The sequence below is a fragment of the Haliotis rufescens genome, unplaced genomic scaffold (genome assembly GCF_023055435.1).
Source record: "Haliotis rufescens isolate VD_foot unplaced genomic scaffold, xgHalRufe1.0.p SCAF_16, whole genome shotgun sequence".
Taxonomy (NCBI): Eukaryota; Metazoa; Mollusca; class Gastropoda; order Lepetellida; family Haliotidae; genus Haliotis; species Haliotis rufescens.
This window is the reverse complement of record NW_025963846.1, coordinates 31,476,904-31,692,883: the sequence shown is the minus strand read 5'-3', so window position 1 is coordinate 31,692,883 and position 215,980 is coordinate 31,476,904. Positions and strand designations below refer to the sequence as shown.

Genomic DNA, 215,980 nt, shown 5'->3' with positions numbered 1-215,980 from the left:
CTACTCTAGACGTGGTCCACTGTCAGCACAGCGACAAAATAAAACAAGGTAACATTTAGGACATATTCCGGCCAAATCCAAGTGTTTAAAATTCGGGACAACGCCCCAAGTCGCAGAGGTATACAAGCACTGTTTGTTTGTTTGTTTGTTTAACGCCGCACTCAGCAATATTCCAGCTATATGACAATTCAGTGATTGACATCATGAGCATCGATCCACGCAATTCGGATACAATGACATGCATCAACCAAGTCAGCGAGCCTGACCACCTGATCCCGTTAGTCGCCTCATACGAGAAACTGATCCATATCTCCAAAGTTGCCAAAACCTTAACAATATCGTCTCATGTGAGGTGTGAGGTCAAATTGGGTTAAACGTCGCGTCCAAGATTATTGCACTTATATAGCGATGTGCATGCACGTGTGTGTGTGTGTGTGTGTGTGCGCGCGCGCGCTTGAGTGTGTGTGTGTTCGTGCGTGCGTGTGTGTGTGGTTGCTTGTACTAGTCCGGACTGATGCCGATTTGTAGTGCTAGCCTTCTGAGATACCATGCCGCAGTTTAACATGAATATCCCACTCAGACACAGTATACTGACTCCGAGCCGACCAGTCCTTGTTTTAGCCCCTTAGTGTCGAGCGCCAGACAGGGTAACAATAAGTAACAACAAGTCTTTTAACGTCTTTTGGTATGACGCGGATCGAACCCGGATCATCCGCTCTCCGGACGGACGCTCTACCACTAAACCACGGAGGCGGTCGCCGCCTCATGCATGTACGTCCTAGAGACATGTTCGGTGTCTTTGACTATCATTTGGATAATGAGAACACTTATCTCAGTAATTTGTCCAGATGGTGAATTCTTACTCTTTTGCAGGCACTCTCCTACGTTCTAGGGCAGGCAAACCAGTCTAAGGTCATCGGCTACGCCGGAGAGTAGATTGTCGATAGACAAGGTCGGCGCCATGTTTGTTTGTAAGCACAGGAAGTATTACTTACCTGACCTTTTATATTTGCATATTTATATTTATAAGACCCAGGTCTTATTTCTGGCGATAACGAGCACTAAGATATGATTGAAGTTAGATTGTAAATTACCCCAGTGGATGGGGCGTTGTTGCCTAGACACCAACTGACGTTGAATTCTGCAGTAAACTAGTTTCTAGGTATTCCCATATCTGTATAAAACTCTCAACACTACCTTTACCGTGTTGAAATGTTGCTCTGAAGGGATCGTTCCACGAACGATCGCTGTGCTAAGTCGGTCGTAACTCCCATGTTTTAACATAGACTTACGGCAATCGTAGCGCTAAGAACGAGGCCCTCGTATACGAGTGGATTAAAAATTAAACTATCGAGCGAAAGTTGAGTGATCGATTGGTAAAATCAGCATATCACATACATACACACGCACGCACGCTCACACACACACACACACAAACACACACACATACACACACACTAACTATTTCATCATTAATCAAGTACAGATTTGCAAACCATCAGTAATGAGTGAAGCTTCGGCCACCTCGTCATGTGCAGTCTGTGTGCACGGGTCAATGTCGGTCGTGCAGCAGGAGCGGTCCACTGCCAACACTTCCCAAATATTTAAATGAAGTGACACAGAAACGCACCGCTCGCGGTTGACCGTATATGTCGGGAGCCGGTAGTCCAGACTATGGAATACTGTAAGGGACATTCTCGCGATCTCGACGTTTGAAAACGAGATAAATATGCCAAAAGTGCGAGATAGCGAGATTTGGAGATTTTGTCCCTTGCAATATTCCATACCAGACACAAGGTCGTCCTGTATAATAAATTATGACGGGTGTTCGTTTTACGTTCAAGTTGTCACGTTCCCACAACAAGGACGGTGTACTTTAGAGGAAACAGGTTACAAGAAACAACAAATTATATAATGCATTGGGAAACAGAAACTGATATATCAGTGTCTACAGTGTCATGTATACCACCATGATTGTGTCAGCTTAATACCACATGTTCTTTGAAAACAATACCAAATACCTCATGAAGCCAGTGTGAAAATATTACTTGTTTTCTTTTCATAATATGTTTGTTTTCTACTTTTATATCGCATAGATATTTAAACTGAAATATGCCATATTCTCTTTCCTGATTCTGAAGGTACTACATGCAAATTAAATTTTGTTTTATGTTCTCGGTCACATAAATTTTCTTGCGCCGTGTTGATCCTCTGGATGAAAGTTGTGTGGTACATTGCGACATTACACATTCGTGCATAACATCTATCGAAAGCATAAACACAATATCCCTACAAACCCGTGAAGATCCGGGGTAGAATAGGTCTTCAGCAACCCATGCTTGCCGTAAAAGGCGACTATGTTTCTCGTGAGAGGCGACCAACGGGATCGGGTGGTCAGGCTCGCTGACTTGGTTGATGCATGTCATCGATTCCAATTGCGTGGATCGATGCTCATAATATCAATCACTGGATTGTCTGGTCCAGACTCGATTATTTACGGACCGCCGTCATATAGCTGGAATATTGCGAAAAGAGAGAATTGGGGAAGCTGAAGTGTGAGGTATATAATGTTTAAAACATTCTTGACTGAATATTTAATTCAGTCAAAGCAACAACAAAAAATCCAAAAATATATACAAATATTTGATCCCGTCACAATTGTATTCGTAATCATAAACTATGACCATTTTCAAGCTAGAAGGTACTGTTCTCATCACAATCCACGCAAACACCTAAAAGGGGTGGGTTTGGTTGGGGAGGGGGGAGGGGGTGTAATAAATTAATGCATAGAACGTAGACATACACAAATACAATGGGTTTTATGTTGCGGAGCCACGAACTCTAGCCCTCATTAACTCAGCCACCATGCAAGTTCTAATTGACAACAACACCCCATGACCTTGAGCGGAGTTTGTTTACTCCCTATGCACGGACCTCCAGCGGAGATCGAATACGCGCTATTAACACTAGCACGAGGTTATTGAGAGTTCGGCAGTATCCTCTGATCAGCATTGTGCACGAACTGTCATATGGAAGGCCAACTGTTCTCAGCATTCAGGACAGCGGTCATCAATTACTGCTGGGCAGTCCATTGGTCAAATCGAGCTCGTTACTTGACCGACTTCTTCTAATCTAGGTTGCAATGACCCACAAACAACATGCGTCAGGTAACGTGTTTACGTGGAAGGAGGTAAACATGGCAGTTTGTCTTGAATAGAATATGGATACATAGGTGATATACTATTCAAAAGCAGCGGCAGTATCGATGTGTCGGCTTAGGCCCACGTGGGAGATTGTCCACCAGAACTTGATGACGTGCCCACTTACGATGAGAAAAATGTATCAGCGCAAAGATGTTAAGATGAGAGATTATCCAACTTGGATTATGGATTATCATTCACGAAGGTCGACAAAACTAAGTTTCGGGTTGTTTATTCTTCTTGTTACTCCTCGACATTTTAAAAAAAGAAGATGAAGAAAAACGTATGTAATGTCAACCCTAAAGAGAAACTTCACTTATTACATGCCCGTGAAGAGATCCGTTTAATAAACATACAGCTGTATTACACATTGTGTAATACCAAAACTCGTGCTTATTTACTCTCGGAACACGTTTCGCGATCAAATATTGAAAGCTCTCAACATCCCTTGGCTTATTCAACGACATTCTGCGTGGAGTTGATAGATCACTGAGAGGAGCTTATGCACACTCGATGACCCCAGCAATCTTGTTGCTAGGCTGACGTCACATGTCATTGTTTCGCCGATGGATCTTGCAACAGAATTCCACAAATTACGTCATCGGGTATTGTGACGGCATTGTAACTTTGAGGTGCAAGGCCCGTTCCACAAGGCGATGTATTGTGGCGCACCGACAGTCGTTAGTCTAAGTGAAAGTATGTGAGTTGCGATAGTCTTAGCCCTACGATAATCTTGTGAATTCTAAAGGTGGACCTTGTATGGTATTAAATTCATACGTTTCAACTTTTGACGTGTTTGAAATATTATTCTGTTAGACTCAATGGGACTATGCCGTGGATCGTGTAGGTGTCAGCCTATTCATACTCAACAGTATAATTATAAAAAACGTTATAAATGGCAAGTTATAAATAAAATACTAAACTCGCTCCCGTGTAAAACCAATTTTATGAAAGACGCTCGTCAGATACCACAAATCGTTTCATAAAATGGGTATTACACGGGAGCTCGTTTAGTATTCTATATTTAGGCAGCCTAATGTTTAGATGACGTAATGCAATCGATTTATGACGTCATCAACATTGTATGACGTCATATCGTGCGTGTGTCTTAATATTCCTACCCATAAGGGAAATACCGGGTAATAAATATTCTATATTATTACCTACGTGGTGAAGATACAGGTGGTAAGATACTAAATCCGTACGTCATACGTGTGTCGTACAAGGTTGACCTTGTTTTATTCGTTTTAATTGGATAACAGTGACCTCTGTCACACCGGAACTACTTTTTCTTTTTTCATTCATAAAAAATCGAGACATCATTCATTTTGCAACTACAAGGCAGAACTGAAGCAATCTCATGAGAGCGAGAGATATTTACAAACGCTTTATTAAACCAAACAAGATAGTCACACGGATCAAATTCGGTTTGCACGCTATATAGGTTATGCATAGAGCTTCTACAGACAATATATAATCGAGCTATATCCATTTACAATGTACGACTACCGATCAATAGATCGAGGGTCCCCGTGAGCGTGACGCACCCGACCACTTTCGCAACTTTCAATTTGATTTAACGTAAATGGATAAGCGTGGTGAAATGAAGTCAGTTTAAACTATCTGGACAGATATCTACTTGGGTAGATCCGGTTGTGCCATCAGTGTCCCCTTCGAGTTTCGAGTTGGTTTTTATCTTTCTTACCCAAAATTAACTTTACTGCAAACGTCTCTTGACCCAATCCCAAATCACCTTTAAAATTTCTAGCGGCTGTAACCCAAACCAAATGTATCCCTACGCAACAGTAAACAGTCGACCTTTTCACGACACATCGGATTGTGTAAAATAGGTCTCTTGTAGCGTTAAAGTTAAGTATATTTGTATTACGTACACTTTAACAAATGCAAGTTAACAATTTAATAACAAGTCAACACTGTCGAGTGCGAGAATGTCAGTCAGTTGAAGTGTGTCGCACGTGTTGGCGTTATGCCCCCATTTCACTACGACCACAAATATCCCGAATCACCCCGAATAGGACATTTTTCATGTTCGTAGATAAATATCAATCATTTCTTGAAGTTCTTAAATGAATCTTATTTGATTCCCAAACATTCGTACAGTTCGCGGGAGTTCGTCGAATCGGCGAGAAAGTTTTTGTTTGTCAAAAACTTTCGTGGAAGGGTCCACGAATTGCAATTTCGTGGCTGTATCGTAATCTATTCGTTATTAATACTTATGTTCCGTAACAGCTTCGTAACCGATTCTTTTGCATTCTTGGCTATCCTTAGCGAATCGTGGCTCCCAAAATTTCTTGTCCTCAATACTACTATTCCACACAGACCACGAATCCCACAAATTGATAAATTTTAGGATTCGTAATTGAATCGTAATCAGTTCGTGAAATTCTTAACTGATTCGCATATATTCGTAGTTTGTTCTTACAATTCTTGAGCTATCGGGAATTCGTGACAAACGTTTTGAGCTGTTCAAAGTTTTGGCCACGAACTCCCATTCAAAAATATCGTAGTTAATTCGTAACAAATTCGTAATGCATTCTAAGGCATCGTAACTGAATCGTAATCGATTCGTAGGCATTAGGCATAGGTATTCTTAACTCATTCGGGGATTCGTGAATTCGTGGCTTTACGACGAATCGGCTACGAATCTATCACGAATCCCACGAATACACGCCGAAGCAGGTACGAAGCTCACGATCCAATCACGAATCAGCTACGATTGCCGGCAAATTGGGTACTAGTATATAAGCAAATTAACATTGATTTCAGGTCATTAGCTGCTGACGATTGTGCCATTATAACACGAAATTCACGATTCAGCAAGATGCCATCCATTTTGAAGCTGATGCCCAAGCATGGGTGAATAGGTCTTCAGCAACCCATGCTTACCGTAAAAGGTGACTATGCTTGTCGTAAAAGGCGACTTACGGGATCGGGTGGTCAGACTCGCTGACTTGGTTGATGCATGTCATCGATCCCAATGGCGGGGATCGATGCTCATGATATTAATCACTGGATTGTCTGGTGCAGACTCGATTATTTACAGACCGCCGTTATAGCTGGAATATTGCTGAGCGCGGCGTTAAACAAAAAAACAAACCAAACCAAGCATGGGTGGGGGCCTTTTTTATAGCTTGTTAGGAATAAACACTATGTATTTAGCTCGCCAAGGCTCGGTAAATTCAATGTTTATTCCAAATGCAGGATATTTACCATCCCCAAACACACTCGCGTGATAACCTCTAAATGTCATGGATGATCAACTTAATTTGTACTTCAGTGTGAAGACTGAGTTTTCTAAAGTTGAGAAAAGTGAAATTTCATCGCACTGAACACAACACCCGATTCACTGCAGTGAACATAACACTTTGACGGACCTGTTGTCTTTCAAGTGTTAACTCAAAGCAAATTGTCTCCCTTTAGCGTAAGTGTCGAGCCCTACACAAACTGTGGACTTCCGAGTTACGTTAGTTCCACACTGACAAGGCAAAATTATGACATAAGGTCATTTGTGGAGTTAATATCGCTTCTTACCGTTTGTTACTCTCTTGAAAATGTGTCGTTATAAACTGTTCATTTCTCATGTAACACGTCAATCGATACTGTTCGTGTCCCAAAGCGCAATTTTTATTACTTGGCCAGCCTGTAATCTTTCGCTTCAAACAGCGATCTCATAGATTTCAAACATATTTTTCGGTGAAGTTGATTTTGTATATGATGCAGGCACCATAAGTCCTGTCACATTGCGTTGGTGAACACAGTTCCCGCCCCAGTTTCACCTACAGGGTATGCTTGTGTTTTCTTGTGTATTAATGAAATTAATTAATTGTATTTATCATATTATTACAAATGTATAGGGATACAAATGTATATATAGTTATTGTAAGTTATAACACATCCTTCAATGTATTTGTTGAAAGCAAGAGTTCTATCTATTTCTATGATGTCGTCGGTGTGACGATGTGAATGAATATAATGTGATGTGCTCTTATATATCTGTGTTTGTGTATATTAACATACATATATATTTACGTGTATATATATCTTTACATTTAATATGTTTCAGGGCGATTGTGTGTTCTGATAATAAATCCTCACGACAATTAACGACCTGTGTTATTCATAAACACCCCGGTTACAATCCTATCTCAAATGTACGATAGAGAACTTTATTGGCATCAAATATGTTCTTATATTTGTAAAGAGTTTGGAAACAAGGAACTACTTTTTAAGTCGCAATTGCAAGGGGTGGTGAAACGTCCACACGTGTAAGGTAAGTGTTTCAAGATCTTAAATTTGTATTGAAATAGTTTAATTTTCCGGTAGACAACCACACAAAAAGTATCAAATAAATAGGATATTCCATGTGTCTAATTAAATATAATGCTTCTCTCATCGAGTGACGTGGGAAAAAGGAGATATTTCCATGAGTGGCGTAGATCCTCTTTTTGTTGTACACTAGATGGATTTGTTTTGTTTGTTTGTTTGTTTATTGTTTAACGCCGCACTCAGTATTATAACCAGCTATATGACGGCGGTCTAAAAAATAACCGAGTCTGGACCAGACAATCCAGTGATTGACATCATAAGCATCGATCTACGCATTTGGGATACGATGACATACATCAACCAAGTCAGCGAGCTTGAGCATCCGATCGCGTTAGTATAGTCGCTTTTTACGGAAAGCCTGGGTGAAGACATATTCTACTCCGGATCTTCACGGGTCGATATGTTCAGGTAGACGATTAGTTGCGTTTACTCTCTAACAAGCTCCATTATCTAGGTTATTATCGTTATATACCCAATGTTTGGTCAGATACCCCAGACACAACCAGAACAGAAAGCTACAATTGAAAGCGTCTTGCTTTCCCTTCATTCCATTTAATGTGTTAACACGTAACTTAACGTGGTGTGGTTGTATCGTGGTGTATACAAGTGGTTGTATCGTGGTATATTCAAGTGGTTGTATTGGCACGTATCTTACCGTGGTGTGGTTGTATCGTGGTGTATACAAGTGGTTGTACTGGCACGTATCTTACCGTGGTGTGGTTGTATCGTGGTGTATACTAGTGGTTGTATCGTGGTATATTCAAGTGGTTGTATTGGCACGTATCTTACCGTGGTGTGGTTGTATCGTGGTATATACAAGTGGTTGTATCGTGGTATATACAAGTGGTTGTATCGTGGTATATACAAGTGGTTGTATCGTGGTATATTCAAGTGGTTGTATCGTGGTATATTCAAGTGGTTGTATCGTGGTATATACAAGTGGTTGTATCGTGGTGTATACAAGTGGTTGTATCGTGGTATAGACAAGTGGTTGTATCGTGGTATAGACAAGTGGTTGTAGCGTGGTATATTCAAGTGGTTGTATCGTGGTATATACAAGTGGTTGTATCGTGGTATATACAAGTGGTTGTATCGTGGTATATTCAAGTGGTTGTATCGTGGTATATTCAAGTGGTTGTATTGTGAGAGATTGCTGAAAAGAGGTAAAATCTGAACTCCCTTACTTGTTACGCGTGTGTTGCAATCTTCTATATCTAATTCCTACCACAGGACACGAATAGTTTACGAATACGTCGCCTATTCCTAACGGGGATCGTCCAGGTGACGTCAACAGCTGGCTAACGCATCATCGGGCCTCACGTGGCTGTCAGCTCCCCTTCATTATCCCTGCAGGTCTTTATGTCAAGCCAATTATAACATCTTACCCATATCTTAAACCACCATTTGAGACCGGCGAGCATTCAATCGCCTTGTTAGGCTTCAGAGGGCAATATAAGACATCCCTTGCGTGATTCATTCGTCACGTGTGGCACCGCGTCAACATCTCCATCGCCTACAGCGTCATCGCGGTGGCTTCATACGGATAAGAAAGTCAGCTGGTCGGTAGGCCGAGATTTAACGTTTTCTAAGAGAGATATTTTTAGAATCTTGATATGATTTCATCTAAACGTTCAATGAAAATTAACAGAAGTGGATACATGTCCATGCTATTGCACTGGACACCATGCAACAACCGCGCCTACCTCATTCACACTTTACAAGAGAGGAGTAATTCACACTTTACTATATAGAGGAGTAATTCACACTTCACTTTAGAGGAGTAATTCACACCTTACTATGGAGGAGTAATTCACACTTTACTATGGAAGATTAATTCACACTATACTGTAGAGGAGTAATTCACATGTTACTATCGAGGAGTAATTCACACTTTACTATGGAAGATTAATTCACATATACTGTAGAGGAGTGATTCACATGTTACTATCGAGGAGTAATGCACACTTTACTATTGGAGAATAATTCACACTTTGCTATTTGGGAATAGTTCACACTTTACTATTGGAGAATAATTTACACGTTACTATGGAGGAGTATTTCACACTTTACTTTTTTGGAATAATTCCCACTTTACTTTGTAGGAGTAATTCATACTTTACTATTTCAGAATAATTCACACTTTACTACGGAGGAATATTAGAATTCATTTAGGATATACACATTGTGTTCCGATTTCCGGGTTGTTATTTTGGAGGTAACTCCGATTGGAAACACGCTCGGATTCCTCTCCAAGTGTTCTCCAGAGGGGCATCCAGCAGATGCTTGTGGTTATCTTTACATCGATGTAACTTCATCACCATGCTGCTTCAGGGAAGTTTCAGTGATTCAAGGATTATATGTGATGCCAATAGACGTACCAGAGAGCACATTGTTTAATGTCACCCATCTGATGGACACAACAAGCCATGTGTTGATATAACACGAAGCTGATATTAACTGACGTGTGTCATTGCTTAGATTTAGCCTCGTATTATCACAAATTTGTTGCAAACCTTTCTGGCGTCGCCTCGAAAGGTCTTTTCGAAAAGCTAAAGCAAGCCCTTACAACAGCCCCAATCCTTGCATATCCCAACCAAAACAAACCCTTCATCCTTACAACTGATGCATCTCAAACTGCAATAGGGTACATTTTAAGCCAACTTGATTCTCATGGCCTAACTTGGAATGGTGTTGTTAATTCGTGTCTTTTGACCATACAAGTATCTTCCTGTTCTGTTTTTAGGAACAAACAATGTTGATTGGTAACAGTTCTTTCACTTGTCAGTTTCCAAGTGAGGGGTATATGTTGCTTAAAGGGCAAGTTCACACGGAAATGAACCTATTTTTCTTGTACTTTTTCCACATTCAAAGTGTTAACATAGAAGTGTCATAGACAAAAATATAAAAATATCACAATTAATTAACATATTTTTCGCATTAAAACGATTTATATTTTTCACATTTACCAAGTGTTCTATTTCCACAACAAAAACACCATGGCTTATGCCCCTTGCAATATGACGTCATTGGTGCCAATTGATAAACATTATGACGTCATCATGCTTTGTTAGAGCCGCTTCACGTGGTGTAGGTCCAGGTGTGTGATTCTAGCGTCTCAGTTGCCAGCCAGCATAGTGTTATGCTGAGTCACCACTGCGCCGGAGTGTGTCGTAGGCCATGTTGTTTTACCGCAAACTGGTACTTGATATCTTTTGCGTTGAGAATAGACAGGGACCCAGTTGAATTGGCACCAATTACGTCATAATCTAAGGGGGATAACTCAGGCCTGTTTAGCTCGAAAAACGAAGGCCTCATAACGGCATATCATTTTCACACTATTGTGAGCTTCCTACGTTCACTGTGAAAAAAATGAGTGTATATTTTCAAACACAGATACTAATTAATTCTAAAATTGCGTTTTGTTTAGAAAAAGAAAGAAAGTTATTTTTGCGTGTACACTTCCCCTTTAAGGGTCATTTCCCTTCAGTCAACAACTGTTATTGCCTCTTGAAATGAAAGATTGAAAATAATTATTAATACATACAGGCATACTGTCTCTCTTAGCCATGACTCTCTGTCAAATATTATGGCTTTGCTCACGAAATATTCTGTATTTATGAGGGTGCCCATTTTGTGGTCGAGACTTTTGATTGAGGCTGAGTTTGTTTGTCTTTTTCAAGCAGATGGAAGCTGAGGTTTTTATTTACACAAAATTATGAGCTGTGGATTTTTTAAAAGAAAAACCCCGGAATAACTCAGGAATCGACTACTGGTGCAGGGTTCCAAATTCAGACTCGCTGTTGGTCGGCACCATACCCGTGACCGAGGCTTTCACCCGCTGCATTTTAGAATTTGCTCAGTGTTAGATTTTCTCCAGCATGATTCGGCTTACGGTATAGCTGTATGTCTGAACACATGTCTGCTACCGTTCATAAATAATAAACATCTTATCACAAGAAAGCAGACATCGACTTAGAAAATGAAGAAATGATGAAGAAAAAAGAAAACGAGAAATTAAACATATTTCTTTTGAAAAAAATTTTGAAGTACAATCATTGATGGTACAACAATCCAAAGACGTTTTTATGGCACTTGGGCAAACAACAATCAAGCCCATCTTGGGTCAAAACTGTCACGTTTCTCATTAAAAGATGATGAAAGTCTGACATCTCACGTGACTTCACGAGCATCCAGCCAGGCCTGGATACGGTGCAGCCACCCTCCAGTTGACGTAATGGCTCGCGAGATCTCTCCCCCCCAACAGCGCACGTTCTACAGGTTTGCACTTTGTCTTATCAACTCACCCAAGATGATGACGGAGATGTTCTATCAGCGAGAGGAGGCGTGGAGACCTGGGCAACACGGGTATATTTTTAACGTTGAGAAAGCCCTGATTATTCGAGCAGGGTAGAGCCTGTGGGGACAGCATCCCTTTAGGCGGTCTCCAGGGGGGGGGGGGGGGGGGCCTTGCAAACTGAAACTGTCCCCTTCGCTGAACAGTATCTTTGATAGTAGCCAATGCCCCATAGTTCGAGACAACTGACGCTTGTTTCGCCGATGTCATACCTGTGGGCCTAGCCTATTGCAGCAGGTAGTCGACTTGACCTGTGTGTCTACAGGTGCGGCGCCCCAGTCCAGTCAACGTCGATGACGTAACAGTCAGGAAGCGTTTACGCACATGTAACGTGCGCAGATGTAACGTGTGATCTACCGCTTCGTGACCTGTAGCTTGTGTTCCCTTGTGTCTGGTGACCTGTCCCTTGTGTCTGGTGACCTGTCCCGTGTGTGTCCAGTCTGGTGACCTGTCCCTTGTGTTCCCAGTCTGGTGACCTGTCCCTTGTGTGTCCAGTCTGGTGACCTGTCCCTTGTGTCTGGTGACCTGTCCTTTGTGTGTCCAGTCTGGTGACCTGTCCCTTGTGTGTCCAGTCTGGTGACCTGTCCCTTGTGTCTGGTGACCTGTCCCTTGTGTGTCCAGTCTGGTGACCTGTCCCTTGTGTTCCCAGTCTGGTGACCTGTCCCTTGTGTGTCCAGTCTGGTGACCTGTCCCTTGTGTTCCCAGTCTGGTGACCTGTCCCTTGTGTGTCCAGTCTGGTGACCTGTCCCTTGTGTCTGGTGACCTGTCCTTTGTGTGTCCAGTCTGGTGACCTGTCCCTTGTGTGTCCAGTCTGGTGACCTGTCCCTTGTGTGTCCAGTCTGGTGACCTGTCCCTTGTGTGTCCAGTCTGGTGACCTGTCCCTTGTGTGTCCAGTCTGGTGACCTGTCCCTTGTGTGTCCAGTCTGGTGACCTGTCCCTTGTGTGTCCAGTCTGGTGACCTGTCCCTTGTGTGTCCAGTCTGGTGACCTGTCCCTTGTGTCTGGTGACCTGTCCCTTGTGTGTCCAGTCTGGTGACCTGTCCCGTGTGTCTCCAGTCTGGTGACCTGTCCCTTGTGTGTCCAGTCTGGAGACCTGTCCCTTGTGTGTCCAGTCTGGTGACCTGTCCCTTGTGTGTCCAGTCTGGTGACCTGTCCCTTGTGTCTGGTGACCTGTCCCTTGTGTGTCCAGTCTGGTGACCTGTCCCGTGTGTGTCCAGTCTGGTGACCTGTCCCTTGTGTGTCCAGTCTGGAGACCTGTCCCTTGTGTGTCCAGTCTGGTGACCTGTCCCTCGTGTGTCCAGTCTGGTGACCTGTCCCGTGTGTGTCCAGTCTGGTGACATGTCCCTTGTGTGTCCAGTCTGGTGACCTGTCCCTTGTGTGTCCAGTCTGGTGACCTGTCCCTTGTGTGTCCAGTCTGGTGACCTGTCCCTTGTGTCTGGTGACCTGTCCTGTGTGTGTCCAGTCTGGTGACCTGTCCCTTGTGTTCCCAGTCTGGTGACCTGTCCCTTGTGTTCCCAGTCTGGTGACCTGTCCCTTGTGAGTCCAGTCTGGTGACCTGTCCCTTGTGTGTCCAGTCTGGTGACCTGTCCCTTGTGTCTGGTGACCTGTCCTCTGTGTGTCCAGTCTGGTGACCTGTCCCTTGTGTTCCCAGTCTGGTGACCTCTCCCTTGTGAATCCAGTCTGGTGACCTGTCCCGTGTGTGTCCAGTCTGGTGACCTGTCCCTTGTGTGTCCAGTCTGGTGACCTGTCCCTTGTGTGTCCAGTCTGGTGACCTGTCCCTTGTGTGTCCAGCCTGGTGACCTGTCCCTTGTGTTCCCAGTCTGGTGACCTGTCCCTTGTGAGTCCAGTCTGGTGACCTGTCCCTTGTGTCTGGTGACCTGTCCCTTGTGTGTCCAGTCTGGTGACCTGTCCCTTGTGTCTGGTGACCTGTCCCTTGTGTGTCCAGTCTGGTGACCTGTCCCTTGTGTCTGGTGACCTGTCCTTTGTGTGTCCAGTCTGGTGACCTGTCCCTTGTGTTCCCAGTCTGGTGACCTGTCCCTTGTGAGTCCAGTCTGGTGACCTGTCCCTTGTGTGTCCAGTCTGGTGACCTGTCCCTTGTGTCTGGTGACCTGTCCTTTGTGTGTCCAGTCTGGTGACCTGTCCCTTGTGAGTCCAGTCTGGTGACCTGTCCCTTGTGAGTCCAGTCTGGTGACCTGTCCCTTGTGTGTCCACTCTGGTGACCTGTCCCTTGTGTGTCCAGCCTGGTGACCTGTCCCTTGTGTTTCCAGTCTGGTGACCTGTCCCTTGTGTGTCCAGCCTGGTGACCTGTCCTTTGTGTGTCCAGTCTGGTGACCTGTCCCTTGTGTGTCCAGTCTGGTGACCTGTCCCTTGTGTGTCCAGTCTGGTGACCTGTCCCTTGTGTGTCCAGTCTGGTGACCTGTCCCTTGTGTGTCCAGTCTGGTGACCTGTCCCTTGTGTGTCCAGTCTGGTGACCTGTCCCTTGTGTCTGGTGACCTGTCCTTTGTGTGTCCAGTCTGGTGACCTGTCCCTTGTGAGTCCAGTCTGGTGACCTGTCCCTTGTGTGTCCAGTCTGGTGACCTGTCCCTTGTGTCTGGTGACCTGTCCTTTGTGTGTCCAGTCTGGTGACCTGTCCCTTGTGAGTCCAGTCTGGAGACCTGTCCCTTGTGTCTGGTGACCTGTCCCTTGTGTGTCCAGTCTGGTGACCTGTCCCTTGTGTGTCCAGTCTGGTGACCTGTCCCTTGTGTGTCCAGTCTGGTGACCTGTCCCTTGTGTGTCCAGTCTGGTGACCTGTCCCTTGTGTCTGGTGACCTGTCCTTTGTGTGTCCAGTCTGGTGACCTGTCCCTTGTGAGTCCAGTCTGGTGACCTGTCCCTTGTGTGTCCAGTCTGGTGACCTGTCCCTTGTGTCTGGTGACCTGTCCTTTGTGTGTCCAGTCTGGTGACCTGTCCCTTGTGAGTCCAGTCTGGAGACCTGTCCCTTGTGTCTGGTGACCTGTCCTCTGTGTGTCCAGTCTGGTGACCTGTCCCTTGTGTTCCCAGTCTGGTGACCTCTCCCTTGTGAGTCCAGTCTGGTGACCTGTCCCGTGTGTGTCCAGTCTGGTGACCTGTCCCTTGTGTGTCCAGTCTGGTGACCTGTCCCTTGTGTTCCCAGTCTGGTGACCTGTCCCTTGTGTTCCCAGTCTGGTGACCTGTCCCTTGTGAGTCCAGTCTGGTGACCTGTCCCTTGTGTGTCCAGTCTGGTGACCTGTCCCTTGTGTCTGGTGACCTGTCCTCTGTGTGTCCAGTCTGGTGACCTGTCCCTTGTGTTCCCAGTCTGGTGACCTCTCCCTTGTGAGTCCAGTCTGGTGACCTGTCCCGTGTGTGTCCAGTCTGGTGACCTGTCCCTTGTGTGTCCAGTCTGGTGACCTGTCCCTTGTGTGTCCAGTCTGGTGACCTGTCCCTTGTGTGTCCAGCCTGGTGACCTGTCCCTTGTGTTCCCAGTCTGGTGACCTGTCCCTTGTGAGTCCAGTCTGGTGACCTGTCCCTTGTGTCTGGTGACCTGTCCCTTGTGTGTCCAGTCTGGTGACCTGTCCCTTGTGTCTGGTGACCTGTCCCTTGTGTGTCCAGTCTGGTGACCTGTCCCTTGTGTCTGGTGACCTGTCCTTTGTGTGTCCAGTCTGGTGACCTGTCCCTTGTGTTCCCAGTCTGGTGACCTGTCCCTTGTGAGTCCAGTCTGGTGACCTGTCCCTTGTGTGTCCAGTCTGGTGACCTGTCCCTTGTGTCTGGTGACCTGTCCTTTGTGTGTCCAGTCTGGTGACCTGTCCCTTGTGAGTCCAGTCTGGTGACCTGTCCCTTGTGAGTCCAGTCTGGTGACCTGTCCCTTGTGTGTCCACTCTGGTGACCTGTCCCTTGTGTGTCCAGCCTGGTGACCTGTCCCTTGTGTGTCCAGTCTGGTGACCTGTCCCTTGTGTGTCCAGCCTGGTGACCTGTCCTTTGTGTGTCCAGTCTGGTGACCTGTCCCTTGTGTGTCCAGTCTGGTGACCTGTCCCTTGTGTGTCCAGTCTGGTGACCTGTCCTTTGTGTGTCCAGTCTGGTGACCTGTCCCTTGTGTGTCCAGTCTGGTGACCTGTCCCTTGTGTGTCCAGTCTGGTGACCTGTCCCTTGTGTCTGGTGACCTGTCCTTTGTGTGTCCAGTCTGGTGACCTGTCCCTTGTGTGTCCAGTCTGGTGACCTGTCCCTTGTGTGTCCAGTCTGGTGACCTGTCCCTTGTGTCTGGTGACCTGTCCTTTGTGTGTCCAGTCTGGTGACCTGTCCCTTGTGAGTCCAGTCTGGAGACCTGTCCCTTGTGTCTGGTGACCTGTCCCTTGTGTGTCCAGTCTGGTGACCTGTCCCTTGTGTGTCCAGTCTGGTGACCTGTCCCTTGTGTGTCCAGTCTGGTGACCTGTCCCTTGTGTGTCCAGTCTGGTGACCTGTCCCTTGTGTCTGGTGACCTGTCCTTTGTGTGTCCAGTCTGGTGACCTGTCCCTTGTGAGTCCAGTCTGGTGACCTGTCCCTTGTGTGTCCAGTCTGGTGACCTGTCCCTTGTGTCTGGTGACCTGTCCTTTGTGTGTCCAGTCTGGTGACCTGTCCCTTGTGAGTCCAGTCTGGAGACCTGTCCCTTGTGTCTGGTGACCTGTCCCTTGTGTGTCCAGTCTGGTGACCTGTCCCTTGTGTGTCCAGTCTGGTGACCTGTCCCTTGTGTCTGGAGACCTGTCCCTTGTGAGTCCAGTCTGGTGACCTGTCCCTTGTGAGTCCAGTCTGGTGACCTGTCCCTTGTGTGTCCACTCTGGTGACCTGTCCCTTGTGTGTCCAGCCTGGTGACCTGTCCCTTGTGTGTCCAGTCTGGTGACCTGTCCCTTGTGTTCCCAGTCTGGTGACCTGTCCCTTGTGTGTCCAGTCTGGTGACCTGTCTCTTGTGTGTCCAGTCTGGTGACCTGTCCTTTGTGTGTCCAGTCTGGTGACCTGTCCCTTGTGTCTGGTGACCTGTCCTTTGTGTGTCCAGTCTGGTGACCTGTCCCTTGTGTGTCCAGTCTGGTGGCCTGTCCTTTGTGTGTCCAGTCTGGTGACATGTCCCTTGTGTGTCCAGTCTGGTGGCCTGTCCTTTGTGTGTCCAGTCTGGTGACATGTCCCTTGTGTGTCCAGTCTGGTGACCTGTCCCTTTTGTGTCCAGTCTGCTGTTATCGCTGAAGTAGTGTGGCAATGGTCAGTCGGCTGTTCTTGCAATACGGACCCGCATAGCCCTCATAGACCGGCCACGTTATACCTAAAAACGTTAAAGGATGGTACTTTTTGTTACCTTGCCTGACGCTCGACATTTGGGGCTAAAAAAGGACTGGTCGGCTCAGAGTCAGTATACTGTGTCTGCGTAGGGTATTCATATTAAACTGCGGCATGGTATCTCAGTGGGCTGGCACTTAGTCCGTAAAATCGACATCAGTCCGGACTAGTAGAAGCAGCCACGCACGCACGCACGCATAAACACGATTCCAATATCATAAGCATGTGTTAATGAATCACTATCAAATAGCTTTCAGCAACTTTTCAGCCTCTTTTCTGATGAACCGACATCCTTCTTCATTACCTCTCGAAGAAACTGCGAATTCCTCCTTTTAAGAAATAGGAGGCCAGTTTAATTATGAGCTACCGAGTCAAGCAGAAGATCCAATATCGACAAACCTTTAGATTCTGTTTGAAATTATAGAAATAAAGAGGTCTGTAAAACGTTTTACATTTCAAAGTATCTATTTTCAAATTCGTACTTGTTAACTTTTCAGCTATTTCCACATCTTAAAGTAGGTCAAGGATGAACCAAAGATATTTCAGGATGGCAATCTTCTGTCTCACCAGTCTCATCACACAACCGCTATTGATTGGCTCGACTCGACGACAACTTCACAGAATTTCGCGTCCTGAAATTGAATCACTTCTAGGATTTCGGCAGTGACAAACTCAAAGCGAACTTGTAATTGTAAAGGCAGAATCTGTGGCTTTGTAACTATGTTTATAGTTAGTTGACAATCTCAGGGTGTTATACTTTGTTGGTGTACTTTGATGAATTATTTACTACTGCTAACAAAGTATATTGTGTACAGATGTAAGGTAACTGAAACCGACTGCCTTTTTAGAATATTTAAATGAGAACTAGAAATACAATACAGTGAGTGAGTGAGTGAGTTGGGTTTAACGCCGCTTTTAACCTTATTCAAGTTATATCACGCCGTGTCAGCTTAATGTGGGAGGAAAGCCCGAAGTGATGCAGGTCTAAGACGTTTACCACTTCGGTGAAACCCACGAGCACGGGTATGGTGCTGACAAACCTAGAAACATAATTGGGGCGAACCGGGATTTGAACCCACAATCATAGGTTTGTGACGTGCCCAAGGGACGCAACTCTGCACAGCGAATCGCGGCGCCTTAGACGATTGGGCCACCTGTGCCCCCAGAAATAAAATACAAAGTACTACAGTATAACAATGTTAATCTTGCAGAAAAAATTAAATGTGTACTGAATAATTAGATGAGTATTATTGCTTTAAGCAACCCAAATATAAACCCTGGTATGCCAGTCCACGTGGCAATGTACAGGGCCATGTAAAATCGTTGACAATTAACATGAATAAATGATGTCAACAACAACAAAACAAAAAATAAATAAAAAAATGTTGGTTGGTTGGAGTTTTCACCACCCTCAGCAATATGCCTTTGCATGTGTTTGTGACGCGTGCCACCGGCGGAGCAGGATACGCTCATATTTTGGCGAACACCTTGCGTTATCACTATTTGATAATGGTTCATAAACAAACGGAAAGGGCTTTGTCGCTTGCATTTATTATTTATATATCTTGATTTGACCGAATATAAGCAGCATGGCATGAATGAGTTACTGGGGTCCTCTTTCGGTAGTGACGTCGGTTATATCACGGCGTATCAGTTTGTGTGGGAGGAAATCCCGTAGTAATGCAGATCTCTGACGTTTACCACTTTCATGAGTGATATTCGCTTTTAGCAATATTCCAGTTATATCACGGCGGCGGACACCAGAAATGGGCTTCACACATTGTTCCCATGTCGGGAATCGATACCACTTTGACGGTAGGTATGACAACGGCTTCTCACAAACCAGGAATCATAATTAATGCGAATCTGGAATTCGAACCCACGATCATTGGATTCTGGCACGCTTAAGGGGCGCAACTCTACTTAGCGTATTGCCCCTCACTGCAACAAATCTCCCTCCTTTGGCAGTTACAGTTCTGTCGAGTCAATTTACTGGAACTGATTAAAATGCTACATCGCTTCTAGATGTAGTTTAATTCAATAAAATGCCATAAAAATGTGTTTCTCTTCTAATTTTCACTAGAAGGGGAAGTGGCCCGAGACACTCGCCACCTACGCCCGTCTATTTAAGACGCGCGTCACGCCCTTAATGGAGCCGCACGGAGACGTCTATATACGTCGATAGGCAACGTCGTCTCTTTCAATTAGAACTTATTACCAAGTTTCAGAGCTATTATAAATGTGTTATAGTATTCACGAGAAGTTGGCGGGAGTGCAATTATACCGTGCAGTCACAGCTCCTTGAAGTAGTTGGCATGTTATGAAAGAAAACTGGGTTTATTTTAGCCTTCAGGAATTGATGGACTGCAAATGTGCGTTTTCATGTTTGTCTTATAATTAAGTATCCTTCTGAAAAACACTTGATGCTACTTACTTCTTTTTCTAACAGGAACTTCTGTCTAAAAGTTTGTTTGTGGGCGTTCTAAATATGTCGATATTAACATTCTCATATAATATCTGCAGCTGTAGACGTTCCCGGGGTTTTTCGTTCCCAAATCGGGCATGATGACATTCGATGGGGAAGCCAGGAGACATACGGAAATGTCTGGAAGGCGATCATACCCTGTATATACTGCAGTTAGTTTTATGAAACCTCGTTCGACCGGACTATACCGTTCAAAGTAAATAATATTTCAAATGTTAACAGTTCACACCATTTCCGATTTAACTATCATTGTTAAGTTATAATCAGCCCGCATATAAGTGTTCCAACAAGAGTCGTCTGAAAAGCTGGGTGTCCGGATTACAAAGGTTCCGAACTAACCGGGTGTCACTGTATTTGAGGCATCTCACTTTATGTGAGTGAGTGAGTGAGTATGGTTTTACGCCGCTTTTAGCAATATTCCAGCAATATCACGGCGGGGGACACCAGAAATGGGCTTCACACATTGTACCCATGTCGGGAATCGAACCCGGGTCTTCAGCGTGACGAGCAAACGCTTTAACCACTAGGCTACCCGACCGCCCCCTCACTCTATGTTATTTTGAAGTGATCTGTTGAGGACCGTGACCAGATTAATGCGACAAGTTTCTTACGTGTACATACTTGTCCCTGAAGCCAGTGTTTGGACTGCCTCCGTGGTCTAGAGGGTATAGAGCGTCACCCCGGATAGCCGAAAGTCGGTGGTTCGAGCCCCTGGCCGTGTCATTCCAAAATATTAGTTAAGAAAATGCTACTTTTTGTTACCCTGCCTGGCGCTCGGCATTAAGAGGCTAAAACAAAGAATGGTCGGCTCGGAGTCAATAATCTGTATACTGAGTGGGCATCCATAGTAAGTTATGGCATGGTATCTCAGTGGGCTGGCACAATATAACCAGCGTAAGTCCGGACTAGTCAAAGCAGCCAAGCACACGAGCATTCACGTCGCTATAGTGGAACCATCATGACTTCCATGTATGCATATATACAAGCCAACAAACAAAATGCAGCACCATTCCCAGAGGTTCCCAGAAGTTCCCAGAGGTTTTAAAAGCATTCGGAACACACCAATGACTAGGAAAACATATACCTCTCTGTTTTCGTATAATTGTTTATGGTTTGAACGTGTTTTACCAACTGGGCCTGCTTGAAGTCGACCTGGTCACAACCAACTGTTTGCATGATAGGTAACCATTACTGGTACTCATGTACGTACAACGGAAGAACTTCCCCGCCCACACAAACACAAGTTTACCCTTGCCTTAACGATGGGTGTTAATACAGTTGGTAGCTTTACTCGAGATATATTGTACTTTTAAAAAAAGAAATTCAACAGAAGCCGGATTTTAAGAGAGTATTCAAGTCTATGAAAGGCATTTAGAAGTGATACACATAAGAGAGAAGTTATGGATGTCAGCTTCCTTATTATGAGGAACACAACGTTTCGGAGTATATGCGTACCCCTCTTTCAGGTGAATCACCTGATAAAAGAGTAAGCGTAAACTTAATTTAAGCTTTCGTTTTCCACATTATATTTTATATACATGTAACCTACATTTCTTGCTTGCTTTGCTATATTCTATAACACTACCTATCTCGCTAACATGGCACATAGCTACGTCATTGGTCTATTTTCCACCGAGAGCACAGCGTGCGCGTCTCATTTCATCGCTAGCCAGGCGTCATCGAATCCTGCCACAACATTGATAAGTGCGGTGAAGAAACAGCCGGTTGTTTGTTGGCATGCAAGGTCTTCCTGTACTTTAACATTCAGCCAGAACGCAGGGCGGGTCAACATAAATATAGGATCGCAGTGATAGATCGAGATATGACCTTCTTTGAATCACGTGAACACAGAGTGAGATGTACGCGAGTGCTTTACCGTGGTCCGTACAAGCAGACTTTTACAGGAAAGATCAGTCCAGCGCGGCACTGGTAAAATTATTCCTCACGCCTATATGCTCTTCAACTATGGCACATCACAGTATATCCACTGTATATCCCTATCCTTTGAATTACTACCCGACTAGTCAAACTCGATTCAAGGCTTGACTTACTACCCGACTAGTCGACTATTTATAGAGTTACACACACAGTTTATGTAAGAGACTGAAGGTTTTGTACACATCGGACAACCATTCGTGACAACTCGTGTTGTTTTCGGGACTTGCAGGTTACGGAAAGGGGCGAGTGGTGACGAATGATTGGACAACAGGTCGTACTCCATTCGTCACCACTCGCCTCTTTCCGTAACCTGCAAGAAAACTACCCCTATCGACGAATGTTCCTCAGAATCCCTCAGAAATTTTTTTTGAATTTACGTATGTCTTGCATCTAAAAATATACCCGACACAGTGAAATGTGTTCAATCATAACTGTATAATTCCGCATGTCCCGATACGCTTTAAATTGCATCTGAGATATAATATACGTACGTGGGGAAATATATGTGAACCATTACGCAACGAGTTGACAATTATTTTAGGTATGCCCTGTTGCGCTGAGACAGAACCCGGTCGCAAAAGTGGCCATGAGAGGGGCACGAGTCGCTATTCGACTTATCCCGGAATAACACGAGTTGGTCACGAATGGTCGTACTCGTCAGTGTTTAACACGAGTTACGCCCCTTTATATCTACCTTCACGGAACATCAATGAGATTTCCGATCTCCATCTGGGAGATTAAAATGACTCACCACACCGGAAGGTGTGGAGTATATGTGTTGGAATATATGATGTCTCCGCCGTCTAGTGGATAGAGCGTCTGCCTGGAGAACGGAAGGTTGGTGGTTCGATCCCCGGTCGCGTAATGCCAAAATTGGATGAACCAAGTACTGTTTGTCTCGGAGCATTACACTCTGTCTTGTCTAAGGGTATTCATGTTAAACTGTGGAATGTTATCTCTTTTGGCTAGCACAATAACACTAGCATCAGTTCACATACAAGCACGCACACCCGCACGCGCATGCACGCCGTTATATAAGTGCAACAATCGTGCAATAAATGTAAGAATTGTGCGACGTTAACATTATAGTGTCACGAGTGCATTACTATTTATTCTACTTATTATGATGCGTGAATGCCATGTCTTCCAGTTTAGGTATTTCCCAGCGTGTCAGCTTAATGTGGGAGGAAAGCCCGAAGTGATGCAGGTCTCAGTTGTTTACCACTTTGGTGAAACCCACAAGCACGGTATGGTGCTGCCAAACCTAGAAACATAGTCCGGGCGAATTTCGGGTTCGAACTCAAACGTCATGTGTGACTTGGCCGCTCTCCAACTAGGTCGTAAACCAATTTATCAGCTTTTGATTAATCAGCTGATGTAGTTCCGCATAGAGGAAAGTTAAGAGACCTTTGGTAAGCAATTAAACCTATCGAAAACGAGACGATATTTGACCAAACTATGACATACAGTCTTCTTGAGTTAGTGTAAGACTGAATGTATATTTTTGTCAAAAGTCGAGAGCGCGACATAATGCCCATAAAACAAGTATTCCATATCTTGGCATAAGCTTCAGACTTGTGCAACTGTACACCTTCCTTATACAACTGTACACCTTCCTTATACAACTGTACATATTTCTTATACAACTGTACACCTCCTTTTACTACTGTACACCTCCTTATACAACTGTACACCTCCTTATACTACTGTACACCTTCCTTATACAACTGTACACCTTCCTTATACAACTGTACACCTTCCTTATACAACTGTACACCTCCTTATACAACTGTACATATATATTTCTTATACTACTGTACACCTTCCTTATACAACTGTACACCTTCCTTATACAACTCTACACCTTCCTTATACAACTGTACACCTTCCTTATACAACTGTACACCTCCTTATACAACTATACACCTTCCTTATACAACTGTACATATATATTCCTTATACTACTGTACACCTTCCTTATACAACTGTACACCTTCCTTATACTACTGTACACCTTCCTTATACAACTGTACACCTTCCTTATACAACTGTACACCTTCCTTATACAACTGTACATCTTCCTTAAACTACTGTACACCTTCCTTATACTACTGTACACCTTCCTTATACTACTGTACACCTTCCTTATACAACTGTACACCTTCCTTATACTACTGTTCACCTTCCTTATACAACTGTACACCTTCCTTATACAACTGTACACCTTCCTTATACAACTGTACATATATATTCCTTATACAACTGTACACCTTCCTTATGCAACTGTACACCTTCCTTATACAACTGTTCACCTTCCTTATACAACTGTACACCTTCCTTATACAACTGTACACCTTCCTTATACAACTGTACACCTTCCTTATACAACTGTACATCTTCCTTAAACTACTGTACACCTTCCTTATACTACTGTACACCTTCCTTATACTACTGTACACCTTCCTTATACAACTGTACACCTTCCTTATACTACTGTTCACCTTCCTTAAACTACTGTACACCTTCCTTATACAACTGTACATATATATTCCTTATACTACTGTACACCTTCCTTATACAACTGTACACCTCCTTATACAACAGTACTTATTCCTTATACAACTGTACACCTCCTTATACAACTGTACTTATTCCTTATACAACTGTACACCTTCCTTATACAACTGTACACCTCCTTATACAACTGTACACCTTCCTTATACATCTGTACACCTTCCTTATACAACTGTACACCTTCCTTATACAACTATACACCTCCTTATACAACTTACACCTCCTTATACTACTGTACACCTTCCTTATACTACTGTACACCTTCTTATACAACTGTACACCTTCCTTATACAACTGTACACCTTCCTTATACAACTGTACACCTTCCTTATACAACTTACACCTCCTTATACAACTGTACACCTTCCTTATACAACTGTACACCTTCCTTATACAACTGTACACCTTCCTTATACAACTTACGCCTCCTTATACTACTGTACACCTTCCTTATACAACTGTACACCTTCCTTATACAACTGTACACCTCCTTAACAACTGTACACCTTCCTTATACAACTGTACACCTTATACAACTGTACACCTCCTTATACAACTGTACACCTTCCTTATACAACTGTACATATACATTCCTTATACAACTGTACACCTTCCTTAAACTACTGTACACCCTCCTTATACAACTGTGCACCTCCTTATACAACTGTACACCTCCTCATACAACTGTACACCTTCCTTATACAACTGTACACCTTCCTTATACAACTGTACACCTTCCTTATACAACTGTACACCTTCCTTATACAACTGTACATCTTCCTTAAACTACTGTACACCTTCCTTATACTACTGTACACCTTCCTTATACTACTGTACACCTTCCTTATACAACTGTACACCTTCCTTATACTACTGTTCACCTTTCTTATACAACTGTACACCTTCCTTATACAAATGTACACCTTCCTTATACAACTGTACATATATATTCCTTATACAACTGTACACCTTCCTTATGCAACTGTACACCTTCCTTATACAACTGTTCACCTTCCTTATACAACTGTACACCTTCCTTATACAACTGTACACCGTCCTTATACAACTGTACACCTTCCTTATACAACTGTACATCTTCCTTAAACTACTGTACACCTTCCTTATACTACTGTACACCTTCCTTATACTACTGTACACCTTCCTTATACAACTGTACACCTTCCTTATACTACTGTTCACCTTCCTTATACAACTGTACACCTTATACAACTATACACCTTCCTTATACAACTGTACACCTTATACAACTGAACACCTTCCTTATACAACTGTACACCTTATACAACTGTACACCTTCCTTATACTACTGTTCACCTTCCTTATACAACTGTACACCTTATACAACTGTACACCTTCCTTATACAACTGTACACCTTATACAACTGAACACCTCCTTATACAACTGTACACCTTCCTTATACAACTGTACATATATATTCCTTATACAACTGTTACCTCCTTATACTACTGTACACCTTCCTTATACTATTGTACACCTTCCTTATACAACTATACACCTTATACAACTGTACACCTCCTTATGCAACTGTACACCTTCCTTATACAACTGTACATATATATTCCTTATACAACTGTACACCTTCCTTATACTACTGTACACCTTCCTTATACAACTGTACACCTCCTTATACAACTGTACACCTTATACAACTGTACACCTTCCTTATACAACTGTATATATATATTCCTTATACAACTGTACACCTTCCTTATACAACTGTACACCTTCCTTATACAACTGTACACCTTCTTTATACAACTGTACAACTTCCTTATACAACTGTAACCTCCTTATACTACTGTACACCTTCCTTATACAACTCTACACCTTCCTTATACAACTGTACATATATATTCCTTATACTACTGTACACCTTCCTTATACAACTGTACAACTTCCTTATACAACTGTACACCTCCCTTATACAACTGCACACCTTCCTTATACAACTTACACCTCCCTATACTACTGTACACCTTCCTTATACAACTGTAACCTCCTTATACTACTGTACACCTTCCTTATACAACTCTACACCTTCCTTATACAACTGTACATATATATTCCTTATACTACTGTACACCTTCCTTATACAACTGTACAACTTCCTTATACAACTGTACACCTCCCTTATACAACTGCACACCTTCCTTATACAACTTACACCTCCCTATACTACTGTACACCTTCCTTATACAACTGTACACACCTCCTTATACAACTGTACACCTTCCTTATACTACTGTACACCTTCCTTATACAACTGTACACCTTCCTTATACAACTGTTCACCTTCCTTATACAACTGTACACCTTATACAACTGTACACCTTCCTTATACAACTGTACACCTCCTTATACTACTGTACACCTTCCTTATACAACTGTACACCTTCCTTATACAACTGTACACCTTCCTTATACAACTGTACACCTTCCTTATTCAACTGTACACCTTCATTATACATCTGTACACCTTCCTTATACAACTATACACCTCCTTATACAACTGTACACCTTCCTTATACAACTGTACACCTCCTTATACAACTGAACACCTCCTTTTTGCAACACATGACACAATTGTACATGTGCCTGTGCAAATTCCCTTTTCACTAAATCAACTTGGCTTCAGTGATCGCGATCGGATTCTCTTTAGGTGTTCGTCTCACTCCATTGAATGATTGATGAATTCATCGATATAGACTTCTACACCCTCAAGATAGGGTGTAATTCCATTGATGAGACGCTGGAAAGTGGTGGCAGCGTTCTTGAGCCCCAATGGCATTACATTGTGTTGATAAAGTCCATCTGGAGGCACAAAAGCTGATACCCGCCTGGCATGTTCAGTCAATGGAGTCTGCCAATACCCTTTCAATAGGTCGAACTTGCTGTTGATTGATTGATCACTGAACGTTTTACAGGTGTTTGGGCAACTAGGTCCATTTACACCTTGCCCATAATAAAGGTTTGCTAGGTTCCTAGAAATGTCATAAAGTAACAAAAGTGCCACAAGCTTTAATATAAGCAAGCAGTTCATTCTGAACTACATAGCCTATAATAGTCAAGCCAATGAGAGGTCAGGGATCCGAACCCACAATCATAGGTTTCTGGCGTGCCCAAGGGACGCAACTCTGCACAGCGAATGGCGGCGCCTTAGACGACCTGGCCACTCGTGCCCCCGAGATCTTGTGACATCAATAGACACTTCCTGTCTGCACCCCATTTGGTACTGGAAATACTTCTCAGAAGGTTCAGGACTTAAGCGCACTTCTGAATCAGATAGTCAATGTGTAGTTTCCAGGTGAGCCTCTTATCAAACTAGAGACCCCAAAACTTGACTTTATCTACAAACTCCAAATCAGAACCCGAATACTAATTTTTAATTATGAGGAATCTTCTTCTGAGGAACATTTATTGCGGATGAGTAAGAAGCTGAATTCTTAAGACCCCAACGTACACACTAATTCTGTTCAAGATAGAGAGATTGTTGAATGTCATTGAGGACAGTGTCAAAAATTACCGGACCATATCTACAACACTCCATTATCTGCAAACTGTGACGTTTCGACCAATATATTCATATTCTCAAATAACCCATTGATCATAACAGTGAATAAAGTTAGGCATGTAACATGTAAATATCTGACAGAGAAGTTCCAATGTGAACTTGAATATTTCTATCCCTTGGGAAAACTTTTATCCAATCAAGTACACGTCCGTTCATCAAGGTATGTCCAAATGACCGTTAACACACACTGCTTACAATCTCAAGCAAAACAAATTTCCTCAAATTATCAAAACACCATTGACTTCTTTGAAGTATACAACCAAACAAATAGAGTGTTCTTCTCCCTTGCAAAATCAACAAGAGTAGAACCATCCCTTTCCTTGGCAGAACTAAACCTTTGCATGTAAGCTTCATGGCCCAATTCATTAGCCTGCAAAACGTCAGTCTCAACAACCTGATAATCAGAACTCGTATCAATAGGTAAGGCAGACTTAACTTCCTGCGTTTTTCTCCTAAACACACTCTGCAACAACATGGTCCTTTGAGGCCATTTCAAACTGTTAGCAACCTTTTCGGAATGTAAGAAAAACCTTTCAACATCATGTTCAGAGAAGGGCGGAACAAGTCAAATCTGCTTGAAACGATCAAACAATCCGTCAGCTGTTGAGGTACTGTTTTAGCCTAGTTTCTTTCTCAGCTTCCAATCTAAATATTTCATTCTCAGCATTAATTCTTAATTTTATTTTTTCTCAGCTTCAATTTCTTTATGCCGAAATTCTCTCTCTTCTTTTTCAGCTTCTCATCCCCCCACCAGGGGCACCTGTCACAAACACACGCAAAGGCAAGTCCATTGGTCACCTGAAAAAAACATGGGAACATATTGTACAAGTCAAAATAGGGAATTGCATCGGACATCATTCTTGTCACTGATGCGTCAGATCTCGAAATACCTGCACATGTCAACCCTTAATCTTTTTAAAAGCTTTACTGAGGCCTTGAATGATCAACAACTCTGAGCAAGAATTGTATGACGCTCTTGGAAATCCTGGTAGAACGAACATGCTCGTTTGTACCTCGAAAGTTGTAGACACATAAGGCTTGAGCTGCAGGAATATTGCTTGACATGAAGGGAAAGTTGACTTTTGGAAAGTTGAAGTCATCCCTTTTGTCACACAGTCGTGTGGAGAGTGTTTGGCCACTCTGCAATCACTAAAGCATTTTTTTACATCTACTGGACACATTCCTTATACTGCTCACAAAGTCTACAGTTCAGATTGTACTTTCGTTGGGACTATCACATGCTCTGGGTGTAAGTCCTCAAGCAGTGTATTTGATGCCGGAATCAGTTCTAGAGGAAATTAAGACTTACAGTCATTCATTCATACATTCATCCTTTAAAGGGTATTGATGGTTACTTAAAGATGTTCAATACATCCTTTGTCTTTTAACTCAGATTTGCTATCTGACTGTTAATGTCAACCCTAAGGACATTCAATCAGGGAGTGAGTTTGGTTTATTACTTTGGTGAAAGACAACAGCGAGTGTTTGGTTCTGACAAACATATATGTAATCTCGGATTCAAACTTCAAATCATAGTCTTCTAGATAGAGCATTGCGCCATCTGAGACGGCCGGCCGTGCATCCTTACGTGTATAGCGGCCATAAGATTTTCGAGTCCCGTGATGGGATTCGAACCACGGACCTTCTGATCAGAGGTCGGACGCCTTGTCCACATGACCAAAGAGGTTAACCCCGCCAGCAAGCTGACAAGGTAAGAATGTCATCTGTGGGATGACTCCACGCCCTGCTACATACTCCCCCGTCAACAGAAGGCACGTCCCAGGACGCATAACAGGGTACTGAGACTTATTTTGCTCAAATTTAATATGAACGAGCTCAGCCCTACGTTGGCCGCCAATATAGCGGCCATAAAATTTCCGAGTCCCGTGATGGGATTTGAACCACGGACCTTCTGATCAGAGGTCGGACGCCTTGTCCACATGACCAAAGATGTTAACCCCGTCAGCAAGCTGACAAGGTAAGAATGTCATCTGTGGGATGACTCCACGCCCTGCCACACGTGCACGGAGACAGTGTTCTAGTTTCATGTAGGACACTAGTTACAATACATAGAAACCCGTGAAGATCCGGGGAAGAATAGGTCTTCAGCAATCCATGCTCGCCGTAAACGGGGACTATGCTTGTCGTAATAGGATCGGGTGGTCAGACTCGCTGACTTGGTTATTGCATGTCATCGTATCCCAGTTGCGTGGGTCGATGCTCATGACATCAATCACTGGATTGTCTAGTCCAGATTCGATTATTTACAGACCGCTGTCGTGTAGATGGAATATTGCTGAGTTTGGATGACATAATACATTCTTAAACATTTCTGGAGTCACCTCAATGCAGTATTCCAAAAGATCAAAGCAGCAGGACTCAGTCTAAAACGAGCAAATGTAAATTTGCGACAAAACAAGTCACCTGCTTTAGGCATATCTTCAGGAAAGATGGCATCCATGTCAATCCTTCTATAATAGATTCAGTCACACAGATCCCACCCTCTAAAAGTGTCAGTGACGTGTGTCATTTCTTAGATTTGTCCTCATATTATCACAAATTTGTAGCAAACCTTTCTGGCGTCGCCTCGCATGGTCTTTTCGAAAAGCTAAAGCAAGCCCTTACAACAGCCCCAATCCTTGCATATCCCAACCAAAACAAATCCTTCATCCTTAAAACTGATGCATCTCAAACTGCAATAGGGTTCATTGGTCAGACTCGCTGACTTGGTTATTGCATGTCATCGTATCCCAGTTGCGTGGGTCGATGCTCATGACATCAATCACTGGATTGTCTGGTCCAGACTCGATTATTAACAGACCGCTGTCGTGCAGCTGGAATATTGCTGAGTGCGGCGTTAAACAACAAACAAACAAACAAACAAACCTAGACATCTCTGGCCAACAGACAAGATCACGCAGCCAAAACACACCGTGGCCTACTCCGATGTACCGGTCACGTGATACAGCTACAAACACACAATAACCTATAACCTGGATGTGAACAAAGACTTTTTATCCGTCTCAATCCATTAATAGTGTTGGGTTTTGGTTTTCAGTACAGGCTATTTAGTATTGCAACTGACGCGCCGTCGACTGTAATCAGTGTTGACTTCAGAAACACGGATATTCTGTCGGAGGAAGCCCTCTGGCACTGTCATTAGCCTTCTCTTGTGTTCAACAACACCAATGTATTCTCACTCGTGTGGGATTTGATTAGTGTGAATGACACGATGGCGGTTAATGGCGGATGTCATTTGTATCACGTATATACAGGGCTACAAGGACGTTAGCCACAAAAACAATGTTATGCAACGTTTCTGAGTAAATGTATCACAGCGTCAGTTTGTATAACGTGACGTTGTTGTGTCTCCTCAGTAAAGAGTGATGGATCTGCCAATAAATATAAACACTGCAGCAACTAATATTACTCATCCCACTAATACCACTACCACCACTATTATAACTATCACCACAGCTACTACTACCATTACCACCACTACCATAACTACCCCCACTGCTACTGCTATAACTTCCAGCACTACTATAACTACCACCACTACTATAACTACCACCACTACAGTAAAGTACGGTTATAACGAACTCAAAGGGACTGCTTATTTTAGTTTGTTATAACCGTAGTTCGTTATAAGCATATATACAGCATAACTACAGCAACTAGTCGGGATCAAAAAGTAAGTTCGTTATATCCTTAAGTTCGTTATAACAGTGTTCGTTATAACCGTAGTTTACTGTACTATAACTACCACCACTACTTTTACTCATCCTACTAATACCACTACCACCACTATTATAACTATCACCACAGCTACTACTACCATTACCACCACTACCATAACTACCCCCACTACCATAACTACCCCCACTGTTACTGCTATAACTACCACCACTTCTATAACTTCCACCACTACTATAACTACCACCACTACTATAACTACCACCACTTCTATAACTGCCACCACTTCTATAACTGCCACCACTACTATAACTACCACTACTACTATAACTGCCACCACTTCTATAACTGCCACCACTTCTATAACTACCACCACTTCTATAACTACCACCACTACTATAACTGCCACCACTACTATAACTACCACCACTTCTATAACTGCCACCACTTCTATAACTGCCACCACTACTTTAACTGCCACCACTACTATAACTGCCACCACTTCTATAACTGCCACCACTACTTTAACTGCCACCACTTCTATAACTACCACCACTTCTATAACTGCCACCACTACTATAACTACCACCACTTCTATAACTGCCACCACTACTATAACTACCACCACTACTATAACTACCACCACTACTATAACTGCCACCACTTCTATAACTACCACCACTTCTATAACTGCCACCACTACTATAACTACCACCACTTCTATAACTGCCACCACTACTATAACTACCACCACTTCTATAACTACCACCACTTCTATAACTGCCACCACTTCTATAACTACCACCACTACTTTAACTGCCACCACTTCTATAACTGCCACCACTTCTATAACTGCCACTACTTCTATAACTGCCACCACTTCTATAACTGCCACTACTTCTATAACTGCCACCACTTCTATAACTACCACCACTTCTATAACTACCACCACTTCTATAACTGCCACCACTTCTATAACTACCACCACTACTTTAACTGCCACCACTTCTATAACTACCACTACTTCTATAACTGCCACCACTACTATAACTACCACCACTACTATAACTACCACTACTTCTATAACTGCCACCACTTCTATAACTGCCACTACTTCTATAACTACCACCACTACTTTAACTGCCACCACTTCTATAACTACCACCACTACTTTAACTGCCACCACTTCTATAACTGCCACCACTTCTATAACTGCCACTACTTCTATAACTGCCACCACTTCTATAACTGCCACTACTTCTATAACTGCCACCACTTCTATAACTACCACCACTTCTATAACTACCACCACTTCTATAACTGCCACCACTTCTATAACTACCACCACTACTTTAACTGCCACCACTTCTATAACTACCACTACTTCTATAACTACCACCACTACTATAACTACCACCACTACTATAACTACCACTACTTCTATAACTGCCACCACTTCTATAACTGCCACTACTTCTATAACTACCACCACTTCTATAACTACCACCACTTCTATAACTGCCACCACTACTATAACTACCACCACTTCTATAACTGCCACCACTTCTATAACTGCCACCACTACTTTAACTGCCACCACTTCTATAACTACCACCACTTCTATAACTGCCACCACTACTATAACTACCACCACTACTATTACTCATCCTACTAATACCACTACCACCACTATTATAACTATCACCACAGCTACTACTACCATTACCACCACTACCATAACTACCCCCACTGCTACTGCTATAACTACCACCACTACTATAAGTACCACCACTACTATAACTACCACCACTACAACTACTATAACTACCACCACTACTATAACTGCCACCACTTCTATAACTGCCACCACTACTATAACTACCACCACTACTATAAGTACCACCACTACAACTACTATAAGTACCACCACTACAACTACTATAACTACCACCACTACAACTACTATAACTACCACCACTACAACTACTATAACTACCACCACTACAACTACTATAACTACCACCACTACAACTACTATAACTACCACTACTACAACTACTATGCTTGTCGTGAGAGGCGACTAACGGGATCGGGTGGTCAGGCTCGCTGACTTGGTTGATGCATGTCATCGATCCCAATTGGTGGGTCAATGCTCATGATATCAATCACTGGATTGTCCGGTCCAGACTCGATTATTTACAGACCGCCATCATATAGGTGGAATATTGCTGAGTGCACAGATTATGACTTTGAATGGTCTGTACATGACGAACCTTGTGGCAGTGATCACTTCCCTACTGTCCTAAAAGCTGTATGACCCACCTTCATCACTAATTGGTTCTTGTATGAAATATTATGTGATGACAAGATAAAACCTGACAAATTCAGAAATGTACCAGATTCCATTCAGTTGTTTTCTGGTCAACTAAATACTATTGCTGACCAAACCATGCCTACGTCCTATCCAAATCTTCATATTCGTAAACCATGGTTTAATAACTGCAAACAAGCAAGAAATTGTAGGAAGAAAGCGGAAAAATATTTCTGCAAATATCCTACTGTAACTTGAATAATCATGTTAAAATTACTAGTGCCAAAGCATGGCGAGCACAAAACAAAATATGCGCCAATCTTGGAGGAACTATGTCTTCAAAATTAATTTACGCACACCCATGTCAAAGGTGAGTGAGTGAGTGAGTATGGTTTTACGCCGCTTTTAGCAATATATTCCAGCAATATCACGGCGGGGGACACCAGAAATGGGCTTCACACATTGTATCTATGTCGGGAATCGAACCCGGGTCTTCGGTGTGACGAGCAAACGCTTTAACCACTAGGCTACCCTTCAGGGAATTTTGCTCCTTCGTGGCATAATGCCACTGTAGTCCCCTATTATAGAATAATAGATCAGTTTTGAAACCAATAATCTTCATTTAGTACGATTAGAATCCCTGTTAAAAATGGTATAGTTAATAAATAACACGTGGCCAATATGACATCGTCTCCAGTTGACAACTCAGCCATGTTGGTATCATTGGTAACACAAAAGTAGTGTATTTGTTATTTTACATTGGTGGCTGAACTGGTACACTGTCGCCAGTGACTGAAGGGATGATGTTAATCCTGCCGGGGTCCATGCAAAGGTACTGGAAGTTTCCCTGGCCCCTGGTATGGTGATCTCCCTTCAGTTACTGGCGGTATATGGCCCGTTTATATATTGTGTTTTTGACTTATACTTTATTCTTTTAAATGTTCTCAACTAGTTTTAAATCGAATCTGTGATATTCTAGTTTTTGTACTGTCAATCGATGACAACGTCTCGTCACAATATAGCTGAAATATTGGCGATGTGACGTTAAATATTAACTCACCCACTCACTACTACCACCATCACAACAACCGCCACTACTACGACTACTACTACTACTACTACTACTACTGCTACCACCACTACTACTACTGCTACTACCATCACCATCACCACCACAATTTCTACCACAACTACCACCTCCACCATAATTACTACTACTACCACAACCACCACCACTACTACTACTACCTCTACTGCTAGTACCACCCCCACTACTACTACCACCACCACCACTACTACTACTACTACCACTACTACTACTATCACTACTACTACCTCTACCACCACTACTACTATCAATAGGTCTTCAGCAACCCATGCTTGCCGTAAAAGGCGACTACGCTTGTCGTAAAAGGTCCCAACTGCGTGGATCGATGCTCATGTTGTTAATCACTGGATTGTCTGTTCCAGACTAGATTATTTACAGACCGCCGTCATATAGCTGGAATATTGCTGAGTGCGGCGTTAAACAACAAACCAAACCAATACTACTGTCAAATGGGGGGCACAAGTGGCCCAGTCGTCTAAGGCGCCGCGATTCGATGTGCAAAGTTGCGTCCCTTGGGCATGCCAGAAACCTATGATTGTGGGTTCGAATCCCGGTTCGCCCCGATTATATTTCTAGGTTCGTCAGCACCATACCCGTGCTCGTGGGTTTCACCGAAGTGGTAAACGTCTGAGACCTGCATCACTTCGGACTTCCCACATTAACCTGACACGCCGTGATGTAACTGGAATACTGTTAAAAGCGGCGTTACACCAAAATCCCACACACTCACCTGACTACAATCACTACTAGAACCACTATTACCACGACTACCACTACTACTACAACTACCACTATTACAACCACTACTACAACCACTACTACTACAACCACTACTACTACCACGACTACCACTACTAACACTAGTACAACTACTACTGCCACTACTACTACCACGACTACCACAGAAATACAACTACCACTACCACCACTACTACTACCACTGCTTCTTCCACGACTACCACCACTACTACAACCACTACTACAACAACTACTACCATCACTACTACTACCACTACAACTACCACTACTACTACTGCTACTACCACGACTACCACTACTACTACAACTACCACTACTACTACAACTGCTACTACCACTACTACAACTACTACTACTACTACCACTACCACCACTACTACTATCACTACCACCACCACTACTATATCCACTACTTCAACTACAACCACTACTACTACCACTACTACCATCACTACTACCACATCTACCACCACTACTACAACTATGACTGCCACCACCACTGCTACTACCACAACTACAGCTACTACGACCACTACCACTACTACTACCACCGCCACAACTACCACTGCTACTACTACCACCACTACTCTTATCACTACCACCACTACTACTACCACTACTACCACCACATCAACAACCACTTCTACTACTACCACTACTATTACCACTATCACCAACACTACTACTACCACAACCACCACCACCACTACTACTACCTCTACTACTAGAACCACCACCACTCCTACTACCACTACTACAACTACCACCACTACTATTACCACTACCACCACTACTAGTATCACTACTATTAGCACTACCACCACTACCACCACTACTACTACCACTACTACCACTACTACCACCACAGCAACAACAAATTCTACTACTACCACTACTATTACAACTATCACCAACACTACTACTACCACAACCACCACCAACACTACTACTACCTCTACTACTATAACCACCACCACTCCTACTACCACTACTACAACCCCACCACTACTATAACCACTACCACCACTACCACCACTACTATTACCACTACCACCACTACCACCACTGCTAGTATCACTACTATTACCACTACCACCACTACCACTACTACAACTACCACCACTACTATTACCACTACCACTACAACTACCACAACCACCACCACTACTAGTATCACTACTATTACCACTACTACAACTACCACTGCTACTACTACCACAACCACCACCACCACTACTCCTACCTCTACTACTAGAACCACCACCACTCCTACTACCACTACTACAACTACCACCACTACTATAACCACTACCACCACTACCACCACTGCTAGTATCACTACTATTACCACTACCACCACTACCACTACTACAACTACCACCACTACTACCACCACTACTAGTATCACTACTATTACCACAATTTCAACTACCACTACTAGTATCACTACTATTACCACTACCACCACTACCACTACCACAACTACCACCACTACTATTACCACTACCACTACAACTATCACAACCACCACCACCACTACTAGTATCACTACTATTACCACTACTACAACTACCACTACTACTACTACCACAACCACCACCACCACCACTACTCCTACCTCTACTACTTGTACCAACCCCACTACTACTACTACCACCACCACTACTACTACCGGTGCGATCACTACTACTATCACTACTACTACCACCACTACCACTAACTACCACTACTATTACCACTACTACAACTACTACCATCACCACTACTACTACCGGTGCGATCACTACTACTATCACTACTACTACCACCACTACCACTACTATTACCACTACTACTACAACTACCACCACCACTACTACAACTACTACTACGACTACCACTACTACCATCTCCACCACAATATCTACTACTACTAAATACTAGTACTACTACCACTAGTGCTACTACTACTACTACTACATCTACTAATACCACCAACACCACTACTACCAATACCAATACCACCACCACAACTACCACTACTACTACCACCTCCACAACAATGACTGCTACTACTACCACCTCCACCACTACTACCACCACTACTATTACCACTACAACCACCACTACTACCACTGCTACTCCTACCACCACTACTACTACCACTACCACCACCACTACTACTACTGCCACTACTACAACCTCCACAACAACTGCCACTACCACTACCACCACCACTTCTACTACCGCCACTCACTACTACTACTACTACAACTACTACCACCACTACTACTAAAACTACTACAACCACCACCACTACTTCTACTACCACTTCTATATTCATGTCGTAAGAGGCGACTAACGGGATCGAGTGGTCAGGCTTGCTGACTTGGTTGATACATGTCATCGATCCGAATTGCGTGGATCTATGCTCATGATATCAATCACTGGATTGTCTGGTCCAGATTCGATTTTTTACAGACCGCCGATACAGCTGGAATATTGCTGAGTGCGGGGTAAAACAACCATCCAACCACGACTACTACCACCTCCACAACAATTACTACTACTACCTCCACCACCACCACTACTTCAACTACCACTTCCACCACCACTACTACCACCACCACCGCCGCCGCCACCACGAATACAACTACTACTACTACTACTACTACTACTACTACTACTACTACTACGACCACTACTACGACTACGACTACTACTACGACCAGTGCAGCTGCCATGGGGCCAATAGAGGCCAATTACGAGAATGACAGCAAGTCTCCGGGCAGTTTCAGCCGTCCACGTCTGTCAGCAGATGACGTAGCCGTGCCGAGGGGCTTTGTCACAAGTTTATGTATAGATCTGCAAACAAAGAACAAACAACTTGTTGACGCTACTAGAAATGGTACACAGACGCGGAATTCTAACATGTCTGGTAAATTCGTCCACTTTTTCACTTGCATCCCTGGCCCAGCCTCGATTATTTACTGGCCTCCGTCATATATAGGTCGAATGCTGGTGAGTGCAGCGTTAAACAACCAACTAACGCAGTTACAAGCGAACGTTTGAAAGTTTGAACTGTCTCTATTGTTGACAATAACAGCCTTCGTCAGTTATTCAAATATGGACCAAAATATCGTGAGCAGCCTCCGACCAAATGGATGACAACTGGGAATAAACCCATTCTGTCCCAGCCAGCTGTCATCCAAAGTCTGGCTGCCCTACATCAAAAGTTTGTCGTTGTCCCCACTGACAAGGCCTCAAATAACTATTATATGTAAGCATCACCACATTAATTGTTTGATCAAAGAACTTGGTATAAATGACATATCAAATAATGCCACATATAGGCCAGTATGTTAACTGAGGATGAAATCTGCCAAAGACATGCATCAGTACTGTCAACCTAAAACCTGAAGACATCCTCATTCCACTTCTGGACTAACGTCACCTCACCTCACCTTACCTTACCTCACCTCATCTCACCACACCACACCACACCAAACCTCACCTCACCCCACCTCACAAAACCTCACCTCATCTCACCACACCCCACCTCATCTCACCCCACCTCACCAAACCTCACCACACCACACCTCACCTCGCCAAACCTCACCTCATCTCACCCAACCTCACCTCACCACACCTCATCTCACTCCACCTCACCAAACCTCACCTCACCACACCAAACCTCACCTCACCTCACCACACCAATACCTCACCTCACCACACCTTATCTCACCTCACCAAACCAAACCTCACCTCACCACACCTCACCTCACCTCACCAAACCTCACCTCACCACACCAAACCTCACCTTATCTCACCTCACCACACCAAACCTCACCTCATCTCATCTCACCTGTGGACTTGATTCCAAAGCAGCATAAAAATCCGTACAAAGAGAGGTATATTGCTGGGTCCAGCATATGTACCACCAAATCCCCGTCTCAACGATTAACCATAATCCTTATTACAAAAAAGGAAGGACTTTCGTTATATTCTCATAAAGTACTTAAGACATGTGGAACTAATACATGTGGATTTTCAAAAAATCAAAGCATTTGCTTGACTTTTTACAATCTCTGAAACGAACCAGGTTCAATTTTGTCGATACATTTGTTTTGTTTATCAATTTTGTACACAACTATCCCACTATCCCACATGACAAACTTGAGGAAAAACTTCATTCCTTGGTCCATGGGGCTTTTGATAAGGTGACCATAGATACCGTATGTTGTCCACCGATCTCGAGGGGTATATGTTGTGATGTACCCTGTGTGTGATCCTCTGTACCCCGAGCGGTCAGACTCACACACAGGGTACATCACACCACATACCCCGAGCGGTCAGACTCACACACAGGGTACATCACACCACGTACCCCGAGCGGTCAGACTCACACACAGGGTGGGGGCGGTGGGGTAGCCTAGTGGTTAAAGCGTTCGCTCGTCACGCCGAAGACCCGGGTTCGATTCCCGTCATGGGTACAATGTGTGAAGCCCATTTCTGGTGTCCTCCGCCGTGATATTGCTGGAATATTGCTAAAAGCGGCGTAAAACCATACTCACTCACTCACACACAGGATACATCACACCACATACCCCGAGCGGTCGTTTGACAGCGAATTTATCTCACCGACATGGATTCATACAGACCCGGAATATATGGCCGAGGTTTCACTGAGTAAAACGCTATCATCCAGCCACATTGACAGATTGCAGACGACGCAAACGAACCGAGTTACTTCCCTTTATCAGATGCATTCCGATAAACGTCGGTTCATTTCAGCTCAATGATACTTATACGAGATAAGCAAGTTACCTATGGTGTGTTCCGATTGATTTCTCAGCGGGCTACATAGAAAATAATTGCCCGCCCCTTTACCAATCAGAAGCTGGTATTTTAATGTAAGGTGAGATAAAGTTACATATTTATCTTCAGAGCTTCAGGTCATTTTTTTAAACATAAGGGCAAATCTCATTTGAAGTTTACTGAGAAAACAAAATGCTGGACTTTCTCATTGATAACATCTATGTAAAATTGGGGGTAAGACATTTAGGCAAGAAGTAGGCATCCCATTGGGCACCAATTGTGTTCCCCTTCTTGGGGATCTGTTTCTTTATGCATATGAATCGGAATTTCTGTTCAGATTGGCAAAGTCACAACAAGGGAATTTGGCCAAAAAGTTTTACTTAAGCTTCAGGTTTATCGACTATCTGACCGCCTCCGTGGTCTAGTGGTAGAGCGTCCGCCCGGAGAGCGGAAGGTCCGGGGTTCGACCCCCGGCCGCGTAATACCAAAAGACGTTAAAAGCTGGTACTTGTTACCCTGTCTGGCGCTCGGCTTTAAGGGGCTAAAACAAGGACTGGTCGGCTCGGAGTCAGTATACTGTGTCTGAGTGGGGTATTCATGTTAAACTACGGCATGGTATCTCAGTGAGCTAGCACTATAAATCGGCATCAGTTCGGACTAGTACAAGCAGCCACACACACACACACACACACACACACACGTGCATGCACGTCGCTATATAAGTGCAATAATCTTGGACGCGAGTTAAACCCCATTTCACCTTCACCTATCGACTATCTGGCATCTTTCAATAACCATCAAATAGCCAATTCCCTTCCACTGAGCTACCCAACTGAACTAGAAATAAAAGGAACAGTTTGACCGCCTCATCTGTTTCATATTTAGATCTTTGCATAAGATTCAGAGTGACAAAACACTCTCCACGAGATTGGGTGACAAGAGGGATGACTTCAACTTTTCAATATCCAACTTTCCCTTGGCGCGCAATATTCCCCAAGCACGAGGCCTTGGTATCTACCTTTCACAACTTTTAAGGTATAATCGAGCATAAAGAGCGCCATACGACTCTTGCTCAGAAGGTTACAACATTCAAGGCGTCGGTAAAGCTTTCAAAAAGTTTTATTGTAGACGTGTGGAGAACATTTCAAAAATTGACAGGTGAACAATTGACTTGCCTTAGCATGTGTTTGAGACGGGTGCCACCGATGGAGCAGGATACGCTCACCTTTTGGCTAACACCTGGTATCATCACTATTTGATAGTGATGCATAATCACATGGTCATGATATTATTATAACGAGTAGTCGGAATTGTACAATCTGCTTTTGGCAGATATATCTTATGGATATGGAAAGGATTTTGTTGCTTTTATTTAAATGTCTGGTGGCGGCACGGGTGGCCCAGTCGTCTAAGGCGCTGCGATTCGCTGTGCAGAGTTGCGTCCCTTGGGCACGCCAGCAACCTATGATTGTGGGCTCGAATCCTGGTTCGCCCCGATTATGTTTCTAGGTTTGTCAGCACCATACCCGTGCACGTGGGTTTCACCGAAGTGGTAAACGTCTGAGACCTGCATCACTTCGGGCTTTCCTCCCACATTAAGCTGACACGCCGTAATATAATTGGAATACTGTTAAAAGCGGCGTTAAACCCAACTCACTCACTCACTGACTTATGTGTCTGGTTATCAAACAACTACTTGGGTTATTCCGTTACCGTGACAGCGGTAGTGGAGGGAGAATCTTACTCACACACCACAGAACTTATTTCAGGATCCTTAACGAAAACAAAACAGGGGCCGAAAAAATCAGGGCCTTTCTAAGTTGGACAGCGTGGATTGAGTTATTGTAAAAGCCTCCTCATGGTGTAAAAAGGCCCCAATACAGACATCTGCGATGGAAAATATTAAACTTAATACATGCAAGCTGTTAAGGGTACACTGCACTGTTGGTAGTTAACCTGTCTCAATGGGTGGTCGGGTAGCCTAGTGGTTAAAGCGTTCGCTCGTCACGCCGAAGACCCGAGTTCAATTCCCGACATGGGTACAATGTGTGAAGCCCATTTCTGGTGTTATGTTCCCCGCGCGATACTGCTAGAAAGTTGCTAAAAGCGGCGTAAAACCATACTCACTCACTCACTCACTAACCTGTCTCATACCTGCTGTTATACTGTTCATGTTTTCTCTAGCCAGGCGGGACATGTATATAGATTTTCCAAGCTATGAAGCAGATCACGCTGGTGCAAGGAATTAAAATTGAATATTTATTTCTAATTGTGAAAAAGTAATTTTGAAAATGCTTAAAGATCCCCTTTTCGATCAGTAACTAGACCAAGGAAGCAGAAATTTTGTAGGACTGATAATGGTCATAAGTTTTTCTGATCGTCATCACTGTGTCATCACTGTGTCATCATTGTGTCATCACTGTGTCATCATTGTGTCATCATTGTGTCATCATTGTGTCATCATTATGTCATCACTGTGTCATCACTGTGTCATCATTGTGTCATCACTGTGTCATCATTGTGTCATCATTGTGTCATCATTGTGTCATCTTAACCAGTCAGCGGTTGTGAGTGTTCGTAAGAATTTTCCCCGTGATCTTACTTCGTTGCGAGATCATGTACACGTGTTTCCCATCTATCATAGCGTTTGGCAATGTGTCTGGGTTTAGAAGCGGAATAAATAGTCAGTCCCTGTGGATGGTCGTGCCAAAAGGAAGGCTGTAATTTCATGTTTTGAAGTTTAGAACTGGGTCGACTATTGCTTGTGGCTGAAGTAATAATTGTTCGCAATATGGCCTCACTCTAAAAGGTTATTAATAAATCCCCGGGTGCCACACAAAGTCCTTCTAATGGTCGCTTTGCTACTGTGTATGAAAAACATCCGTGAAACTAAAAGTATCACAAATTTCTTGCTGCGGGGTTGAAACGCTATGTCTGGGTGTCATTATATATTATTACGTAACCCTACTGTGACGTCATCACGTCAATACTATTGTGGAGGAAACACGTACGGTTGTGTGTGGCATGGAGAATCGTGATGTCCCAATGATAAACACGACAAGTCGTGATGTTCCAACGATAAACACGGCCATGTTTCTCTTCTCCCCGGCAGCGTTTCCTTTCTTGGACATTGTTCTGACGTCACCCGACCGCGTTTTACACTGGAAGCGATCTGTTACAGGAAGAGTATATATTTGGAATAACAAACTATTTACTACAAAGGCACAACCCCATGGGCACAAAAAGATTAATTAATAACATTATATGAGTTTCAAAAATAGAAAACGTTCCCGACTTATTTCACGTTTCATGTGTTTATAAACAAAGATATTTGTATTCGTTTAAGTAGGTTGAACTCTCTTAAGTACTGAAGCGTTCTTATTAACTGAGAACAAGGAAATCAGTCATTGTTTGGCAAGAATCAAGCAACTAAAACAGTTCCAGATGAAACGGAAAAGGGAAAATATGCACTCATTCTACACAAGTATACACTTGACCACAAAAGACAACAGTGCTGACATATATTTTCCTAACAGATACATAGAGGTTATCACGCGAGAGTGTTTGTTCCTAATACAGGATATTTACCATCCCCAAACACACAAGCGTGATAACTTCTTTATCATATAATGTCATTCTTCAATCCTGTGCTCGAAAATCTCTTTCCATCTCTCTCAAACATTACCTAAACATTGCAAGTTTTCCTGTGATGTGCGCATTAATATATATTACCTCAGAGGGTAAGTGATGTGTCAGTCGGACAGGGACAGTAGCCAATATAGTTCCAAATGAAACCTGTTTCTTACACACTGGTGTAACGACATATATGCAAAACAACATTACTGCCCACACACATTGTTTCTCCTTGACTTTCGCGGCAATCAATCGGTCTGTCCGCTAGAGTAACTGCCCTTTGTCAAAGGGAAGCTACTCTAACCCTAGTCTGTGAGACATTACGGCCACGGTCAGACGTTGTTGACAGTCTGTCCTGTCATAACGTTACGAAGTGCAGTCAGATGTACACACAGCGGCAAAACGAAACAATCAATCGGTCTGTCCGCTAGAGTAACAATTTATTACAATTTGGAGCGACGTTTTGGTGTGTGTTTATATATACCGTTATCAAGCAAGTGATGTACAGAGTATGGTTGACAAGCATATATACAGTGAGTGAGTGAGTTGGGTTTAACGCCGCTTTTAACAGTATTCCAGTTATATCGCGGCGTGTCAGCTTAATGTGGGAGGAAAGCTCGAAGTGATGCAGGTCTCAGACGTTTACCACTTCGGTGAAACCCACGAGCACGGGTATGGTGCTGACAAACCTAGAAACATAATCAGGGCGAACCGGGATTCGAACCCACAATCATAGGTTTCTGGCTTGCCCAAGGGACGCAACTCTGCACAGCGAATCGTGGCGCCTTAGACGACTGGGCCACCCGTGCCCCCCATATATACAGGTATGAGATACTGAGTGATATTGAACCCTATCACAACAATAGGACCTTGCGAGCTCATTTCTTTGGTTACCATTTCAATAACATCTATTCTGGTTACACTCAACACTCTACCTTGTTTACGCTATTCACTTATTACCGGGATCGGGATCCCAAATGCGTGGGTCGATGCTCATGATATCAATCAGTGGGCTGTCTGGTCCAGATTCGATTATTTACAGACCGCTGTCATACAGCTGGAATATTGCTGAATGCGGTATAAAACAACAAACCAAACAAAACCAAAACTTATTTTGATCATAGCTGAAACATACTAGCGGAAAAAAGTAACTGTGCTTCATATAAAGTGATGTAAATGTTATGTTATTGAATATAATGACATAATATTTGATCATTCGTCTGATCAATGCGTTCACAATGCGATCAGACAAACTATCTTCGTGCAGTCGTACACCCTCCGTATGTGATGCAGCGATCAACTTTATCACCTGTGAGCGCTAATTAGCAGTTAAGTGTTGGCTTCCATTTGTCCACTGCTTATCGCCCATCAGCGCCAATTAACTGTTGGCTTCCACCTTAAGCTTCCAGCTTTGCAATGTTATTACCTGATGAAGGAATAAGCGTATACTCCGAAATGTTGTGTCCCTCATAATAAAGAAGTTAACACCCACATACTCTCCTCCTTATCATCGTTTACCGTTAAAGACCAGTTACTTCAAGACGTTAATGACGTAGTCTGGCTTCTAAGTGTTATGTAGTCTGTGCTTGAACATTTATGGCTGGAGAAGATGGTTCCAATTAAAGGCAGCATCACTTTAGAAAGAGGTAGAGAGTGCAAGATTCAGCTACATGCAATCTGTTCTGCCGCTTTGAACACACACGCTTGCATGTGCATGCCTCTATGTGCAATACTCAGTACTCAGTGCTGAGCATTCAGTAGTCAGTATTCATTACTCAGAAACAAAGGTCCCGTTCGCATCGGACATACTGTGAGTGAATATTGGTTTGCGTCGCCATCGGACCCGTGAAGATCCGGGGTAGAATAGGTCTTCAGCAACCCATACTTGCCGTAATGGTGACTATGCTTGTCGTAAGAGGCGACTAAAGGGATCGGGTGTTCAGGCTCGCAGACTTGGTTGATGCATGTCATCAATCCCAAGTGCGTGGATTGATGCTCATGATATCAATCACTGAATTGTCTGGTCCAGACTCGATTATCTACAGACCGCTGTCATATAGCTAGAATATTGCTGAGTGCGGCGTTAACCAACCAACAAACAAACAAACGTCCCCCTCGGCGATATCGCACGTGACCCGCTAAAAGTGAGTGAGTGAGTTGGGTTTAACGCCGCTTGGAACCGTGATGCAGATCTAAGATGGAACCTAGGACCACGAGTATGGTGCTGACAAACCTAGAAACGTTATTGGGGCGAACCGGGATTCGAACCCACAGTCATAAGTTTCTGGCGTGCCCAAGGGACGCAACTCTGCACAGCGAACTGATGCGACTTTGACGACTGTGCCACACGTGCCCGATTTGCTGAGAACCGAGTCACACCGCGGAGACAGACGCGGGGTAAGGTTGACCTGGTCTGTGTCAGAATTCCTTCAGAATCCCTTATCGTGTAGATAATTGTCTGTCATCTTTCTCCAAGCAGATCGGGGGCACGGGTGGCCCAGTCATCTAAGGCGCCGCGATTCGCTGTGCAGAGTTGCGTCCCTTAGGCACGCCAGAAACCTATGATTGTGGGTTCGAATCCCGGTTCGCCCCGATTATGTTTCTAGGTTTGTCAGCACCATACCCGTGCTCGTGGGTTTCACCGAAGTGGTAAACGTCTGAGACCTGCATCACTTCGGTTTTTCCTCCAACATTAAGCTGACACGCCGTGATATAACTGGAATACTGTTAAAAGCGGCGTTAAACCCAACTCACTCACTCACTATTCTGTCTACACTCAACACTCAACACTCTACCTTGTTTACGTTATTCGCGACGTTTTGGTGTGTTAATACAACAATAGGACCTCGCCAGCTCATTTCTTTGGTTACCATTTCAATAACATCTATTCTGTCTAAGGGGGGCACGGGTGGCCCAGTCGTCTAAGGTGCCGCTATTCGCTGTGCAGAGTTGCGTCCCTTGGGCACGCCAGAAACCTATGATTGTGGGTTCGAATCCTGGTTCACCCCGATTATGTTTCTAGGTTTGTCAGCACCATACCCGTGCTCGTGGGTTTCACCGAAGTGGTAAACGTCCGAGACCTGCATCACTTCGAGCTTCCCTCCCACATTAAGCTGACACGCCGCGATATAACTGGAATACTGTCAAAAACGGCGTTAAACCCAACTCACTCACTCACTCACTCCCTCACAGATGTATGTCCGACCGTAGATGACCTCCAACGTTGATGAGTGAATAATTGGTTGGTAAACAATAAATACAGATCAGAATAGAATTTATTTTCGTATAGTCTGGCCATGAGGCCTATAGCACAGATGATTGGATAATATTTGACATATTGTGACAGAGCGCTTCAGTTTTTATTGGCTTTGGAATTTCTAAGTTTAAATTTTGTTCAATATAAAGAGCAAGCTGAAATAAAATGCTGTCGTCATTTCTTGAACAATAATACACAATAAATGAACAATAAATAAACAATAAACAAAACAAACAATCAAGCGTTGTACCTAAAGCACTGCCTGCTCCTGTCTCACTTAACATCCTGGCCACTTCATAAGTGTTTTCCCTACTAATTAACTGTTGATTAATTAGCTTCATGGATGGCGTGTGTTACATAACCCCGGTGTGACGGGAGTACAGTTGTCAGTCAGTACGGTGTCAGTACCACGTGGCAGCTGGTTCCACCACGTCAGCAACATTCCACGTAGAACATACAGTACAGTTCTGTACAATCTACACAGTACACACTACACAGTACACTACACCCTACACAGTACACTACACCCTACACAGTACATGTACAGTACACTCTACACAGTACAGTGCGTGAGTGGGCAGACAATGCAAGCAACCAATAAACTGGGGCTCCCCACTTTGGACCCCATTTCTTTTAGAAGAGGAATATTTCAGGGCGATTCTTTTAGTTTCTTTGCATTTCAGTTTGTCACTAAATCCTTTTAGCTTTTTGCTTAGAAAAGAGTGAGTGAGTTTGATTTTACGCCGCTTTTAGCAATATTCCAGCAATATCACGGTGGGGGACACCAGAAATGGCCTTCACGCATTGTACCCATGTCGGGATTCGAACCCGGGTCTTCGGCGTGACGAGCGAACGCTTTAACCACTAGGCTACCCGACCGCCCCGCTTAGCAAAGAGGAAGGTTATCAGCCTGGACCTCCCCAGCACAGATCCCCAAAAATCCTCACTCACCTGCTTTACATGCATGACCTTGAACTTATTGCCAATGGAGAATCCACACTAAAAAGTCCTTTTATTATGATATCGGCTTGTCCTTTGAATCTACAAATGCAACATTCTTCATCTGAAATGGGCGTGGCAAGGATGAAGAGGGAGGATCAGTCAGTTTACTTGGAGGAGGAGTTATTGACCATCTCGTGGAAGGTCCGGCCTATACGTACTTAGGGATGCAGATTAGGGACAAACTCCAGAATGCCCATATCAAGGAAATACTTCGGGCAGAGTACAAACGTAGACTTACGAAAATCTGGAGTTCAGAGCTGAACTCTCGCAATAAAGTTAAAGCCACAAATACTTATGCTGTACCCGTCCTTTCATATTCAATCGGTGATGTTGATTGGACGAAACAAGAAATTCCGGGTACTGACACGCTCACACCAAGAATCATGTCAGACAATAGATCCCACCACCCTCGCTCTTCCCTCAATCGCTTATACCTGCAATCATAATGGGAGGGCGTGGTTCGATTAACGTGGAGGCTCTTCCTGCTGGTGCTCTGGTCTGTTGATCCTCTTGTGAAGCACATCAAGACTCATGATGAAAACAAGGCATTCCACGGTTTTCTTAATCGAGCCAAGGATGTGGGACATAATCTCAATGTCAATGTTGATTTTGTAGATGGTTCTGTACTGCTGGACCTTACAGAAATGAGTGTGAACCAAGCGAAGTGCCATATCAAATCGGCCAAGACTCAGTTTTTCAAGGAGAGGCTATCTGAAGGACCACTTCATCGATTTTATGTGCAGTGTATTGAGAGGATCAGCAACCCTGCGGAGGCCTTCACTTAGATGAAGTCGGCTGGGTTGAAAAGTGAAGCAGAAGGCTTTCTGTCTGCTGCTCAGGGTCAGTCACTTCAAACTCGAAATCAAGTGGTTGTATCGTGGTATAAACAAGTGGTTGTATCGTGGTATATATACACAAGTGGTTGTATTGTGGTATATACAAGTGGTTGTATCGTTGTATATACAAGTGGTTGTATCGTGGTATATATACACAAGTGGTTGTATCGTGGTATATATACACAAGTGGTTGTATTGTGGTATTTACAAGTGGTTGTATCGTGGTATATAAAAGTGGTTGTATCGTGGTATATATACACAAGTGGTTGTATTGTGGTATATACAAGTGGTTGTATCGTGGTATATACAAGTGGTTGTATTGGCACGTATCTTACTGTGGTGTGTTTGTATCGTGGTATATACAAGTGGTTGTATCAGCATGTATCTTACTGTGGTGTGGTTGTATCGTGGTACATACAAGTGGTTGTATTGGCACGTTTCTTACCGTGGTGTGTTTGTATCGTGGTATATACAAGTGGTGGTATTGGCATGTATCTCACTGTGGTGGGTTGTATCGTAGTATATACAAGTGGTTGTATCGTGGTACATACAAGTGGTTGTATTGGCACATATCTTACCGTGGTGTGGTTGTATCATGGTATATACAAGTGGTTGTATTGTGGCATATACAAGTGGTTGTATTGTGGTATACACAAGTGGTTGTATCGTGGTATATACAAGTGGTTGTATCGTGGTATATACAAGTGGTTGTATTGGCACGTATCTTACCATGGTGTGTTTGTATCGTGGTATACACAAGTGGTTGTATCGTGGGATATACAAGTGGTTGTATCGTGGTATACACAAGTGGTTGTATCATGGTATATACAAGTGGTTGTATTGGCACATATGTTAACATGGTGTGGTTGTATCATGGTACATACAAGTGGTTGTATTGGAACATATCGTGGTACGCCTTGTATATCCTGAATACATGTATATAAAGCCATGAACATGTTACTAAAAATACCAAGAAAAATAATAGATAACTCGTACCAGCCTGAAACGTTACGTTATTTGTTCACTCACTCACTCACTCACTCACTCACGTAGTTTTGGTCCATCCATGGTACGACCCAGAATTGGGTGTAGCCTCAAACCAGATCTTGTCCTTTTTGGATTATCTCCAATGAAATCATTTATATCATTGAATTTTCGGTCCCTTTTGACACGAATGTGATTGACAAGGTTCAGGAAAAACTTGGCAAATATGTGGACCTCGCTTACGGAACATCACACTTGCATCCCAAGTACCAAGTTGTCCGACTCCCCATTGTTCTTGGTGCCTTAGGTTTGGTACCTCCCAATCTTTTGACTGACATTGGGAGAGTACCCGCGTTTGCTACCAGGAATACAGCCCTTCTGACAATCTGGATAATGCAGAAGGCTGCAGTGTTGGGGAGTCTTCACATACCCTGAAAAGTTCTGGGTGGGTTTGACTTGGCAGCGCTTCCTGGGAGAAGTCCCATTCACTGTCTGGGCTGCGTGTGGAGGGGGCAAGGGCCCTGAGCTGATGATGAGCCTAACCAGCCTGACTGTGCCAGGATCACCCAAACCCTCTTTGCTGCATTTTTTATTTATTTTATTCTGTAAATAATAATAATAATAATAATCCAGCCATATCAGCCTTTAATCTGCACTCAGCATCATTCCCGCTATTCGACTCTCGGCCAGACACACCCCTGACAGAGTGAGTGAGTGAGTGAGTGAGTGAGTATGGTTTTAAGATGCTTTTAGCAATATTCCAGCAATATCACGGTGAGTGACACTAGAAATGGGCTTCACACGTTGTACCCATGTCAGGAATCAAACCCAGGTCTTCGGCATGACGAGCGACTGCTTTAACCACTAGGCTACCCTACCGCCCCAACCACTGATAGATGCCATGACACACAATCAACAAGTTCCACTGAGTCACTGCATACCCCGACAATCGTAGGTTGCTGGGGGTTCTAACGTAGGACTCCCCGGTACATGAGTAAATAGGAAAACCACACTCCCTCTTAGCATTTTGACCCATGATTTCTGAAAAACAAGGAGATGAACTGGCTCGCCTGATTGAAGTTACAATTTGTTTGTTTGTTTGTTGTTTAATGCCGCACTCAACAATTTTCCAGCTATATGACAGCGGTCTGTAAATAATCGTGTCTGGACCAGACAATCCAGTGACTGACATCATGAGCATCGACCCACGCAATTGGGATACAATGGCATGCATCCACCAAGTCAGCGAGCCTGACCACCTGATCCCATTAGTCGCCTCTTACGACAAGCTCAGTTGCTGAAGATCTATTCTACCTCAGATCTTCACGGGGGGAGACAAGCACAGGTTGCTGAAGACCTATTTTACCCCGGATCTTCACGGGGGGAGACAAGTATGGGTTGCTGAAGACCTATTCTACCCCGGATCTTCACGGGGGGAGACAAGCATGGGTTGCTGAAGACCTATTTTACCCCGGATCTTCACGGGGGGAGACAAGCATGGATTGCTGAAGACCTATTCTACCCCGGATCTTCATGGGGGGAGACAAGCATGGGTTGCTGAAGACCTATTCTTCCCCGGATCTTCATGGGGGGAGACAAGCATGGGTTGCTGAAGACCTATTTTACCCCGGATCTTCATGGGGGGAGACAAGCATGGGTTGCTGAAGACCTATTCTTCCCCGGATCTTCATGAAGATACAAGCTCAGCTGAATGTCTGGGACAAGCCTTTACTGATGCTTTTAAATATAAATAAAGTCTTACATAGGAATTTAGAAGTTGCCAGAACATAAATACATGACACTTCAGCTTTTTACAGATAGCAACTTCTTTTATTCTAGTACGATGACGGAGCATGAAGTAGCTCTGAAACATACAAAAAACAAAAAGAAGTTGCTGTCCATAAAAATTTGTCATGTATTCATGCTTTTAAATAAGTATGAGTGAGTGAGTGAGTATGGTTTTACCCGCTTTTAGCAATATTCCAACAATATCACGGCAGGGGACACCAGAAATGGGCTTCACACATTGTACCCATGTCGGGAATCGAACCCGGGTCTTCAGCGTGACGAGGGAACGCTTTAACCACTAGGCTACCCGGCTGCCCCTAAATAAGTATGAAATTAAGACGATTACACACTTAGTACAACATGCACAGAACACCAACAGATTCTTTGATTTATGAATCTTTATTCCCATTGTTTACTTCCATACATCGGCATTGTAAAACAATAATACAAACAACTGAAACACAGGCTTCCAAGGCAGAGTAGATAACAAACACAATACAACCTAACAAAATCAATGTCTAAAAAAAAATGAGATAAAAATTCACTTCAAAACAGTCTACTAAAGCAGTAGATGAACATAGTCATATCTGAATCAATATTTAAGAAAAACATTTATCTCTCATATAAAGAAAAAAAGCCGATGCTGAAATGTTTGGTTTAGCACTTAGTGTTTGCAACCTGAGGTTAACGAGCCAAAGTCCCCCCCCCCAACTGAGGCGGGATAAAACACTCACAGGTAACAGATACTGTGATAGTCAGCACTATGGAGCTTGTACATAATCATATCCCTGAAATATTATACACAAATTATGCACTTTGTGAACACGAAATATTAAATCCTTTACAAGACACATAAGCATGAAGACATGAGCACGGAGACACTGATATATAATAACTACACCTAGAAGTCAACATGGGGCTCATCTTAGCATCTTAGTAACATGGTCACGTCACAGCAGGTCAGGCGTCTTCCACTCAGGTCACAGCTGGTACTGACAGACCAAAGGTCATTCAACTGGTAAAGCTGGATTCAAACCCACAACAACCAAAAAGGACACAAATATTGTCTATTTCCTATGTCCAGCCTAAATCAGGTTGAAATGTTTATCCTGTAAACCAGATTAAAATTGACCAATCTTGATAAGACTAGTTCAAACTAGACCAATCTGGATGAAACCAGTTCAAACTAGACCAATCTGGATTAAACTAGATCAAACTAGCCAGAGATGGTGTTCAACCAGTTGTCAGAGGGGGTTGACGAGAACACAACTAAAAACTTGACCAATCTTGATGAGACTAGTTTGAACTAGACCAATCTGGATGAAACTAGTTCAAACTAGACCAATCTGGAGTAAACTTGATCAAACTAGCAAAAGATGAGTTCAACCAGTTGTCAGAGGGGGTTGACGAGCACACCACTAAAAACCTCAAGGATCAGTCAAATGTTTCTCTGAAAATAGGATGAATAAGTCTCCAAAGGTCAGTGATTACGGTCTACTGTTACACGGGTTATATACAAATAGATTAATCTGTACAATAACATCTCCATCTGTTGATGTGGTGTTTACAATGAATCAATAACAATGCTCAGACGATAAACTTCATAGTATATGATACACAATACATGAATCTCGCAATTGGCAGTCGACAGGGCCCTTCCGACACATGACCTATATTTACATGAACAACGTCCACTCCCACATTCACTCATCCACACAAGCCCTGTTGTATCACATGTTCTCTATATTCTACACCTTCAACACCATTCAACCTCTCTTACAATTTCAAATAGTCATGGAAAAGGATTTTTGTTCAATGAAGATGATGTAGTGTCCGTCTTGTTACAGAAGACTTGCCCTCAAGAGGAATTATACTACAATATACCACGTATTAAGAACCCCATTTTAAAAAACAAACATTTTTAAGATAATGTCGAGATTTCTTTTCCATGAATAGATTTTTAAATCATTCACATCCTAAAGATATCCTAATTCAGTTTATTCGGGTGAACAGTTTCTTAAGTTTCTAAAAAATCATAAAACTTGGAATCTCAAATCGTTCCGTTTGTATAATACGTCAATTACGGTATATCTAAAAATTCTCAAAGACACTTATTTGTAAACTACAATACTTTGATGTAGGCACAAATGTTGTATCCTTGTAACAGGTTAACTTCTACCAATACAAGCGTCCATGACGACAGAGAGTTCTCACTTGTTACATTGCCACAGACTTGAGCCATTTCATCTGTCTTCAGCTACATTCAACTCCTAAAATTTAATTTGAATTTTAACAAAGTTGAGAGATGGTTTACTGAGCTGGACCAGCTACCAGACGCTGTACTGTTGTAATATGTCGCCGCATATATAACCAACAACAGTTCTCCGCATCGTGCGTCAACATCACATCATCGGCCATAGCAAGCCTTTCTTACGGAGTCTCTGATTGGTCAGACTAAACAGCAGCAGATGTCCTCCTCCAGTTTATCATCTGTTGCCCGATTGGCTGCCTACAGTTTGCCGTCGAACACTTCTTGATGCAAGGCGGGGAACACTTCCTCGTATGTTCCCGGTTGGGTCATTTTGATGTTGTTGATGGCCTTGGAGTGTTCCTCGTTGATGGTTCGGAGGACGGGGACTGAGGTCAGCAGCTTCAGGAACAATGTGTCTGGTTCTGGAAACAAATGGACGAGTGAGTGAGCGAATGAGTAAGTGAGCAGGTGAGTGATCGACTGAGTGAGTGGTCGGGCAAGTGAGTGGTCGGGTGAGTGGGCGAGTGAGTGGTCGGGTGAGTGAGTGAGTGGTCGACAGTTCTATGAGGGAGACAGGCCTGGCCTTTCCCCAAGCCAATCATCATCTGGCAATTAAAGCAGACAAGCATGAGGTTCTGGGGACCTAGTCTGACCTGGAACCCCCATAGGGAGACAAGCATGAGGTACTGGGGACCTAGTCTGACCTGGAACCCCCATAGGGAGATAAGCATGAGGTACTGGGGACCTAGTCTGACCTGGAACCCCCATAGGGAGACAAGCATGAGGTACTGGGGACCTAGTCTGACCTGGAACCCCCATAGGGAGATAAGCATGAGGTACTGCGGACCTAGTCTGACGTGGATGCCCCATAGGGAGACAAGCATGAGGTACTGGGGACCTAGTCTGACCTGGAACCCCCATAGGGAGACAAGCATGAGGTACTGGGGACCTAGTCTGACGTGGAACCCCCATAGGGAGACAAGCATGAGGTACTGGGGACCTAGTCTGAACCTCGATAGGGAGACAAGCATGAGGTAGTAAGAGTCGATACGTACCAGAATGGTTCTGTTCGAGCATCATGTAGAGAGACTGTTGGAACAGATTCTGGATCTTATTCAGAGCCTTCACATTCTTCAGACCCAGGCGATCTGAAATCAAACATCACCATGTCAGCTTACATCAAAGTGTAAGAAAGCACTGGGGTTAGGATCCTGGACATTTTATCCTACAGTGTCCACACTAAAGACATTTTATCCTACAGTGTCCATACTAAAGACATTTTATCCTACAGTGTCCATACTAAAGACATTTTATCCTACAGTGTCCATACTAAAGACATTTTATCCTACAGTGTCCACACTAAAGACATTTTATCCTACAGTGTCCATACTAAAGACATTTTATCTTACAGTGTCCATACTAAAGACATTTTATCCTACAGTGTCCACACTAAAGACATTTTATCCTACAGTGTCCACACTAAAGACATTTTATCCTACAGTGTCCATACTAAAGACATTTTATCCTACAGTGTCCACACTAAAGACATTTTATCCTACAGTGTCCACACTAAAGACATTTTATCCTACAGTGTCCATACTAAAGACATTTTATCCTACAGTGTCCACACTAAAGACATTTTATCCTACAGTGTCCATACTAAAGACATTTTATCCTACAGTGTCCATACTAAAGACATTTTATCCTACAGTGTCCACACTAAAGACATTTTATCCTACAGTGTCCATACTGAAGACATTTTATCCTACAGTGTCCATACTAAAGACATTTTATCCTACAGTGTCCATACTAAGACATTTTATCCTACAGTGTCCATACTAAAGACATTTTATCCTACAGTGTCCATACTAAAGACATTTTATCCTACAGTGTCCATACTAAAGACATTTTATCCTACAGTGTCCATACTAAAGACATTTTATCCTACAGTGTCCATACTAAAGACATTTTATCCTACAGTGTCCATACTAAAGACATTTTATCCTACAGTGTCCACACTAAAGACGTTTTATCCTACAGTGTCCACACTAAAGACATTTTATCCTACAGTGTCCATACTAAGACATTTTATCCTACAGTGTCCATACTAAAGACATTTTATCCTACAGTGTCCATACTAAAGACATTTTATCCTACAGTGTCCACACTAAAGACATTTTATCCTACAGTGTCCACACTAAAGACATTTTATCCTACAGTGTCCATACTAAAGACATTTTATCCTACAGTGTCCATACTAAGACATTTTATCCTACAGTGTCCACACTAAAGACATTTTATCCTACAGTGTCCATACTAAAGACATTTTATCCTAGTGTCCATACTAAAGACATTTTATCCTACAGTGTCCACACTAAAGACATTTTATCCTACAGTGTCCATACTGAAGAACTTACCAGCTGTTTCTAATTTCTAACAGTAAGCTTATCCCAAGGACCCCCTGAATCTCATTCTCAATACTGAATGCGACTTTAATGACATGATAATATGTAAAGATGCAGATCTATTTTTAGAAGATAACATTGTTGGGACTGCCCTTCAGTTCAGACCAACTCACCAGGACACATAATGAGGCAGGCTGAGAACAATCCGATCTCGCTGTCGGTCAAGTTCAGGGGGTTGAGCTCCCCCGCAACCTTGAAGAACTCTTGAAAGAAGTTTCCCATCGGCATCGACATGATAACTTGCCTGCAAACAAGATCCACATGAAGATACATTACCCGATGTCTAAATAAATGTACCAAAACAATGTCACTTCCGATGTGGTGATCAAAAACCAAACACTGTTACTTATTACTTATGATTTATTTGATGTGATCACCCTGACAACGGAGAGGCTTCGCATAGAAAGTCTTGTTCTTTATTCCCTAGGTTAAGGTATGCTGAAGTTTACCTCACAATCGAAACAATATAATAAACATCAATATGCAGAATGGTTCTGAAATGAGTTCACCCAGCAGTGAACGGGTACCCGGTAGGATGAGATGGCAATGTGGTCGTTAACCTTCTAGCCCGTAACGGGCAGCATGAGTTGCATAACACCCAGGGAGCTGAGAATGACCGGGGTAATAATAGCACTTTGAGCATGCCCGAGTGGTGTGGAAATATGTGCAATATAAATAACCTATTATTATTATTGTTGTTATTGTTGTTGTTATTGTTGTTGTTGTTGTTGTTGTTGTTGTTCAGTCTACTCACTTTGGACACTTCATCTTGTGCGATGGGTCCAGCATTTCCTCCGTTTCTACGTCGACCAGCATCGTGAAGCGTGTCATCATCACTTCAAAGGATCCTTGCTTCAGGAGTTTAATCTGGTCCTCCTGCTCAATCTCTGTGAAGCCTGCACACAAATAATTAATATTTCTAATATCGACTAATTCTGGTTTTATAGTGCTAGTACACTGAGATGCCATGCCACAGTTTAACATGGATAAACCCAATCAAACACAGTATATGGACTCCTTGTTGTATCCTCTAAATGGCAAGTGCCAGACAACGTAACAAGTTCCATCTTTTAACATGTTTGTGAGTGAGTGAGTGAGTGAGTGAGTGAGTGAGTGAGTGAGTGAGTGAGTTGGGTTCAACACCTCTTTCAGTATTCTAGTTATATCACGGCGTGTCAGCTTAATGTGGGAAGAAAGCCCGAAGTGATGCAGGTCTCAGACGTTTACCACCGGTGAAACCCACGAGCACGGGTATGGTGCTGACAAACCTAGAAACATAATCTGGGCAAACTGGGATTCGAACCCACAATCATAGGTTTCTGGCGTGCCCAAGGGACACTATTCTGGGACACCCGTGCCCCAACATGTTTTTGTATAACAGGTCTGGGAATCGAACCACCAACCTCCCGCTCACAGGGTGGACGCTCTATCCACTCGACCACTAGAATCCCATGAGGACTTTGGTTTCAGTGATCAAGACATATTTTGACCCATATAACTTGCTACATTGATACATTAATATGTGCTGTATAACTTGCTACATTGATAAATGTAGTTGTTTGTTTGTTGTTTAACGCTGCACTTAGCAATATTCCAGCTATAAGACGGCAGTCTGTAAATAATCTAGTCTGGACCAGACAATCCAGTGATTGACATCATGAGCATCCATCCACTCAATTTGAATACAATGAAACGCATCAAACAAGTCAACGAGCCTGACCACCTGATCCTGTTAGTCGCATCTAACGACAAGTATAGTCGCCTTTTATGGCAAGCAGGCGTTGCTGAAAATCTATTCTACCCCAGATCTTCACGGGTCACAAGGAGGATGCTGCTTACAAAACAACAAAATTATCAGGGCATATCTGGGCGTCATGAGCACTGGATCCCTGCACACCTAAGGGAGACAACTCTGCAGAGCTGTGTCACAGTTTTACCAACTGTGCATCCATTCTACAAAATTGTTCATCCAATCCATTTTAGCGGACGACCAGTATGGGTCACGAGGGACCAACACGAGGAACCCCAACTACCTCTCCCCCACTTACCTGGCAACTTCTTGCAGAACTTGACAACGTTGGTGATCTCGGGGACCATCTGGGACAGGAAGCCCTGCCACATGGAGTCCGCACTCAGGGACAACTTGCTCATGTCGGGCTGCAACACACACAACACGCAACATCAGCACAGGACCAAGATTTAACACAGCAACATCACCATCGGACCGTACCATATATTGTGTCCAGGGCCCACTTGCACAAAGCGATCTTAGCGCTAAGATTATTGTAAGCGTATGTTAAAGTTTGGGCGTTACGATCATCTTAGCGCTAAGATAGCTTTGTGCAAGTGGGCCCAGGTTAACAAGGTTTAAGAGCTTCTTCACTGGGGACTTATTATACTTTAACAGAATTATTCTACTTTCAAAAAATTAATTCTTAATTATTTTGGGCAGTTTATGGAAGAATAAACAAAAGTGTAATTTCTCAGTTAGCCAATCACTTACAATTGATCTATATGGTTTTGATGGATTTGACACAATATTTTATTAACGTTAATGGAAAGATCTATTTAAAGCAACAAGCATGCATGAACACACAATGCCATTTAGAAAGTCAAATGTAACAAATGTTATATTTGGTATAACACTTTCTTTGTAAAGTACAGATTCTCATACTTTTTTGGGTTGAGTCCCGTCCGGGGACTCAAAAAAGTACGAGAATCTGTACTTTACAAAGAAAGTGTTATCCCAAATATAACATTTGCGATAAGCATGCAGTAACCCCAGACATCTCACCATCTGAATCGGCATCGTGGAGTTTCTCAGTCGCTCATTGGCATCCTGCACGGACTTGATCGTGTTGAGGGAGGTGCTGAGATGGGCTGTGGTGACTGCTTCCTGTACCTGCTGTATCAACTGCCTCCTTGACCCCACCGGCGTCTGCTTCGCCTCATCCAGCATCCGCAACACTTCCATCGCCTGGTTGCCATTGGAATCAGGGAAATCGCAGGCACCTGTAGACGTGGGCTCGGTCTTGATGGTGACGGGGCAGTCTTGGGGCATGATGTAGGGCATGGGTACAGGGGCGTTGAGGTTGGACGATGTGGACAGTGGGCTCGGCGTGTTGGGCAGGGTCGTACTGGACATTGGGCTGGAGATGTTGGACACGTGAGTGCTTGGCATGCTGTTGTGTCCAATCTGCGTGTTCGTCATGCCAAGAGGGTGCTGCTGCTGCTGCTGGTGTTGCTGCTGCTGCTGCTGCTGCTGCTGCTGGAGACCCAGAGTAGTGTTGGCATTGTAGGTCGTGGTAGGTGGCATGGTGTTCATGTTGGTGTTGTCCATCATCTGGTTGTTGTTGAGCATCTGTGGATGGTTGTTGTCGTGAAGGGGAGATTGGCTCTTGCTGCTAGCCGGGCTGCTCATGCTGGAGTAGCCCGACTCGTTCCCGAATGGGATCATGCCCTGTGTGTACGTGTTCTGGTTCCCGTCAAGGGTTGTGTGAGTTGTGTTGGTGGTGCTTGTGGACCCCGTGGTGCTGTTCTTGGCGTGCTCACGGAAGCTGGCCTGTGCTGCCGAGAGAAAGGCCTGCATCAGCTCCGACTTGAAGGTGCCGTTAGCTTGGAGGAGTTTCTGAAGTTCTGCCATTCTGAGTCTGTAGAGTTCTGCTGGGGAGGGGTATGGTGCTATTGGAAGGTTCACTTGATGAGATCGCTGTGAATCGCCGCTTACGTCTTTCAGTCGTTTGGGACGTCGACCAAGGCGTGAGGCTGAAATGAAACAAGGAATCGTTAATCCTTGAAATAAGTACATTTAGCTGTCATAAAACCCCTTTGTCACTAATATCTATAATCACTGCAGTCTTCAGTATCAAGTATGAACCAGAATTGCTGGGGACCTGTTCTTACCCGGAATCCAGCAGAGATGACACTTACTCAGCAACACACAACATTCCTTATGAATCATGGACCTTTGAGTTTATCATCGAACAGAAGTCAAAGCTCTACTGCAGCAACTGTATGAAGTACTGTATCGCTGCTATATCAGGCTAAATAACGATGGACTCCACACTACCCATTCCCTACCCTCCAGTGTGATGGCCTACCCCTTCCCTACCCTCCAGTGTCATGGCCTACCCCTTCCCTACCCTCCAGTGTCATGGCCTACCCCTTCCCTACCCTCCAGTGTCATGGCCTACCCCTTCCCTACCCTCCAGTGTCATGGCCTACCCCTTCCCTACCCTCCAGTGTCATGGCCTACCCCTTCCCTACCCTCCAGTGTCATGGCCTACCCCTTCCCTACCCTCCAGCGTCATGGCCTACCCCTTCCCTACCCTCTAGTGTGATGGCCTACCCCTTCCCTGTCTAGTGGTTGATAGTGAGGCAGCCACTGATGAAGTTTGATTACAATGACACACAAACACATATTGGTTGACAATCTCTCGACTGTTAACTTCGTCTGGCTTGTCCTCATTGTGTTGCCAGATAAATACAAGTAGAAATAATCTTCTTAATTTTGTCGCTTTATGGTTTAAGTTTGTCAGAATACTTCCAATTTTCATCTTTCAATTTCTTACCCTGAAACGTGTTCTAAACAGCTTGAAACAAACACTAAATTCAGTTAATGCTTCCTACAAACAGAAAGCCGAGGAAGAATGTACAGGTTGACCGTCAAATTGTTTAAATACCGTTTACAAGCAGTTGGTTGAATTTAAAGAGTTTAGTTTTTGTAAATGGCTGACAAGCCTAGATAGGTTGTAGCCTGCATGTAGTATACTGTATACTGCCCAGACAGGTTGTAGTCTGCATGTAGAATACTGTATACTGCACAGACAGGTTGTAGTCTGCATGTGGTATACTGAATACTGCCCAGACAGGTTGTAGCCTGCATGTAGTATACTGTATACTGCCCAGACAGGTTGTAGTCTGCATGTGGTATACTGTATACTGCCCAGATAGGTTGTAGTCTGCATGTAGTATACTGTATACTGCCCAGATAGGTTGTAGTCTGCATGTAGTATACTGTATACTGCCCAGATAGGTTGTAGCCTGCATGTAGTATACTGTATACTGCCCAGATAGGTTGTAGTCTGCATGTAGTATACTGTATACTGCCCAGATAGGTTGTAGCCTGCATGTTGTATACTGAATACTGCACCGACAGGTTGTAGTCTGCATGTAGTATACATATACTGAATACTGCACAGACAAGTTGTAGTCTGCATGTAGTATACTGTATACTGCACAGACAGGTTGTAGCCTACATGTAGTATACTGTATACTGCCCAGACAGGTTGTAGCCTGCATGTATTATACTGTATACTGCCCAGACAGGTTGTAGCCTGCATGTAGTATACTTATACTGAATACTGCACAGACAAGTTGTAGTCTGCATGAAGTATACTGTATACTGCACAGACAGGTTGGAGCCTGCATGTAGTATACTTATACTGAATACTGCACAGACAGGTTGTAGTCTGCATGTAGTATACTGAATACTGCACAGACAGGTTGTAGTCTGCATGTAGTATACTGAATACTGCACAGATAGGTTGTAGCCTGCATGTAGTATTCTGTATACTGCACAGATAGGTTGTAGCCTGCATGTAGTATTCTGTATACTGCTCAGACAGGTTGTAGTCTGCATGTAATATACTGTATACTGCTCAGATAGGTTGTAGTCTGCATGTAGTATACTGAATACTGCTCAGACAGGTTGTAGCCTGCATGTAGTATACTGTATACTGCCCAGACAGGTTGTAGTCTGCATGTAGTATACTGTATACTGCCCAGATAGGTTGTAGTCTGCATGTAATATACTGTATACTGCCCAGATAGGTTGTAGCCTGCATGTAGTATACTGTATACTGCCTAGACAGGTTGTAGTCTGCATGTAGTATACTGTATACTGCCCAGACAGGTTGTAGCCTGCATGTAGTATACCGTATACTGCACAGACAGGTTGTAGCCTGCATGTAGTATACTGTATACTGCCCAGACAGGTTGTAGTCTGCATGTAGTATACTGTATACTGCCCAGACAGGTTGTAGTCTGCATGTAATATACTGTATACTGCCCAGATAGGTTGTAGCCTGCATGTAGTATACTGTATACTGCCTAGACAGGTTGTAGTCTGCATGTAGTATACTGTATACTGCCCAGACAGGTTGTAGCCTGCATGTAGTATACCGTATACTGCACAGACAGGTTGTAGCCTGTATGTAGTATACTGTATACTGCCCAGACAGGTTGTAGCCTGCATGTAGTATACCGTATACTGCACAGACAGGTTGTAGCCTGCATGTAGTATACTGTATACTGCCCAGACAGGTTGTAGTCTGCATGTAGTATACTGTATACTGCCCAGACAGGTTGTAGTCTGCATGTAATATACTGTATACTGCCCAGATAGGTTGTAGCCTGCATGTTGTATACTGTATACTGCCTAGACAGGTTGTAGTCTGCATGTAGTATACTGTATACTGCCCAGACAGGTTGTAGCCTGCATGTAGTATACCATATACTGCCCAGACAGGTTGTAGCCTGCATGTAGTATACTGTATACTGCCCAGACAGGTTGTAGTCTGCATGTAGTATACTGTATACTGCCTAGACAGGTTGTAGTCTGCATGTAGTATACTGTATACTGCCCAGACAGGTTGTAGCCTGCATGTAGTATACCATATACTGCCCAGACAGGTTGTAGCCTGCATGTAGTATACTGTATACTGCCCAGACAGGTTGTAGCCTGCATGTAGTATACTGTATACTGCCCAGACAGGTTGTAGCCTGCATGTAGTATACCGTATACTGCACAGACAGGTTGTAGTCTGCATGTAGTATACTGTATACTGCCCAGACAGGTTGTAGCCTGCATGTAGTATACCGTATACTGCACAGACAGGTTGTAGTCTGCATGTAGTATACTGTATACTGCCCAGACAGGTTGTAGCCTGCATGTAGTATACTGTATACTGCCCAGACAGGTTGTAGCCTGCATGTAGTATACTGTATACTGCCCAGACAGGTTGTAGCCTGCATGTAGTATACTGTATACTGCCCAGACAGGTTGTAGCCTGCATGTAGTATACTGTATACTGCCCAGACAGGTTGTAGCCTGCATGTAGTATACCGTATACTGCACAGACAGGTTGTAGTCTGCATGTAGTATACTGTATACTGCCTAGACAGGTTGTAGTCTGCATGTAGTATACTGTATACTGCCCAGACAGGTTGTAGCCTGCATGTAGTATACCGTATACTGCACAGACAGGTTGTAGCCTGCATGTAGTATACTGTATACTGCCCAGACAGGTTGTAGCCTGCATGTAGTATACCGTATACTGCACAGACAGGTTGTAGTCTGCATGTAGTATACTGTATACTGCCTAGACAGGTTGTAGTCTGCATGTAGTATACTGTATACTGCCCAGACAGGTTGTAGCCTGCATGTAGTATACCGTATACTGCACAGACAGGTTGTAGTCTGCATGTAGTATACTGTATACTGCCCAGACAGGTTGTAGCCTGCATGTAGTATACTGTATACTGCCCAGACAGGTTGTAGCCTGCATGTAGTATACTGTATACTGCCCAGACAGGTTGTAGCCTGCATGTAGTATACTGTATACTGCCCAGACAGGTTGTAGCCTGCATGTAGTATACTGTATACTGCCCAGACAGGTTGTAGCCTGCATGTAGTATACCGTATACTGCACAGACAGGTTGTAGCCTGCATGTAGTATACCGTATACTGCCCAGACAGGTTGTAGTCTGCATGTAGTATACTGTATACTGCCCAGACAGGTTGTAGCCTGCATGTAGTATACCGTATACTGCACAGACAGGTTGTAGCCTGCATGTAGTATACCGTATACTGCACAGACAGGTTGTAGCCTGCATGTAGTATACCGTATACTGCACAGACAGGTTGTAGCCTGCATGTAGTATACCGTATACTGCCCAGACAGGTTGTAGCCTGCATGTAGTATACTGTATACTGCCCAGACAGGTTGTAGCCTGCATGTAGTATACTGTATACTGCCCAGACAGGTTGTAGTCTGCATGTAGTATACTGTATACTGCCCAGACAGGTTGTAGCCTGCATGTAGTATACTGTATACTGCCCAGACAGGTTGTAGCCTGCATGTAGTATACTGTATACTGCCTAGACAGGTTGTAGTCTGCATGTAGTATACTGTATACTGCCTAGACAGGTTGTAGTCTGCATGTAGTATACTGTATACTGCCCAGACAGGTTGTAGCCTGCATGTAGTATACCGTATACTGCACAGACAGGTTGTAGCCTGCATGTAGTATACTGTATACTGCCCAGACAGGTTGTAGTCTGCATGTAGTATACTGTATACTGCCCAGACAGGTTGTAGCCTGCATCACACTTGGACCCACTTTCAAATATTTGACTATCATGCTCACTGTAAAGAGTGAAACATCAATTAACGCAGACACCTAGCTCATCACACAGAATTTGTCACAAAGATTGTCAACATATTCCAGAAACCACATTGATATAATACACCCTAACCCTTGCCAATAAGGAACCAACAAACCTCACAGGTGCTGTAACACTAACAGTTCTACAAGTCCTGACACGCCAGTATTGATAACTCATAACACAATCTCCCATAACAGTCACACATCAGTATTGATAACTCATGACCCTCTGTTCTGATGCACGTACCTAGAAACTCTAGTATTGATATTACATTAAGCTGTACACAAATACAGATATTTAAACATACACCAGTATTGAGAAAACACCCAGCATTAGAAACTGGCACTAGTCCTTTGCCAAACTGCCCAATAGTTAAGGTATCATGACGAGAAATTTGACATTTTTAAGGATTTTGCTGTATGTTATCATGTAAGGACAAGTGGACGTTTGTCAGTTACCCCTCATGCTGTTACAGATGCTCTACATGAATACCGGGAGCCCTGTCAACACCGGTACATCGATGCAGTAACAAATCACAAAGCCCTGCTAAGACCTGAATGAGAGACGATGGAGATGAAAGCATGCATGCCCCGCCCCGCCCCCAGCTGGGGATGGAGAGAGCTACAAGCTGCTTACCTTCGCTGATGGCTCGGACAGGAAGAGTGAAGCTCACAGATCACTGTCTCAATTTATACCCCTCCAAGCAGATCAGCTAATGATGACTGAGGGGGGATAGGGGGGAACAGTGAGGGCAAGTTCACGCTGACCACTGCCTGACCAGGGTCAGGAGTCCTTGCAATGGCCATTCACAGCAGTCTTCTAAAGCTTAATCCCATTGTTGTCAAGATCAATAACCGCCTGCTGTGGAGAGACAATTGAATGGGGCCCCGAGAAGAACCTGTCACCCCTTGAGGAATTGTTGTAAAGTCTTGGGAAGTGAAGATTGTGCATATATTAACATAGATGTGAGGGGGGACTAGTGAGTGGCTGGCAGCCGCCCCTTCGTCACTCGACACCATCAGCTGCCGGTTACATGACCAAGGCTTCAGGCGGGTTGGTGTGATGGAGAACTCTGAGATAAGGATATCTCAACAAGATGTCATTTCCAGATTTTTTTGAGAAATTCGGTCAGCAGGTTCCATAAAAAACTGTTTTGTTTCAAAATCAAATAACTCGGTAAAAGATTTCCAAGAAAGGGGTCAGACCTCCATAAGACGGTACTTGGCGCCCTATTTATTCATGCTATTGGCATCCACATAATGTTATGCATCCCTCATGATACCAATGTTTGAACATCTTAACAACAATGTTCAAGCCAAGCAAATATTTCTCTCCATTAATGTTTTGCATATTTAAAACTAAGGACTGTTGGTTAACTATTAAAGTGAACTGTTTGATTGGTATGTAGAGAGTATATCTTCTAAAGATGACAGCTTCATAATAATACAAAGAAGTGCATCATAATAGAATATAGAACTAATTTATTCATTGATGCAGTAAGTTCTTTAGTAGCAGATTATTCAGTAATGTAACAAATGTAGGAAGTTATTCAGTAATGTAACAAATGTAGGAAGTTATTCAGTAATGTAACAAATGTAGGAAGTTATTCAGTAATGTAACAAATGTAGGAAGTTATTCAGTAATGTAACAAATGTAGGAAGTTATTCAGTAATGTAACAAATGTAGGAAGTTATTCAGTAATGTAACAAATGTAGGAAGTTATTCAGTAATGTAACAAATGTAGGAAGTTATTCAGTAATGTAACAAATGTAGGAAGTTATTCAGTAATGTAACAAATGTAGGAAGTTATTCAGTAATGTAACAAATGTAGGAAGTTATTCAGTAATGTAACAAATGTAGGAAGTTATTCAGTAATGTAACAAATGTAGGAAGTTATTCAGTAATGTAACAAATGTAGGACGTTATTCAGTAATGTAACAAATGTAGGAAGTTATTCAGTAATGTAACAAATGTAGGACGTTATGCATTAATGTAACAAATGTAGGAAGTTATTCAGTAATGTAACAAATGTAGGAAGTTATTCAGTAATGTAACAAATGTAGCAAGTTATTCAGTAATGTAACAAATGTAGCAAGTTATTCAGTAATGTAACAAATGTAGGACGTTATGCATTAATGTAACAAATGTAGGAAGTTATTCAGTAATGTAACAAATGTAGGAAGTTATTCAGTAATGTAACAAATGTAGGAAGTTATTCAGTAATGTAACAAATGTAGGAAGTTATTCAGTAATATAACAAATGTAGGAAGTTATGCATTAATGTAACAAATGTAGGACGTTATGCAGTAATGTAACAAATGTAGGAAGTTATTCAGTAATGTAACAAATGTAGGAAGTTATTCAGTAATGTAACAAATGTAGGATGTTATGCATTAATGTAACAAATGTAGGACGTTATTCAGTAATGTAACAAATGTAGGAAGTTATTCAGTAATGTAACAAATGTAGGAAGTTATTCAGTAATGTAACAAATGTAAGAAGTTATTCAGTAATGTAACAAATGTAGGAAGTTATTCAGTAATGTAACAAATGTAGGACGTTATGCATTAATGTAACAAATGTAGGACGTTATTCAGTAATGTAACAAATGTAGGAAGTTATTCAGTAATGTAACAAATGTAAGAAGTTATTCAGTAATGTAACAAATGTAGGACGTTATGCATTAATGTAACAAATGTAGGAAGTTATTCAGTAATATAACAAATGTAGGAAGTTATTCAGTAATGTAACAAATGTAGGAAGTTATTCAGTAATGTAACAAATGTAGGAAGTTATTCAGTAATGTAACAAATGTAGGAAGTTATTCAGTAATGTAACAAATGTAGGAAGTTATTCAGTAATGTAACAAATGTAGGAAGTTATTCAGTAATGTAACAAATGTAGGACGTTATTCAGTAATGTAACAAATGTAGGAAGTTATTCAGTAATGTAACAAATGTAGGATGTTATGCATTAATGTAACAAATGTAGGAAGTTATTCAGTAATGTAACAAATGTAGGAAGTTATTCAGTAATGTAACAAATGTAGGAAGTTATTCAGTAATGTAACAAATGTAGGAAGTTATTCAGTAATGTAACAAATGTAGGAAGTTATTCAGTAATGTAACAAATGTAGGAAGTTATTCAGTAATGTAACAAATGTAGGAAGTTATTCAGTAATGTAACAAATGTAGGAAGTTATTCAGTAATGTAACAAATGTAGGAAGTTATTCAGTAATGTAACAAATGTAGGACGTTATTCAGTAATGTAACAAATGTAGGAAGTTATTCAGTAATGTAACAAATGTAGGACGTTATGCATTAATGTAACAAATGTAGGAAGTTATTCAGTAATGTAACAAATGTAGCAAGTTATTCAGTAATGTAACAAATGTAGGAAGTTATTCAGTAATGTAACAAATGTAGCAAGTTATTCAGTAATGTAACAAATGTAGGACGTTATGCATTAATGTAACAAATGTAGGAAGTTATTCAGTAATGTAACAAATGTAGGAAGTTATTCAGTAATGTAACAAATGTAGGAAGTTATTCAGTAATGTAACAAATGTAGGACGTTATTCAGTAATATAACAAATGTAGGAAGTTATGCATTAATGTAACAAATGTAGGACGTTATGCAGTAATGTAACAAATGTAGGACGTTATTCAGTAACGTAACAAATGTAGGACGTTATTCAGTAATGTAACAAATGTAGGACGTTATTCAGTAATGTAACAAATGTAGTAAGTTATTCAGTAATGTAACAAATGTAGGAAGTTATTCAGTAATGTAACAAATGTAGGAAGTTATTCAGTAATGTAACAAATGAAGGAAGTTATTCAGTAATATAACAAATGTAGGAAGTTATTCAGTAATGTAACAAATGTAGGAAGTTATTCAGTAATGTAACAAATGTAGGACGTTATGCATTAATGTAACAAATGTAGGACGTTATTCAGTAATGTAACAAATGTAGGAAGTTATTCAGTAATGTAACAAATGTAGGAAGTTATTCAGTAATGTAACAAATGTAAGAAGTTATTCAGTAATGTAACAAATGTAGGACGTTATGCATTAATGTAACAAATGTAGGACGTTATTCAGTAATGTAACAAATGTAAGAAGTTATTCAGTAATGTAACAAATGTAAGAAGTTATTCAGTAATGTAACAAATGTAGGACGTTATGCAGTAATGTAACAAATGTAGGAAGTTATTCAGTAATATAACAAATGTAGGAAGTTATTCAGTAATGTAACAAATGTAGGAAGTTATTCAGTAATGTAACAAATGTAGCAAGTTATTCAGTTAGTAACAAATGTAGGAAGTTATACAGTAATGTAACAAATGTAGGAAGTTATTCAGTAATGTAACAAATGTAGGAAGTTATTCAGTAATGTAACAGATGTAGGAAGTTATTCAGTAATGTAACAAATGTAGGAAGTTATTCAGTAATGTAACAAATGTAGGAAGTTATTCAGTAATGTAACAAATGTAGGAAGTTATTCAGTAATGTAACAAATGTAGGAAGTTATTCAGTAATGTAACAAATGTAGGAAGTTATTCAGTAATGTAACAAATGTAGGAAGTTATTCAGTAATGTAACAAATGTAGGAAGTTATTCAGTAATGTAACAAATGTAGGAAGTTATTCAGTAATGTAACAAATGTAGGACGTTATGCATTAATGTAACAAATGTAGGACGTTATTCAGTAATGTAACAAATGTAGGACGTTATTCAGTAATGTAACAAATGTAGGAAGTTATACAGTAATGTAACAAATGTAGGGCGTTATTCAGTAATGTAACAAATGTAGGAAGTTATACAGTAATGTAACAAATGTAGGGCGTTATTCAGTAATGTAACAAATGTAGGAAGTTATACAGTAATGTAACAAATGTAGGGCGTTATTCAGTAATGTAACAAATGTAGGAGGTTATTCAGTAATGTAACAAATGTAGGACGTTATGCATTAATGTAACAAATGTAGGAAGTTATTCAGTAATGTAACAAATGTAGGACGTTATTCAGTAATGTAACAAATGTAGGAAGTTATACAGTAATGTAACAAATGTAGGGCGTTATTCAGTAATGTAACAAATGTAGGAAGTTATTCAGTAATGTAACAAATGTAGGACGTTATGCATTAATGTAACAAATGTAGGACGTTATGCATTAATGTAACAAATATAGGAAGTTATTCAGTAATGTAACAAATGTAGGAGGTTATTCAGTAATGTAATAAATGTAGGAAGTTATTCAGTAATGTAACAAATGTAGGACGTTATTCAGTAATGTAACAAATGTAGGAAGTTATGCATTAATGTAACAAATGTAGGACGTTATGCATTAATGTAACAAATGTAGGATGTTATTCAGTAATGTAACAAATGTAGGAAGTTATGCATTAATGTAACAAATGTAGGACGTTATGCATTAATGTAACAAATGTAGGATGTTATTCAGTAATGTAACAAATGTAGGAAGTTATTCAGTAATGTAACAAATGTAGGACGTTATGCATTAATGTAACAAATGTAGGACGTTATGCATTAATGTAACAAATGTAGGAAGTTATTCAGTAATGTAACAAATGTAGGAAGTTATTCAGTAATGTAACAAATGTAGGAGGTTATTCAGTAATGTAATAAATGTAGGAAGTTATTCAGTAATGTAACAAATGTGGCATGTTATTCATTAATGTAACAAATGTAGTAAGTTATTCAGTAATGTAACAAATGTAGGACGTTATTCAGTAATGTAACAAATGTAGGAAGTTATTGAGTAATGTAACAAATGTAGGAAGTTATTCAGTAATGTAACAAATGTAGGAAGTTATTCAGTAATGTAACAAATGTAGCAAATTATGCATTAATGTAACAAATGTAGGAAGTTATTCAGTAATGTAACAAATGTAGGAAGTTATTCAGTAATGTAACAAACGTAGGAAGTTATTCAGTAATGTAACAAATGTAGGAAGTTATTCAGTAATGTAACAAATGTAGCAAGTTATTCAGTAATGTAACAAATGTGGGAAGTTATTCAGTAATGTAACAAATGTAGCAAGTTATTCAGTAATGTAACAAATGTAGCAAGTTATTCAGTAATGTAACAAATGTAGCAAGTTATACAGTAATGTAACAAATGTAGGAAGTTATTCAGTAATGTAACAAATGTTGGAAGTTATTCAGTAATGTAACAAATGTAACAAGTTATTCAGTAATGTAACAAATGTAGGAAGTTATTCAGTAATGTAACAAATGTAGCAAGTTATTCAGTAATGTAACAAATGTGGGAAGTTATTCAGTAATGTAACAAATGTAGCAAGTTATTCAGTAATGTAACAAATGTAGGAAGTTATTCAGTAATGTAACAAATGTAGCAAGTTATTCAGTAATGTAACAAATGTGGGAAGTTATTCAGTAATGTAACAAATGTAGCAAGTTATTCAGTAATGTAACAAATGTAGCAAGTTATTCAGTAATGTAACAAATGTAGCAAGTTATACAGTAATGTAACAAATGTAGGAAGTTATTCAGTAATGTAACAAATGTTGGAAGTTATTCAGTAATGTAACAAATGTAACAAGTTATTCAGTAATGTAACAAATGTAGGAAGTTATACAGTAATGTAACAAATGTAGGAAGTTATTCAGTAATGTAACAAATGTAGGAAGTTATTCAGTAATGTAACAAATGTAGGAAGTTATTCAGTAATGTAACAAATGTAGGAAGTTATTCAGTAATGTAACAAATGTAAGAAGTTATTCAGTAATGTAACAAACGTACGAAGTTATTCAGTAATGTAACAAATGTAGCAAGTTATTCAGTAATGTAACAAATGTAGGAAGTTATTCAGTAATGTAACAAATGTAGCAAGTTATTCAGTAATGTAACAAACGTAGGATGTCATTCAGTAATATAACAAATGTAGGAAGTTATTCAGTAATATAACAAATGTAGGAAGTTATTCAGTAATGTAACAAATGTTGGAAGTTATTCAGTAATGTAACAAATGTGGGAAGTTATTCAGTAATGTAACAAATGTAGGAAGTTATTCAGTAATGTAACAAATGTAAGAAGTTATTCAGTAATGTAACAAATGTAAGAAGTTATTCAGTAATGTAACAAATGTAAGAAGTTATTCAGTAATGTAACAAATGTAGCAAGTTATTCAGTAATGTAACAAATGTAGGAAGTTATTCAGTAATGTAACAAATGTAAGAAGTTATTCAGAAATGTGACAAATGTAGCAATTTATTCAGTAATGTAACAAATGTAGGAAGTTATTCAGTAATGTAACAAATGTAAGAAGTTATTCAGTAATGTAACAAATGTAAGAAGTTATTCAGTAATGTAACAAATGTAGGAAGTTATTCAGTAATGTAACAAATGTAAGAAGTTATTCAGTAATGTAACAAATGTAGCAAGTTATTCAGTAATGTAACAAATGTAGGAAGTTATTCAGTAATGTAACAAATGTAAGAAGTTATTCAGAAATGTGACAAATGTAGCAATTTATTCAGTAATGTAACAAATGTAGGAAGTTATTCAGTAATGTAACAAATGTAGGACGTTATTCAGTAATATAACAAATGTAGGAAGTTATTCAGTAATGTAACAAATGTAGGACGTTATTCAGTAATGTAACAAATGTAGGACGTTATTCAGTAATGTAACAAATGTAGGACGTTATTCAGTAATATAACAAATGTAGGAAGTTATTCAGTAATGTAACAAAAGTAAGAAGTTATTCAGTAATGTAACAAATGTAGGACGTTATTCAGTAATATAACAAATGTAGGAAGTTATTCAGTAATGTAACAAATGTAAGAAGTTATTCAGTAATGTAACAAATGTAGGAAGTTATTCAGTAATGTAACAAATGTAGGACGTTATTCAGTAATGTAACAAATGTAGGACGTTATGCATTAATGTAACAAATGTAGGACGTTATGCATTAATGTAACAAATGTAGGACGTTATGCATTAATGTAACAAATGTAGGAAGTTATTCAGTAATGTAACAAATGTAAGAAGTTATTCAGTAATGTAACAAATGTAGGACGTTATGCAGTAATGTAACAAATGTAGGAAGTTATTCAGTAATATAACAAATGTAGGAAGTTATTCAGTAATGTAACAAATGTAGGAAGTTATTCAGTAATGTAACAAATGTAGGAAGTTATTCAGTTAGTAACAAATGTAGGAAGTTATTCAGTAATGTAACAAATGTAGGAAGTTATTCAGTAATGTAACAAATGTAGGAAGTTATTCAGTAATGTAACAAATGTAGGACGTTATTCAGTAATATAACAAATGTAGGAAGTTATTCAGTAATGTAACAAATGTAAGAAGTTATTCAGTAATGTAACAAATGTAGGACGTTATTCAGTAATGTAACAAATGTAGGACGTTATGCATTAATGTAACAAATGTAGGAAGTTATTCAGTAATGTAACAAATGTAGGAAGTTATTCAGTAATGTAACAAATGTAAGAAGTTATTCAGTAATGTAACAAATGTAGGAAGTTATTCAGTAATATAACAAATGTAGGAAGTTATTCAGTAATGTAACAAATGTAGGAAGTTATTCAGTAATGTAACAAATGTAGGAAGTTATTCAGTAATGTAACAAATGTAAGATGTTATTCAGTAATGTAACACTGTAGCAAGTAATTCAGTAATGTAACACTGTAACAAGTAATTCAGTAATGTAACACTGTAACAAGTTATTCAGTTATGTAACACTTTAGCAAGTTATTCAGTAATGTAATAAATGTAGGAAGTTATGCATTTATGTAACAAATGTAGGAAGTTATTCAGTCATGTAACAAATGTAGGAAGTTATTCAGTTATGTAACTGTAGCAAGTTATTCAGTAATGTAACACTGTAACAAGTTATTCAGTTATGTTACACTGAAACAAGTTATTCAGTTAAGTAACACTTTAGCAAGTTATTCAGTAATGTATCGACCCATGAATATTCGGGGTAAAAAAGGTCTTCAACAACCCATGCTTGCCGTAAAAGGCGACTATTCTTGTCGTAGGAGGCGACTAACGGGATCGGCTGGTCAGGCTCGCTGACTTGGTTGATGCATCCCAAATGCGTAGATCGATGCTTATGATGTCAATCACTGGATTTTCTGGCCCAGACTTAATTATTTCTAGATTGCCGCCATGTAGCTGGAATATTGCTGAGGGAAGCGTTAAACAACAAACAAACAACTTATTAATTTATCAATGTAGCAGGTTATACAGTACATATTAATTTATCAATGTAGCAGGTTATACAGTACATATTAATTTATCAATGTAGCAGGTTATACAGTACATATAAATGTATCAATGTAGCAGGTTATACAGTACATATAAATGTATCAATGTAGCAGGTTATACAGTACATATAAATGTATCAATGTAGCAAATTATATGGGTCACAATTGTGTAAGTCTAAAAAAATATGTCTTGATCACCGAAATCAAAGTCTGGGTTTCCTGTCTTGGACCATTGTGTCTAATGTGTTTGATTCCGATCATATATCAATCTGGCATTAAACATTACAAATTCCATTTGCATTAGGAATATGATCAAATGAATCGTATGGAAGGCTTGAAATCTATTTTAAACAATGCCTTGCCTTCATATTTCAACAATATTGGCACATGTGACTTTGTAAAGGAAAGCGACAAACCCAACAAGAAATCTCTGCCAAGTCGATTGTACGATTCCATATATCACTATATCATGAGCATCTGTTTGTGAAGCATTTGTTTCCGAAACACAAACACGAGCTAATTTACTTCAAGAGTCAAGCCTATATATTTAGAACAGTTATATACAGCTGAAACATTATTTCATTTTTTAAAATCTGTAAATGTTCACTAATTTGGGGAAATACCCAATAGAGTGATGAATAAATGAGTGAAAAAATATTGGTTACCCATTGAAAAATGTAATAACCCAATTAAAATAAAAACCCTAGAGTAAAAACTCAATTGCTCAAAAAGTTATCGGGAGCTCTGTATATGGTTTTATACTGATTGTGGACCAACATCAGTGTAGCTTTATAAGCCCTTCTAAACATGCTGACGCTTGTGAATTGTATTTTTATGTTCAGAAGATGCCGTAGAAATAAAATAAAATCAAAAGTCAAAATGTGATTTTTCATGCACCTTATCTCATGGTTGGTCACAATTTAGTAACCGTTATAATTCTGTAAAATATGTTTCTTGCAGAGACTAGATGTGAGTCTATCTGTTCCTGTGTGGCAAATGCTGTTACTGCTTGCCTGGTGTCAGAGCAGTGACCTGCACATCAACACTGGGTCACACAGTCCACCGAATTCCCTGACCTCGAGGTCACACAGTAGCCTGCAGACATTTGGGTGGAAAAAAGTCGGGCAGGCCTTAGACTGATATCGATAGCTTCCAGCGGGTTTCTGATCCCAACCCCACACTCACTCACCCCTCCTGCTACGGATCACACCCCAAACTCTGACCCACCCTCTACTGATCACACCCCTACCCTACCACACACATGTATGTGTCTACAGGAATGTAAATTATGTATGTCTGTATATATGTATATATAAATCATAATGTCTTGTCTTTTAAAATTGCATCTGTCCCGTAATGGAACGTTTCTGCAATAAAATATTATCTTATCTTATCTTATCTTACACACAACCGATCACATCCCATCCTTGACCCCCCCTCCCACCCCCTACCGATCAGGCTGGACCCAGACAAGTGGCTGTGTGACAGTCCTCCAATCACAGCTGCAAGATGTGAGCCTGCATCCCAGCACTCTCACTCTCACTCACTCACTCACTCACTCACTCAGCTGGGATTGGACATTGACAAGTGAGCTCTCCTCATTGCAACTAACACAGCCTTAGGACCAAGAATAAAACTATAACAGTTATCTTATCTTTTCAAATTAAAGGATAATTCTGTAACACATTGGACTTAAAACTCATAAAGCTTTAAGATAGCTGCATAAAACTGTTTCACTGATTTTTGTCAAAATATTTTTATACGACCTTGACAAGGCTGTTAATATTCACTGCCATATATAATTTGAGACAACCTTCGACCTTTTCTGTTTCCGACATACTTCAGTTTCTACATGCATCTGCATTTCCTCCTGCCAATGTCCACCAGGTCCCAAAGCATGCACGTACGACTCGGACTAAATCATGAGCATGTGTTTACAAGAGAAGATACCAGATGTTCGTCAAAGGTGAGTGTATAACGGCCTCAGTTGGAGGACTCTAGGGGATCTTCGTACAAAGCTCATGCTCGATTGTACTGCAAAAGTGGTGATATTAGTCGATAATCACATATATTATACAATGCAAAGTTTTCCCCAATACTGGTTAGCCTAGAAGCCGTCCGGCTTCATTCAACAGAAATGCATACTGACTCTGAATGAAGGTCATTGACTGCGTGGCACCACTGTATATCTCACGTATGTTCCAGTTTCCTGAGGACTTCTTGGTAAACAAGTTTCACTATTTTTTAATTTGATTAGAAAAAAAGAAAGAAAACCTGACATCAGGCCAAGAAGCCCTTGTGTTGCGACTAAATTCCATTGAAAACACAAGTTTCAACTGCGACTTCAATCGCAGGTGTCTCAATTTACACTGAACTCGATTAACAAACATTATCATATTGTGAAAATAGTAACACAAATATCATGTAAGTAATCTTCGTTTTCATTACCAAATATAAAGATGGTTCTTCATGAAAATGGATTCACGATGGAATGACTGGCTGACCTGTGAAGGAGGTACTTGGACTATGTCACGTGTAGCCACGCTCTGCCCTGAGCACTCTCGGAGAACCTAGGTATCTATATTGTCACTGCCTCCGTGGTCTAGTGGTAGAGTGTCCGCCCGGACAGCGGAAGGTCTGGGGTTCAATCCCCGGCCGCATCATACCAAAAGACGTCAAAAGATGGTACTTGTTGTTAACCTGTATGGCGCTATGCATTATTAATGCATTAAGAGCCTAAAACAAGGACAGGCCGGCTTGGAGTCTCTCTCTCTCTCTCACACACACACACACACACACACACACACACACACACACACACACACACACACACCAACCACACACACACACACACTAAAGCTAGGCTCATAATCATATGTTAAGGTACAACTACAGAAAATTTTGTCGATAGGCTTTGTTAGGTCAAAGAGAAGAATTATTTTGTTTCGGAATATTCTTTGAGAAATAATTTTTTAATTTCAGGAATTCGGTTAAGGAAACCAGCAGGTGACTGTAATATGGAAATGGTTGTCTGACTGGACAAATACATCCTGCCAGAGTCTTCATACTGTCATTACAAGCATCTTAAACAGAAACCACACCAGCACATGTACGGTACAATTATGGGAACAATATGTGAAATTGTTTGAAGGGACATGTCAATTTTGTCCAGTGACGATTCCATGGCACAGAGCCTCCTGGTGGCTACAAAACAGATCTTGAAAGTGGAAAGCATCAATAAAATGCCTCACAAACAACACTGCACGAAGAAAACATCCTTGTATTCCAGCTTCTGTGTTTGGAGGGTTAACAACGTGCCAGTAAGAAGTTATGGAGCAAATCTCTTCAAGCAAACAGCTGAACAAACACAATCTGTGAATGATGTTGATGCCCGACTGGATGTGCTGATGATACAAATAACCACGACGTCTACATAAACTATCATCAACAAATCTGATCTTGCACAACATCCTACAACAAATGTATCCAAAAGTGTAATTTATGAATTCTATGAAACTCTTATCACTAAAAAGATAAATATATGCGTCATAATTTTGAGAATTATGCTCCTTCGCCATTTCAACCTGCGTAGTTGCAAGATGACTGATTTATATCGTGCAGTCAAGACTACAACTCATATTAATTTGTGACATTATCTTCTACAGCTATTTATTCACTTGCGTAAGTCTGTACATGGCAACACAAGGTGACATTTTTCACTCTTCTATCATCGTTAGATAAGTATTTTCTGGTGTTGTTGCTGAAGCCCATGTTAAAAGCCTAGTCTGGTCAATAAGCCACATAACATACATCTAAGCCCAGTCTGGTCAATAAGCCACAAAACATACATCCAAGCCCAGTCTGGTCAATAAGTCACATAACATACATCTAAGCCCAGTCTGGTCAATAAGTCACATAACATACATCTAAGCCCTAGTCTGGTCAATAAGCCACATAACATACATCTAAGCCCTAGTCTGGTCAATAAGTCACATAACATACATCTAAGCCCTTGTCTGGTCAATAAGCCACATAACATACATCTAAGCCCAGTCTGGTCAATAAGCCACATAACATACATCTAGTAGTAAAATCAAACTTTAAACCATATACCTATGAATGAATCAAATACCAGGTGAATATCATCCAGATGAAACAAACGTGACACCTTTCACAAAAGGAAGGGAACAGAAAGATATTCTAAAAACAGACTGTTTGTTTTTGTATTTCTTCCACCTCTTTTTTCTACAACCACTCCGTAAACAACCGGCATCCCCAGCAACACATCGTTATGAGGGCAACAGGGGGACTAATAATATCAACTCCCAGGCCACTGATTCTGGAAAGAAAGCCTCCCTTTGCTTCAATTTTAATTTCTATGTCAAGCTGTATATATAGATCTCCCTTTTGAATAATAATTCCAGCATGCCCGACCCACGTGGGGGCAGCCTTGGGAGAGATGTTTGGAAACCACTGAACTGTGAGCGACCTGACCAAATATGGCCCAACCCACCATCTGATTGGCCAAAAAGAGGTCGAGGCTGCTGTGATTGGCGGAGCAGCGTACCTCTGATAGTACCACCGGCTTCAGGCCCAGCTGACTCCACAATCAGCTGATTGAGTCATAAATAGCATTGGTTAACCCTTCCCATGCTGTGTATACAGTCCCAGGATTAGGAAGTTCCCCTGTGCTCAAACGTGGAAGTCTTAGAAGCTCTGTGGTCACTCATAACACACCATGCTGGAGTCTAGCCTTCAGCAACCTATCTATATAACATACAGATACTTCTGGGACCTATATAACATACAGACACTTCTGGGAACAATATAATGTACGGACACTGCTGGGACATATATAACATACAAACACCGTTGGGATCTATATAACATACTGACACTGCTGGGACCTACATAACATAATGACACTGCTGGGACCTACATAACATACTGACATCGCTGGGACCTATATAACATAATGACACTGCTGGAACCTATATAACATACTAACACCGCTGGGGCCTATATGACATGCTGACACCGCTGGGACCTATATAACATACTGACACTGCTGGGATCTATATAACATACTGACACTGCTGGGACCTATATAACATACTGACACTGCTGGAACCTATATAACATACTGACACCGATGGGACCTATATAACATACTGACACTGCTGGGACCTATATAACATACTGACACTGCTGGAACCTATATAACATACTGACACCGATGGGATCTATATAACATACTGACACCGCTGGGGCCTATATAACATACTGACACTGCTGGAACCTATATAACATACTGACACCGCTGGGACCTATATAACATACTGACACCGATGGGGCCTATATAACATACTGACACTGTTGGGGCCTATATAACATGCTGACACTTCTGGGATCTATATAACATACTGACACTGCTGGGACCTATATAACATACAAACACCGTTGTGATCTATATAACATACTAACACTGTTGGGATCTATATAACATAATGACACCGCTGGGACCTATATAACATAATGACACAGCTGGGACCTACATAACATAATGACACTGCTGGGACCTATATAACATACTGACACTGCTGGGACCTATAAAACATAACGACACTGCTGGGACCAATATAACATACTGACACTGCTGGGACCTATATAACATATTGATACAGCTGGGACCTATATAACATACAAACACTGTTGGGATCTATATAACATACTGACACTGCTGGGACCTACATAACTTACTGACCCCGCTGGGACCTATATAACATAATGACACTGCTGGAACCTATATAACATACTTTTACTGCTGGGACCTATATAACATAATGACACCGCTGGGACCTATATAACATACTGACACCACTGGGATCTATATAACATAATGACACTGCTGGGACCTATATAACATACTGACACTGCAGGGACCTATATAACATACTAACACCGTTGGGATCTATATAACATAATGACACCGCTGGGACCTATATAACATACTAACACCGTTGGGATTTAAATAACATAATGACACCGCTGGGACCTATACAACATACTGACACTGCTGGGACCTACATAACATACTGACACTGCTGGGACCTATATAACATAATGACACTGCTGGGGCCTATATAACATACTGACACTGCTGGGATCTATATAACATACTGACACTGCTGGGACCTATATAACATACTGACACCGCTGGGACCTATATAACATACTGACACTGCTGGGGCCTATATAACTTACTGACCCTGCTGGGAGCTATATAACATACTGACACCGCTGGGACCTATATAACATAATGACACCGCTGGGATCTATATAACATAATGACACCGCTGGGATCTACATAACATACTGACACTGCTGGAGCTATATAACATACTTATACTGCTGGGACCTATATAACACAACACTGCTGAGGTACCCAGATATGACTCAACAGTTCAGCATGACATTAAACTTAGCAATACTTCAATAGGCCTTGTTGAGTTCTGATACTTATTGTTTCTTGATTAAGATTAACTTACAGATTAATTTTCGAAGTGAATCAGTTTTGTTATCTTCAATAGTAATTTACAAGGTACAGATAATCTGTGATTCAAGGGCTGCAAATACTGCATCCAACACTATCTGACCCAGGGAATCAGCACCCTTTCAAGGTCCTTGTCTTCATCCAACTGGCACCGTGGTGGAATGTCAAGGCCATGGATTGCTCATGCTATTTCCATGTGCGGAACACACCTCCCACATTACATGAGCAGCTCTTATAGCCATCACAAGGAGCAGATTCTATCCTCCTCCCAAGATAACATGACTGGAATAACCATCCAGACCTTGAACAAGTCCCCGAGTCAGCAATCCTTCGGCTGGATACACCACCCTGGGAACAATGGAGTCTGGCAACCAGTGCGTGATAGCATCAATCATTGCTGTTGTACAATGACACACAGCATTGTGATGCAATTAGATCTAAGGTACTGTCAGCTCTGACCACAGATATAGGGTACTGTCAGCTCTGACCACAGACATAGGGTACTGTCAGCTCTGACCACAGATATAGGGTACTGTCAGCTCTGACCACAGACATAGGGTACTGTCAGCTCTGACCACAGATATAGGGTACTGTCAGCTCTGACCACAGATATAGGGTACTGTCAGCTCTGACCACAGACATAGGGTACTGTAAGCTCGGACAGCAGATATAGGGTACCGTCAGCTCTGACCACAGATATAGGGTACTGTCAGCTCTGACGACAGATATAGGGTACTGTCAGCTCTGACCACAGATATAGGGTACCGTCAGCTCTGGCCACAGACATAGGGTACTGTCAGCTCTGACCACAGATATAGGGTACTGTCAGCTCTGGCCACAGATATAGGGTACTGTCAGCTCTGACCACAGATATAGGGTACCGTCAGCTCTGACCACAGATATAGGGTACTGTCAGCTCTGACCACAGACATAGGGTACTGTCAGCTCTGACCACAGATATAGGGTACCGTCAGCTCTGACCACAGACATAGGGTACTGTAAGCTCGGACAGCAGATATAGGGTACCGTCAGCTCTGACCACAGATATAGGGTACTGTCAGCTCTGACCACAGGCATAGGGTACTGTCAGCTCTGACGACAGATATAGGGTACTGTCAGCTCTGACCACAGATATAGGGTACCGTCAGCTCTGGCCACAGATATAGGGTACTGTCAGCTCTGATCACAGATATAGGGTACCGTCAGCTCTGGCCACAGACATAGGGTACTGTCAGCTCTGACGACAGATATAGGGTACCGTCAGCTCTGGCCACAGATATAGGGTACTGTCAGCTCTGATCACAGATATAGGGTACTGTCAGCTCTGACCACAGATATAGGGTACCGTCAGCTCTGACCACAGATATAGGGTACCGTCAGCTCTGTCCACAGATATAGGGTACTGTCAGCTCTGATCACAGATATAGGGTACCGTCAGCTCTGACCACAGATATAGGGTACTGTCAGCTCTGACCACAGATGTCAGCTCTGACCACAGATATAGGGTACCGTCAGCTCTGACCACAGATATAGGGTACCGTCAGCTCTGACCACAAACATAGGGTACTGTCAGCTCTGACGACAGATATAGGGTACTGTCAGCTCTGACCACAGATATAGGGTACCGTCAGCTCTGGCCACAGACATAGGGTACTGTCAGCTCTGACCACAGATATAGGGTACCGTCAGCTCTGGCCACAGATATAGGGTACTGTCAGCTCTGATCACAGATATAGGGTACTGTCAGCTCTGACCACAGATATAGGGTACCGTCAGCTCTGACCACAGATATAGGGTACTGTCAGCTCTGACCACAGACATAGGGTACTGTCAGCTCTGACCACAGATATAGGGTACGGTCAGCTCTGACCATGGACATAGGGTACTGTCAGCTTTGACCACAGATATAGGGTACTGTCAGCTCTGACCACAGACATGGGATACCCTCAGCTCTGACCACAGACATGGGATACCATCTGGTCACAGACATGGGATACCGTCAGCTCACAGACATGGGATACTGTCAGCTCACAGACATAGGGTACTGTCAGCTCACAGACATGGGATACCGTCAGCTTACAGACATGGGATGCCGTCAGCTTACAGACATGGGATACCGTCAGCTCTGACCACAGACATGGGATACCGTCAGCTCACAGACATGGGATACCGTCAGCTCACAGACATGGGATACCGTCAGCTCACAGACATGGGATACCCTCAGCTCTGCCCACAGAAGACACACTGCACACTGACCTTTGACCACTGTTGCTTGTCACCCAGGGTACAGACACACATCACCAGCACAACCTTACTTCACTGAACACATTCATTGATGCATATCAACACACTCCAGTGAACTCTGCTACAAACTGACACACTTGACAACATCAGTTTGGGATGACATCAGTTGGGGACAATAGATCAGTTTTCAGGAAATCCTGAGTGTCCTGTCCAGAAATATGGAGGACCATGAATACAGATAAAACAGGGTTAGAAACTAACAGTTTTCGTCAACTCGTCCTTATAATGATAACATATAGCAAAACCCTTAAAAATGGCAAATTGCTACTAGTCCTTATGATATACCTTTACCATTGGGCAGTTTGGCAAGGACTATAGGACTAGTGCCAATTTCTAACACTGTACAACATCCCAATCACATTGCTACCATGATGGTGTACAAGCAGCTTAAACTGAAAATAGGACACAAAATATTGACATGAATCACATTTTTTATGACCATCTAAGAATCAGTCTACCGATCGTGTTCCATCAATATACCGGTCGTTATAAGTCCTAATATTCCCTGCCGTATGAAGCTGGAGAACTACATCACATATTGATTTCAATACTTCTTAATTTATAGATATAGAGCAGCTGGCAAATCCCTCTTGGTGTTGAGCATTCAACTTATCTCACACTGACTGTTCACACCAGTTGGCCTGCAGTCCGTGAGACCAAAGCCAGGAAGAGTTGTCTCCCCTGACTACCAGCTGCTCTCACACTGAAGGTGCAACTGCACCAAATTAGAAATCAGTATCAGTTCTCCGACAAGCAGTTTTCATGAAGAGCCTTCAGTGCAGACTGAATCAACTGGCAGCTGTGATTGAATTATTTTGTGTAAGATTTTCATGTTTTTGTCATGTACATCCACCCAATAGTAAAACTGACCATGTTTTTTTCTATACTGAGTGCTGTCTTTTTGACATGATGCTGAATGTGACTACAGATGTTTTCAAGCAGTTGACATTTGGTGCTGAACTAGGGGTGGTGTGTTTAGCTTCCTGTACTTGATAAAAGGAGCTGGCAAAGCTGGTCATTTTGGGGTTTTTTTTTACTGCTGCTTTCGTTTGTTTGTTTGTTTGTTTGTTTGTTTGTTTAACGCTGCACTCAGCAATATTCAAACTATATGACGGCAGTCTGTAAGTAATCAAATCTGGACCAGACAATCCAGTGATTGACATCATGGGAACTGATCCACGCAATTGGGATACGATGACATGCATCAACCAAGTCAGCGAGCCTGACCACCCGATCCCGTTAGTCGCCTCTTACGACAAGCATGGGTTGTTGAAGACCTCTCCTGCTGCGGACCTTCACGGGTCAAGGCCGGACAGTGCACACAGGGAGATGTAACAGTTGTTGATGCTTAGTTTTTTTTAAAAACAATATACCGTTCAATAGAAACCTATGGGAAACATTTGGTTGAGTGGATATTGAACCAGGGAGGTAGAAGCAAGTACTGTGGTGCTGATCCCCCCCAGTCTCCTGTCCATCAGGTCGGACATGTTGGAATTAGGGCTGGCCATCGATGTAGATCATAGATGGGAGAGGGCGTTCTAAGCTGTGATAACCAATCCTTTTCATTAGAATAAAATATATTTAAACTAAAAAACTATAGGTGATAGAGATCGATATTGGCTAACTAAATACTGATCAATTATCGATAAATAGAAGAAGTAACTTTAAGCAAATATGCAAGAAATCCCGAAAGAAATCAAAATATTTCAACATATTTCATGATAACACCTAAAAATACATTGTTTTTCAGAAAATTTGTCAATAAAAAAAATGGGAACATAACTCTGAATGTTTATTATTTTATTTTTATTTGCATTACAGAGGAACACTAATCCACAATCTGCTTTAAATGCCTTTCATCCTTATCAAAAACTCAACCTTTGTATTAGGAGATTACAGCCAAGAAACTAATGGTTGAAGGGAACTAACTCTATTCATCCTCCCTCCCTGCATCGATACGGAGTTACCTCCCTTTGACTACATTCCTCCCCAACATGAACACCTTGAACTCAGGCTGGTCGTTGACCCTGGTGTGAGAAGTTCAGTACAGGGGAACCCACGCAGGAAGGCTGACTGCACACCCCCACAATCTGTGCTTACTGAGATATTGATCCCCACTTCTGTCTGCCCCTTGTCCGTGACCAATGCACGAGGAGTGCACTTTGCGAATGTGTAAAATATTTTTAAGGCCTATGTGTACAAGGTGTTGAAGTGTGAGCGTGGGCTTCAGCTCACCTCAAGTATGTGTAAAATGAGGGAACGTCCCAGGTCCCAGCTTTTGCAGTCTAACACAAATGAAAAGACCCATTCTATCTGCCAGTACAGATAAATACTGTTGATAGAATTATATACAAACTGTAAGGTTGATCCTATTTGTAAGAATGCTGGTATTATTTAGACTAATGCTTAGTCAATGAAAACATTTCTTTAAAAAAGAATTTAAAAATTTTCACCAAAAGAACCTTTCCTCTTTTGCTGTTTTCATGTGGAATCAAGGAAACTAGACTTGGTTTAGTTTGATTTAGACTTGCCTAGGCTTTTGGTTATAAATTATCTTTTTATATATATAAATTCAATAATTATGGCACAAGACTAGGTATTATTCTCTGGATTGATATATTTTCAGAATTTTTTAAAAAACTTTTACTTTTTTGTTGTTGAAAACTGTACAGCTGAATGGGAAATAAACCACGTGTTGAAAAGTTCCCTGTACACTGATCATTGTTTTATCTGAAAACATCCACTGGCTACGGAGCGTGAGAGGATGAAGTCAACCCATGCACTCATCCAGCAGACACAACACAATCAGAGATTAACAACCAGTGGACCTTCAAATGATGACACATCAACTTAATGATATATCAGACATGCTCATCTCCGTGTGTGACATCAGTTAAATCTATTACAGCAGGGCCCAAACAGGCTATTTACACTTGCAGTACAGAGTACAAGAGATGTTCAGTTATCACACAGTCCTGGAAATATAAGAACAGTATTTTGATTGGTAGGAAGTAGGTCAGACTCTATTGGATTGGCTGCTGCAGTTTCCACCAAATGCTCTGGCCTAAATATACACCTAGTATGTGACCTCTTAGCTCTCAGGTCAAGGGTAGGCTGTTAGTTGTTGGCAAAATCACGCATATAACCCTAAAACTAAATATGAAATAAAAAATAATTTTCATGTTTCACAAATAATGTGACATGGTTGAAGCCATCACTTAACTGACAGCAACCTAGTTGAACTAGTTGACACTCTGTCGGTGTAGCTTATGAGCTTGTGTTTACTACATGGGTTCCTGTGTGAAAACTCCTACATGAGTGTTGTTCACCTTGTTATGTAATACATACTTCATGTGTGTTGTCCTGAATCCCATTTAAGGAAACTCCCCTGAATCCCCTTAAGGAAACCCCTTCTGAATCCCCCTTAAGGAAACCCCTTCTGAATCCCCCTCAAGGAAACCCCTTCTGAATCCCCCTCAAGGAAACCCCTTCTGAATCCCCCTCAAGGAAACCCCTTCTGAATCCCCCTTAAGGAAACCCCTTCTGAATCCCCTCAAGGAAACCCTCCTGAATCCCCCCTCAAGGAAACCCCTTCTGAATCCCCCCTCAAGGAAACCCCTTCTGAATCCCCCTCAAGGAAACCCCTTCTGAATCCCCCTCAAGGAAACCCCTTCTGAACCCCCCCTCAAGGAAACCCTCCTGAATCCCCCCTCAAGGAAACCCCTTCTGAATCCCCCTCAAGGAAACCCCTTCTGAATCCCCCTCAAGGAAACCCCTTCTGAATCTACCTCAAGGAAACCCCTTCTGAATCCCCCTCAAGGAAACCCTTTCTGAATCCCCCCTCAAGGAAACCCTCCTGAATCCCCTCAAGGAAACCCTTCTGAATCCCCCTCAAGGAAACCGTCCTCAATCCCCCTTAAGGAAACCCTCCTGAATCCCTTCTGTAATACACATGTACACATAAATGCTGGCATGTCTTAGAATATCCCACCACAGAAATACACACACACTTGTCTGTGTTAGAATATCCCACCACAGAAATACCTGACTTATTTTCACACTGCATAAAAGTCAAAAACTTTCAGAGTTGTCTGGTATTGGGCAATGCACACATCGAGCTGCCATGACACCTCTTTGTCACAGAAGAGTTTCCTGGACTAAATTACAATGACAAAATAGCTCGGCAGTGATTTCGTGGGTCTTCTATCTTGAGTTAATATCAACAAATCCTGCATCACAGCATCATGAGTTATATTTACAACACATGCACCTTGAGGTGTCGCGGTACGGAGTCAGGAAGCCCTTCATGTGTGTCGACAGCAGTAAAGCTGCAATACCTTACTTTTCATCCCGCTCCTAACCATGTTAACCCCCTATCTGAAACTCAACATTTATTTGTAAAATTCTTGATAAGTCCAGACCCTGGGGCCAAGCATGCACTGCAACAGTAACAACTTCTACTACATCAGGGGTGAGTTCCCATCCAGTCTTTCTCAACAGGTAAAGTTTAACCACTTTAAAACTAACTGTACCAAGAAAAACTAAATAGTAATAAAATAAAAACTTCAAGATAATATCCCCAAGCTATCTGTGAATGTATTGACTGTTGTTGTGACTGTTTACACATGTACACAAGGCTGTTGACGTGTGTATGTGTGACCTCCTGTGGGGTCACTCACCTAGTTTTCAGCCAATCAGAGAGCAGCACTGATAAGGTATCACCGCGTGGGATGGTTTACCCATTCTGTGTCACATGGAGCTGTTCAGGATACAGTGGAACCTTCTCAAGTGTATAATGACATATATTTGCAGGATAATTGCTGACCGATTTCTGGTTATGTAACACTGAGCAGCATAGTATGCTGGGGTCTATATATAGGACCTATCAGCCCGGCATTGGCACCTCCAGGCAGTACACACTGGCCACATCCAGTCACCATAACAACAAGACCTTACATTGAGATTGTGCCATTGGTTTCACAGTTGACCGTCTTCATTAATATTCTTCATTTACAGTGAGTGAGTGAGCGAGTTGGGTTTAACGCCACTTTTAATACTATTCCAGTTATATCACCACATGTCAGCTTAATGTGGGAGGAAAGCCCTAAGTGATGCAGGTCTCAGACATTTAACACTTTGTCTAAACCCAAGAGAACCGATATGGTGCTGACAAACTTAGAAACATAATCAGAGTGAACCATCATTTTCAGAAAAACACAACACAAAGATTGCAACAGTCTAGCAAACAATTTTGAAAATACTTATTTAAAATATGTTTCTATTAATAATTTTGTTTGAACTTTAGTAAAACTTCTTCAAAAACCGCCATGATATTTTATTTTATTTTAGCTCTGCAGTCTCAAGAGGCCAGGATTAATTGATCAAAGAAAGTTTGTAAAATAAGAAAAGAAGTGGTTTTGTCCAACTTTTAGCCAAGGTTGCTGGAAACTTCCTATGACTGAACTTCACAATTAACATGATGACAGGAAACACTCGATCGGAACTCATACAACTCATGATAAGACTTTCTTATAATTTGCCCCGAAAGACAAGTGGATTACTCGGTGCTCAGCCTCATGAAAAGGCTCACGCCTCGCCCAATATTTTTCTGCTAACCTAATATGACACCGTATACAGCAACTAAAGACACCATAACTAATAATATCTTCATGCAGTTGTTCTGTAATATCCTTACGGTTAACATGACATTTCACTGATCTGAATTAAATTGAAATCTGACACCCAGATTTATCCACAAATGTGAGAAAATTAACAGAGACCTGTCCCTGTACTCCACTCCCAAACCCCTCTCAGCTTAGTTTTGAAAACAAATACCAAAAGACGTTAAAAGATGGTACTTTTTGTAACCCTGCCTGGCGCACCGCATTAAAGGGCTAAAACAAGGACTGGTTGGCTCACACACAGCCACACGTGCTCATACAGCCACACACACACAGGCCACAAACAGAGCCACACACACAGGCCACACACACAGCCACACGTGCACACACACAGCCACACACACAGGCCACACACACAGCCACACACACAGGCCACAAACAGAGCCACACGTGCACACACAGCCACACACACTGGCCACACACACAGGTCACACACACAGGTCACACACACAGGCCACACACACAGGCTAAACACACACAGGCTAAACACACGCAGCCACACACACAGGTCACACACACAGGTCACACACACAGCCACACACACAGGCCACACACACAGCCACACACACAGCCACACACACAGGCCACACACACAGCCACACACACAGGTCACACACACAGGCCACACACACAGGCCACACACACAGGTCACACATACAGCCACACACACAGCCACACACACAGCCACACACACAGGCCACAAACAGAGCCACACATGCACACACAGCCACACACACAGCCACACACACAGGTCACACACACAGGCCACAAACAGAGCCACACATGCACACACAGCCACACACACAGGCCACACACACAGGCCACACACACATACTTCATGCGTGCCTTGTGACGTGTCAGGACGACAGGGGACACCAAACATGAGCTTCATACAGAGTAACCATGTGGGGAATGAAACCTGGACTTGCAGCCTGACAAGCAAACACACAACCCAATGTGCTACCAGTGACCCATTTGAAAACGACACAGCTTGAATGGTTCCAAATGGTGCAGCCTTGCAAGATCGTTTCACAGTTTCTGCTCACAAACAGTTTATGCTTTGCTGAACGAAACGTAAGCTTTCCACTATCAGCTGAAAACATCTCTCAACACCCCTGACAAACAAACACAATGTATCATTGCACGGAGGTGGATGTCCTCCACGATCACAGTATGCTACACTAGCTTCAAGGCCAGGCAGACAACAGATTAATGGTCGTCGAATTGCAACATCATTGAAACGTGATTTATGTTCATAAACATGAAGTGATCTTCTTCAGTTGTAGTATTCTTTAATGGCAGTCTAATGTCATCAAATCTGTCATGTGAAATAATGCAGCCCAGAAATTGATTTACAAAAAAATGATCTGATAGTTGTTCACTCGCAGGTGATGTATTATTCTGAGGGAAAGCACAAACTGACGGCACAGGTATTTGTACAACATTTGGGATTGAGAGAGTGACTAATCAAACCAGTGCCTGACAAACCAGTGCCTGACAAACCAGTGTCTGAACGCCTGAAAAACATTCCCCGTCACCAGGGTACATGGCGGACAATCAGCCAGAGTCTGACCACCCAATCCCCAGCTAGTCAGCTCTCATGACCATCAGTCACAGTCTGACACCCAATCCCCAGCTAGTCAGCTCTCATGACCATCAGTCACAGTCTGACACCCAATCCCCAGTTTGTCAGCTCTCATGACCATCAGTCACAGTCTGACACCCAATCCCCAGCTAGTCAGCTCTCATGACCATCAGTCACAGTCTGACACCCAATCCCCAGCTAGTCAGCTCACATGACCATCAGTCACAGTCTGACACCCAATCCCCAGCTAGTCAGCTCTCATGACCATCAGTCACAGTCTGACACCCAATCCCCAGCTAGTCAGCTCTCATGACCATCAGCCACAGTCTGACACCCAATCCCCAGCTAGTCAGCTCTCATGACCATCAGTCACAGTCTGACACCCAATCCCCAGCTTGTCAGCTCACATGACCATCAGCCACAGTCTGACCACCAGCTCAGCGCTCATGATCAGAGATTTCCTAGTCTGATATTACTTGGGGACCATGATGTGAGGGAGAAGGGCTAATTAGCATAAAACGCCAATAGCAACATTGTCTCCAGTACAAATAAGTACAGTGTTGTTCGAATGTGGAATGCAAGCCGTCTCCTCAGGAAGGGCATGTCTAGTTCCTGAGGGAATAATATCAGTACAGGGAAACAACTGTCTGCCAGAGTTGATAGAAATGTATGCCATTTAAAGACAAAAATACAGCAGTAGTCAGCCTCCCACGATGGATGTGACGAAGTTGCACAATCACCTGGCCGTCAGCGGCTTCAGCAGGCAGCAGCCTCCCACCATGGATGTGACGAGGTTGCACAATCACCTGGCCATCAGTGGCTTCAGGCAGCAGTCATCCCCAACCATTCATCCTCAAAGCCACCCCATTTGCATGTGTTAAGTGATGCTTAGATAACGTCAAATGTCCAAACAGTGCATGTGTTAAGTGATGCTGAGATGACGTCAAATGTCCAAACAGTGCATGTGTTAAGTGATGCTGAGATGACGTCAAATGTCCAAACGGTGCATGTGTTAAGTGATGCTGAGATGATGTCAAATGTCCAAACGGTGCATGTGTTAAGTGATGCTGAGATGACATCAAATGTCCAAACCGTGCATGTGTTAAGTGATGCTGAGATGACGTCAAATGTCCAAACGGTGCATGTGTTAAGTGATGCTGAGATGACGTCAAATGTCCAAACAGTGCATGTGTTAAGTGATGCTGAGATGACTTCAAATGTCCAAACGGTGGATGGGTTAAGTGATGCTGAGATGACGTCAAATGTCCAAACGGTGGATGGGTTAAGTGATGCTGAGATGACGTCAAATGTCCAAACGGTGCATGTGTTAAGTGATGCTGAGATGACGTCGAATGTCCAAAGGGTGCATGTGTTAAGTGATGCTGAGATGACGTCAAATGTCCAAACAGTGCATGTGTTAAGTGATGCTGAGATGACGTCAAATGTCCAAACGGTGCATGTGTTAAGTGATGCTGAGATGACGTCAAATGTCCAAACGGTGCATGTGTTAAGTGATGCTGAGATGACTTCAAATGTCCAAACAGTGCATGTGTTAAGTGATGCTGAGATGACGTCAAATGTCCAAACGGTGCATGTGTTAAGTGATGCTGAGAAGACGTCAAATGTCCAAACGGTGCATGTGTTAAGTGATGCTGAGATGATGTCAAATGTCCAAACGGTGCATGTGTTAAGTGATGCTGAGATGACGTCAAATGTCCAAACGGTGCATGTGTTAAGTGATTGTGAGATGACATCAAATGTCCAAACGGTGCATGTGTTAAGTGATGCTGAGATGACGTCAAATGTCCAAACAGTGCATGTGTTAAGTGATGCTGAGATGACCAGAGTTTAGACCGGGCAGGGTGCAGGCCTCACATACATAACTACGAGAAAACGCAAGTGGTTGGATGATACCCCGGTGCGTCTTGATGTTTTACTTCTGTTTTTTTCCTCCTTTTTTCAATCACGTTTATTTCGTAATTGGCAACATGGCCCATAGTACAGATGGAAGATAAATCATATTTTAGGCATCATGCTGATCAAACATGTTTTGCTTCTCGATACAAGTATCGATCACAGTTGCACACTAAGTAAAAAATATCGATGTTAACATGAATTGGTTGCTTTACAAACTCTTACACCAACACTAACTTGTAGTGAAAATTAGTAGTGAAAACGTTAATATTTTCATCCGTTTGTGCGATACTTGACACTGCCTACTGTAAATCGTCAGTGTGCCAGGTATTTGGCCATCCAGTCTATGAAAATGATGGCTTACACAGTTGGTGTATTATAAATAACATGTTTCACTGAGTGAGGTGTCTAGCACACTTTATACCCTTATATACATATCAGGTCTACACAGAGCATGGAAGGAGTCGGGGCTCACACAGGTCAGAAAGAAAACAAGCAAATCCTGGCACAGCAAAGGGAGGTAAAAGGTTATTGTCAGTCTAACATTGTCTATAAAGACTAGCAGTTCACTGTATCAATTCTCATTGGCTTTTTTTCCAATGCTGTTTCATTTGTAGAATACAGGTAGCTTGATGTGACTATTTTAAGCATCTGGCTTTGTCTTGATCAGATATTCCACAGCAATGGTGCAGGACTGTGTCATTGTATACTACTCAACTCTTGGAAGGGATATAGCTATAATTCCATGATAAGCAAACACAGAAACTATCCTACAGTCTCTGCACCTCCCATGATAGTTAAGTCATATAGAACTCACAGGCTTAAAGAAAACCCATTGAAAATCAGAGCATGTTCTGTCATCATACTGTCACACAAAGCAACACAGGACTTGCCACCCGGTCCCTGGGGTGAGTGAGTGAGTGAGTGAGTGAGTGAGTGAGTGAGTGAGTGAGTGAGTGAATTTTCACCAGTGATTGATTACCCCTTGTTTGTTTGTGTTTCTTTCTTTCTTTCTTTCTTTCGTTCTTGTTTTACGCCTCGATCAGCAATATTCCAGCTATGCGACGGGATACGATGACATGAATCAACCAAGACAGCAAGCCTGACCACCCGATCCAGTTAGTCACCTCTTACAACAAGCATGGGTCTTAACGGGTCCAGAAGAACCTACTAGACCAATTGTCCATGACAGTTCTTATTCTACGCACATACAATGGTCACAAAAAAACTCTTATTGATGTGTGATCCCGCCAGACAAGACGTGAGAATAAAGACAATATTAATCACCATCTCATCACCACTGAACGACCCTATTACCCCAACTGTACAAGCTTGCCAATGTCACACACAGCTAATGACTAACAGGATGAAGTTCACTACCAGGGAATCAGTCATCACGACCATTAACAACCAGCGCTTCCTCCGCTAGCCACAACAATGTCACGATTCCGACGTGACATCACTTCCTCTAATCAATGGCTACAAGGACACAACAGCATGTCCTCAAACAATAGTAAACATGGCTATCGTCTATCCACTGAATAACAGCCAGACCTCTTCTGCTGCTAGCCTTGGGTTAGCAGTGAAATCTGTGAAGTGATCCAATTTAACACAGAAATAATTTTGTTGGTTTTGTTTGCTTGCATGTGTAGCGGCCATAAAGTTTCCGAGTCCCGTGATGGGATTCGAACCACGGATCTTCTGATAATAGGTCGGACGCCTTGTCCACATGACCAAAGAGGTTAACCCTATCAGCAAGCTGACAGGGTAAGGATGTCATCTGTGGGATGACTCCACGCCCTGCTACATACTCCCCCGTCAACAGAAGGCACGTCCCGGGCCGCATAGCAGGGTACTGAGGCTTATTTTGCTCAAATTTTATATGAACGTGCTCAGCCCCACGTTGGGCGCCAATGTAGCGGCCATTTAATATCCGAGTCCCGTGATGGGATGCGAACCACGGACCTTCTGATCCGAGGTTGGACGCCTTGTCCACATGACCAAAGAGGTTAACCCCGTCAGCAAGCTGACAAGGTAAGAATGTCATCTGTGGGATGACACCACGCACTGCTACACATGCTTGCTTGCTTGCTTGTTAATGGCACACTCAGAAATAATGGCCTGTAAATAACTGAGTCTGGACCTGACAATTCAGTGATTGATATCACAACATCCTCCCACATGGTGAGGTATGATGATCACATTGTGCCTGCCCACTGATCAATACCGTGGCCCTACGCGACATGCAGCTGTTGCTGAGGACTAATTCTAACCAAGAATCCCCGCAGGGAAAACAATTATGATAGAAGAAAAGCTGACACCAAAAAGCCATAACTGTTTTCATTTCACCGATTGTGTATGATCAATCAAGCAACATGATCGTCATGGCTGCACAGACTGGCAGGTCGAGGTCTTCATGCTATTTCAGGATCTTCAACACTTGAGATCTTCTTCTGAAACTACCGAGATATTGGGTTTGACTAGCATGCACGTCTACAGTGTCATCCTGTCAACAACACTTGATTACATCCATCGTTCCCCTCGTCCGTCTCAGTCAATCCTGAGACAATCGAACACCCTGATGAACCATATGTGTCGTCGTCGCCGTAGTCGCTGTGATCAGCGTGGGAGGTGGTCATCGCGTGTTATTGGCACCTCATTAACACATCAATATGGTCACGAGTAGCCTGGAGCCTTTACAGACAACAGGAGTTTGCACAATCTGTTTTTAAGATTTGAATAATGAAAGAATATGCTTGTCGTAAGAGGCGACTAACGAAAGAATATTAGCATATTTATAATTTAGGAAAATGGTGTTTGGAAAACCCTAACGATAAAAATTAGCATTCTGAGGGTACTAGATTATAATTCTGTAAGAAAAACTCTCAAGGCCCCTAAAACATAATTTCCAAACTTGGAATACAACTTTGGACTATTGCAACCTGCTCGTCCAGCTAACCTATGATGTGTTTTCAGCACGGAAACTTGCTGGATTATTAGCATATAGAATCTTTGTTTTGTCTTGATGAGTTGTACATGTTATCACTGTTCCAGCTCAAGGTTCCAGCTCCAACATCTCATGTTTTCCAACTCTAAAAGCAGATTTGTCTGCTGTGACCTTGAAAATGGGATCAAGGTCACCAAAACCGACTGGTGTCTGCGGAGTCTGTATATACACCATAGTTCCAAATATGAAGACAATCCAGTGTTTAGTTCTTGAGATATCGCGGCAACACCGTTTTCCAACTCCAAAAGCAGATTTGCCTGCTGTGATCTTGAAAATGGGATCAAGGTCACCAAAACCGACTGGTGTCTGCGGAGTCTGTATATACACCATAGTTCCAAATATGAAGACAATCCAGTGTTTAGTTCTTGAGATATCGCGGCAACACCGTTTTCCAACTCTAAAAGCAGATTTGTCTGCTGTGACCTTGAAAATGGGATCAAGGTCACCAAAACCGACTGGTGTCTGCGGAGTCTGTATATACACCATAGTTCCAAATATGAAGACAATCCAGTGTTTAGTTCTTGAGATATCGCGGCAACACCGTTTTCCAACTCTAAAAGCAGATTTGTCTGCTGTGACCTTGAAAATGGGATCAAGGTCACCAAAACCGACTGGTGTCTGCGGAGTCTGTATACACACAATAGTTCCAAATATGAAGACAATCCAGTGTTTAGTTCTTGAGATATGGCGGCAACAAACAGGTGGGACGTACGGACGGACGGACGGTCGTGAATACTATATCCCCCGCTTCGCGCTTTCGCGCGGCGGGGGTTAATAAATACTAGAAAAATATGGGTAAAAGGTAACATATATATGTTTCACAGAAAAACCATCTTTGGCAACTATGATTCACATTTGTAAATATATTTGATTTCCTTCATGACAATCAAATTTGAGTCAAAATATAATATAATATAATAGTCTGTTCAAGGTACTCAATAAATAAATGCTGTAGTGTTGTTAGGAACATAGCATCTCAGGGAAAGGTTTGCGCACACTCAGTGCAGTGGTGACGCAGCATAACACCACTGCCACAGGCTAATTTGCATAACACGTGACTTTTCTCTTGTTTGTAAACAAATACGCTTATTCTGAACTCCGAACAGATTGACCTAATTCAAGTATTTGGGGGCGCTTTACATATTGTTTTGTATCATCATGCAGACATCCTACTACTACTTCCACCACAGTGAGGTGCATGACAATATATCTTTATATCTCAAAGTGACCGTATCGCTAGCTCTCCGTTGGGCTTTGATGACAGCACGTGGAGCTGTACAACCAATGTAAACAAAGGATAACTACGCAAATGGAAATAGTTTTTCAGATCTTAGGATATTTTCTCAATGAAAGTTAACCATCCCATGACATATGTTTATCTGGTAATGGAGACTCGTTAAGAATGACACCGATAAGAGACACATACAATATGGACTGAGATGTGACGAATCATCACATGGCGCTGGTCTGTGGCAGAGGCACTATGATGGCCGCATGGAACTCTGGGTAGGACAGAGAAGTTTGGCAGGAGGGACCTACAGCATCTTCACGCTTTCTACACAAATTTTTCATTTTACACAGAGATTTTCATAGCATATACGATCACTTTTAATGCACAAACAATATCTCTGTTAATAGTCCAAGTTTACTCATCTCTAATGTATGATATGAATGATAATAATTTCCTAGTTATGATCTTGCATATGAAACGGCACTTCCTGTACTACTTGCAAGACAACAAATGTTTGTAATTGCAAAACTGATCAAACAGCAAGTGACTTCATTCTTAATTTTGCGTTCAGACTTTGTTCTTTTCTTTTTTAAATTCAATTTCAATTTAATGAAAATGTAAATGTCATGTTAAAATACTTATATTACTTTATTCTATAAATTGCATTAATTACTTCAAAGTTGTTAGGTTTATATTTCACCTAAAGTGGTGTTGTTTATGTTTTTCTCAAGATGCATACAACTGATAAATAGGCAGTATTATTATATACTTTTGAAAAGCTTAAGATGGCAGCTTTCATTTGATATGCATCATAACACTATTTAAAAAAACAAAACACATGCAAACTTAATCTCACACAGTGTTTCAGAGGGTTATGACTCTTTTGAACTTTGGGGTTAAATTTCAGTTTTCCACCTCTCCCTATTTTGGTACATTTTTCATAAGTTACAAGAGGAAAGTGTCTGAGTTTAATCAGTTGATATCATGTCTGTTGAGTGTAAATCAGTTGATATCATGTCTATTGAGTGTATATCAGTTGATATCATGTCTATTGAGTGTAAATCAGTTGATATCATGTCTGTTGAGTGTAAATCAGTTGATATCATGTCTATTGAGTGTAAATCAGTTGATATCATGTCTATTGAGTGTAAATCAGTTGATATCATGTCTATTGAGTGTATATCAGTTGATATCATGTCTATTGAGTGTATATCAGTTGATATCATGTCTATTGAGTGTAAATCAGTTGATATCATGTCTATTGAGTGTAAATCAGTTGATATCATGTCTATTGAGTTTAAATCAGTTGATATCATGTCTATTGAGTGTAAATCAGTTGATATCATGTCTATTGAGTGTAAATCAGTTGATATCATGTCTATTGAGTGTAAATCAGTTGATATCATGTCTATTGCTTGTGGAGGGTTAGGTATTTTTGGCTACACTGACCAACTAGACAGCCATATTTGATGAAAAACAGTTCTATCGAAAATGCTGTGATTTGAGTTACAAAATAGTTACTACAAAGATAACAGTCCTTGTCTAATGAAATCAAACAGTTACAAAATTTTCAAATTTTGTTTCAAGGTATAAAAGGAACAATATTCACACAAATTTAATCAGGAAGGCAAAAGATGTATTACATTGCTCTAACATCAGAATACAAATCCCGAGGACACATGGTCGCAGAGGTTTCACCTTAATCCTAAATGTGTCCAACTATTTGAAGATCCTTACTGTCTGTCTCAACCAAGACAGACGTCAAGTTATCCCAGGCGTTCACACTGCCAAAAGGGTTGTCTCAAAAGTTCTAAAATAAATATCTGAATTTACTGAATCATGATACAAAAATAATTCCGAAAAAAATTATTCCATATTGATAAAAAGAAATCACAATACAGATGCTGTTTTAGTCTGGATGTGGGGTTTGACAACAGATGAACCTGAAATAGCCAGTGAGGTTTGGATTAGCCCCCCAAGTGACTGTGTGATGTAAGGTATGTGTGTTCTATTGTCTGTTGCTGTAATAGAGGGGGTGTATTCTCAGCTCCAGGAAGCAGCCTGGCCTTCGCATTTTCAGCTATTTTAAAACATTAATTTGTTTTGCTTCCTGGTATCCGATTCAAGAAGGATCATCCGCCAACATATTCTTCTAACACGGTTCTTCTACATCACCAAAACAAGACATTCACATGTATTTTTTTGTTTGTTGTTTAATGCCACACTCAGCAATATTCCAGCTATATGTCGGCGGTCTGTAAAAAGATCGAGTCTGGACCAGACAATCCAGTGATTGACATCATGAGCATCGATCGATCCACCCTATTGGGATGCGATGACATGCATCAACCAAGCCAGCGAGCCTGACCACCCGATCCTGTTAGTCGCCTCTTATGACAAGCATAGTCGCTTTTTACAGCAAGCATGGGATGCTGAAGACCTATTCTACCCCGGATCTTCACGGGGGACAAGCATGGGTTGCTGAAGACCTATTCTACCCCGTATCTTCACGGGGGACAAGCATGGGTTGCTGAAGACCTATTCTACCCCGGATCTTCACAGCTCATGTCACGTATCACTTCATTGCCCATCTGAATTGAGGGACTTGTCGGGGCGGTAGGGTAGCCTAGTGGTTAAAGCGTTCGCTCGTCACGCCGAAGGCCCGGGTTCGATTCCAGACATGGGTACAAGGTGTGAAGCCCATTTCTGGTGTCCCCGACGTGATATTGCTGGAATATTGCTAAAAGCGGCGTAAAATCATACTCACTCACTCACTCACTCACTGAGGGACTTGTCACATATCAACTCACATAATATAAGTTGTAGCAGAATCTGGGGATACACAGGGTTCATGGTATAAAACCTAACACGGGGCGCGTCACATCCCATGTGCCCCGAGAAATCCTGCTACAATGAATGTATCTTACCGACATGTTTTAATATGACATTGTAAAGTAACTCAAACAAATACAAAATTGATAGAAAACAGCTGTTTGATTCAGCTGAGCTATGATGCGGGTATAAAGGATTTATTCTGCCTCTCAGAAATCCATGTGCAGCCTGACTTGAACGTGGTGGGATATAAGAGATTTATTCCCCAGTTGAGAAATTTATTTATCTCCAAGGTGGAATACACAGTATTTTATCAAGATCATGTGGACCAATCAGATCTCATCATTCTGACGTGGAGGTATGATAATGCTTCATAACACACCTGAATTGATGGACTTATCACATGTCAATTCACACAATGCTTCATAACACACCTGAATTGATAGACTCGTCCCACGTCAATTCACACATTGCTTCATAATACACCTTAATTGATGGACTTATCATATGTCAATTCACACAATGCTTCATAACACACCTGAATTGATAAGACTCGTCCCACGTCAATTCACACATTGCTTCATAATACACCTGAATTGATGGACTTATCACTTGTCAATTCACACAATGCTTCATAACACACCTGAATTGATGGGCTAGTCACATGTCAATTCACACATTGCTTCATAACACACCTGAACTGATGGACTAGTCACATGTCAATTCACACATTGCTTCATAACACACCTGAATTGATGGGCTAGTCACATGTCAATTCACACATTGCTTCATAACACACCTGAACTGATGGACTAGTCACATGTCAATTCACACATTGCTTCATAACACACCTGAATTCAAATCGGAGAATACTACCTAAAATCTCAATCCAAACTAAATGGAATATAATGCCAGGACAATTTATATCTGTAGGAGACGGAGCCAGCTGACTGTGATGTATTGCTGCTGGGGACATAATGTCAGCAGGCAAGTCCCATAGCCGGCTAGTGCGGTCAAGCTCCTCTCCAAGATGGGCTCGGCAGTGATAATGACGCTCTTCAGAAAGATGCAAAACAAACCAGTGTATGTTAACCTTGGACTCGCGTGTGACAATATAGCAATTCATCCTCAACGACTCACACAAACACATTTGTGACAGTTAGTTGTCACACATAAACAAGGTTTCAGCATCAAAACATAAATGGGAATACCGTATTCGACGTAATAAGCGCCCCGCTCTAATAAGCGCCCACAGTGATATTTGCTAATATATTGGCTAGTGAACAATCCCAATTAGCACCCCTTCCGATGGATCAATGTACACAGGACTTATTTATTCCTGTGTAATACGCACACATGTGTTTTATCCACTCTTAATTATGGGCAATTAAATTCTGGAAAATATAGCTGTCGTGTATAATAAGCACAGACTTTTCTTTTGTATCATTTCAAGCTGTCAGCATAAACCACAAAATTTACAATCTTTCAACTCTGTTTTTTTTCCTCACCAAAATTATATTCTAATAAAAGCCTCCTATTTCTAATTTTGAGAGCGCTTATTATGTTGAATACGGTAAGTGAAAATTATAACCCTTATCAGACATACTATCCCCATCGTTTTGTCATTTGAAAATACATAAGATAAAATGTTAAAGCATTAATCATTTAAAGTTGCAATAGAACGTCAATACTTCCATAGCAATGAAACCTGTCTCGGAAATTAGATCTTCATATTTCTTTATAGAAATTCAATATTTCATCAATATTCAAAAATAGTTAATAGAATTTGAGCTTCTAATATAGTCAGTTTGACTCATCTGAAGTTCAAACATAACATTTATATAATATGACATAAATAGTCTTACTTGTGCTATGGTGTGTTTTTAAATAAATATTGAGTTCAACTTATCAGGGTAGGTTTTCACTTATTTGTAACTTGCAATGGTGTAGTGTACTGTACGTTTTGATAATAACTTTAGAGCCTGGAATGAATCAGTGATCATGTGGACACCGGATACCTTCAGTTCAGTGAACAAACTAATAATGCTGTTCAGTATTTTTCAAAATCCAAAATTATCAAAATTCACCAAGCAAGTTTCATCCCGAAATAGGAGTTCTGCTCCGGAAACGAGCACTATCTATATTCTCAGTAGAGTCCAACTTGTCGTCATGAAAAAAAGAAAATAAATATACAAAAATAATCCCAAATCATCAAGCGGCACCTTTTCACCACTAGACTGATCCATACAGTAAGATTCAATAAGAAATATTTAACAGGTTGGGAGTTTTCCTCTGGTAACAGAAAACAGTTCGCTGGCGGACACGCTGATCGCTATATCCCCCCTTTTTCAAATCGGGGAGATAAAAATCAAGTCTGGGCCTGACAATCCACTGATTGATGTAGCACCTACCCATCCACACCGTCCGAATATGATGACAGCGGAGTCTGACACCAACAACAACATGTCAACAGCAATATGTCAGTCATAAACTGACTTCAACTGCGATATAGCCAATCCCACAAGTACCATCTGATGAGTATCCATAGCGACGTACATGGAAACTACAACTCACCTTCCCGAGACATTCCCACGGAGAAACATTTCTTGAGGCGACAATACTGACAGCTATTGCGGGTAAAAGGCGTTATCTCACACTTTTCTTCATTTGCACACTTGTGTGTCATTCCTTGGGTGATGCATCTTCGGAAAAATCCCTGCAAGACAAAGATACCACTTTACAAAATGCTCCTACCAATAATCGTGACTTTAAACTTCACAGCCACATAGGGCAACAAACAGTGCACAAGTTTTAACTCATGTACTGTACTCTCGGCCCTGTGGCCTTTCATACGGAAAAACTCCTTCTTCAAATATATAAGATATAGAGACCACCCTTAAGATATAGGGACCAACCTTAAATATAGGGGCAACACTTAAATATAGGGACCAACCTTAAATATAGGGGCTACACTTAAATATAGGGACCAACCTTAAATATAGGGACCACCTTTAAATATACGGACCGCCTTTAAATATACGGACCGCCTTTAAATATACGGACCAACTTTAAATATACGGACCGCCTTTAAATATGGGGACCGCCTTTTAATATACGGACCAACTTTGAATATAGGGATCAACTTTGAACATGGGGACCGTCTTTAAATATACGGACCAACTTTGAATATAGGGACCACCCTTGAATATATAGACAAACTTTAAATAGTGGGACCGCCCTTAAATATACAGACCAACTTTGAATATAGGGACAGACTTTAAATATACGAACCGCCCTATATATATAAAATATAGTGAGCACCCTTAAGATATAGGGACCAACCTTAAATATAGGGGCCACACTTAAATACTAGTATATGGACCAACTTTAAATATAGGGGCTACACTTAAACATAGGGACCACCTTTAAATATAGGGACCAACTTTAAATATGGGGTCCGCCCTTAAATATACGGACCAACTTTAAATATAGGGACCGCCTTTAAATATACAGACAAACTTTGAATATAGGGACCACCTTTAAACATACGGACCAACTTTTTAAATATGGGGACTGCCATTAAATATACAGACCAACTTTGAATATAGGGACCACCTTTAAATATACGGACCACCCTTACATATAGGGACCACACTTTCACATAAAACTTTCAAAACACAAGTTTAACTTTGTGACAGAATAACCATGTAACCTGTCACCACCAGTCCTCTATAATCTGCTACAACGTACAAGATGACATCTGAGCCCCAGCTTACCACACTTGACATATATTTAAACAACTCGGAGAGTTGATACTACAGGTATTGAAAGAACAGGCAGACAGAACAGTCACAAGAAAAAAAGTTTGTTGAATAAGCGAAATGTAATACACCCAGCTAAGAAATGTCATTGTGCACTCACTGACAGCTGTAAGCTCGCCTACAGTAGTTGAAGAGAGATCGGGCAGAAGATCTTTCCACTACGCCACAGAGGTGGTCCACTACACCACGGAGTTGGTCAACTACACCACAGAGGTGGTCCACTACACCACGGAGTTGGTCCACTACACCACAGAGTTGGTCCACTACACCACGAAGGTGGTCCACTACACCACGAAGGTGGTCCACTACACCATGGAGGTGGTCCACTACACCATGGAGGTGGTCCACTACACAACAGAGGTGGTCCACTACACCACGGAGTTGGTCCACTACACCACGGAGTTGGTCCACTACACCACAGAGTTGGTCCACTACACCACGGAGGTGGTCCACTACACCACGGAGGTGGTCCACTACACCACAGAGTTGGTCCACTACACCACGGAGGTGGTCCACTACACCACGAAGGTGGTCCACTACACCACAGAGGTGGTCCACTACACCACGGAGGTGGTCCACTACACCATGGAGGTGGTCCACTACACCACGGAGGTGGTCCACTACACCATGGAGGTGGTCCACTACACCATGGCGGTGGTCCACTACACCACGAAGGTGGTCCACTACACCATGGCGGTGGTCCACTACACCATGGCGGTGGTCCACTACACCATGGCGGTGGTCCACTACACCAGAGGTGGTCCACTACACCATGGAGGTGGTCCACTACACCACAGAGGCGGTCCACTACACCACGGAGGTGGTCCACTACACCACAGAGGTGGTCCGCTACACCACGGAGGTGGTCCACTACACCACGCAGGTGGTCCACTACACCATGGCGGTGGTCCACTACACCACGGAGGTGGTCCAACACCATGGAGGTGGTCCACTACACCACGAAGGTGGTCCACTACACCATGGAGGTGGTCCACTACACCACGGAGGTGGTCCACTACACCATGGAGGTGGTCCACTACACCATGGAGGTGGTCCACTACACCACGGAGGTGGTCCACTACACCACGGAGTGGTCCACTAAACAACCGGGGTGGTCCACTACACCATGGAGGTGGTCCACTACACCACGAAGGTGGTCCACTACACCATGGAGGTGGTCCACTACACCACGGAGGTGGTCCACTACACCATGGAGGTGGTCCACTACACCATGGCGGTGGTCCACTACACCACGAAGGTGGTCCACTACACCACGAAGGTGGTCCACTACACCATGGCGGTGGTCCACTACACCATGGCGGTGGTCCACTACACCAGAGGTGGTCCACTACACCACAGAGGTGGTCCACTACACCACGCAGGTGGTCCACTACACCACGCAGGTGGTCCACTACACCATGGCGGTGGTCCACTACACCACGGAGGTGGTCCAACACCATGGAGGTGGTCCACTACACCACGAAGGTGGTCCACTACACCATGGAGGTGGTCCACTACACCACGGAGGTGGTCCACTACACCATGGAGGTGGTCCACTACACCATGGAGGTGGTCCACTACACCACGGAGGTGGTCCACTACACCACGGAGTGGTCCACTAAACAACCGGGGTGGTCCACTACACCATGGAGGTGGTCCACTACACCACGAAGGTGGTCCACTACACCATGGAGGTGGTCCACTACACCACGGAGGTGGTCCACTACACCATGGAGGTGGTCCACTACACCATGGCGGTGGTCCACTACACCACGAAGGTGGTCCACTACACCACGAAGGTGGTCCACTACACCATGGCGGTGGTCCACTACACCATGGCGGTGGTCCACTACACCAGAGGTGGTCCACTACACCATGGAGGTGGTCCACTACACCACAGAGGCGGTCCACTACACCACGGAGGTGGTCCACTACACCACAGAGGTGGTCCGCTACACCACGGAGGTGGTCCACTACACCACGCAGGTGGTCCACTACACCATGGCGGTGGTCCACTACACCACGGAGGTGGTCCAACACCATGGAGGTGGTCCACTACACCACGAAGGTGGTCCACTACACCATGGAGGTGGTCCACTACACCACGGAGGTGGTCCACTACACCATGGCGGTGGTCCACTACACCACGAAGGTGGTCCACTACACCATGGCGGTGGTCCACTACACCATGGCGGTGGTCCACTACACCATGGCGGTGGTCCACTACACCAGAGGTGGTCCACTACACCATGGAGGTGGTCCACTACACCACAGAGGCGGTCCACTACACCATGGAGGTGGTCCACTACACAACAGAGGTGGTCCACTACACCAGAGGTGATCCACTACACCACAGAGGTGGTCCACTACACCATGGAGGTGGTCCACTACACCATGGAGGTGGTCCACTACACCACACAGGTGGTCCACTACACCAGAGGTGATCCACTACACCATGGAGGTGGTCCACTACACCACGGAGGTGGTCCACTACACCACGGAGTGGTCCACTAAACAACCGGGGTGGTCCACTACACCATGGAGGTGGTCCACTACACCACGGAGGTGGTCCACTACACCACGGAGTGGTCCACTAAACAACCGGGGTGGTCCACTACACCATGGAGGTGGTCCACTACACCAGAGGTGATCCACTACACCATGGAGGTGGTCCACTACACCACGGAGTGGTCCACTAAACAACCGGGGTGGTCCACTACACCATGGAGGTTGTCCACTACACCATGGAGGTGGTCCACTAAACAACCAGGGTGGTCCACTAAACAACCGGGGTGGTCCACTACACCACAGAGGTGGTCCACTACACCACAGAGGTGGTCCACTACACCACAGAGGTGGTCCACTACACCACAGAGGTGGTCCACTACACCATGGAGGTGATCCAACTACACCACAGAGGCGGTCCACTACACCAGAGGTGGTCCACAATAGTGTGTAATGTGTGTTGTGCAGTGTGTGTTGCGTGTTGTGTGTAGTGTGTAGCGTGAAGTGTAGTGTGTGTCTCTCTCTAGTTGGTATGAGATGGACGGGGATCGAACCACAAACCTTCCACTAGGCAGATGCTCTGTCCTGTACATGACAGAGGCAGTCAACACAAACATTGATCCAAGCATGCTGTGCTGCACGCCACAACACTAGGAAGTTGTGCTGTCTACCAGGTGACACTGGGAATGATTCTCTCTGAAACTAAGGCCTCTCTTCCAGCCCAACTTTCAAATGTCATTAGGAAATAACACCAAGATCTGTCACACATGTTGAAAATAACCAGTCAATGAGATTTATGCTGTCATTGCATATGTACTGTACATGAAAATGTCTCTTGATTTACAATGACATTTTGCTGCGCAGTATGTGGAACGCTTACACCAACGCAAGCTGGATGAACAGTCAAATTAAAGAAAAGGTTTCAAATTAAAGAACAGGTTCCTAATTGAGGGTTATACAATGTTGGTTTGGGGCAGGTGGATATTCTTGCAGATTCAGATCAATAAGGTATCTTTCTTGTAAACTGTTCTTTCTGTGATTAGAAAACTTGAAGCTTCTATGGTTACGGCGTTAGCTGGAAGTTCCCAGTAGAAGAGACACATTGCTGGCTAGGAGGTGAGCCGAGGCGAGGCGAGGCGAGGCGAGGAAAGGTGAAATGGGGACGTGTAAGTCCACAGAGGATAATAGGGGTGGATGGAGTGTCCGGTAGGTCGGTTGGGTGGGTTTGGTGAGTTGGGTGGGTTTGGGTGGGTTGGTGGGTGGATTGGGTGGGTGAGTTGGGTGGGTTTGGTGAGTTGGGTGGGTGGGTGAGTTGGGTGGATTGGGTGGGTGAGTTGGGTGGGTTTGGTGAGTTGGGTGGGTGGATTGGGTGGGTGAGTTGGGTGGGTTTGGTGAGTTGGGTGGATTTGGGTGGGTTGGTGGGTGAGTTGGGTGGGTGGGTGAGTTGGGTGGATTGGGTGGGTTGGTGGGTGAGTTGGGTGGGTGAGTTGGGTGGGTTTGGGTGGGTTGGTGGGTGAGTTGGGTGGGTGAGTTGGGTGGGTGGGTGAGTTGGGTGGATTGGGTGGGTTGGTGGGTGAGTTGGGTGGGTGAGTTGGGTGGGTTTGGTGAGTTGGGTGGGTTTGGGTGGGTTGGTGGGTGAGTTGGGTGGGTGAGTTGGGTGGGTGGGTTGATGGGTGGATTGGGTGGGTGGGTTGGTGGGTGAGTTGGGTGGGTGAGTTGGGTGAGCTGGTTAAGAGTGTACTTGGCTGGCTGGCTTAAACATGAATAAAAGAAACAAAAGAATCTCCCCGAACAATCCCAACACAGAAACAAATTAAGGGAAAGTCTGATCTTATAAAACCCAGGTGTGTATCCAGCGAGTATTCATTACCTGTCACACTGCTTGGAAGTGTTTTTCTTCAAGACATGTGTACATTCATTGTTAACATTAGAAGTTGCTCTCCCCCACAAAGCATTAAATATGACACTCATAAACTGTCAAACAGTGATATAATTAAATGGCAGATATTTTAGATATAGAATAGCTCTATAAATTATAAATATATTATCACCGCCTGCAACTAGCAATAAATCATTGACAAACAGGGCGTTTTTATCATGCATGTCATAGTGACACAAACAGTTCCCCCTAACTGGGCTGTCCTCACTACTCCAAAGTCTGATACATGCAGTCCTCGAGAACCTGATATACCTGTCCCACACAGACAGACACAGCAGGACACTGAGAGCAGCAGTGCAGAACTTTGGGGTGTTCCAGGAACAATATTACAATCCCATTCCTGGGTAGGATATTAAGAATGACCCCAATCTTTAAAAAACCTTCTTAGTTACTTAAGATTTGGGTCATTCCTTTGTAACGCGGAGGGTAGAGGAGTCACAACAGTCCTAAAGATAGGTCTATTGTAAGTCTGTGTAGGAGAGATATAACAGTCCTAAAGCTGGGTCTATTGTAAGTCTGTGTAGGAGAGATATAACAGTCCTAAAGCTGGGTCTATTGTAAGTCTGTGTAGGAGAGATAGAACAGTCCTAAAGATAGGTCTATTGTAAGTCTGTGTAGGAGAGATATAACAGTCCTAAAGATAGGTCTATTGTAAGTCAGTGTAGGAGAGATATAACAGTCCTAAAGATAGGTCTATTGTAAGTCTGTGTAGGAGAGATATAACAGTCCTAAAGCTGGGTCTATTGTAAGTCTGTGTAGACGAGATATAACAGTCCTAAAGATAGGTCTATTGTAAGTCAGTGTAGGAGAGATATAACAGTCCTAAAGATAGGTCTATTGTAAGTCTGTGTAGGAGAGATATAACAGTCATAAAGATAGGTCTATTGTAAGTCTGTGTAGGAGAGATATAACAGTCCTAAAGATAGGTCTATTGTAAGTCTGTGTAGGAGAGATATAACAGTCCTAAAGCTGGGTCTATTGTAAGTCTGTGTAGGAGAGATATAACAGTCCTAAAGCTGGGTCTATTGTAAGTCTGTGTAGGAGAGATATAACACTCCTAAAGATAGGTCTATTGTAAGTCAGTGTAGGAGAGATATAACAGTCCTAAAGATAGGTATATTGTAAGTCAGTGTAGGAGAGATATAACAGTCCTAAAGATAGGTCTATTGTAAGTCTGTGTAGGAGAGATATAACAGTCCTAAAGCTGGGTCTATTGTAAGTCTGCGTAGACGAGATATAACAGTCCTAAAGATAGGTCTATTGGAAGTCTGTGTAGGAGAGATATAACAGTCCTAAAGATAGGTCTATTGTAAGTCTGTGTAGGAGAGATATAACAGTCCTAAAGATAGGTCTATTGTAAGTCTGTGTAGGAGAGATATAACAGTCCTAAAGATAGGTCTATTGTAAGTCTGTGTAGGAGAGATATAACAGTCCTAAAGATAGGTCTATTGTAAGTCTGTGTAGGAGAGATATAACAGTCCTAAAGATAGGCCTAAAGATAGGTCTATTGTAAGTCTGTGTAGGAGAGATATAACAGTCCTAAAGATAGGTCTATTGTAAGTCTGTGTAGGAGAGATATAACAGTCCTAAAGCTGGGTCTATTGTAAGTCTGTGTAGGAGAGATATAACAGTCCTAAAGATAGGCCTAAAGATAGGTCTATTGTAAGTCTGTGTAGGAGAGATATAACAGTCCTAAAGATAGGTCTCTTGTAAGTCTGTGTAGGAGAGATATAACAGTCCTAAAGATAGGTCTATTGTAAGTCTGTGTAGGAGAGATATAACAGTCCTAAAGATAGGTCTATTGTAAGTCTGTGTAGGAGAGATATAACAGTCCTAAAGATAGGTCTATTGTAAGTCTGTGTAGGAGAGATATAACAGTCCTAAAGATAGGTCTATTGTAAGTCTGTGTAGGAGAGATATAACAGTCCTAAAGATAGGTCTATTGTAAGTCTGTGTAGGAGAGATATAACAGTCCTAAAGATAGGTCTATTGTAAGTCTGTGTAGGAGAGATATAACAGTCCTAAAGATAGGCCTAAAGATAGGTCTATTGTAAGTCTGTGTAGGAGAGATATAACAGTCCTAAAGATAGGTCTCTTGTAAGTCTGTGTAGGAGAGATATAACAGTCCTAAAGATAGGTCTATTGTAAGTCTGTGTAGGAGAGATATAACAGTCCTAAAGATAGGTCTATTGTAAGTCTGTGTAGGAGAGATATAACAGTCCTAAAGATAGGTCTATTGTAAGTCTGTGTAGGAGAGATATAACAGTCCTAAAGATGGGTCTATTGTAAGTCTGTGTAGGAGAGATATAACAGTCCTAAAGATAGGTCTATTGTAAGTCTGTGTAGGAGGGATATAACAGTCCTAAAGATGGGTCTATTGTAAGTCTGTGTAGGAGAGATATAACAGTCCTAAAGATAGGTCTATTGTAAGTCTGTGTAGGAGAGATATAACAGTCCTAAAGATAGGTCTATTGTAAGTCTGTGTAGACGAGATATAACAGTCCTAAAGATAGGTCTATTGTAAATCTATGTTGAAGTGAAGTGTCCTGTACTATGAAGGAGACCTGATAACCCTTTTCACACTAGAATCGTCGCAGGGGAAAAGTTTTATTCAGAATCCTCACCATGAAAATAAGCATGACAGTAATCTAAGTCAAACTTTTGCAAAACCTTTAGCAAAGATTCCTGTGGACTTTATCGAAATAAGTACATGACTGTCCAGCCTGCAAAAGTTACTAAATCTTGGTCATCATTAAACCATTGACAGGGCTGCATCAAAGAATGGCATGTTGCACCAAGAGGAGGAGAATCAAGCTGGTAGATCCTGCTTCAGGAAACGGCTGAATGCCACGAGGGCTCTCAGAGCCACGGACATCGCAGCCCAATTGTGAGGTATCTCCAAATTGTCTTGTGTATTTGCTCCTGCCGGATGTGGCTGAACAAGGTGACTGGGGTCAGTGTGATTAGACTGACAGGACTGCCGCACTCGAAGGCAGGTGCCCACTAATCCAGTGCTTCATGATCTTGTGGAGTCTCACATTGTGTTCTCCAGGAACTGTCTCAGATGGAATGACCTGGCCAAAGTAGCCTGTGTATGAGGTTTCACCTGGTGTCTGATGTTGGCTGCAAGGTTGAGAAGGGGCAGATCCTCTCGATGTAGCTCACCTTGTCATGGCAAAATGTCTCCATCACTCTTGTCCATCACTTGTCATGGCAAGATGTGTCCACCACTATATGTAGCTCACCTTGTCATGGCAAGATGTGTCTACCACTATATGTAGCTCATGTTGTCATGGCAAGATGGGTCAATCTCTCCATGTAGCTCACCTTGTCATGGCAAGATGTGTCCACCACTATATGTAGCTCATGTTGTCATGGCAAGATTTGTCAATCTCTCCATGTAGCTCACCTTGTCATGGCAAGATGTGTCCACCACTATATGTAGCTCATGTTGTCATGGCAAGATGGGTCAATCTCTCCATGTAGCTCACCTTGTCATGGCAAGATGTGTCCACCACTATATGTAGCTCATGTTGTCATGGCAAGATGTGTCTACCACTATATGTAGCTCATGTTGTCATGGCAAGATGGGTCAATCTCTCCATGTAGCTCACCTTGTCATGGCAAGATGTGTCCACCACTATATGTAGCTCATGTTGTCATGGCAAGATTTGTCAATCTCTCCATGTAGCTCACCTTGTCATGGCAAGATGTGTCCACCACTATATGTAGCTCATGTTGTCATGGCAAGATGGGTCAATCTCTCCATGTAGCTCACCTTGTCATGGCAAGATGTGTCCACCACTATATGTAGCTCATGTTGTCATGGCAAGATGTGTCTACCACTATATGTAGCTCATGTTGTCATGGCAAGATGGGTCAATCTCTCCATGTAGCTCACCTTGTCATGGCAAGATGTGTCTACCACTATATGTAGCTCATGTTGTCATGGCAAGATTTGTCAATCTCTCCATGTAGCTCACCTTGTCATGGCAAGATGTGTCCACCACTATATGTAGCTCATGTTGTCATGGCAAGATGGGTCAATCTCTCCATGTAGCTCACAGTGTCATGGCAAGGTGTGTCCACCACTATATGTAGCTCATGTTGTCATGGCAAGATGGGTCAATCTCTCCATGTAGCTCATGTTGTCATGGCAAGATGTGTCCACCACTATATGTAGCTCATGTTGTCATGGCAAGATGGGTCAATCTCTCCATGTAGCTCACCTTGTCATGGCAAGATGTGTCAACCACTATATGTAGCTCATGTTGTCATGGCAAGATGTGTCTACCACTATATGTAGCTCATGTTGTCATGGCAAGATGGGTCAATCTCTCCATGTAGCTCACCTTGTCATGGCAAGATGTGTCTACCACTATATGTAGCTCATGTTGTCATGGCAAGATTTGTAAATCTCTCCATGTAGCTCACCTTGTCATGGCAAGATGTTTCTACCACTATATGTAGCTCATGTTGTCATGGCAAGATTTGTCAATCTCTCCATGTAGCTCACCTTGTCATGGCAAGATGTGTCCACCACTATATGTAGCTCATGTTGTCATGGCAAGATGGGTCCACCACTATATGTAGCTCATGTTGTCATGGCAAGATGGGTCAATCTCTCCATGTAGCTCACCTTGTCATGGCAAGATGTGTCTACCACTATATGTAGCTCATGTTGTCATGGCAAGATGGGTCAATCTCTCCATGTAGCTCACCTTGTCATGGCAAGATGTGTCTACCACTATATGTAGCTCATGTTGTCATAGCAAGGTGTGTCAATCTCTCCATGTAGCTCATGTTGTCATGGCAAGATGTGTCAATCTCTCCATGTAGCTCACCTTGTCATGGCAAGATGTGTCCACCACTATATGTAGCTCATGTTGTCATAGCAAGATGCGTCAATCTCTCCATGTAGCTCACAGTGTCATGGCAAGATGTGTCCACCACTATATGTAGCTCATGTTGTCATAGCAAGATGTGTCAATCTCTCCATGTAGCTCACAGTGTCATGGCAAGATGTGTCCACCACTATATGTAGCTCATGTTGTCATAGCAAGGTGTGTCAATCTCTCCATGTAGCTCACAGTGTCATGGCAAGATGTGTCCACCACTATATGTAGCTCATGTTGTCATAGCAAGATGTGTCAATCTCTCCATGTAGCTCATAGTGTAATGGCAAGATGTGTCCACCACTATATGTAGCTCATGTTGTCATAGCAAGGTGTGTCAATCTCTCCATGTAGCTCACAGTGTCATGGCAAGATGGGTCCACCACTATATGTAGCTCATGTTGTCATGGCAAGATGGGTCAATCTCTCCATGTAGCTCACAGTGTCATGGCAAGATGGGTCCACCACTATATGTAGCTCATGTTGTCATAGCAAGATGTGTCAATCTCTCCATGTAGCTCACAGTGTAATGGCAAGATGGGTCCACCACTATATGTAGCTCATGTTGTCATAGCAAGATGTGTCTACCACTATATGTAGCTCATGTTGTCATGGCAAGATGTGTCAATCTCTCCATGTAGCTCACCTTGTCATGGCAAGATGTGTCCACCACTATATGTAGCTCATGTTGTCATGGCAAGATGTGTCAATCTCTCCATGTAGCTCACCTTGTCATGGCAAGATGTTTCTACCACTATATGTAGCTCATGTTGTCATGGCAAGATTTGTCAATCTCTCCATGTAGCTCACCTTGTCATGGCAAGATGTGTCCACCACTATATGTAGCTCATGTTGTCATGGCAAGATGTGTCTACCACTATATGTAGCTCATGTTGTCATGGCAAGATGGGTCAATCTCTCCATGTAGCTCACCTTGTCATGGCAAGATGTGTCCACCACTATATGTAGCTCATGTTGTCATGGCAAGATGGGTCAATCTCTCCATGTAGCTCACCTTGTCATGGCAAGATGTGTCTACCACTATATGTAGCTCATGTTGTCATAGCAAGGTGTGTCAATCTCTCCATGTAGCTCATGTTGTCATGGCAAGATGTGTCAATCTCTCCATGTAGCTCACCTTGTCATGGCAAGATGTGTCCACCACTATATGTAGCTCATGTTGTCATAGCAAGATGCGTCAATCTCTCCATGTAGCTCACAGTGTCATGGCAAGATGTGTCCACCACTATATGTAGCTCATGTTGTCACAGCAAGATGTGTCAATCTCTCCATGTAGCTCACAGTGTAATGGCAAGATGTGTCCACCACTATATGTAGCTCATGTTGTCATAGCAAGGTGTGTCAATCTCTCCATGTAGCTCACAGTGTCATGGCAAGATGTGTCCACCACTATATGTAGCTCATGTTGTCATAGCAAGATGTGTCAATCTCTCCATGTAGCTCATAGTGTAATGGCAAGATGTGTCCACCACTATATGTAGCTCATGTTGTCATAGCAAGGTGTGTCAATCTCTCCATGTAGCTCACAGTGTCATGGCAAGATGGGTCCACCACTATATGTAGCTCATGTTGTCATGGCAAGATGGGTCAATCTCTCCATGTAGCTCACAGTGTCATGGCAAGATGGGTCCACCACTATATGTAGCTCATGTTGTCATAGCAAGATGTGTCAATCTCTCCATGTAGCTCACAGTGTCATGGCAAGATGTGTCCACCACTATATGTAGCTCATGTTGTCATGGCAAGATGTGTCAATCTCTCCATGTACCTCACAGTGTAATGGCAAGATGGGTCCACCACTATATGTAGCTCATGTTGTCATGGCAAGGTGTGCCCACCACTTTACATAGCTCGCCTTGCCATAGCAGAATGTGTCAACGACTTTACATAGCTCACCTTGCCATAGCAGGATGTGTCCACCACTCTACGTAGCTCACCTTGCCATAGCAGGATGTGTCCACCACTCTCTCCATATATCTCCATAACAAATGCCTGAAGCGTTACTTCTCTGCCAAACCCTGTGGCTACCAGGGGCCCGTCAGTCATAACAATTACCCACATGCATGCCCGCTCTCTCACTCACTCTGCGGGACGAGTTGCCTCACTCACCTTGCATCCCTCACATGAGTCCACCCCGTAGTGGAATCCTGACGACTCGTCACCGCAGACCTTGCAGTGTGGTGACTTCCCCCCTGCCTTCTGCGTCCCCGTCGTCGCCATCAGTGGGGGTTGCACTTTGTTATACATTCATAGAACCTGGAAACACAAGACAGTCTGGTTAGCACAAAATAAATATGTTGCAAGTGATTCTGTGGCATCTGATTGCACAACCAAGCCATTTGTTTGTGTTTATGTCTCCATAAACCAAAACATAATTAGCTCAACCAATCACAGAGTTTGTATGTCAACAGTCAACAGTCATTTACTTTCTTTACAGATTTAGGAGGACAAAGAAGAACCCTTCAACTAGACATGTACAGTGTTTCGGAATCTGGGGCACGGAATGCAATATGCAGCACTAACAAAGAACCTTGTCATGGCAAGATGTGTCCACCACTATATGTAGCTCACCTTGTCATGGCAAGATGGTGTTTCTGAATGCAATATGCAGCACTAACAAAGAACACCAGACAAAATGGCATAGGCTGAAGTCTGGGGAAGGAAAGAGTATATACTGAACAAAATAAGTTAGGGACAGTTATTATTTTGGGGACATTTTTATGTAATTGTGTTCCCTGAGTACATCCAGCACTCCCAGTGCCATAGTTCTTCAGGAGGAACTGCTGGTTTCGCAAGATACCGACTATTGAGTATCTGTATTCTGAACACTCCAGCGTTCTTGTACCCTGTTAATGTCTCATTCAATAAATCATTTTATCATTTTCATAAAAGGTTCACAAACTGAAATATTTCCCTCCTCCACATCCCCTCTCCTTCATATACATTGGTTGAAATTCTCCACCTCAAATATTTGGTATCTTCCAAAGGGGCGGTCTGGTAGCCTAGTGGTTAAAGCGCTCGCTCGTCACACCGAACACCCAGGTTCGATTCCCGACATGGGTACAATGTGTGAAGCCCATTTCTGGTGTCCCCCGTTGTGATATTGCTGGGATATTGCTAAAAGCGGCGTAAAGCTATACTCACTCACTCACTGGTATCTTTCAATGCCAGTTTTGGTGAGGGTTGACAATTCAACTCTAATGCATTCAATAAAGAAATAGGATTATGTTGAGCACATATGTCTGAGGCTGACCAACCACAGCAGCCTTAAACAGAATGAGTTCAGTCGTGCTAAGCGTACATCCAACCACAGCAGCAACATGGCATGCTAATAGTGGATGAGAGTTACCTCCCTTCTCTGTTAGTGTCTTCGCTGTGGGAGTAAGTCCTTTAAGCTGGACATACAAGTAGCAGAGCCACAAAGCACACTTGTCACAACAGCTTGGTAGCAATGGCCAATCACAAACCCTATTCTTTAAACCCATGCAACAAAGTCGCCCAGAACAGCCAAACAAAGTTTAAATGGAAATAAAGTTTTTTTCAAAAAAGCAAACTTGTTTGTTGTCTTTTGGTGTCAAAGATACAGGTGTAATCCAAGGAAAATATTGTTTCCTAAGTTTAAAAAATTACTTCTACACATTTCTACTTGGCTGACACACACTGACGGGTACATCTCCCAAACTGGGATAAGGTGTTGGCAGCTAACTAACACACACCACCACATCAGCCTTGGAACCAGATTTACTGTAGCTGTTGATAATGTCTGTTTAATCAACCTGTTTTCTGTCTAACAGATTTAAATTTACATAATTTAATGTTGAGAGCTAACAAGCTGACACTTTAGAAACAGATTGATTGAGAGAGGGTGTAGTTTTATGTGTTTCAGTTCTGATGAATCTGGGACCTACTGTCGGCCCATCAGGGCACAACACGTGGAATCAGGGCACAACACGTGGAATCAGGGCACAACATGTGGAATCAAGGCACAACACGTGGAATCAGGGCACAACACGTGGAATCAGGGCACAACACGTGGAATCAGGGCACAACACGTGGAATCAGGGTGCAACACGTGGAATCAGGGCACAACACGTGGAATCAGGGCACAACACGTGGAATCAGGGCACAACATGTGGAATCAGGGCACAACATGTGGAATCAGGGCACAACACGTGGAATCAGGGCACAACATGTTGAATCAGGGTGCAACATGTGGAATCAGGGCACAACACGTGGAATCAGGGCACAACATGTGGAATCAGGGCACAACATGTGGAATCAGGGCACAATACGTGGAATCAGGGTGCAACACCTGGAATCAGGGCACATCATGTGGAATCAGGGCACAACGCGTGGAATCAGGGCACAACATGTGGAATCAGGGCACATCATGTGGAATCAGGGCACAACACGTGGAATCAGGGCACAACACGTGGAATCAGGGCACAACACGTGGAATCAGGGTGCAACACCTGGAATCAGGGCACAACACGTGGAATCAGTTCAAAACAGGTGGAATCAGATCACAACATGTGGTATCAGATCACAACATGTGGAATCAGATCACAACATGTGGAATCAGATCACAACATGTGGAATCAGGGCACAACATGTGGTATCAGATCACAACATGTGGTATCAGATCACAACATGTGGAATCAGATCACAACATGTGGAATCAGGGCACAACATGTGGAATCAGGGCACAACACGTGGAATCAGGGCACAACATGTGGTATCAGGGCACAACACGTGGAATCAGTTCAAAACAGGTGGAATCAGATCACAACATGTGGTATCAGATCACAACATGTGGTATCAGATCACAACATGTGGAATCAGATCACAACATGTGGAATCAGGGCACAACATGTGGAATCAGGGCACAACACATGGTATCAGGGCACAACATGTGGAATCAGGGCACAACATGTGGAATCAGGGCACAACATGTGGAATCAGGGCACAACATGTGGAATCAGGGCACAACACGTGGAATCAGGGCACAGCATGTGGAATCAGGGCACAACATGTGGAATCAGGGCACAACACGTGGAATCAGGGCACAACTCTTGGATTCTGACACCAGTTTCTGGCTAACAACACTTCTATAGCAATCCTGTGAGGCTTACAAACACTCTGATTCAGCCATGTAATTCTTCTGTGACTGTATCAGAACATATTGCCAGGCAAGGGTTCTATAAGGATGCATGTTTTACTGACGGACGTATTGCTATGTACCGGTACACCAGTCATATTGCACATCCCTACAGATTCAAATTTCTCCCCGTGTTCAAATTGATTAAATTCAAGAAATACAAAATTGTCTTAAAATTCTTAACCAGTCTTTTACTCACACAACACTGGAACAACTTTGAACACATTTTGTGATAGGCTCCAGGAAAATAAATATCTTAAAATGTCAAGAGAACGCCATCAAGTAACTTTTGCCCATATCACCGATTATTTTCTCAACGCATGGTTTGCCAGGCCATGCCAGGCCATGCCAGGGATGTTGACATGGCTGTCGTAACAACAGGTACTTTTCGCAAATAAACCCGTGGATTTAAACAACCTTGGACTAGCTGACACAGTCCTCTGGCGGTCCAGTTCACGGACATGTACTGAAACTCCGAGCGTGGTGATGCTGACACAAGGACAATCAGCCTCACGTATATTCTTCAATTATGATGATGAAATAGCAAAAATTCATCTAAAATCCATATTTCAGATTACCACTGCCATAATGAAAGTTCACATCAGAACATTTTTACAATTTAAACAAGTTAAACAATTAGCTAGTACTGGAGGCACAGACATCCTCTGTGTGTCCACCGAGCTCTGACATAAAATGGGACAAAATGATGTCATTGTCATCCTTACTGCCCAACACCATCCTACCTGGTGAACGTTGCCGACTTCCGTCTGTCACAATATTGACACCGAAACATGAGACTGGTCAAGTAGACATGGCGACAGATGTTGTCTCAACAAACCGTTTATGTAGGCTGACCTAGTCATGGCCTGGAAGGGGAAAAGACATACTGCGAGGATGCTGAAGCCGGCTATCAAGGACCAACTAGCATATTTAGAAAAACTGGTTATCACCTGGAGGCAATGAGTGATGATCGAGGCGACACTTCCTAAATTTTTCAGTTCACGAATTGATTGCCAATAATAAAACAAAACTAAACAAAACTTTTATTTCATTATTTTGCTTTGAACACATAAACAATATGTCCTTATAATATGCAGAAATGGTCATAGGCAATATGACCCCTTCAATATGGCTGATGTGGTGGCCATGTTTACCATGAGATCCGAATATTGTGACTTTGTGAGGCCTATATTTTCAAACACACAATCCCAGGGGTCATCCGTAGTTGAGATATTGAGCCAAGTTGTTTGAGGCAGCAGTTAAAAACGTTAATCACATGCCACACTTTAAAGGGACAGTACATTGACGGTTCTGTATGTTTTTAAATCATGCATTAAATAATTTCCGAGTGTGCCGTCACATGCCTGATTTAATTCTCAAACTGACCCGTGAAGATCCGGGGTAGAATAGGTCTTCAGCAACCCATGCTTGCCGTAAAAGGCGACTATGCTTGCCGTAAAAGGCGACTAACGGGATCTGGTGGTCAGGCTCGCTGACTTGGTTGATGCATGTCATCGATCCCAATTGCATGGATCGATGCTCAAGATATTAATCACTGGATTGTCTGGTCCAGCCTCGATTATTTACAGACCGCCGTCATATAGCTGGAATATTGCTGAGTGCGGTGTTAAACAACAAACCAACCAACCAAAATAATTCTCAAACTAAAACAACAGAGCTCTGCACAGTGAAGCCGACAACACAAACGCTGTGCAGAGTAAACTGGCTTTAGTCTTGTTTTTTAATAGGGGAAAACTGAAGGGAAAGCCAGCCCTGTGTGTTTTCGGAGTTGACCAAATACCATTTGCCAGCTTGATTAGATTAGAAGCCAGTGTTTATCAAAGCCAGGATTACAATATAAATAAACCTTGTCTAATCACTCTCCTACCCAGGGTTCCTTGCAGCAAGAAGAGTACCTCTGTCACATCGTCACATCCGTCACAGTCGATTCATGTGTTTTACATCTGTTTCATTTTGGATGAGTCTACACACTTAGATAAATATGTCAGGAAACGTTTAGCCTTCATTGAGAAAAATATCCTAGAACATGAAAAACTATTTCCATTTGCATATATATATCCTCCACATCCATTCATCAAAGCCCTACGGAATGCTAGCGACACACGGTCACTTTTGTAAAGCTATATTGTCATGTGCACCTTACTGCAGCAGTTGTGGTAGTATATCTATAAAATTATAAAAAACAATATCTAAAGCACCTCGAAAGGCTTGCATTAGGTATGTTCTTATTTCAGAATAAGTGACTTTGTTTACAAACAGGAGAAAAGTCCAGTCACGTGATAAGCCAAACACAGCGGTGCAGTCACTAGAGCAGAAACAGTGAGTGAGTGAGTGAGTTGGGTTTAACGCCGCTTTTAACATTATTCCAGTTATATCACGGCGTGTCAGCTTAATGTGGGAGGAAAGCCCGAAGTTATGCAGGTCTCAGACGTTTACTACTTTGGTGAAACCCACGAGCACAGGTATGGTGCTGACAAACCTAGAAACATAATCAGGGCAAACCGGGATTTGAACCCACAATCATAGATTTCTGGCGTGCCCAAGGGACGCAACTCTGCACAGCGAATCAAGGCGGCTTAGACAACTGGGCCACCCGTGCCCCCGGAGCAGAAACAGAATAAGGCAAGCAAAGCTGAGTTAGGGTTATCGTCATGTTTCTTTAAGCCTATGCAAGCCTTTAATCAGGTGAGCTAAATGGATTGCAACAACAGCTGTTATAGTGTACTATCAACCAACTAATGAATACAGCATCTGTCATATTCATTGTTTTCCTTGCAGAAAAATAGGAACATAGACATCACAATGGACAGCAGGTGATACGGGCCTCGACGCAGGTGGATCACAGCTTCAATAAGTTCTATGTATCAACAACTATATGTTCGTCTTGGATAACATGCTTTCAGCCTAAACTCTTGTTGTATTACATCATCCGTCAGGGTGACTACAGTTAACATCTAAAACAAATGCAAATACCTTATTCGACGTCATAAGCACCCAAAATTAGAAATAGGGGGCTCTTATTAGAATATAATTTTGGTGAAAGAGTTGAAAGATCGTAAATTTCGTGGTAAATGCTGACAGCCTGAAATGATGCAAAAGAAAAGTCTGTGCGTATTATACACGACAGATATATTTTTCCAGAATTTAATCCCCATAATTAAAGGTGCATATAACACACGAGTGCGTATTATACACAAATAAATGTCTTGTGTACATTGATCAATCGGAAGGTAGCTATTTGGGATTGCTCACTAGCCAATATATTAGCAAATGTTGCCGTGGGCGTTTATAGGAGCGGGGTGCTTATTACGTCGAATACGGTAATACATATTGTGAATGATAATTGTACGCATTTTGTTCAATAAAGAGAAAATATCTATAATATGGATTCCTTCTCGTATGTTTGTTTTAATCTTAAATCTTTTTATTTGCTTAAAAATTTGGACGGATACTTTAAATAGTGAGTGAGTTGTGTTTAACGCCGTTTTTAACAGTATTCCAGTTATACCGCAGTGTGTCAGCTTAATGTGGGAGGAAAGCCCGAAGTGATTCAGGTCTCAGACGTTTACCACTTCGGTGAAACCCACGAGCACGGGTATGGTGCTGACAAACCTAGAAACATAATCGGGGCGAATCGGGATTCGAACCCACAATCATAGGTTTCTGGCGTGTCCATTGGACGCAACTCTGCACAGCGAATCACGGCGCCTTAGACAACTGGGCCACCCGTGCCCCCGATACTTTAAATAACAGTGAATGTTTGTTGTTCCTTTGATGGATGCCTTAACAATAGTGAACATCTGTTGTCTTTATGCCTTAATAATAGTGAATGTTTGTTGTCTTTATGCCTTAATAATAGTGAACATCTGTTGTCTTTATGCCTTAATAATAGTGAATGTTTGTTGTCTTTATGCCTTAATAATAGTGAACATCTGTTGTCTTTATGCCTTAATAATAGTGAATGTTTGTTGTCTTTATGCCTTAATAATAGTGAATGTTTGTTGTCTTAATGCCTTAATAATAGTGAATGTTTGTTGTCTTATACCTTAATAATAGTGAATGTTTGTTGTCTTATGCCTAAATAATAGTGAATGTTTGTTGTCTTATGCCTAAATAATAGTGAATGTTTGTTGTCTTATGCCTTAATAATAGTGAATGTTTGTTGTCTTTGTGCCTTAATAATAGTGAATGTTTGTTGTCTTTGTGCCTTAATAATAGTGAATGTTTGTTGTCTTTGTGCCTTAATAATAGTGAATGTTTGTTGTCTTATGCCTAAATAATAGTGAATGTTTGTTGTCTTATGCCTTAATAATAGTGAATGTTTGTTGTCTTATGCCTTAATAATAGTGAATGTTTGTTGTCTTATGCCTAAATAATAGTGAATGTTTGTTGTCTTATGCCTTAATAATAGTGAATGTTTGTTGTCTTTGTGCCTTAATAATAGTGAATGTTTGTTGTCTCTGTGCCTTAATAATAGTGAATGTTTGTTGTCTTATGCCTAAATAATAGTGAATGTTTGTTGTCTTATGCCTTAATAATAGTGAATGTTTGTTGTCTTATGCCTTAATAATAGTGAATGTTTGTTGTCTTTGTGCCTTAATAATAGTGAATGTTTGTTGTCTTTGTGCCTTAATAATAGTGAATGTTTGTTGTCTTTGTGCCTTAATAATAGTGAATGTTTGTTGTCTTATGCCTAAATAATAGTGAATGTTTGTTGTCTTATGCCTTAATAATAGTGAATGTTTGTTGTCTTATGCCTTAATAATAGTGAATGTTTGTTGTCTTATGCCTTAATAATAGTGAATGTTTGTTGTCTTTGTGCCTTAATATTAGTGAATGTTTGTTGTCTTATGCCTTAATAATAGTGAATGTTTGTTGTCTCTGTGCCTTAATAATAGTGAATGTTTGTTGTCTTTAGGATGGATGTCTCATAGGCCTAGTATTATAGGCCAAGTATTATAGGCCAAGTATTATAGGCCAAGTATTATAGGCCAAGTATTAAAGACGCAGCATTCCATGTTTTTGTAGAAACCAACAGCTGTAGTTTTGATCAGTTTGTATTCAAGAATAAGTCAACAGGAGGCAGTTGATTCCAAAACAAAATACAGTTTGAGAAAAGTACAATTATCATTGTATCTGCATTTGTTGGCTACAATGATCCATACTTCGGAATTCAAACACAATCGCTCAACTTTGCTGTTATAGATTAAAAGATATTGTGCTTGAGATGAATGATGTTGGCATGTAAACAGTAAGCAATAACATATCTACCGTGTCAAAACACATGGCAAGGACTGTAACAGATATGTCCCCTACAAAGTACTTTAACAAAAGCTGCTGGGGAAATACAATCAAATACGTTTCAGGTTCAACATGTAAATAACTTTTTTCTTTGATAATGAACAAAAGTACATTGCCATTTCATTCCCCACATAAATTCTTACAAGTATCAAACAGTGAATTTCACTCACACATCTCCAATGTCCTTCCTGCACCTTGGTACTTGTTGTTTTCAGGGGAATAGCCCCGGAGAATGTCAACGCCAACACACCAGACCGTGTCCTGTCACATGGCCACATTCAAATTAAGTTTGTCTTTTTCTCGTCCTTGCCACGGAAATTAACAATCAAACTCAGAGGTACACAACTTCAACAAAACACACACATAAAACAAAACAAATAAGGAATAAAAAAGTAGGAATGAGACATATCACCGATTGTAAAACATTCACCGATCTCATTTACTATAATCCTCTACTGTAACGTCAATTTACAGGATCGTCAACAACCAACATTAGAAAATACACCACGGTCTTAACGGACAGAAAAAGAATGACACCATTTTGGGGGTTAGGGAGGAGAAGGGTACAGAAGATTTTTTTTAGAAATACGACTAGCATTTTAATAAGGGTGTCTAACAATAACTATCATATTCTTTAGTTTCAATTAAATTATTTCTTTTCCATTAACCATTGCTAGAGGGTGATGTCAAAATAATGACGTCCAATATCCATAAAACAAAGACTACCAACTGATCTGAATTCACTTAATGGAAAACAGATGACAACCACGTGAGTGATTATACTGCTTTCGTGTTACTGAACAATAACATTGACTGAATAACATAGTTATATTCCAGCAATCGATATATAGTGTTATAACGCATAGACTGGTATAAAGCTCTTGTATAACAGTGGATATATAGAGAATCTCAGCCTCATGTCTTTTGATATCAAATACATCGATGAGTGTAGATATATTTGATACAATGTAGATATCGCTTGATCTCACCCAAGCGATATCTCCTGTGAGAACCAGTTTTGGATGACTCTGTCATAATGCATAGACTGATATATATATAGCTCTTGTATAACAGTCGATATAATGTCATAATGCATATAGACTGATATATAGCTCTTGTATAACAGTCGATATAATGTCATAATGCATAGACTGATATATATAGCTCTTGTATAACAGTTGATATAATGTCATAATGCATAGACTGATATATAGCTCTTGCATAACAGTCGATATAATGTCATAATGCGTAGCCTGGTATATAGCTCTTGTTTAACAGTTGATATAATGTCATAATGCATAGACTGGTATATACATCTCCTGCTTAATGGTCGATATTGCGCCATTTCATTATTGACCTGCTAAAACCTGCCTGAGAATCTTTTCCCTCAGTCTAAATTTCTTTTTCAAACCGTCATTTAATTAGTTTAGGGAGGTCTGGCTAATTGATGTACGATCTATTTATCTGAAGATAGACATATTTATTTAAGGGAAGACATGTTTAATCCATGAAAGAATTATTTATGCAATGTAAGATCAATTGAAAAAAAGTATGGACTATTTATCAACCCAATACACACGTCTAAGTGTGCAAACTAAGGGTCTCCAATCATTATCCAACAAATCACGTGGTCCTCCGACTTTCGTCCAGCTGCTATTTAGGCAAGGTGTAACGGCAAGCAGATGACGCTGTTTTTTGTAATCAGTTAACAGAGCAAGTACTTTTCTTTTCCATGACCATACAAGGCACTAAATTAACTGTCTAGACAGACAACAGGTGTACCTCAAACCTCACTGAACATTCCTGGCAGGGATGTATCAAGTTGGCACCAAATGTCACAAAAAATATCCCACATTGAGTGAGTGAGTGAGTTGGGTTTAACGCCGCTTTTAACAGTATTCCAGTTATATCGCGGCGTGTCAGCTTAATGTGGGAGGAAAGCCCGAAGCGATGCAGGTCTCAGACGTTTACCACTTCGGTGAAACCAATGAGCACGGGTATGGTGCTGACAAACCTAGAAACATAATCAGGGCGAGCTGGGATTCATACCCACAATCATAGGTTTCTGGTGAGCCAAAGGGGCGAAACTCTGCACAGCGAATAGCGGCGCCTTAGATGACTTGGCCACCCGTGCCCCCCATCCCACATTGAAAACTTCCCAGTGTAGGATGTTATAGTTACATCAAGTGGTGTGACTTTGTGTATATGTGTGACTTTGTGTATATGTGTGACTGTGAATATGTGTGACTGTGTATATGTGTGTGACTGTGTATATGTGTGACTGTGTATATGTGTGACTTTGTGTATATGTGTGACTGTGTGTTTATGTGTGACTGTGTATATGTGTGACTGTGTATATGTGTGACTTTGTGTATATGTGTGACTTTGTGTTTATGTGTGACTTTGTGTATATGTGTGACTGTGTATATGTGTGACTGTGTATATGTGTGACTTTGTGTATATGTGTGACTTTGTGTATATGTGTGACTTTGTGTATATGTGTGACTGTGAATATGTGTGACTGTGTATATGTGTGTGACTGTGTATATGTGTGACTGTGTATATGTGTGACTTTGTGTATATGTGTGACTGTGTGTTTATGTGTGACTGTGTATATGTGTGACTGTGTATGTGTGACTTTGTGTATATGTGTGACTTTGTGTTTATGTGTGACTTTGTGTATATGTGTGACTTTGTGTATATGTGTGACTGTATATGTGTGACTTTGTGTATATGTGTGACTGTGTATATGTGTGACTGTGTATATGTGTGACTTTGTGTATATGTGTGACTGTGTATATGTGTGACTGTGTATATGTGTGACTTTGTGTATATGTGTGACTGTGTATATGTGTGACTTTGTGTATATGTGTGACTTTGTGTATATGTGTGACTGTGTATATGTGTGACTCTGTGTATATGTGTGACTGTGTATATGTGTGACTGTGTATATGTGTGACTGTGTATATGTGTGTGACTGTGTATATGTGTGACTGTGTATATGTGTGACTGTGTATATGTGTGACTGTGTATATATGTGTGACTGTGTATATGTGTGACTTTGTGTATATGTGTGACTTTGTGTATATGTGTGACTGTGTATATGTGTGACTGTGTATGTGTGACTGTGTATATGTGTGACTGTGAATATGTGTGACTGTGTATATGTGTGTGACTGTGTATATGTATGACTGTGTATATGTGTGACTGTGAATATGTGTGACTGTGTATATGTGTGTGACTGTGTATATGTGTGACTGTGTATATGTGTGACTTCGTGTATATGTGTGACTTTGTATATGTGTGACTTGTAGTCCACTGATAGCTGGGGTCCAGTGAAGATTTAATACTTTGCATTATTGCATTGAATGAATTGTGAAAATATTGGAAGATAAGATCATAAGAACTCATTGAAACAGTCCAATTTTTTAACAAATTAAATTATTTTCCTCCAATTTACCTGCCTAGGGCATTCACTATGTAACATAGACAAACCCGTGCTCCAGCCAACACAGATTCTAGACCTCGATGGAAACGATTTTTTTAGATTCAATGGCAGTAAACTTCAAGTATCCCAGGACCCCATAACATCAAACACTGGAAGGATATGATGCGACGATATGACTTGATGATATGACTAAATTATACAACACGATCAAACGCCTCGACAGCAGAGGAAATTAACATTTTCAGTCCACTAGTCCTTACAATGATAACATATAGCAAAGCCCTTAAACATGGCAAATTTCTTCTAGTCCTTATGATACCTTAACTATTGGGCAGTTTGGCCAGGACTACAGGATTAGTGCCAATTTCCAACGCTGCCTCGATATGATGCAATGATACAACTGGATGATATGACTGGAAGATATGACTGCATGATACGAATCGATTATACAATTTGATGATACAACTCGTACACCTCACATCTCAAGATAATCTGTATATTTGGGTACCATACACACACAATAAATCTCCATAACCCAATTAGTATTGAGATGCTGGCGTAGAAATATGCATTAAAAACTTAATATCCCAGTAGTGTAACAGCACCGTGCACAATTAACCAACGCCGCCTTTACCGCTGGCGTACCTGTATGTCTTTACAGATCCTTGTTTACTGATTGAAGCCAGGCATCTTGTATAACTCTTTATAACTCTTGTATAACTCCAAGGCAGTGAATAATGCAAAGAAGTACTACATCTCGTGAATTGTAACTTCAACATATATCACTGTTGTGAACTTGGGGTACTGTCAAAGCTTCACAAACAATGGAACCTAAGTTACAAGAATTTAAAAGCTGCTGAATCGGCATTAAGTTTCAATTCATGCAGGTTTTTTTCAATTTTTTTATTTTGCATAAGCATGGGTTGCTGAAGACCTATTCTACACCCCATCTTCGCGGGTCTACAGACGTACTAAAGTGGTTGTCATGGTACTGAAGTGGTTGTCATGGTACTGAAGCGGTTGTCACACCTCGACTGACCATCACAGTCATATATCACACATTCACTGACCATCACAGTCATATATCACACATTCACTGACCATCAGTCATATATCACACCTTGACTGACCATCACAGTCATATATCACACATTCACTGACCATCACAGTCATATATCACACATTCACTGACCATCAGTCATATATCACACCTTGACTGACCATCACAGTCATATATCACACATTCACTGACCATCACAGTCATATATCACACCTCGACTGACCATCACAGTCATATATCACACATTCACTGACCATCACAGTCATATATCACACATTCACTGACCATCACAGTCATATATCACACCTCAACTGACCATCACAGTCATATATCACACATTCACTGACCATCACAGTCATATATCACACCTCGACTGACCATCACAGTCATATATCACACATTCACTGACCATCACAGTCATATATCACACATTCACTGACCATCACAGTCATATATCACACATTCACTGACCATCAGTCATATATCACACCTTGACTGACTATCACAGTCATATATCACACATTCACTGACCATCACAGTCATATATCACACCTCAACTGACCATCACAGTCATATATCACACCTCGACTGACCATCACAGTCATATATCACACATTCACTGACCATCGAAGTCATATATCACACCTCGACTGACCATCACAGCCATATATCACACATTCACTGACCATCACAGTCATATATCACACATTCATTGACCATCACAGTCATATATCACACATTCACTGACCATCAGTCATATATCACACCTTGACTGACTATCACAGTCATATATCACACATTCACTGACCATCACAGTCATATATCACACCTCAACTGACCATCACAGTCATATATCACACCTCGACTGACCATCACAGTCATATATCACACATTCACTGACCATCGAAGTCATATATCACACCTCGACTGACCATCACAGCCATATATCACACATTCACTGACCATCACAGTCATATATCACACATTCATTGACCATCACAGTCATATATCACACATTCACTGACCATCAGTCATATATCACACCTTGACTGACCATCACAGTCATATATCACACATTCACTGACCATCACAGTCATATATCACACCTCAACTGACCATCACAGTCATATATCACACATTCACTGACCATCACAGTCATATATCACACATTCACTGACCATCACAGTCATATATCACACCTCAACTGACCATCACAGTCATATGTCACACATTCACTGACCATCACAGTCATATATCACACATTCACTGACCATCACAGTCATATATCACACCTGGCATGGTCAGTAAGGGATGGGTGTGTATGGCATGGTCATTAAGGGGTGGGTGTGTATGGCATGGTCATTAAGGGGTCGGTGTGTATGGCATGGTCAGTAAGGGGTGAGTGTGTATGGCATGGTCAGTAAGGTGTTGGTGTGTATGGCATGGTCAGTAAGGGGTGGGGTGGGTGTGTATGGCATGGTCAGTAAGGGGTGGGTGTGTATGGCATGGTCAGTAAGGGATGGGTGTGTATGGCATGGTCAGTAAGGTGTGGGTGTGTATGGCATGGTCAGTAAGGGGTGGGTGTGTATGGCATGGTCAGTAAGGGGCGGGTGTGTATGGCATGGTCAGTAAGGGGTGGGTGTGTATGGCATGGTCAGTAAGGGGTGGGTGTGTATGGCGTAGTCAGGGTGGGGTGGGTGTGTATGGCATGGTCAGTAAGGGGTGGGTGTGTATGGCATGGTCAGTAAGGGGTGGGTGTGTGTGGCATGGTCAGTAAGGGGTGGGTGTGTATGGCGTAGTCAGGGTGGGGTGGGTGTGTATGGCATGGTCAGTAAGGGGTGGGTGTGTATGGCATGGTCAGTAAGGGGTGGGTGTGTATGGCATGGTCAGTAAGGGGTGGGTGTGTATGGCATGGTCAGTAAGGGGTGGGTGTGTGTGGCATGGTCAGTAAGGGGTGGGTGTGTATGGCGTAGTCAGGGTGGGGTGGGTGTGTATGGCATGGTCAGTAAGGGGTGGGTGTGTATGGCATGGTCAGTAAGGGGTGGGTGTGTATGGCATGGTCAGTAAGGGGTGGGTGTGTATGGCATGGTCAGTAAGGGGTGGGTGTGTATGGCGTAGTCAGGGTGGGGTGGGTATGTATGGTGTGGTAAGGGGTTTGGTGGGTGTGTATGGCATGGTTGGGGGTTGGGTGGGCGTGTATGGCATGGTCAGGGCGGAGTTGGTGTGTATGGCATGGTTGGGGGTTGGATGGGTGTGTATGACATGGTCGGGGGTTGGGGTGGGTGTGTATGGCATGGTTGGGGTTGGGGTGGGTGTGTATGGCATGGTTGGGGTTGGGGTGGGTGTGTATGGCATGGTTGGGGGTTGGGTGGGTGTGTATGGCATGGTTGGGGTTTGGGTGGGTGTGTATGGCATGGTTGGGGTTGGGGTGGGTGTGTATGGCATGGTTGGGGTTGGGGTGGGCGTGTATGGCATGGTCGGGGGTTGGGGTGGGTGTGTATGGCATGGTTGGGGTTGGGGTGGGTGTGTATGGCATGGTCGGGGGTTGGGGTGGGTGTGTATGGCATGGTTGGGGTTGGGGTGGGCGTGTATGGCATGGTTGGGGGTTGGGGTGGGTGTGTATGGCATGGTTGGGGGTTGGGGTGGGTGTGTATGGCATGGTTGGGGGTTGGGTGGGTGTGTATGGCATGGTTGGGGGTTGGGGTGGGTGTGTATGGCATGGTTGGGGGTTGGGGTGGGTGTGTATGGCATGGTTGGGGGTTGGGGTGGGTGTGTATGGCATGGTAGGGGTTGGGTGGGTGTGTATGGCATGGTCGGGGGTTGGGGTGGGCGTGTATGGCATGGTCAGGGCGGAGTTGGTGTGTATGGCATGGTCGGGGGTTGGGTGGTGTGTATGGCATGGTCGGGGGTTGGGTGGGCGTGTATGGTGTTCTCGGTGTGGGGTGGTAGAGCAAATGTCTTTGTTGTCTTGACTCCATCAATGATAATAGCAGTTATGGCATATCTCTCCGTGACCAAGACTCCCTCAGGACAATCCTGCTTGTCCACACTTTGTCTTTCTCATAAACAGCCAGAAATACATTTTAAGGATGTATATTTATAGCAAATTACCTGTATTGCAGGAAGCATGTCACAGTCTGTGTTGACAATAATAACAGTGGTAGATTTATCGGCTGATCAGAGAAGACATAACGGCAGGTTCTGCCGGATACATTGACAAGTCTTATTGGAAAATCTGACAGAAAATGTGTAAATCAAAACCATAATGTTTCCTAATTTCTCTTCCAGTTTAAACATCACAGATAAAACAACTGACTTCTATAGGGAATAATAACACCTATGATCCTATGATCAAGTCATACCTGCAATCAAGTCACATCATGATCAAGTCACACCTGTGATCAAGTCACACCTGTAATAAAGTCACATCTATGATCAAGTCACACCTGTAATCAAGTCAGATCTATGATCAAGTCACACCTGTAATAAAGTCAGATCTATGATCACGACACATATGGGATCAAGTCATACCTTTGATAAAGTCACATCTATAATGAAGTCACATCATGATCAAGTCACATCTATGATCAATTCACACCTGTAATCAAGTCAGATCTATGATCACGACACACATGGCATCAAGGCATACCTTTGCTAAAGTCACATTTATGATCATGTCACACCTATAATAATATCACATCCATAATCAAGTCACATCATGATCAAGTCACATCTATGATCACGTCACACCTGTAATAAAGTCACATCTATGATCAGGTCATACCTATGATCACATCACATCTATGATCACGTCATACCTATGATCACGTCACACCTATAATAAAGTCACACCTAGGATCATGTCACACCTACGATCAAAATTGAAATCAACTCCCCCCACAGTACGTGTGTACTAAACAGTTTGAGAGTACTTAAGCCCCCTGCTGAGAGTCGAGAGCTACATTTGTCTTCAATATCAGAGGCACACAAGTGTGTCTGTCTGAATCCTACAAACAATCTGACAACATGCCAAATTTGTCACCGCTTCAAAGTCAACAAGCCCCACAACATTCCCCGATATCCCATCAAAATGTCAGTCCCCTCCAGCTGAGAACCCCCCCACCCCCCTCCCAGTTAGAGTGTCACCTACCTTGGTTTCCACAACTAAATCCACGACAGTAAAATCCAAGGTAAAATCCACAGGCACAGTAATACTCCACTAACCATGCTGCATGACAGCGTCGTGAAATGGACCCTTCTGCAACACAATCTCCCAGCTGATTACGAGCACCTTTGAAGTGAGCAAGGCTGACGGACATGCAGTGACAGCATGCTCCTGATGTGTGGCTTGCTTGGACGGCTTGTGCTCAAACGAGACCTTGGCAAACACATCTATGCTTGACAATTGCTAAACTCAGAGTCGTGCTATAACAGTGTTATTTTCCCAGTGTGAGAGTCATTGTTGTTGTACGTGTCTACTAAACCGGACATGATGATGATGATGATGATGATGATGATGGAGACTTAAGTAGCTGTAGATTGAACCAGGAAGGCGTCCAGCGTCAGGGATATGATGCAATATGTCCACAATTACATACTGACGGGAATATTCACGTCATACTCGTCTTTGTCGGCGTTTTTAACATTGTGTTGGGATTTAAACATTTCTCATTACAATTTCAAAAACATTTACTGTATATTTTTTTAAGCATTGTAGCCTGGAGCCATTAATTCAAAGAAATAAATACACAAGTCATGTTATCACAACAGGATGCAAAATCAAGTTGTCCTGTTAAATTTACGGCAGCTGTTGCAACCATAGAAAGCTGGTGACACAAGTAAACAAACATCGCTCATTGCTGTGTGTAATCTGTTGTCACTAATACACCATGTACAAGAAAAAAAAAATGTATTGAAAACAAATGTACCATACACATTGATTGGCGACTAAATGTCACTAATTTACAACCTCGTCTGTTTATCGCTATTCAATGACATTCCAGTGTGGCTGGAATGAGGTTTTTTCTGTTTTTTACTACAGCAAATGACAGAAAGCACTTGGCTATGTAACCTCATTTGATATTTATAATGGCTGTGTTTAGGACTGGGGAGCCAAACCCTGCAGGGAGCTTCAGTTGAAGGAGACAAATGATACGCTCATTCCAGACTAAATTAAAGTCGATGAAAACTTTTATTACAGAATACTTTTCTCTCCTCTAAAATTAAAAGAATTAATTTTCCTGATGCTGGCTATAGCAGGCTAGACTTGATTATATATAAAACTAGGTTTTGTTTTCATAAAATACATATTTTCCACAGCCCTGGTGGAGGACTAGATTCATTCAATCGGAATGGAGGGGTGGTCGGGTAGCCTAGTGGTTAAAGCGTTCGCTCGTCACGCCGAAGACCCAGGTTCGATTCCCGACATGGGTACAATGTGTGAAGCCCATTTCTGGTGTCCCCCGCCGTGATATTGCTGGAATATTGCTAAAAGCGGCGTAAAACCATACTCACTCACTCATTCGGAATGGAAAGCCTACCATACTACCTCATAACAACTTATCATTGGCCTGGGTCGGGGGTATAGTGGTTAAAGCGTTTGCTCGTCACGCCGAAGACCTGGGTTTGATTCCCGACATGGGTACAATGTGTGAGGCTCATTTCTGATGTCCCCTGCCATGATATTGCTGGAATATTGCTAAAAGCGGCGTAAAACCAAGCGTATCACCAAACAAACATATATTATTATTAAGCCTTATACAGTCTAACATACATAGGTATCATATACCGTAAACTACGATAATAATGAACACGCTTATATTAAGTTATAACAAACTGACCGATATAACAAATGTATTTTTAGTCTCGTCCATTTGTTGTATATATGCTTAAAACAAACTAAGGTTACAGTGGTAGAAATTGGCACTAGTCCTATAGCCCTTGTCAAATTGCCCAATAGTTAAGGAATCATAAGGACGAGGACAAATTTGTCCTTTTTAAGGGTTTTGCTATATTTTATCATTATAAGGACTTGTGTACTAAAAATGTTAGTTTCTACCGCTCAGCTGGGTTATTACAAACTAAAGTTAGTGGTCCCTTTGAGTTTGTTCGAAATACCTGCCTGCCCGACCGTCCGAGACGGGTTGATTTCAACTCGGGCTGCCAGATTTTCAAATCCCCCTGCCCGACGGTCAGGTTATATTTCATATGTGAAAATATTCTAAATAATTCCCAATGATAAGCATTAATTCACATGTAAAGATGAATGATAAAATGTAACCAAAAAGAAACCCTGTTAGCTTATCCTGAGAAACATATGATTATAGTGGGCAGGCAGGTTTTGTTCAGGGCTGGCAAGTATTTCAGCTAGCCAGTCCTGTGGTCTGGCTGAAATTTTGGGGAGTTTCATACCCTGATATAACCATAGTTTACGGTACATGTATGTCCCTATAAACAAACATATATTTTATATAAGTAACACCTTACAAACAGACGCATACTTGTTGAACTCAATTTCAAACTTTTTTTTTATATGCAAGATAGGTAATATTTTAAGTTTGCCGTGAGTGTCATCAGAAACATGTTCAATAACACACCAACCACGGGCTGCAGTCAGACAGCAAGCATTCACAGCATCCCACTTTCTCATCAATGTTATTGATGTTTCAGAATAATTATCTGCGTCTTAAAAGTAAGAATTATTACCTCATTAGTTTTTTCCTGTCAATAATGCAAGATTTATTCAGCCCCCAGAATTTCATCTTTCTAATTCTGCACCATTAACATGTTGAATTCACTGCAGAAACTATCAGACTCGCTTAGATACAGAGGAAGTGTCCATGTGCATCTCACAAACAATGCTGTATATGCAGGGATTGACTTAGGCCGCGACTCCGCGATATTCTCGCATAGTTGTCATAGATATCGCATCAACATTCAATCAGCACGATCGTGTACATCTTTCAATAGCTTTAGCCGCCCCCGTGGTCTAGTGGTAGAGCGTCCACCTGGAGAGGCGAAGATCCGGGGTTCGATCCCCGGCCGCGTCATACCAAAAGACATTAAAAGATGGTACTTGTTGTTACCCTGTCTGGCGCTCGGCATTAAAGGGCTAAAACAAGGACTGGTCGGCTCGGAGTCAGTATACTGTGTCTGAGTAGGGTATTCATGTTAAACTGCGGCATGGTATCTCAGTGTGCTAGCACTATAAATCGGCATCAGTCCGGACTAGTACAAGCAGCCACACACACACGTGTATGCACGTCGCTATATAAGTGCAATAATCTTGGACGCAATGTTAAACCCAATTTCACCTCACCTCACCTCACCTCACCTCACCTCACCTCACCTCAATAGTTTTATCTAAAAAATGTCGCATTGCTTGAATAAAATTATCTACCGTACCTAAAAATGTCAATAAAAATGCTATCTCTTACTATGCAAAACCGATTCCTAAATCACTGCATGGAGCTTTGCATCAGCTGACAATGGTGGAGTGCGCAACATTTTTTTATCACTGATTGGCAAAACAAGTGTTTGTTTTTACAATAAATACACTTTGGTAGCGTACAAAAATCTTATTACATGATCTACAACACCAAGTCATTAAAAGTATTTTTAAAGACTTAAATTCAAGTGTACCTTCATGCAAGAATGGTCACTGAGTGTGAATTACGAATTTTGAACTATTTCTAGTGGCCAAACAGCAAGTTTGATTTAGATTTTGTAGATTATACTACAATACATTTACTTCCAGAGTTGTCCATTAAACTTGAAAACTGTGAGTTAATCTTTCAAATGTTATTCATAAACATCGTGAATGGCAACAGTCTTTTCAACTTCCGGTGACATTTCTGTCTGCTGCACATGGAAAACATGCTGCCTTCTGTGGGAAATAAATGACTAAATTGTTGCTAATTAAACAAGCATGAAATACTCATATCCCCCGCCAATATGACATGTCTGGTTGTGTGCAATGCCATTAGCTCCTGTGACCTATGTTAACTGGGCCTTTTTGTAAATGGCCTAATTGCAGCACTAACAAGTCCAACTTGTTGCAATGCAAACGTAAAAAATAAAAATTTCTTAAATTCCTAAATAGCAAAAGGCAGTTCAGTATGTGTCTGGTAAACATGCATAGTTTTGTTAGAAAGTATTGAATGGGTTTTGAGTTATGCTCCAGAAACATTCACTACCCAATAGAACCTAAGTCCAACTTGTTGCCATGGAAACGTAAAAAATAAAATTTATAAAATTCCTAAATAGCAAAAGGCACCAGTTCAGTATGTGCCTAGAAGACATGCAAAGTTTTGTAAGAAAGTATTTAACGGTTTTGAGTTACGCACTGGAAAGGAACAGCACCCTTATAGAACCTAAGTCCAACTTGTTGCCATGGAAACGTGAAAAATAAAAATTTATAAAATTCCTAACTAGCAAAAGGCACCAGTTCAGCATGAATCTGATAGACATGCAAAGTTTCGTAGAGAAATATTTAATGGTTTCTGAGTTATGCTCCGGGCACACACACACACACACACACACACGGACGGAACCCATTTCTATATCCCCCCCCCCCCCCCCCCCGCAATAGTCGTCATATACTGGACTGTCACTTCTAATTAAATGAAAAGTCCCTGTTGATAAGATTTAAATTGATACGGTCAGAGACACAACACAGACAGGGAGGGGGGGAAGACAGCAAAATTGCCGAAATCACTGGAATGTAACTAATGTATACATGTATGTTTTGCCAACTGTCGCTATTTCATTTCATCATTTTGAATATATTAAGTTACGATCTAAACCACGAGAACTCGTTATTGGTCAGTAAAGAAAAATATATACCCCCTATATATGTAAGTTTGGGGTATATATTTTTATTTACTGACCATTAACGAGTTCCTGTGATCTAAACACACATTGTCGAAATATGATAACTGCAGATTGTTGTCTCCTGCATGCAATCGACATGAACAGCTGATGGTGGTAAACATGCCTCCTAAACGATCTATAATTGTCCTCGCGAATAACTCCCCATAAAGTTGACAATGAACAGAAATACATAAATATTAGTGTAATTTCTCCTAAAGTAGACAATCAACAGAAATATAAACTGTGTACTAATGTAATGTTTTATTAATACTAATGCTAATATTTTTATGTGCAGTGGAATAATTTATGTTAAAAAATAGGATATCCGAGGATATATCCATATAATCTTGTAATATCAATTGCAACAGTATTCGAGTCACAAGTACTGAAAATCAAACACAGTTTCCAGTGTGTGAGCCAAAATATCTCATTGCTTTTGGACCAGGGGAGATTTTCTTTCATAGGTAAAAACTTCCAGAATAATCCCTGTATATGGTTACCTAGAGCAACCAGTTGCAAAAATTTCTCTAAACCTTAAGGATAGAAACTTACAAAAGATAATTCTGTATCTCACAACAAACTTGCAAGATTTGAACGGAGCCCGAATCTTTTCAACCCAATCTTCAGAGACTGGACCTATCACAGCCACCATCATCAGAGACTGGACCTACACCATCATCAGAGACTGGACCTACACCATCATCAGAGACTGTGCCTATCACAGCCAACATCATCAGAGACTGGACCTATCACAGCCACCATCATCAGAGACTGGACCTACACCATCATCAGAGACTGGACCTATCACAGTCACCATCATCAGAGACTGTGCCTATCACAGCCAACATCATCAGAGACTGGACCTATCACAGCCACCATCATCAGAGACTGGACCTACACCATCATCAGAGACTGGACCTACACCATCATCAGAGACTGGACCTATCACAGCCACCATCATCAGAGACTGGACCTACACCATCATCAGAGACTGGACCTATCACAGTCACCATCATCAGAGACTGTGCCTATCACAGCCAACATCATCAGAGACTGGACCTATCACAGCCACCATCATCAGAGACTGGACCTACACCATCATCAGAGACTGGACCTACACCATCATCAGAGACTGGACCTATCACAGTCACCATCATCAGAGACTGTGCCTATCACAGCCAACATCATCAGAGACTGGACCTATCACAGCCACCATCATCAGAGACTGGACCTACACCATCATCAGAGACTGGACCTATCAAAGCCACCATCATCAGAGACTTGACCTATCACAGCCAACATCATCAGAGACTGGACCTATCACAGCCACCATCATCAGAGACTGGACCTACACCATCATCAGAGACTCGACCTATCACAGCCACCATCATCAGAGACTGGACCTGTCACAGCCACCATCATCAGAGACTGAACCTATCAAAGCCACCATCATCAGAGACTGGACCTACACCATCATCAGAGACTGGACCTATCACAGCCACCATCATCAGAGACTGGACCTACACCATCATCAGAGACTGGACCTATCACAGCCACCATCATCAGAGATTGGACCTACACCATCATCAGAGACTGGACCTACACCATCATCAGAGACTGGACCTATCACAGCCACCATCATCAGAGACTGGACCTATCACAGCAACCATCATCAGAGACTGGACCTACTCCATCATCAGAGACTGGACCTATCACAGCCACCATCATCAGAGACTGGACCTATCACAGCCATCATCATCAGAGACTGGACCTATCACAGCCACCATCATCAGAGACTGGACCTACACGATCATCAGAGACTGGACCTATCACAGCCACCATCATCAGAGACTGGACCTACACAATCATCAGAGACTGGACCTATCACAGCCACCATCATCAGAGACTGGACCTACACCATCATCAGAGACTGGACCTATCACAGCCACCATCATCAGAGACTGGACCTACACCATCATCAGAGACTGGACCTATCACAGCCACCATCATCAGAGACTGGACCTACACAATCATCAGAGACTGGACCTATCACAGCCACCATCATCAGAGACTGGACCTTTTACAAGCAGCCAAGGGAGACTACTCTTCAGAGCTTGCTGCAGGCCAAGGCATCTGCTGTGTCCTGAACCCCTCCAGCAATAATAACCAGTACAACATTTAATTTTGTAGATCAATTGATATTAAATACACCCACCATGTTCAGCTTAATAAGTCCCTGGGCACGTAGAAAATGACAAAAGTGGGCGCTCATTGCTTATTTATTTGAGTATTGATCGACGCAACTGAGATAGTGGAATGCAGTCAAGCCAGTCACCGAGCCTTACAACCCCATGCATTGGTCACCACTGGGACAAGCATAGGTTGCCGGGGACCTTTATTACTCGGAAAACAAACAGGTTGCTTACTAAAATCATACTTGAGTTAAACTTGTCAGGGATCGAGTCGGAGTGAACAATGAATCCAGTTTTTCCATAATGATAAGTTACTACACAAGTTCACACCTGCTATCAGCTTGTGAAGACCCAGGTTTGAATCTCATCCTCGGTACCCTGACACCATGTCACCCGACAGCGTGTCGGTCATTCAGCGTGGACTCAGCACTGATGATCAGTATAAGAAGTGCTACACCGTCCGCCATCGGACTTCACGTAGTTCGCTGGAGGAAAATGGCAGCAGGATATTTTCATGAGTTTATCAATTTCTGATACAACCTTCTTTCACATTGAAACAAATCTTCGGGACAATTGGATTAAAATTTGTCAATGTCTGAAACCATGACAACTGATACTGCCAGTTGCCACATGGTCCCGTGTGTTCCTGTGGCCAGTTAATCTTACAGGTCTGGTCGTATCTCCGTGTTGTGGTCGTATCTCGGAGCTCTGTCCAGGCTATCACAGGCCCAGTCCTCCGGCAGGACGGAATCTTATCTCTTATGTAAGTTGTGTGACAAGTTGACCAACGAGGACAATGTCCAGACATGTTGATCCAAGTGACCTATGACTGTCGACACCAACATGTTACATGCTGATTAATTCCTGGACTTCAACAACATCTCCCTCTGTTGAAACAATGGACATATATTTCAAGCCTTGAGTCCAGTCCGACGCTCAGTCAGTGTAAAAAGCAGTCTTTAAAGTACAGTCTTAGTGGCAGAGATATTAGTGATGTCATCTGATTGTGGCTTCATGGTAATCGATGACATCACAATGGTCTGCAAGGCATTGTGATGCAATATTTCACTGTCGATGTCACCCAAGTGATCTCTACTTTGGAAGCGAGTTTCCATCTCCAGCACATTTAGAAAGTGTCAAGGTGATAACTAATATCACTAACCTAAGGCCTTTTGGCCACTTTCACCAACTCCACTCATAGCAAACATCAAACACCCACTTTCACCAACTCCACTTATTGCCAACATTAAACACCAACTTTCACCAACTCCACTCATAGCAAACATTAAACACCCACTTTCACCAACTCCACTTATTGCCAACATCAAACACCCACTTTCACCAACTCCACTCATTGCCAACATTAAACACCAACTTTCACCAACTCCACTCATAGCAAACATTAAACACCCACTTTCACCAACTCCACTTATTGCCAACATCAAACACCCACTTTCACCAACTCCACTCATAGCAAACATCAAACACCCACTTTCACCAACTCCACTCATAGCAAACATCAAACACCCACTTTCACCAACTCCACTCATAGCAAACATCAAACACCCACTTTCACGAACTCCACTCATAGCAAACATCAAACACCCACTTTCACCAACTCCACTCATTGCCAACACTAAACACACACTTTCACCAACTCCACTCATTGCCAACACTAAACACCCACTTTCACCAACTCCACTCATAGCAAACATCAAAACACCCACTTTCACCAACTCCACTCATTGCCAACACTAAACACACACTTTCACCAACTCCACTCATTGCCAACACTAAACACCCACTTTCACCAACTCCACTCATTGCCAACACTAAACACACACTTTCACCAACTCCACTCATTGCTAACACTAAACACCCACTTACACCAACTCCACTCATTGCCAACACTAAACACCCACTTTCACCAACTCCACTCATTTCCAACATTAAACACCCACTTTCACCAACTCCACTCATAGCAAACATCAAACACCAACTTTCACCAACTCCACTCATTGCTAACACTAAACACCCACTTACACCAACTCCACTCATTGCCAACATTAAACACCCACTTTCACCAACTCCACTCATTGCCAACACTAAACACCCACTTTCACCAACTCCACTCATTGCCAACACTAAACACCAACTTTCACCAACTCCACTCATTGCCAACACTAAACACCAACTTTCACCAACTCCACTCATTGCCAACATTAAACACCCACTTTCACCAACTCCACTCATTGCCAACATTAAACACCCACTTTCACCAACTCCACTCATAGCAAACATTAAACACCCACTTTCACCAACTCCACTCATTGCCAACATTAAACACCCACTTTCACCAACTCCACTTATTGCCAACATTAAACACCAACTTTCACCAACTCCACTCATTGCCAACACTAAACACCCACTTTCACCAACTCCACTCATTGCCAACATTAAACACCCACTTTCACCAACTCCACTCATTGCCAACATTAAACACCCACTTTCACCAACTCCACTGATTGCTAACACTAAACACCCACTTACACCAACTCCACTCATTGCTAACATTAAACACCAACTCCACTCATTGCTAACATTAAACACCCACTTACACCAACTCCACTCATATCCAACACTAAACACCCACTACCAGCACCAACTCACATTAATCACAGCAACCATGATCATATTACCGCTATTGATACCTTGAAACAAACCTTTGTTGGCAGAGAATGGATACACATATCATAACTGTCATACATTGTCTCGTTAACAGTCCTATTTGTCGTAGCATGACTGCTACATGTCGAAATATTGAGATCTCGCGAAACATCCACGGGTCTGGTCAAATTGTTCCATTCATTAAACATCCGACAATACACGAAAGTGCTACCACTAAGCCTGGTCATAGTTATTATTATTTCAAATACATATAGTAAAACCTGCCATTAAAATAACACGATATCAGAATATATAATTCCTAAAATAGTTTCAGATACTATTTCTTCCAATCATTGCATCAAAATTTTCTGTTCTATTATTGGTTAGGTTTTAACGTAATGACTGGTAGATTCCGAGAAATCGTGTGTACAGCTGATTGCTATTTTAGGTTTGGTTAACGAAACAATACACACAGTAATCTTAAACTCTGCATATAAGACAATGCCTAGCCATCAGTGTGTCGTCATCTCATTATCGTACATCTATTGGGATGTCCACAGCAACACAGCGTCACTTAGTGTCACTTCGTCTTCGGCATAAGTTCTGACAGAGTTCGGATCTGGGGCTGTAACTTGTAGTGGGAAGATACACAGATGCATCGGTGGATTGCGATTTGTTACTTCTCGATACAAGTATCGATCACAATCGCACACAAAGTAAAAAGTATTGATTCTTACCTTAAATGTATTCTTTATTGAATGTAACACCAAACACTAATTACTAGTGAAAATGAGTAGTGAAAACGTAAATATTTTCATCCATTGCGCCATACTTGACACTGCCAACAGTACATTGTTAGTGTGCCAGGTATTTGGCCATCCTGTCTATGAAAAAGATGGCCTACGCACCACCGTCAAGAGCACTTGCAAGTGTTGTGATACATATCGGATTGTGACCAAGGTGTCGTGATACATATCAGATTGTGACCAAGGTGTCGTGATACATATTGGATCACACTGTTGGTGTATCGTCTAAGCCTGAGCTGTAACGAATATCAGTGTGATGAATACAGCATAAAAAATTGGCACTAGTCCTGTAGTCCTTGCCCAGCTGCCCAATAGTTAAGGTATCATAAGGACTTGTAGAAATTTGCCATTTTTAAGGGGTTTGCTTTATGTTATCATTATAAGGTGAGGTGATGTGAAATGGGGTTTAACGTCGCGTCCAAGATTATTGCACTTATATAGCGACGTGCATGTACGTGTGTGTGTTTGTGTGGCTGCTTGTACTAGTCCGGACTGATGCCGATTTATAGTGCTAGCTCACTGAGATACCATGTCGCAGTTTAACATGAATACCCTACTCAGACACAGTATACTGACTCCGAGTCAACCAGTCCTTGTTTTAGCCCCTTAATGCCGAGCGCCAGACAGGGTAACAACAAGTACCATCTTTTAATGTCTTTTGGTATGACGCAGCTGGGGACGCTCTACCACTAGACCACGGAGGCGGTCTATCATTATGAGGACTTGTGGACTAAAAATGTGAGTTTCTACCGCAGCAAATACGATACATATCACAAACGTCAGGCTAGGAAGACAAATTATTATTCATGAAAACAATCACAAAATAACAACCTGTTGAAATAACATATTGTATTTTCCTGTATACAATGATATTACAATCCCCTGTTTTTGCTAAATATACAGCTGTGTAGAGGGATGTGTGCATAATATACCCACAGGTTTTGAGTTCTGACTTAATTTTCCCAAACAAAGACATTACCGTGAGCATGTAACACCGAACATAGTATGTCAACCAATCAGAACTGTAGTATGCAAGTGAGTCCTTCTATGACACGCTCTGCTTATAAAACATGTTCTTTCATTATATATATATATATATATATATATATATATATATATATATATATATATATATATATATATATATTCTCGTTTTAACTTGTTTCAATAATATTAATAAAAATTGAATGCATTTTTTTTACATTTAAATTATTCTCGGTTGTTTTCAGCATGTAGGCTCAGATTACAAATTGATGCCTTGAAACAAACTTTAATTGTCAGTTATAACATAAATACCATACTTAAGCTTGAAAATATTTTGCATAACTTGTAAGCCATCTCTTTGAAGAATCAATAAATGGCTATATTTCAGTGGCAATATCACTGTGAAATCTCCATAAACCTGCCATCTGTCATCGGAACAGTGCACAGCTTGCTGACGTCTCGACCAGTCTGTGCCAAACCATGGCAGCCATCCAACACGATCTGGCATTTTGCAATCATTTAAAAGTGTCAATACTCGGACTTTTTTCAGAAGACCAACTAAATCATTTTGATTGTTTTCTGACAGCATCAAAGTCCGTCTTTGATAGGCATCTATAAGTTAGAAGAACATTAATACATGAAACTCTATATAGCCACTTCTTCTACTCTCTGTGATGGCTTATCACCTGATCATTCACCTGATGAAGGAGAGGAAGTACCTCACAAAGAATCAAAGAAGCTGCTATCCATAAAAAGTGTCATGTATTCACCATCAAGATGAGTAAAATCAGAGACAATCAAACATAAACATAAACTATGAAGACGACACATCGTCCATAACAGTAACAACACAATGTCCATAACATAGACGACATTACGTCCATAACAGAAAATACATATTATCCATAACGGAAACTACACAATGTCCATAACAGAAATGACACAATGTCCATAACAGAAACGACACATTGTCCATAACAGAAATGACACAATGTCCATAACAGAAACGACATTACGTCCATAACAGAAATGACATATTGTCCATAACAGAAACTACACAATGTCCATAACAGAAATGACATATTGTCCATAACAGAAACTACACAATGTCCATAACAGAAATGACATATTGTCCATAACAGAAACTACACATTGTCCATGACAGAAACAATGCATCGTCCATGACAGAAACAATGCATCGTCCATGACAGAAACAATGCATCGTCCATGACAGAAACTACCTATCGTCCATAACAGAAATGACACATCGTCAATAACAGAATCTACAGATCATCCATAACAGAAACCACACAACGTCCATAACAGAAATGACACATCGTCCATAACAGAAACTACATATCATCCATAACAGAAATGACACATCGTCCATTACAGAAATGACACAACGTCCATAACAGAAACTATACATCACCATAACAGAAACGAAATATCGTCCATAACAGAAACGAAATATCGTCCATAACAGAAATGAAATATCGTCCATAACAGAACTACATATCATCCATAACAAAAACGACACAAAGTCCATAACAGAAACTACATATCGTCCATAACAGAAACAAAATATCGTCCATAACAGAAATGACACAACGTCCATAACAGAAACTTTTCTCTCCACTACGTTGAGGTAAGACACATTCGATGACTATGTACTGAGACAACACCAGCTCCTACCTGGACTAATGCCCTGCTGATTCCCGACCGCCTCACCATCATCAACATATACAACCCTCCCTTGAAACACATCACACCAGTTAATAATTAATCTGATACACATGTAAATCCACCAAGACAAGTTCAGCGTAACAGTTCGCAAATTGAAATACCCAAATGAAATCGACTTGGCGAGGTGATGGAAACGGCCAATCAGGACCCACATTAGCTGGAACTGCGCATCTCAGTAGGCCGCCCGGCTGCTGATGTGAATAGTTCAGAACGGGGCCGGTCATTGGCACAAACCTACATTAATCTATCAACTCCCCTTTGTCTTCCACATTCAGCAATGCAGCAAGCAAATCAATTGCTGTGGTGAACAAATGTAATGAAAATCAATGATAGCAATAAGGCACTGACAGGTGTGACACTTGTATCTGACACTTGTATCTGACACAGGCCAAACATCAACACACTTGTATCTGACACAGACCAAACATCAACACACTTGTATCTGTCACAGACCAAACATCAACACACTTGTATCTGACACAGACCAAACATCAACACACTTGTTTCTGACACTTGTATCTGACACAGGCCAAACACCAACACACTTGTATCTGACACAGACCAAACATCAACACACTTGTATCTGACACAGACCAAACATCAACACACTTGTATCTGACACAGGCCAAACATCAACACACTTGTATCTGACACAGGCCAAACATCAACACACTTGTATCTGACACAGGCCAAACATCAACACACTTATGTCAACCTCACCAAAGTACTCAACAAGTTGAGAATCTTTCACATCAGAGCAACTATTCTGTGCTTTGTCCTGAATATAAATTTTAGTAATTCTTTTGTCATTTCTTCAACATTCTTAGTTTTTTGCCTATTTGGTCGGCTGTATGCTTTTTGCTTGAGATTTATTTTAGGTGTGTGTGTCATTCTTTAATTGACAAGGGTTTCCTTCCGTTCAAGGACGTACTGACTGTCGCCTCTGTCCAACATACGGGCAAGGTACAGATACATCGGGTGCCTCCATCAGCCACATTAAACAGACGTTCCTCCATTTTATCATAATATATCTTTATATTAAACTGAGAGATTACAGCGTTCTCTTGTCACACCGAGGACCCCGGTTCGCTTCCCCACATGGATACAATGTGTAAAGACGTTTCTGGTGTCCCCGTCGCGATATTGCTGGAATATTGCTAAACAGTGATGTAAAATCACTCTCTCTCACTCTAAAGGAGGAGGGAAATATTACTATTTAAAAGTTTTCTAGGGTAAGTAAATATTCTTTTATCATCCAAAAAAGGCATCCCACACTTATAACAATTGACTGTCCTGACAACACCCGTGTTAGACAAGTTGAAAACTCTATACTGGCCTTTTCTGGGCACTACACAACCTGGCCCCTCCACAACATGCCTTTCTGGGGGGGCACGGGTGGCCCAGTCGTCTAAGACGCCGTGATTTGCTGGCAGAGTTGCCTTCCTTGGGCACGCCAGAAACCTATGATTGTGGGTTCGAATCCTGGTTCGCCCCGATTATGTTTCTAGGTTTGTCAGGACCAGACCCATGCTCGTGGGTTTCACCAAAGTGGTAAACGTCTGAGATCTGCATCACTTCGTGCTTTCCTCCCACATGAAGCTGACACGCCGTGATATACAGTATTCGAAGTAATTAAAAATTAGAAATAGGGGGCTCTTATTAGAATATAAGTTTGGTGAGAAAAGAAAAGAGAGTTGAAAAGATCGTAAATTACGTGATTTATGCTGACAGCCTGAAATTATACAGAAGAAAAGTCTGTGCGTATTATACACGACAGATATATTTTCCAGAATTTAATTGCCCATAATTAAGTGTGCACATAACACACGAGTGCGTATTATACACGAATAAATAAGTCTTGTGTACAATGATCAATTGGAAGGGATGTTAATTGGGATTGTTCCCTAGCCAATACATTACATCGAATACGGTAACTGGAATATTGTTAAAAGCTCCGTTAAACCTAACTCACTCACTCACACTCCTTTCTTGGGGTTTTATGATATGAAAATCACCAAGATCTCTAATTACATCCAAAATTGCTAATTTGAGAAGAAAATCTCCTTTTATCGGTACGGTTCACAAAAACATATTTTATCAAACACTACCAGTGAACACAGACTTCAGTTTTCACATATGAAACATAACATGTGGTGAGAACGTGACACATTGTTATCTGACATTACACAACAACACTGAAATAGTGTCTCACTGCCAGGATCAATACCCACATACAAACAAAATACATTAAACAAACAAAATAGTGACATACTTTTGTGCCCTGAATGGTCGGTAAGTACTCCATGGAAGCTGAAAGTGGACCAAATGTAGAGGTGTACGACTGCTACGTTCTACATAGTTCGCCGACCTGCCCTGACCTCTGCGTTGTGTGCACTAAGGTAATACTACATGTGGCCCGATGACCACCAGGTAGGCAGCGCTGACCTCTCGGGCCAACCCATGCAGGCGGCAGATAACGGATGAATTCCCCATCTCACAGGTGTCATGCTTGACAGGATGCTGAGAGCCAAATTGCCATCATGTCGCCCGTGGATGAATACATGCTTCAACCCCTCTGTAATGACCGTCCAACAAATTATATGCTGTGGTCAACTAATTGACAATACATTTGGTAGAAATTGGATACGTGTTATTAGGGTAAATAGTCAACATATTTTCATTCCATATTCCCATGCTGGGGCAAAACTACCATTGTAGCAGAAAAGCAATTGATAGACATAAAAAAGCACACATTTTTTTTACACCTAAAAAAGCACACATTTTTTTTACACCTACAAAAAGCACAAATTTTTTTGTTAGTAAACCTCAATTTACCACCTATGCAGTAAATTATTAATTCCAACTCAACACGGTCGAACCTGATATTTATTGTCTAACTTGCAAATAGGAATCTTTACGCACTTCAGGATTTTAGGGGTAGCCTAGATGGTTTGTGACGTTAGCAAACCACACTCATACAATTTTTTTCATTTTAATGATAGGTCAGGTCGCGTTATGATATGAAAAAAAGAATAACCATCACATATTATGAATGAACACATAAAAATACGATTCGTTTTAATGTTCAAATTTTATGTGTCATTATAGATGTTCTTTGAATGAAGCCGAAAATGTGTTGGTGAAATGATATCCATTACAAATAAAAAATTATAATAGATAAATTACCAATATTTGTTGCAAATAAAATCTGACATAAACGGTCCAAAAATGCAGGAAATAGCATTTAAGAGCATCTTCTTTATCTTTTAATTTCTGGGGGAGCTGGTGGGCCCTCGTCAATTGGTTTTGTTTACACATAAAATTAGCCTTGTTGTGGCCCTGCCATGGCCTGCCACTGGTCATTAGTGATAGTATGGATGTGAGGTAGGTGTGTCGGGTGTGCTTGTGAACTGTAGATAACATAATGTTTGTTTGTTTGTTTGTTTGTTTGTTTAACCTCACTCATCAATATTCCAGCTATGACAGCGTTCTGTAAATAATCGAGTCGGGACCAGACAATCCAGTGATTTGACATCATGAGCATCAATCCACGCAATTGGGATACGATGAAATACATCATCCAAGTCAGCAAGCCTGACCACCTGATCCCGTTAGTCGACTCGTACAGCAAGCATAATTGCCAGCAAGCATGCGTTGCTGAAGACCTATTCTTCCCCGGATCTTCATGGGATTAGATAACATCATGACAACATATCAAATATTGTGAAAACATAAACTCACTTAAACTGATCATAATATAGAACAATTCAAAATACTGAAACATTTTTAAAATAATATTTTATATCTCTCTTACCTTATTTCGTGACATTTTCAATTTAAAAGTATACAGGAAAGTTTAATTTGATAATTAAATCCATTTTAAAGACAAAAAAGTAAATTTAAAGTAATTTTCATTTGATATCTTAATCCCTTTCAATGAAAAATTCCTACTTTAAAACTAAAACTTTTAGTACGCAGGTAAGAATCAAGATTTCACTCAATTCATAAAAAACACACGCCCAAAAACAGAATTAGAGCTTAAAGAAGTCCAACATAAGGTTGGCCACGTTCAATAAACAGAATCTCTATCCACCTGAAACAAGACTAGCAAGGAGGCGCCCTGCATAAAACACTTCGGCTGTCAGTCATGACCTCACCTTCACATAAGATAAATAAGACGACCTAAAATTATCTGACCTAAGAATGACCCCTGGAAACACTATGAAGACAAACAGCGCTATTGACGTACATAGGAAGTGGCCAGACCTACAACTGGCTGGCCACACAATCTGACCACAGGTTCATTACAGGGTAGTGGTCAATTATTGCCTAACACAATGGGAATTTGGAACATGGAGATTCAAACAGGTACAAAGATTTCCATGCGTACTCGACAGAAATAGCTCCCGTCCATGTGGAGAGGAAACAACAGCTCGAGGGTAGTGTTTAGAGTTGCCCAGTCCATGTAGGTATTGTCCTCTGTGGGTTCATCAACATACAGGATTTATAGCCGGGGGAGCTTGGGACAAGAAGGGAGGCAGTTTGGTATGCTCGGATAATTTGTAGGAATTAGTTAGGGGTTGAACAAGGAATGGTGGACAAGCTTTGTGTTGATCCGTATCATTCACATCTCACAATCACACACTGCAGGTACATGGAGACATAGGGAACACTTCCGACAGACGCAACACCATCAACTAGAAAGGACAAAATTGTCTTTCTGTGCTTTAACATTCCTTAATTTTAACTTGGATTTTATTTTATTTTGAAACTTGAAAAGTTTATTTTCAATCCAATTTGTTAAAAAAATATGCTCAATATATTATTCCACAATCTTATCATTCCATGATGCACACAAGATAAGATAAGATAAGATAAGATAAGATAAGATAAGATAAGATAAGATAAGATAAGATAAGATAAGATAAGATAAGATAAGATAAGATAAGATAAGATAAGATAAGATAAGATGGGCGGATACAGAGGGGGGGTGCGCACCCCCCCTTTTTATTTAAAAAAAAATCTTTATTTCTGTATAAATTACCACCAAACACAATAAATAGATCTTAATTGTGCACCCCCCTTTTCAAAAAAGCTGTATCCGCCCATGGATAGGATAAGATTTATTGCAGAAACATTCCATTATGGAACAGATGCATTTTTTTAAATGACAAAACATTATGATTAATTCATATATATATATATATACAGACATACATTCCTGTAAACTCAAAAAACAATTAATATTACATATTTGATGACATTTTACATAAAATGTCATCGGTTTAGATCAAGGGGCATTCATTGCTTGAAATAACAGACATGGAAATGAATCTGATATTGATGGCTTCTTTATTTGAGAGGATGTAGTGAAATAATTTGATTTCATGGTTATGAACATGTACATTTTGTGTGGATAATTTTCCAAAGAGTATATTTCTTTCTTGATTGCATTTGGTATAGTGATAATTTATTGTCATATAATAAGTAAATATACTTAAACAGAATGACACAGCTTATTATCTCTATCAAAACTTGAGCAATATAGTACACATAGAATTGTTGGAGAGAGATTATTCCACTCATTTGAAGTAAACTGCTTATGAAATGTATTAGTAGACATTTCCAATGTCACAGTTTTAACACACTGGAGCCCAAAGTAGTCAAACCAGAATGGGAAAATCAAATTTAAATGTTTTAAATGATTAAGCTGATTATCATTTACCTGATCCCTGAGGGCTAGACGAGAAACCACCAAATCTTCCATACACACTAAAAGTAACGATCAACTTTTCAAACAATAATTGATCAAGTGCAATGTGTGTCGTTGTGATAGTCACTGGCGTGTCACATCATTCTGTGACAGAGAACAAATCCTTCCCACAATACACCTGTAAACACCATCACACCTTCCAACTTACGCAAACAACTACATACCAATGAAAAAAAGACTGACGGACAAAAATGTATTTTTGTCCCTGTTCTTCGACCTCAGCTAACGGTAGAAACAAGAGGTGTGGTCACACGACCACCGAGAAATCAGCGTTAAATTTCAAACATATCACAATTACCTAATAAATGGGACATACACAGATACAATCTCAGTACAAAGAAACTTAAAACTCCACGTAACATTGACTATGTTTGATGAATGTCAACACAAACCGCCAAACGATGTTGATATCGTGGTTCAAGAAATAGAGGGCCCCTCCAATGTTCCCAGGAAGTCGACAACTACCTGTTGTTGGTAAACTTCAGGACGTGATGGCAGAAGCAAACGTCCAAGTTCGATGTCAGCCACACGTCTGGTTCGCACAGCAATGTGATGATGTCATACCTGCGACAGTCGAACTGTATGACAAGGACTAACGAGAACCTCATTTACACCTCGCCGGTCCAAGACAAAATCGCTGACTCATCAAATATTTATAACACACCACTACAATGTTTTGTTCATACAAAAATTAGGATAATAATGATCCAAGATAAATAGATCGTGGATTGTTACCATGGTTACAGAGCAATATCAGAGTATCTTTGAAATCGTAAGTTTTTCTATTGTGAGTTTTAATTTTATTTATTGAAATATTTGTTAAAAGTATTATTTATCAAATATGGTTTAGCAGGTTTGAAATTGGCACTAGTACTGTAGTCCTTGCCAAACTGCCCAATAGTTAAGGTATCATTAGGACTAGTAGAAATTTGCCATTGTTAAGGGCTTTGCTATATGTTATCATTAAAGGACTAATTGATTAAAACTGTTAGTTTCTACCCCAGTTTGGTTCAGCAAAGTAGGGTAGTCATTGCTTCGAAATCTCTTCATTGATAGTTTGACTCAAATGTATCCCGATATATTAGGTAGCTACACGATTATTAAAAAAAAGAGCAATAATGAACAGAACCCCCTCATTTTGTATTCTCCCACTCGTCGTTTATTTCTTAAATATCAATAGATAATACCATTAATTATTCTGTATGGGCAAAGATCTAAATTACCTTTGTAGACCTGCAACTGATCAATGTAAAGCGAAATACCAGAAGTTTCTGCTTCAATCATAACCAGGGCAGTCTAAACATTATTGTGGTAGTTAATTATTAATCGATATTCATAAATTTATATCGATAAAGTGTTGACTAAGAATTTACCGATACATCAATATCGCGATATACGATGATATACCTACAGCCAAGTATATCTCACTTAGCATAAAGCACCACCACTGTGTCCACTGACCTTCCAGAGATTTAGATTTGCAACAGTCAATACTAGCTTGGGATATCTATAATTCCACTTTCACCAACATTTAAGGCTGAGTACCAACCCGAGATCGGCATCCAAGATCGGCCCCTGAGATCGGCAACTTTGACCGGCCTCTGAGATCAGCCTCTGAGATCAGCCTCTGAGATCAGAATCTGAGATCAGAATCTGAGATTGGCCCCTGAGATCAGCAACTTTGACCGGCCTCTGAGATCGGCCTCTGAGATCAGAATCTGAGACCGGCCTCTGAGATCGGCCTCTGAAATCAGCATCCAAGATTTTCCTCTGAGATCAGCCTCTGAGATCAGCCTCTGAGACCAGCCTCTGAGATCAGCCTCTGAGATCAGCCTCTGAGACCAGCCTCTGAGACCAGCCTCTGAGATCTGCATCTGAGATCAGAATCTGAGATCGGCCTCTGAAATCAGCATCCAAGGTTGTCCTCTGAGATCAGCCTCTGAGATCGGCCTCTGAGATCAGAATCTGAGATCGGCCCCTGAAATCGGCCCCTGAGATCAGCCTCTGAGATCAGAATCTGAGATCGGCCCCTGAGATCAGCAACTTTGACCGGCCTCTGAGATCGGCCTCTGAGATCAGAATCTGAGACCGGCCTCTGAGATCGGCCTCTGAGATGGACCTCTGAAATCAGCATCCAAGATTGTCCTCTGAGATCAGCCTCTGAGATCGGCCTCTGAGATCAGCCTCTGAGATCAGCCTCTGAGATCGTCCTCTGAAATCAGCATCCAAGATTTTCCTCTGAGATCAGCCTCTGAGATCTGCCTCTGAGATCAGCCTCTGAGACCGGCCTCTGAGATCGACCTCTGAAATCAGCATCCAAGATTGTCCTCTGAGATCAGCCTCTGAGATCGGCCTCTCAGATCAGCCTCTGAGATCAGCCTCTGAAATCAGAATCTGAGACCGGCCTCTGAGATCGGCCCCTGAGACCAGCCTCTGAAATCAGAATCCAAGATTTTCCTCTGAGATTAGCCTCTGAGATCAGCCTCTGAGATCGGCCTCTGAGATCGGCTTCTGAGAAAGCCTAGACAATGAACTGAACTCACGTTGCTGCATGACATGACTGTGTGCCTAATTCACAAACACATGACTTGTGTATACTCCCATGTAACACGAAGTATACTCCCCATGTAACGTTGTGTATACTCCCATGTAACACGAAGTATACTCCCCATGTAACATTGTGTATACTCCCATGTAACACGAAGTATACTCCCCATGTAACATTGTGTATACTCCCATGTAACACGAAGTATACTCCCCATGTAACGTTGTGTATACTCCCATGTAACACGAAGTATACTACCCATGTAACATTGTGTATACTCCCATGTAACACGAAGTATACTCCCCATGTAATGTTGTGTATACTCCCCATGTAACACGAAGTATACTCCCCATGTAACATTGTGTATACTCCCATGTAACACGAAGTATACTCCCCATGTAACATTGTGTATACTCCCATGTAACACGAAGTATACTCCCCATGTAACATTGTGTATACTCCCATGTAACACTAAGTATACTCCCCATGTAACATTGTGTATACTCCCATGTAACACTAAGTATACTCCCCATGTAACGTTGTGTATACTCCCATGTAACACGAAGTATACTCCCCATGTAACACTAAGTATACTCCCCATGTAACACGAAGTATACTCCCCATGTAACATTGTGTATACTCCCATGTAACACGAAGTATACTCCCCATGTAACACTAAGTATACTCCCCATGTAACACTAAGTATACTCCCCATGTAACACTTAGTATAGTCCAAATGTAACTTTGTGTATACTCCGATGTAACACGAAGTATACTCCCCATGTAACATTGTGTATACTCCCCATGTAACATATTGTGTATACTCCCATGTAACCCTAAGTATACTCCCCATGTAACATTGTGTATACTCCCCATGTAACATATTGTGTATACTCCCCATGTAACATATTGTGTATACTCCCATGTAACACTAAGTATACTCCCCATGTAACATATTGTGTATACTCCCATGTAACACTAAGTATACTCCCCATGTAACATTGTGTATACTCCCCATGTAACATATTGTGTATACTCCCCATGTAACATATTGTGTATACTCCCATGTAACACTAAGTATACTCCCCATGTAACATATTGTGTATACTCCCATGTAACCCTAAGTATACTCCCCATGTAACATTGTGTATACTCCCCATGTAACATATTGTGTATACTCCCCATGTAACATATTGTGTATACTCCCATGTAACACTAAGTATACTCCCCATGTAACATATTGTGTATACTCCCATGTAACACTAAGTATACTCCCCATGTAACATTGTGTATACTCCCCATGTAACATATTGTGTATACTCCCCATGTAACATATTGTGTATACTCCCATGTAACACTAAGTATACTCCCCATGTAACATATTGTGTATACTCCCATGTAACACTAAGTATACTCCCCATGTAACATTGCGTATACTCCCATGTAACACTAAGTATACTCCCCATGTAACATTGTGTATACTCCCCATGTAACATATTGTGTATACTCCCATGTAACATATTGTGTATACTCCCATGTAACACTAAGTATACTCCCCATGTAACACTGTGTACACTCCCCATGTAACATTGTGTATACTCCCCATAAACATATTGTGATATACTTTGTAACCTTTGTAACAAGATTAACCTTAAATATTGTGAAGTATCATCATGTGTCAGATAGTGATGTATCGTCATATGTATCAGATAGTGAAGTATCGTCATATGTATCAGATAGTGAATTATTGTGATACATATCAGATTGTGAAGCATCGTGATACTCTTTGTACTGCGATGTCATTGTACTATTAGAACATGTTCCTGAAATCAAGACATGCCAGAATGTTATACCCCGCATGTCTCAGCCTCGGCAATTTCTTCTGCAATGGCTGTCAAAAGAAGCTATGAAACAAAGGACAGCTCATAACATTATTCTTGGAACAGATGACATTAACAGATGCGCTTTGAATGCAGAGCTACTTATATTTGCTCTCCCTCAATATTTACAGCATGATGTTTTTTTCTTTGGAGTCTAATCGAGACATTGCAGGCTAACTCATTATATCGCCGAGCTACGGAGTTGACGAGAGATGATATCAGCCATGTTGTCATAATTCAGAATCAGGTACATGTGAAAAGTTGCCTTGTAATTACACACAGGCCATAATAAATATTTGGACAAAATGTAATTTCATTTAGATTTTGTTTTTGTGTAACATTTCCCAGTTACAAAAAAGAGATCAACAATGTTAGGAGGGAGAATGTGCACAGTTCTGACAACTTTCAGATCCAGCATGGGAACTTAAACCTTGACATTGTCTCAGATACATGGGAGGTAATTCAACCTTGACATTGTGTCAGATACATGGGAGGTAATTTAACCTTGACATTGTCTCAGATACATGGGAGGTAATTCAACCTTGACATCGTGTCATTCTTAAGCAAACAAACCAATGTTTGTCCTGCAAGATAACTTAATACTGTATGAAAACTATTGTGCAAGGGAACTTTGTCCTGTCTGAGGACTATTAAGCATGGGAAACTTGTCCTGTCTGAGAACTATTGTGCAAGGGAACCTTGTCCTGTCTGAGGACTATTGTGCAAGGGAACCTTCTCCTGTCTGAGGACTATTGTGTAGGAGAACCTTCTCCTGTCTGAGGACTATTGTGCAAGGGAACTTTGTCCTGTCTGAGGACTATTAAGCATGGAGACCTTGTCCTGTCTGAGGACTATTGTGCAAGGGAACCTTGTCCTGTCTCAGGACTATTATGTAGGGGAACCTTGTCCTGTCTGAGGACTATTGTGCAAGGGAACCTCGTCCTGTCTGAGGACTACTGTGCAAGGGAACCTTGTCCTGTCTGAGGACTATTGTGCAAGGGAACCTTGTCCTGTCTGAGGACTACTGTGTAGGGGAACCTTGTCCTGTCTGAGGACTATTGTGCAAGGGAACCTTCTCCTGTCTGAGGACTATTGTGCAAGGGAACTTTGTCCTGTCTGAGGACTATTAAGCATGGAGACCTTGTCCTGTCTGAGGACTATTGTGCAAGGGAACCTTGTCCTGTCTCAGGACTATTATGTAGGGGAACCTTGTCCTGTCTGAGGACTATTGTGCAAGGGAACCTCGTCCTGTCTGAGGACTACTGTGCAAGGGAACCCTTGTCCTGTCTGAGGACTATTGTGCAAGGGAACCTTGTCCTGTCTGAGGACTACTGTGTAGGGGAACCTTGTCCTGTCTGAGGACTATTGTGTAGGGGAACCTTGTCCTGTCTGAGGACTATTAAGCATGGAGACCTTGTCCTGTCTGAGGACTATTGTGCAAGGGAACCTCGTCCTGTCTGAGGACTATTGTGCAAGGGAACCTTGTCCTGTCTGAGGACTATTGTGCAAGGGAACCTTGTCCTGTCTGAGGACTTTTGTGCAAGGGAACCTTGTCCTGTTTTCAGGACTATTGTGCAGGGGAACCTTGTCCTGTCTGAGGACCAGAGATCCAGATAAGCTGCGTATCTGCGTAAAAAACGCATCAGAAATGCAGAAATACGTAGTAAAATAATATCCAAGTGTATCAAATACGCAAGGAACATTACAGATACGCTACAAAAATAAAACTTGTGTGTATATTCAAAATATTGTGAAGTAACCCTGCGTATTCGATTGGCAAATCAGCAAGTTATTTTGAAATTATAAACGGGCATTCTGTCAACCTTGCCAAACTCCACGATGACAGTTACATCATGATCATTTGCCATCACACTTTCTTGTGGAAGTATCGTGTTATTTTTGAGTCCTATAAAGCTCTCGAACCCACACAACACCAGTTTGCAGGGACTAGATGAATAGTGTTTTTAAATATTTAACTTAAATACCCACATGTGTAAAAACTAGTGGGTAACAGAAATTTGAATACCCAGATAGAATAGCTGATACGCAGGGATTTTAAAATGCATAGGTAAAATACCCAAAACACCAAAAGCTTATCTGGAGCTCTGGAGGACTATTGTGCAAGGGAACCTTGTCCTGTCTGAGGACTATTAAGCATGGAGACCTTGTCCTGTCTGAGGACTATTGTGCAAGGGAACCTTGTCCTCTCTGAGGACTATTGTGCAAGGGAACCTTGTCCTGTCTGAGGACTATTGTGCAAGGGAACCTTGTCCTGTCTGAGGACTTTTGTGCAAGGGAACCTTGTCCTGTTTTCAGGACTATTGTGCAGGGGAACCTTGTCCTGTCTGAGGACCAGAGATCCAGATAAGCTGCGTATCTGCGTAAAAAACGCATCAGAAATGCAGAAATACGTAGTAAAATAATATCCAAGCGTATCAAATACGCAAGGAACATTACAGATACGCTACAAAAATAAAACTTGTGTGTATATTCAAAATATTGTGAAGTAACCCTGCGTATTCGATTGGCAAATCAGCAAGTTATTTTGAAATTATAAACGGGCATTCCGTCAACCTTGCCAAACTCCACGATGACAGTTACATCATGATCATTTGCCATCACACTTTCTTGTGGAAGTATCGTGTTATTTTTGAGTCCTATAAAGCTCTCGAACCCACACAACACCAGTTTGCAGGGACTAGATGAATAGTGTTTTTAAATATTTAACTTAAATACCCACATGTGTAAAAACTAGTGGGTAACAGAAATTTGAATACCCAGATAGAATAGCTGATACGCAGGGATTTTAAAATGCATAGGTAAAATACCCACAACACCAAAAGCTTATCTGGAGCTCTGGAGGACTATTGTGCAAGGGAACCTTGTCCTGTCTGAGGACTATTAAGCATGGAGACCTTGTCCTGTCTGAGGACTATTGTGCAAGGGAACCTTGTCCTGTCTCAGGACTATTATGTAGGGGAACCTTGTCCTGTCTGAGGACTATTTTGCAAGGGAACCTCGTCCTGTCTGAGGACTACTGTGCAAGGGAACCTTGTCCTGTCTGAGGACTATTGTGCAAGGGAACCTTGTCCTGTCTGAGGACTACTGTGTAGGGGAACCTTCTCCTGTCTGAGGACTATTGTGCAAGGGAACCTTCTCCTGTCTGAGGACTATTGTGCAAGGGAACTTTGTCCTGTCTGAGGACTATTAAGCATGGAGACCTTGTCCTGTCTGAGGACTATTGTGCAAGGGAACCTTGTCCTGTCTCAGGACTATTATGTAGGGGAACCTTGTCCTGTCTGAGGACTATTGTGCAAGGGAACCTTGTCCTGTCTGAGGACTACTGTGTAGGGGAACCTTGTCCTGTCTGAGGACTATTGTGCAAGGGAACCTTGTCCTCTCTCAGGACTATTGTGCAGGGGAACCTTGTCCTGTCTGAGGACTATTAAGCATGGAGACCTTGTCCTGTCTGAGGACTATTGTGCAAGGGAACCTTGTCCTCTCTGAGGACTATTGTGCAAGGGAACCTTGTCCTGTCTGAGGACTATTGTGCAAGGGAACCTTGTCCTGTCTGAGGACTTTTGTGCAAGGGAACCTTGTCCTGTTTTCAGGACTATTGTGCAGGGGAACCTTGTCCTGTCTGAGGACCAGAGATCCAGATAAGCTGCGTATCTGCGTAAAAAACGCATCAGAAATGCAGAAATACGTAGTAAAATAATATCCAAGCGTATCAAATACGCAAGGAACATTACAGATACGCTACAAAAATAAAACTTGTGTGTATATTCAAAATATTGTGAAGTAACCCTGCGTATTCGATTGGCAAATCAGCAAGTTATTTTGAAATTATAAACGGGCATTCCGTCAACCTTGCCAAACTCCACGATGACAGTTACATCATGATCATTTGCCATCACACTTTCTTGTGGAAGTATCGTGTTATTTTTGAGTCCTATAAAGCTCTCGAACCCACACAACACCAGTTTGCAGGGACTAGATGAATAGTGTTTTTAAATATTTAACTTAAATAACCACATGTGTAAAAACTAGTGGGTAACAGAAATTTGAATACCCAGATAGAATAGCTGATACGCAGGGATTTTAAAATGCATAGGTAAAATACCCACAACACCAAAGGCTTATCTCGAGCTCTGGAGGACTATTGTGCAAGGGAACCTTGTCCTGTCTGAGGACTATTGTGCAAGGGAACCTTGTCCTGTCTGAGGACTATTGTGCAAGGGAACCTTGTCCTGTCTGAGGACTATTGTGCAAGGGAACCTTGTCCTGTCTCAGGACTATTGTGCAAGGGAACCTTGTCCTGTCTCAGGACTATTGTGCAAGGGAACCTCGTCCTGTCTGAGGACTACTGTGCAAGGGAACCTTGTCCTGTCTGAGGACTATTGTGCAAGGGAACCTCGTCCTGTCTGAGGACTATTGTGCAAGGGAACCTTGTCCTGTCTCAGGACTATTGTGCAAGGGAAAACCGCCCCTGTCTGAGGACTATTGTGCAGGGGAACCTTGTCCTGTCTGAGGACTATTGTGCAAGGGAACCTTGTCCTGTCTGAGGACTATTGTGCAAGGGAATCTTATCCTCTCTGAGGACTATTGTGCAAGGGAACCTTGTCCTGTCTGAGGACTTTTGTGCAAGGGAACCTTGTCCTGTTTTCAGGACTATTGTGCAGGGGAACCTTGTCCTGTCTGAGGACCAGAGATCCAGATAAGCTGTGTATCTGCGTAAAAAACGCATCAGAAATGCAGAAATACGTAGTAAAATAATATCCAAGCGTATCAAATACGCAATGAACATTACAGATACGCTACAAAAATAAAACTTGTGTGTATATTCAAAATTTTGTGAAGTAACCCTGCGTATTCGATTGGCAAATCAGCAAGTTATTTTGAAATTATAAATTGGCATTCCGTCAACCTTGCCAAACTCCACGATGACAGTTACATCATGATCATTTGCCATCACACTTTCTTGTGGAAGAATCGTGGTATTTTTGAGTCCTATAAAGCTCTCGAACCGACACAACACTAGTTTGCAGGGACTAGATGAATAGTGTTTTTAAATATATAACTTAAATACCCACATGTGTAAAAACTAGTGGGTAACAGAAATTTGAATACCCAGATAGAATAGCTGATACGCAGTGATTTTAATATGCATAGGTAAAATACCCAAAACACCAAAAGCTTATCTGGAGCTCTGGAGGACTATTGTGCAAGGGAACCTTGTCCTGTCTGAGGACTACTGTGCAAGGGAACCTTGTCCTGTCTGAGGACTATTGTGCAAGGGAACCTCGTCCTGTCTGAGGACTATTGTGCAGGGGAACCTTGACCTGTCTCAGGACTATTGTGCAAGGGAACCTTGTCCTGTCTGAGGACTACTGTGCAAGGGAACCTTGTCCTGTCTGAGGACTATTGTGCAAGGGAACCTTGTCCTGACTGAGGACTATTGTGCAGGGGAACCTTGTCCTGTCTGAGGACTATTGTGCAAGAGAACCTTGTCCTGTCTGAGGACTATTGTGCAAGGGAACCTTGTCCTGTCTGAGGACTTTTGTGCAAGGGAACCTTGTCCTGTCTGAGGACTATTGTGCAGGGGGACACTGTCCTGTCTGAGGACTATTGTGCAAGGGAACCTTGTCCTGTCTGAGGACTATTGTGCAAGTGAACCTTGTCCTGTCTGAGGACTATTGTGCAGGGGGACACTGTCCTGTCTGAGGACTATTGTGCAAGGGAACCTTGTCCTGTCTGAGGACTATTGTGCAAGGGAACCTCGTCTTGTCTGAGGACTATTGTGCAAGGAAACCTTGTCCTGTCTTAGGACTATTGTGCAAGGGAACATTGTCCTGTCTGAGGACTTTTGTGCAAGGGAACATTGTCCTGTCTGAGGACTATTGTGCAAGGGAACCTCGTCTTGTCTGAGGACTATTGTGCAAGGAAACCTTGTCCTGTCTTAGGACTATTGTGCAAGGGAACATTGTCCTGTCTGAGGACTTTTGTGCAAGGGAACATTGTCCTGTCTGAGGACTATTGTGAAGGGGAACCTTGTCCTGTCTGAGGACTATTGTGAAGGGGAACCTTGTCCTGTCTGAGGACTACTGTGCAAGGGAACCTTGTCCTGTCTGAGGACTACTGTGTAGGGGAACCTTGTCCTGTCTGAGGACTATTGTGCAAGGGAACCTTGTCCTGTCTGAGGACTACTGTGCAAGGGAACCTTGTCCTGTCTGAGGACTATTGTGCAAGGGAACCTTGTCCTGACTGAGGACTATTGTGCAAGGGAACATTGTCCTGTCTGAGGACTTTTGTGCAAGGGAACATTGTCCTGTCTGAGGACTATTGTGAAGGGGAACCTTGTCCTGTCTGAGGACTATTGTGAAGGGGAACCTTGTCCTGTCTGAGGACTTTTGTGCAAGGGAACATTGTCCTGTCTGAGGACTATTGTGAAGGGGAACCTTGTCCTGTCTGAGGACTTTTGTGCAAGGGAACATTGTCCTGTCTGAGGACTATTGTGCATGGGGATCTTGTCCTGTCTGAGGACTATTGTGCAAGGGAACCTTGTCTGAGGACTATTGTGCAAGGGAACCTCGTCCTGTCTGAGGACTATTGTGCAAGGGAACCTCGTCCTGTCTGAGGACTATTGTGCAGGGGAACCTTGTCCTGTCTGAGGACTATTGTGCAAGGGAACCTTGTCCTGTCTGAGGACTATTGTGCAAGGGAACCTTGTCCTGTCTGAGGACTATTGTGGAAGGGAATCTTGTCCTGTCTGAGGACTATTGTGCAAGAGAACCTTGTCCTGTCTGATGTATCAAATAACCAACTTTATGGATAACAACTTCTGGTTTATTGCAATAGGCTATTTTAGCTTGTCACAACTGTTTGATACTAAATCCTTATCCTTAATCCTTATCATTACCTGTGTGCTATTTGTTATCCTTACTGTACATCTGGCTTGCTTACCCTTGGACATCATTACCTGTGTGCTATTTGTTATCCTTACTGTACATCTGGCTTGCTTACCCTTGGACATCATTACCTGTGTGCTATTTGTTATCCTTACTGTACATCTGGCTTGCTTACCCTTGGACATCATTACCTGTGTGCTATTTGTTATCCTTACTGTACATCTGGCTTGCTTACCCTTGGACATCATTACCTGTGTGCTATTTGTTATCCTTACTGTACATCTGGCTTGCTTACCCTTGGACATCATTACCTGTGTGCTATTTGTTATCCTTACTGTACATCTGGCTTGCTTACCCTTGGACATCATTACCTGTGTGCTATTTGTTATCCTTACTGTACATCTGGCTTGCTTACCCTTGGACATCATTACCTGTGTGCTATTTGTTATCCTTACTGTACATCTGGCTTGCTTACCCTTGGACATCATTACCTGTGCGCTATTTGTTATCCTTACTGTACATCTGGCTTGCTTACCCTTGGACATCATTACCTGTGTGCTATTTGTTATCCTTACTGTACATCTGGCTTGCTTACCCTTGGACATCATTACCTGTGTGCTATTTGTTATCCTCCTGTACATCTGGCTTGCTTACCCTTGTTGTTGTCAATGTTAATGCTGCTTATCACAAAATGTCATACACATTTACCTCTCATCACTTGGTTCTTGTGCATGAAATCATTCACTGGATTGTCTGGTCCGGACTTGATTATTTACAGCTTGCCATATTAAAACTGTAATATTGCTGAGTGCAGCGTTAAACAAACAAACAAACAAACAAAACCTATAGTCTCTCTGGTTTGCTTGGGGTGAACCAACACAGCAAGGTCACGATACGATGTAATATGTATCACAATTTAAAGGTTACGATACAATAGGTATCATGATAAACATATTTACATCAAAACGCATGAAAACTTCTGGACCATAAATATTTCAGAGCAGGATCAAGTAACTAGACTGGCATCCCCTGTAACTAGACTGACATCCCCTGTAACTAGACTGGCATCCCCAGTAACTAGACTGGCATCCCCAGTAACTAGACTGACATCCCCTGTAACAAGATTGGCATCCCCTGTAACAAGACTGGCATCCCGTGTAATGAGACTGGCATCCCCTGTAACAAGACTGGCATCCCCTGTAACAAGACTGACATCCCCTGTAACTAGATTGGCATCCCTTGTAACAAGACTGGCATCCCCTGTAACTAGACTGGCATCCCCAGTAACTAGACTGACATCCCGTGTAACTAGATTGGCATCCCCTGTAACAAGACTGGCATCCCCTGTAACTAGACTGACATCCCGTGTAATGAGACTGGCATCCCCTGTAACAAGACTGGCATCCCGTGTAATGAGACTGGCATCCCCTGTAACAATACTGGCATCCCCTGTAACAAGACTGGCATCCCCTGTAACTAGACTGGCATCCCCTGTAACTAGACTGGCATCCCCTGTAACTAGACTGACATCCCCTGTAACTAGACTGGCATCCCCTGTAACTAGACTGACATCCCCTGTAACTAGACTGGCATCCCCTGTAACTAGACTGGGATCTCCAGTAACTAGACTGACATCCCCTGTAACTAGATTGGCATCCCCTGTAACAAGACTGGCATCCCCTGTAACTAGACTGGCATCCCCAGTAACTAGACTGACATCCCCTGTAACTAGATTGGCATCCCCTGTAACAAGACTGGCATCCCCTGTAACTAGACTGACATCCCCTGTAACTAGACTGGCATCCCCTGTAACTAGACTGGGATCTCCAGTAACTAGACTGGCATCCCCTGTAACTAGATTGGCATCCCCTGTAATTAGACTGACATCCACTGTAACTAGATTGGCATCCCCTGTAACTAGACTGGCATCCCCTGTAACTAGATTGGCATCCCCTGTAACTAGACTGACATCCCCTGTAACTAGACTGGCATCCCCTGTAACTAGACTGGGATCTCCAGTAACTAGACTGGCATCCCCTGTAACAAGATTGGCATCCCCTGTAATTAGACTGACATCCCCTGTAACTAGACTGACATCCCCTGTAACTAGACTGGCATCCCCTGTAACAAGATTGGCATCCCCTGTAATTAGACTGACATTCCCTGTAACTAGATTGGCATCCCGTGTAATGAGACTGGCATCCCCTGTAACTAGACTGGCATCCCCAGTAACTAGACTGACATCCCCTGTAACAAGATTGGCATCCCCTGTAATTAGACTGACATCCCCTGTAACTAGACTGACATCCCCTGTAACTAGACTGGCATCCCCTGTAACAAGATTGGCATCCCCAGTAACTAGACTGGCATCCCCTGTAACTAGACTGGCATCCCCTGTAACTAGACTGGCATCCCCTGTAACTAGACTGGCATCCCCAGTAACTAGACTGACATCCCCTGTAACAAGACTGGCATCTCAGTAAGATGCATTACAGGTATATAAAACAGCATGACAATGCATGCAAAACATCATTAGTCTTGTATACAGGGCCAATGTCAATAAGGGTTTTAAAATCTTTGAGTTCTTAACACTGAAGGCGAGGTTAAACACAAGGCAATTCACAAACAGCCAGATAAGATGAGACTTGCTCACTAATAACTTCAGAAAATAGCATTTTAAAATTCACTTCATAGCATCTGCCCATCTAATATGTGTGTACATATCGCATTGTATCGATACAACGTCCACTTGATGATGAGTCATTGCATAATGTTGTACAGTGTTAAAAACTAAGTCCCCCCCCCCCCCCCCCCTCCCCCCCCCCATCCTTCGATCCCTTTAATCTTCGAGTTGTTTCACGAGGCTTTTGACAAGGATCCATCATGCTTAATTCCAACGTCAGCTTCCCGACAAGGGTCATGTACTACCTCCACTCCAACACAATTGTCCCCTGTCACCGCGCTCTTGGCTCCACACACCAAATGTGTTGCAGAGTTCCTACATGATTAACGAGGGAATCTGAAAACTGAAACCACAAGCAGTCTATACAGACAGATCAATCCTTGGAAATGTTTCAAACAGTGGCCATATTTAAGAAGTTTTGTCAAATAAACAATCCCCCTTGGCGATGGAGATGATTGCCATAGATCGGTTGAGGGATCCCACCGCCAGGTTGAATGTACTGCGTCTGTTGTGTCAACACGACCAGGTCATACTGCCTCACCGACGGTAACTGCAACAACTTCGTCATCTACCACATTCCGGTCCGTCTTACCTCTTCTTCAACTCACACTTGTCACTTAAACATAAATGGGCTACCACCAGCGCCTCCGTGGATCAAGTTAACCAACAACTTGCTTACAAGAATGTTTGTGGGGGGTAGATTTGCCCCAGTATCAGGGTTTGATTTAAGGAACTTCATTTAACTTGCACTAGGTGCACCTTGACATGAAAACCTAGTTGCACCAGACAAAAACAATTGTATTCTTGTCCCACAAATTTATCAAAGATGAAACATGGGTGTATAAACTGACTACTTGTATGTCAGATCTGTGATGACAGTGTCATGATTTTAAATAACTAATGCTGTAAAACTACACGTTCTATTAAAGGAAGAAAAGTTTTTTATAATAAACTGATAGGGAATTCCCTCCCTCTCCCTTAATCTTGTTTGAAATGGGAAAATCAGCTAGGATGTTCTTTTCCATGGAAACAAATATTGAGTGTATATTGCCATGGGTTAAGGGACACAAAACTCAGGGACTTCCAGTTTAGATTTATTCATAAAGTAATATTTACTAAACGTGAGTTATTAAGAATGAAACTTATTGATAACGATGAATGTTCTATGTGTCATACTCACAAAGAAAATGTTTTTCATGTTTATCTTTAATGTCATGTTGTTAAGAATTTTGGGTCAGATTTCTGTATTTACTTGACTCATATTTTGCATAGAAAAATTCATATAACTGACAACGAGCTCCTTTTTGGTACCTCTGATGTATTAATTAACCATTTGATTGTAGCTGCTAAAAGATTTATCCTCGTCCAGTGTATTAAGAATGAAAATGTTGACTTTGTTGCTTTCAAGAACACAATAAGAAGTATCTATGACGTTGAATATCATATTGCACATAGAAATAATTACTTCTTTGCCTTTAACAGAAAATAGGCTTTGTTTACTCAAAGTGTAAAATAACTTATTCACTTGATGCTTGCAACATAATTTGATGTACCATAAATACCACACCTTCTTAAATGTATACATAAATATGCCTTCATCTGTACCATGCTGTGGATTATGCCTTGCGCCTCTTCCGTACCACATCCTTTTGCGAATTACCTTGATACATGAATTTGTACTGTTATTCCACTGTATCTGTATCCTGTTGTACATGACTAAATAAAAAAAACCAAATAAATAAAAAAAAACTAATGCTGTAAAACATAATAGGATGTGCACATAATCTTGAAAAAACCTTAGTTTGTTGACGTCATGCCCAAGAAAGGATGACAAATAACACACACAAGTGGGACTAGTGATGCAGTGTGGTACACAGTGTTTAGAAGTATTGAGTGTGTTCAAAGATTGTTGTTATAAGGGAGAGTATTTAGTGTTTGACAGGCACAAATTTGAATTTGTTTAACATGCACTTGAAGCAGCTATGTTTAAGGGTCTTGCTACCATTATAAGGACATGTGGACTCGAAATGTTAGTTTCTATCACTGGAGTTGTAGAAATAAAAAGCATGTTTTATACAGCCAACTCAAGCCCTGAGTATGAGATTAAGAGCACCTGAATACAGTGAGTAATGTTTTGCGCCACTTTAAGCAATGTCCCAGCACTCCCATGTGAGTGAGTGAGTGAGTGAGTGAGTGTGGGGGAAGGAGGGAGGGAGGGAGGGAGGGAGGGAGCAAGCATTGTGCACTTGCTAAATATCATCTGGAAACCTGACACCTGGAAATGAGGTGAAACACAAGCACGATTCTCACACCTAATAACCCTGTAGTGTGTCGCCAAGTTACCCTGCAGTGTGTCGCCAAGTTACCCTGCAGTGTGTCGCCAAGTTACCCTGTAGTGTGTCGCCAAGTTACCCTGCAGTGTGTTGCCAAGTTACCCTGTAGTGTGTCGCCAAGTTTCCCTGTAGTGTGTCGCCAAGTTACCCTGTAGTGTGTCGCCAAGTTACCCTGCAGTGTGTCGCCAAGTCACCCTGTAGTGTGTCGCCAAGTCACCCTGTAGTGTGTCGCCAAGTTTCCCTGTAGTGTGTCGCCAAGTTACCCTGCAGTGTGTCGCCAAGTTACCCTGTAGTGTGTCGCCAAGTTACCCTGCAGTGTGTCGCCAAGTTACCCTGTAGTGTGTCGCCAAGTTACCCTGTAGTGTGTCGCCAAGTTTCCCTGTAGTGTGTCGCCAAGTTACCCTGCAGTGTGTCGCCAAGTTACCCTGTAGTGTGTCGCCAAGTTTCCCTGTAGTGTGTCGCCAAGTTACCCTGTAGTGTGTTGCCAAGTTACCCTGTAGTGTGTTGCCAAGTTACCCTGTAGTATGTCGCCAAGTTACCCTGTAGTGTGTCGCCAAGTTACCCTGTAGTGTGTCGCCAAGTTACCCTGTAGTGTGTCGCCAAGTTACCCTGTAGTGTGTCGCCAAGTTACCCTGTAGTATGTCGCCAAGTTACCCTGAAATGTGTCGCCAAGTTACCCTGTAGTGTGTAACCAAGTTACCCTGTTGTGTGTCGCCATATTACCCTGCAATGTGTTGCCAAGTTACCCTGTAGTGTGTCGCCAAGTTACCCTGAAATGTGTCACCAAGTTACCCTGTAGTGTGTCACCAGATTACCCTGTAGTGTGTCGCCAAATTACCCTGAAGTGTGTTGCCAAGTGACCCTGAAGCGTGTCTGTCGCCAAATTACCCTGAAGTGTGTCGGCAAATTACCCTGCATTGTGTTGCCAAATTACCCTGCATTGTGTCGCCAAATTACCCTGAAGTGTGTCCTTAATGAAAGGCTTGTTCAGCAACACAATCTATCCTTAACATTCAAGAAATAACGTTGGTAATAATTGCTTCATGTTATTTTCACACTCTCCCTTGTACTGTTGGCCTGAGGCCTGGATATTGCTGGATAATCTCTGTGATATTGCTGGATAGTCTGTGATATTGCTGGATAGTCTCTGTGATATTGCTGGATAGTCTCTGTGATATTGCTGGATGGTCTCTGTGATATTGCTGGATAGTCTCTGTGATATTGCTGGATAGTCTCTGTGATATTGCTGGATAGTCTCTGTGATATTGCTGGATAGTCTCTGTGATATTGCTAGAATCTTGCTAAAAGCATCATTAACTCATACTCACTCACTACCATCTGCAATGGCTGCTGCTTATATCTGGCTTGTTTGTACACCATCAACAGCAGAACACCTCCCTGTCCCCGCCCACCCCGACCCCCCTCCCCGCCCCGACCCCCCCTTCAGCTTATCTTTGTAAGTATCATTAATGACAGATGACAATTAATGTGCCCCACCTCCAACATGCCACTGTCATTCAGCCCTAATTTCATCTGTGAAGGGAAGGAGAGATGCCATATCTGTAAACAAAATTTTGACCATTCAATCAGTCTGTGAAATGAAGCAGGGCTTTGTGGCTGTCCGAGCCATTTCCTAATTAAATCCTCTCTCCCCATGATCAATACCTGCCTGCTGAATACAGACCACAGACCCAACCCTCCTCTCGCCACTGACCAATCAGGGCAGGTCAGAGGTCAGCTGCCAGAATGAGGTCACCACACATGCTTCAACTCCTGGCTCTCGGAGCAGGGAATGCTGTGGGAGGAAGAGATGGGCTCCTGGGTGAGTGTGTAGGAGGGTGATGAAGGAGGCTCGTCAGACCCCTGGCCTGGTCGTGTGATGGACATGCGGGAGTGATGACTACTTAACAATGCATTACCATGTGATGGGGGAAAGTGGTCCTTGGTCATGTGATGGGGAAAGTGGTTCTGGTCATGTGATGGGGAAAGTGGTTCTGATCATGTGATGGGGAAAGTGGTTCTGATCATGTGATGGGGAAAGTGGTTCTGATCATGTGATGGGGAAAGTGGTTCTGGTCTACACCACAACACTGCATGTGATATAAAGTGATACTCTCTACACAACACTACATGTGATATAAAGTGATACTCTCTACACAACACTGCATGTGATATAAAGTGATACTCTCTACACAACACTACATGTGATATAAAGTGATACTCTCTACACAACACTACATGTGATATAAAGTGATACTCTCTACACAACACTACATGTGATATAAAGCGATACTCTCTACACCACAACACTGCATGTGATATATAGTGATACTCTCTACACCACAACACTGCATGTGATATAAAGTGATACTCTCTACACAACACTACATGTGATATAAAGTGATACTCTCTACACAACACTACATGTGATATAAAGTGATACTCTCTACACAACACTACATGTGATATAAAGCGATACTCTCTACACAACAACACTGTATGTGATATATAGTGATACTTTCTACACCACAACACTGCATGTGATATATAGTGATACTCTCTACACCACAACACTGCATGTGATATATAGTGATACTCTCTACACAACAACACTGTATGTGATATATAGTGATACTCTCTACACCACAACACTGCATGTGATATATAGTGATACTCTCTACACCACAACACTGCATGTGATATATAGTGATACTCTCTACACCACAACACTGCATGTGATATAAAGTGATACTCTCTACACAACAACACTACATGTGATATAAAGTGATACTCTCTACACAACACTACATGTGATATAAAGCGATACTCTCTACACAACAACACTGTATGTGATATATAGTGATACTCTCTACACCACAACACTGCATGTGATATATAGTGATACTCTCTACACTACAACACTGCATGTGATATATAGTGATACTCTCTACACCACAACACTGCATGTGATATAAAGTGATACTCTCTACACAACAACACTGCATGTGATATATAGTGATACTCTCTACACCACAACACTGCATGTGATATATAGTGATACTCTCTACACCACAACACTGCATGTGATATAAAGTGATACTCTCTACACAACACTACATGTGATATAAAGTGATACTCTCTACACAACACTACATGTGATATAAAGTGATACTCTCTACACAACACTACATGTGATATAAAGTGATACTCTCTACACAACACTACATGTGATATAAAGTGATACTCTCTACACAACACTACATGTGATATAAAGTGATACTCTCTACACAACACTACATGTGATATAAAGTGATACTCTCTACACAACACTGCATGTGATATATAGTGATACTCTCTACACAACACTGCATGTGATATATAGTGATACTCTCTACACTACACTACATGTGATATGAAGTGATACTCTCTACACTACACTACATGTGATATAAAGTGATACTCTCTACACTACACTACATGTGATATGAAGTGATACTCTCTACACTACACTACATGTGATATATAGTGATACTCTCTACACAACACTGCATGTGATATAAAGTGATACTCTCTACACAACACTACATGTGATATGAAGTGATACTCTCTACACAACAACACTGTATGTGACATAAAGTGATACTCTCTACACAACACTGCATGTGATATAAAGTGATACTCTCTACACAACACTGCATGTGATATAAAGTGATACTCTCTACACAACAACACTGTATGTGACATAAAGTGATACTCTTCCCACCACAACAATGAAAGTGATATAAAGTGATACTCTCTACACAACACTGCATGTGATATAAAGTGATACTCTCTACACAACACTGCATGTGATATAAAGTGATACTCTCTACACAACACTGCATGTGATATAAAGTGATACTCTCTACACCACAACACTACATGTGATATAAAGTGATACTCTCTACACAACACTGCATGTGATATAAAGTGATACTCTTCCCACCACAACACTGCATGTGATATAAAGTGATACTCTCTACACCACACTGCATGTGATATAAAGTGATACTCTCTACACAACACTGCATGTGATATAAAGTGATACTCTCTACACAACACTGCATGTGATATAAAGTGATACTCTCTACACAACACTGCATGTGATATAAAGTGATACTCTCTACACAACACTGCATGTGATATAAAGTGATACTCTCTACACCACAACACTACATGTGATATAAAGTGATACTCTCTACACAACACTGCATGTGATATAAAGTGATACTCTCTACACATCACTGCATGTGATATAAAGTGATATTCTCTACAAAACACTGCATGTGATATATAGTGATACTCTCTACACTACAACACTGCATATGATATAAAGGGATACTCTTCGCACCACAATACTACATGTGATACTCTCTACACAACACATGTGATATGAAGTGATACTCTCTACACCACAACACTGCATGTGATATGAGGTGATACTCTCTACACCACAACACTGCATGTGATATATACTATAGTGATACTCTTCACACCACAACACTACATGTGATATAAAGCGGTACTCTCTACACCACAACACTGCATGTGATATAAAGCATCACTCTCTACACAACACTACATGTGATATAAAGTTATACTCTCACCACAACACAAGAGTGAGTGAGTGAGTGAGTAAGTGGGTGAGTGAGTGAGTGAGTGAGTGAGTGAGTGAGTGAGTGAGTGAGTGAGTGAGTGAGTGAGTGAGTGAGTGAGTGAGTGAGTGAGTGAGTGAGGTTTTACGCGCTTTAAGAAATATTCCAGCAATATCACGGCTCGGGACACCAGAAATGGACTTCATATATTGTACCCATATGGGGAATGGAACCCAACGCCCCACACAACACAAGAGCACAACACTGCCTGTAAGCCTTCGCTGAGAACCTCCCTCCCCCTTACCCCCCCCCCCCCCCCCCCCCTTCTGGTGTGCGGCTGTGGGTGACAGGTGAGAATGCCCTGAAGCTAGTGGGCAGCTACTTGGTGAATCATGTTTTGCCTTTCTGACTGCCCATTACCAGCCTGGGGCGGTCACCACTGGACTTCATAACATGGCATGAACTGGGTCACTCTCTGTGATACCACGGGGTCGTGACCTCTGGAGAGTTGGGGGATAATAAAAACCTATGGCAGTGATCAGGCCATTGATCTTTGACAGGCGTAGGTAGTTTATAGCAGGGCTTTTGTCATCTTCACAAAGGAAATGTTTTTCTTGCCAAAAGTGCTGAAAGCAGAGAGTGGATACTGTGATAAACACTTGTTGAAAGCCGTCATATGATAGGGCATGTTGGATGCTCTTGCATTTGGACTTACATCCAGCTGCGTAAAGTTTAAGTATAAGGAGAATTTCAGCAGGTGTTCTAGGCATTTGGCTAATTTTTATGTATTTAAGAAGTTGGATGATAGATAGGCTATATCCGTAGGCCCTCATAAGCGACCTTGGACGGTGAGACAGGGGTCAAAGTTCAACCAATAGTGTAGTTAATATTACCAATGGCTTACATCAAGAGCATTTTTTTCTACTTAATTCCTTTCAGTTTAATCCTCACCACAAAATGCCAAATGCAAATATCCAATAAACAATTTGAGATCCACAAATTCCCACGGCTTGGATCAGCCAGGGAGTGAGTACTGCTAAACTGTCTTACAGCTTTGGGGGATAGCATCTTGAGGCATTCACCTGATGAAGGAGCAAGACGTAGCTCTGAAACATCATGACAAACAATAAAAAAGTTGCTATCTAAAAAAAGTGTCATGTATTCATGTTCTTCCAGCTTCTAAATACCTATCAAAGACGGTCTTACAGTTACAGCCGTGACAAGCATCCCACATGTCTTACACAGCATTTTCACGTTTCTCTCATGACAATGTGTCATCTAAAACTGTTTTTACCACGGCGTTATTGATTTTCACATATCAGCAACTCCGTCACTGCGGCTCAATGCAGCTGTCATTTCCAAAAGAATCCAAACATCTGCACACAAAAATTGCTTCCTGACATTTATACCTGATGATTAGGAAAAAATATTTTCAAAACTTTGGTCAACAAATAATGGGTGGGAGGAGTGGGGTGGGGTGTGTGTGTGGGGTGTGTGTGTGTGTGTGTGTGTGGGGGGGGGTGATAGTATGTTTAGTTAGTTTTAAGACACTAATATGAAAATTGGTCATAAGCTAAAAGTAATACATTTTGGAAATAGACATGACTACCGTCAAATCACTCTTTCCTGCTCGTCTTCCTGATCATGGATGCACAAAGTGACCTGCATAATTCTGGGATTCACAAGAGTGACCTGCATTTCATTCTCTGCTCCCTAGGGAGTATAAAACCCAAGCTGCCTTATGAGGTGCTAAAAGCTTAACAGGCATATAACCATCTCACCCTACCAGGTACCCATTCACTGCTGGGTGAACAGTCATATAACCATCTCACCCTACCAGGTACCCATTAACTGCTGGGTGAACAGTCATATAACCATCTCATCCTACCAGGTACCCATTCACTGCTGGGTGAACAGTCATATAACCATCTCACCCTCCCAGGTACCCATTCACTGCTGGGTGAAGTCATATAACCATCTCACCCTACCAGGTACCCATTCACTGCTGGGTGAACAGTCATATAACAATCTCACCCTACCAGGTACCCATTCACTGCTGGGTGAACAGTCATATAACCATCTCACCCTCCCAGGTACCCATTCACTGCTGGGTGAAGTCATATAACCATCTCATCCTTCCGGGTACCCATTAACTGCTGGGTGAAGTCATATAACCATCTCATCCTTCCAGGTACCCATTCACTGCTGGGTGAACAGTCATATAACCATCTCACCCTACCGGGTACCCATTAACTGCTGGGTGAACAGTCATATAACCATCTCATCCTACCAGGTACCCATTCACTGCTGGGTGAACAGTCATATAACCATCTCACCCTCCCAGGTACCCATTCACTGCTGGGTGAACAGTCATATAACCATCTCACCCTCCCAGGTACCCATTCACTGCTGGGTGAACAGTCATATAACCATCTCATCCTTCCGGGTACCCATTAACTGCTGGGTGAAGTCATATAACCATCTCATCCTTCCAGGTACCCATTCACTGCTGGGTGAACAGTCATATAACCATCTCACCCTACCGGGTACCCATTAACTGCTGGGTGAACAGTCATATAACCATCTCATCCTACCAGGTACCCATTCACTGCTGGGTGAACAGTCATATAACCATCTCACCCTACCAGGTACCCATTCACTGCTGGGTGAACAGTCATATAACCATCTCACCCTACCAGGTACCCATTCACTGCTGGGTGAACAGTCATATAACCATCTCATCCTTCCGGGTACCCATTAACTGCTGGGTGAAGTCATATAACCATCTCATCCTTCCAGGTACCCATTCACTGCTGGGTGAACAGTCATATAACCATCTCACCCTACCGGGTACCCATTAACTGCTGGGTGAACAGTCATATAACCATCTCATCCTACCAGGTACCCATTCACTGCTGGGTGAACAGTCATATAACCATCTCACCCTCCCAGGTACCCATTCACTGCTGGGTGAACAGTCATATAACCATCTCACCCTACCAGGTACCCATTCACTGCTGGGTGAACAGTCATATAACCATCTCACCCTACCAGGTATCCATTCACTGCTGGGTGAACAGTCATATAACCATCTCACCCTCCCAGGTACCCATTCACTGCTGGGTGAAGTCATATAACAATCTCACCCTACCAGGTACCCATTCACTGCTGGGTGAACAGAGGCATATATTTCGAAAAAAGTCTTATGCCTTAGAAGACAGCGGAAACAAAGCTCGGGATAATCTCAGGAGTCTGAGCTGCCGGGCATGGTCCCCCCTCCAACTACTCTCAAACCAGAGCTAACTCTCCAGTGTGCTCAACGGTTCTACTTGCCGCCATTATTGGCTTACAATGTCACTTGTCAACGTCCTCCGTCATAATACATACATTGAGCAAAACATGGCCAACTGACCTCCAACATTCATTTGTCAATCAGAATTTTCAAACACGTGAAGATCTGTGACAGAATAGGTCTTCAGTAACCCGTGCTTGCCGTAAAAGGCGACTATGCTTGTCGTAAGGGGCGACTATGCTTGTCGTAAGGGGCGACTATGCTTGTCGTAAGGGGCGACTATGCTTGTAGTAAGGGGTGACTATGCTTGTAGTAAGGGGTGACTATGCTTGTCGTAAGGGGTGACTATGCTTGTAGTAAGGGGTGACTATGCTTGTAGTAAGGGGTGACTATGCTTGTCGTTAGGGGTGACTATGCTTGTCGTAAGGGGTGACTATGCTTGTCGTAAGGGGTGACTATGCTTGTCGTAAGGGGCGACTATGCTTGTCGTAAGGGGCGACTATGCTTGTAGTAAGGGGTGACTATGCTTGTCGTAAGGGGTGACTATGCTTGTCGTAAGGGGCGACTATGCTTGTCGTAAGGGGCGACTATGCTTGTAGTAAGGGGTGACTATGCTTGTCGTAAGGGGCGACTATGCTTGTCGTAAGGGGTGACTATGCTTGTCGTAAGGGGTGACTAATGGGATACCGTGGTCAGACTCACTGTCTTGGTTGATGCATGTCATCGTATCCCAACTGCGTGGATCGATGCTCATGATGTCAATCACTGGACTGTCTGGCCCAGACTCGATTACTTACAGACCGCCGTCATATAGCTGGAATATTGCTGAGTGTGGCATTAAAGAACAAACAAACAAACAGAATTTCCAAAAACTAATAATGACTGACTCCTCAGGATTAGTCTGTCATACAGACCCTGAAACAAATATATCCAATACAGCCCATGTAAGTCTATAATGTTTAGCAAGTCTAGATTACTGCAGTATCAGGAAATGAAGAAAATCTCTGGGCTTCTATTTATTATATTTTATAACTATAATTTAACAACTGTTTTTTCTACAAAATATGTTCATTTCAGAGACATAGAGAATATCACCCGAGTTTTTTTTTATATCAAATATATCAACACGAGTTGATAAAAGTGGAAAATTCCGAGGCTTGTCAAGGATTTTTGCCACTTTTATCAACGAGTGTTGATATATTTGATGTCAAAAGACCCGAGGGTGAGATTTTATTATCATCCAACATCATTCTTCCAACTTTTTCAATTTGGAGACAGTAATTAGCAGTGTCTTCAGTGTAAAAAGTACTGCTAACAGCTTCAGTAGCAGAGCCATTAGTGATGTCATTTGATTGTGACGTCATGGTAACCAGTGATGTCACAATGGTCTGCAAAGCATTGTGATGTAATTTCATTGCAGCGATATCTACAGTGTAGATATCGCTTGATCTCATCCTAGGATATCTCCTGTGGGAGCCAGTTTTGGATGATAATAGATGTTAGCCTACCTGAGGACATGCAACAGTAATCTATATCATGCCAGGTGATAGATAGCAACACTGCATAAACCATCATCAGTCATTACCATAGTAACAATGATGCTCAATAATAACACTATGGAAAGTATATATATATACGCTCACTGACTGAACACTTTTGTCTATTGTTGGTGTCCGTTCCCAACCAAGGCATCCTCCATCTTGCTGTCATGTGACACTGCAGTGATGTGGATGGAGGGTTAAGGACTCCCGAGTACTTGTGGAAACATTTTTTTCATTATTTATATGTGTTGCCTGCCCATCTTCAAAGTTACCTGCCTCCGTTCAGGCATTATAGATATTAAAATATCACAAAAAATATGAGCCAAACATGTCTTGATCTGGTTGAAATAATACAGTGAGTGAGTGAGTATGGTTTAACACCGCTTTTAACAATATTCCAGTTATATCGCGGCGTGTCAGCTTAATGTGGGAGGAAAGCCCCAAGTGATGCTGGTCTCAGACGTTTACCACTTCGGTGAAACCCACCAGCACGGGTATGGTGCTGACAAACCTAGAAACATAATCGAGGCGAACTGGGATTCGAACCCACAATCATAGGTTTCTGGCGCACCCAAGGGATGCAAATCTGCACAGCGAATCGCGGCGCCTTAGACGACTAGGCCACCCGTGACCCCCCTAGGTCCTTGAAGTTGGTTGCTACAATATTGGAGTCTACGGACCACGTGAATCTTTAATTGTCACAATGAGGGTATGAAAACTACCCTTTGACTTTCAAGCTTAATCTTAAACACTACAGCCACAATGAAGTGTCCCAATTAGGAGCCCCGTGAAGACGCCGGGGTGGAATAGGTCTTCAGCAACCCATGCTTGCCGTAAAAGGTCTTAAAAGGCGACTAACGGGATCGGATGGTCAGGCTCACTGACTTGGTTGATGCATGTCATGGATACCAATTGCATGGATCGATGCTCATGATATCAATCACTGGATTGTCTGGTTCAGACTCGATTATTTACAGACCGCCGTCATATTGCTGGAATATCACTGAGTGCGGCATTAAACAACAAACCAACCAACCAACCCACCCAATTAGGAGCTTCGTTGTGGCGTGTGTGATTCCAGAGTCAGCATGACATGCGACCTGGGGCCAAGAGTTCTACATGATTTCAAAGACACAATAGAAGTTGAACAATGACACAAATATCCCAAGTTTCGTAACCTTTCAGATCAAATACAAAAACCTTTCATCAAACTTCCTGTTTGACAAATATGTAACATTATATTTGCCTTTCAGCTGCTTTGAAACTTCATCTGCCAAAAAATAATTTCAAAATCCACTTAATTAGAAAAACAATATTTACTTTACAAGCATACTTTTGATGCTTATATATTTCACTTGAATTCAAGGACTCCTAAAATCAATAACAGGGTTTTACTAGATCTACATAAGTTGGGGTTAAAGGGACCCCCAATAATTAATTTAAAGGGTCCTTACTCAGGCTGCAATGAATACACGATGAGGCAAATAAGACAGTATCACGAATATAGGGTAGCGAATACGAATATTTATTCACGAATACAGTAACAAGTCAGCAGTTGATGTATTCTTTATTATATTCAGTGAAAAAGTAAATTATTTCACAATGTTTGACCATGCTGCGGTGTTACAATCTCATTAAAATCAGATCTTAGTTCTCGCTATCATTAAACAAAGATCTGAGGACATCCCATTAAGGGTTTACGTCAGAACGACCTTTCATCCAACCAATCAGAGCATCACTTACCAGATCATGAAAGTGACAGTCAGAATGTGTTTTCTAATCATGCAACCACGAAATATTTAACACGGGGTATTCCGAACGTCAGTTACGGGTTTTATGATTATATCCATACAATATAGGCCATCCATAAGCCATTCAAGAGTGTTCTTATCAGTTTCAGTTTTTTAAATCGAGAATCCGTCAAAATATGTTTCAAAGCGTAGTCGCCAGTGTGAAAGTAGTGTCGTAAAGCTCGAGAAATCTGCCTTCTGATTGGCTAATGTCGATTTCTTGTCAGTCATTTCATTGGTCGGTCAAAGTTCGCGAAAAGGTCGCTCTGACGTGACCCGTAATAGGATGTCCTCAGATCTTTGTTTAGCGGTAGCGAAAACTAAGATCTGATTTTAATGAGATTGACAGTGTTAATGATTATTATTATTTTATTGTACGTTTATATACCGCATTTATCCAGGTACTTGTATCTGCTCAAATGCAACAATGACCAGTGACCACAATACTGTCAAATAATATATATGATTGTTGTCTTTGAAGAAATCTATGTATGCTAATGATAAGTTCTTATGGATATTTTTTGTAAAAATCAGTCTTTTTATTTTTTTAGTAAATATTTGATTCTTATGACCACGAATAACGAATTCAATTCATGAAGGGATATGGTTCGATTCACCGAAAAAGGGAGTGAATCGTAACAGCCCTAGTTTTGACAGGAAAGGACATATGTACTGCACTGTACTGCCAAATTTGTATACTTTGTACTGTACTGTACTGTACTGTACTGTACTGTAAGATTTGATAACTACCTTAATTACAGAACCTTCATGTTCCCTGTCAAGACATTTCTGCATTCTGCAATAATCTTTCACAATAGGGTGACTGGTCATGATTAGACCTCCATGGTTAATTTCGAACACTGAAAGATAAACAAAACTCAGAGACCGATACATTTTACACAATCCATCAAACGAGCCTTGTATTAAAATCTGATTTATGCTTACAAGCAGTTGTCAAGTGCATTTGTCAATTCTTGGAAATAACAAATACTTGCACAGTCAGTGTGTATATAACTGGTGCACATTAAGTCCTCGAATCTGCACGTTAGTTTAAGGTCATGCCTTCACTATTGCAGCAATGAGGCCTGTCTTGCAAATATTGGGCTAGGTTGCACTATGTTGACATACTGTTCATATCTATTTTGACAATGTCCTTCATAAAATCTATTTCTGTTTCCATTGGTTTGAAATAACATAATGCTGCTAAACAGATCCCTTAGTAAACAGGAGTTAGGAGGACGTGAAGAAAGCGGGAACCCAGTGCATGTGGTTATGTGCATTTTAACACACAGTAAACACTAGTGTGCACACTTGTTCGGACTTTCCAACAATCTTAAGAATAATATCCTGACCGTTTTTGCTTCTACATCAACATTTGAGCTTGGAACAGAACGTATTAACAGAAACAAAAATAGAAATACTTCTTTTTAAATCTGATTAAGCCATTTCAATCATGTGCATAATTCATTAAAATGAACATTAAGATTTATCACTTCATACAACTTTAATAGACTGATGAAGTTTCTATGTAAAAGGGCATCGACTGTGAACTTTCAAAGAAAGTAACTCTCTCATGAATAATTCTAAACAGGTCAACATACATGGAAGATGGAGAGACTATCTCAATAATTGTAAACACAAATTGATTGTGACCTGTGAAGAGGGACGTAGAATAGGTCTTCAGCAACCCATGCTTGTTGTAAGAAGCGACTATGCTTGTCGTAAGAGGCGACTAACAGGATCTGGTGGTCAGGCTAGCTGACTTGGTTGATACATGTCATTGTATCCCAATTGCGTGTATCGATGATCATGATGTCAATCACTGGATTGTCTGCTCCAGACTCGATTATTTACAGACCGCATCATATAGCTGGAATATTGCTGAGTGCGGCGTTAAACAACAAACAAATTGATTGTTAGAATCAGAAATATAGTCCTACATTTTCATCCGATTTTTGGAGACTTGGATATGATTATTTATACATGGGAACTGTAAACAGCATGATTATCACAAGGCCTACATCGGAATCATGCTGATACTTCAGCAGAGAGTGTGATTCACATTTGTAAACCTAATGACACATCAATCAACACAATGACACTCCTTGAAATTTGGTTCTTTGTTGAAGTTTGAACATCAACTAGGAGGTTGTCCACAGTCCATATAAGGCATGGCACCTGTGAAACATCCCTCCATTACTTCCCTCCATTCTACACCCCTCACACTGACCAGACCGCAGTACCTATATGCCATAGGATACATGCATATTGACCTCTGGAGCAATATAGGTCATACATTCTCCCAACTCCATTCTCCATACCCAATCTATTGAAAAACAAGGAAACATCCACTCGATTTTTTTACATCAAATGATCCATTCGACCATAATTGTATATGATAATCTACAGTACATATTTCATTGAATGAATGTATCGGTTGAGATTTATACCACGTAGCTGAGGCTTGCTTGACCTCGTAAGTAGGTCACAGTGTGTGGCTAGCAACATGTGTACCCCTTGTCATAGAAAAACTCTGAGACGGGACTCCCCACATGTGGGAAGCCTCGATACTCCCATCACTCTCAGACAACTGATTAAATACACCAATCTAACGAAACCTGCCACATGTGTACTGGTTTCGACTGACAAGCAATTGCTTGAAGCATGCACCAACAATCTCAAATAGGTCACGCCTAGGTTGGTGCGATCGTCCCTCCCCAAAATACAGTCTATTTCATCAAGATGCAACTGTCTGACAGTCTTTGGAAGATGTGTACCCTTCCTCTCAACTGATATTTACAAATGTCAATCACTATTTTTACTTGACAGGTAACAGAAACACTCATTTGGTTATTGAAATCGACAGATCAACGCAGCAAGGCTCATAACATACGACGTAGATCGGGTCTTCACATCGCTGTTGTTTATCTCAGAATGATTCGATCGTAGAGTTATAAACAAAAGTTGCTTGTACATGAATATGTTAAACAACTGAAGCGACAAAGTGTGTAAATCACGGCTCGGTCGTACATATGACACTGACAAAATAACTTACCCTATAACCTTGTTTTCAGCAATCTGCTACCGTTAATCCGGGAACTTGCGTGTGATGACCTTCCGGTGGTCAAGGTTGACGGTCAAAGTTGACAGGTCATGGGCACGCTAGAAAGATTACAGCAGGTTGATCACGTTGAACAGTCGTGGCTCGTCACAAATGTTAGACAAGGATTAGATTATGAAAATGTTGTGACCTAACGGCACCGCATGCTTATCCCAGGGCGTACATATATTATTTAGAAAGCATCAGGTGATAGAACACGGAACGGCATCGCCTCGCGGAGGCATATACACGTATTGCTCTGTATTGGCGATCACACGGACAGGCCTTCTACAAGGATTATTTGCTGACAAAGCTCTAAGCACAGATTAGCCAAACGATTATTCTAATCTATATATTTTTAACTTCTCGCATTGTCGTTTTACAAAACAACATTTTTATAAATGCAATACCAGCTGCAGACATCCATCGAAAAGATTCACAAAACCCTGAAAAAAATGATATCCTGAAGCGTCAGTATGTCTTAGTGGAGGGACTAGACCTACATTTACAATCTGAAATGATTTACAATGTTATTTTATCACCTTTCCTATTATGTTTCATTTTTAGACACCGTCAACTATGGGTGGAAACTTCCTTTTGCCCGCAATTTTAATAATGATTTCTGTGAAAGAGATTCAAAACTGCATATGGTGTTTTTCCTAACTTTTTATCTTACATTTGGCATGAAAGAAACTTAAGTAATAATGGTTTCACACTGTATATATGTACGTGTTATCGATGCAACAATATCACTTTCCTTGTTAAATAAGTCATTGTTCAAATAGCCGTACACTTTTTTTTTTTCTTTTTTTTTCTTTTTTTATCTTATGACAAGACTTTATTTCTTTGATGTGTCTTGATAGTAACCAGGACACTCAGTTCCAGTTTTCAGCTCGACCCTTGAAGATCCGGGTTAGAATCGTTCTTCAGCCGACCATCATTGTCGTAAGAGGAGACCAATGGATTGGGCGGTCAGACTTGGTTGATGCATGTCATCGTATTCAAATTGCGTGGATCGATGCTCATGATATCAATCACTGGATTGTCTGGTCCAGACTCGATTATTTACAGACAGATGTCATAGAGCTGGAATATTCCTGAGTGAGGTTTTAAACAACAAACAAACAACTCAAATAACCGAAGTCGACATATGTGTAGAATGCATTTGACAAAGCAGCTGCCATAAGACTATTTTACAAGGTATGATTTTAGACATTATTTATACATTGTAGCAATAGTTTCCTGGATATCGTCAGGTACTCTGTTTCGCGTAAAAACTTGGAAACATATTTTGGGGAACAATATAGTCGAAATGCATTTTGTTGTGCTTTTCAGTTTGAGTGACTGAGTGAGTGTTGCCGCACTGAGCAAATATTCCAGCTATATGACGGGAGTGAGTGAGTATGGTTTTATGCCGCTTTTAGCAGTATTCCAGCAATATCACGGCTGGGGACACCAGAAATGGGCTTCACACATTGAACCCATGTCGGGAATCGAACCCGGGTCTTCGGCGTGACGAGCGAACGCTTTAACCACTAGGCTACCCGACCGTTTCTCAACTTATTTTGATTAAATCTACGTCATTCCACATGTGACTGGTGTATTTTGTATTATTGATGGAGCTCATCGACAGGAGCTGACCACGCCCTGTTTTCCCCGGGAGAGATCTGGGGGGCATGCTGGCTTATCCAGTCTGACACTGATTCATCACACAGCGGTGTTAGTGTGGAATGGCCAAGAATCACTTCTTGATATCTTGCAAGGAGTTGTGATGTCCCTTCGGCGAGGTCTTCAACGTACGAACTTTGATAGAAAGACTTTATAGATAATGATATTTGAGAAAGACTACACTTTGATAATTGTTCTACATTATTTATAGACCTTCTATCAATATGTAGCGTTTTTCTTGCGACAAAGCCTTAAATCGCTTTGGTTTATTCCGACTGAAACTGTTTGCATCTCTAAATGTTGTTTTGTTTATGGTCGCTGTAGGGCTGATACTCGAAAAGGTTATTTTACATTTATTTCTACGAAAGGGTCGAGTGTTACATATACTGTTACGTCATTCCTTGAAGTGTTTTCTTTATGCATGTCCACGTTTTGATGTATCCCGTTAGGCGCGAGTCGCCTTCGCCTGCTCACCGCTGTCACGTGACTCCGTACCGGTAGCACGTGCATTCCATGTTGATTACCTCTATGTTTGGGAGGATTGTAAACGGGACTGCTTCAGAGCAAATCCACACACTGATGCTGTCATCCCCATGTTTGACACTGTTTGGGTATTTGATGATTCAGATAATGCTGTAGACAGTAGATTGTAGAGTATTTTTGCCCACGACGTCTGTTTCCGTACAACAATTCTAAGGACCGTTCAGATCGTGTAAGATATGTTAATCTTCATTCAGACTTGTTTGAATAAGATGTCGGTGTTCGCCAAGGCTGTGTACTCTAAGTGCCTCTATTGACATTCTTGTCGTTACGTTATCCAGTTACACCCAGACAGTACATTTGTTGGTTTTACTATTCGCTGATGACGTGATTCATAATTGTGACACGCTGATTTGGTGCATCCCCTATTGACCTACGTCCCATTTGGCTTACGTCCCATATGGCCTAAAGAAACAGAAATGACCTTTCCCATTTGGCCTACCACAGATTATTTTAAACAACCTACACCCCTATTGACAAAAATGGTTTGGTTTGAGCTTAATTAGCTCTTGTTATTTCTCACAGGCTTCTTCTGTGAAGTTGATTAATGTAACTATCTCACAATTACTTAATCCTTTTCTTATGTTCATAAGGATTGTATATAACTGGCTTCTTTGCCTATTGTGTATTTAGTCAATAGGATGAACTATTATTGGTTTTATTTCTTTGATCACATACCATTGTATACGGGTAATGATAACGAAGTTAATTTAATAACAAAACATTGTTCTTAGTGTTCATTGTATAAAAGTACTAACGGTTATCAGAGCATCATTCTTCATAATGGCAGGTATTCAAAGGGGTTGAGTATGTTCAGTCACAGAGAGGTGGTCGTCAAGTTTTGATTGACAATTTTAAATATAGAATTAACAGAAAGGGGCCAACTGCAACTCCCAATGGGGAGGACACCGCTGATTTACAGAGAGAAATTGGGATCCTAGAAACATATTGTTGTAACTATCAAGGAACTATTAACATGGATAAGACAAAATATATCACTTTCTGACTGCACGGTGATTCAACCTTCTGTATAAAGTTGTCGGATGATTATCAACTCGGAATCACTGGGACTCCCGGGTAGCCTAGAGGTCAAAGCGTTGGCTCGTCTCGCCGGAATTCCGGGTTCGACTTGCGATGCACGTGGGCAGCACCCTGTTCATCCTGTCGTTTCGGTTCGCCTGGTCCAAACTCAGTTGTCGTACAGGTCGTCATGCAATACTTGGAATACTGCTGACTGCGGCGGGAAAATACATGCACTCAACTCACACAGGCAAGATGCATGACACATGTAAACTCTTGGTTCCTCACTCCGTGATATAGCAAGAATATTTCTAAAAGCGGCATAAAAAGCGACATATTGTCACATATGACCCAGTCTACATACACCCGCTCGAAACTTAACACTTCTTGGTCTCTCTGTGTATAACCATACAGTGGGAAACCCAGTTAAACCCGAAACCACTTTAAACGCACACAGACGCATATGAACAACCGTCCGTATTAACGGGTGTCCACTGTGTTGAGAGTATCGCTTGACAAGACATGGTGGCACTTCAGCCAATTATTATTTGTATGTCAGTATACCGGAAGTGGCGTCACCGGTAGTCGCAGGGGAGAGACGAGAACCGGATGACATCATAACATTACAATTCGCACTCAATCGTTTATTTCCGTAATATAACTCTGCTGTCGTAATATATAGAACAGCCGTTGCGTACATGTTGTCGACAGTCAATGCAAGCCGTTAAGGAGAGGGCAGGTGCGGCCTAAACGCTTCTGTACGCATGTGCATAGATAACACCTGTCTACAGATAACACCTAAACGCATATAGATATTCCAGATCAAGCTAAAGATAAACTGCGCTATATACGGGCGCTGGTCAAAAAGGCCTAAGCCCTGCTAACTTTCAACTAAGGGCCATAACAAAGTGAACTAGTCAATGTAATACATTGTTTGAGTAGTTCATTGCAAGTGTATGTGGTCTGTTGAGGGCGTTTGTATATTAGTGACAGCCAGATGAACGTGATGGAGTCCAAATGGACACAGAAATGAAAAAGAACGGGTACCGAGCAGTCATCGAGTTTTTAACTTTAGAGAAAAGTACTCCCCAAGAAATTCATGACCGCATGTCACAGGTGTATGGGGATAAGTGCCCTAGCTATTCCACTGTTAAACGTTGTACAGCTATGTTTCAGACTGGGAGAACAAGCCTTGATGATGACCCTCGGTCTGGACGTCCCTCAACGTCCATCAGTGAAGATTCAACCAAAGAGATAGAAAAACTTATACTGTCAGATAGACGTATTACCATTGCTGAACTTTAGGAAGACACAGGTCTGTACCACGGAGAGATTGAAACTATTATTCATGAACATTTGCAGATGAATAAGATATCTGCTCTTTGGGTGCCAAAGTATATAAATTCCGTCCTTTAGGGAAAAGAACTGACATTGCTCGAGAAAATGTAGAGCAAATTGAGGAGGATTTCGTCAAATTCAAAATGAGATTTGTAACGGGTGATGAAACATGGGTCTACCACTAAGATCCCGAGTCAAAACGTCAATCTGTGGAATGGCACCATTCCACTTCTCATGCACCAAGGAAATTTAAGTCTTCAAGATCAGTGAAGTTATGGCCACTATATTCTGTTGTTGATTATTTAGAAAGTCAAAAGGCGATTACCGGTGCCTACAATGCTGAATTGATTCATCGGCTGAGTGATTCTACCAAAGAAAAGCGGGGAGGAATGCTTACTGCTATAGTTCTACTACTTCATGACAATGCCTCTTCTCACACCTCTCGACTTGCAAAGGCTGCTGTGGGACAATGTGTATTCAAAGAGCTGGCTCTTCATGCTCGCCAGACCTGGCACCATGCCAGTGATTTCCGCCTGTTTCCTAAACTGAATGAACACCTTCGTGGAAAGCGCTATGACGACACCGATGGCCTCAAAGCTGCCGTGAATGGGTATTTCATGGTGGCTTCGGAAAACTTCTCCCTGACTGGAATTGAAAAGCTTCACTCTTGAAATGAGAAGTGTATTGAAAAACAGGCTGATTATGTTGAAAACTAAAATTAAAAACCCTTTCACAATTGTTGGTTTTGTTTGTTAGGCTCAGAACCTTTTGACCTGCAATCGTATTGTAATCATCATCATCATCATCATCATCATCATCATCATCATCATCATCATCATCACCGACGTTAACATCGTCATCGCGCATCATCTCCGCATCTAAATCTCCATAATTCTAGCTCATTACACATTATGGTCGTACATCAACACTGTAGTACATGGTACACACCGTTGTCTGTACAAATCCTTTTGGGAGCCTGGTTGTCTGTACAAATCCTGTGGGGAGCCAGGTTGTCTGTACACACCCTGTGGGGAGCCAGGTTGTCTGTACATACCCTGTGAGGAGCCAGGTTGTCTGTACAAATCCTGTGGGTAGCCAGGTTGTCTGTACACACCCTGTGGGGAGCCTGGTTGTCTGTACACACCCTGTGGGGAGTCTGGTTGTCTGTACACACCCTGTGGGGAGCAAGGTTGTCTGTACACACCCTGTGGGGAGCCAGGTTGTCTGTACAAATCCTGTGGGGAGCCTGGTTGTCTGTACAAATCCTGTGGGGAGCCTGGTTGTCTGTACAAATCCTTTTGGGAGCCAGGTTCTCTGTACAAATCCTGTGGGTAGCCAGGTTGTCTGTACACACCCTGTGGGGAGCCTGGTTGTCTGTACACACCCTGTGGGGAGTCTGGTTGTCTGTACACACCCTGTGGGGAGCAAGGTTGTCTGTACACACCCTGTGGGGAGCCAGGTTGTCTGTACAAATCCTGTGGGGAGCCTGGTTGTCTGTACAAATCCTGTGGGGAGCCTGGTTGTCTGTACAAATCCTTTTGGGAGCCAGGTTCTCTGTACAAATCCTGTGGGGAGCCAGGTTGTCTGTACAAATCCTGTGGGGAGCCTGGTTGTCTGTACACACCCTGTGGGGAGCCAGGTTGTCTGTACAAATCCTGTGGGGAGCCAGGTTGTCTGTACAAATCCTGTGGGGAGCCAGGTTGTCTGTACACACCCTGTTGGGAGCCTGGTTGTCTGTACACACCCTGTGGGGAGCCAGGTTGTCTGTACAAATCCTTTTGGGAGCCTGGTTGTCTGTACAAATCCTGTTGGGAGCCAGGTTGTCTGTACACACCCTGTGGGGAGCCAGGTTGTCTGTACAAATCCTGTGGGGAGCCAGGTTGTCTGTACACACCCTGTGGGAAGCCAGGTTGTCTGTACACACCCTGTGGGGAGCCAGGTTGTCTGTACAAATCCTGTGGGGAGCCAGGTTGTCTGTACACATCCTGTGGGGAGCCAGGTTGTCTGTACAAATCCTTTTGGGAGCCTGGTTGTCTGTACACACCCTGTGGGGAGCCAGGTTGTCTGTACAAATCCTGTGGGGAGCCAGGTTGTCTGTACACACCCTGTGGGGAGCCTGGTTGTCTGTACAAATCCTTTTGGGAGCCTGGTTGTCTGTACACACCCTGTGGGGAGCCAGGTTGTCTGTACATACCCTGTGGGGAGCCAGGTTGTCTGTACACACCCTGTGGGGAGCCAGGTTGTCTGTACAAATCCTGTGGGGAGCCATGTTGTCTGTACACACTCTGTGGGGAGCCAGGTTGTCTGTACAAATCCTGTGGGGAGCCAGGTTGTCTGTACAAATCCTGTCGGGAGCCAGGTTGTCTGTACACACCCTGTGGGGAGCCAGGTTGTCTGTACAAATCCTGTGGGGAGCCTGGTTGTCTGTACACACCCTGTGGGGAGCCAGGTTGTCTGTACAAATCCTGTGGGGAGACATGTTGTCTGTACACACTCTGTGAGGAGCCAGGTTGTCTGTACACACCCTGTGGGGAGCCAGGTTGTCTGTACAAATCCTGTGGGGAGCCAGGTTGTCTGTACAAATCCTGTGGGGAGCCAGGTTGTCTGTACACACCCTGTGGGGAGCCAGGTTGTCTGTACACACCCTGTGGGGAGCCAGGTTGTCTGTACACACCCTGTGGGGAGCCTGGTTGTCTGTACACACCCTGTGGGGAGCCTGGTTGTCTGTACACACCCTGTGGGGAGCCAGGTTGTCTGTACAAATCCTGTGGGGAGCCAGGTTGTCTGTACACACCCTGTGGGGAGCCAGGTTGTCTGTACACACCCTGTGGGGAGCCAGGTTGTCTGTAGAAATCCTGTGGGGAGCCAGGTTGTCTGTACACACCCTGTGGGGAGCCTGGTTGTCTGTACACACCCTGTGGGGAGCCAGGTTGTCTGTACACACCCTGTGGGGAGCCAGGTTGTCTGTACACACGCTGTGGGGAGCCAGGTTGTCTGTACAAATCCTGTGGGGAGCCAGGTTGTCTGTACACATCCTGTGGGGAGCCAGGTTGTCTGTACAAATCCTTTTGGGAGCCTGGTTGTCTGTACACACCCTGTGGGGAGCCAGGTTGTCTGTACAAATCCTGTGGGGAGCCAGGTTGTCTGTACACACCCTGTGGGGAGCCTGGTTGTCTGTACAAATCCTTTTGGGAGCCTGGTTGTCTGTACACACCCTGTGGGGAGCCAGGTTGTCTGTACATACCCTGTGGGGAGCCAGGTTGTCTGTACACACCCTGTGGGGAGCCAGGTTGTCTGTACAAATCCTGTGGGGAGCCATGTTGTCTGTACACACTCTGTGAGGAGCCAGGTTGTCTGTACACACCCTGTGGGGAGCCAGGTTGTCTGTACAAATCCTGTGGGGAGCCAGGTTGTCTGTACAAATCCTGTCGGGAGCCAGGTTGTCTGTACACACCCTGTGGGGAGCCAGGTTGTCTGTACAAATCCTTTTGGGAGCCTGGTTGTCTGTACACACCCTGTGGGGAGCCAGGTTGTCTGTACATACCCTGTGGGGAGCCAGGTTGTCTGTACACACCCTGTGGGGAGCCAGGTTGTCTGTACAAATCCTGTGGGGAGCCATGTTGTCTGTACACACTCTGTGAGGAGCCAGGTTGTCTGTACACACCCTGTGGGGAGCCAGGTTGTCTGTACAAATCCTGTGGGGAGCCAGGTTGTCTGTACAAATCCTGTCGGGAGCCAGGTTGTCTGTACACACCCTGTGGGGAGCCAGGTTGTCTGTACACACCCTGTGGGGAGCCAGGTTGTCTGTACACACCCTGTGGGGAGCCAGGTTGTCTGTACACACCCTGTGGGGAGCCTGGTTGTCTGTACACACCCTGTGGGGAGCCAGGTTGTCTGTACAAATCCTGTGGGGAGCCAGGTTGTCTGTACACACCCTGTGGGGAGCCAGGTTGTCTGTACACACCCTGTGGGGAGCCAGGTTGTCTGTAGAAATCCTGTGGGGAGCCAGGTTGTCTGTACACACCCTGTGGGGAGCCTGGTTGTCTGTACACACCCTGTGGGGAGCAAGGTTGTCTGTACAAATCCTGTGGGGAGCCAGGTTGTCTGTACACACCCTGTGGGGAGCCTGGTTGTCTGTACAAATCCTGTTGGGAGCCAGGTTGTCTGTACACACCCTGTGGGGAGCCAGGTTGTCTGTACACACCCTGTGGGGAGCCAGGTTGTCTGTACACACCCTGTGGGGAGCCAGGTTGTCTGTACAAATCCTGTTGGGAGCCAGGTTGTCTGTACAAATCCTGTGGGGAGCCAGGTTGTCTGTACAAATCCTGTGGGGAGCCAGGTTGTCTGTACAAATCCTGTGGGGAGCCAGGTTGTCTGTACAAATCCTGTGGGGAGCAAGGTTGTCTGTACAAATCCTGTGGGGAGCAAGGTTGTCTGTACAAATCCTGTGGGGAGCAAGGTTGTCTGTACACACCCTGTGGGGAGCCAGGTTGTCTGTACACACCCTGTGGGAAGCCTGGTTGTCTGTACACACCCTGTGGGGAGCAAGGTTGTCTGTACAAATCCTGTGGGGAGCCAGGTTGTCTGTACACACCCTGTGGGGAGCCTGGTTGTCTGTACAAATCCTGTTGGGAGCCAGGTTGTCTGTACACACCCTGTGGGGAGCCAGGTTGTCTGTACACACCCTGTGGGGAGCCTGGTTGTCTGTACACACCCTGTGGGGAGCCAGGTTGTCTGTACAAATCCTGTGGGGAGCCAGGTTGTCTGTACAAATCCTGTGGGGAGCCAGGTTGTCTGTACAAATCCTGTGGGGAGCCAGGTTGTCTGTACACACCCTGTGGGGAGCCAGGTTGTCTGTACACACCCTGTGGGGAGCCAGGTTGTCTGTACAAATCCTGTGGGGAGCAAGGTTGTCTGTACAAATCCTGTGGGGAGCAAGGTTGTCTGTACACACCCTGTGGGGAGCCAGGTTGTCTGTACACACCCTGTGGGGAGCCTGGTTGTCTGTACACACCCTGTGGGGAGCAAGGTTGTCTGTACAAATCCTGTGGGGAGCCAGGTTGTCTGTACACACCCTGTGGGGAGCCTGGTTGTCTGTACAAATCCTGTTGGGAGCCAGGTTGTCTGTACACACCCTGTGGGGAGCCAGGTTGTCTGTACACACCCTGTGGGGAGCCTGGTTGTCTGTACACACCCTGTGGGGAGCCAGGTTGTCTGTACAAATCCTGTGGGGAGCCAGGTTGTCTGTACAAATCCTGTGGGGAGCCAGGTTGTCTGTACAAATCCTGTGGGGAGCCAGGTTGTCTGTACACACCCTGTGGGGAGCCAGGTTGTCTGTACACACCCTGTGGGGAGCCAGGTTGTCTGTACAAATCCTGTGGGGAGTCTGGTTGTCTGTACAAATCCTGTGGGGAGTCTGGTATTGTCCATCGGCCCAAACTGCATGGTTTCTGCTCACAAAACTAACAGGACATCAGGCTTAGAACTACATTTTACACTAGTCCTGATTACTTTTCTGTAATGAGGTCCAAAGAATATAAGAGGACTTAAGATCTCCTTGCGATTGATCGATGGGCAATGACCTTATGACACCAAATGCTGTTCAGCTAGTTAATAATGTTAAACCAGCTTAAGTTTACTTGTTCTAGGCGATTTAAATACAATTTGTATAATTGATTAGGGGTTAACAAGATTCAAGTGCATTGTTATACACGTTTCTGAGCATCAAAGAGATTATTGAAGCTATGCCCTAAACACTGACATTTTCCGTATCTGCTCATGCAAAAATAGCTGGATTTATCTTCTTAGTTACTATAAATTTAAGTAACTTAATAATATCAGTAAGAAATTCATTTACTTTATCTGTATTAGAAAGAACTCACTCTCCTACCCAGAGTTCGTAACAGTGAGGACAATCATCGTTGCAGTAGGGACAATCATCGTAACAGTGGGGAAAGTATCGTAACAGTAGGGACAATCATCGTAACAGTAGGGACAATCATCGTTGCAGTAGGAACAATCATCATAACAGTGGAGACAATCATCGTAATAGTAGGGACAATCATCGTAACAGTGGGGACAATTATCGTTACAGTAGGGACAATCATCGTAACACTGGGGACAACCATCGTAACAGTGGGTGCAATCATCTTAACAGTAGGGACAATCATCGAAACAATGGGGACATTCATCGTAACGGCGGGTGCAATCATCGTAACAGTAGGGACGATCATCGTAACATTAGAGACAATTATCGTAACAGTGGGTGCAATCATCGTAACTGTATGGACAGTCATCGTAACATTGAGGACAATCATCGTAACAGTAGGGACAGTCATCGAAACAGTAGGGACAATCATCGTAACAGTGAGGACAATCATCATAACAGTGGGGGCGATCATCGTAACAAGGAGGACAAGTATCGTAAGAGTAGGGACAATCATTGTAACTGTATTGACAATCATCGTACCTGTATGGACAATCATGGAAACAGTGGATGCATTCATCGTCACAGTAGGGACAATCATCGTAACAGTAAGGACAATCATCGTAACAGTGGGGACTATCATCATAACAGTGAGAACAAGCATCTTCACATGAGGGACAATCATCGTAACACTGGGGACAATCATTGTTACAGTGAGGACAATCATCGTAACAATGAGGACAAGCATCGTAACAGTTGGGGCAATCATCGTAACAGTAAGAACAATCATCGTAACACTGGGGACAATCATCGTAACAGTAAGAACAATCATCGTAACACTGGGGACAATCATCATAACAGTAGGGACAATCATCGTAACAGTTAGAACAATCATCGTAACACTGGGGACAATCATCATAACAGTAGGGACAATCATCGTAACAATGAGAACAAGCATCGTCACAGTGGTGGCAATCATCGTAACAGTGAGGACAATCATCGTAACAGTTGGGACAATAATCATAATATAAGGGACAATCATCGTAACACTGGGGAAATCATTGTAACAGTGGGGACAATCATCGTAACAGTGAGAACAAGCATCGTAACATAAGGGACAATCATCGTAACACTGGGGACAATCATCGTAACAGTGAGGACAATCATCGTAACAGTTGGGACAATAATCGTAACACTGGGGAAAATTATTGTAACAGTGGGGACAATCATCGTAACTGTATGGACAATCATCGTAACAGTGAGGACAATCATCGTAACAGTGGGGACAATCATCGTAACTGTATTGACAATCATCGTAACAGTAGGGAAAATCATGGAAACAGTGGATGCATTGATCGTTACAGTAAGGACAATCATCGTAACAATGAGGACAATCATCGTAACAGTGGGGGCAATCATCGTAACAGTGAGGACAATCATCGTAACAGTTGGGACAATCATCATAATATAAGGGAAAATCATCGTAACACTGGGGAAAATTATTGTAACAGTGGGGACAATCATCGTCACACTGGGGAAAATTATTGTAACAGTGGGGACAATCATCGTAACTGTATTGACAATCATCGTAACAGTAGGGACAATCATGGAAACAGTGGATGCATTCATCGTCACAGTAGGGACAATCATCGTAACAGTAAGGACAATCATCGTAACAGTGGGGACAATCATCGTAACAGTGAGAACAAGCATCGTAACAGTTGGGGCAATCATCGTAACAGTGAGAACAAGCATCTTCACATGAGGGACAATCATCGTTACACTGGGGACTATCATCATAACAGTGAGGACAAGTATCGTAACATAAGGGACAATCATCGTAAAACTGGGGACAATCATCGTAACATTGAGAACAAGCATCGTAACATAAGGGACAATCATCGTAAAACTGGGGACAATCATCGTAACAGTGAGGACAATCATCGTAACAGTTGGGACAATCATCGTAACAGTGAGAACAAGCATCTTCACATGAGGGACAATCATCGTAACACTGGGGACTATCATCGTAACAGTGAGGACAAGCATCGTAACATAAGGGACAATCATCGTAAAACTGGGGACAATCATCGTAACAGTGAGGACAATCATCGTAACAGTTGGGACAATCATCGTAACTGTATTGACAATCATCGTAACAGTGAGGACAATCATCGTAACAGTGGGGACAATCATCGTAACTGTATTGACAATCATCGTAACAGTAAGGACAATCATCGTAACAGTAGGGACAATCATCGTAACAGTAGGAACAATCATCGTAACAGTAGGGACAATCATCGTAACAGTAGGGACAATCATCGTAACAGTTGGGACAATCATCGTAACAGTGAGGACAATCATCGTAACAGTAGGGACAATCATCGTAACAGTGAGAACAAGCATCGTAACAGTAGGGACAATCATCGTAACAGTAGGGACAATCATCGTAACAGTGAGGACAATCATCGTAACAGTAGGGACAATCATCGTAACAGTAGGGACAATCATCATAACAGTAGGGACAATCATCGTAACAGTAGGGACAATCATCATAACAGTAGGGACAATCATCATAACAGTAGGGACAATCATCATAACAGTAGGGACAATCATCGTAACAGTGAGAACAAGCATCGTAACAGTGGAGACAATCATCGTAACAGTAGGGACAATCATCCACACATTAGCGACAGTAAGTATAAGCTAGGGCCTTTGAACCTTTTGACCTTTGACCTTTTTCTAAGTTCTTTCTCACGCTCCGTCGCAGTGGTGACTCAGCATCACTCTCCTACCCAGAGTTCCATGCGGCCGGCAGCCAGTTAGCATAGTACCTCTGCCACAGGCCAGCGCCATGTGACGATTCGTCACATCTTTCACAGTCCATTCAAAATATTGCATATGCTTTTCATACGTTTCATGTTTGACAAGTCTTCACATTTTCATAAACAAATGTCAAAGAATGGTTAACTTTCATTGAGAAAGTATGCAAATACGTAAAAATCTACTTGTTTTTGCGTAGTTATCCTATGTTTACATTGGTTGTACGGCTCCACGTGCTGTCATCGAAGCCCAACGGAGAGCTAGCGACACGGTCACTTTGATGCATAAATATATATTGTCATGCAACTCACTGTCGCAGTTGTAGTAGCATATCTATATAGTTATGCAAAACAATATGTAAAGCGCCCCCAAATACTTGCATTAGTCCATTCTATACTGATTTCTGAAAAAGCGCGTTTGTTTACTAACAAGAGAAAAGTCCGGTCACGTGATATGCAAATTAGCCTGTGGCAGTGGTGTTATGCTGAGTCACACTCAGCATAACACCACTGCCACAGGATGAAAAGCATATGCAATATTTTGAATGGACTGTGAAAGATGTGACGAATCGTCACATGGCGCTGGCCTGTGGCAGAGGTACTATGCTAACTGGCTGCCGGCCGCATGGAACTCTGGGTAGGAGAGTGATGCTGAGTCACCACTGCGACGGAGCGTGAGAAAGAACTTAGAAAAAGGTCAAAGGTCAAAAGGTTCAAAGGCCCTAGCTTATACTTACTGTCGCTAATGTGTGGATGATTGTCCCTACTGTTACGATGATTGTCTTCACTGTTACGATGCTTGTTCTCACTGTTACGATGATTGTCCCTACTGTTATGATGATTGTCCCTACTGTTATGATGATTGTCCCTACTGTTATGATGATTGTCCCTACTGTTACGATGATTGTCCCTACTGTTATGATGATTGTCCCTACTGTTACGATGATTGTCCCTACTGTTACGATGATTGTCCTCACTGTTACGATGATTGTCCCTACTGTTACGATGATTGTCCCTACTGTTACGATGCTTGTTCTCACTGTTACGATGATTGTCCCTACTGTTACGATGATTGTCCTCACTGTTACGATGATTGTCCCAACTGTTACGATGATTGTCCCTACTGTTACGATGATTGTCCCTACTGTTACGATGATTGTTCCTACTGTTACGATGATTGTCCCTACTGTTACGATGATTGTCCTTACTGTTACGATGATTGTCAATACAGTTACGATGATTGTCCCCACTGTTACGATGATTGTCCTCACTGTTACGATGATTGTCAATACAGTTACGATGATTGTCCCAACTGTTACGATGATTGTCCTCACTGTTACGATGATTGTCCCCAGTTTTACGATGATTGTCCCTTATGTTACGATGCTTGTCCTCACTGTTACGATGATAGTCCCCAGTGTTACGATGATTGTCCCTCATGTGAAGATGCTTGTTCTCACTGTTACGATGATTGTCCCAACTGTTACGATGATTGTCCTCACTGTTACGATGATTGTCCCCAGTTTTACGATGATTGTCCCTTATGTTACGATGCTTGTTCTCAATGTTACGATGATTGTCCCCAGTTTTACGATGATTGTCCCTTATGTTACGATACTTGTCCTCACTGTTATGATGATAGTCCCCAGTGTAACGATGATTGTCCCTCATGTGAAGATGCTTGTTCTCACTGTTACGATGATTGCCCCAACTGTTACGATGCTTGTTCTCACTGTTACGATGATTGTCCCCACTGTTACGATGATTGTCCTTACTGTTACGATGATTGTCCCTACTGTGACGATGAATGCATCCACTGTTTCCATGATTGTCCCTACTGTTACGATGATTGTCAATACAGTTACGATGATTGTCCCCACTGTTACAATAATTTTCCCCAGTGTGACGATGATTGTCCCCACTGTTACAATAATTTTCCCCAGTGTTACGATGATTTTCCCTTATATTATGATGATTGTCCCAACTGTTACGATGATTGTCCTCACTGTTACGATGATTGCCCCCACTGTTACGATGATTGTCCTCATTGTTACGATGATTGTCCTTACTGTAACGATCAATGCATCCACTGTTTCCATGATTTTCCCTACTGTTACGATGATTGTCAATACAGTTACGATGATTGTCCCCACTGTTACGATGATTGTCCTCACTGTTACGATGATTGTCCATACAGTTACGATGATTGTCCCCACTGTTACAATAATTTTCCCCAGTGTTACGATTATTGTCCCAACTGTTACGATGATTGTCCTCACTGTTACGATGATTGTCCCCCGTGTTACGATGATTGTCCCTTATGTTACGATGCTTGTTCTCACTGTTACGATGATTGTCCCCACTGTTACAATGATTTCCCCAGTGTTACGATGATTGTCCCTTATATTATGATTATTGTCCCAACTGTTACGATGATTGTCCTCACTGTTACGATGATTGCCACCACTGTGACGATGCTTGTTCTCATTGTTACGATGATTGTCCCTACTGTTATGATGATTGTCCCCAGTGTTACGATGATTGTTCTAACTGTTACGATGATTGTCCCTACTGTTATGATGATTGTCCCCAGTGTTACGATGATTGTTCTTACTGTTACGATGATTGTCCCCAGTGTTACGATGATTGTTCTTACTGTTACGATGATTGCCCCAACTGTTACGATGCTTGTCCTCATTGTTACGATGATTGTCCTCACTGTAACAATGATTGTCCCCAGTGTTACGATGATTGTCCCTCATGTGAAGATGCTTGTTCTCACTGTTATGATGATAGTCCCCACTGTTACGATGATTGTCCTTACTGTTACGATGATTGTCCCTACTGTGACGATGAATGCATCCACTGTTTCCATGATTGTCCATACAGGTACGATGATTGTCAATACAGTTACAATGATTGTCCCTACTCTTACGATACTTGTCCTCCTTGTTACGATGATCGCCCCCACTGTTATGATGATTGTCCTCACTGTTACGATGATTGTCCCTACTGTTTCGATGACTGTCCCTACTGTTACGATGATTGTCCTCAATGTTACGATGACTGTCCATACAGTTACGATGATTGCACCCACTGTTACGATAATTGTCTCTAATGTTACGATGATTGTCCTCACTGTTACGATGATTGTCCCCAGTTTTACGATGATTGTCCCTTATGTTACGATGCTTGTCCTCACTGTTACGATGATAGTCCCCAGTGTTACGATGATTGTCCCTCATGTGAAGATGCTTGTTCTCACTGTTACGATGATTGTCCCAACTGTTACGATGATTGTCCTCACTGTTACGATGATTGTCCCCAGTTTTACGATGATTGTCCCTTATGTTACGATGCTTGTTCTCAATGTTACGATGATTGTCCCCAGTTTTACGATGATTGTCCCTTATGTTACGATACTTGTCCTCACTGTTATGATGATAGTCCCCAGTGTAACGATGATTGTCCCTCATGTGAAGATGCTTGTTCTCACTGTTACGATGATTGCCCCAACTGTTACGATGCTTGTTCTCACTGTTACGATGATTGTCCCCACTGTTACGATGATTGTCCTCACTGTTACGATGATTGTCCCCAGTTTTACGATGATTGTCCCTTATGTTACGATGCTTGTTCTCAATGTTACGATGATTGTCCCCAGTTTTACGATGATTGTCCCTTATGTTACGATACTTGTCCTCACTGTTATGATGATAGTCCCCAGTGTAACGATGATTGTCCCTCATGTGAAGATGCTTGTTCTCACTGTTTCGATGACTGTCCCTACTGTTACGATGATTGTCCTCAATGTTACGATGACTGTCCATACAGTTACGATGATTGCACCCACTGTTACGATAATTGTCTCTAATGTTACGATGATCGTCCCTACTGTTACGATGATTGCACCCGCCGTTACGATGAATGTCCCCATTGTTTCGATGATTGTCCCTACTGTTAAGATGATTGCACCCACTGTTACGATGGTTGTCCCCAGTGTTACGATGATTGTCCCTACTGTAACGATAATTGTCCCCACTGTTACGATGATTGTCCCTACTATTACGATGATTGTCTCCACTGTTATGATGATTGTCCCTACTGTTACGATACTTTCCCCACTGTTACGATGATTGTCCCTACTGCAACGATGATTGTCCTCACTGTTACGTTGATTGTCCTCACTGTTACAATGATTGTCTCAAATGTTACGATGATTGCACCCACTGTTACTATGATTGTCTCCAGTGTATCAATGATATTTGCACCCACTGTTACGATGATTGTCCCTACTAATACAGATGGATTTTGTTGTGGCTGTTACTTAATTGAGCTTCAAAGAAGTAAAAAACAGATTTGTAGACAGTTCTTTAGGACAGTTTGAATGTACAAAAAAAATATTGTTCACAAGGCCATGTTACAAGGGCAAATACTTCATGTGGTAACGCAAATACAAAATGTCCATCGGTCTAATGTAGTTGATTGATTTATAAACATAAAATTTATGAAACTTCAAAAAAAAATATTGACAAGTGAAAATGTTACGAAATAATCTGGAAATGACTCATGATGTTCTTGTGCCAATATTACAGCTAGTTTTCTCACACATGTAACAAAATGACGACAGTGTCATATTTAAATACACTGCCGGACAAACGAAAGCAATCCACTTGAAAACTGGATTTGACCAAATATATATTTCCGAAAGACGTGGACGTTTTTTTGGCCGTGTGTATATGCGAATGTCATGTCCGTGTGTATATGCGCAGTGTGTATATGCGCATGTCATGTGACCAGTCACTTATGTTTCACGTATAATTAGATATTATATATAAATCGCTTATTGGAGGATAACACGAAGTGATGCAAGTCTTCGACGTTTGCCACTTTAATGAAACCAAATATCGGTACGACATCGCCCCTGCCGCCGTCATCACAAGAAGCATCATCAAGGTGAACCTGGGATTCGAAAACACATTCATTGGTGTCTGGCACGTCTAAGGGACGCAACTCTGCACAGGGGGCTTTTAATTCGCATCGCATTATATATCGCAGCAGTGGAATCTTAATATAACACATTTTTGGTTCTTAAGACATGTGATTATTCATGTGACTTGGCTACTCCGTGCATGTTTTAAAGCATCTGTAAGAGGCCATACTGTAGACACCACAATCGAAGTATTGTGAGGGTGATGCTGTCGAAATGGAAGCTTTTCGAAAGTTGGTTGAAAGTAGTCTTGCTTTATACGAAAAACAAATTTCAATCATCGAGATTCTGGATGTTGATGCCCTTTACCAACTGTTAGCAACAATAATAGTGAGTGTGTGAGTTGGGTTTAACGCCGTTTTCTAGTGTGTCCCGCCGTGATATTGCTGGAATATTGATAAAAGCGGCGTAAAACCATACTCACCCAATCACTCATTTGGTGGAAGCCCCGGTGACTGAGTGGGTTAGATCGATGACTTTGTGTGCTTCACACTGGCGGTGTGGGTTCGAATTCCGGACGGGCTCAATACCAAACAATACAAGAATCTGTATTTTACTGAGAAAGTGTTACATTCGTTACATTATTTCCATATAAATAATAAGAACAGGATTACCCTATAAAAGACTGGAGTCCTAAGACTGTAAGTTTATCTAGACTTGCCTATTATATGGAAAGATACGTAACACCCATGGACATCTCATTCAGTACAGCCTTGCAGCAAGGCTAGGTCAATGTCTGTACACATATCCAGGGTTCGTCTGTGACGGCGGTCGCTGTCGTAGTTTGTACTGCACCTCTTTCTGTCTCCATCCCGAGATAAAAAATCAAATACATGTGATTGTGATGTGGCATTGTTCCATTGCCTACTGTATAAGTCTTTGAAAGGCATTTAGAAGTCATTCACATAAGGAAAAGAATTTATGGATGTCAACATCTTTATTATGAGGAACACAACGTTTCGGAGTAAACGATTATTCTTCATCATGTGAATAGATGCTATGAGGCAGAGAACATACACTCTTCAAAAAAAGAAACGCACAGGTACTATGTAGTTCATTGAACCTGACTAAACAAAAAATCCGGTATATAAATTGGTTATAAGTTATTGGAAAATGCTGGTGGTCTGATATTCGACAAACGGTGCGTCAAAACACTTGCGTTGATGCCATACCTTACAGCCTTGAAATTTGAGAAAATGGAGACGAGTGTGGTTTAGCGATGAATCACGATTTCTTCTTCACCGGCGAGATGGAAGACAACGTGTTTATCGTCGTCGAAATGAGCGTTTTGAACAAAATTGTGTACGTGAATTCGACAATTTTTTTGCGGTAGTGTCATGGTGTGGGGGCCATACCTTACACCACGAGATCTGACTTGGTTGTGGTTCAGAGACATTTGTCAGCAAATCGCTACATGAATCAAATTCTTCAACCTCACATTCTTCCAATCATTGACCGCCAGAGGGAGCTGTTTCAACAGGACAACGCTCCACCGCACACAGCTCGTGTCACGGTAGACTACCTTCATAATGCCAACATCAACGCTTGTCCTGGCCGTCGAGATCTCCAGATCGCAACACAATCGAACACCTCTGGGATGAACTCGATCGACGTGTACGTCAACGTCAGAACAGACACTCCCACAACTGGCCAACGCGGTACAAGCAGAATGACGCAGAATTCCGTGATTGCTGCCCGGGGAGGTCACACGAGATACTGAGTTCAGCGCCACCTTGTGGCCTTATGTGACATGACAATGAACAGTTTTCAATGCCTTTGTACGACAACATGTGACTATCGAGCTCCAAATTGTCATGCTTGTATCAATTATATTAAATTTAATATATCGACTTTATTAGGTACAATAAATTTACTAAAAATCTACCTGTGCGGGTTTTTTTTAAGAGTATATATATATTTTCCTGTAAGAACAACAAACAAAGTGCAAATCGTCACTGATTGATAATAGGCAATGGGCAATGAGCAAACGGGAGGCCGGCGGAAATAAGCACTGGTTGGCAATAGAATGGAAATGACAATGGACAAATGGAAGCCAGTTTGATAACCTGTCTCTGTTACCGCTAATGTAACTGCTGCATGATTTCATAACGATTGTTATGGCTGTCTTTCTGACAGGTGTGTTGGATGCGTGCGCACGCTGTATGTTGTGTTGATGGGTACGAACCGTTTTGCTCCAAACGAGAATGATGAATTGCAAAATAACTCACAGTCGGGAATAGTCTATTAAATGTCAATACGGTACACGGCAATGAATATAATGTACCCAACAGTATCTGCTGTTTGTTAGTTTTATTCCCTTCACTCAAAAGAGTGGTTTAAGAAACTATAAATTCATGTTGATATGTGTACAAGTTGACATCTTGAGCGGGAGGGGGGAGGCACAACGATAGGAGGAACAGCGCAAACACGCACGTGATACACAACGGTGCAGGGAATGACAGCATAAAAGAGGGGTCGTCTCATGATCATTTTAATCGCAATCCAACTCGCTCATGTCACTGACCTCGTCGTCGGAATGACGTGCGTCACTGCTGACTGCCACAACCATAGGTGGGGCTGTTGCTAGCTGAAGTCCAGCAAGTTGTTTTCAATCGTCCAACGTCACGTGTGACGATAACCCATATCAGCTCTATTGGGTTCAGATTGCAGTGGTAAGGGGCGATATGGTCACGTGGCTGCAACGAATGAATTATGACCTTTTCTTCTAGGACTACAAAACCACAACTCTATGAAACCATTAAATCTAACAAACCCACGCTCGTGTATGTGGTTGACAATTACATCAAAGGTCAAGGTCACGCCGTCTTACGACTTTCCTTTAAGGCTATTAGACGTCGGGGCCTTGGCGTCTGGATCCTGCATACTGTGATATGGTGCTTTGTCCGTGATAATAAGGTATTTGGCAGGCAAAGAAGAGTCCAGTTTACGTTTCACCCACTCCAGGAATACCTAAAATTGTCGTTCATTTCTGTGTTGTATCCCCTGTTGTCCTTGACCTTGGCTCGAAGGACGAGGTCACAGCCTGACAGAAAACTCTGACGAGCACAGCCAGCATGGCGAACGATAAATCTTTCACTTTTTCCCATTGGTAACTTTTTCCCAGACTCCTTACAGTCTCCACCGGGTACCCACTGACTGCTGGCTGTGTGAGAGGCATTTACCCACGTCTCATCTGGGGAACAGGCTCATATATATCCTTCGTTTCTGCTTGATGGTGTGAAGGATGTCAAATCGTTCACATAACACATCCCTATTTTCACCACTTATCTTTTTGTCTCTGTATTCAAATATATGCAAAAGTGGCCATTAATTGTATTTTCTAACAATAAAATCATGTTCAGGTTCAATGTATTTCTTTAAGGGTCATAGTGACAGGTACATATTTCTGAATGCAATTCAACAATTCCACGTCTGACTTAATTTATGAACCCTAAATGGTTTTGATATGTTCCCCAGTTGCTTCACAGATTGCTGGAGACCTGTCGACGTACAACATTTTTCAGCTTGTTGAGAGACATATCAAGAGCTTTAGAAGCTCGTTTCAAGTATTTATTAATGACATAAAATAGTTTTCCTCTTTCCGCTTACGAAATAAATCATACGCCTTAAAAATCACATGTTTCATATCAGCTGAGTAGCGCATGTTGTCTGTCAACAACAACGTATATGAAGCACCGGCAGAACGTGTTTGCGAATGTGAGACATTTTGCAATCCATCATCCTCATTTGGAACCAAACGAAGGACAGTGTAATCTCGTATTCAGATTGTGAAGCAATTCATTGTGCACACTGAAGAGTTGTGTCCCATAATCGTGCCAGGATCCGCTGTCCGTGGACACTGGCTTGTCAGCACCATACCTTTGCTCGTTTCACCACAGTGGTAAACAATCACGGTCACTGATTTCCTAGAGTGCTGGGGGCGGTGGGGTAGCCAGGTGGTTAAAGTGTTCGCTCGTCACGCCGAGGACCCAGGTTCGATTCCTCTCATGGGTATATCTGTGATGCCCATTTCTGGTGTCCCCCGCCGTGATATTGCTGAAATATTCATAAAAGCGGCGTAAAACCATACCCACTCACTCCTCGTGTGCTGACAAAACCGTGATACAAGGGACATAATGTTTGAAGCGGTATTAAGCTAGCTCACTCACTAACTCAGTAGGTAATTTTAACTAAGTCTGCAAGTTTGTTTGTGAGTGAGTATGGTTTTACGCCCCTTTTTAGCAATATTCCAGCAATATCATGGCCGGGGACACCAGAAATGGGCTTCACACTTTGTACCCATGTCGGGAATCGAACCCGGGTCTTCGGCGAGCGAACGCTTTAACCACTAGGCTACCCGACCGCCCCTGCTAGTTTGTGTGTATGCTTAGTGTTTTGATCTTCTTCAATTTGCATATCTGATAATAAATAATACGGTCAAGTGTAACCGTCATAACTGACATGCGCCGCTCGCTAATAACGTAATACTTCACGTGTGTGTGCGCACTTTGACCATTCGTGACCACATGTGTATTTACGGTAGAAACAGGCTGCAAGGAGAGTGGGGGCGCATGCAGAAGTAAACGGCAGTCTAAGATCATCTCCTCAGCTCAACACAGGGAAAGCCTGTTCCCTCAGTGTAACGATTGTGTCACCCTTTAACACAAGTCGTATCGTCAGATGCTATGACGCGTTCCTCGCTGTCTGTGCGCTGAGTCACCTTTGATCTATTTTGACGTTTCTAATTTTAGCCCACGCCCATATTTGGATTTCCCTTTATACTACACCCAGTATCTTTAGATAGAGAATGCACAGTTTACAATTTTCTAATATCAATATAATCAAATATTAATATGACAAACTTTGTAATATTTCTTTTCCCTTTAATTCAATACGAACAAAACTGCCCGATATCACCAGCCGTTCCGACTGCCTGAAACCGGTTATCTTCATATGAATGTGTACGGCTTTGAGGAAAAACATTTTAGATGACCTACTCCTTCATTTACCTAATTGTTGTTTATGTCTGGAGACCTACACTTTGCCTTCCTCGAGGTACTTGGAACTAGTCAATGGTGTGGGTATGTCATCCCTGATATGAGTAATGCTCCACAAGTCTCAACACGCGAGTGTAGATTATGACATCAACGTATTGAGCTTTTTATAGAGACTGTCTCGGTGTTGCACTAAGGCCTAGCCTTGCTCCATGGCTGTACTGAAAGAAAAGTCCATGGATGTGAAGTAATTATATCCTCCTAATAGGCAAGTCTAGATGTCGACAGTGAGGACTCCTGTCTCTCATAGATAAACTTCTTATTATTTATATAATCTAGATTTGATTTAAACTAATAAGTATTGCCTTACAGACTTGTGCAAGTCTACCCTGTGACCGTGCGCGGCTTGTGGGAAATTCGGTCACCCCGGCCGTCGTTACGCACGCGGCGATCAGCTGATCGTCAGCACCGCGTTGTGAAGTTGTAGATAGGTTGGCCACAATTTTACCACATCACTGCCGGCTGATCACTCGCGTCTCACACGTGCGCTCTTTTAAATAAATATCATTTTTTAGTTTTTCAAGGATATTATTTAGTGGGGTCATATTTTGTTCCCATATTCAAGTCCTGCCGCCCGATACCGCGGTACTCAACTATCCATACCATAATAGTACTGGCAGGACTGTTGGGATCTTTTTACAAAGAACTGAAAACTGAAACACTTAATTGATTTTGTTACACGAAACTGCCATTGTCCGTTTTAGCAATATCTCATAACGGCGAGGGACATCAGACACGAGAATCGAACCCACATCTTCTCGGCGTGCCGAGAGCACTACCGGCCGAATGCCATAGTGCGATGCCAAATTACTTCATGTTATACTAATAGTCGTGACTAACCAGTTCACAACGGCAGGCACTATATTTAATGGCTAGTGTCGATCTAACTTTTTCTCTCGTCTATTTCAAGCAGACTGATTTATCTTCAAGTTCTTCTGTGTCTGTGATCTGGGCTGATAGCCGAGCCTCTGATGTAACAGCGAGGCTATAGGGTCATGGATATTATAATGTGTCCGTTCCCGGACATCGTAGACTTGCATTGTCGTCATAAAAATATTCAGAATGATTAATTCTAAGATTGAGGTGGAATCAGTGTCGCCTCCACTCATACGGTGAACGGTAGAGCGTTATTGTCTTTGACAGACGCGGAAGGGGGGCATTTTACTGATGCATCATCTGAATCACATCGACAGGAGCCGCGGTTGTCCTGGTGATGCGATAGTTTCTCCTACGTACCCAAGGGAATATATTGATTAAAACACCCACTCTCTTCAACCCACACCCCCTTCTCAGCTCTAGCAGTCTGTACTCATCCCCTTCTCAGCTCTAGCAGTCTGTACTCATCCCCTTCTCAGCTCTAGCAGTCTATACTCATCCCCTTCTCAGCTCTAGCAGCCTGTACTCATCCCCTTCTCAGCTCTAGCAGTCTATACTCATCACATTCTCAGCTCTAGCAGCCTGTACTCATCACATTCTCAGCTCTAGCAGTCTGTACTCATCACATTCTCACCTCTAGCAGTCTATACTCATCCCCTTCTCAGCTCTAGCAGTCTGTACTCATCACATTCTCAGCTCTAGCAGTCTGTACTCACCCCCTTCTCAGCTCTAGCAGTCTATACTCATCCCCTTCTCAGCTCTAGCAGTCTGTACTCATCCCCTTCTCAGCTCTAGCAGTCTATACCCATCCCATTCTCAGCTCTGGCAGTCTGTACTCATCCCCTTCTCAGCTCTAGCAGTCTGTACTCATCACATTCTCAGCTCTAGCAGCCTGTACTCATCCCCTACTTAGCTCTAGCAGTCTGTACTCACCCCCTTCTCAACTCAAGCAGTCTATACTCACTTCCTACTCAGCTCTAGCAGTCTGTACTCATCCCCTACTCAGCTCTTGCAGCCTATACTCATCCCCTACTCAGCTCTTGCAGTCTATACTCATCCCCTACTCAGCTCTTGCAGTCTATACTCATCCCCTTCTCAGCTCTTGCAGTCTATACTCATCCCCTACTCAGCTCTTGCAGTCTATACTCATCCCCTACTTAGCTCTAGCAGTCTGTACTCACCCCCTTCTCAACTCAAGCAGTATATACTCACTTCCTACTCAGCTCTAGCAGTCTGTACTCATCCCCTACTCAGCTCTAGCAGTCTATACTCAACCCCTACTCAGCTCTAGAAGTCTGTACTAACCCCCTTCTCAGCTCTAGCAGTCTGTACTTATCCCCTACTCAGCTCTAGCAGTCTATACTTAACCCCTACTCAGCTCTAGTAGTCTATACTCACCTCCTTCTCAGCTCTAGCAGTCTGTACTCATCCCCTACTCAGCTCTAGCAGTCTATACTCAACCCCTACTCAGCTCTAGAAGTCTATACTAACCCCCTTCTCAGCTCTAGCAGTCTGTACTTATCCCCTACTCAGCTCTAGCAGTCTATGCTCAACCCCTACTCAGCTCTAGAAGTCTATACTAACCCCCTTCTCAGCTCTAGCAGTCTGTACTTATCCCCTTCTCAGCTCTAGCAGTCTATACTCACTTCCTACTCAGATCTGGCAGTCTATACTCATCCCCTTCTCTGCTCTAGCAGTCTATACTCACTTCCTACTCAGCTCTAGCAGCCTATACTCATCCCCTTCTCAGCTCTAGCAGTCTACACTCATCCCCTTCTCAGCTCTAGCAGTCTACACTCATCCCCTTCTCAACTCTAGCAGCCTATACTCACTTCCTCCTCAGCTCTAGCAGCCTGCTTTCATCTCCTACTCAGCTCTAGCAGTCTTCAGCTCCTGTAGTTTAGAGACGTTTAGGGTTGTTCCATACTAGTGTTAGGGTTAGTGCTGTATAAGTGCTAATGTTAGTGTAAGTGCTAGTGTCGTGAGTGAAGTTCTCTATCAGGTGAGAAAGTTCACCATGCTTAACCTCTAATCGGGAATACTGGGAACAATATACCACCTGCCACGTCTACCTGCCATGCCTACCTGCCGTGCGTACCTGCCACGTCTACCTGCCATGCCTACCTGCCGTGCGTACCTGCCATGTCTACCTTCTATGTCTACCTGCAATGTCTACTTGCCATGTCAGGGGGTACGGGTGGCCCAGTCGTCTAAGGCGCCGCGATTCGCTGTGCAGAGTTGCGTCCCTTGGGCACGTCAGAAGACCTATGATTGTGGGTTCGAATCCCGGTTCGCCCCGATTATGTTTCTAGGTTTGTCAGCACCATACTTGTTCTCGTGGGTTTCACCGAAGTGGTAAACGTCTGAGACCTGCATCACTTCGGGGGGCTTTCCTCCCACATAAAGCTGACACGCCGTGATATAACTGGAATACTGTTAAAAGCGGCGTAAAACCCAACTCACTCACTCACTCACTCACTACTTGTCATGTCTACCTGCCATGTCTACCTGCCATGTCTACCTGCTATGTCTACCTGCCATGTCTACCTGCTATGTCTACCTGCCATGTCTACCTGCCATGTCTACCTGCTATGTCTACCTGCCATGTCTAACTGCCATGTCTACCTGCCATGTCTACCTGCTATGTCTACCTGCCATGTCTACCTGCCATGTCTCCTTTCCATGTCTATCTGCCATGTCTATCTGCCATGTCTATCTGTCATGTCTACCTGCCATGTCTATCTGCCATGTCTACCTGCCATGTCTATCTGCCATGTCTACCTGCCATGTCTACCTGCCATGTCTATCTGCCATGTCTACCTGCCATGTCTATCTGCCATGTCTACCTGCCATGTCTACCTGTCATGTCTATCTGTCATGTCTACCTGCCATGTCTATCTGCCATGTCTATCTGCCATGTCTATCTGTCATGTCTACCTGCCATGTCTACCTGCCATGTCTACCTGCCATGTCTATCTGCCATGTCTACCTGCCATGTCTATCTGTCATGTCTATCTGCCATGTCTATCTGCCATGTCTATCTGCCATGTCTATCTGTCATGTCTATCTGCCATGTCTACCTGCCATGTCTATCTGCCATGTCTATCTGCCATGTCTACCTGCCATGTCTACCTGTCATGTCTATCTGCCATGTCTATCTGCCATGTCTATCTGTCATGTCTATCTGCCATGTCTATCTGCCATGTCTATCTGTCATGTCTATCTGCCATGTCTACCTGCCATGTCTACCTGCCATGTCTACCTGCCATGTCTATCTGCCATGTCTATCTACTATGTCTACCTGCTATGTCTACCTGCCATGTCTATCTGCCATGTCTACCTGCCATGTCTACCTGCCATGTCTACCTTCCATGTCTACCTGCTATGTCTATCTGCCATGTCTACCTGCCATGTCTACCTGCCATGTCTACCTGCTATGTCTACCTGCCATGTCTACCTGCCATGTCTACCTGCTCCAGACTCGTACAGCCACGGGGACAGCAGCCACGAGGGCCCTGGAAGCTTTATTTGTCAAACGATTATCTCTCAGAGCGTTTTATTTTTCATGTTAATGGTTCATCAATTGATTTCTTCTTTCATAAATTATCAAACGTTATCACTGTAGGCAACAATTTTCAGTTGTTTCATCTGATTCTACATTCGCAAAAGGGACATCTTACTCAGCCTGTTTGGAGCCGACCATTTCACAAATGAATCGGGAGTATATACGGAGTGAGGCCCCTTTAAATGTCGTGTGGGCGCCAAAGACAATAACTGTCCGTATTGCGTGGAATCCAGTCTTTAGGGGGTCCGAATCAGTGGCGTCTTACTGTCAATCAACATTTGTAAGAGCAATTTGCTATTCTAAAATAATTTTCGCCAGCTACTCAGTTTGGACATCATAAAAAAAAATATTTCACGTGGTCTTAATGTTTGATTGATAATAAAGTGTATAAAACACCTAAATTCTGTTAAGACATATTCCATGGACTTAATCGCATCCACAGCTTCGTTAGAAAGATACAACGCTAAAAATAGCAGCACAATCAAATTGCACTCAAATGGGAAAGGAATCCTTCCGAGAATTACTTATAAAAGTGATACTAGTTATCGAGATGGTGACGTTATTCCCTGAATGAGTTTAGATTGTTTATCTTAACAGGTAACTGTAATGCCCTGCCCTGGAGAACCGAGGATGAACTATATAGATAAATGTCACATGATATAGAGGCGATTTAATCCGCCTTCGGTTCTGCTGGCTATGTCAGCCGTACAACAACCGTTATGAAGTAACGTCACTCATTGCAACTTGCTCCGTCACGTGACGCAGTGCATATTTCTCGGCGGCAATGAACATGCGCCGGTGTTTAACCGTTGTGTAATTCCTTGCTGAAAGGTATTAATAAGCTAATCAATAATCAGATAAGAACGATGTTTGGCCAGCGATGCATTATATCCCTCATACAAATACAGGTCTCCTTTGTTTGATAAATAAATAAATAATACATATCAATAAGCGTGATGGGATTGCTAGTTTTCCGTCAAAGGGTGCTTTGGTGCAGAGTCAGGTGAACGAACGACACAAGATCTGCAGGTTGCCGACAGTGAGTGAGTGAGTGAGTATGGTTTAACGCCGCTTTTAGCAATATTCCAGCAATATCACGGCGGGGGACAGAAATGGGCTTCACACATTGTACCCATGTCGGGAATCGAACCTGGGTCTTCGGCGTGACGAGCGAACGCTTTAAACACTAGGCTACCCGACCGCCCCGACGACAGTAAGATAAGATAGTTTATTGCTAAAACATTCCGCTGGGGAATAGTAGTAACACAAACCTTTCACATTATACAACATCAATGTACATGTGTGATCGGGGTATAAGATGTTTTATATTCTAACACTTATTATACCCTATGCCATATATATGTATATCCATTCCACCGATAGTAAACGACACATTCACCACCATAGCCCACCAGAACGACCCCACAGAGCTCCTGAAATATCTTAACGTCAAGCACCAGAGAATCCAGTTCGCCATGGAGGCCGAAACCAATCAACACCTTCCTTTCCTAGATGTGTCCCTCCAAACTACAGATGATGGACTAAAAACATCAGTGTACATCAAGCCCCCCCCCCCCCCCCCATACACACACACAGACCAGTACATCCACTACCACTCCTGCCACCATCTCCAGATAAAACAAGCCATCGTCGCCACCCTTACCCGACGTGCCAAATCCATTTGCCACACTGATGCTCTCAGCAGTGAACTGGACCATCGCAAGAACACATTGACTTCCCTCCATAGTCACCCAGCCCACCTCTAGTCCCAAAACCATCCACAAGACCCTCAAGAACTCCGATCCCAGACCCAAACCAGCTCCATCCCCCATCAGAATCACCATACCCTACCAAGGCCCTGTCACTCATCAGATATCCCGCCTCATCATGAATAAAGCCAACATAGATGTCACCTTCTCCAGCGGCAGGTCCACCAAGACCCATCTACAAGCAAATGACAGAGGCACCAATAGCGCAAGTCCCAACCCCAGAGGATGTATATACCAGATCCCCAGCAACTGTGGCCACCAGTACATTGGAGAAACCCTCAGACCCCTCAACACCAGACTCAAAGAACATCAGACCTCTGTCAACAAACTAAACCTGAAATCCGCTATTTCCGAAACATCCCCAAGAACCAAGACCGTAACATCATGTGGGAAGCCACCAAAGTCCTGCCTACCAACAACAACAACTGGTGGCAAAGAAAACTACAAAAAGCCATTGACATCAGGAGACACCAGCCAGCCATGAACCATGACCAGGGAACCTATCTGCCTAGTGCTTGGGACTTATTGCTTTGATTATGTCTGTGCTAATTATCTAGCTGGCGTCCATTTGTCCATTGCCGTTACCTTTGCTATTACTTATCACTACTAATTACCCCCGGCCTCCCGTTTGCCACTTGCCCATTGCCCATTACCAATCAGTAAATTTAAGTCCTGGCCCCCAGTCGCTATCACCTATCAGCGCTAATTACCTGTCAAGTGTTGGCTTCCATTTGTCCACTGTTAATCGCCAATTAACTGTTGGCTTTCCGTGTTAAGTTTCCACCTTTGTTGTCTTACTGCTTTTGTTGTTCTTACATGTACATGGAGATGTTCTCTGCTTCATAGCATTTATTCTTCTGATAACGGAATAAGTATACACTCCGAAACGTGTTCTTTATAATAAAGAAGTTGACATCCATAAATTCTGTAGCTTCCATCAAGTTCCCCTTTAGGAGGATACGGCTGGGGGTGAACCCCATGTCAACCCCATGTCACCCCCGTGTCACCCCCATGTCACCTCCATGTCACCTCCATGTCACCCCCTTGTCACCTCCATGTCACCCCCATGTCACCCCCTTGTCACCCCATGTCACCTCCATGTCACCTCCATGTCACCTCCATGTCACCCCCTTGTCACCCCCGTGTCACCCCCGTGTCACCCCCTTGTCACCTCCATGTCACCTCCATGTCACCCCCTTGTCACCTCCATGACACCCCCATGTCACCCCCATGTCACCCCCGTGTCACCCCCATGTCATCCCCATGTCACCCCCATGTCACCTCCATGTCACCCTCATGTCACCCCCATGTCATCCCCATGTCACCCCCATGTCACCTCCATGTCACCCCCTGTCACCTCCATGTCACCCCCATGTCATCCCCGTGTCACCCCCATGTCACCCCCATGTCATCCCCTGTCACCTCCATGTCACCCCCATGTCACCCCCATGTCATCCCCTGTCACCTCCATGTCACCCCCTTGTCACCTCCATGTCATCCCCTGTCACCTCCATGTCACCCCCTTGTCACCCCCATGTCACCCCCTTGTCACCCCCATGTCACCCCCATGTCACCCCCATGTCACCTCCATGTCACCCCCATGTCACCCCCTTGTCACCCCCATGTCACCCCCATGTCATCCCCATGTCATCCCCTGTCACCTCCATGTCACCCCCATGTCATCCCCATGTCACCCCCATGTCACCCCCGTGTCACAAACCACGGCAAGTGTCACCATGACACATCCGTACCTAAGTAGGGAGTCTTATCAATATTTGATTGTTGCAATATGGCCTATGCTCAGCTGAACGACTGTTGTGTTTTGTCAATATTGTGTGTACCCGCTGACCTCTATCGCCGTCATTCTGTCGTTGTGATATCCAGCTATGTGTTTACGTATATATCCCCCATGGTGAGTGAGTTTACCTATATTCCCCGTGGTGAGTGAGTGAGTTTACCTATATCCCCCGTGGTGAGTGAGTGAGTTTACCTTTGTTCCCCTTGGTCAGTGAGTGAGTTTATCTATATTACACATGGTGAGTGAGTGAGTTTACCTGTATCCCCCGTGGTGAGTGAGTGAGTTTACCTTTGTTCCCCTTGGTCAGTGAGTGAGTTTATCTATATTACACATGGTGAGTGAGTGAGTTTACCTGTATCCCCCGTGGTGAGTGAGTGAGTTTACCTTTGTTCCCCTTGGTCAGTGAGTGAGTTTATCTATATTACACATGGTGAGTGAGTGAGTTTACCTATATCCCCCGTGGTGAGTAAGTTTACCTTTGTTCCCCTTGGTCAGTGAGTAAGTGAGTTTATCTATATTACACATGTTGAGTGAGTGAGTTTACCTATAATCCCCGTGGTGAGCGAGTGAGTTAACCTATATCACCCATGGTGAGTGAGTGTGTTTACATATATCACCGTGTTGAGTGAGTGAGCGTTCCTATATTCCCATGGTGAGTGAGTGGGTGAGTGAGTTTACCTATATCCCCCGTGGTGAGTGAGTGATTTTACCTTTGTTCCCCTTGGTAAGTGAGTAAGTGAGTTTATCTATATTACACATGGTGAGTGAGTGAGTTTACCTGTATCCCCAATGGTGAGTGAGTGAGTGAGTTTACCAATATTCCTATGGTGAATGAGTACGTTTACCTATATCCCCCGCGGTGAGTGAGTGAGTTTACCTATATCCCCGTGGTAAGTGAGTGTGTTTACATATATCACCATGTTGAGTGAGTGAGTTGACCTATATCCCCCGTGATGAGTTAATAAGTGAGTGAGTTGACCTATATCCCCCATGGTGAGTGAGTGAGTGAGTTTACCTATATCCCCCGTCGTGAGTGAGTCTACCTATATCCGCGGGTTGAGTGAATAAGTGAGTGAGTGAGTGAGTTGACCTATATCCCCCATGGTGATTGAGTGAGTTTACCTATATCCCCCGTGGTGAGTGAGTGAGTCTACCTATATCCCCCGTGGTGAGGAAGTGCGCTTACCTGTCCCTTGTGTGAGTGAGTGAGTGAGTTTACCAATATTCCTATGGTGAATGAGTACGTTTACCTATATCCCCCGCGGTGAGTGAGTGAGTTTACCTATATCCCCGTGGTGAGTGAGTGTGTTTACATATATCACCATGTTGAGTGAGTGAGTTGACCTATATCCCCCATGGTGAGTGAGTGAGTGAGTTTACCTATATCCCCCGTCGTGAGTGAGTCTACCTATATCCCCCGTGGTGAGTGAATAAGTGAGTGAGTGAGTGAGTTGACCTATATCCCCCATGGTGATTGAGTGAGTTTAACTATATCCCCCATGGTGATTGAGTGAGTTTAACTATATCCCCCGTGGTGAGGAAGTGCGCTTACCTGTCCCTTGAGTGAGTAAGTGAGTGAGTGAGTGAGTGAGTGAGTGAGTGAGTGAGTGAATTATCCGGCGATAATCGATGAAATAACGGGACTGAAATTGTTGAGCGTTGTTTGACTAGCATTGTACTACAGCAGCGACTTTTTGTGGTAAAAATGTCGAATCTATCATATAAGTGGTAATATTGGCAGGATGTGAAAGCGCCCTCTCCAGGGGCTTAATATATCGCCACGGTCACGCGGTATCGGGTTAAATATAATTTAGTCTGTGAAATACGTAGCCTGGTATCGATCGTGGTCACGATTTGATCAATAAAAATTTGATGATCTAACCATGCATGTTTGTAAATGTGTTTTTAAATTTCGATAGCCATGATCTTATCATCAGACCTCATCAGAACACATTGATTTATATGAAGTACTTATGGTACAAAATAATTTATGTCTGTAGGGATCTCTGGTGGCGGATTTGTCTTCTTTTGGTGTGCGATGTTTTCAAGGTCAGTGTTTCAGATTCCCCTCCTCTCCCAACTAAACCTTAATCTCACCAACATCCACTAAACCCAAGTCTCACCCACACCCACTAAACCCCAATCTCATCCACTTAACCCCAGTCTCCCCCAAAACTCACTAAACCGCAGTTTAACCCACACCCACTAAACCCCAATCTCACCCACATCCACCGGCTGAACCGCAGTCTCACCCCACCCACTAAACCCGAATATCACCGACACCCACTAAACCCCAATCTCAACCACACCCACTAAACCGCAATCTCACCCCACCCACTTAACCCCAATATCACCGACACCCATTAAACCCTAATCTCACCCAAACCCACTTAACCTCAATCTCACCACCAAGCCCACTAAACCCCAATCTCACCCACATCCACCGGCTGAACCGCAGTCTCACCCAAACCCACTAAACCGCAATCTTATCCCACTCACTAAACCCGAATATCACCGACACCCACTAAACCCCAATCTCAACCACACCCACTAAACCGCAATCTCACCCCACCCACTTAACCCCAATATCACCGACCCCCACTTAACCCTAATCTCACCCAAACCCACTTAACCTCTATATCACCACCAAGCCCACTAAACCCAAATCTCACCCACACCCACTTAACCCCAATCTTACCCACTAAACACCAATCTCACAACCCACTAAACACCTATCTCACCACCCACTAAACCCAATCTCACCCAAACCTTCTTAACCCCAGTCTCACCACCACACCCACTAAACCCCAATCTCACCCACATCCACTAAACCCCAATCTCAAAACCCACTAAACCCCAATCCCTCCCACACTCACAAAAAAAACAATCTCACCACCCACTAAACCCCAATCTCACCCAACCCCACTTAACCCCAATCTCACCACCAGACCCACCTAACCCCAATGTCACCCACACCCACTGTATATCTACTTTCTGTACCAATTGTGTAGACAAGGTTTAAAAGAAACATCGATGCATGTTTTTTTTTCTCAAAATAACAAGTGTGCGGGATGCGATTGGTAGTTTATCGAACCAATTACCGTTGAAGATATAGCGACAGACAGGACGGTTAACTCAGTCTATACTGAAGACCTGACGCTTCGAACTATAAGTAT

General features: G+C 42.5%; 2 protein-coding genes across 3 annotated transcripts; both read right to left on the bottom strand.

Moving 5' to 3' along the window:
• Window positions 1-52,357: 52,357 nt before the first annotated feature.
• LOC124113487 (nuclear receptor ROR-alpha A-like) lies at window positions 52,358-181,496 on the bottom strand. 2 transcript variants are annotated; one of them, XM_046473851.2, is made up of 9 exons: window positions 181,394-181,496; window positions 114,815-114,961; window positions 102,099-102,240; window positions 59,485-60,455; window positions 58,739-58,847; window positions 57,445-57,586; window positions 56,804-56,934; window positions 55,281-55,373; window positions 52,358-54,647 (listed from the first exon to the last, which is right to left on the bottom strand). In XM_046473851.2, the coding sequence occupies exons 2-9, from the start codon at window positions 114,950-114,952 to the stop codon at window positions 54,484-54,486; spliced, it is 1,890 nt and encodes a 629-aa protein (XP_046329807.2). In that variant the 5' UTR covers window positions 114,953-114,961; window positions 181,394-181,496; the 3' UTR covers window positions 52,358-54,483. The 2 variants fall into 2 exon arrangements, with proteins under 2 accessions (XP_046329807.2, XP_046329808.2); XM_046473852.2 differs by lacking the exon at window positions 181,394-181,496 and adding an exon at window positions 131,844-132,187.
• LOC125380899 (trimeric autotransporter adhesin AtaA-like) lies at window positions 162,677-168,968 on the bottom strand. The gene is made up of 2 exons (XM_048396657.1): window positions 168,838-168,968; window positions 162,677-164,533 (listed from the first exon to the last, which is right to left on the bottom strand). The coding sequence occupies exons 1-2, from the start codon at window positions 168,966-168,968 to the stop codon at window positions 163,072-163,074; spliced, it is 1,593 nt and encodes a 530-aa protein (XP_048252614.1). The 3' UTR covers window positions 162,677-163,071.
• Window positions 181,497-215,980: the final 34,484 nt, after the last annotated feature.

Coding starts and splice junctions, on each gene's coding strand:
- LOC124113487 (XM_046473851.2), bottom strand. CDS start 114,952: ATGTATAACAAAGTGCAACCCCCACTGATGGCGACGACGGGGACGCAG. Junction 57,587..58,738: donor GTTCTGCAAGAAGTTGCCAG/GTAAGTGGGGGA, acceptor ATTTGTGTGCAG/GCTTCACAGAGATTGAGCAG. Junction 54,648..55,280: donor GCTCGAACAGAACCATTCTG/GTACGTATCGAC, acceptor ATTTGTTTCCAG/AACCAGACACATTGTTCCTG.
- LOC125380899 (XM_048396657.1), bottom strand. CDS start 168,968: ATGTCCATCACACGACCAGGCCAGGGGTCTGACGAGCCTCCTTCATCA. Junction 164,534..168,837: donor CAGGAGTTGAAGCATGTGTG/GTGACCTCATTC, acceptor CTGAGATGCCAG/TCTTGTTACAGGGGATGTCA.